The sequence below is a fragment of the Amia ocellicauda genome, chromosome 9 (assembly GCF_036373705.1).
Source record: "Amia ocellicauda isolate fAmiCal2 chromosome 9, fAmiCal2.hap1, whole genome shotgun sequence".
NCBI lineage: Eukaryota > Metazoa > Chordata > Actinopteri > Amiiformes > Amiidae > Amia > Amia ocellicauda.
In genome coordinates this window covers 43,546,236-43,834,593 of record NC_089858.1, presented here as the reverse complement: position 1 = coordinate 43,834,593, position 288,358 = coordinate 43,546,236, and the positions used below count along the sequence as shown (strand labels likewise).

The window sequence follows — 288,358 nt, the reverse complement described above, 5'->3', positions numbered from 1 at the left end:
TGGAACAGAGGAGACTTGATTCAAGTCTTCAAAATCATGAAAGGCATCGACCACATCAAACCAGAGGAGCTTTTCCAGATCAGCAGGGACACACGCACCCGGGGACACAAATGGAAATTGGGCTTCAAGGCATTCAAAACGGAAAACAGGAGACACTTCTTTACACAGAGAGTAGTCACAATCTGGAATAAACTACCCAGCGATGTGGTTGAAAAGTTTGGGAACATTTAAAAATAGTCTGGATAGGATCCTTGGATCACTTAGATATTAATAAACACCAAACGAGCATGATGGGTCGAATGGCCCCCTCTCGTTTGTAAACTTTCTTATGTTCTTATGTTCATATACTTGCATGTGATCTACAGCTGCAGTTGCATGTTCAAAAAAGTTTAATAAATTAGTAAGAGCAGAGCAGTGTCTCCTGTGCCAATGTGGAAGAAGGCAACTGTGGCACCTGATTATCATCTCCCTTATTCATTGCCTGTCCAATTGTTGCTGCAAGTCATTACTCTCAAAGTATACTAGGAAATGCAGCCTGGAATTCGTTTGATTGTTCTTTTTATGTCTTTCTTTCCTTCTTTTTCTTTTTCAGTTCAGCGAGGCAGATCAGAGTAGATAAATGTATGCTCGGCTTATCGTCTCTCTTTTTGAGGTTGAGGCGTGTTGTTTGACCGATAGTCACGAATTCTTCGGGCTGGGTTTTGCTTAGATCTCCTTTATGAAGGGAAGGAAAAAATTCCCCCTTTTGGAGCAAAAGTGCTAGCACACTAACACCCAGTTTGGATAAGTTAGGAACAGATGACTTGGTTAGGTATTTGTTTTCCTAATAGACTTGCATACATTGTGTAGACTGTTGAGCCTAATCCTGCTTTTTGCCCTTCTTGGCAACTTCTGATCACATATGTGTTGTTCAGTGATTTACATTTGTTATAACTGGAGGGATAAAAAGGCATTGATATAAAGAGAAACTGATTAAGAAGATAATGTGGTGGGTGTCTTAAAGTGGTGCAGTATAAAGAGGTCCAAATACAATTGTTAAACCTTTGCCCATGTGTTTTTAAAATAGTAGCATCTGGCTCCATCCCCCCTTGACGCTCAAACACCCCACTGTGTGTCTCTATCCTGCTGCAGTTCTGTTTTCGAATTCTTCCCTCTCTCAGAGGCCTTTATGTGCCTTGGTGGGTAGTAGTAATTCCTTTTCCCTTTGGTAAATATCATTGCAAATGGGAAAAGATGCCTACGCCTGGGAGCCCAGCACTTGGACGGTAGCTTTTTATTTCAGAGGAGAGCGAGGTCATGGGCAGCACATATTCCTTCACATTCAATTTTGTTAACGAGACTTCTGTATCAAATGAATTTCTCTTCAATCAATTCCTGACTGTCACGAGTGGCAGTGAACACTAGGTCCGATGTAGTCTGCTATGCTGTCGAGAAGCTGGAAACCACCGAGCCTAAAAGGCAAGTCCAATCGTACATACAGCCTTGTATAAGCTAGTTCAATGTCTCTCGCCAGTCATAGTCCTTTATGTCCTCTTATCGATCTCGAGTCGCTGCATCAGTGCAGTGTTTCGCTAAGCGGCTCCCGGTCTGCAGGGACCCGCTTCGACCCTACGAGGAGTTCATGTCTACTGGCTGCCACCGTCACAGCCGATATACTCTCCTGTGCAATCCGTCCTGTGGTCACTCCCTGCTGGCATCCAAAGCCGTGTGCTCTCACACTCCACCGTCCTCCTTTGTTCTGGCCAGGGCAGCCTTTATCCTATGCTGAGTGGTAAAAGGTGTAGTAGCCGTGAGTGAATGGCGGGGCGTTGCTCAGTGATACAGGTGTGCCGCATTGGTGATTACAATCCCGCAGATTCAACAATAGTGAAATTAAGTGAAAGTCAGTCAATCAATACAATCAGTGAAAACAAACAATTAGTGAAGAAAATAACTCAATCAGTGAATAATGGGAATTAAATAAAATAAACAATAATAACAGCAAAGTGCAATAAGAAAAATAAAGAATCACAGAGCCTTGGCACCCTCTGTGACACTGACAATTGCAGTCCTGGTATTATGGGAGAGAAGACCAGGGACAGCTACTTGAATTATACCCAGAATGTTATAGAGAGGAAAACATAAATAATATCTATTTGTCTATCTGTCTGACTGTCTGTTTGTTTATATCTCTTCTCTTTCAACAGAAATACATTAAGAGTGGGGAAAGAACAATTTTGGGACTAATTGTTGCTTGATGTTTGTTTTAGATGCACTGTTAAGTAAACATGCTACTGTGAGTATTAAACTCTTTTCAGAAAACCAAGACCAGGAAAACATAAAATAAGACCACAGAAATAATTTTAAAGCCTAATGATGTGCTCCCCAAGTGTGAAATTAAAAAATCACTTATGAATTACAGGCACACAAAGCAAGAATGCCATTTATAGAAGAGCTTAAAATAGAAATTAGGCATCTAAAATGTTAAGTATTATACATCTTTGCTTTGATTGCTTTATAAGTAATATGCCTTTCATTTTTCTCTTTGTTGTTCTTAAACATTAGACGTTAACTGCACTCATTTGTTGGCTTAATTATTTGTATAGGCTCCTGTCTGTCTGAAATCTACTGAAGTTCCTTTTATTTACCTTCATAATAGGGTGGTGAAGTCAAGTTTTGGGGGGCTCATCTTAAACACCTAGTCTGTGCATTACTGTACTGGGGAGAGTCTCTGGCAGGCTCTACACGTGCAGTTTCATATCTTCCATTAACCATAAAAGTGATGCTGCAGTATTAATCCTGTAGCGCTGAAACAAGACCAACTGAAAACAATTAGTACCTGGCTGAGTGGGACGGTAAATCAGATGACTACATTTTTGGGGATTCAGAGTGGCTCAGCTAGCAAAGGCTTAATTAAATAATTAATAATTAATTTAATTGTCCATGAGATTGGTCCCATAACTCTATACTGGTTCATAGCTAGGCTATGGTAATAGTGGCAGATAGTTAAGTCAGTCAGGGTTTCTTCGTAGTTCAGCTAAACAACGAATCCTGTGTCCATGGTGTTGTTTTGAGTACATTTTGTCAGACCTGTTTCCCTTACCTAATATCTGGTACTTGTACTGTGGGATTGCAGTTGACATGTGAGATGACGTGTGGCTTCCACATTTCCCATGCCGTTCCCATACCTGGGATTCAGCAGTAAACTGAGTTGATTGTAATACTGGGGAATCCAAAATGGGGCAAGAAATAAAAGATGATTCAGAGCTTCGATAGAGCTTCAGAAAACTTCAGGAACATGTGTTACTAGTTTTCCTCTCAATTAATTGTTCACTGATCGTAAAGTGGCAGGTGTGAGAGCTTCACCTTCTTTATTAAAATATGTATTTCAGCATTTTTTAAATGTATGTATGTAAGTCAATTTGTCTTTTTAACTTTCAGAAAATACTTAATAAGCATATATAATGTACTTAACACTTAAGTACTTGAAAGTACTTAATTTTCTTACTAAGCAAATTCTGGAGACTCTGTGATAAAGAAAACAAAAGATGCTGAATCAGTCAATGTCCTGCTAACACAGACACACTTGCACACACACAACAAACAAGCAAAGAAAGAAAGGTATTTTCGTGTAATAAAAGAGCTTTCCGGGTCAGTAGTCTGTACTGCATTGTTGTCTGGCATGCCCGCTGGACACAATAAACCACAATGATTACAGCCTTTCAGTGAATAGTTAGATTACATTCAGAAACTTGATGTTTACCATTCTTGTGTCTGAATTTGACCTTGAATCACTATAAACTCAAACATTAAATCAAATTCCTATTAAGCATTTTTACATTAGAGACTGAAAACTGATTAAATACTAAAATCAACAAAAACAGTGCTTGTCTTTACAAAATATGTAATAGTGAAATAGCAAAAAACTAAATAGTCACAATGTGAGTGTGCCTCAGTAGTGAATTTTACTCTTAAAATATGACGAGAAAGATTGGTGTGTCAGTCACACTGACAGCGTTTTAAAGTGGCTCCTTTTGTATGTTAATCAAGCTTTGAAGACTCAGCAGATTTTCTCTGTAAGAGTGAAATGAAAAAGAGAACCAATAGAGAATATAAGGGTTGTCATCGGTTGCAGTTTAATATTATTTTTTGTGTTTGAATGAAAGGCACTTGTTTCTACAGCAAGGTTGTTTTTTTTTTTTTTTTTTTGGGGGGGGGGGGTTGTGCATTTTGCAATACTGTTGTATTATCAAGTTGATTCATTCATTCGTTTATTCTTATGTTGTAAGTCGCCCTGGATAAGGGCGTCTGCCAAGAAATAAAAATAATAATAATAATAATAATAATAATAAACATGAAAAAAGAAACTACTTAGGATACTGCTGGAAACAACAGGCAAATGTGCCTGACACCTTTGTGAATTAATTATGTTCTCTGTACCTGTCCATAATTGAAAGAGATGCAAGACTATTTGTGCAATCTATTTCATTTGATATTCATTACTGTTTGTTTGTGTACACATGCATAGTAGCCCAGAACATTACTGCATGTCCTTTTTCCTATAATGAAACAAAGCTAATATAGGTTGTCAAAAACATAAGCATTATCCTTTTTGACCTGACAATGCAAATTGAGTGTACAAAAATAAATATTATATTTAAAGGCAGACCTAGGAATCTAACTATATATCGATTTAAATAAAATAAAATGCATGGACAAAAGATGTAACACCATTTGCATAACTACAAGCCTTGCCTGTACAAACAATGGTTAAGAAAGGGTAGATAATTGCAAACACAACCTGCTAATTATCCAACTAATTGTTATATAAATAGTGATGAACTATCATAGTTTATTTCCATGGCACACAGGCTCTGAGAACCACAAGGGAATTATGTTTACAATGGATGAGGCTAAATGGTAGGGCTTAGTTCTCAGGAATTATGTTTTCCCTTCTGAGTAACTTATATTAAGGTAGTAGGTTTAGTGATCCTGTTCGGAGTGATATAATGCCTTTAAGAGCCACATACAACGGCCACATTTCTCAAAGGGCTGTGTGAAGCCGTAGAGTAACTGCCACTTAAGAACCTACACACTGATTTGGCAGGACATGGTTACCTGAACAATAAGTGTTTCACTGGATGCACAGTAGCGCAAAGTCATCTTACTAATAATACAACACACAACTAATACATGCAGTATGTGTATATCTAAATTTACCTTTTGATATCTCTTGCATTGCATGTTAATTATTTTGCATATTTTGCTATTCATAAAAAAAAAATAAAAAAAATCTAGTTTCACAGTTTACAGACCTCTGCAACCAATTACTGATGTATTCAGGGATTTTGATGACTTGCAAATTACTCATCCACTTACCATCTTGGGCGGTGTAAGGATTTTTATATAACATATAAAAATGCCAGATCCTGCCGAAATCATGTGCAACCCCAAAAGCATATCGACTATCGGTGTAGATAGTCACATCCTCCCCTTCTGACAAGAGACAGGCTCTCGTCAGAGCGAATAGCTCAGCCGCTTGAGCAGAACTGAAAGGGAGAGCATATGCTTCCACCACCTCCTGTAATGTACAAACAGCATAACCACAAAGCGTCACACTGTCACTGGGTTTAGAGCAGGACCCATCCACATACAGCACCCTCCCCTGTGAGAGTGGAGTTTCTTGCAAATCGGACCTAATTCCAGTAGTACGGGCAATCTCCCATGTACAATCATGGACCTCGCAAACCCCTGCTGGGTCGAATTCTGTTCCATGTAGCAATTTATGGAAGAAATGTGCAGGGGAACTCAGAGAGGTGGAAGGTTTAATTTCCAGATTTTCAGTGGAACATAAGATCGTGATCGCCTTTGTGCTGTCATGTGTTGTGTCTGCATGTTTGTCAGAATGTGTGTTACTTGATGTGGTGTGTGTAGAATGAGTGGGTGTGATAGGACCAGCTTCTCAGCATCAATCACCATCAACGCGCTGGCAGCCACCGCGCGCAAACATCGGGGTAGTCCGCAGGCAACAGCATCCAAGGTTTTGGACAGGAAGGCACAGGGTCTCATTAGGCCACGTGGTCTTGGGCAAGTACAGCAGCGGCAGTTCCTCCTCCTTCGGTAACATACAGGTGGAACGAGAGTTGGTAGTTCGGAAGACCCAGTGCTGGTGCCGAAGAGATTGCCTGTTTGAGATGACAAAAAGCTGCCTCTCCATCAGGTGTGGGAAGCAGTGTTATGTTCAGAGTCAATACATTTCCTCAGAATTTTGTCATATGTGGAACAATCAGGAATCCAGTGTCTGCAATAGTTAATTAATCCCAAGAAGGACAACAGCTGAGTCACGGTCCTGGGAAACATCAATGTCTCCACAGCGTGCATGCGGGAGGGGGCCAAGGCTCTTTTTCCCTGTGACAGTACAAAACCCAGATAGTTCACAGTTTCCTGTGCAAACTGCATTTTTGCTTTTAGCAACCTTGAAACCCTTTTTCTCCAGATGTTTAAGCAGTGCAACGGAGGCATCTACACAAGTCTCTTCAGATTCAGCCGAGACCAACAAATCATCATCGTATTGTAAAACCACACTGCCATCAAGTAGCAACAAATCTTTTAGGGCATTACACACGACAGCAGAAAAAACAGCAGGCGAGTCCACGTACCCCTGAGGCAAACGTGTCCAGGTATATTGTTTACCCCTATGTGTGAACGCAAACAGTGACCGCGTATCAGGGTACACTGGCACTGAGAAGAAGGCAGAGCATAAGTCTATGACTGAAAAATGTGTGTGGTTATGTGGTATGGAAGTAATCAGTGACGGCACATCGGGGACCACAGGCGCCACTGGTGAAACCAATTCATTAATTCACCTTAAGTCATGAGTAAAGCGCCAACCACCTGAGGCTTTCTTAACTGGGTTCACCGGCGTGTTGTACCATGAAACGGTTGGCACAATCACTCCCTGTTGCATAAGGGAGGACAGTAGACCGTCTATAGCCTCAACCTTTTCCTGCGACATGGGATACTGCTTTACGTACACTGGCTCTTGAGTATTCAGTATAGCTTTGTAAGGTTCCACATCCACTAATCCAATTTCATCTTTGTGCTGTGCCCATACATTTTCAGGGACTCTGCTCATCCATGATCGAGTGGCAGTGGATACAGGAGTGGTGAAAAACATAGAAATATGCTTAGTAGTAAGAGAAATTCTAGGTCCAATGTCATTTTAGTCTGATCATCGTCAATTGGGAGCAGACACTCCTCTGTCCATGTTTTATAAAAACGGGCATAAAACAGGGGCGTGCGCTCCTCTGTTCCCTGTTTACAGCCAACAGCGCCTGTAATATCTTGTTTCTTACCGGCTATCTTGAGTAAGTATTTGGTAAGTTGCTTTCGCAATACATCCATAGTTTCAGGCTCTTTCCATGCAAATTTAATCTTAATTTTTCCTTTACCCCTTTTCCCTCTCTTTCCTAATGCTGCAGGTGGGTCCTCAGTATCAACCTTAAGACTAGGTTCCCCGTCCTCATCATCATCCTCTACCTCCTTAGGGTTATCATAAAGTGGGTCCAAAACGGCCACGTCTTGAACCACCTTGTAAGATATTATTTGTTAGAATATATTTTTCTATGGGAAATTCTATACCATCTGGTTTGGTAGAGGAAACAGACCTCCTCCATTTTATCTAAGTTCCCTGGTAGCCCCTGGTAGCCCTGGTAACCCTATCTTTATGACCAGAGACCAAAAAGGGACCTGTCCTCTGATTGGCTCCTAGCCAAATTCAAAATGACCCCCACTTCTAAATTACTTTAGCTGTCCTCTGATTGGCTCCTAGCCAAATTCAAAATGACCCCCACTTCTAAATTACTTTAGCATAAGGCACCCAAGTCATGGTGTTGGCAAAATGCTATTGGTTGGAAGGAAACCTTATAAAAGGGAAAACAAAGAGAATTTGAGTTTCTCTTAACTTCTTCATCCTGCAACGAGACACAAGACAGAGCTGGAGAGGAGAGACAGAGAGAGACACACCGCTTCCTGCCTGACCAGACTGGCCTATAAGCTGTACTGTGAGGAGAAAGAAGAAAATGGGTATTATCTGTTTCTTACTGTAATCCAGCAGAAGCTTAATATTACTTATTTTCAGTAATATAATTGAATGATATTAGTTTCCTATTTTTGTCAAAATAAATGATATTGCACATCTGTGACTTGACCGCATTTTCCCTCTAAAAAGAATCTTAAAAGAGAAACCAATTGACCTATGAATTTTCAGTTCAACTATTTATTTAGATTGACTGGAAAACCAAGCATTCCAAATTCTCTTACAACCTCATCTTCATCATAATGTTCGCCCAGAGTTTGTGCCAAAATAAAGTGATAGTCTGCACCCGCAAGATTGCTATGCCGGCTTAATCTTATCAACATGTCCACATAGTGCGTGGGATTAGGAAAAGGCGACGGCAGGGTTTTAATTATAAGTGACAAATCCTGCAGAGTGGGAGGAAACACCCTCACATCACGAGAAGTTACTTGAAAAATCCCCTGAAAAGGATCCCCTTTTTCTCTCTCCCTCATGTCACATACTCTGTCTTGTTTTATTCCCTTGCTTGATGCTGGTGCTGTGGCTATACCCCTTGAATCAGAACAATAGGGTGGCGGCAAAGCCTTAGCAACCTGCTTTTGCGGTCCCCGTGTTAATTTTGGTCGGGCAGTGTTTATTTTTGCCATGTCAGCCGTGGATAGCTTAGATTTAAGTGCCCATTCATGAAGCCACAATGGTCTCAATCTTTCCCATTCAAGACAACATTTTGTCATATAATCATAATCCCAGTCCGGGTCTCCCCAACCTTCAAAAATCATACAATGCATCTCCTTGACATTAAGGTCCTCAAAATTACCTTCCCTCGGATATGGCATAACCTGAGGACTCATGCCCTCTGACCATCCAGCCAGATCATCAACAAACGGTGTAACATAATAACCCGCAGACACCCGTGACACCCATGCACCTGGCGTTTTCCCAGGTCTCGGAGCAGGTGTGCTTTCCGAGCCTCCCATCTGTTCTTCATACTCACCCAATAACAGATAAAGAAACACAATATATAATACTTTCAGGTCACAACTATTGCATGTGATTATTTACTAAAATATAATAATCCTGACGAACGATTACTGATACAATCAGGGAGCAGTTCTTAGGTTTCAGCACATAGGCAAAACAGTAAAGAGACTACTCACCTGAATGTATAATCCTGGACGAGCCCCCAATTGTTAAGGTACAACTTGACTGCCAGTCAAAACCCTTCAGGTACATGTGGATTGCTTCCCAAGTTTATCACAGCAACAGTAGGAACCCTTCAGTGTAAAGTCACCTTGTATATTGTTTATGTTATTAGCTCTGAGCTGTTCCTCAAAATATAAACTAAATATAGGGAGTTTTGCGGTTTGAGATTTCCAAGATTGAGTCAAGAAGGCCATGAGTTCAATTGTCTAGACCTTCACAGAAATAGTTATGCGCGAGTATGTTATTTGTGAAATTATTTCTGCAACAATGACAAATTTCAGCCCCCCTTGCCACGGCAACATTTCCTCCAGTGAGATATTTTAAAAATGTTAACTCTGCAACTTCTGTTAAAGGCTAATCCTACAATAAGAATACAATACAATGAGTTACATGGTTACAGTAGGTTAAATAATCAGTATGCCCACCAAACTTAATTATCCCCAACAGGCGGTGTAGAAGAGCTTACATAGATGTAACTGCATGTTCTGTATGAACTGTAGATTACAGTATTTGTTATAGTCACACTTGTGTTAATTTTGTATTTGAGTATTGTTTGCTTCAATTTACTTTTGCACCTTTTTTATTTCACTGACAATTTTCTTTAATGACTTTGTCACACTTTTGAATTTGATTTGATTGCACTTGGGGAAGAGATTGTAAACAGCATTAATGGTAATTAATTGAATGATCAATAGAGTTCTATGATTTGTATAAAAGACAATTGTCTCCCTCCCCCCACACACACCTAGTAGGGGTAAAAGGCAGGTGCATCTTATTTAGTTTGAAGCTGCTGCCTGAGACTGGGTTCTGGTTCCTGTGCTGCTGACCGGGTAATTGGGTGTACTGACCTGACAACCCAAAAAAACATTTTATTTTCTACTTTTATTTTTGAACTTATTTTATTAGTTTAATTACTGCACCTTGTATTTTAACCTTTGCATTACAAAGTGTATTTTTTTTTTTTATTGGGAGATCCATAGTGTTGCTTAATTCTAGTGTTCTCTAGCACCCCTGTAGGGGAGGGTACTACACTGCACACCAACATATGTACTGCAAATTGGTAATTGGAAAATCTCTATAACCTAAATCCATAGTGTAGCTGAGGCATCTGTAAAACAAGGTTAAGTGGGTTATGCAGAGGTTTGACAACTCTAACTCCTCTCTTGCCTACTATTCCAGTGCCAAATAAAGAATCTAATCTGAGTGTGGTGTCTTCAGTGGCATAGTATGACTAGAAGAATTGAACTTCTTTAAACCCCACACCTTTGCTACACATTCATACACTTAATTGGAAACATTTTCACTATTCATTTTGTAAATTTTTGTATCCTTTTTCAGAAATTACTGAATACTGATTCAGCCTGGAATTGCAGATTCCCATTGATTTGTACGGAGTCAAATTGACTGAATTGATTTAAGATGATGTGTAAAAATTGGACCACAGCTTTCTTCGGGCAGGATAGAATCCCATACATTCTCTTTCTAAGCCTGTTGCGGTTTTGCCAGTGTGCTGTTCTCAATGAGTCCTGCTGTAATTGTGCCTTGCAGCTTGAGCTCTCACTCTGGACGTGGGAAATAAAATATTCAGAGGAGACTATAACACAACATGCAAGTTACAGATAGCTTTTGTGTTAACACAGCAGGGAATGCTAAAAGATGAACATGTGCAGTTTTTACCTCTGACATCACGAAGTTGTCAGACAGGCAGACTTTCATTAGCACCAGTCTCCATCTAGCTTTTTCAGACAAAGACACCAACCTTCTTGGAATAGATAGCCAGCACCAGACCACTTAGTCTCGAACTTATGTCTGCATGGTTTGCTAAACGCCCCAGCAAAATGCATCAATATTCTATCACACCATCATCTGCTACACCTTAGTCTGTGAATCTGCTCTGTGGGAACGTATTGGTATATCTATTGGTATAATTTGTAGACCGTTTTTCCATTATTTATCCTCTCCATATCAACCCCAAGTTTTTGTTGTAGTCCTTGTCCCTCTCCTTCTCCTTCTCCAATTTAAAAAATGTCCTGAGATTTAAGCAAACCTGTGGCACTTTATTACAAACATACCTAGAGAATTAATGTGAAATGAAACACAAACTGGATAGCCACATTCTGTATCAATAGCTGTAAGTCTACAGCAGTGGGCCCACTTGCTGAACCACCCACACATTTAGTTTAGAAAGATTGGGACAGTTGTATGAATGAGGGGACTAATGGAATAAGATGCTCATGAATGTGTATTGGTTCTCTTTACCTGTCTGCCTCGAGGATAGACTAAGAAGAAGTACAAAAAGAAGAGTACATATCTTTGTGAGAAGTAGGCAACATACAAACAGAGGACTGACATTAGTACAATGTCAGATGCCAAGGTAGGACTTTTATTATTGTTTATTGCTGGTTTTGGCTAATTAATGTGGTCGATTTGGTGAACAGCATAACAGGGTCCCAGGAAAACAAGTGACATCCCTAGTCTCATCTGCAGGTTCAAAATGAACTTGTGAAATTGAAGAGTAAGTCGACAGATCTGCATTTAGTGTGAAAATGTTTCTTATTTTACATTCTCATATCTCGCAAATCAAATCATCTTTCTGCAATAAACATGAGGAGGATGATATGTGTAAACAGATGGGCATGGTACAAACAAACAAAAACTAAACACAGAAGGTAAACATAATATATTTGCTAATTTGGAACTTTGACAATTTATTTATTTATTTAATTTTCTCCTGGAGGGCTTTTTTCATGGGGCTTTAATAATGTACAACTCTGGCATGCAGTGAAGCAAAGCTGTTTAGACTGATTTATCTCCAGTGTAGAGGCAATGTTTACATGGGCCATGAAGTGATGAGGAGTTCGGGACACAGAATATCAGAGCCACTGAAAACCATTAGTTACAATGTGAAGTATTATTTAATTATCTTTGATCATTTACCGAGATGTATCACCAATAATTCAATTTACTCCTGAGGTTTTTATGTGCTTTCTCATTTCACAAGGCAGATCTTTTATTTATTCCTATGCATATTGCTCATCCTTCTGCTGTCAGAAGTGTAAAGCCGCTGGCGAATTTCAAGTTTGTGATCAAAAGAAATCTATAATATTACAAATGATTAGTTCTTTGGCTTCTCTGTGAGAAATTATATCTCCTTTCCATTTACTTGTGTTTGTATTTTATTTAAAAAATAAAATAAGGATTGGAGATATACACTCACCTAAAGGATTATTAGGAACACCATACTAATACTGTGTTTGACCCCCTATCGCCTTCAGAACTGCCTTAATTCTACGTGCCATTGATTCAACAAGGTGCTGAAAGCATTCTTTACAAATGTTGGCCCATATTGATAGGATAGCATCTTGCAGTTGATGGAGATTTGTGGGATGCACATCCAGGGCACGAAGCTCCCGTTCCACCACATCCCAAAGATGTTCTATTGGGTTGAGATCTGGTGACTGTGGGGGCCAGTTTAGTACAGTGAACTCATTGTCATGTTCAAGAAACCAATTTGAAATGATTCGACCTTTGTGACATGGTGCATTATCCTGCTGGAAGTAGCCATCAGAGGATGGGTACATGGTGGTCATAAAGGGATGGACATGGTCAGAAACAATGCTCAGGTAGGCCGTGGCATTTAAACGATGCCCAATTGGCACTAAGGGGCCTAAAGTGTGCCAAGAAAACATCCCCCACACCATTACACCACCACCACCAGCCTGCACAGTGGTAACAAGGCATGATGGATCCATGTTCTCATTCTGTTTACGCCAAATTCTGACTCTACCATCTGAATGTCTCAACAGAAATCGAGACTCATCAGACCAGGCAACATTTTTCCAGTCTTCAACTGTCCAATTTTGGTGAGCTTGTGCAAATTGTAGCCTCTTTTTCCTATTTGTATTGGAGATGAGTGGTACCCGGTGGGGTCTTCTGCTGTTGTAGCCCATCCGCCTCAAGGTTGTACGTTTTGTGGCTTCACAAATGCTTTGCTGCATACCTCGGTTGTAACGAGTGGTTATTTCAGTCAAAGTTGCTCTTCTATCAGCTTGAATCAGTCGGCCCATTCTCCTCTGACCTCTAGCATCAACAAGGCATTTTCGCCCACAGGACTGCCGCATACTGGATGTTTTTCCCTTTTCACACCATTCTTTGTAAACCCTAGAAATGGTTGTGCGTGAAAATCCCAGTAACTGAGCAGATTGTGAAATACTCAGACCGGCCCGTCTGGCACCAACAACCATGCCACGCTCAAAATTGCTTAAATCACCTTTCTTTCCCATTCAGACATTCAGTTTGGAGTTCAGGAGATTGTCTTGACCAGGACCACACCCATAAATGCATTGAAGCAACTGCCATGTGATTGGCTGGTTAGATAATTGCATTAATGAGAAATTGAACAGGTGTTCCTAATAATCCTTTAGGTGAGTATATATTGTATGTATTGAAATACAAGATATACTTGACCTTGGACCTGACTGTTATTAAAGGGGGATATTTGGGTAGACGTCTTGGAAGTCAATCATGTTCCTCCTATTTTTCCAGCAGTTCAGTACTTTAACATAATCTCTTTAACATAAGCAGTTTTTAAGCCATTTATCACTCATCTATGCACTTTCCCCTACTATTCCAGAAGTCCTCCCCCCCAGCATACTGAAATAGTAGTTGTATTGTAATGTGTTGTCATGTTATCGTGTTAGAAACCAAGCAACCTTTTTTTTTTGTTATCTACAATTAAGTATAATGTACGCAGGTGCTATTATACCATATGGGAATTAAATAAGTAAATGAATCTGCACATAATGTGAACACAAAATGCATTTGTTCCATTATAGCTTCACATAAATTAAAATCACACACTCATAAGGTGTAAATCTTTTGGTGAAAATATAATTAAATAAAAAAAATGTATCTTTTTTCTCAAAAGCCTTGCATCAAAAGATGAATTAGCTGTTTAAGATTTTTGCAACTGCACTGGCTTTGAATGTTCATATAGGGGAGGAAAACATAAACACTTTCATTAAACAAAAAAAATCTGTTTGATTTGATTTCCAGTTATGGAAGGAAAAATAACTTGCATTGTATTAATATCTGTCTCGATGGTTTGAAAGGTTGGTTGGTTGGAATGGTGAGGAGAGAGATCCACAAATAAACTGCTGGCCAAATTGTTTGTTCTGTAAAATGAAAATGTTTCTGCAGATCTTTACCACACGTCATTGACTATGGATCTCTACTTCCTTAAGGTTTAAGATGTAATTTGAAGATCTATAATCCAGGTTAATTTCTTTATCTGTTAAATAATGTGAAGGATGTTTAATATTTTACTTTTCAGCCCCCCACTTTTCCATCTTTAAATTTGTGGAGGCTGCCATGTAATGTTCAAGTTTTGCAGGAAAATTTAAAGTAGGTCCTGATTAGGCTTTGTGCACTGTTCAGAGGGGTATGTGCATCACAAATGGCATCACACAAAAATGCATGTTATTTGCCATATTCAAAACCCTGTTTTGCATGGCGCAATCCATTCTGCACCGGCACAATATATGGGGAGTTGCTGAAATTGTGTGTGATCCCTGTTAAATTTTTTAGGTATGCGCCACGCAAAAAACAGGTGTGCTGCACCAGAACAAGTTCCTAACAGTCTTTTTTGACTGAATGGCAATACATACATAGATACATACATATATACACAGTTGAGGCCACAGTTGATCTTCTGAGGTTTGGTTGAATCATTGTAGCTGCCTCAGTCATTGTCATGCCATGATTTACAACATGGTCTACAACCATTGCTCGGATTTCACTGGACACTATTTGCTGTTGCTGCCGCTATCTTGGTCCGTGGCCTTGTCCTCTACCAGATTCCCCCACACCTCTCAAATGAGGCCCATGGCTGCCTCTCTGGTGAGGCCTAAGCCCTCCTCCATGACGAGGCCCACGACCACCTCTCAGAAGGGGTGCTTGTCCCCTGCCATTCCTTTGACCACCACGTCTTCCTCCTCCCACTGCTTGACCTCTATTGTGACCTGGATCACCTGTCGGCTCCATGTTATCGCTGTGTTGTTGAGGTGGATACCACTCATTTCACTATATACTCGTGCCACAATGTGAAATCAATCATCAATAACGAGTTGGCAGTATTGGAAAAGCAATTACAAGGGCCTGCATACATACAGTAATGTCAAATCTGAAAACATGGTGTGGAAAAGTGCTACATGGGACCATAAAAACAGTGTCTGATAAAGAATGATGATGAAATATTACATCCATAGATAATGTAGTCCAACTGGTTCATGTTCCACGGTAATTGGTGTCAATGGATCTAATTATCCTGAAACTTTCATGATCTAAACATGGAATATTGTTTGTCAGCTTCCATAAAACTGTGCATTAAGAGTCAATGCAACAGTCACTTATCATTTTGAGCAGTTGTATCAATTGATCATTGTAATGAAACGAATAGACAGTCATCTCAGATGTAATGTGTGAATTGCATTTTGAAATGGTAATACTTTGATGTTAAGTCGTGTCATTTTGAACAGGTGATTTTAGTTCAATGAACAGGTTGATGTTGAGGTTGATGTGTATTGTATCCAAGCAATTGGAAAAAAGTGTTAGAGTTTTGAAAAATGTGCATTTTGATCATCGGTTGTGGGTTTTGTATCTAGAGTTTTGAAAAATGACATTAAGGTTCTGAAATGATTGCCAAAGTGATTGTAAAAAATTGTAATATCAGGGGACAGTTGCTACTAGTGATCTGGCCTCTTCCGTGGCCTCTGTAATGTATTTAATGTAACAGGTCACATTGTATGTGTACACTGATACTTGATAGTATAATATAGTACAACTAAAAAACATACATATGTATCATAGAAGTATTTTGCAGAAATGATTATGGATAGTTATCAAAATGGAGAGGAAATGCTATATCCAGTCTCCCCAAGCCAAGCTTCTATTGCTGCACCTGCTAGGTGGCTGCTGGCCCCACTATATGGATAGGGCCATGCCTAATTCACAGGTCTCCCTGCTGCTATTTATATCTCCCTATCCAGCCTTCTAAAGGGCAGGGTGGGGTGCCTATTCCCCTGAATCCTTTGCAACCTATTTCACCTGGGACACACACTTGGGTTCTGGTTCCTCTGCCCCTCACATCACACGAAGAATCCTAGGTGCTCAATACGTCATACTGTCTCTTTTGTCATCTCATTTGTAAACTATGGACAAAACCATGACTAAACGTGTTTAGTTGCTTTTCCCAGAACCCTTTGCGCCATGATATGGAAAGTACGGGGACTGTGATTGGCTCCCTGACATTACCCACTGTGACTCATGCTACCCATTTCACTACCCATCAAAGAGCCATAATATGTGTCTCTCTGTCTGTATGTGATAGTGTTTGTGTCTGTCTGTCTCTCTGTCTGTGTGTGATAGTGTGTGTGTGTGTGTCTGTCTGTCTGTGTGTGTGTGTGAAAGTGTGTGCGCGTGTGTGTGTGTGTGTATATATATACATATATATATATATATATATATATATATATATATATATATGTATATATATACACACATATTTCCTTAAGTTAAACAGTATCAGAGTAGAATGAACAATTATGAGGTAATTATTATTATTATTATTTCTTGGCAGACGCCCTTATCCAGGGCGACTTACAACATAAGTGCAAACAAAGTGCAAAAATACAGTGAAGTACGGTGAATCATTACAAATTCAATTTAGCTAAAACAGCAATTCAATATAATACATTTTACAAATTCCAGTTTACAATTTACAAAAGTACAGTAAGTGACTTCCTACATCCTGGACGGTGAAAGCTAAGTGCTATCAAGATGTAGGGTCACAGACAAGGGCTACGGGAAAGGGAGCAAGGAGGAAAACAATCAAGAACGCGAGAAGCATAATAGAAACTGTGAAGTGCTATCTAGCAGGGATAGAGGACTAATATTACAAGTACTGTCGGAAAAAATGCATAAGGATTAATTAATTAATTAATAAGGATTTTACACAGCTTCTCAATTAGAATTGCTTTTCAATAACACGGTGCAGGAAATGTGAACTAGTAGGCAAAACAAAGAAAATGAACTCCCTGATATCCATTAAGAGTGGATCATTAATGAAATTCAGCCAAACTAAATGTAAGAAATCTTAAAAGTATTATTATTATTATCATGGTAACACTTTACATTAAGTGTCCCTAATACTGTGTATTTACACTGTAATTACTTGTTACAGTGTAAATACAGTATAAATAGGCTTAATTACACTGGTAGCTACCAAGTAATGACATGAGTACCTATCTTGTGTGTTCAGGACAATGGCATAGAGGTGTACACTATCATTACCAAGGAGGTATGCATTTGGGATGTGTCCAGATTCGAATGCACCACACTGTCTAGACTGGTACCAAAAGTCCACTGTCGAGTGTGCAGGTGGTTTGCAAGGCACAGGAAAAACATAAGAACATAAGAAAGTTTACAAACGAGAGGAGGCCATTTCGACCCATCGTGCTCGTTTGGTGTTCATTAATAACTAAGTGATCAAAGTATCCTATCCAGTCTTTAAATGTTCCCAAATTTTCAGCATCTACCACATTGCTGGGGAGTTTGTTCCAGATTGTGACTACTCCCTTTAGTACCTCCTCCTCATTTATCCTGATCTCTCTTAGGATTTTCCTGGACTGATTGATTACCTGTGGCATGTTATCTGTCTTTTCTTTTGTAAAAACCTCTGTGAAATACTCATTTAGAACATTTGCTACATCTTGTTCATTTTCCAAGATACTTCAATTTTTGCCCTTTATCTGTTTCACTTCCTCCCTTATTGTCCTCTTGCTGTTGTAGTATTGAAAAAAGCTCTTTGCATTAGTTTTAGCTCCAAGAGCTATGTTTCTTTCTATTTCCCTCTTTGCTTTACTGATCCCTTTCTTAAGATTTCTTTGCAGCTCAACATATTCTATGTATTTTGTTTAATCTCCGTCCGTTTTGTATGCGCTATACAACATTTTCTTCCTCTTGATATTTTCTTGCATTCCTCTATTAAACCATTTTGGCCACTGCCTTTTGGTCCTCAATTTGCTGAGTTTTGGTACAAATTTCTCCTGAGCCTGAATCTGTATCCAGTGTGCTCCAGTCTACCTCTTCTAAGTGCTGCCTCATACCTTCAAGGTTTGCTTTCCTGAAATTGTAGACCATTGTTTTAGACTTGGGCCTTGTTTTTTGAAAGAATGCCTCAAAGCTAACCATGTTGTGATCACAATTTGCCATTGGTTCTCTAACTAGTGTCCCTCTGACTCTATCTTGGTCATTTGAAAATATCAAGTCAATGCATGCACTCTCCCTGGTTGGTTCCCTGACAAATTGAGTTAGAAAGCAGTCATTTACCATCTCAACCATCTCCATTTCTGCCTCTGTAGTCCCAACCGGGCTTTCCCAGTCTATGTTTTGGAAATTGAAATCCCCCATTATAACAGCCACATCCTTGCTATATGCAGTCCTGATTACACTGTACAATGCAACATCTTGCTGAATATCTGAGTCGGGTGGTCTGTAACACACTCCTACCACTAATCCTCCGGATCTGTTCCATTACTGGGATTTAATTTTAGTTCTTCTGCCTCAGTGTCATTTTTCACATATAATGCTACCCCACCTTCTCTTTGATTTTGCCTGTCTCTCCTAAACTGTGTGTATCCTTCTAACTTGTATTCATCCCCATCATTTTGTGTAAGCCATGTTTCCGTCACTCCCACAACATCATAGTCACATGCCAGCACCGGCTTCTAAGTCCAACATCTTGTTCCTTATACTCCTGGCATTGAGGTACAAACATTTCAGGACTTTTGTACTCTTATTTCTTAAAAAAAAAAAAAGAAGAAGAAAAAGGCACTACACTGGTTTTAAATTTACTTCAGGGAACAGGTTGTTCTGTGACTTTATTTTATTTTATGACAGAAATAATTATACAGTTGAAGGAAAGACATTTTCAAAATTCAATTTGCACTACTTGTATTATCTGTGTTGAAAAACACAGATCTTGTTATTACTCAGTTTCTTTATTATTATTCTCGTTTCCGACCACTTAAAAGTAAACACATCTCCTCCTACACTTTTTCAGCTATCAAAATGACACTCTGTGCACTTTTTGCACTATATCTGAAAATGGTTGCCATTACTTTTGGTGTAGGCCTGTTGTCTACCTTCAGACCTACAGTACATCCGGAAAGTATTCACAGCGCTTCACTTTTTCCACAAACAAACAAACTTCTTTCACGTTGTCATTATGGGGTATTGTTTGTAGAATTTTGAGGAAAATAATGAATTGAATCCATTTTGGAATAAGGCTGTAACATAACAAAATGTGGAAAAAGTGAAGCCCATTTTGCCCATTTTTCCTGCTTCTAACACATCAACTTTGAGGACAAAATGTTCACTTGCTGCCTAATATATCCCACCCACTGACAGGTGCCATGATAACGAGATTATCAGTGTTATTCACTATCATGTTATGGCTGATCGGTGTATATTTAATATGCTGAACTGCTTATATTCATCAGATACACCTTTAAATGGTCTTAAAACGGTAGTTTTACAATGCAGATGAAGTTTCCAGAAAATTTAAAATCTACTTTTACTTTATTCCAAGATCTGTGAGACATCTGAGCTTCAATTTCTGCCACAAACAATAATTTATTGGGAAATAATGGTTTCACAGGAGGCCCAACAGCATGTAAGGACTGTCATGGATAATTTTTGAGCAGGGAAATGTCCAGATACAATGACTTTCTTCACTCCTTCTTCCTTATTGACCAGAAATGTATACCCAAATGCCATGAATTGTTAACAGTACATCCTTATATCTCCATGTGGAACAAGTTTCTGTAGAAACAACCAGGAAATTCATTATTTTAGCTGGAGGTGGTTCTCTTATTTACTGCTGGAAATGTACCCTGTGCCATGAAGGGCATTGTTTGTTGTTCTAACATCACCTGGATATCTGGATACATTGTCTGCCATTCAACGTGTCAGAGGATTTGCAATAGGGACAACTTAAAGAATTATTCCTCCCCAGAGGTATTCATTTCTCCACCTTGGTTTGGACATCTCTGGTTTTATTTGATCAATTTTAAAGTCAAGTCTTTATGTATAAACTGTGCAGTAGCTGTAGAACATGATCCGTGTCACGGTTCCCATGCACTCACCCTCTCTCTCCACCAGAGGCCACTGTTTCCTTGCCTCACCCTTGTGCACTTGTTCACTCTCCCTCTGTTCCCATTCGCCCTGCACCTTCCTACCTGGTTTCCCGTTCCCATTGTAATCTCCTCTCTTCCCTCAGTCGTGGCGAAGTTTCATCAGCTCTGCTGATAATAATCATATTTGTAATTGTTGATCAATGTTGCCTGTATCTATGTGGTAATCTAGTGGTAAGAAGAAGTGAATACATCTGATAGCTCAAGGTCAATTAATTTTCTTATCAAAGCCCAATTATTCAATAAATGCAGTTCTTTTTAAGTGCTCCAGACGTGACTGAACAATAGCTCTCATTCACAACATGAATTATAATCTCTCTCTCACTAGTGATATCATTTTTTTTCCTTGTGAAGCACAGGCCTATGGAAGCATGTGAAACATTTAGTAAGAAATGTACACAAGTGTATTTGAGGTATACAGTAAGCAATATATGAGGTCTTATATCCTAGATTGTAAAAGATGATAAGTGCAGACAAGATATTAAGTCAAAGTTAAGAGCTAAGGGAAAGGGAGCATAGGGGAAATCAAAATAAACAATATGAGTACTAGAGGTCTTCATGGGTCCAAAAAATTTGACCCATTCCGAAATGAACCAAAGTATTTTTCACCCGACCCAATTTGCATAAATTAAAAACCCCAACATTGAAATCCATTCTGAATGGACCCAACAACAAACAAATCCATTACAAAAAGTACTGTGGATTTTTTTTTTAAACGGACCCATGCCCGTTCGGGTCCAAAAGACTCATTCAGTACCGAAAGAATAAACGGAACCTTAAAATTGTGCTGCAACAGGCAACACCAACAATAGCCTATGACAAGGAATAGTGCAGCAAAGTAGTTTAGTTACTGTGTTAAATGTTCTTAAAAATAACTTAGCCTGTATTATAAAACTGTTTTCGATGTGTAGTATATTTATTCAATTGCAAAACAATGTGTCCAATTTAGCCTACTGCTCAGCGATATTTGGCGTTAATTGCATCAGACTGCATGCATTGCATACTTCTAAACATTCACTCACTATATCCTATAAATATTTGTTTAATAATCAAGGCAAAGAGAAGTGTGTGGCTATAGACAGATCTGCGGGCGGCCTGTTGTGGGTGTGCTGACGAAACAACGCACAGGTGGCTGCCGCACCCACACTTTTCTCGGCTATGCCTGCTCTACGTAGCTACACCACACACACTTATGGTTCGGCTGAAGATCTGCGGGCTAAATGCATGCATATAGGCTACCTATAGCCTAGGTAGCAACTATATGATTATGTATAATATTTATAAAGTACACAGAAAAGTGTATGACACAGACATCGATAAATTGAGCGTGTCTGAAAAATTCCTAAAGCCTATTTTTTATTTATTCTTGTTATTCTTGTTGGAAGAAGTTATATTTCCTTCATTTTAATAAAGATAAATAGTATACTGTTAGATTACAGGAATAAGACATCCTAATACATTCTTCTGCACCTCAGTTAAACTGTCCAAGTCCGAGACAAGAAAAATAGGAATACACCACACCAAACCTTCACAATATTTCTAAACTTTATTAAGGTGACATAATAACTAATAATCAGAATCAAATTGCACATTAAGGTAAAAAAGTATAAAACAAAAGGAAATTGAAAGAAAGATCGACAATTGTACATCAACTGTGTAAACAGTTGGCCTGGCTTAATTAGCCCCCAGAAAATACGAATAATTATGCTTAAGCTACTGTAACAATATAATGAAACAAAATGAAAATAAAATACAATTTGGAATTTGCACTGTAGGTTTTACAAGAACGGTGTAAACAGTTTGCCTTTAGAATATGCCATGATAAAACATGTAAACAGTTGCACTGTGTAAACTTAAACAGCCCTACCCATATTTTGTAGGTTAAGAATAATGAGAAAAAGGGAATTAAATAGTTTGAAAAATTGCACTGCAAGTTTGACAAAAACAGTTAAATTGTTTGCCCTATAAATAATGTTAGGTCTGTACTATCATACATTTTGAACAAAAAATTATTCCCCTTAAAACAGTCAGACTGAGTGGACTACGGATGAGGTGTACCCATGCTTGTGAGGTTGAAGTGTTGTTCATTCTCAGCTGGTGACACAATGTAAAATCCCTGTTAGTCAATGTTAAAAAAAAAATGCAAATTATGATCAAACAAGAAAACATATATTTTAATAGATAATACAATTATTTAGGCCTAAACTAGAATTATTCGAGGTTGCTGTTTAGGAAAAGCAACGCATTGACACTCGCTGTCCCAAGAGAGGTGCGCCTGTTTTCCAGCGCTCGTCCAGAGATGCTAAAAGCCGACTCACAGCTTACACTTGAAGCTGTAAAACACAGAATCTTCCGTGCCAACCTGGCCATCATTGGGAGGTTTTTTCCATTGTGCTTTCAGAATGATAAAATGTCTCTGTCCTCTGGCATACTTTAACTGACTTGTGTTCTGTGGCTTGAGCTGTACCTTTATCTGCTGGGATGACAGGCTCTCTGGGAAAGCTGGCCATCTCATCTCGAGCTATTTGATAGATCTCCGTTCTCTCTCTCTGGTGAACATTCTGAGCTGTTTAAACTTTGGTGACAGCATCACTCCCAGCTTTGCATGCAGGCCCAGGACAATGCGGTCATTCAGTTAGCGTTTGCACCTGTACTTGAGGATTTCCAGTGGTCTCGGGTCAGCGGGAGTGATCTCACAGTGTGTAATGAGCGTGGATTTCCACAGTGCCAAAAGATTTATGGTAGGATAATTTGATCCACTCACTGGCTTGCTTAAAAGGTAACAAAAAATTAAACAAATCTGGTGCAGATCTTTGGTGATGCTGCTTATCTTTTGAATTTCTCCCCTAGCCAGAAGAATTTGTTGGACATCCTCAGAAGAGTGACTCAACCATGGCAAGTTTAGTGTTCCACCTTGTTTCACACTCCTGTGTCAGGGATCGCAGGAGCTGCAGCAACCCCGAATGTTTGAAATAAGTTGTCAGAGTTTTGCACTGTTCAAGACACACTCTTACCGGTTGCAAATTTTCCTCCTCATCCTCATCCTCCCCCTTCTTGAAAGTGTGCTTCAGCACTGTGTTAAGTTTGTCTGTTTCATACGCGGACAGGCCAAAATCACTTAATTTGGCAAGCAATTCACTTTTGATATTAGCAGCAGTTTTTGATTGGTATGGGAAAGCACATGTGCATAAAACTCTGCTTTGGAACTCCCACTCATTATCAATAAAATGCAACGTAATGCATGTGTAGCTGACTTTTTGGTAGTCATCCGTCCACATATCTGTTGACGCCCCACAGGCTAAAGCCTCAGCAATAGACTTTTTCACTAAAGTGAAAGAACCTCTGCCCTCAAGCTCAAACATTTCTTCTGGCTGGCGTGGGAAATTGTTATGCCAGAGGGTAGGAGGTCTTTGGCATCACTCAAGTCTGAACCAACTCTAGGAATGCTGGGCTCTCAAAAGTACGGAAAGGACATAAATCTTTTGCACAGACTTTACACATTTATCCAAAATTGCCTCTTTCCGTTTAAGCAGGTACTCCGCCTACCTTGACATAACTAGTCATTGGCATTTGAACCACAGTTGTTTTCTTTTGAGAGGACCTCAGATGTTTCAATAGATGCGAATGCCAACATTCTTATCCTCTCTGTCCACTACAATATTGAAATGTTCCCATACTGACGACACTCCTTTTCTCAGCTTCTTTTCTGTGTACTCATTCTCTGCTAACTTTCTTTTTACATTAGTGAAAAAGGCCTTAGCCGGCTCACCCTCCATTTTCTGTCAATCAACAGTAGCCTATGCCAGTGCATACTGTGTAGTACTGCACATGCACCTCCTTCTCTTTCTCTTTCCAGCAGCTACCAGGCGCACGAGATAAACACGTGCCTACATTTTCAGAATAAATTGACAGAGTAATTTAAGATACCAAGCTTGCACAGTTGTCATGACCTCAGTAATATAATGTAAACATATGTAATAATTAATGAACGGGTCCACTCGGGTCCAGTTGTTAAATACAATTAAATTGCATATACCCGAGAACCATCGCAATTATGTCAGACCCGACCCAGATCCAAGTCAAAAATAAAAATGTTGGACCAAGACCTGCTTGGGTCCTGGGTCGAGTCTCGGAATTTCAGGTCTAGTGGACCCGTGAAGACCTCTAACGAGTACTAGTAAGACAATGCAAGTAGTATGACAAAACATTGTATAGTGCATTTACAGGAGAGTAAATGACTAAATTACAAGGTCAGAGACTCTGCTGTTTTGACTTCAATGGGAAGGTCGTTCCACCACTTAGGGGCCAGGGATGAGAAGGAGCAGGCTCTGGAAGAAGGAGAGTGCAGAGGAGGCAGAGTTAGTCTTCTGGCACCGGAAGACCACAGTGGTCTGGAGGGGATGTACGGAGAGACAAGGTTCTGAAGGTAACTTGGTGCAGTGTGGTCAAGACAGCTGTAGGTGAGGGTCAATGTCTTGAACTGAATGTTTGCTGGTATCGGGAGCCAGTGGAGGGAGCGGAGCAGTGGAGTAGAGTGTGCGAATCGGGGAAGAGTGAGAGTCCTGGATGAGCTGTAACGGGCGGGTAGTAGTTGCAGGCAGGCCAGCCAGGAGGGAGTTGCAGTAGTCCAGACGGGAGAGGACTAGTGACTGAATGAGCAGCTGAGTTGGTGAGGAAGGGTTGGATTTGCTCACAAAGAATCTACAGGTGCATGTCAGCGTGGTGATGTGCTGAGTGTAGGAGAGCGCAGGATCGAGGGTGACTCCTAGGTTCTTAGTGGAAGAAGAGGGAGAGAGTGTGGTAGATTCCAAGGAGATTGAGATGGAGAGATCTAATTTGGAGAGGTTGAGCTTGAGGTGGTACGAGTGCATCCAGGTGGAGATAGCAAACAAACAGGAAGAGATTCGAGGGGATGAGAGGGTCAGAGGAGGGAAAAGACAGGAAGCTCTGGGCATCAACTGCGTAGAAGTGGTAAGAGAAACCATGGGATGCGATGAGGGGGCCCAGGCAGCGAGTGTAGAGAGAGAACAGGAGGAGGCCCTGGACGGAGCCTTGGGGTACACCTGAGGGGAGAGGGGAGAGAGAGAAGTTGAAAGAGTGGAGGAGGGGGAGAAATCCGGCAGAGTGGGAGGGGTTGGAGAGGTGGATGTTGAAGTCTCCCAGGAGTATGGTAGGTGAGGACAGTGAGGTGAGGCATGAGAGAAGAAAGTCGAGTTCATCCAGGAAGGACCGAGAGGGCGGTAGAGAACTAGAAGGCAGAGATAAGAGGGAGAGTTGATTTCTACTACGTGGAATTCAAAGTTGTTAGTCGTGATAGAGGAGAGAAAGATGGTGACATGCAAGGATGGTGCAAGCCCTCCCAGGCAGGACTGCTAATAGCATAATTAATGGCCGCTTTAGATCTGAATACAGAAAAGGGAAGTGCCGGACACACGCAGTTACACTGATCAATAGCTCGCAACAATGCTAAATAATAAGCCTACAATGTAACCACTTCTGGTGTCGATCTATGGACAAAGTGCACTAAGTAAGTTGCTAATTAACTAAGAAACAGTTGCTGCCGTTACTACAATACAGGTGCACTGTATATAGAACTCTTGGGTAAACAAGTAACCATGTAAACAATCGATGTATCTCTTAACTAAACTAGTAAACACGTGAAAAAACGATGCTTAGCTGAGCTGCGCTAGGTGACTGCTCTGCTGGCTTGTCTGGCTGCTCATCTTGTTCATTTGAGAGCTAGCAACTCATTGCTTCTTCAAGTTTTTTTTTTGCATCAGCTACAAAATGATGGCTGGCTACTTGATTTGTTGTGTAACAAAGAAGCTTCCTGTTTTCAGTCTTGATTGGGTTGATTTTTGTCCATACTTTTCCAGGTTTTTAATTATTTTCTTATTACACAGGTTCCTTGTCTTTCTACTCTCGTGCCGCAATATCCCTTTTTGTTACTCAACTTAGTGAACAGTTAACTACAATCTTTTCTAAATGAGGATTTAATAGTGATCTTTATGTTAACAATCCCTGTGGTGATTTCAGTTCTACAATGTTCTCTGTAATTGTTTCTGAAGTCTTTTGTATCACCTGTCTACATATGTATTACTTATAGATTCCTTTTGGCAGTTCAGTCGCACCCAATTGATATTTTCTATGTACATTCCTGCAGTGTGCCTCTGGTATTTTGTTATTTATGTCTCCTTAGAAAGGTGTTTACCCTAGTGCTGAACTCAACTAGTTGCCAATTCTAGCAGTGAAAGAAAAGAGAGGTGTCCTACAGTAAAATAATGATGCATTTATGATGTTCACTGTTGTTAGTTCTGTATGTGTACCACATTTGAACACTATTAGTCTTTCCTAATATAAGATGCAGTGTTTGTCTATTTGTATATGTGCCCTGTCAGATGTAGATCTGACTCGGTTAAAGCCAACCAGGAAGCCAAACTATATATATATATTTATTTTCTTTCATTTGCACCCTTCTGGAGATTCACATCAAATTGAAGCCCTTTTATCTTCTGAAATTGAATGTACTTTGCTGCATGATTTATCAGCCTAGAATTTAATTACGATCCCTCAGCATGGTTGCAGTTTGGTTCTTTTGCCTTTGTCCAGAGAGGTAAAAAATTGGAGCATATTGGAGCCTCTAAAGAGCCCAGAGCTGATAAACACAGACTGTTGGATTAGAGGAATGTCTTAAATGACAGATTTATCCCCCCCAACCCTGTTTATTTATAGAAAAGCATCAGTTTATTAAATTACACTAAATTGGCTTCCGTGCAGAATTATTAATCTCGAAAATGTAATTTTTTCAATATTTTTTTAATAAAATTTATAAAATGTACTTTTTGTAAAACAAAAAAATGTAAACAAAATGTAAAAAAATCCAAAATCCCTCATCTCTAATTCTAGTTTGTGGTATTATTAAAGGGATACTTTGGGATTTTGGCATTTTAGCCTGATTGATTACTCCCCCAGAGTCATACAAATCCATCAAAACCTTTTTCGATTCTGTGTGTCCAGATTGAAGAAATTTGAATTTTGTCATTTCTTTAGCATAGCACAATTGCTGGAAGCAAATGGCCGCAAAATGCTGACTCTCAAAAGCTGGCTAATAGATCTTTTCAATACTCAAAAACTTGGCAGTTTAGTAAAAAAAAAAAAAAAAAAAGAAAAAATTTGAAAAAATTGAGTCCCTGACCGCAAATCCACCTTGTAAGTTTTAGGCATTATAAAATATTCATGCTTGTCGCTGTGGCATTTGATTTGTAGCACACGTACACATAGGCTCCCAGATTAAAACTGTCACTGTGGGCCTTTGAGAATTAACAGCAGCTCATCAAATGCTAATTTCCCCCTGCAGCAAGTAATGTGAACTTAAAACATATTTGTCGGGGGGAGAATCTGTGTCAGCAGTGGATAGCTGCATGTGTAGTTAGCAGAAGATGCAAACGGCTCAAATACAATTATAGTGTGATTCATCATTTCGACAGAAGCAGCTAACACTAACATCAAACCTCCAAAAAGACTCCAAAAAGCAATAGTGTCACTTTAACAGGTGCATATTCACAGTGAGCCATGTTCATGAAATTCTACTTTAAATGAATTACCATGTAAATCAAACTGTATCCCAAAAACTGAAAAAAAAATGGTGAAACAGATTGTGTTTATTGACACACTCTTGATGTGTTGTAAATCATCTGTGCACATTATTTTTGTAGGCTGATTTCCCATATGTTAGTGATATGTTATGAGGCGGAAAACAAAATAACTGCCTTCGACTGGAAAAGCCCTCATCGCTTTTGGACTTTTTACTTTGCTGAGTTTGCACTGAAGTCAACAATAACAATCACACTCTGGATTTCAACTTGTTGTCCTGCTGGCTTGTCAGAACAGATGGCATAAAATGATCCTGATGGGCCCCCTTGCTCCTAAACCAATACCTCAAATCACCAATGTCAAATACCTGTTAAACGCATGCCAGGCTATAATTGCTTTTGTCATTTTGCCAGGCTCCAGTTCTGGCGTGCTTGACTTAAATACTTGGGAATATTATCCACATTATGTTACTTTGTAAGATTAGATTCATGCTGCATGCCCCTAGATAGTCTCCAGATCTCTGATGCTTCTGAGTTCAAGTGAACAAAAAGTATTTTGCTGTCACTTTATGTGAGTTACAGTGTTAATTTCCAGTATTACTTCTGGTTAATAATGTACTGAAATATTTAGCCTCTCTTTATACCTGAGGACCTTGCTGAAAAATTATTAAAATTGGTCTCACCTTTGCTCATTTAAAGACATCTTGCTTTTACACTCAGAGACTGTAGAGTGCATTACCAAGTCCAATATGAGTTTATACATTTTTAAAACTTTTTGTATGCTCTATTTTGTCTAAAATTAGTTTTTGCATGCCTTTTTTTAGTCATAATTATTTTAAAATCTGTGTAACAGGGGGACTGTGAAACAGGCTTGCCTCTAGTCATTGGAGCTGCAATGAGAAGAAAAGCAGCCTTTCCAGATTTGAGATGAGACTCATTTAAACTTTGATAATTACACATTAATTTATTTTTCCCTTGAAGTAGCTCCTCTGATGTGTTGTTCAATTATAGTTTTTCTGAGAAGATAGTGATAGCAACAATATAATAGCATTGATCCCACTGTTTAATTTTAAATGGTCATCGTGGAAAATCATCCATGTTTGTTTGTTTGTTTGGTTGGTTGTTTAATGTATTTAATGTCTAGCTTTCACTGTTGGAATTGCAAGTGCTCTTTGCTCAAGTTATTTATATTCCCAACATGAACAAATATGTTCTAATGTAATACTTGGCTTTAGTTACATTCCTAATTACATTTGCGGCCAAGTTCTTCAGTATATTTTATTGGAGTCTTCAATCCAATTCATAACCGTTTACTCCTGTGCTGAACCCAGAGAGGTTTGACAAACTGTACATGTGCCCTCCATGCTGGCACCTCCCTAAATTAAAGCTACACTACTTGAAAACTCTATGATTTTATTTTAACTGATGACTTTAAATAATGCATGAGCTTCCCAAATGCAAATGTCACTTCCTGCAAGTGGACAATGTTTATGGATTGTAGTGGGATTGGGAGAAATAAATGTGGGTGAGATGGGGGGGACAAATCAATAAAAAACTATGCTATGACACTCCTAAATCAGCTCAGGTGCAACCAACTGCATTCAGAATTCATACAGTCAGTTGAAAGAGTCCATCTGTGTACAATAAAAGTGGTTCATGTGATTCAATACAGCTGCCTCTGTAAGGTAGGTTTGGGTACATTCAAGGCAAGGATTATAACAAGAGGACCAAGAAGCTTTCAAAACAACTCCAGGATAAAGTTGTGGAAAGGCACAGATCAGGGGAAGGGTAGAAAAATATTTCAAAGGGAGGGTATATCCCTTGGAACACAGTCAAGTCAATCATTAAGAAGTGGAAGGCTTTGTTTTGTGTTTTGTACCAAGCTGTAGTTACTTCAATTTAAACTGTAACATATGCCTTCTTTGCCCTTTCTTAAAAATGTTTGTCAATATTTTTGGGTGAGGGTGTATGCTTGGAAATAAATCATAATGTTTGAAATCTTGAGAAATATAATTATGGCTTGACCAGGGTTCACTCATTGAACTGCATTATGTTTGCAGCTGGCTGTTTTTTTCATGTCATTATTTTATGCTGTTCACAATGATGGTTTATTTTTTGAATGTAAGATTTGCTCAACATTGCCTGCCACATTACATTCTCCTGCCTTTTAAGGACCCTGGTCACATTATGTTACTTTGTAAGAGTGGATTCATGCTGCATGCCCCTAGATAGTCTCCAGATCTCTTGTGAGAAAGGCACACTATATATTATTGTTTCTCTCATCCCCAAACAACAGGTCTCTGGGCCAACTCCTGATCACCCCTGATCTCCAAATTAAAAAAAAGGAGGGAGAGAGAATAATATGAGTAAAGAGTAATATTAATAATGAAATAGTGGTTCATGATTGTGTGTGTATATATATATATATATAGTACTGTGCAAAAGGTGTGAAAAAATGCTGTAAAGTAAGAATGATTTCAAAAATGTTAATAGATTATATTTATCAATTAAAGGTAGGGTATGCAATCTTTTCCAGAAACATTTTTTGTTATACTGGTTGAAAGTCTCTTCACATCCTGATAGCAAATCAATCATTTAATTGGTCTAAATGTAAATATATATATATATATATATATATATATATATATACACTCACCTAAAGGATTATTAGGAACACCATACTAATACTGTGTTTGACCCCCTTTCGCCTTCAGAACTGCCTTAATTCTACGTGGCATTGATTCAACAAGGTGCTGAAAGCATTCTTTAGAAATGTTGGCCCATATTGATAGGATAGCATCTTGCAGTTGATGGAGATTTGTGGGATGCACATCCAGGGCACGAAGCTCCCGTTCCACCACATCCCAAAGATGCTCTATTGGGTTGAGATCTGGTGACTGTGGGGGCCAGTTTAGTACAGTGAACTCATTGTCATGTTCAAGAAACCAATTTGAAATGATTCGACCTTTGTGACATGGTGCATTATCCTGCTGGAAGTAGCCATCAGAGGATGGGTACATGGTGGTCATAAAGGGATGGACATGGTCAGAAACAATGCTCAGGTAGGCCGTGGCATTTAAACGATGCCCAATTGGCACTAAGGGGCCTAAAGTGTGCCAAGAAAAAATCCCCCACACCATTACACCACCACCACCAGCCTGCACAGTGGTAACAAGGCATGATGGATCCATGTTCTCATTCTGTTTACGCCAAATTCTGACTCTACCATCTGAATGTCTCAACAGAAATCGAGACTCATCAGACCAGGCAACATTTTTCCAGTCTTCAACTGTCCAATTTTGCTGAGCTTGTGCAAATTGTAGCCTCTTTTTCCTATTTGTAGTGGAGATGAGTGGTACCCGGTGGGGTCTTCTGCTGTTGTAGCCCATCCGCCTCAAGGTTGTACGTGTTATGGCTTCACAAATGCTTTGCTGCATACCTAGGTTGTAACGAGTGGTTATTTCAGTCAAAGTTGCTCTTCTATCAGCTTGAATCAGTCGGCCCATTCTCCTCTGACCTCTAGCATCAACAAGGCATTTTCGCCCACAGGACTGCCGCATACTGGATGTTTTTCCCTTTTCACACCATTCTTTGTAAACCCTAGAAATGGTTGTGCGTGAAAATCCCAGTAACTGAGCAGATTGTGAAATACTCAGACCGGCCCGTCTGGCACCAACAACCATGCCACGCTCAAAATTGCTTAAATCACCTTTCTTTCCCATTCAGACATTCAGTTTGGAGTTCAGGAGATTGTCTTGACCAGGACCACACCACTAAATGCATTGAAGCAACTGCCATGTGATTGGTTGGTTAGATAATTGCATTAATGAGAAATTGAACAGGTGTTCCTAATAATCCTTTAGGTGAGTGTATATATATATATATATATATACCTTCTGTGGAAGGGACAGGACTAAAAAAGGATGGACCAATCATTACATTCGGACAGAATGTAATGATAGGATGTCCTTCCTGTGTGTCAATCTATATTTGTATACCGCCCCGCAACTTGTTCGTGCAGATAATCACACGTCAACAGCGCGGGAACCTTGACGTTGTGCAGAGCGAGCGCGAGAATGGAAGGTGAGCAACAGCTACTATTTTTTAAAACATAATAACCGTATTTAAGTTGTTTACGTTTGTTATTATTGTAATGTCTAACCCGTGAATGAGACATGAGGTAATCTGAAAGCGTTGCGATCGATTCCACCAACACGTCTCTCCTCCTGGCACTGAGACTCTGCTCTGTGTGTTCATGTGTGATAGAGGTGGTGTGGCATTGGAGACACCTCTGAAGCGAGGAAGGGCTGCAAAGTGAGTGAACAGAAGAAAAATCTAAATCAAATCAATAGTTGCTGTGACCACCCTTTGCCTTCAAAACAGCATCAATTCTTCTAGGTACACTTGCACAAAGTCAAGGATTTTGTAGGCATATAGTCAGGTGTATGATTAAACAACTATACCAAACAGGTGCTAGTGATCATCAATTCAATATGTAGGTTGAAACACAATCATTAACTGAAACAGAAACAGCAGTGTAGGAGGAATAAAACTGGGTGAGGAACAGCCAAACTCAGTCATATACCATGGTAAGACTGAGCATAGAATCAAGACAAAAGGTAATTATATTGCATCAGCAAGATCTCTCCCAAGGCAGACAGGGGTTTCCAGATGTGCTGTCCAAGCTCTTTTGAAGAAGCACAAAGAAACAGGCAACGTTGAGGACTGTAGACGCAGCAGTCGGGCAAGGAAACTTACAGCAGCAGATGAAAGACAAATCATGCTTACTTCCCTTCGCAATTGGAAGATGTCCAGCTGTGCCATCAGCTCAGAATTGGCAGAAAACAGTGGGACCCTGGTACACCCATCTGCTGTCCGGAGAAGTCTGGTCAGAAGTGGCCTTCATGGAAGACTTGCGGCAAAAAAGCCATACCTCTGACGTGGAAACAAGGCCAAGCGACTCAACTATGCATGAAAACACAGGAACTGGGGTGCAGAAAAATGGCAGCAGATGCTCTGGACTGATAAGTCAAAATTTGAAATAGTTGGCTTGTTCACCGAAGGGCTGGAGAGTGGTACACGAATGAGTGTATGCAGGCAACAGTGAAGCATGGTGTGGAGGTTGCTCGCAAGTTTGGGGCTGCATTTCAGTACAGGCAGATACTTATCCATCATGCAATACCATCAGGAAGGCATCTGATTGGCCCAGAATTTATTCTGCAGCATGACAATGACCCCAAACATACAGCGACAGTCATTAACAAGTATCTTCAGCGTAAAGAAGAACAAGGAGTCCTGGAAGTGATGGTATGGCCCCCACAGAGCCCTGATCTCAAAATAATCGAGTCTGTCTGGGATGACATGAAGAGAGAGAGAACAACTGAGGCTGCCTAAATCCATAATGAACTGTGGTTAATTCTCCAAGATATTTGGGCCAACCTACCTGCTGAGTTCCTTCAAAAACTGTGTCCAAGTGTACCTAAAAGAATTGATGCTGTTTTGAAGGCAAAGGGTTTTCACACCAAATATTGATTTGATGTAGATTTTTCTTCTGTTCACTCACTTTGCATTTTGTTAATTGATAAATTTAATCCATTAACATGTCTATTTTTGAAAGCATTCTTACTTTACAGCATTTTTTCACACCAAACTTTTGCACAAAACAGCCCTGACCCGTCAAGGCATGGACTCCACTAGACCTCTGAAGGTGTGCTGTGGTATCTGGCACCAAGAAGTTAGCAGCAGATCCTTTAAGTCCTGTAAGTTGCGAGGTGGGGCTTCCATGGATCGGACTTGTTTGTCCAGCACATCTCACAGATGCTCGATTGGATTGAGATCTGGGGAATTTGGAGGCCAAGTCAACACCTTGAACTCGTCATTCATCAGACCAGGCCACCTTCTTCCATTACTCCGTGGTCCAGTTCTGATGCTCACGTGCCCATTGTAGGCGCTTTTCGGCAGTGGACAGGGGTCAGCATGGGCACCCTGACTGGTCTGCGGCTACGTGGCTCCATACGCAACAAACTGCAATGCACTGTGTGTTCTGACACCTTTCTATCATAACCAGCATTAAGTTTTTCAGCAATTTGAGTTACAGTAGCTTGTCTGTTGGATCGGACCACACGGACCAGCCTTCGCTCCCCACGTGCATCAATGAGCCTTGGCCGCCCATGACCCTGTCGCCGGTTCACCGCTTTTCCTTCCTTGGATCACTTTTTATAGGTACTGACCACTGCAGACCGGGAACACCCCACAAGAGCTGCAGTTTTGGAGATGCTCTGACCCAGTCATCTAGCTATCACAATTTGGCCCTTGTCAAAGTCGCTCAGATCCTTACGCTTGTTGATTTTTCCTGCTTCCAACACATGAACTTTGAGGACAAAATGTTCACTTGCTGCCTAATATATCCCACCCACAGACAGGTGCCATGATAACGAGATTACCAGTGTCATTCACTTCACCTGTCAGTGGTCATAATGTTATGGCTGATCGGTGTATAATACAGATATGCATACTGTGTTTCTTTATTACCTATATTATTAATCCCCAATAGGAACTCTCATAGCTTTAAAAGCCCTCATTTTAATATGATCAGGATGTCAGCCCACAGAGACAAATCCCACCTTAATATGCACATGGTGTAGCATTCTACAAAGGTGAATGTGGAATTAAGTGCCGTACTGTACAAGGGATATTAATGTCAAGCTTAGAATTGCGTTAAATGGTTAATTCCTTGTCTGTTGCAAATACAATACATACCAAACCTGCACAATGTATGGCTTTCAGTATCTTACTTATGCCCTGCTAATGCAGTCCTCATTTGCATATCTTGTCTGACTGACCAAGTGTCTGGAATTGAAACAGGCCCAGGTAAATGTTTTTCTTGGGAGTGTTGGACACAATGCATTTCACCTCTGTTTGTACAGCATTCATTCATAAGCTGTGAAAAATTGTTTGGATCACTATAGTATTAGGGAGCAAGATATTTAAAAAGTTGAGACATAACTTTTTTTTCCATAAATCTCAGAAATGCCCTACTTAAGGTATACTGTTGCTAAGGAAACCAAAAACCGGCTGCGTAAAACAACAATAATATAATAATCTAAGTTTGCGTTAGCATTAACTTAAAAACCAAGCTGATAACACACTACTACACACTACAATAGAAACCTTGGTTTAAGACTTTTTTTTTTAATCTTTTTGAATTCCTGAATTTAAATGCAGTTATTAAACATTAATTGAAACATCACTGATTAATGCCTTAGCATTAGTTCTGTGGCTTGCAGACACTGGTTCCTTAAATAATTGTTTCATTTTTTTTAAACATGCAATTAAATTTAGATAATGTCGAAATGTATGCCAGTAAAAGTGATATGGAGGCAATACAAGAAAAATGTATTGTTCATGTTCCTTTTTTTCTAAGATCAGCAGGTCTTTCTTTTTATTTCCCTCTCCATCTCAGTTATTTTCTAGCCCTGTAGCAAAAGTGATTTTTTTACTATTCATTTTTTTCAGGCAAGGGATAGAATTATTTAAAATTGTTGAAATGTTTTATGAATATATATGTAAGTAGAAGGGGAATCATCAGGTAATTGTACTCTGTACTTGTGGTGGGGTGGCCAGGAATGGAGGCTCAGAGAAACACAAATTAAATGGGCACGAGGGCCAACCAAAAACATATAAAACACACAACAAAACAAAAGACACAGGGTGGACCACATCTTCACTGTGTATTAACACTAACCAAACAAAGTAGCACGCGCACACACACCTTGCCCCCCCCCCCCTTAATTGAGGGACAATTAACCCCCTCCCTGCCACAGTACGCAATTGAGGAGTTTAGTTTCTCTACAGAGAATACTATTTGAAAGTAGTTTCAGTAGTTTTCCAGAACAGATTGCAAAATGGTGTGACTGTACACGCTTGGCCGGGTCCAGAACGTCAACCCCCTACACCTTATAAGGGAAATGAGCCAAGGAGCTGCTGCAGAGACGGTGACAGGGGCAGTGGTGGGTTGCGAAATGACAAATACTGGGGGTGTGTTATCAGTATGGGGTATTTATACTTTATTGTCCAGAAGCAAGAGTGCTGAGTGCTGAATGGAGTTGTCTACTCCTGAAATTATATTATTCATTCCAAATAGAAACTGACTGTCAAATCCTGTATGGGAAAAATATGATATTGTATTGACTGTTCTGTTTTCCTTTCAAATGGGTTTTTACACATTTTGTATTCAGTGATTAAGCTTTAATTTTCCTATCTTGGTACTTCACAACCTCATAAGACAGATCTCCAGAGTAACTATATTTTGTACCTAGGTTATTTCCTGTATGGTTGCTCCTGTAGGTTATGTCACAGTACTTTGGCACTGGCTAGCTTGCCTGACTCTTAGTCCAGCTCACAACATGGGAGTTTAGTCCAAAGACTTTGTTGTTTGTCATCTCTTAAAATAAGTCAATGTCAGATTGGTTCTTCCATTTGCTGCAGCTATTTGCATTTATTGTTTACGACAATCTGCGTTTGTCGTCTTTTTTATTTTTTCCTTACTGGGAATGTTTCACTTTCCACTGTATTGAATGTGTTGACACTGTGAACAACAAGAGCGTGCTGTATCACCTCTGTCTGTCCTAGTGAATAAGCAGCCATCTGCTCAAACATATTGCACTGGGAAATGTAAATGATTAATAAATGATTAATAAACTGTTAACAGCTACAGTCCATGCTATAATGGCTTGATTTAAATGAAATGCATTGACTGTTAAATGACAGTATCAGTTCCGAGGGGGTGTTTAAGCTGGAGTGGGACAGGGTTTGACCCCTAGGTACTTCAGAAGCATATACTTATTAGATGCAGTACTGTGAAAGCATTTGTTAGTAGTTATACACTCACCTAAAGGATTATTAGGAACACCATACTAATACTGTGTTTGACCCCCTTTCGCCTTCAGAACTGCCTTAACTCTACGTGGCATTGATTCAACAAGGTGCTGAAAGCATTCTTTACAAATGTTGGCCCATATTGATAGGATAGCATCTTGCAGTTGATGGAGATTTGTGGGATGCACATCCAGGGCACGAAGCTCCCGTTCCACCACATCCCAAAGATGTTCTATTGGGTTGAGATCTGGTGACTGTGGGGGCCAGGTTAATACAGTGAACTCATTGTCATGTTCAAGAAACCAATTTGAAATGATTCGACCTTTGTGACATGGTGCATTATCCTGCTGGAAGTAGCCATCAGAGGATGGGTACATGGTGGTCATAAAGGGATGGACATGGTCAGAAACAATGCTCAGGTAGGCCGTGGCATTTAAACGATGCCCAATTGGCACTAAGGGGCCTAAAGTGTGCCAAGAAAACATACCCCACACCATTACACCACCACCACCAGCCTGCACAGTGGTAACAAGGCATGATGGATCCATGTTCTCATTCTGTTTACGCCAAATTCTGACTCTACCATCTGAATGTCTCAACAGAAATCGAGACTCATCAGACCAGGCAACATTTTTCCAGTCTTCAACTGTCCAATTTTGGTGAGCTTGTGCAAATTGTAGCCTCTTTTTCCTATTTGTAGTGGAGATGAGTGGTACCCGGTGGGGTCTTCTGCTGTTGTAGCCCATCCGCCTCAAGGTTGTACGTGTTGTGGCTTCACAAATGCTTTGCTGCATACCTCGGTTGTAACGAGTGGTTATTTCAGTCAAAGTTGCTCTTCTATCAGCTTGAATCAGTCGGCCCATTCTCCTCTGACCTCTAGCATCAACAAGGCATTTTCGCTCACAGGACTGCCGCATACTGGATGTTTTTCCCTTTTCACACCATTCTTTGTAAACCCTAGAAATGGTTGTGCGTGAAAATCCCAGTAACTGAGCAGATTGTGAAATACTCAGACCGGCCCGTCTGGCACCAACAACCATGCCACGCTCAAAATTGCTTAAATCACCTTTCTTTCCCATTCAGACATTCAGTTTGGAGTTCAGGAGATTGTCTTGACCAGGACCACACCCCTAAATGCATTGAAGCAACTGCCATATGATTGGTTGGTTAGATAATTGCATTAATGAGAAATTGAACAGGTGTTCCTAATAATCCTTTAGGTGAGTGTATAGGGCACTCGTTAAGGGAGGTTTGACCTTTGACCTTGACGTCACTGAATAATTAGCAAAGTTATGGGCAGAGTTGACAGGGCACTGACATTATAATATTTGTGGGCGGAATTTACAGGGCACTGAAGAAATAAAGTACTGGAGGATAGAGTTTCAGGGCATTTGTTGATGTTGAATTTGTCCGGCATCACGGCTGGATGGGTTCTGATTCCATCTGAGGTGATGTTAAAAGGCCCCTTTAGAGCAGAATGTGGCGAGAGATATCGATCTGTATAAGCAGTGGGGGCTGTGGGTAGTTTAAGAGGAACAAATAATTTACCCCAAACACGCTGTATGAGCATCGTCCAAAGACCCCAGATCTCAAACGTCCAAGTATAAAATGTTAGAATAATAAGTAATAACAAAATATATAAAAAATGAAAAGAAACCAGAGTCCTGATGGAGAAAAAAATTCAATAGAAAGAAAGAAAGACAGAAATAATGAAAAGAGAATCTCTATTAAATATTTTATTCACATAGAGCTACATAGTAATAATGATAAATGTCTAGAGATCATTGTTTTAGAAGGGGTTTTCTCACCAAGAGGCTGTGTGAAACATATGCGCCCAGATGCCCCGAACATAGATGAAATTAAAATAAATGCAAAGCCAAATAAACAATATAATCTACTACTACACAGTAAAATTAATTTCCAGAGTTACAGATAATATCAAACGTCTTATTTAAAGAAAAGGTTAATGTAAAGCTTGATTAAATACAATGATCAAGTTTATATATGTGTGTGTGTCTGGGTTCTGGGGTGCAGGCTGAGATCAGGGCCCCAGGTTTCTTTTTTCTTTTTTCAGATCGTAATGAGTTTCAGCCCTTCCTCCACTTTGCACAGATTTGTACTAGACTGCAACTTTTACTTACAGAGATAAAGAATGAAAAGTCAGTATAAATAGTCTTAACTTTAGAAAATCCTGAATAGGCGCAAAATTAAAAGAAATGTAATACAGAAAATGTAAATTGAAAATTTCTGTAATCAACATAACAGTAAATATTACTCCTACTCAAGACCAATATTTCCCTGCATTGCAGAATATATCAAACGCATTATTTAAAGAAAAGGTAAATGTAAATATTGAATAAATACAATTTAGTTTAAAGGTGTGTGTGTGTGTATATTCACACTACCGTGTGATGTAAATGAAATGTAACGTTACTATGTTAACTTAAGAAATTCTTAAATATATAAGAATTATAGAATATATATGTTATCTAAGAAGCATAGACTATATATGTAGAAACTGGAAAATTTCAATAAAAGCAACGTTTGAAATAATATTAGTAACAAAACACCAAATTATTTTAAATAAATATCTAATATAATCCATTCATGCAATAAAATTAAGTAAATACACCCAATACGATTTAAGTACAAACCTATATGTGTATGTATATTTATATAATTTACACATTAGAATAGCTTGGGGGTGAAGTCTGAAGACCTTAATGGCCTTGGTTGTATTGACAGCAAGATGTTTGAACAGCCTTCAGTACAACTAACTAGTAACATTCTTAGAGACATAAAGAATGAAAACACAATTTTGATCATTTTTCCCCTGACAGTAAGTAAATGAAACTAAATCATACTTATTTAACTTAAGAGATACAGAATATAAAAGACATTTAAATAAGCACAACTGTCTTTGTTAGTTAGATAACTCGCCAAGTTCAAACAAAAGTAGTAACTTTCTTACAGAAGTAAAGAATGAACCCCATGATGTTAAGACAAAATTAAATTACCTTTAGTAACTTTACACATATTAAATACGTATAAATAATTAAGTACATGTCTATTAAACAGTAGATTCATACTTTTTCTAGTTAAATAATCTCCAGTCTCACCATCTCAGGGAGTGAGACCTACCTAGCAGCACACATAAACAGAATACAGACAGAGGAGCAGCAACCATAGAGGCAACAGCAAAAGATAAGCACAGAGGGAGACAAAGACACACAAGAGTTACACCGGATCATGCATAAATCAAGCAGGTCTTCAGTGAGATAGAGTTAACCCAAAACAATCAGGCACAGAAAAAGAGAAATGGGGCTAGAAATAGAGAAAACCGATAAATAAATACATAAATAAACTAGAAGTTGCATGCAACTTTTAAGGCTTCCAGCCTTAAAAGAGACCGAGCAACTTCTGATGAAGTAGCGTAATAGTGGGGCATAAGGTATGCATGTGTATGAAGTGGCATATGCATATGTCAGTTGGTTTTGGAGAATTATATTTTTGTAGCATTTCACAATTTCGCGTAATATGGCAGCAGCACCATGTGACCGGCACATGTAGTTTTCACTACATTTGTAGGTATAAGTGGTGTCTACAACACTTTCAAGTTTTGTGAGTTTTAATGTATGTATGAGCATTTTAGGGGCATTAGATGTTTGGGCGGAAGGAAAAAAATAATAATAATAATTATTATTATTATTTTAGTTTAGCCATTTGGCATCCCTTTTAAACTGCTTTTTTCTTTTTTTTTCTTTTTTTTTACATATAGTGAAGGTGCTGACAGACACAGCATCACCCTGAACAAATCTGTAAAATCAACAAATAGGAGATAACAGCATATAGCGGGTCTTAGTCATCCAGGATTTAAAATTGTATTGCAGATTCTCAATCACCCTTTCCATAGATTATCTTTGAAACATGAGCAGTACAGGCCCAGTGCAGTTCAGATTAATTTTCTATACAGTGGTCTGATGTAGCATCATTTCCTTATTTCCCACCTTGTGTATGCTATTAACAATAAAGAAAATAGATAAAATAGATACATCTCTGTTTCTTATTTTGTACAAAAATATGTTCTTACCGGCTTATGTCCCTCTCTGCAAAATCTGTACAACTCGTAACCCAAATAACGTTAAAGTAGTTAAAAAGACAAACGTTATGGACATCAACCTCTTCGATATGTCCCTGTATACAAATTAAATTAGTATTGTTTTAATTACCTCCTTGACGTCTTTACACTCTGAGTCATCCAAAGTTTTGCTAAAAGGGTCTGATCTGATCACGCTAGGTAGAATTTGTGGGAGGAGAGTCCAACTAAAAAAAATAAAGGAGACCAGCCTGTTGAGACCAAAAGGTTCAAAGCTGCGAGGAATCCGGCCCCATACATTCACAGCCACTCTCTTCCACTTCCAACCTTTGCCTACTGCCTGAGCACATGCTATGTATTAGGGTTGGCAGTACTCCGGGTTTGCTGGCTCCGGCTCCGGAGTGGCTCCAGAGGTTCAGCTCCACCTTCAGGCTTGCTCCAGAGCTGATGGAGACCCATCCAACCCTACTATGTATTTACTGCTACTCTAGTTCAGGTTTAGCTAGTTAGCTTTTAAAAATGTCCATAAAAAACATACCACTATACTTATGTCTTTTTTCTTCCTCATCTTTCCTCTTCCTTCTATATTGTGCCCACAATGGCTTCGATCTTTTCATGAGAACAGCAGTCAGAACGGCAATCAGAAAATGTTCAATGGATAAACTCTGAACTGTCGCGTGCACTCGACTCACCCACTGTCCACACCTGGCCCCGCCCTCCATCACCACCATCTCTCCAGTCAGCAATATCAGCGCCCCCCCCCCACCTGTAGGTGGCACCCTAGACAACTGCCTAGGTTGCCTTATGCCTAAAAACACCCCTGATCACCCCCTGATAAGGACAGAAAATCTTTGTAAACTGATGTTGTTATTTCTGATGTGTACCCGTCTGATGTGTTTTAGGTGTTCAGTCTAGTTATTTGTATTTACATACTAATCTAGATTCCCCCTGAGCATTTGTTATAGGCTCCCAATATGTATCCAGCATGTGATTTAAAATAATGCATTTGATTAAGGTTGAATAATAAAAAAAAAAAAAAAAAAATCTTGATCTTTGTTAAAATGAACCTTTGTGTTTAGCATGTATTTTACCGGTAAGTCAAATCCCGCTTAAAAAATAGCTTTTTCATTGGGCCCAAAAGCCAAATATGCCCACCAGTATAAAAATTGTGTTCATATGGTTTAAAATACATGACCTGAATAAAACAACAAATGAATAAGATTGAATTAAACATATTTAAAAAAGCAATACATATGGCACCATACTGAGAGACTGGAAAAACTTATGTCGTTGAGGCTGTACTTTTAATTTAAGGTGTAATGTAGATAGATGATTGTGTATGGGAGTGAGTTTCCTATGATGTGGAATGTGTGACAATGGTTCAATCTCCTTAAAGCCCGAGAAATCCTGTCCACCATTTTGTGTAACACTCCAGACAATGACTGGTGAATAATGTTCAACCAGGCTTAATAGCCATGCCAGTTCATTAACTGTGTTGCCATGAATTCAAGGTAACCATTAAGATGCTACTTATTCTTACAATTACTAATCTGTTAACTCTCATGGTCATTTAATTTTAAACCGCTCTTAGATGCAATCTTTACACTTTCAAATTCATTTATTTTTAATGTCGCTATTTGGAAAGTTTAATTTGTTTTTAGCGCGCTCACAAAAACCTTTCTTCCTGAACAGCCGGTGGTGTGTGGTCAGTTTAGGTATTCGTAATCATAGTTATTTGTAATAAAAATCAATACAAATGTAAAGTGAAATTAATCTTTTAAAGAACAAACATTTTATTTTATTTTCCTTCAGTTTACTGATCTTGAATAGAAATGATAATATGGAATGAGGTACAGAATAATAATAAGGAAAAATAAAAACAAGACCTTACAGTTCTCACGTTTTTCTGTACAGCCTTAACAGTGTTATAAAATAAGAAATTTTACAAACGAGAGGAGGCCATTCGACCCATCGTGCTCGTTTGGTGTCCATTAATAACTAGTGATCCAAGGATCCTATCCAGTCTATTTTTAAATGTTCCCAAATCTACCACATTGCTGGGGAGTTTGTTCCAGATTGTGACTACCCTCTGTGTAAAGAAGCGACTCCTGTTTTCCATTTTGAATGCCTTGTTACATTTTACTTTCTTGTCTACTCTTAAGCATCTGTGTCATGGAGTTAAGATAAGAGACTGGCTGTGAATGTACGGGTCCGGATTCATCGCAGCATTTAATCTTTTGGTCTCAACAGGCTGGTCTCGGCTCGGCACAGGCTGGCCTTTTTTTTTTTTTTTTTTTTAGCTGGACTCACCTCCCCTGAATTCTACCTAGCGCGATCAGATCAGACACTTTTAGCAAAACTTTGGATGACAATACTAATTTAATTTGTATACAGGGACATATCGAAGAGGTTGATGTCCATAACGTTTGTCTTTTTAACTACTTTAACGTTAAGTCAGATTTTTCAGAGAGGGACACAAGCTGGTAAGAACATATTTTTGTACAAAATAAGAATCAGAGATGTATCTATTTTATTAACTGTTTCTTTATTGTTAATAGCATACACAAGGTGGGAAGGAAGGAAATTATGCTACAACTGACCACTGTATAGAAAATTAATCTGAACTGCACTGGGCCTGTACTGCTCATGTTTCAAAGATAATCTTTCGAAAGGTTGAATGAGAATCTGCACTACAATTTTTAATCCTGGATGACTAAGACCCGCTATATGCTGTTATGTCCTATTTTGTTGATTTTACAGATTTGTTCAGGGTGATGCTGTGTCTGTCAGCACCTTCACTATATGTAAAAAAAAAAAAAAAAAAAAACTAACAGACTACTTCAGTTAAAAAGGGATGCCAAATGGCTAAACTTGGCTATTGGAAACAGAGAAGGACATTAAGAGGCTTCTGGAGATGCCTGAGCTCACAGCCCAACCCATACAGGGCCACTTAAATGCCTCTTGAGGAGACCTATGATTAATAAAATAATAAAATTGATATATGTAATAAGCCCACAAAGTATTTTACACAATTCATTAAGGATTGTGAAATATGAATATAATGTAGACCCAATTTCTGTTTGCTGTGTATGTTTTGTTACAACTGGAATTGACTTGGGTATAGAAAATACATTTTATAAAGTATTTCCCAAATTTCAACATTTGTAGCGAAATAGTCAAATCTATCACATTGATATAATGTCATGTGTTTCAGTGCACTGTGCATGTTTCAACACAATTTTAAATTACTTAGATATAGACAATGAGTCTTATAAAGCAGTTTGCAAAACTAAACATTTGAAGTGAAATACAGCTGGTGTCTCCCATATCTGTACAATATCACCCCTGTTTCTGTTTACTGTGCATGATTAATGAAGACTGTTGCATTTTTAACTCTTTATTTGAAGGTTCGAAAAGGGTCTTTTGAAGATTTGGAAAATCAGAAGTGTGTGTGTACTACAAGTGTCGCTTATTTGTAAAAATGGTGTAAAACCATAAAAAGGAAGACTTCAAAGACAGACACCCAGTTAAGAACTTTATAGAATTTATACAGAATATAATTTAGAGATGTTACTGAATTACGTTACTCAGACAGGATAGAAGTGCCTGACCACTGGTTTTCTACAGGATTTCAGGTGATACAATTTCAGTCATTAGGGGTCTAGTTTTCTGTTGCTTGATACCGTACAGCTCCCTGCAAAACCCCCACCAAAAGCAGGACGTCCTACTCCTAAAGCCCCTCTACTGCCGATGTGATCGTGTCAGGGGCCTCATGACTCTTGTCTTTTGGAATGACTGTGTAAACTGTTTTGTTGAAGTAAATTCTTAATAAAACGTTCAAATATTCGACTGTATCGGTTTGGTCTTTATAACTCACCCTGTTATTATGGTTATGTTATGTTATGTTATTTATTTATTTATTTATTTATTTATGTATTTATTTATCGGTTTTCTCTATTTCTAGCCCCATCTCTCTTTTTCTGTGCCTGATTGTTTTGGGTTAACCCTATCTCACTGAAGACCCACTTGATTTATGCATGATCCGGTGTAACTCTTGTGTGACTGTGTCCCCTCTGCGCTTATCTTTAGCTGTTACCTCTATGGTTGCTGCTCCTTCTTGCCTCTGTCTGTATTCTGTTTATGTGTGCTGCTAGGTAGTTCTCACTCCCTGAGATGCTCGGTTATCTAACTAACAAAGACAGCTGTGCTTATTTAAATGTCTTTTATATTCTGTATCTCTTAAGTTACAGTGAGGGAAAAAAGTATTTGATCCCCTGCTGATTTTGTACGTGTGCCCACTGCCAAAGAAATGATCAGTCTATAATTTTAATGGTAGGTGTATTTTAACAGTGAGAGACAGAATAACAACAAAAAAATCCAGAAAAACGCATTTCAAAAAAGTTATAAATTGATTTGCATGTTAATGAGGAAAATAAGTATTTGACCTCTTCGACTTAGTACTTGGTGGTAAAACCCTCGTTGGCAATCACAGACGTCAGATGTTTCTTGTAGTTGGCCACCAGGTTTGCACACATCTCAGGAGGGATTTTGTCCCACTCCTCTTTGCAGATCCTCTCCAAGTCATTATGGTTTCGAGGCTCACGTTTGGCAACTCGAACCTTCAGCTCCCTCCACAGATTTTCTATGGGATTAAGGTCTGGAGACTGGCTAGGCCACTCCAGGACCTTAATGTGCTTCTTCTTGAGCCACTCCTTTGTTGCCTTGGCTGTGTGTTTTGGGTCATTGTCATGCTGGAATACCCATCCACGACCCATTTTCAATGCCCTGGCTGAGGGAAGGAGGTACTCACCCAAGATTTGACGGTACATGGCCCCGTCCATCGTCCCTTTGATGCGGTGCAGTTGTCCTGTCCCCTTAGCAGAAAAACACTCCCAAAGCATAATGTTTCCACCTCCATGTTTGACGGTGGGGATGGTGTTCTTGGGGTCATTCTTTGTCAGTGAGCAAACATACAAAATCAGCAGGGGATCAAATATTTTTTTCCCTCACTGTAAATATGTGTTGTTTTGACATAAGTATGAAATATTAGGAATGAACAGAAACAACAAACCAAGGCCAGGTCGCAAAGTTTTTTAGTTTTTTTTAATCATACTACCAGTGTAAGATTGGATGACTTCTTGTGGCATATTGTACCAGAGGTCTTGCAGAACTGTCCATAATGGCCTGCACTAGCAGGAGCCATTCTGTGCTTTTCAGCTTCGACTTAATCACATTCAAAAGGAAAACTCAAATATTTATATTATTTGTTTATGTATTACACTTATGTTGTAAGTCGCCCTGGATAAGGACGTCTGCCAAGAAATAATAATAATAATAATAATAATTATTATTATTATTATTATTATTATTATTATTATTATTATTATTATTATTATTATTATTATAATAATATACACACACAATATAATTTATTTTTTTCCAAATGAGCAGACAGCCTCAGTGGAGTTCATATTGTAGTGGTGCACAAAAGCAAGGGTAAAAGGGCCACAAAAAGCAAATAATGCATCACCACCAGAATACACAGAGTGTCAGTTGCATCTAGAGTCCTGGAGTCCTGTTGCCAGATAGGTCTCAGGGTCATTACTCATTTGCAGTGTGCTTTCCAAGCCCTCCCACACTGTTTTACAGGTTCACAAGCTGATAGAAGTGAACTGTGCGGTGGCCATTCCTCACATGATAGTTTCCTTTTTTGTATTTCAATGCAACAATGTATTACAAAAGTGCATAGGTTTGGTGGGCCTCAAGATCCAGGAGCTTCATCAGGAAATACAGGTTAATAGGAATTATGGCACAACACCTCTACTGCCTTTTCTTGAATCATTTGCATGCCTTTCAATGTGCGTGGTTCACGGTCTCTTGGTTAATGACCATTACAGGAATCAATAGAATGTTAAAAGGGCATCTTTGTTAAATGTAAAGATCATTAACTGTCAGTGTTTTCAAGCTGAGGGGAACAAGCCATGGGGGGTGGAGCAGAATGTGAAATGCAAGGTTTTAAAAAGATTCAGTGTTTGCTTCTCTCTGTTTCTGATGCTTTCTTTTTTTCTAACAGCTAATACCTTCTGGATTTAAACTAATTTGAATGAAAATGACAATTCATTAGATAAATAGACCTTTCTATACTTAGTGTTTTTCTTTCTTTCCTCTCTCTCCCATTCTCAGATATGTGAATTGTGTTTTAAAATGCATATTTTGGCAAAGATTCAATTTAAGGGAAAATAATAAAATAAAAACAGAAAAAGGATTTAAATTGCAAGTTTGAATTCTTCTGTCCTGGCAATGTTTACGAAAATGCATCTGGTGTTTTGTATATTATTATATATCTGAGCAGATGCCCTTATTCAGGGCAACTTACTTTGTTTAAATATTTCACTATTTTTCACATGCAATTACCCATTTATACACCTGGGTGATTTTGTAATTCATTATAGTACATTTAGGTCCATAAATATTTGGACAGTGACACAATTGTAATATTTTTTGCACTGTATGCCACCACAATGGATTTGAAAAGAAGGCGTGTTTTAGGTGTAGACTTTCATCTTTAATTTGAGGGTAGTTACTTCCAAATTTGGTGAACGATATAGGAATTACAACCATTTTTATATGTGGTCCCCTCAATTTTAGAGGCTCTAAAGTAATTGGACAAACTAACATAATCAATAATTCAATTGTGAGTTTCAATACTTGGTTGCAAAGCCTTTGCCGTCAATGACTGTCTGGAACCCATCAACATCACCAGATGCTGGGTTTCTTCCCTGGTAATGCTCTGCCAGGCCTGTACTGCAGCTGTCTTTAGTTCTTGCTTGTTCTTGGGGCGTTTTGCCTTCAGTTTTGCCTTCAGCAAATGAAATGCATGCTCAATTGGTTTCAGGCCAGGTGACTGACTTGGCCATTGCAGAACATTCCACTTCTTCGCCTTAAAAAGTCTTAGGTTGCTTTCGCAGTATGCTTCGGGTCTCCACGACAGGGGTGTGTGTGTGGGGGGGCATGGGTGGATGAACCAGCGACAGGTTTACAACGGACTCTGGAAGGGGCACAAACGAGGGCATATATATATGCTTCGTACAAAGGCTTTTCATGATCCGGATCTAGTGAGCCCGGATCCGATCCTGTTAGTACTAGGACTGTAGCCTACTGTGTTTGTTATTCATATGCAATAGGAGTTTCAGCAAAAATAATGTAATTGTAATTTAATTTTGTTATCTTTAATATTAGAATAGCTGAAACATTAGTTTAAACGGCACAACTGGAACAAACAAAATATATATGTTTGGTTTGATTCTGACGTTGTGGGGGGTCTGAGTGACGTCACTCGTCTAATAAAAAATCACAAATAACGTTAAAACCATAATAGTTAAAACATTAATTTAAATGGCACAAACCGGCACAAACATAGCACAAACGAAAGAGATATGTTTGGTTTGATTCTGTTGTTGTGGGAGGACTGAGTGACGTCAATATGTTAATATCTTCAAAATCAAAGCAGCACAAACGTTTATTTCAATGGCACAAACCAACACAAACGTAGCACAAATGAATGATATATATCGTTTGTGCTGTAAGTTTGCAGGGGGGGGCACCTTCACGGAGCTGGCTATAAAGCAAGTGAATAGCGGCTTCTGGAGATGTGGAGCAGGCGGGCTAAAGCATGCCTTGTTTGGCAACTTGAATCTGCGAGGCTGAAGCAAGTGAATGCCAGTTTCTGGGGGCCAGGAAAGCATAGGATAAAGCAGCGTTTTTATGCCACTCGAAGGGATTTGTGGTACTTGTTCCATAGACTACAATAGGGGGCTATATCGTGAAGGCTCAATGCATAAGCCTTTGTTTCTGGGAGCTACAGGGGTGGCCCCCACTCACCTCAATTGCATAATATTTCCGTCTACTAAGCACTTCGATACATGTAGAGTTACGAGGATCGGGTGAACAAGACACAGATGTCCTGCATCACATAGATCTGAATGACTTTTGTCCGGGAGGCAGAGACATTCCAAGCAATTCTGCAGTACCTGTTTTAGTGTCTATCTGCCCATACTGTCCACATGCTGTACCCTGATGATGACTCTAAGGATGAGACAGTGTCTATTTGAGCATTCTCGGCATCTCTCCCAGTAATCAATACCCCATCGCTACTTTTGTATTGGTTACTTTTACGGTACTAATCCACTGTCCTATATTGGCAAATCGATTACAGGCACATTCATGGCTGATATTAAAAGTGAATACATTCAATGAACACGACTTGCCCCAGCACTCAAACGTGGACAGGGAGGACAGGTAACTAATCAATCTTGAAAGGTGCTCGCTCACTGACACCGTTGATGTTTTCTAGTACAGTCACGTCTGCTTCCTCTCACTTAACACCTGTTTCATTTATGCCGTGTGCTCTTCCCGCTGTGGCACATTACTAAGTGTCTTCGCTCCCAGGAAATAGTTTTGCAAATATTAAATTACTCAGTGTCATTTACAGATGCTGTGGAAAACAGATTTTTTTTTATAAATCAAAAAAGAAAAAAAGGTTTTCACCGATGTTAGGAAGCATTTCAGAAATTCATTATGCAGACGTCAAGATATGTTATGACAGTATTGACAGAAACCTATTAGCATACTGCACATCTGACAGTCCAGCTAATGTTTCCTGACAAATGTTTTCTGATGGAGTTTTCTTAGATTATGAAAAAGAGGCTATATGAAACACAGTGGAGATTGATTCATATCCTATAATCGTATTTCTTTAAAACAGAACTACAATCCTTGTATCCCATACAGTGTGCATACATTACAGGAAAATAAATCATCATAGAATGGCTGTTAACATTTGTAAAACAGGGCTCTGTACATCTTAAGATGATGGTGATTATAATCATTATGAGAACTACTATAATACAAATACAAATATGAAAACGAAGCCAAATTCTGTTTATAGTAGCAAGTGTCTTTTATTCACAAAGGAACTTGTCTGAAGAATTTGTACACTACATAACCCAAAACATAAATAGGGTTACCAGGACTTGTATAAAGGGAGAATATTACAGTTTCAAATTTGATGGGGAAACACAAAAGCTTAGCTGGACTAACACAAGAGTCTAAGAATGGATCCGTTGTATTACACCATCCAAGCTTTAGGTACTCTGAACCATGGAAACATTATGTATCATTATTCATCTGATAAAAAATATGTACATTTGAGTTCAGTCAATAGTACAGTATCCCAACTGTATAAAGTATACATACATTATGATTATTATGTGTAGAAACAAGCCAGGCATTTTGCAGTTCATCAGTGGTTTACCCTTTTTCAGAAAATAAAGTTTAGATCAGTGAAGTTTTTCGTCATTCTTAGATTTCCCAAATGCAAATCAGTTAATGAGTTTTTTTTTTCTTAAATCTTCACTCATTATATACGATGTGCTAATGCTATACATATTTAAATCAAATGATAGTAGAGATGTTGTGAAATTAGCTATAATTGATATTGACATCAGGCAAGTGTGGCCAGTCTTGGTCAAGCGGAGAGACAACATAATCACATTGTATTAGTCACCCTTAAACATCAATTCCTACAGATGGACAGTCAGTTTATATAATTAAGTAATTTAGAATGGCTTCATCTGCTGACAATTATAGTCATTTCTTTACACAAACTGCTCAGTATTTTGTCAAACTTTGAAAAACCACAAACGTGAGCTCTTGTTAAAAATGCTGGCGAGGGACAGGTTTGTGTTCAAAATTCAACTGTTTAGAAACTTCATAAGATGTAGATAGTAAAAAGTAATTTTGAAATGAAGTTAGGCTTTCATCATTTTAAGGAAACGGCAGTGTTTTAAAAAAAGATATACGCCCCATTTTAAATATACTTATCGAATTTGTGTATCTTAGCTCAAGCCTCGGGATTGTTTACATGACAGTTTTTAATGTATGTACGATTACAGACACCCCAGTTCTCAATTTTCCAACTTTACTTTTGACTAAGACTGTTTGAGACATTCGACTTGTTTCCTGAAAGGGCATGCGTTCCCCAAACAGCACTGTGTGCCACTGGCAGCAGAAGAACCCACTCTTAGACATCACCTGGTATTAATGAATCCTTTGTGATCACATTTGCAAATCAGTTGCTGATCGAAAGATACTTACTAATGCATTAGATGCAATGCTTTATTAAGACTTAAATGAAGGGAGACCTATCAAACATGCTGAACTGAAGCAGGACCAGACTGGGCCACTGCTAACATAAGCTGAAGAAATACATAATTGATCTAATTCTCTATGAAATGCTATTCGGCATGCACTGATTTCAGTCCAAACCAAACAATCCATGAACAATACATAACAAACACACAAACAGACAAACAAACAAAACAACAACAAAATTTCTAGCACATGTATATTTATTCAACAGTTTTTATCTTTATAATAAGCAACTAAATTTTCTGTGGCTATTTCTGTATTTCTGTTTAGAGATTATATTTGCTAATTGAAACAGAGCATTTCTACCAAGGCAAAACCCACCAGACCTCATTCCTCGAAAACTAGTAATTGAAAGCATGTCTCATGAAAAAAAAAAATATATATATATATATATATTTTTTTTTTTTTCATGAGACATGCTTTCAATTACTAGTTCCCTTATAATGTTCCCTTACCTTTTCCTTCTCCCTTCACTGCTTTCCTTTGTCAATCTTTCAATTAACATTCCTCCACACCCATGTGCACTTCTGTTCCTTTCCTCTGCTCTCATTGGTCCTGCTCCTGCCTTTCTAGTTTCTGCTTCCCTTTATAAACCCCTCACTGCCCTCACTCAGGGTGAAGTGTTGTCAGTTCTACCTGTGTTTCCAAGCCTTGGTCTCCTGGTAGTGCATGGTCTCTGGTCACTGTCTTGCTCCAGTTCTCTCCCTCTTTTGCTCCCAGTCCTGTCTTTGTCTCGCTCAACCTCCTTGATCTTGACCATAGCCTGTGACCTCGACCATGTCCTTGATTAGTCCTTGTGTCTTGTCAGCCTACTCTACAAACACTGCACCTGGGTCCTAACTCCCTTGCCCTGTGGTCCACCCCTGAGACCGTGACGGAACACTTCGCTTCCAACATGGACCCAGCAGTTCGCCTCTTTGAAATACGCAAGGGAGACCGTTCCTTAGTGGAATATATAAGGGAATTCTGCATTCTAGCCAACCAGTTGGATTTCGATGAAATCGCCCTTAAGGACATTTTTTGTTTTGGACTTAACAAGTCCATATCCACCCAGATCCCTCATGGTAGATGTGACTGGTCTCTGGTTTCATGTATTACATCTGTTCTTCTGATGAGTGATCCGACCCCGGCCGCGCCCGCCACCAAACCAGAGGTCCCGACTCCAGCCGCGCCCACCGCCAAACTAGAAGTCCCGAAGAAAAGAAAAGAAAAGAAAGAAAAAGGTACCTGCCCCAGTCCTGGCCGCCCAGCCAGAGTTCCCGATCCCGGCCGTGCCCGCCGCCGCACCAGAGGTCCCGATCCTGGCCGTGCCCGCTGCCAGTCCTGTATCTGTCTCTCTTGCTCCCTGTCCTAGTCCTGTCTCTCTCTCAACCTCCTTGATCTCGACCATAGCCTGTGACCTTGACCACGTCCTTGATTAGTCCTTGTGTCTTGTCAGCCTACTCTACAAACACTGCACCTGGGTCCTAACTCCCTTGCCCTGCAGTCCACCCCTGAGACCGTGACAGCAGTGTATTTAGAAAACTCACTTTCTTGGATAGGCCTAAAATATTTGACAGGTAGAAATCATTCTCAGGCACCGCAAGGATATAGATGTGTCTGTGTGTGTGTTGACAAGTAGTCGTAGCTGAGCTCCGCAAAATGTAGAGGTTATTAATTTTAGTCTGTATATCTCAACTGATAGCTACAGAACTTTTACTCATTACTTAGTTGCTGATAAGAAACCCACCCCACACACACACACAAACCCCAGGTTTCCTTCAGTGATAAGAAATAAATATTACAGTTTGATTTTTTTCTTTAAAGATTTAATCATAATTACATGTGTTTCAGTGCCAATCAAAGATAGTAAAGTTAAAATTCAAATTAAAAATAAGTTAAATATATTGAATAAGATAAACTGGTCCAGTAATTAGTGAATACCTCCCTGAGATTGTGATCACATCACCAGTTGTATCTCTACAAACCACACAGAGTAAAATAAAAAACAGCATCTCAGTGGATAAATATTAATATAAAGAATCCACTACATTTGAATCGTATGAGAACTGTAGTAATATATATGTATAACTGTGTTGATAGTGATTAAGGCTTCTGATCAACCATGTTTTCCCCTGATTTTTCTACTCTCCTGTAAAAATTTAGTTTGCATTTGCATATCTTAATTACAAATGAGGTGGCATTAATAAACTATCTGGATATATGTATAGGGTTTTGCGTAAAATTAAATTGTCTTTTGGACAGACCTTGTTTTTCTTTATGTTTACAAGCAGAATATAGAAACTCCATGTGAGTTTTAATAATTCACTCATTTTCATTAATTGCAATAAGCTTACTTTTCATCACATTTAGATTCCTCCTTTATTTAAATGTAACACTTGTGTTTGCATAATGTGTCTACATTCTGCTAGGAAAGTAAGTAAGCCTGGGTATGTTCAAAATACAGTTTAGATGTTACATGGCAAAAATCTTTACGCATTTATTCATTCACTATTAACAGGTTTCTGAATTGTAACAGAGATACAGACGTCTGAAAAAGTGACCAACAATATTTTGGGGGTTAACTACTTTACTATTTATTTTCAAATGTATGTTGAGTTTCTTTTAAGTTTATAATGCAAAAAAACGGCCATACTTTCCTCTCACTTGTGCATTGAAGAACCAATCATTTAGGTTAAAAATGACATCAGTAATTGGTTTTTCCCTTGAGCCATTATGAATCAGCAATCAGGTAGATGGGCAGGGGAGCTACCCAGTTTAAATTTAAAGCAAAAGTGGATTCATTCTATCATGTGTTTTTCAGGAGGGATTCACTGTATCTGCTGTGAATAAGCTTGTGTTCAAAATCTTTAAGAATTAGCACGCTACAACAATAACAAAAGTAATACAAAAAAATCGCTTCCTCTCACTCTGGTCAGCATGATCAAATAAATACAGGAGCCTTAGTCATCAATTCTAAAATCTGCAAATATTTCCAAACTGCTAACAGAGCAGATTGGGGATGGGAGGTGTTACTGCTCTAGGCTGTAGACAGGATCTAAAGTCATGCCTATGTTTTTTGGAACCACCTCTTTCCTTCTCTGTGTTGCCTCCCCAGGCCAGAGTTCTGAGATACAAGGGTGTGTGGAGTACTTTTCACATTGACCAGACAAGAGGAGCGAAAGTGAGGACTGGGCCAGCTGATCTGTAGTTTGTCTGATTTGTGTCCAGGTGCAGCCTCTTAAGAAACATAAGAAAGTTTGCTAACAAGAGCAGGCTATTTGACCCATAATGCTCATTTGGTGTCTATTAATAACTGAGTGATCCAAGTCTGATTTTAAATGTTCCCAAATTGTCAGCTTCAACCACATCGCTGGGGAGTTCGTTCCTTCCATTCTTCCTTCCATTCTTCTCAGTAAATGCAAAACTCACAACTGATTTTTCAAGCTGCAAGAGAGAAACAAAGAGAGGAAATAAACAAGTTAATTCAGGTTCATCATCTTCAGATTCCTTGATTCAACAATTAATCTAAGACTCATTGTTTTTTCAGTCTAAATACCACTTTCTTGAAGATTGTCACGTGAAAGAGAGCCCAGCATATGAGCTGGAAAACTGTGTCCCTTTTCTAGGGATTTCCCATGGCATCTCTGAGACCATCCTGTGGAAAGTGCTGCAATGCGCTATCCTGCAATGCTGCATGGAATACACACAATTGCTCTAGCTGCTTACTCTTTACTCACAAGTGTTTACTGTCTCACATTTTACAGAAGGGAAAGTCTCCTTGTTTTGATCAATGTAATTGCCCGCTGTCTGTTCTGTGAAAACCCTGTTAGCTTGGTAATGACACAGGGCAGGTACAGTACTAGACAAAGTCAGCCCCCTCAGCATTAACTCAGAGGCTAATGAGCAGAGTTCTTCACAGCGCTGACAGAAGACCATATAAGTGTTGTCATTTGCAGCTGCGTGACTGATGAGAATGTGTTATGATCCTGCAGCAGAAGTATTACAACATTCATGATTGCAGAGGAAAGGTCTGCCCCACCTCCTTTATTTTAATTTTGACCTGTCAATTACCTTGGCTCACTGGTATAACCCTTGCTGCAGCACAGTAGAGATGAACACAATATATGTCACTGTCCATTGTTAGACTGCCCTATGACTTAAACCCGACAAATGGGGTAAAAAAGGGCAAAAGTAACAGATACAGTGCATTACAAAAGTATTCACCCCCTTGGCATTTTTCCTATTTTGTTGCCTTATAGCATGGAATTAAAATAGATTTTTTGGGGGTTTGTATCATTTGATTTACACAACATGCCTACCACATTGAAGATGCAATATATTTTTAATTGTGAAACAAACAAGAAATAAGACAAAAAAACAGAAAACTTGAGTGTGCATAACTATTCACCCCCCCAAAGTCAATACTTTGTAGAGCCGCCTTTTGTAGCAATTACAGCTGCAATCTTGGCGTACGTCTCTATAAGCTTGGCACATCTAGCCACTGGGACTTTTGCCCATTCTTCAAGACAAAACTGCTCCAGCTCCTTCAAGTTGGATGGGGTCCGCTGGTGTACAGCAATCTTTAAGTGATACCACAGATTCTCAATTGGATTGAGGTCTGGGCTTTGACTATGGCTGATGCCATATTCTTTCCATTTTTTAATAATGGATTTAATGGTGTTCCATGGGATGTTCAAAGTTTTGGATATTTTTTATAACCCAACCCTGAGCTGTACTTCTCCACAACTTTGTCCCTGACCTGTTTGGAGAGCTCCTTGGTCTTCATGGTGCTGCTTGCTTGGTGGTGCCCCTTGCTCAGTGGTGTTGCAGACTCTGGGACCTTTCAGAACAGGTGTATACACCAATCAGCCATAACATGATGACCACTGACAGGTGAAGTGAATAATACTGATAATCTTGTTATCATGGCACCTGTCAGTGGGTGGGATATATTAGGCAGCAAGTGAACAGTTTGTCCTCAAAGTTGATGTGTAAAAAGCATGAAAAATGGGCAAGCGTAAGGATCTGAGCGACTTTGACAAGGGCCAAATTGTGATGGCTAGACGACTGGGTCAGAGCATCTCCAAAACTACAGCTCTTGTGGGGTGTTCCTGGTCTGCAGTGTTCAGTACCTATCAAAAGTGGTCCAAGGAAGGAAAAGTGGTGAACCGGAGACAGGGTCATGGGCAGCCAAGGCTCATTGATGCACATGGGGAGTGAAGGCTGGCCCGTGTGGTCCGATCCAACAGACGAGCTACTGTAGCTCAAATTGCTGAAAAAGTTAATGCTGGTTCTGATAGAAAGGTGTCAGAAGACAAAGTGCATCGCAATTTGTTGTGTATGGGCCTGCGTAACCACAGACCAGTCAGGGTGCCCATGCTGACCCCTGTCCACTGCTGAAAGCGGCTACAATGGGCATGTGAGCATCAGAACTGGACCACGGAGTAATGGAAGAAGGTGGCCTGGTCTGATGAATCACGAGTTCAAGGTGTTGACTTGGCCCCCAAATTCCCCAGATCTCAATCCAATCGAGCATCTGTGGTATGTGCTGGCCAAACAAGTCTTATCCATGGAGGCCCCACCTTGCAACATACAGGACTTGCAACATACAAGGATCTGCTGCTAACGTCTTGGTGCCAGATACCACAGCACACCTTCAGAGGTCTAGTGGAGTCCATGCCTCGACGTGTCAGGGCTGTTTTGGTGGCAAAAGGGGGACCTACACAATATTAGGCAGGTGGTCATAATGTTATGGCTGATTGGTGAATATACTGAGATCATGTGACAGATCATGTGACACTTAGATTGCACACAGGTGGACTTTATTTAAGTAATTATGTGACTTCTGAACGTAATTTGTTGCACCAGATCTTATTTAGGGGCTTCATAGCAAAGGGGGTGAATACATATGCACAGACCACGTTTCCGTATTTTATTTTTAAGAATTTTTTAAAACAAGTTATTTTTTTCATGTCACTTCACCAATTTGGACTATTTTGTGTATGTCCATTACATGAAATCCAAATATAAATCCATTTAAATTACAGGTTGTAATGTGTGGAAGGAAAGTTAGAAATTATTTTCTCATACCTGTTTTTCTCTCTTGTATACTTAAGAAAGATAAGGTCAAGCTAGAAGGACAGGCCAGAAGGTAGTTTGATTTCTGTTTGTTATTTACAATGAGAATCTTGGAGACATTGTCAAACAGTATGATTTAAGTGCCTGCTCCCTAATCCATGAGTTCATCTATGAACTCTGTCCTATAATGATATACATTCTGCTTAGCTAACTTTTAAGATAACATAGTAATGACTTTCTGATTATAATCAGATCTTTGATTTTGTGTATAAGAGCCTCTGACTTTTAGAATGGAGTTAGAGCAACTTTGGGATCTTCTTGATTCACTGTTCTCTCCACGCTGTGTGTAATAAAGGCATTGCAATGTTGGGAATGTGGAGAAACTTAATTGTGAGCAGATTGTGAAATACTCAGACCGGCCCGTCTGGCACCAACAACCATGCCACGCTCAAAATTGCTTAAATCACCTTTCTTTCCCATTCAGACATTCAGTTTGGAGTTCAGGAGATTGTCTTGACCAGGACCACACCCCTAAATGCATTGAAGCAACTTCCATGTGACTGGTTGGTTAGATAATTGCATTAATGAGAAATTGAACAGGTGTTCCTTATAATCCTTTAGGTGAGTGTATATATATATATATATATATATATATATATATATATATATATATATATATATATATATATATATATAATATTAGAAATGGTGCTGTTAATGTTGCTGTTAATGTTAGACCTAGAAGCCACAGTGCTGGCGTGTGACTATGATGTTGTAGGAGTGACGGAAACATGGCTTGGGATGATTGGGATGAATACAAGTTGAAAGAATACACACAGTTTAGGAGAGACAGGCAAAATCGAAAAGGGGCTGGGGTAGCATTATATGTGAAAAATGACATTGAGGCAGAAGAGCATAAGAACATAACAACATAAGAAAGTTTACAAACGACAGGAGGCCATTCGACCCATCGTGCTTGTTTGGTGTCCATTAATAACGAAGTGATCCAAGGATCCTATCCAGTCTATTTTTAAATGTTCCCAAATTTTCAGCATCTACCACTTTGCTGGGGAGTTTGTTCCAGATTGTGACTACTCTCTGTGTAAACAAGTGTTTCCTGTTTTCCATTTTGAATGCCTTGTAGCCCAAATTCCATTTGTGTCTCCGGGTGCATTTCCCTGCTGGTCTGGAAAAGCTCCTCTGGTTTGAAGTGGTCGATGCCCTTCATGATTTTGAAGACTTGGATCAAGTCCCCACATAGTCTCCTCTGTTCCAGGGTGAAAAGGTTCAGTTCCCTCAGTCTCTCCAAGTAGGACATTCCCTTCAGACCTGGAATAAGTCTGGTTGCTCTCCTCTGAACTGCCTCTAGAGCAGTGATATCCTTCTTGAAGTGTGGTGCCCAGAACTGTACACAGTATTCCAGGTGAGGTCTAACTAGTGCATTGTACAGTCTTAACATTACTTCCCTTGTTTTAAATTCAACAATTTTGACAATATACCCTAGCATTCTGTTTGCCTTTTTTATTGCTTCCCCACACTGTTTGGATGGAGAAAGTGGGGAGTCCACATAGACTCCTAGGTCTTTCTCATGCGATATTTAATCTAGTTCTATTCCTCCCATAGTGTAATTATAGTGGACATTTTTGTTCATGACCTGCATGTAATACCTTGCACTTGTCCACATTGAATTTCATCTGCCAGGTGTCGGCCCACAACTGAATGGTATCTAAGTCCCTTTGAATAGCCTGTGTTACAGAGATTGTAAGTTTGCTAACTATCCCAGAGTCCAGATTATATTATATATATATATTATATTAATATAGATTAGAAAAAGTGTACTGATCCCTGTGGAACTCCACTAACAACCTCACTCCAGTTAGAAGCGACTCCACTAATTGACACCCTCTGTTTCCTATACATCAACCAGTTCATAATCCATCTACTTACATTACCCTGAATGCCTACAGCTTCCAATTTGAGGATCAGTCTTTGGTGTGGAACCTTGTCAAAAGCTTTCTGAAAATCAAAGTATATCATATCATATGCTATCAAATGATCTACAGCTGCAGCTGCTTTTGTATGCGCTATACAACATTTTCTTCCTCTGATATTTTTTTGCATACCTCTATTAAACCATTTTGGACCATGTTTTTGGTCCTCAATTTGCAAATTTTGGTACAAATTTCTCCTGAGCCTCAAGTAGTATATTCTTAAAATATAACCATCCATTTTCAACTGAATCTGTATCCAGTGTGCTCCAGTCTACCTCTTCTAAGTGCCGCCTCATACCTTCAAGGTTTGCTTTTCTGAAATTGTAGACCATTGTTTTAGACTTGGGCCTTGTTTTTTTAAAGAATGCCTCAAAGCTAATGTTGTGATCACAATTTGCCATTGGTTCTCTAACTAGTGTCTTGGTCATTTGAAAATATCAAGTCAATGCATGCACTCTCCCTGGTTGGTTCCCTGAAAAATTGAGTTAGAAAGCAGTCATTTACCATCTCAACCATTTCTATATCTGCTTCTGTAGTCCCGACTGGGCTTTCCCAGTCTATGTTTGGGAAATTGAAGTCCCCCATTATAACAGTCACATCCTTGTTACATGCAGTCCTGATTACACTGTACAATGCAACATCTTGCTGAATATCTGAGTTGGGTGGTCTGTAACACACTCCTACCACTAATCCTCCACATCTCTTGTCCAAAAGTATCACCCACAAAGATTCTTCCTTGGTACCGGAAGTATTTAGGAGAAAACTACCGTGGAGGTTCTGTTCTTTAGTTTTGTTCCTAACTCTTTAAATTTGTCTTGCAGAACCTCTGTCCTACCTTTTCCTATGTCATTGGTTCCAATGTGGACCATGACCAGTGGATTCCCCCCGGCTTTGGCCAGTAGCCCGTCTACTAGTTTAGGAAGATCTGCAACCTGAGCACCAGGCAGGCAAGATACCATGCGGGTCTCCTTATCACTAGAGCACACTGTGTGATCTACACCTCTAAGAATTGAGTCTCCTACTATAACTACCTCCCTCTTCTGGGGGGGAGTGGGCACCATGGTGCTCTGGTGCTCAACTGCCCCCCCATCACCCTCTGAGCTGTCATTGTCCAACTCGGTATCCAGCAGTTGGAACCTGTTGGGCAATTCTAGCTCTTGGGGTGTCTCTAGGGGTTGTGCACGCCCTGTTCTGCAGTTACGACCTACTGTAACCAAGCAGTTCTCTACGATGTCTTGCTGTCCTACAAGGTCTCAACTCTCCTAGGTTTTGGCGTGCACACCATCTCTCTCATGGGCTGATTGACCAATTCTTCTATATTCCTAATACAGTGCAGATCAACAAGCTGAGCCTCAAGATCATGAACCTTGACTGTCAAGTCCCTTGGTTCCTGTTGCCTAGTCAACTGCTTAACTATTGTGACTGAGAAACAGCGCAGCTGCTTAGTCTCAACAGCTGCTTTAAGTAGCTGTAACAAGATGGTTGCCTCTCACCTGTACTTTCCTGTGTCTCTTTGTGGCAACTTCTGTTTACCTCTTGGTCTCAACAGCTGCTTTAAATAGCTTTTGTCTACCTACCCCAAATTCACACCTAACTGGCCACACCTGGCTCTTCCTGCAACAGAATTCCTGCTAGTCCTAAACAAAATCTCCCTTCTACAACCTGTTTACTTTCACCAACTCAGGAGCTGAACTGAATTGACTTCAATTTAGGCAAACTACAGACAATGCTAACTTCAATTTAGGCAAACTTAAAACAAAATGAGCAATGCTAAGACTGGACTGAAACTAGTCAAAAAACAAGATGGCTGCCTCTCACCTGTACTCTCCTGTCTCTCTCTGTGGCAACTTGTAAATACTTCTGTTTGAACTCAAATTAGATCCCAGTAACGGAACAGAATCTTTGTGGGTCAAGTGGTAGGAGTGTGTTACAGACCACCCAACTCAGATATTCAGCAAGATGTTGCATTGTACAATGTGATCAGGACTGCATGTAGCAAGGATGTGGATGTTATAATGGGGGACTTCAATTTCCCAAACATAGACTGGGACTGGGACTGGGGGATTGGGACTACAGAAGCAGAAATAGAAATGGTTGAGATGGTAAATGACTGCTTTCTAACTCAATTTGTCAGGGAACCAACCAGGGAGAGTGCATGTATTGACTTGATATTTTCAAATGACCAAGACACTAGTTAGAGAACCAATGGCAAATTGTGATCACAACATTAGCTTTGAGGCATTCTTCCAAACAACAAGGACCAAGTCTAAAACAATGGTCTACAATTTTAGAATAGCAAAACTTGAAGGTATGAGGTGGCACTTTATGAAATTCAATGTGGACAAGTGCAAGGTAATACATACAAAAATGTCCACTATAATTAAATTATGGGAGGAATAGAACTAGATGAAGTAATGCTTGAGAAAGACCTAGGAGTCTGCGTGGACTCCTCACTTTCTCCATCCAAACAATGAGGGGAAGCAATAAAAAAAGCAAAAATAAAGTTAGGGTATATTGTCAAAAGTGTAGAATTTAAAAGAAGGGAAGTCATGTTAAGACTGTACAATGCGCTAGTTTGACCTCATCTGGAATACTGTGTACAGTTCTGGGCACCACACTTCAAGAAGGATATTGCTGCTTAAGAGGCAGTTCAGAGGAGAGCAACCAGACTTATTCCAGGTCTAAATGGAATGTCCTACTCGGAGAGACTAAGGGATCTGAAACTTTTCACCCTGGAACAGAGAAGAATACGTGGGGACTTGATCCAAATCTTCAAAATCATGAAGGACATCAACCACATCAAACCATAGGAGCTTTTCCAGATCAGCAGGGACACACGCACCCGTGGACACAAATGGAAATTTGGCTTCAAGGCATTCAAAATGGAAACAGGAGATGCTTCTTCACACAGAGAGTAGTCACAATCTGGAACAAACTCCCCAGTGATGTGGTAGAGGCTGAAAGTTTCGGGACATTTAAAAATAGACTGGATAGGATCCTTGGATAACTCAGTTATTAATGGACACCAAATGAGCACGATAGGTCGAATGGCCTCCTCTCGTTTGTAAAATTTCTTATGTTCTTATGTTCTTAAATGTGAATATATTAGAAAAGAGCTATAATCTTGTTCTGCTCCTGGGTTCCTTAATTAATCCCTATTTGTCTAAAAATGATTGTAGTTCTGGTAGTTTATAATGCTCTGGTTGCCTTTATTAATAACAATGGACAAGTTATCTGTACTGCATTCACATTAATTTGATGAGTCATGTACAGCGAGGGAAAAAAATATTTGATCCCCTGCTGATTTTGTATGTTTCCCCACTGACAAAGAAATGATCAGTCTATAATTTAATGGTAAGTGTATTTTAACAGTGAGAGACAGAATAACAACAAAAAAATCCAGAAAAACGCATTTCAAAAAAGTTATACATTGATTTGCATGTTAATGAGGGAAATAAGTATTTGACCCCTTTGACTTAGTACTTGGTGGCAAAACCCTTGTTGGCAATCACAGAGGTCAGACTTTTCTTGTAGTTGGCCACCAGGTTTGCACACATTTCAGGAGGGATTTTGTCCCACTCCTCTTTGCAGATCCTCTCCAAGTCATTAAGGTTTGGCAACTCGAACCTTCAGCTCCCTCCACAGATTTTCTATGGGATTATGGTCTGGAGACTGGCTAGGCCACTCCAGGACCTTAATGTGCTTCTTCTTGAGCCACTCCTTTGTTGCCTTGGCTGTGTGTTTTGGGTCATTGTCATGCTGGAATACCCATCCACGACCCATTTTCAATGCCCTGGCTGAGGGAAGGAGGTTCTCACCCAAGATTTGACGGTACATGGCCCCGTCCATCGTCCCTTTGATGCGGTGCAGTTGTCCTGTCCCCTTAGCAGAAAAACATCCCCACAGCATGATGCTGCCACCACCATGCTTCAATGTTGGGATGGTGTTCTTGGGGTCATTCCTCCTCCTCCAAACACGGCGAGTTGAGTTGATGCCAAAGAGCTCGATTTTGGTCTCATCTGACCACAACACTTTCACCCAGTTCTCCTCTGAATCATTCAGATGTTCATTGGCAAACTTCAGATGGGCCTGTACATGTGCTTTCTTGAGCAGGGGGACCTTGCAGGCGCTGCAGGATTTCAGTCCTTCACGGCATAGTGTGTTACCAATTGTTTTCTTGGTGACTATGGTCCCAGCTGCCTTGAGATCGTTAACAAGATCCTCCCGTGTAGTTCTGGGCTGATTCCTCACCGTTCTCATGATCATTGAAACTCCACGAGGTGAGATCTTGCATGGAGCCCCAGACCGAGGGAGACTGACAGTTATTTTGTGTTTCTTCCATTTGCGAATAATTGCACCAACTGTTGTCACCTTCTCACCAGCCTGCTTGGCGATGGTCTTGTAGCCCATTCCAGCTTTGTGTAGGTCTACAATCTTGTCCCTGACATCCTTGGACAGCAATTTTGGTCTTGGCCATGGTGGAGAGTTTGGAATCTGATTGATTGATTGCTTCTGTGGACAGATGTCTTTTATACAGGTAATGAGCTGAGATTAGGAGCACTCCCTTTAAGAGAGTGCTCCTAATCTCAGCTCATTACCTGTATAAAAGACACCTGGGAGCCAGAAATCTTGCTGATTGATAGGGGATCAAATACTTATTTCCCTCATTAACATGCAAATCAATTTATAACTTTTTTGAAATGCGTTTTTCTGGATTTTTTTGTTGTTATTCTGTCTCTCACTGTTAAAATACACCTACCATTAAAATTATAGACTGATCATTTCTTTGTCAGTGGGCAAACGTACAAAATCAGCAGGGGATCAAATACTTTTTTCCCTCACTGTAGCATGTTATTGGTGATTGGTGAAGTGTAATAATGGACTGCAACCCCTGTTCACCTCAGTACAGAATAAGATGACCTTTAGCTATAACTTCAATCAGTCAATGAAACTGAGTTTTGTAATCATTCAGGCATGATGGTTACGTTTTAGTGCTTTTCTTAATTTAATAATTTAGCTCTGCAGGTAAATTGAAAGATGGAACAATACTCCCCAAAACACATGATTAGTGATTGCATGTTTTTATTTATTTATTTATTTATTTATTTATTTACTTATTTATTAGCGGATGCCCTTGTCCAGGTTTCCATGTGAGTGTCACTGTGACTCTGTATTGGGCACATGGATGATGCTGCGACTCTGACAGATAAAGATGTTCCTCTCACACTGATATTGCTTTCTTATTTTAGGATACTGCATGTAGTGACCCATGGCAAACAGATATAGTAATTTGGGCATTTCTGGTTTAAGTTGTCACAGCAGAGTAAGATGTTCATGTGTTGTATATGCCATCCATTGAAATATATATATATATATATATATATATATATATATATATATATATATATATATATATATTATGTAAAAACTTCAATTTCTACATATTTTCTTGTATCTCTGTTACAGTACATGCTGTGTTTTGTACTCTAATACCTCCATGTAATTCAAGTTTCTCTGTCTCTACTGGATAATGGCCCACAACATGAACAATGAACATTTGTGAATCGCAAAATAACTTACAGACTGGAATTCGCCAATTTTAATGGATACGATGTTCCACATCCTGATTAATCGGATGCACTAGACCTCCCATGTAATAAAAGCAAGCAAGCCTTTTGAAATTTTAACCAAAGGTACAGCTATTCTGCTGACCCTGCATTCATTCCAGGACAATTTTGATTAGATTAAACACTGGTTTCTTTGCTTAATTAGCTCACAATCTTTAATAAGAATGCACTATCTTTAAGACGTCCTTTGACTAATCAAAATTCAGACTAGAAGTGTAGTTTTAGTGGAGGGCTTTATGGATTTTTGCAGTTGAGTAAAAACATTGCAAAATGGCAATCCAAAGTGGCACTTAAGTAAATCAATGACAACGATTGGATACAGTTAGGTCCATACAAGAACAAGCAAGAACTAAAGACAGCTGCAGTACAGGCCTGGCAGAGCATCATCAGGGAAGAAACCCAGCATTGTTTCCTTTCAAATCCATTGTGGTGGCGTACAGAGCCAAAATGATGACAATTGTGTCACTGTCCAAATATTTATGGACTTAAACTGCATATTTTTCTCAGTTTGACTCTTCACAGATTAAGCTTTTAAAATGTAGAATGTAAGGTACTGGTAAGACAAGGCCTAGTTCTTCCTGTGTGTCTCAAATCCAGGCACTATATGAAGTGGAGTACAGTTAAAAATGATCATAGACCTCAGGCGTAGGGAGTCTCATTTTAATGCCCAGTTTTAATTAAAATATATGCTGAACAGAATCGTCAAGCCCTCAATATGAAAATAACCTGTAGAGTCTCTCGCAGCAGTTGGGCCAATCAAGACCTGCTGACTAATGATGCAAAAACTTGCGTGAGATTTTGAAACGTTAGTCCTAATTGCCAGTGTTTCATTTTTTAATTATTTTCAAAGGTTTTATGGTTTTTAACCGTAGACTGTAAAATGTTACTTTTGAATGTTTCGTTATTTTTTTCATTTGAATGGACAAAAAAACCTAAATGAAGTCAGCCTCTGCTCTGGCAGGTACATGAAACAGAGAAAAGTGCTTCAAGCTGAGAGAGGAAACCACCTTCTGAAATAAAACCTGGCAGTTTAATTCCAAGCTGCATATTGGAGTGAGTTACACCCAACAGGAGTGACGCATGACGGACAGTTCAGTTATTATTATTATTATTACTCGATTTCTTATCCAGGGTGACTTACAATTGTTACAATATACCACATTATTCTTTACCCATTTATAGAGCTGGGCATTTACTGGAGCAATCTAGGTAAAGTACCTTGCCCAAGGTTACAACAGCAGTGCCCCACGACCCCACGACCCTGTGTTCCAAAATCCAGAATCCGGAGCCCTAACCACTTCACACTACTGCCAGTTAATCAGGTGGCTTGATTGAAGATTATAAGAGGGGACTGATATTGTTAATAGATTGCTTAAATAGTGTTGTGATTTTCTGATTAATGTTTTATTAATGAGTCTGTACGAATGACATAACCGAATTGTGAAGTGAAGGCCAGTTAGACATAGTGCGTAGATCACAGTGATGAGTGCAGTAGGGAGCGCCAGTGAAAAATCTTATTGCAGAATGAAATACAGTATCCAGCTTTATAAGGGCTGAATTAGAAGCAGCTTTGTAAATAACATCCCCATAATCTAAAATGGGTAGTACTGACATCTTGACCAGTAAATACTGTAAAGCAACACTTATTCAGATAAAGATAGACAAGTCTAGCCCAAACTTTCAGCTGTAGTTTGGTGACATCTAGTTTGCACTATCTAGCCAAATGCCCAGATACTTATAAACCTCTACCTGCTCAAGAATAACATTACTTAAAGTACCAATTCTGCAGCTCTGCCAAGTCCTCTATTAAATATCATACATTTAGTTTGATCAGCATTAAGCAGAAGACAAAGTTTACTTTATTTGATTAAAACTAAAGGTTCCCCCTCCCATATCCATAATTTATATGATAATTATGAACAGTTTCCTGTACAGCCACAAAGTTATCACCTTATAGCATTCAGACATGCCTCTTCTGATTTCATACATTTCTCATGCAGTATCTTTATTTCTGTGTAAACATCCATGTTTAAGTGACGCTGACTATGCACATATAAATAGGAGATTTACATTGAGGGAACCTGTCTGCATTGCAGGAGAATGAGAGTTACAGTACCACGCATGAACTTTGAAAGCATAAAAATAAATATTTACAGCACGGTGAAATAAAAAGATAAGCCAGAGACACTTGATTTATTCAACCGTAATGCTAGGGATAACCCCTCCCTCACTATATTGCAGCCTTGTAAATTATAGATTCTGTATCTGCATTCCTATAGTCTTACGAGACAGGTAGTGTAGTGTCCCGTCTCGTGCTTTGTAATACAATTACACTTTAATCTGATTTATTTCATAGAATAGCACAAGGTCACATTTGGCTTTATGTGAGATTCTCCAAAACTTTCAAAGCTTGGAAATTAAAAAAATCAATCTTTCTTCCCAGTTTGAAAGACTGTCCCTTTCAGTCCCCGCTTTCTGATGTACAAGAGCATAGTGTCAGTGACTGTGATGAAAATATTATGTTTGATGAGCAGTTTGGGGACAACCTGTTACCAAGGAGTTAACCAACACTCAGTTTTCTTTTCAATTGGTCTCGGCATCCTCAGAGTACATTGTAATAGTGCCCCCCCCCCTTAACAGCGGACATAGCATTATACACTATGACCAATAAAGCCAAATCTAAATGAAATGTAATGCTTTTGACTGATTACTACAGAGAACTGTTTGCACAAAAATATTCCAGTTTGTTTTTTGTTTTTATTTTTTCCCACTACTCTATAAGTTGCCTGATTAATTTAATTACATACTTCATTGGACAGGTATGACTTATTTCACTTTCTCTCTCTAGATCAGCTCCTCTCAAGCTACAACCCTGCAGGTCACATTTCTATCTTTCTCTCATCAGCTGGTTAAGACCTGGAAAAATACATGCTCACTCTGTCCGCTTAAGCAAATTATTTGTTATATTCAACAACTGAGACCTCGCTTGGTGTGGTGTTGTGGGGTTTGAGGCGTCTGTTTTCCAATGCTCACCTGACCAGAATGTTGAAGCTGCTCAGCAAATCTGTGATCTCCACTGTCAAAATGTACCGGTGAAATAATTCAAATGAAACAAACCGCACACAAAAAAACAAGAAAACAGCCAGTACTTTTTGTACAAGTCACCCTGGATAAGGGCATCTGCTAAGAAATAAATAATAATAATAATAATAATAATAATAATAATAATAATAATAATAATAACTGTTAATAGGGTTATTTTTAGTTTTTGTTAGAGGCTGCATTTGTGATGGACACCTTACTGTTCAGACCTAGGAAATGCATACACTTTACAAACAGCTTTAGTTATGTATGCATTGTTAACAGAAGCAGTAACTTCATGCTACATAACAAACAACATGATAGAAATGTACTATCTCTAGATGCAACTATAAGAAGACTCCAGTAAAAATTTACAAATACATTTATTGCAGTTGACTGACAATAAACACATTATATTTACAACATTGGTGTTAATAGTTAATAACAATCACCCAAGTTTTGTTTTTGGGTCATGACAGAACCACTAAACAAAACAGTTCTGGAAAGGGTCACAGTTATATGGCATACCTTCCTTCTATTGTGCAGACTGCTGGGACTGTAAAAAAACTGAATTATTTACAGAAAAAACAGAAGTATTTACAAGTTGCCATAGACAGAGACAGGAGAGTACAGGTGAGAGGCAGCCATCTTGTTATTTGCCTGCGCTGTTTCTCGGTCACAAAAAGTTAAGCAGTTGACTAGGGATCTGAAACCAAGAGACTTAGGGGGAAAAAACATTTAGAAGCATGTGGCCACTACAGTGTCAGTTTTGCAGAATGATTGCCTTCCTGGATGAACTCATCCAAGAAGGTTTCATTTGTGAACGTTGTCGGCAGGTTGAAATCCTAAAGATCAAGGTTCGTGATCTTGAGGCTCAGCTTGTTGATCTGCACTGTATTAGGAATATAGAAGAATTGGTCAATCAGCCCATGAGAGAGATGGTGTGCACGCCAAAACCTAGGAGAGTTGAGACTGTAGAGCAGGAAAGTGGACAGAACTGCTGGGTCACAGTAGGTCGTAACCACAGAAAAAGGCGTGCACAACCCCTAGAGACACCCCAAGAGCTAGAATTGCCCAACAGGTTCCAACTGCTGGATACTGAGTTGGAAAATGACAGCTCAGAGGGTGATGGGGGGGCAGTTGAGCACCAGAGCACCATGGTGCCCACTCCCCCCAGAAGAGGGATGTAGTTATAGTAGGATACTCAATTCTTAGAGGTGTAGATCACACAGTGTGCTCTAGTGATAAGGAGACCCGCATGGTATCTTGCCTGCCTGGTGCTCAGGTTGCAGATCTCCCTAAACTAGTAGACGGGCTACTGGCCAAAGCCGGGGGGAATCCACTGGTCATGGTCCACACTGGAACCAATGACATAGGAAAAGGTAGGACAGAGGTTCTGCAAGACAAATTTAGAGTTATGAACAAAACAGAACCTCCACGGGTAGTTTTCTCTGAAATACCTCCGGTACCACGTGCATGGCCAAGGAGACAGGCTGAGATTAGAAAGTTTAACACGTGGTTGAAATCTTGGTGTAGGGAAGAGCGTTTTAGGTTTATGGAGCATTGGTCTTTCTTCTGGGATAGATGGGACCTGTACAAACCGGACGGTCTACATCTAAGCAGAAGGGGGGCTAATGCATTGGGAGAGCGTATGTGCAGAGTAATTGAGAATCTTTTAAACTAGGGACCAGAGGGACAGGGAGCTCTGACAATGGAAGATGTTCCACTAAGGAAAGAAAACCAAGAGAAACTGCCAGTAGGGACGTCCTGAAATGTTTGTACCTCAATGCAAGTATAAGGAACCAGATGTTAGACCTAGAAGCCACAGTGCTGGTGTGTGACTATGATGTTGTAGGAGTGACAGAAACATGGCTTACAGAAAATGATTGGGATGAATACAAGTTGAAAGGATACACACAGTTTAGGAGAGACAGGCAAAATTGAAAAGGAGCTGGGGTAGCATTATATGTGAAAAATGACATTGAGGCAGAAGAACTCAAATTAAATCCCAGTAATGGAACATAATCTTTGTGGCTCAAACTTTTGAATAAAAGATCCAGAGGATTAGTGGTAGGAGTGTGTTACAGACCACCCAATTCAGATATTCAGCAAGATGTTGCATTGTACAGTGTAATCAGGACTGCATGTAGCAAGGATGTGGGTGTTATAATGGGGGACTTCAATTTCCCAAACATAGACTGGGAAAGCCCAGTTGGGACTACAGAAGCAGAAATAGAAATGGTTGAGATGGCTGCTTTCTAACTCAATTTGTCAGGGAACTAACCAGGGAGAGTGCATGCATTGACTTGATATTTTCAAATGACCAAGATAGAGTCAGAGGGACACTAGTTAGAGAACCAATGGCAAACTATGATCACAATATGGTTGTTAAAAAACAAGGACCAAGTCTAAACCAAGTGTCTACAATTTTAGAAAAGCAAACCTTGAAGGTATGAGGTGGCACTTACAAGAGTTAGACTGGAGTACACTGGATACAGATTCAGTTGAAAATGGATGGTTATATTTTAAGAATATACTACTTGAGAAATGTAGCAAATTGAGGACCAACAGACATGGCCAAAATGGTTTAATAGAAATATGCAAAAAAATATCACGAGGAAGAAAATGTTGTACAGTGAAACAAAATACATAGAATATGTTGAGCTGCAAAGAGACCTTAAGAAAGGGATCAGGAAAGCAAAGAGGGAAATAGAAAGAAATATAGCTCTTGGAGCTAAATCTAATGCAAAGAGCTTTTTTCAATACTACAACAGCAAGAGGTCAATTAAGGAGGAAGTAAAACAAATAAAGGGCAAAAATTGAGGTATCTTGGAAGACGAACAAGATGTGGCAAATGATCTAAATGAGTATTTCACAGAGGTTTTTACAAAACAAAAAACAGATAACATGCCAGGTTAACAATCAGTGCAGTCAAACCCTAAGAGAGATCAGGATAAATGAGGAGGAGGTACTAAAGGGACTAGCAGAATTAAAAACAATCAAAATCCCTTGGGCCAGATGGTATATTTCCAACAGTACTTAAAGAAATTAGGGAAATTATTTATAGGCCGCAAAATCAAATATTCCAAATAACAGGGGATGTGCCAACTGACTGGACAACAGCAAATGTCATACCAATCCACAAGAAAGGGGAAAAAACTGAGCCAGGAAATTACAGACCAATCAGTTTCACCTGCATCACCTGTAAAATGTTGGAAAAAATTATTAGACAGAAAATAGAGGAGCATCTTATTGAAAATCAGATATTCAACATGGATTTAGACAAGGCAGATCATGTCTTACAAATTTATTAGACTTTTGTGAACATGCAACTGCAGCTGTAGATCACGGGAAAGCATATGATTTTACTATACTTAGATTTTCAAAAAGCTTTTGATAAGGTTCCACACCAAAGACTGATCCTCAAATTGGAAGCTGTAGGCATTCAGGGTAATGTAAGTAGATGGATTATGAACTGGCTGATGTATAGGAAACAGAGGGTGTCGATTAGAGGAGTTGCCTCTAACTGGAGTGAGGTTGTTAGTAGAGTTCCACAGGGATCAGTATTAGGGCCTTTGCATTTTCTAATCTATATTAATGATCTGGACTCTGGGATAGTGCAAGGTAATACATGCAGGTAACAAAAATGTCCACTGTAATTACACTATGGGAGGAATAGAACTAGATTAAGTAATGCATGAGAAAGACCTAGGAGTCTATGTGGACTCCTCACTTTCTCCATCCAAACAATGTAGGGAAGCAATGAAAAAGGCAAACAGAATGTTAGGGTATATTGTCAAAAGTGTAGAATTTAAAACAAGAGAAGTAATGTTAAGACTGTACAATGCGCTAGTTAGACCTCATCTGGAATACTTTGTACAGTTCTGGGCACCACACTTCAAGAAGGATATCGCTGCTCTATAGGCAGTTCAGAGGAGAGCAACCAGACTTATTCCAGGACTGAAGGGTATGCCCTACTCGGAGAGAATGAGGGAACTGAACCTTTTCACCCTGGAACAGAGGAGACTACGTGGGGACTTTATCCAAGTCTTCAAAATCATCGACCACATCAAACCAGAGGAGCTTTTCCAAATCAGTAGGGACACATACACCCAGGGACACAAATGGAAATTGGGTTTCAAGGCACTCCGTTATTAATGGACACCAAACGAGCACGATGGGTTGAATGGCCTCCTCTCGTTTGTAAACTTGCTTATGTTCTTATGTTCTTATGTATTACTCCATAACATTTCAGGGGTTTAAAGAATGTGCTCTTGTGATGTAAAGTCTTCCTGGATTTTAAACGTGTGAAGGTGTTCAGTTAATGAGAGGATAAGCGAGATAGATGGAACAGGTTTTAGTGTTGTGGACAAAATGTAATCTTTTATCCATTCACTTTTTTCTTCTTATTCTCTTATAATCTGCTGATGATGTTGCTCATAACTCAGTCCGCAGTTTTTGGGGCGAGGGAGGAGGAGGATGAGTTCAAACACTGCTGTGTCAAATGGGAGAGTTTGGACAGTAGCTAATGGCCACCCAGCACAAAATGCAATACCATCTGAATGAGAGGAAATTGACACAGGGCTGATGGAAGGCCTCCATCACCTGACCTTACAGGAGGAGATGTCCATCCTCCTCAATGCATCAATTACGCCTGGTCAAACTTTTGGGACCGCTGTTGACCTGAGCATCAACGCTTAGCCAGGGCAAAGGAAATGGCATCAAAGTAGGCCGAGAAGACAGCCCCAGCCACGCCACTGGCCCTACCCTCAGGGGATACAGTGGGTGAAAAACAATGTGGCCATGTTACCAGCATATCAGAGGCCAGATGCAGGCCACGGGAAAAAAAAAATAGACTTTCCAGCTGGAAGCCTAAGGGGAAAAACTAGCCCTGCAACTCCCCTGGCAAAACTGCAAGGAGAATGTCCCCAGAGACGAATGAGCCACGCCCTACATTACCACTCTGGAACTCCCCTACACAGAGGAGTGCTGACCACTGATGTCAGATGCCCAGAAGGGCAAGAACTCTGGCTCAGGAGATTGCAGTAATGTAAGAGAAATGAGCTGTATGACAGATGGATCAAGAGAACTCACGAGAGGGGTTCTACACATGGTACTTTATAATGCCAAAGAAGGACAGAGGCTTAAGACCCATTCTCGATCCGAGGGCTCTCAACATGTTCTGGGAAAATAAACTTCTGCATGTTGACTGCACAGTGTATCCTCCAGTCAGTCTGACTGGGCAACTGGTTCATGTCGATAGATCTCAGGGACACCTACTTCCATGTCCCCATCCTCCCAACACACAGGACATATCTAGGCTTCACCTTTCATGACCAAGCATATGAATTCTGTGTGCTGCAGTTCGGCCTCTCACTGGTGCCCTGCACAGACACTTGAACACAGTCCTGGCCCACCTCAGATCAAAGGGAATCAGAACAACCTGGATGACTAGCCAATTGCACAGACTCCAGGATACAGGCGGAGGAACATATGATAGAGGTGTAGCATAAGGTACACTTATAAATTTCAGTTAAAGAAGTGAATTTAAGTATCACCCTATCAGGAATCCTAGAATCTTGTAGAACTCAATTTCTACAATAATTGGACGCAGACACCAATTCCAAAGATATAAATTCTCAAATTTATTAAAAACAAAGATAAAATGTAGCACTACACTAGTTATACAAAAAGGGAAAAACTAATTAAAATTCACTCAAGATCAACAAATCAAAGACAAATCACTTCTGTGACCAAATCAAAGTCCATGGAATCACATATGATGACACACAAAACGTTACACAAAATTACACACATTGACTACAATACCGGTTAGTAAGACGAAGGTGAGTCTCTCAGTATTGTTAGTCGGACATTAAATAACTAATGCAGGTTAGTATTTAAGTCAAATAACTTCTCGTTATATATATCAGTCTCATTTACGTTTGGGTGCCGAGAAAGATTCTATCATTTCTTGTTACCACAATTTTCCCTAATTGATTACTGTCCAATGATTAAGGATAGGCAGGGCCACCTATAATCTAGTGTCTATTAACGTGTGTCAATTTCAGACTAAACAGTTAAATAGGAATGAGAAGATATTTCTCGGTGTTGACAGATTTTATTTCTAAAATTGTCAAACAAAACAGTTTAATGCAGCACTCATTTATATTTAAGAAAATATTAAATGATATTATATATTCTAAAGTTTATGACTCACAGAATAACATTTCTAATTGATTTCTCAAATGTCATGAATACTAAACTCCAAACTGTTAAACTTATCTGAACTTCGTCGAAGAGAGACCTCTCTGTCTTCGGGCTCAAATAAAAACACACGGCACGAGGTCCGTGTGGTTTGGAACAAAGGCAGTCCGGTTCGGCTTTGTCCAATAACTTCCACTCAGTCGATGCACCTGGAAGTTGGGGTTTCGCAAAAGTAGAGTCTTTTCCAAACAGATTTTCCACTGGTTTGAAGGCTCCAAGGTTGTGCACAAAATCTTCTTTGCAAGCAGGGTTTCCACCATAGTTACTTGTAGACAAAGTCTTTGAGGAAAGCAGGGCCCTGTTCATTTCCAAGGGTCAAGTTTCTTAAGACTCAATAGCTATTTAAATGACTGAACACTTTCGTATTGCAGTCGACAGTCGAATTGTCCAGCTGTAAAACTCCATTGATCAGATGGGTACAGGCGGGCATGCACAGTTTCTAAAGTACTTTACTTAATAAAGTCCTTTAAAAGAATTCTTGAGGTGAGAGAGAGAGACATAGATGCCGTGCGCTACCCTTTATACCTGTCAGATCAATAGACGATTGGTTCTTGAGTTTGTGAGATTGGATTTCGGTTTCAGCCCCCAGTGTCCTATTGGAGGAGGCTCGATTTATGACTGATGTCAATCCATGCCATCTTTTGGAAATGCCGGTTGGCCTGGGTTCGTAGCTCTGTGTCGGGATTTCGGCTCTCGTCCACTTCAAAGAGTTTTATTACCTCCAGGCCCTATTCCCCAGACATTTCACAGCAGAGATTCCAAGCCATTTGGCCCATTCTCGGTGCCATCCTCCCAAGACTGCCACTTTGATATAGAACAGTTAATGTGCCGATGAGCTTAGGAAATCTGATAACTTTGGGGGATCTTCTTTAGATCAGAGCTTCAGCTAAGGCTATGAATGCTCTTATCAAAATACACCCCCACTTAACGCTACAGAGGTCATGCAAGATGCGACTACACTGGTTTTCAGTTCACACGGAGCAGAGCACTCTCAAACACACGCATTCGGTGGTGTTCTTGGGAATGCGGTTTGACTCCATAGCGATACTTGTCCTCCTGTCAGAGACAGGATCAAGTCACTGAAGTCTTCTCATGCAATGCAGAATAGGCTAGACTCTCTCGCTAATTACTTTCAAACGCTGTTGAGACTGTTGGCGGCTGCCTTGAAAATCCTTTCCCTTGGACTCAGGACAATGTATCCACTACATTGTTGGGATAACGCTTATGGGCTGCACCCAGCAAGACACAAACACTGCTGACTGACTGTGACTCCAGTGTGCAGGAGGGCACTGGATTGGTATCAGAATAACAGCAATTTACACTTTGGATCTCCCATTGGCTGCCCTTACTGGAGGGAAGTCATAATGACAGACACCACCAAGTACAGGTGGGGCACATCCTGGAATGAGATTGGGGTATAAGGATGTGGAATGGTCTCTGATCATCCCCCCACATTAATGCACAGGAGCTGCAAGCCAGCATGTCCTGTCAAACAAGCATGTCTTAGTTTGGATAGACAGTGGTGGCTTAAATTAACCACCAGAGGGGGCATGCGCTCACCCGGACTACATTGTGTGGTGTGCAAACTTCTCCTGTGGGCCTGAGATAATCTCCGATCAATCAGGCCAATACACATGCTAGGTGTGTCCAACAAGGTTCTGGGAGCTTGGAATGGAGATTGAGTCCTCAAGTGGTAGAGTAGATCTGAGAGACGATGGGATGATCTCGAGTTGACCTCTTGCTACTTAGGCAACGACTCAGTGCCTCTGTGCTGAAAGCAGGAGGGGTTCCCAGCTGCAGTTGAGAGACTGGCCCCTGAAAGGCTCTGTCTAATGTCACTAGGACTGCCAGACAGCGTTGTTGAGAAACTAGTCGGCCAGAGCCTCTACTACCAGAGCTCAATATGTTTAAAAGTGATCAGCCTTCCAGAACTGGTGCCTAGCCAGAAATGGGGATCCAGTGTCATGCCCCATGATGACTACGCTGTGCTTCCTGCAGCAGCTGCTAGAGGAAGGGAAATCTGCATCCACTCTGAAGGTTTATGTGGCTGCTATCGCAGCATATCACAATAAGTTTGACACTGTCTCCCCAGGAGCCAACTTCCTGGCGACACTATCCCTGATGTGAGTGAGGCGGCTGAGACTGCCATTGAAGGTCACAATTCCAGTCTGGGACTTGAAGCTGGTCCTTCAGGAGCTTAGTGGGGCTCCCTTTGAGCCTGTTTACACAACAGAGCTCTGCTTTCTCTTGCTAAAGTCTCTTTCCTTTTAGCAATAACTTCAGCAAAGGAGACTCAGTGATCCATGCTTGTCTGTGGATAAAGCCTAATATTGAAGCAATGACAGGGTCACACTGAGGATGAACCCGACCTTCCTACCCAAGGTTGTGTCGGCTTTTCACATCAATTGTATTGTCCTGGAGTCATTCCACCCCCCCCTTCGCATGTGTCGGATGAGGTCCGCATTTCAACACTGGTTTGGGCCTTCAAGTGTTATATGGAGAGGACTGTGCACTTCGCAGCTCCCACCAAATTTTTGTTTTGTATGGGTCTACCATCAGAGTGCAGGCAGTGACAAAACAACGACTGGCTCACTGTGTGACAGATGCGATCCGTCTCAACCGTCATTTATGAAAATGCAAAGGTTCCCGTGCCAGAGCACATCTTGGCACACTCCACAAGGGGGACAGGCCATGTCATGGGCTGTTTTTCATTGCGCTTCACTGAATGTTGCAGACCAGGTGCACCCTACAATGGGCACCCAGGTACTGCAGGCAGCTTTCCCTCAGGCGTCGTGATGCTCTGCTGCGCTTGCCATGGATGGAAATTGGCTTAAATCAGGTGTACGGACTTCATAACAGCTCTGGTACAGTCTTCCTATTCGGTAATGGTTGTCTTTCAACTTGAAAGGGAACGTTAGGTTATTTTCATAACCCTGGTTCCGTGAAAAAAAAAGACAATCATTACCCTTCAGGGATCTCTTGGCCAGACGACCTTCATGATGAAGAGATGGCAGGTTGTTACTGTAAGGAGGAGACACTTCACAAGCACGGGGGTCTTTCCTTTTCAGGGAACCAGGGTTATGATAATAACCTAACGTTATTAAACTAGCACAAAGTCATTCTGTTCCATTTGAGGAAGGAGGAATTTTATCATTTACAACACAGAAAAAGCCTTGAAAGGACTTCAGAGTAACATGCACATTAATCTTAAATCACTGGAGATTAAGGCTAGACAAAAGAAATGTGGGCAAGGAAAACTAAACTCATTGAGTCCAAATGAGACAGAGGGAAAAGCAGGTGGAGATATAGCCGCAGCATAAACTATATGAAATTATTCTAATTCTAAGGATTCACGCTCAGCTGATCCACAGCTTAAACCATGCAGTGCTTTAGCTTCAAACATATTGGGAATTATGTGGGAAAAAATGCTGTATTCTGACAGAGCCAACTCGATATATTTTTTGGGGTGCTTTTTATGGTGGCCCTTAAGTGCAATTGCTGAAAAAATAAAGCGGCAGCTGTGAGATTTGTGGTGCTGAAAAAATAAAACAGTGGCTGCGAGATTTGGAAGTGCTGAAAAAATAAAGCAGGGGCTGCGAGATTTGCAGCGGCTGCGAGATTTGGAAGTGCTGAAAAAATAAAGCAGCGGCTAGGACATTTGCAGTGGCTGTGAGATTTGGAAGTGCTGAAAAAATAAAGCAGCTGCTGCAGCATTTTCAGAAGCAATTACGGAAAGGGAGGGTACATTGTAAAATATATTTGACTGATGCCATTGGACAGCAAGCAAGTCACGTCGGCCGAGCCTGCTTCTCCAGAAGAGTCAACAGATTGTGAGAAAGGGACGCCAACTGCACAGTGCATAAAGTATTAATATTAATATTGTTGTGATCTTCTGCTCTCTATCCACTTTGTGGTGACATATTAAGAGTTATAGGGCTGTCCTAAAATGTATTAGAAATTAATGAAAGCTTATGGTATCACTAATTTAACTAAACATGTATATTTTCATATACAATTACAGTACTCAGCCTATATGTAAACTCTAAGAAGTGAAGGTTCTAATAAGAATCTTTTTGGATTCCCAGGGTTGATACTGTGGAGAAACCCTTAAGGTTCTTATTAGAACCTTTTACCAAGGTTCCCTGCAAACAAGAATCCTTAAAGAACCTTAAATGTATGTTAAATCAATCACGATCATGATGAAAAAGGGTTCTTAAAAGCTCCCTTTAACTCACGAAGAACCCAAAGGTTCTAAATAGAACCGCTGAAGAATCTTAACTGTAGAAGCTTTATTTTCTGTTAACTGTATTTGAAAGATTTTACGTTTAAAAAGTAAAGTAGTCCTGATCCAATGTAAATTACAGTGTCTGGTCACGCATTAGTGGGGCAGGCTAATTTGAGAGCAATTCCAAAAGATAGAATAACACTCATTAATAATAATAATAATAATAATAATAATAATAATAATAATAAAATATGTTGCTGTTTATATACATAAAATACACTTTTCTTACTATTTTATTGTGTAAATGGGTTAATTTATATATATATATATTTTATTTTGTTTGCTTTATAATATATATATTGTGCAGGCATATTTGTAAATGGTTTATTTGAAGTAGACAATACAACAAAGGTTAAAGTTCCCAACGGGTTTTGTACAGAACGCTACAGACAGTACATGATTTTAAAGCAGAAAAGTACATTCAGTATAAAAGGCATGTAGAATTAAAATAAGTTAGAGAGACAATGCCGTCTCTCTAATTTTGCATTTCCCAAATTAGCTCATGTTCGTCTATTAAATCAGTAAACTGCTCCTTCTGATGAAATTGTTAACAGATGTTTTCTGTTAGTGCTTAAGAATAATAATAAAAATAAAGCACTGTCACACTGCCTTGTAATAATTAAGTACAGTTGTTAATTTAGTAAATCTAGCTACCTTATAACCCATTCTGTCTCCTACCTAAGCTTTCATTAATTTCTAGTACATTTTAGGACAGCCCTATAACTCTTAATATGTCACCACAAAGTGGATAGAGAGCAGAAGATCACAACAATATTAATATTAATACTTCGCGCACTGCGCAGTTGGCGCCCCTTTCTCGAAATCTGTTGACTCTTCCGGAGAAGCAGGCTCGGCCGACGTGACTTGCTTGTTGTCCAATGGCATCAGTCAAATATATTTTACAATGTACCCTCCCTTTCCGTAATTGCTTCTGAAAATGCTGCAGCAGCTGATTTATTATTTCAGCACTTCCAAATCTCGCAGCCGTTGCAAATCTCGCAGCTGCTGTTTTATTTTTTCAGCACTTCAAATCTCGCAGCCACTGCTTTATTTTTTCAGCACTTCCAAATCTCCACCGTAGCTTCTCCACATCTGTGTCATTTTTTCCAAAACAGTCTGGTTACTTTTTTTACTAGGTTGTTTGGGTTGAACCATATGGGTTTTAAGTACTTACAGATTACAAAATAGGTCATTGGTCTCATCTCATTGAATGCTATGCAAATATAGTGTGTGGGAGGTCAGGCACACAAAGGGACCACATCACAGCAATCAGCTGTTAGTCAAATTTCACACATCCAACTTTCATGCCTAGGTAACAGAAACAAAGGACTTTTGGGTATGAACAGATCGGATTCTGAGGACAACTTACAAATTCCTTTCTCAAGTACAACATCTGGACTAAAAAGGAGTGGAATGACTTTGAATTTCTGTTTGAATTCAACTTTAAAATAAATACACTCTGTTGATTGGCGCAGCTCAATAATGAAGAAGCCACGTGAATGCCAGCAAACTGTTCCCTCCATATGTTCATGTGACTTGCCATTAAAGCCTGTTTTAGTGGCTGCCCCTTATCTTGCCCATTGATGCCTGGCTCTGGCTGCCTGACAATTGTTTCAGGATTTATTTATTGGTTTCTTGGGGAAAAGAAGTGAAGCTGCTGAAGGCAGACTTGAGGCAGATGTGTGCTATAGGTTTTCCTAAAACAAATATAATTTGCATAAGACCTTGCAGAGCAAAGGGACCCTCAGGGACTGAGTTTAATGCAAACAAATCTCCAATGGGTGCCCATCCTTAATTTTCAAATCACACCCACCAGTTTCTGCTCCCCGTTGCCTAAATTTTATATCTCAAAATATTTTTTCCACGGGTCACAAATACAGAGAGTCCCAGCTCTGAATTCCTAATCTAAATCCTTATTTCCCATAAAATGGTAGGTAGAAGAGTGGTTTAGGATTAGAGGCATAATATCAGGTCCTGGTCCTGGTTCAAACCCCAGCTTTTGTACTTACTTGCTGCACATTACCCTGGGCTAGTTGTTCTCTCTTAGGGAAGACATGTAAAATGGAAGTCATATGACTGCTGATGCATAGATCATGAAGCTGTTACTTTTGGGAATAACATCTACTAAATCACTGATTATTATAGGTCTTTTTCCCAGATTCCTAATGTTGATACCAACATAAAAGAGTTTACTGTTCGTATTAAGGCTCTTGTGAAATTTGTTGTGGGTGAAGGGTTTATTTTTCAACCTATAAATAAACTTTAACACACTGCCAGGCTACAAATTAAGTAATGGAGAATGAAGGAGTACAGACTTTGAAATTGATGCTCCAGTCTCACTAATCACCTTACCTAAACCTGAAGCTTTAAAAAGAAAAGTGGAACTGGAATGCTCTTGGAGATTAATGGTGATAAATGGAAATAAATAGATGGTAATAAACTAATAAGCAAAATGCCTGGAGTATCTGCAGCTGTGACTTCTAAATAAGGGTTGTCTTTTGATAAAAGCATGCAATAAAATAACAGCCAGAAACTGTCCACGGTTACATACTTTTGCTAAGGTTAGTACATGTCACTATAAATCAAGTTTATTATTTTTTGCCATGTGATTGTACATGGCTTGCCATAATTTGTTCTGCTGGTGTATTTGTGTCTATGCATGTATGTACAAACACACAAAAAGCATGTGAAATGGGCAGTATGATGTTTTACCCCACTGGTGTTCATCTGAAGATCTCCAATTTACTTTTTAACTTCACTGTTCCATGTGAATCCCGTGGCCATTCTCATGAAACAAGGTAGAGCTGAGTTATTTTAAAGAAGAAAATAATGGTTCCTGAGAGATCCACCAAATGATGTTCATTTGCATGCTGCACCTGCTGTTGTAACCAAGAACTCTTAAATCACTTTGTGCAATGAGACTAGGGGCCAATAGCACATTCTGCAACATTTTGACAGATTAACATGTTGATGGGACAATATAAAATTGTAATTTTCTCCCTAAATGAATAATAGGTTGGAGTTGTTGAGTGAGGGGAAAAGAACAATAGAAAGTGATAGACAGTACATGCTTTAATACAGCTCGTTTTCGCAGTTCTTTCATCGTCCCGTTTGGCTCCCATCAGGGGTCTTTTGCTATGGATTTGTAGGTTTTGTGTATAGAAGCTTGAAGGTTTGTGTTCTGCCACATGGACATGAAACAAATTATGATTCTGACTGGTTTAAGTTTAATTTTATATTGATTCATAATTATCTGGCTGGCGATTCATCTCAGCTTTAAGGTAACTTTGAAATCACCATGTTTAATGAACTCAAAAGGTCTCTCAAAATCGATCTTCAGCAAAACCTTAGTTTGTTTTCAAATATGTGTGAATCTTAGATTTTCTCTGCACCACATGCAGAATCTTTTCTTCTTTCCTCCCCAAATACACAACATAAAATGTCACGAATAAGAAGGTACAAATGTAACATCAAGGGAGAAAGACAGCTTGCTCCTTTCCTCATAGCATTATAATACCTTTATTTGTTTGTACGAAAACAACAAAAAAACTAACAACAACCTTTTCAAGGAAATAATACTTTCCGAAGGTTAACCTTTCAATAAAAGTGCAGCGAGCTTTTGGGAGTAAAACTAATCTAACATGCACTGAAAGCTGTCATCCATTAAATGCATACAGGAATGGGGGAAGCTTTCACAGAAATGTCAACCTGGCTTATCAGTCTCCTTGCCTGAGAGACAGTGTTTTGCCCTGTAATACATTTTTTCCCCTCTCTCTGTGATCGAAGTAGCAGGGTTGTCCCTGAAGACAAGCTCCCTGACAACTGAGTGTGCAGGTGTTGGGGAAGAGAGTCAGAGATGAAGGGAGCCTGTCTGGGTTTTTTCTTTCTCCTCATCAGAGTACAGACCCTGCCTTTCAGAGTGTGTACAGAGACAGGGGACACAGCTGTGAAATGGAAGCCACTCATATTACATTCTGTTTTATGTCATTTTTAGGGCTTGCAGCTACCAATATTAGGTGAATAAATCAAGGTTCCCTTATCTGACAGGGTTCCTGGATGGCTTTGTGTAGCACATACAGGTGTATTTCCAAAGCTTATATGTTTTTTATGTGGTTTTGTACATCTATATAGGGCAGCCTTTGAAGGATAAAAAAGCACTAAATCAATCTTTCAAATTCCTTGCAATGATTTTGCATGCAATTATATCAACGCTTGGGAACGTGCTTACTAATTAATCAATATTGGGCTCAATGACACAAGTTTCAGGGCTTCTGAAAAGTTAAACTAGTAAATAACTCCATCCTGAATGGAGTTGTGGAGTGAGCTCATAGATTTCAATGAACTTTATAATGTGTTTACGGTAACACAATTCAATGAACCTTTGAGAATAAATCTAAAAACATATCTAACATACTTTGCTGTGTGTTGAGAATTTCCTTCTCTCATCACACTCAATAATTAATAATAATGAACCCAGGAAGTCGTATCATCAAGAAACAGAATTCCAACATGCACAAAATAAATATATGAGAACTTATGCGCATTATATTGATTTAACCAATTTAATTTTATTACTCCAACATATACAGGACATTAAATTGACTAGATCAAAGCTTAAATGGTACACTGTATAAGGAAGATGTAAAAATGAGTTCTGCGTAACAAGCTATGGTGATGGATTGAATCATAAAAAAACAACACACAAACTTCCCTCTTCAATGCTTGCACAATATAAACTGCATTATTCAATAATTTCCTAACATGGCTAAGGGTGGATTACTAGACTGCAGGCCTGCCATTTAGAAGCATTAAAATCTGACTAATGTGTGGAATAAGGATGCAGTGGGAGTGCCATGATGGGACGTTAATTAGTTTATCTGCCTCATATGTAAATAATGGAGAATCAAGCTGAGATGTTGTTAGTCTGTGATACAGGGAGGAGATGTTTGGAAATGCCCAGGCCATTGATGTAAGCAGCCCTATAAATAGCAGTCAACTTGTTCACCATTCTTTGAGACATCTGTGACATTATCAAACCCAGTAGTTTGTGTGTGTCAGCTATAAGGGTTTGGTGTTTTGTCACTTTATGGTAAAACACAAGATATTGGACTATCAATAACTTATTCCACAAGCCAGCTCTGGTCAGATAGTAAGACATTTCATTAATTGTTGCTTCGGTCATGTTTAGCAAAGAAAGAGTTCATCTCCTTCCAGTCTACTTGAGAAGTAAAGTTCACTGCACATTGGATTGGTTCCACACTTTCCATCTCTGTGTGTAAAACATCGTTACCAAAATGTCTCTGCTTCAGCCATGCTGTCCTGTTTCTGCTGTATTCAGCAGGGGAAAAATGTATTACTAACTAAAAACTATCTACTATTGTGTCTTCTGATAACCGGAGCAGTGACGAAGATCATGTGCATAACAGAAGGCACTGATAACAAAATATGCTGAATTTCACTTACAACCCACAGAAAGCTATTTCTAAATCTATGGTACCAGTATTCATAAAATCTCCGCAAAATACACGGTGAGAGAAAGTGAGATCAAAAAGCAAAACAAAAAAGGAATGAATGTAAAATAAAATATGATCAAATCATTTAATTTTAAATTTGAGCAAATATATTTAAACTTGTCTTTCTTGTCTGAAATGTACTACTAGGGAGAGAACCAGTATATTTGATTCTGTGTTTGATAAGAAGGATTGCAAACACAAAGCTATTTTGCTCACTGTGCTAATCTGGTTGTTAGTGCATTATCGATCCCACTATCCAATCAGGATCCTCATAATTCCTAAGTCATTTGTTCTGCCTACCCAACAGTATTAGTTTAAAGTACTTTGTCTACTGCATCCACTTCGTTTTGATTTCCCTGGTTCCCTCTGAAGCAAAGCTTGTCTATCCAGTTTAGGAACATGTAAAGCAAACCTCCACTAGTTTGAATATAAACTGGTTTCACCAATTCAGTACATTTTGGTTCTTCTTAATCATCCTACAGTAGCTACAGTTTATATTCACAACAATTTGGACTGACTGTATAAGTACACTATTACTACTGGACTGTAAAATACGATTTGTAGGGAGACCTGTATGACTGTATTACTGTGTCCTGGAGGTGGAAAAAGCTTTTAATGTATCCTGGCCAACTAGCATGGAAAGACCTAAATACACTCATCAAGTACACCAATGCAAGACACAGAGGGGAATATACCCTCCAAAAACCTGCTTTGTGTGTCATGGGCCCACAGGCTGTATCAGATGCATGGCTGGTTCGCCCTGCCTGTTCGCTCTGTAGACACTGAGGGAATAGGCCTGACAGCTATGCTTGAAATAACCGAGCCTGCTGCAGTTTAGATACAAGGAAGGGACTGCATGGAGCTCCTGTCTCATGGGATGTGCTTCAGGAAGCATAACTAAGTGAACAAACAGATTAGTAACATGTACAGGCCACTGGCTGGCATGCGCTCCTATTGTACACATTATGAATTAGGCAGAGGCAGTGGGTAGAACATCAGAATTGACCATGACTGCTTGGAAGTTGTCAATGTCAGTGGATTTATGTGGCTCTAACAATTGACTTGTATTTGTTATTTTACTGTGTCTGCATTTTTGTTTCTGATTTTCTTTGCCGGGGTCAGTCTGCCTGTGGCATCTTCCCGCATTATCATATTTGATGTGTTTTGATCTGTAATATGTGGAGAGCCATATTCCTACAGGCTTAATGTCATCTAGAATACTTGTGGGAACCATGGAAAATAAGTGGTTAGTTATAATTATTATTAATATTATCAGTATTATTATTACTATTATCATTATTCAGCTTTTATCCAACATGACTTACATGAATAGCCAATTATTCAGTTGGGTTTTTATGACAGAAATGTATGTAAAATCTTGTGTGTACCACAACAACTGGGATTTGAATGGATAACCCTTTGGTCAACAGCCCTAACAATTACTTTACACTGCTGCCCACAATTACACTTATTTAATAAAATAGGTTTGATTAAAAAACTAGTGGGAAGAATTTGTAATGGGCCAGCTTTATAGCAATCTCTATTCATTTGCATAGACATTTTTTTCTGCCTGTTTATTCTGCAACTTAAGGGTATCTACTATGTCTCATACATTAACTGAGCTTCATAATTGAAAATGTGTACAAAATTACCTAAATTCCCCAAACACCTTTCCCCTTCCCACAGGACATTCAATTAATGTAAACTGCATTGTGCAAGAGGCATTTTGTTAAAATACTTCACCTGATTCGAAAACAAAAAGGCTAAATATAGTAGGGTACAATATGACCCATAGATCATGTATAAAGAATTGCTTAAGAAGGTTATACATTATACATCGTTTGAAACCAATCTAATATAATTGGTGTCGAACAGTGACTTCAATGATAAGGGGCAGATAAAAGGGGGCTATATTTTATCAGTGAATGTGACAGCTTTGTCTAATTGAAATGAATTATTTATATGGGACTTTGCCCCAATTCTAACAAATATTTATTGTAGTCTGCTGCTAATATGTTACAGGGGAAGGAACACTAGGCTAACTCCACATGAAGAAGGGTGTGTAGCGTAAGGTACACTTATTCATTTCAATTAAAGAAGTGAATTTATAGTATCACCTTATCACGAATCCTGGAATCTTGTAGAACTCAATTTCCGTAATAATTGGACGCAGACACCAATTCCAAAGATATAAATTGTCAAATTTATTCAAAAATAAAGACTAAATGTAGCACTAAACTAATTATACAAAAGGGGAAAACTAATTAAAATTCAACTCTAGATCAGCAAATCAAAGACAAATCACTTCCGTGACCAAATCAAAGACCACGGGATCGCATATGATAACACACAAATCGTTAAACAAAAAAGGTTATAAACACATTGAATACAATACCGGTTAGTAAGATGAAGGTGAGTCTCTCATTAGTATTGTTAGTCGGACATCAAATAACTACACAGGTTAGTATTTATGTCAGGTAACTTCTCGTTATATATATATATATATAATTCATTTACGTTTAGGTGCCGACAAAGATCCTATCATTACTTGTTACCACAATTTCCCTTAACTGATTATTATTCAATGATTAAGGATAGGCAGGGCCACCAATAATCTAATGTCTATTAACGTGTGTCAATTTCAGACTAGACAGTTAAACAGGAATGAGAAGATATCTCTCGATGTTGACAGGTTTTATTTCTAAAATTGTCAACAAAACAGTTTAATGCAACACACATTTATATTTAAGCAAAACTAAATGATATTACACATTCTAGAGTTATGAATCACAGATTAACATTTCTAATTGATTTCTCAAATGTCATGAATCACAAACTCCAAACTGTTAAACTTATCTGAACTTCATCGCAGAGAGGCCTCTCTGGCTTCGGGCTCAGATAACAGCACACGGCACGAGGTCCGTGTGGTTTGGAACAAAGGCAGTCCGGTTCAGCTTGGTCCAAGAACTTCCACTCAGTCGATGCACCTGGAAGTTGGGGTTTTGCGAAACAGTCTTTTCCAAACAGATTTTCCACTGGTTTGAAGGCTCCAAGGTTGTGCACAAAATCTTTGCAAGCAGGGTTTCCACCATAGTTACTTGAAGACAAAGTCTTTGAGGAAAGCAGGGCCCTGTTCGGTTCCAAGGGTCGAGTTTCTTAAGACTCAATAGCTATTTAAATGACTGACACTTTCGTATTCAGTCAACTGAGTCAATTGTCCAGCTGTAAAACTCCACTGATCAGATGGGTACAGGTGGGCAGGCGCAGTTTGTAAAGTTCTCCTTCTCCCAATTTAATTCTTCTGTTGCCGGCAAAGACTTGATTTCTGGTTCCGGTTCTGGCAACAGAGCTACAGGTTGAGCTGTGGCAGCGAGTTACTAGTTCAGGTGAGAAAGAGAGAGAGATATGCCGTGCGCTACCCTTTATACGCCTGTCAGATCAATAGATGATTGGTTCTTGAGTTTGTGAGATTGGATTTCGGTTTCAGCCCCCAGTGTCCTATTGGAGGGGGGCTTGATTTATGACTGATGTCAATCCATGACATCTTTTGGAAATGCCGGTTGGCCCGGGTTCGTAGCTCTGTGTCGGGATTTTGGCTCTCGTCCATTTCAAAGAGTTTTTATTACCTACAGGCCTCCTTCCCCAGACATCTCACAGCAGGGATTCCAAACTATTTGGCCATTTCTTGGTGCCATCCTCCCAAGACTGTCACTTTGATGTAAACCAGTTCACCAGTTGGATGAGTTAAGGAAATCTGATAACTTTGGGGGGGAGAGGTCTTCTTTAGAGCAGTGCTTCAGCTCAGAGCTAAAATGCTCTTATCAAAATACACCCCCCCCCCCACGTAACCTTACAGTATAAATATAAGAGCAATAGTCTGATCTCAACAGATTTGTAAAACTCATTTTGGGTATGATTAATCTGGCTCTGAACACAAGAAAAGCTGTAAATGTCAGGTAACAAAAGACTGATTTCTCAAAATGCCAATGATGCAGAACAACAAGCAAATACATAAATGGGAAAAAGTTTAAAAATCTCCCATTTGTACTGAAAGGGAGACTGTGGGAATAGCAAAAGTTTAATAGTCTGGGAATTGTAGTTTGAAAAAGAACTCTGCTGCTTAGTGAGAAAGATACCAAACAATACCTCACTCTGACAGAGTGCAGGCAGGGTACATCTCACTGGGAAATTAAGACTCTTATTCCAGAATGGTTTGAGTGGCAGCATCTTAAGTCAAAAGCCACAAAGTAGCTTTATCTGTAAACATGGCAGAAGGAAATTATAGCACATAAAGAACAAGCTTATAACAAGTGTCCCTTAGCTTGAGGATTACACTTAAGGGATTTTCAAGTTTGCGGTTTGCTACAGTCAATCATTGCTGTTTAACACTGCTGTCTGCATCACAGCAGCTTTCAATAGAATAAGATGGTTTAATGGCATTCAATTCCTCCACTGGTGATGTGATGCAGTGCTTTGTATGATGCACAATTTTAAGGAAAAGTGGAAAATCTCTACTGTGAACATTCAACAATGGCATTCTGGGAGAATAGACAATTTTTAAACATATTCTCTGTTTTATGTTACAGCGCAATTGGTGTTTTTCTTAATATACTATATAGCAATTATACTTCACACTTTTGTTGAGTGAACTAACAGCACATGTAGATTAGCCCAATAATCTTATTAATCTTTCACACAAGCAAAGGTCTCACCCAGTCAAAATAAAAATGTTTAGTGCTTATTAAAATAGCTAGAAATTCATTTTATTTCACAAGTCCAGTCCAGTTTCATTTTACCTGCTCACGTGTTTGTATTGTTGTTTGGTTACACAGCTTCAAAAGACTGACTATTTTACATAAGCTCCCTTGCTGTGAGTGAATGAATCACTTCTACACATGAGAAAAGAAAAAAAAAATCCAGTGTTATACCATTTACCCAAGATCATTTATTTTAATCAGGAACAGTGATTGTGTACTGTGAATCTATTCAAGTAAAACATGATTCACCTGATGCCTAGTGAAGGGAGAATACATAACAGTTTCAGCACTGAGAATTGGTCCACAAAACTCAATTTGAATTCCACAGTGGAGAAATTAATTCTAATATAACATACCATAAAAGAGTTATATCCATTATTCCCTGCTGTTACAATAGCCTATGCTATTTTTGACCCCACATGACTATAACACATTGTATTTCTAAAGGGTTATGGTTAAAAAGCCTTCCTAATTGACCCAATTTGAGTGGTTTCCAGGAAATTCATTTATAGAATATAGACAACTACACAAACACAGCAAGTCTGTGCTGTATCACAAGCACTATTTAGCCCTGTTGTTATCTTGTCTAAACACAACATGTCTTTTTCTCAGCCCAGATAATAGGGTGTTTGAAATAGGTTAAAAGAACCAACAAACTACAAAGCTGCAGAAAAAACTAAAACAATAAAACAATACTATCAATCAATCAAGCAACATTTATTTTGCTTCCAAATGTTTTACAAACTGCACCGTTGATCAATTCTCTTCTTCTTTCAATTCACTGCATCTCTACCGGCATAACAAACCACATCTCAAAAGAATAAATTCATACATACTCACTTGTTCTGGTGTTTTGAGCCCTGAAGATGTGCGTGATACTGCGCTACAGAGTTCAGCGTAACACTGCACACTTCACAAGTATAGCTTCGTTTCAGTCCTGCACAACAACAAAAATATAAGAAGAAAACTATTTTAAATTAATCTGCCTTGAAAATTAAGGTAGTAATATGTGATTGACATGGCATTCATACTCATTCATACTCATATTCATACTCTGCGATAGTGAGAGGAATTCTGAATGTCCATAGAGCACCTTAGATCTAGTGGACAACCGTGAGAAGGTGAGAAGGGTTACTGGCCATTTATGTCAGTTCTGTTGTTGGGATACTACCCACTACTACTCAAGTTGGCGATCTGCATGGACTATTCTTGAGTACCGATGAACCTAAATAATACAAAAGAGTCAAACAGACTTTAGCATATAAAGTATTAGCGTTGCTTGTGTCTAATCATATGCAGCTGATTCTCTGTCAAGTTATCTGAAATTTCAGTAACAGTGCTTCAAAGAGGATGTAAAACAGTCTGATACTTATCCTGAAGTTTGGAGGGAGGGAGGGAGGGCGGGAGAGCAAATGAGAGAGAGAGCGGGAGTGAGAGAGAATCTTAATATCTAAACTCTGAGATCCAGAAGAACACAAATCTTTAAATTCTCAGTCTTTGCCACAGAATCGAATGTTACTTATTTTCCCCGGATAGGCAGCTGCTGTTTGAGAGTAGATTTCTTTCGGGATATTTTTAGCAGATGCCCGCTGGGGCTTTATGAGGAAAATTTGTAATCAAAGCAGACAGTAGGTAAGAATCCCAAAATCCAAAGCCTGCATGAACGTGTCTGTAAACAAGGCACGTGGGCTTTGGCGTGTAATCTGCAAGCACAAAACGTCAAAGTAAAAGAGAAAATAGAATTGCTGGAATATTAATAAATGGCATATTGCAGTCATTTTAATGAATCCCTCCTTGACTGTGTTTCTACAATAACCCCCCCCCAACACACACAATTTATGGAAATCAATGTAGTATATTTAAGAAAGACTGGGCAACCTTGACCTCATGTGAAGAAGGCCTCAGGGACAGGGTCAGGGAGTATGGATTGACAATCAACTATAGGGAGTTGGCTATTAATGGTAACTGAAAAATCCCTGGATTCCTCACTTGCTCCCTATGTCTGCTAACAATGAAACCAGCACTTTCATCTTTCCCTCACTCTACAGCATCCCATGCCTACTTGTTCTCCTCCCTTCCTCCCTAGTGATGGAACCAGTTACCTACAGACGTCCCCCGCTCGACAAATCCATGCACCCTCCGCCCAACAACTCCACAAATACCCGCAAAATGCCCCCGATTCTGAAACCAAACCCATGCCACCGATTCAACCATATTATATCTTGCTCTGTAATTCAGCTTCCTGTATTTAATCTATACTGAGAATATTGTTGGATCTCTCTTGCACTCTCTTATTCTATGGGCTCAAATTAGAGCCAGAAGTAACAAATTCAAAATAATATGGGCTCAAAAGAGCATCATAAGTAACAAATTCAAAAGAAAAAATATTGTAAACAAAAAAAAGTTGAGTAAAAACTGATGTTGAGATCAAAAATAAAACAATCGAAAGCAAAATGTATAGAACTGTAAACAAAAATAATTATATCAAAAGCAAAAAAAAAATTGAAATGAAATAATGTTAAAGCGAGAGCACTGGAGTCCTTGTCTTTGGTTGCGATGCTACAATCCTCGCTTTCGCTGCCAGTTTCTTTGCTTTTTTTTTTTTCATTTACAACTTTTGGCATTGTTTTGTCATGAGGGCGGGGCTTAGAGGGCGGTGTAAGTCATGGCTCTCCATTGGTACACTAGGTTTGAGTGACAATTCTTCCTAACCCAATCAGTGAGCAGGGTGGGTCACAACTATGCAATTGAGTGTGGTGAAACTACATGGCTTCAGAATTTAATTATAAACAAAGCATGTTTTTAATTAAAGTTATAGACAATCGCTTTCTACATATAACATATGTGTTTATTTTATACTGCCTTTATTCTCATCTTTATCAATGGCACCAGTCATTTTGTAGGTGACTGTGCATATGTGTGTGTATATCTATATCTATCTATCTATCTATCTATCTATCTATCTATCTATCTATCTATATATATATATATATATATATATATATATATATATATATATATATATGTGTGTGTGTGTGTGTGTGTGTGTGTGTGTGTGTGTGTGTGTGTGTGTGTGTGTGTGTTTCTTACCTAAACATAAACTGGGACATCACATGCTCTTATTGAATACAATGCCCCAACATTTGCCTCTTGCTAAATGATGCGAGGTCCATCGTAGCTGTATGGGGGGAGAATATTTTGAAGAAGGCGGTGGGATCCAGTGTAGGGATTTTCCAGCTTTTGACTGCAGGTCTATGAGCACACACAGGATATTTCTAATGAGTTGCTAGAATCGGCAGTGCTGTTGAAATCGAGACAATCGATTACCATCCCATACAGAGATCACCCGAGACCAGCCCACTCTTATCACTGACTGGGTTAGGAAGAACCGTCACTCAAACCTGGTGGAAAAATGGAGAGCCATGACCTACGCCTCCCTCTAAGCCCCACCCTTACGACAAAACAGTGCCAAAACTCGTAAACGAAAAAAAAAAAACGAAAGCAAAGAAACTGGCGGCGAAAACGAGGCTCACAGCATCGCAACCAAAGACAGGGACTCCAGTGCTCTCACTTTAACATTATATCCTTTCAATTATTATTTTTTTGCTTTTGATATAATTATTTTTGTTTACAATTCTATACATTTTGCTTTTGATTGTTTTATTTTTGATCTCAACATCAGTTTTTACTCAACTTTATTTTTTTTGCTTTCCAATATTTGTAATTTTTAATTCGTTACTTATGGTGCTAATTTGAGCCCATATTATTCACTCTTGCCTGTAAATCAATAAGGAACTGTTATATTTGATGCAGTTTTGCAATGTGAGAGGTGGAATTGGTTATCTAAGTTTAGTAAGAAATAAGTTGGGGGTAGAAAAAATGAAAGAAAGGAAAAAAATAGTATTTGTATTGGCCCACTACTCTAGTCTTAATAAGTGCTTATTGAAAGTGACTGGAGCTTAACTTTTCATTATTTAATGTCAAGATCTAGTGCAGACAAGATAACACAATCTCCTTTAATTTCCCCCTGCAGTGTTTTCAGACCGGGTCAGAGGACTGGAGCGTTTTATAGTTCTGCCTAATAGCTTTAACTGTTTATTGTGGTGAAGGGAATGGGAAAATCAACGAAGGGAGCACTGTCAGAGTTAGTGCTATAAAGCTTCTTCTGCAGGTTCTAAGGATGGATCAAATCCTTAAAGAGACCAAATGTCTCTTTAACAGTACTTAAAGAAATGAGGGAAATTATTTTTAGGCCGCTAACTCAAATATTCCAAATGACACTTAGAACAGGGGATGTGCCAACTGACTGGAAGACAGCAAATGTCATACCAATCCACAAGAAAGGGGACAAAACTGAGCCAGGAAATTACAGACCAATCAGTCTCACCTGCATCACTTGTAAAATGTTGGAAAAAATGATTAGACAGAAAATAGAGGAGCATCTTAATGAAAACCATATTCTTGGAGATAGTCAACATGGGTTTAGACGAGGCAGATCATGTCTTACAAATTTATTTGTCAATTTTGAGAAACACGAGGCATCTTTACCATGATAGACTCTTATTATCACACCTTAAGTCTCAAATTGCTGGAAGCTACAGTATTACAGTATTCTTGCCCGTGAGTGTAGGCTGGTCCAAAGATGTAACACAGCGCCAAAATGATTTCCTGGTGTTTTGATATATATATATATATATATTCTATTTATCTTTGAAGCAATATAGAAATGCAATTTTAATTGTATTTGGTATTGCAGCCTTTGCAGATTTTGCCACAGAGCTCTTCAGACATTAATACAACATCACACTTGTGATCAATATTTTCAACCATTAGGTATGGAAGAAAAACAAAAACTGCTCTAGGGTGATATACTGTTATAGTGTTATAATAAACATAAATAATGTTATAATAAATTATAAATAATAAACATCCTTCTAACATTAAAATGTTCCTAGTGTTTGCCTACTAGAGTTAGCAGATATTCACAGATTATTTCAATCAGTGCTTATGCAGCACAATGGTTTAATATTTAATCTGCAGTTTGATTTGTGCACTTCTGTGACATTCTTATGAGCTGTCATTAAGTGAAAGTGATGGAATTATTGAGACGCCTGTAGAGGCAATTAAAAACCAGATGGGAAAGACAGAAATCTTTTTTGATACGTTGAAATATGTTATTACAAACCCTGCCACTATTTGTAATACAAACCCTTTGACAAACATGTACATAAATATCTGGATTTTTCTTTAAAGTTGTCTTGCAAGTTTAAACAATATGCAAAACAACTTGTGTTCCAGTCAAGGGGAATGTTCTGTGTTGATATTAAGATGCAGTGTTATAAAAAGTCTCTGCATTTGGGCATCATTGCCCATAGTTATTTAGGAGATGTCAACCCTTTTATGTGTAACATTTAAAAAAAAAAAGATTCACAGGTGTTGAATATATTTTCTTGTAATTTGCTAAACAAAACTAATATTTTTTCCTAACTTTCTTCATAGATGCCAATACAAGAAGGCAGTGCAGTGGAATTCAGTTAGTAGAAGGTGTTGATTTCCATTGTGAAATATACAATTGTGTTTAACCTGACTGCCTGCTATTAAAGTTGTGGCTTCACCAACAACATTTAGTTACCTCTTTTCTCTTATATAGTGATGTCTATTATTAGTGTAACAGTTCTTACAACAACTGTTTTACTTTGTGTATCACCTGTATATCATAAACACGTTAAAAAAGAAAAAAAATGAAAAAACGCCACAGATAAATGTATTGTCTCTGCTTCTGAAGCAACATGTATTAATTTATTTTATTTTAATAAACAGTTTATGAAGCGATACTTATTAATGAGTCGTATGGTCTGTCAGAATAAGTTCATCCTCTGTATGCATTTCAATTTATACTATGCTTTCTTTGAGAGGAAAAGCTGACTGTTGCAGAATGCTAACAGTCATCTGTATATACTTACAAAATGATCACTTGGTATAACACCAAAGCTGGAATGAAAAGATGAAAAAAATTAAAGGAGAAAAATAAAATAAAAAGAACACAGGCACAGATATTCAAATGGCTATCTATCTATATATGTCTACCTGCATAAGAACTCATATTTCTCTCTTTAGCAACCTGGATGGATTTGTCCTTCTGTAATTTTCATACCTTTTGTAAATGATCGCTACCAGAGTATCAACCAAGCTTTAGATTCGTATAGAATGCTTTCCTGGGTGATCTAGTATGAGGCACGTGTAGAAAGTTACCAGATCATCTTCACTCCCACTTTTGCCCTGTGATAAATGGGCTCTTGATATAGTATGTGAGATTCCCTTGAAAAGTACTGTTAACATACTGTAGCTATGAGCCCAGACTGACAAGGAACAGCATAGAAAGTAGGTAACCATGCACAGGCCTCATTCCATCAAATATAGTCAGGATCCGAACCAGCCTTTTAAATGCAATTCCACGAACTTTGGTTAGCTTCATAATTGCTTTTTTTCATATGACTTTCACACACATTTCACTTGCATAAAATAGCTTTACTATATTTCTGATTTCCCATATTTTGAAATCAGGACTATTAGAAAAACAATATAGCTTTTGTTTCGAAGAGGTACACCATAGTTTTTTCACATTGGAGTATTATCTATGATACACAGAACCATACATAAACGATTGTGGGGAGATAGTGAGTATCTTTTATTACTCTGTTTCAGCAACTTTGGTGCAAGCTTTACATTCAGAAAACAACCCGACATTATTGTAAAGGGTTTAAACAATGTTTTCCATGCTTGTTCAATGAACCATAAACAATAAATGAACATGCACCTGTGGAACGGTCGTTAAGACACTAACAGCTTACAGACGGTAGGCAATTAAGGTCACAGTTATAAAAACATAGGACACTAAAGAGACCTTTCTACTGACTCTGAAAAACACCAAAAGAAAGATGCCCAGGGTGCCTGCTCATCTGCGTGAACGTGCCTTAGGCATGCTGCAAGGAGGCATGAGGACTGCAGATGTGGCCAGGGCAATAAACTGCAATGTCCGTACTGTGAGACGCCTAAGACGGCGCAACAGGGAGACAGGAAGGACAGCTGATCGTCCTCGCAGTGGCAGACCACGTGTAGCAACACCTGCACAGGATCGGTACATCCGAATATCACACCTGCGGGACAGGTACAGGATGGCAACAACAACTGCCCGAGTTACACCAGGAACACACAATCCCTCCATCAGTGCTCAGACTGTCCGCAGTAGGCTGAGAGAGGCTGGACTGAGGGCTTGTAGGCCTGTTGTAAGGCAGGTCCTTACCAGACATCACAGGCAACAACATCACCTATGGGCACAAACCCATCTTCCCTGGAAGTGATTTCCTCAATCTCAATCCCATTGAGCACGTCTGGGACCTATTGGATCGGAGGGTGAGGGCTAGGACCATTCCCCCCAGAAATTGGTGGAAGAGTGGGGTAACATCTCACAGCAAGAACTGGCTAATTGCAGTCCATGAGGAGGAGATGCACTGCAGTACTTAATGCAGCTGTTGGCCACACCAGATGCTGACTGTTACTTTTGATTTTGACACCCCCCCCCCTTTGTTCAGGGACACATTATTCCATTTCTGTTAGTCACATGTCTGTGAAACTTGTTCAGTTTATGTCTTAGTTGTTGAATCTTTCTATGTTCATACACATATTTACACATGTTAAGTTTGCTGAAAATAAAACCAGTTGAAAGTGAGAGGACATTTCTTTTTTTGCTAAGTACATACACCGATCAGCCATAACATTATGACCACTGACAGGTGAAGTGAATAACACTGATAATCTCATTATCATGGCACCTGTGAGTGGGTGGGATATATTAGGCAGCAAGTGAACATTTTGTACTCAAAGTTGATTTGTTAGAAGCAGGAAAAATGGGCAAGTGTGATGGCTAGACAACTGGGTCAGAGCATCTACAAAACTGCAGCTCTTGTGGGGTCATGGGCAGCCAAGGCTCATTGATGCACGTGGGGAGCGAAGGCTGGCCCGTGTGGTCCAATCCAACAGATGAGCTACTGTAGGTCAAATTGCTGAAAAAGTGAATGCTGGTTCTGATAGAAAGGTGTTAGAACACACAGTGCATCACAGTTTGTTGCGTATGGGGCTGTGTAGCTGCAGACCAGTCAGGGTGCCCATGCTGACCCCTGTCCACTGCCGAAAGCGCCTACAATGGGCATGTGAGCATCAGAACTGGACCACGGAGCAATGGAAGAAGGTGACCTGGTCTGTTGAATCACGAGTTCAAAGTGTTGAATCTCTGGGATATGCTGGAGAAACAAGTCCGATCCAGGGCTTGCAAAATCGCTAGCCTGACGTCCCGGGGCTATAGTGTTTTCCAGTCGGGCTAACAAAATGCATCACCGGCCTGCCCGACGGGCTCTCTGAAATAGTGTAATCAAATTCCTCGATTGATTCACGTTATTCACTCTCTTGACTTGTTATTTTAAGGAATACGATACGATCGCAGAAGTTTTTGATCCTGCAGATTTGTCCGCAGTGAAGTTGAGCTTCAAGCCGTTTATCGACTGCGCAGCGGTGCGCAATGAAGTTTTCATCTTTGCTAAAAGTCAGTCGCCAGAGTGAAGAGCAAGTGCGGTGCGGGGGCGGACGCTGTTTTCTCCGGTAAGAGCGGGGGGGGGGTTGCTGACGGTGTTTTCTCCGGTAACAGCGGAGGAGGGGAGGGGCAGACTGGGTCGGCTCACGGGACGCATATTGGGTGGCCCAGGAATATGCAGTGCAATTTGTCCTGAATCTCCGTGCTGGAGCTCTTGTTTTAAGAGAAATACATGAATAAAAAACTAAGACGCACTTTCACGTGAATGCGTCACTTTGCGTGTCAGATGTCTGAATCCATGTGCAACACACACACTAGCATATATTCTGCTATATAAACAGCATAACATAATTAGAGCACCTCACAACACTCTGGTATTATTATTATATTGAATTTATTGCCACACTTTAATATGTTAATTATTCCATCAGAAAATGAACACATTTAGCATTGTCAGGCTTTTATTTGTGTTTAATGGATAAAACAGCAGAGCTGCGCGCTCGGGTTTATGTCGCAACTCTGAGCGTGGAACGTTCGTTCGGGAGACCAAAACCGTCTCTTACGATTATAACTCACTATTAAATCAATCGTACATGACCAAACATCAATATCCCCAATGTATGTAAAAATACTTCTAGTTAAGACCTCATGTCAAGCATTATCTTGTTGTCCCTTGTTTTTATGCCCCTTCTACCGGTAACTTAAACACGCCGTACTGATGCTCATGTGTCTGGCGTTGCGCTGCAGGAGACATTTGTATTGTAATGGTTCAGTAGAAATACAAATAAATCACATTCATTCCCTTTACCTCATGTTTTCAAAAGGTAAATCACTCAGCACCAAGCAGACACTTACATAATAGATTAATAGAAATTTCAGTTCAGTTAGAACCAGATGATTCTAATTTGATTATTTTAAATCTGATTGTTGATATTTGTGTTTTGAAAAAGTTTTTGATTGATATTTGGACTCCTAACCAATTTTCTACATTAAAAAAATTAAACTTTTTTTATTTGGGCTAGTAAAATTCATTTTGGGCTACCAAAATCTGAAGAGTGCCTGCCCGAAGGGCTACCAGAGATTTTGAAATTTTGCGAGTCCTGCAATCCATGGAGGGCCCCACCTCGCAACTTACAGGACTTAAAGGATCTGCTGCTAACATCTTGGTGCCAGATACCACAGCACACCTTAGGTCTAGTGTAGTTCATGCCACGATGGGTCAAGGCTGTTCTGGCAGCAAAAGGGGGACCTAAACAATATTAGGCAGGTGGTCATAATGTTATGGCTGATCGGTGTATATATATACAGCATATATGTTGTTCCAGTTCTTTTTGTTTCCGATATTCTTTAATGAATTATTATATGGCAATACACATGCTTTCTATCCCTTGCATTACAAGCTCAGATAACAGAATTAGGCAGTGGATCACACAGTGTGAATTACAGTAATCACATTTGTCACACTGACATTTGCTTGCCAGATCCTAATGTATGTAGTTTGAAAGCTGGTTATTTATAAAATTGCTTTATTTATCTGGTATCAAAATGACTACAGTGTAGGGACCTGAAGTATTCAAGCACCATGTATAGAAACAAAATAAACTTATTTCCAGACACCACGGCAAGACATTACTAGAAAAACAAACACATTTGGAAGAGGAAAAAAAACAATAATCTCAGTGTAATACAAATACAGATACACAACATTCTGTACAACCATGATGACTAGCAGTTGTCATGGAAATGTGATAAAAGCTTGTGTATTACTCAGGGTGATTCACGTTCAGCCATCTGTCTATTTCAGATGGTCCATTTCTGTGGAATGCTTCTGTAGTGAAGACAAAGCGCCAGGACAGAAGTAGAAACACATGCTCACCCCAGCAGCAGAAATGGACAGGGATGCCTTCTAAAAACAACAAAATAATACCTCGACAATAGCAGAGTGCAATTTGAACGTCACACATGCAAACTTCAATCTTCCATTGTACATAAGTGAGTGACTTTTGGGTACTGGAAATAAACTCATGGACCACAACTACTAAAATGTAGTTTTTAATTTGCAATATAATAGTTCACCAGTGCTTGCAAAGTAAATTGAAAGCTCAACAAGACCCTGTTCACACTTGAGAACTCATATTTGAACAGGGTCATAGATTTGGGCCGGCCCTGGGCCATTAGTCCCGCTTTTTGACCCGGCCTAATGCAGGTGTTCTGTCACAACACCTGGCCCTGACCAATTTGGTGCCCTAGGCAAGATTTTATCTGGTGCCCCTTGCATCGAAGCCAATTCCACCACCGATCATTATGTTCATACACTCACACAGAAACTGCAGAGCTTTATATCTGAGATTTTCATTTATTAGTATTAAAGAAACAAGTGACATGAAATGAATTATAAATACAATATAAATAAGAGTATTGCACGAAAAAACTATATTACAGAAACCTTAGTGCAATATGCATAATGTAGTAACACTACAAGGGATCAGAAAGGGATCAGGAAAGCAAAGAGGGAAATAGAAAGAAACAGCTCTTGGAGCTAAAACTAATGCAAAGAGCTTTTTTCAATATTACAATAGCAAGCGATCAATAAAGGAGGAAGTGAAACAGATAAAGGGCAAAAATGGAGGTATCTTGGAAAATGAACAAGATGTGGAAAATGTTCTAAATGAGTATTTCACAGAGATTTTTACAAAAGAAAAAACAGATGACATGCCACAGGTTAACAATCAGTCCAGTCAAATCCTGAGAGAGATCAGGATAAATGAGGAGGAGGTACTAAAGGGACTAGCAGAATTAAAAACCAACAAATCACCTGGGCCAGATGGGATATTTCCAACAGTACTTAAAGAAATGAGGGAAATTATTTATAGACCGCTAACTCAAATATTCCAAATGACACTTAGAACAGGGGATGTGCCGACTGACTGGAAGACAGCAAATGTCATACCAATCCACAAGGAAGGGGACAAAACTGAGCCAGGAAATTACAGACCAATCAATCTCACCTGCATTACTTGAAAAATGTTGGAAAAAATGATTAGACAGAAAATAGAGGAGCATCTTAATGAAAACCATATTCTTGGAGATAGTCAATATGGGTTTAGACGAGGCAGATCATGTCTTACTAATCTATTAGAATTTTTTGAACTTGCAACTGCAGCTGTAGATCAGGTGAAAGCATATGATATGATATACTTAGATTTCCAAAAAGCTTTTGATGAGGTTCCACACCAAAGACTGATCTTCATATTGGAAGCTGTAGGCATTCAGGGTAATGTAAGTAGATGGATTATGAACTGGTTGATGTATAGGAAACAGAGGGTGTCGATTAGAGGAGTCGCTTCTAACTGGAGTGAGGTTGTTAGTGGAGTTCCACAGGGATCAGTACTAGGGCCTTTGCTTTTTCTAATCTGTATTAATGATCTGGACTCTGGGATAGTTAGCAAACTTGTCAAATTTGCAGATGATACTAAAATAGGTGGCTCAGCAGATACAATCTTGGCAGCACAGGCTATTCAAAGGGACTTAGTTAATACTCAGTTGTGGGCAGACACCTGGCAAATGAAATTCAATGTGGACAAGTGCAAGGTAATACATTCAGGTAACAAAAATGTCCACTATAATTACACTATGGGAGGTACAGATCTAGATGAAGTAACACATGAGAAAGATCTAGGAGTCTATGTGGACTCCTTACTTTCTCCATCCAAGCAATGTGGGGAAGCAATAAAAAAGGCAAACAGAATGCTAGGGTATATTGTCAAAAGTGTAGAATTTAAAACAAGGGAAGTAATGTTAAGACTGTACAATGCGCTAGTTAGACCTCATCTGGAATACTGTGTGCAGTTCTGGGCACCACACTTCAAGAAGGATATTGCTGCTCAGAGGCAGTTCAGAGGAGAGCAACCAGACTTATTCCAGGTCTGAAGGGAAAGTCATACTCAGAGAGACTGAGGGAACTGAACCTTTTCACCCTGGAACAGAGGAGACTACGTGGGGACTTGATCCAAGTCTTCAAAATCATGAAAGGCATCGACCACATCAAACCAGAGGAGCTTTTCCAGATCAGCAGGGACACACGCACCCGAGGACACAAATGGAAATTGGGCTTCAAGGCATTCAAAATGGAAAACAGACACTTCTTTACACAAAGAGTAGTCACAATCTGGAACAAACTCCCCAGCAATGTGGTAGAAGCTGAAAGTTTGGGAACATTTAAAAATAGACTGGATAGGATCCTTGGATCACTTAGATATTAATGGACACCAAACGAGCACGATGGGTCGAATGGCCTCCTCTCGTTTGTAACCTTTCTCATGTTCTTCTTATGTTCTTATGTTCTACTCCAACGGTAACTATGCAATTAGATAAACTATGCATTCATCACATCACAATACCTCTGTCCTTATTCCGTTTTTCCTCCACTTCTCTTCTTCTTTTTCCTTCCCTGGGCACCAGAGGGCTTTGGTCTTTTTGACATAGTTTGAAGTAGAGTACTGATGCTAATTTATCATGTTTCGTGTTCAGTGCTTCAGATAACTGAACTCGCTCATAAGCGTTGGCAGATTTCATTGACTATACCTCCCAATCACAACATAAATCCCACCAACTCCACTAAAAACCCGCCCAAATTCAATTGTTGATAGAAAACAATATCTATATAGCACAATAAAAACAGTACAACAAACGACTAAAGATAACATGGAAAATATTGCAACTCACAGACCATGGCACATTAAAATATATTATTAACGCTACATTATGTACTAAATTAATACCAGTTAACTAATTTGCAATGTAATTGAACTTGTCTGTTTATTTGGGTTAATGCATTAATTCCCTTTAGGCTAGCCTGTCAATCTCTTTTTGGAGGAGAAATAGTAAACACAATTCAGTTATGATATAAAACATGAATAATAACTAAAGTTAACGTAGATAATAAAACCATCCTTTTATGATGAATCAACTGGTCTTCTTCTGAACGTGTTTGATAAACTTGAACAAACTTGAACAGTCACGGAGTATAGTTATTTAATGTACTATAATATAGTCCATATCATAAATAATATTGTATTATACCCACTGCACTGCTCTGTATTTGCACTGGAACCCCTTGTAATGGCTCTGTCAAAACGAGTGTAACCATGTCATTCCAAGAAAGCTCTTTTCTTATTGTGTATTTGAATTTAATGAGTGGAACTACGGAATATAATTCCCAAACCAACTTGCAACGTAAGCAGTTACAGTTATACAAATATGTTCTTAAAATGCATTCCTTGAGTATCTGGTGGGGTTTCTTACTGTGAAATTAATATTACATTATTATTATTTTGACATCCCTTTTTCACACTCAGCAGTTGTGTGTGGATTGTAAGTGTTTTAACAACATAAATGGTGTGGTTTGTTTATTCTTAAATATGTTATGAAGTCTGAAGCTGACTCAATGTCTGTTGGCTGACTAACCAACTTCTGTAGTCACACAAAAATCTCCTGAATCTGTCCTAGCTACGTCTACACAGACGGTGACGTCAGAGGCAGAATCCTGCAGGCGACGCAGACTTTTTTGGAGTTATCAGTATCTAGCACATGCATTCTATCCAATCAGAAGCAAAACATGGACAGGTAGGGGGATGACCTGTCATTTAATTTGAGAAATATTTGATTGACACACATTCTATTCAATTAGAGGCAGGAAAGGATTGGTGGGAAAAGCTCAGTCTGATAGACAGAAATCCCGCCCAATAATTGAAAAAACGCCCTAATTTAATCTACCCGCCCAAGCCTTTTTTTTTTCACGCACACTGTCATTAAAAGTAGCCCAATTGGGCGGGAAACCGCCCATCCTCCACAATCAGGTAAGTCTAACTATGACAGCGGGGGGTGCAGCGATTGATGCGCTGGGTCGAGGTTACGCGAGCAACACAGAAAATATGGCCTAATAAGCTATGTAGTTATGTTGTTATGGGGGCTTTCGCATTTTTGTAATATTGCAAATGAATAGTATTAAAATATTATTAGTAAAAAATAGTAAAAGTTAAAAACTCATTTGGACGGCACCCCTAGCATTTGCCTATTCTGCCTATGCCATGGGCCCTCTGTTTTTCAACACTATTACTGTATTAGAAGCTTTCAAACCCTATGTAGCTCATCCTGTCATCTATCCGTAAATAGCAAATTGGTCACTATGAAATAACACGGTCAAAATCATTTTAATTGTACATAATTATTACCAACACATTTATGGGCGTGTTCACTGCGCTTTCGCTACTTTCGTTAGGAAGCTCATTCTGACAAAGTTGCTCAGTTTGTCAGAACACCGGCCCTGAGTATGAGGCACGTGCAGAAAGTTACCAGATCATCTTTGCTCCTACTTTTGCCCTGTGATAAATGGGCTATGCGAGTTTACCTTGAAAAGTACTGTTAACATACTGTAGCTATGAGGCCTAACTGACAAGGAACAGCTTAGAAACTAGGTAACCGTAGCAACCCCAGCTCAGTTGGAAAGGCAGTTACAGAAAACATAATACTAATATACAGCACTACAGCACAAAGCAAACCAACTCCCACTACATGAAACTATGACTGAATTTGTACCAGTAGCGTGAAAAACTTGGTGTGCCACATCTAATTTTCTCTACAACACAGTAGTCCATTCTTTGATTGTTATTGTTATTTTAAACATCACAGTGCAATCATTCTTTACATAGGCTTTTATTATTGTATTATTATAATTAGACCATAATAGCCTAATGATGGGATCACACTACACGAATTTAAGCCCGATTTGGCCCTCACGACAAATCGGCACTGATCGTCAAGATCCCCGCTGCCGATGGTCGTGTAGTGAGAGACGGGCTGATGCGTCGCTGCCCTCCGATCTCATCGTAAGCTGGTCGGAGCCGCTGCGATTTTATTAAACATGTTTCAAATCGGCGCCGATCATGGAGAGTGACCTGCTTAGCAGCCAATGAGAGCCCAGCTGACTGAAGAAGAGAAAATAAACAGAATAATAGACATGACAGCAGAATAAGATTTCCATACGTATTTATTAAAATACCAATGGTTGTTTCGGCGCAGGTTATTTTAAAATACTCTATACAGGGAAAATAATACGATACCAATTAGTATCTGTATTGACCCAGGTCTGCGCTAAATATCGACCCTACAATGCGCTGCTCACACTGTGGGATGGATAGATCTGTGACTGGTGCTCAGCTGCAGCTCTCACGGCCATGTCTTCACACTCATCCTCTTTTCTCTGCGCTTTGTGTGTTTGTCAGACACACGAATACGAACAGCAACAGCAGTTTGTGGTCGTGCTCTTGTTGCGCAGATTTCCGCAGTTTTGCACAGATCTGCAGAAATCCACTGATTCCATTGGAGAACTGCGGACATCTGCACCTGTAAATGTCCACGTACGTGTGTGTTGACTTTTTCTCTTTGCGGATCACTGTGTTTGTGCGGGATGTTGGGTTGAAGGCTGTGACGCAGATCCACGACATTGATGGCAGATCAGTGGTGCAGTGTGTGTCTGTACTGAAGCGCTCGGCTGTGTGCGCTGCTTCACGACGCAAAAGACATCAATTCGGCTATAGCTATAACAAAAAATGCATTCTGCATCTGATTTCTGGGTGTGCCAGCTGCGTCTTTGGGTGGCACAGGCATACCCTGGCACACCCGTGGCTACGCCACTGATTTGTACTACCATATTTTCAGTCAAAAATCTCCAGTTGTCAATGAAGTCTCTCTGAAGAAGTGGTCCTATAATAATTCAGATATCAACAACTGTCTAATTATAAAAAATCCCCTGAGAATGACAAAACCTTATAACCATTATCCAGGGAATATGTAAAAACATACAGCTTAATTGCAAGTGTCTGAAATTTTATTAAAATAAATAAATATTGAATATCTTGTCTGAGTAATAAATAATGGAGAGAAAAATAGAGATGGTAGAAAGAGATACCTGTTGGTTCTTATACTTACATGAAATTAATGCATGAATAAGCAAGCAAATGAGAATACAAACCAAGGCCATGTGAAATTAGTTACAGAGATTAGCCAAGCTGAAATCGACATCTGTGAAGTGCAAATCTTGGGCCATTTATTAATTCATATTGCAGGGCATTATAAGGGAATATAAATTTTATTTTATACATTTATACAGTACTGTGCACAAATTTTAGTTAGGTGTGTAAAATGCTGTACAGTGAGAATGCTTTCAAAAATAGATATGTTAATAGATATTTTTATCAATATATATTTATCAATTAACTAAATGCAAAGTGAGTGAACAGAAGAAAAATCTACATCAAATCAATATTTGGTGTGACCACCCTTTGCTTTCAAAACAGCATCAATTCTTCTAGGTACACTTGCACACAGTTTTTGAAGGAACTCAGGAGGTAGGTTGGCCCAAACATCTTGGAGAACTAACCACAGTTCTTCTGTGGATTTAGCCTCAGTTGCTCTCTCTCTTCATGTAATCCCAGACAGACACGATGTTGAGATCAGGGCTCTGTGGGGGCCATACCATCATTTCCAGGACTCTTCTTTACGCTGAAGATAGTTATTATTATTATTATTATTATTATTATTATTATTATTATTATTATTGTTATTATTATTATTATTAGTAGTAGTAGTAGTAGTAGTAGTAGTAGTAGTAGTAGTAGTAGTTCTTAATGACTGTCGCTGTATGTTTGGGGTCATTGTCATGCTGCAGAATAAATTGGGGGCCAATCAGATGCCTCCCTGATGGTATTGCATTATGGATAAGTATCTGCCTGTACTTCTCAGCATTGAGGAGACCATTCATTCTGACCAAATCCCCAACTCCATTTGCAGAAATGCAGCCCCTAACTTACAAGCAACCTCCACCATGCTTCATTGTTGCCTGCAGACACTCATTCATGTACCGCTCTCCAGCCCTTCGGCAAACAAACTGCCTTCTGCTACAGCCAAATATTTCAAATTTTGAATCATCAGTCCAAAGCACCTGCTGCCATTTTTCTGCACCCCAGTTCCTGTGTTTTCGTGCATAGTTGAGTCGCTTGGCCTTGTTTCCATGTCGGAGGTATGGCTTTTTGACCACAAGTCTTCCATGAAGGCCACTTCTGACTAGACTTCTCCGGACAGTAGATGGGTGTACCATCTACCATTCTTACTTTACAGCATTTTTTCACACCTGCCTAAAACTTTTGCACAGTACTATATGTATTAGCTTTATTCATAACTTCATAATAACCTGATGTGTAGACCGTGAGAGACGCAGAGGGCCTCTACACTGCTTTTAAAATGGTTTGTTTATCACACAGCACAGCACATACTGTAGCATATATGGCATATATTGGCAATACAAGTCAACAGTGAATTTGTTACAGTGAAGCTTTGAGCAACGTTGGTCTTATAGACACAAACCACTGGTCAAACATTTAAGAAATGTTTAAAAGGTTTTCAATGCTTTGTTTTTCTACTTTATATATATTTATTAAATTTATTTTTGGAGTTGCTTTTTGCACTTTCCAATTATTTTGTCCAATCTGTGATTAGACTGCTATATGATGGACCTCGTTTTTATTTATTTTCTCTTCATTTATTGAAGAGAGTCTGCATTCTTCTCCTTTTAGTGATATGAAACATATCTACACCAGCCAATCATAATGCCTACAACTGTACAAGTCCTATAGCTGTCTTGGTGTCCTTTCTGTACTGGTGGATTATGTATATTTAGCCAGTCATTTAATTAATTATTACTTCTTAGTTCCTTAGATGCAATTCAGTGCTGTGGTTTGATTGACAGTTTTCACTTTGAGACTGACAGCCAGGTATTGAGGTCCTTCAAATTCTCCTGTGTAATCTGTCAGTTATTATGAGGTTCTCTGCAGTTGTGGTAATTAAAACATTCATTTTAAACAGAGGCTGATATTCACTTTACATACTAATCATAAATTGTTTCATCATTCACAACCACCGTAAGGACTGTCTGATGTCTCCCAATTGTTTTTTTTTTTTAACTATTAACATCAAAACCAGATTCTCTTGCGTATATATATTTTTCTTACTAGAGCTGCAGGGAGATGTCTGTAAATAGCATGTGCACTTGAATTCAGCACTTTGAAATTAAATTAAATATGAGCCCATGCTTTTGCTTCCTTCTTTTGAATGAGGTTTTGAAATGTGGGTGTGCTTTGTAAATTCAGTGCACAGACAGATTATCATTTACAGCAACAATGACACTGCAGAGAATAGCTCTAGTGATAACACATGGCTTGCATGATGCATTATTTGTGCTTTAACTTTGCATGGGTTCTGGGAAGAATACAATTAATACAATGCATTTTTCGAGGTCAAAACAGTTAAAACATTAGGTCAGTACAGGAATGCATAAAATCAAAACCATGCTTTCTCTCAGATTGTGCAGGAGTGAAGAGGACAGGTGCCAGAAAGCTAGCAATGTGTAGCTTTTTACTGATGGATATGTGACTGATGCCAAGCTGCTCATAGCTCTGTTCAAACTGCACAACGTTTTTCTGCAACACACTAGTTGTATGCAGGGGGCCATTTGGGGATCATAAATCAGAAACTAATGAAGCCAATCCTCCAGGGCTCAGTAGCTCAGCACCATCCTTGGATATCAATTAATTTCATATCAAAAGCCCACTGTCAACATCAGGTGAGCAGGTGAAAAACAATTACAAGGTTTTAGACAGGTCCTAATAAAGCAGTACTTTAATAAATCCATGGAAAATTGATCAATGTCATCTCTTGATTTAAAAGCCAGCCTCACATTTCCCTCACAAATTTGTAGTATGCTTTGCTGATTGCTTTGTAAATGCAGCTCAGATGAATCAAATAAATTTGACAAGGTACAACATTTTCAAAAAAGACAGTTTGGGGAGCTGGAAAGGAGACATATTACATTGGCAGGCCAAACTGGTATTGTAGTTGGAATACAAAGGAACAAAACAGTTAATCTAAGGAGAGTATTTTTGTTTCTCTGCTGCATCCGTTAAATTAATGAAAGTGGTGAAATTGCACTGATGTTTTTTTTTTTTATGTTATTGAGATTGACATTGGCTTATTTATTAAATTAAATATTTTCTAAGATGTGTGAATGCTCTCTGTAACTAAATGCAATTTTCAATCATTTTATTTATTTAAAACTGACTGATTTGCGCACTGGAAAGAGACTGGGCAAGAAACACAATCTATCGTGCCCCACATTTCTGATGATAACAGGCTGTAATAGCAGACTTAATTAACAAGTTCAATCTTCTCAGTCCATTTGAGATGACATTAACAACATTCTCATCTAAATCTTCAAGTGAAATGTGCAATCAACAGCTTATGTGAATAGAGAATTTTTCCTCTGAATCCCTCACTGAAATTCAGTATCCTGCTTGTACAGAATAGCCATGCTGTGACAATGTACACCCCAAAACATGCATACAACACACCTTGAAGACAACATAAGATAGGGTAGTGGAGGGCTGAAGCCCCTTTCACACAAGCTTCCTCTAACCTGGTCGACCCTACTGCTATCACACAAAAGTTTCAATAAGCGTGTTAGATCAACGGTCACTGAATGAAGTGCCTTTCATCTCGCTGTACCCTGGTCACCCCCACTAGAGGTGGCATGCCAGTGTTTACCAGTAAATAATGTTTCACTATGATATAGATATGTATATATGGTGTATGCTGTTTTGTTAGGGGTCAATGTATTCCACAAGAGGCCTGATTTTCCTAGGTAGCTGCTTCGTGATTATACCTCCAGACATTGCAATCCACAAAGAAGAAGTTTTTTGAGACATTTATCAACTTTGCCACAGTATTTGAAAGTTCACTCTGTAGTCAAAAAACATTACATTTTAAAACCAGATTGTCTTTGTGTCACTGCCCTCAGTCCCCACCCCCTTCACTCTCCCTCACCCCCAGAACTTTAGGGCAATACAAGGTAACTTTAAGCACTGTTTGTAAACTTGTGTCATCATTATCGAGTGTCATATGCCTTTGGACATGAAGCAAGGTTTCCCCTGTTTCAACTGCAGTGTCGTACTGTCAGGGCCTTCAGTGAAGGCCTAGGATAAATAAAATGAAAGAAAATTATGCTGTATAATAAATTAATGTAAAGAATAATATGGTATTCAGACATCTTCATTAGCAAAGCAGAATTGTAAATTAATCCTCCCATCGTCTCCCCAGTGTATTTTTGAATAATAAGAGGGCATTATCCCATAAAAAAATGCTAGAATAATGTTACTAGAAAAACAATAGGGCAACAAAAAGCTGCTTTATAACTGAACAGCGCTGCATCCTTGGAGTGATTGTATTACTAGCCAATTGTATTTTGATGTGTTGTGGGCGACCATTTATTTCAATTGTTGTACGCCATTCGGGGCCTTAAAGCCTCACTAGGTTTATCTGTGTATGAAATATCACAGGCAAAAGCACAAAGTATGGCTTGTTATGGCAGTTTTTAGATTGTCATGCGTGTTTTTCTTCTGAAGTGGTTTACTTTATTGAGGTATAGGGCAGTCATATTGCGTGTGTGTGTGACGTGTGAATGTGTGGGTGCAAGTTGGAGTTCATGGCCAAAAGGCATGGTACTGTTCAACTGCAATGTGAAACATGGGGCTTGAAAGAGCACCTCTTCATTAGTACTGACTTAGGGAGTCCTTCAGTCTTTCCAGGTATTGCTGTTATCTCTTTCTATCTGCTATCTCACTCTTTTAGAGTGAGTGGGTCTTAGGAGCGAAGGAAGTGGAAATGAACAGTTTAAACAGGCTCCATTTTCGCCCTACAATTTACTCCTCATTTCGTTTTGTAGGACTGCTTTTCCTTACTGCCCCCTTTTCACAGGAAAGACTATTCAGCTTAAAAGGGCCATTTCAACTAGTATGCCTTTGAATCTGAAAAAAATTAATATGAATCTGCATTTACACCGTATCATAGCTAACATCAACATTCATCTCCTATGCAGCTTTCATTGGTCAAGGCACTGACTGATTAAAGGCAGTGTTAGCATTATAAATTAAAATCATTACATCCGGAATAATAGATGGTTGACCGACTGTCCATAATAAGGTTTTGTTTGAGAGATAGGTTAGGTTAATTTTACCGCAACTCCACTCAACTAGGTCAATGGAAACTAGAATGTGAAATATTCCAAAAATGGTTTGTTATATTGTCTTTCTTTCTTTGGTTGGATTGTGTTTGTATGTTATCAAGTTTGCATTCAATGAGGTGCAATTTTGAGTATACAAATGACATAGTGTTGGGAGAGAACTTCAGTTGTTCATTTGACTTTTGCTAAACCTTTGCTAATCCACAATAATATTTATTTGCATTACATCCAATGAATAAATTGTTTAACCCTACCATATAATATAAAACTATATGACCCAATGCATTCATATTTGACAGGAAAACAAATATGTGATTTGAGGAGTGTTCTGCATTTGTATATTATCTTAGATTGCAGGTACTGTATTTATTTCATTTATAGTGTGACTGTCACTGTCATACCTTCTGAGGAAGAAAAAAACGTTCTAGTGCAGCCTAAGCACAATAAATGTTACTACAGCTCCTGCAGCACTTACTATGCTGAGAAAAAGTGGGCAGTAAAGTGCTTGCTTGCAAGAGTAGTTTTTAGTTTGTTTCCACCCTGGGCCTTCGTGCAAGAGAATTAAAAAACGCTGACCCTTTTCCTGTCACCTTGGGGCAAACATGTCCCACCTCAGTCCAGAGGGATCTGAACCAAGTCAAGCACAGGGTAGGCATTGCTTGAGGTCTTTGTGTCCAACAAAGCTATGCTGTAAACCAATATTAATATTGTGTAATATTAACCTCTGCTGCAACATATCTGCAATTCATTTTGCCAGCTGATAAGACCTCATTTGGAAACTACAGTATTTTAATTTTTCTTATGCTGGAATCACCTCTCGTTTTTTAGTACCTGGCTTCTAGTATTGCCTCAAAAGGCAGTGCGTAAGAGCTGGACAAGTGAGTGTGAGCTATCAAACAGATTTAGCATGAGTTCTTCCAGTACTGTACAGATGGTAAAGTGCTCAAACACTAGTGCAGCATGAGGAATAACACCACACAAGATAACACATCCTAGAAAGAAAAAAGAAAATGCAACTGTGTGATGTAGCAGAGAAGAAAATTAATTCAGTGATTGAGTAGCTTGGGGCATGAGTGTTAATCACAAAATGGAAAAGCACTGAAACTGATAATCTTCAGCATTATTACAAAGTTCTTAGGATGACAAATATGCCATTTCAAGGAACAAATTCCCACAACATTCTCCCGAGCTTTCCTAAACAAGGACATGAATTTAAGAGTAGAACCACAGGAAACACTCTTATATTTTAATGTATTTAGGCTTTATTACTTTATGAAGTCACTCCTAAGCATTCAAGCTATCAAACATTTATAAATCATGAATATTAAGCACCTTAGTGTAAAGTCTTATTGACCATGTTCCTATTTCACAGATATATTCGGTAACACGGAAGAAAAGATTTTAGCCTCAGATGGTATTTTTCACATTTTATGGAGAATAGCTCTGTTGAAAATAAACAATGTGCAATACAATCCAGCAAACAAATGACATAGTGGTAAAAGGACATTTTATTTTTTATTATCTGCTCTCCATGCAACCGCTACCTCAATTCCTCTGGTTCAATTCTCTATGATATATTGCTGTGCCCGTGTCAGCATTCAGCCCAATGAATTAACCAGCACTATACTGTTTTGTTGCATTATGAAAAATAGATTTTCTGCCTGTTAGGATATGTCCCAGTTAATCACTAATTCATTCCACCACAGACCGAAGCTCATTAGCTGATTGCTGATTATTGAGATTCCATAATCACTGTGTTAACACTGGGCATAATGTTCAAAAAGGCATCCGTGAACATACATGCTTTCGCTACAGTTCAGTTATATGTGTGATGTGTGTGTGTTATTTTTGCTTTAATGGTAAAATGCCATCAAGTACTTACAGATTCTTATGGTCTACTTCAATTCCTCGGGTTTCCACATTATTACTGTAGTAATACAGTAGTAGGCAAATTCAGCCATAGAGGGCAATTTTTTATAGGTATTGTTCAATTAGCATCTGAATTAGGTCTGGAATAAAAAGGTGATCTGTATTCTCTAATCCTAAAAATGACATCCTTTAAGTAATTAAGGCCTGAGGTGGAATGATAACCTGAAACCCCATGGGATTAGCCACATCTGTACCACTTGGTGTCTTAATAATAATCATCACCATCATCATAATAATAAAACTTTGTTAAATTACCTTGTTAAGCTACTAAGCTTAAAACATGTAGGCTTATACATAAATCAATAGCACCCATAATCCTTCTGTTTTAGCTGGTGTTTTTGCACATCCTGAAGTTGATTTATCCCCCCGTCTCTAAAACTAATATATCACTTGGTGAGTGGGTGGCAGAACCAGGAGTTTGCAAACTAAAGCTTTCCTCCATCCCCAAATGCCTTCCAAGGTATTACAAAATGCGTACTGCTTAATCTGTCACTTTTGCTGTTCTGGTCTCTGGAATACCTTGTGCAGCAGAGCCAGAATGGTGTTGTAATTGTTATTGACATAATTGAGGTCATGAAACAATTGCAGAATGAATTCCACAGCACTTTTTGTTGTTGCTTCTGCTGGTACCAGCAAAGAGAAACTTAACAACCCATGATGAGATTTGGCTTTTAAATAGAAGAGCTCATCTTATAGGAGCTGGAGGAAGAAATAAGGACAGAGGGTTAGTGATAGTGTGAGGCAGGACGATTTACAGCCCAACACTGTAGGATATTTTAGGATATTAACTGCTACACTAATCTTAGAGTGGAGAGGAAATGAAGGAGATAAACATATTTATTCTGTAATGACTTTTCTATAAAAAGAAAAAATAAATGGTTCGTAATAATGTAACAATTTTAGTGGAAATAAATATAATAACAGGACTGACTTCCAAAGTTTTCAAAAGCACTGATAGTCTTCCAGGCTTGAACTGACTCTTGAGTTTCCTCGGTCAAACGGTCAAAACATTTGTCCCCTGTAGTGGTGTATAGTATCACTGAGATAAAAAAAAAAAAAACATAAGTAAACAATGTAATTTTAAGAAGACTGTAACAAGATTTAATTCTCACCCAAGGACACGTTCAGTCCAAATAGTCACCCCCAGAGGACAGGGCACAAACTATTCAATTCCTCTGCCTTTATTACTATGGTATTTCTAACAGTGTGCACCTCACTTAAGTGTATTAAATTCCCAAAGCCACAGTGGTTTTCATTAAATCGAAGCCATTTCACTGTATGTTGGTCCCTGGCTGCTCTATTATATGGAAGTGATAATTTAGCTGACAAGCATTGTGAATGGATGGAAACACTGAATATGTTCATCCCTTCCCTTCTTCAAAGATATTGAAGTGAACACATTTAAAGTGTGTTTGAGAATGGAAGGGAGGGATGCCAACAATAAATGAATTAATCATTTATTTAAAAGTAAAGAAAGTGAAACTCTCTGTATAAAAAGACAATAATTAAGAATTGTGATTGATGAAAAACAGCTCAGTGTTTATTCAGAGGTCCGTCACATATATTCCTGTTCTGTTTTCAGGCTGGTTGAAAACAACATGTATTATAGATTAATTCAGTGTGCAGAATGCCGCATCTGCCACAAATCACATTTCATTGACAACTTACTCCCCCTTTGTTCTTGAAAGTGACTAATATTTGGTGAATGTACATCGTGAAAAAAAAACTTAAGCCAATAAGTATGAAACTAACATTTATCTGGTTTTCTTTTTGAAATAAAAGGATGGAGGGAAACCATACCCTTAGAAAAAGTTCAAGGACTGCAGTATGTTCCTTTCTGTCTGACATGTATAAATAGTCATGAGAAAATAAGGTTATATGCTTCAGGCATTTTCACTGTAACTGCAGCTTATTGACCCTGGTTGGTTTAAACTTTCTATTCCCATGGAGGACATGAACAAGAAACCTAGTGGGTACGTAACCCAGATTGACCCAGCCTGGTATGCCATACTATAAGAACCTCTTCTTAAAAAATAAATGAATAGAGATGTTCAAGCATTATCCATGCTATGAATGCATGGGCTTTTGTTTGACTTCTGTATCTTGTGCAAGCAAGTGCCCGGGCTTTGGAGATGGGGGTTCTTTCTCCTCAACTTTCTTCCCAACTTGCCTCATAACTAGGGACCTGTGATTTTTGTGTTATTTGCCATATCAATTATATGGACAGATCAGACAAAACACAGGGGCCTACATATAACCAGCTGTAGTTATTGTGTACTGCTGGACAAACACGCACTGTGTCATAATTTAAGAGTAACATTACTATAGCAACGGTTTAACGGAGTAAAGTAAGGGGAAAGCCTAGGAAGTTAGTTCAGCTCAGATTATGTGCTTATGTCTGTATGGACCCAAGAGATCTGTGAGAAAGGAGCACACTGCTTTGAAATCCCTCCTTGGTACTGTTTAAATCACCGCCGTCTTTTTGCAATACCTTTGAGCTCCCCGATGTCCAGTGTCTTGCCCAGCTGCTCCAGGAGGTCGGCCCGCACTGCGTTCTTCTTGTGCTTCTTCCCATCGTAGTGTTGCTGCGCCATACCAGGGTTATTGAACCAGGCATTGCAGAGCTGGCAGTATCTGTCCGAGTCCCGCCGCTGCCTTGGGGAGGTGATTGGCGAGGTCTCAGGGAGTGTCTTCACCGGGCTGGGGTGTACCTCTAGGACACACAAATGCACAGAGGATCAGTCATCCACAGAGTTTCTCCGTTACATTAGGACAAAACTCAATTTCAGGGTTCCAGTTGGCAGTAAATATGGTGCTTTGCTTTGCATTGCAAACAAAATATTATTTCTGCCATGTACACTGGGACATGCTATTCTAGTGAAATCCTGCAAAGAAATAAGACGTGCACATAAAGCATCGGCTAAGACAATCTAGAGTGGGCTTTCACAAAATTGGGAAATAAATTTCATAAAATTCCTTTCCATTTTGATATAAAAGCATGCCAAACCTATTTTCAAATGGCCAAGATAGCAGTTGGCTATAAACAATATGTATCTGTCTGGACAATAACTGTCATTTAGCACTAGTCCTAATGGGCCCATCTGTCCAGTAATGGACAGAGTCGTTGTGTTGACTGCTGGAGTACAGTAGTAGTGGATCTCAATTACAATGACAATTACAGACAAATGCTGCTCCTCAGGACTCGAGGACTGTCAGTAATACTGTGGACACTCTGAGTACACTTCACTGCTGAGAATGTATTTTTGAAGTCCATTTTAGTAAATTTGTACATGAACCTACCAGTCTACTAGTGGATAGACTACACTGATTGACTGCACAATAATTACTGATATGTTCCCTGATCTAAATACTAAGACTAAAGTAATAAAATCTCCTTTATAAACTTTCAAAAGAAATGCAACATTCTCCCTTGCAATAAAAGGTGTAGTAGAAAAGACAATTCATAGTCCCATTCCAATTCCTGTAGCCACTGAGTCTTTCTATAACAACACAGCCCTTAGCCAAATGCAAATTAGCCAGTCTGTCCAGTTCAGAAACAGCAGAACACAATTGTAGCCTCTAGACAAGAAAAAGGTTTCTCCATTACACTATTAGTGAGAGCTGCCGATGACTACATAACTCAAATTATGTATACAGTATATCATTAGGCTGAATCTAAACCACTATGTTAAGCACTATTGTTACAGCTTCGTGGGATAAAAAGCTAATGAATATGTATAGTAAGACCAACCTGAGTGTTTAAGTAATAGGAAAGAAATTAGTGAAACACAATTACCTGAAGGCCATTCTGCCATGAGTGTGTGGAAGACAATTATGGTGCTGTTACAAAGCCACTGCCATGTAATTGTAATATCTTTAAACAGCGTCTAATTAGCTGAGCCAATTAACTCCAGTAACCAAATGGAGGTGGAAATCTGAAGCCAGGAATGACACTGAAGTAGGTGTAGGAATCAAAGCGTGTGTGAAATGTGTGGAGTTTTGTGGAGCGTGAGAATAGGCTGGAGAACAAATTAAAAACAGATGAATCATTTAAAAAGAGTAAGGGAGAATTACATCAAGCTCATCAAAAAACTCTTTGTTCTTGTCACGCAATCCTATGTTGGCAAAGATCTGATTTGTCTGACAGTTGTGTTATTGCAATGTGTAAGTAACACAGCATAAATTACAACAGCATAAATTTGAAACCCGTCTCTGGAAGAAATGCATCAGTTTACCATTTTTGGCCTTGATGAAACATTTAAAATATTATCATTGAATCTCATTGTAAGATATGTAAAAAACTGGGGGTTCACAAGCAACATACAAAACAAGATATATTACATTAATAATCTGGATGTCCAGGCAAGCAGTGCACTGTGTACTGTGAGCAGGACTTTTCTTCCTGTTTTTGGTAGTCTTCCATCAGTTCAGTTCCCCCCCCAGATCTGTCAAAACCTAATTACTTGACCCTAATGCAAACCTCTTTAAATGGAAATCTGGGATTAAGTCTATCCATTTCCCATAGTTCTTCTGGGGGAAACTGAGTGTTGCGTTGATATATCAGTGGAATATCAGTGAAAGATCTTGCCACCGGCATTCAGCAGTAACTTGCAATATGTTGCCATAATGCACTCATTTGGAAATCAATTAATGAAAATCAATACTTCCTTGCAAAAAAAAAGAAAAGTGAACCTTTGGTTAAATCTAATTATCAAGATGTCACAGAATGCACCATGTGGCAAAGAAATCAAAATGAATTGCTGCTTTTCATTTATAACATCTTGCAGTGTGAGGCTGTATACAGGAATGAAAAGAGGGAGGCCAAGCTATCAGTCCTCTAATCTACCCATCTGTCTTTCTATTTTTTCTCTCCATCTTACCAGTCCACACACTTTCCTTTTGTATAGTACATTTTAAAATGCCAATTCCTTTTAGTTTTATACACCCCTACAATTTAAAATCTCCCACTGTGAACGCTAAACAGAACTAGTGAATATGAAACTGAACCACTGAAAAGCCAATTTTCATACAGTGTAGTACAGAAGTCCATCTGAAGTGAGTGTGCATCTATATCTACATGTATCTATATATACACCGATCAGCCATAACATTATGACCACCTGCCTAATATTGTGTAGGTCCCCCTTTTGCTGCCAAAACACCCCTGACCCGTCGAGGCATGGACTCCACTAGACCTCTGAAGGTGTGCTGTGGTATCTGGCACCAAGACGTTAGCAGCAGATCCTTTAATGCCTGTAAGTTGCGAGGTGGGGCCTCCATGGATCGGACTTATTTGTCCAGCACATCCCACAGATGCTCGATTGGATTGAGATCTGGGGAATTTGGAGGCCAAGTCAACACCTTGAACTCGTCATTCATCATCCGTAGTCCAGTTCTGATACTTTCGGCAGTGGACAGGGGTCAGCATGGGCACCCTGACTGGTCTGCGGCTATGCAGCCCCATACGCAACAAACTGCGATGCACTGTGTGTTCTGAAACTTTTCTATCACAACCATCATGAAGTTTTTCAGCAATTTGAGCTACAGTAGCTCGTCTGTTGGATCGGACCACAGGGGCAAGCCTTCGCTCCCCACGTGCATCAGTGAACCGCCCATTACCCTGTTGCCGGTTCACCGCTTTTCTTTCCTTGGACCACTTTTGATAGGTACTGACCACTGCAGACCGGGAACACCCCACAAGAGCTGCAGTTTTGGAGATGCTCTGACCCAGTCATCTAGCCATCACAATTTGGCCCTTGTCAAAGTCGCTTACGCTAACGCTTACCCATTTTTCCTGCTTCATGCTATGATAACGAGGTGCTATGATAACAAGATTATCAGTGTTATTCACTTCACCTGTCAGTGGTCATAATGTTATGGCTGATTGGCGTATATACAGTACTGTGCAAAAGTTTTAGGCAGGTGTGAAAAAATGCTGTAAAGTAAGAATTCTTTCAAAAATACCTCTCTCTTCATGTCATCCCAGACAGACTCGATTATGTTGAGATCAGGGCTCTGTGTGTGCCATACCATCACTTCCAGGACTCCTTGTTCTTCTTTACACTGAATATACACTCACCTAAAGGATTATTAGGAACACCATACTAATACTGTGTTTGACCCCCTTTCGCCTTCAGAACTGCCTTAATTCTACGTGGCATTGATTCAACAAGGTGCTGAAAGCATTCTTTAGAAATGTTGGCCCATATTGATAGGATAGCATCTTGCAGTTGATGGAGATTTGTGGGATGCACATCCAGGGCACGAAGCTCCCGTTCCACCACATCCCAAAGATGCTCTATTGGGTTGAGATCTGGTGACTGTGGGGGCCAGTTTAGTACAGTGAACTCATTGTCATGTTCAAGAAACCAATTTGAAATGATTCGACCTTTGTGACATGGTGCATTATCCTGCTGGAAGTAGCCATCAGAGGATGGGTACATGGTGGTCATAAAGGGATGGACACGGTCAGAAACAATGCTCAGGTAGGCCGTGGCATTTAAACGATGCCCAATTGGCACGAAGGGGCCTAAAGTGTGCCAAGAAAACATCCCCCACACCATTACACCACCACCACCAGCCTGCACAGTGGTAACAAGGCATGATGGATCCATGTTCTCATTCTGTTTACGCCAAATTCTGACTCTACCATCTGAATGTCTCAACAGAAATCGAGACTCATCAGACCAGGCAACATTTTTCCAGTCTTCAACTGTCCAATTTTGGTGAGCTTGTGCAAATTGTAGCCTCTTTTTCCTATTTGTAGTGGAGATGAGTGGTACCCGGTGGGGTCTTCTGCTGTTGTAGCCCATCTGCCTCAAGGTTGTACGTGTTGTGGCTTCACAAATGCTTTGCTGCATACTTCGGTTGTAACGAGTGGTTATTTCAATCAAAGTTGCTCTTCTATCAGCTTGAATCAGTCGGCCCATTCTCCTGTGACCTCTAGCATCAACAAGGCATTTTCGCCCACAGGACTGCCGCATACTGGATGTTTTTCCCTTTTCACACCATTCTTTGTAAACCCTAGAAATGGTTGTGCGTGAAAATCCCAGTAACTGAGCAGATTGTGAAATACTCAGACCGGCCCGTCTGGCACCAACAACCATGCCACGCTCAAAATTGCTTAAATCACCTTTCTTTCCCATTCAGACATTCAGTTTGGAGTTCAGGAGATTGTCTTGACCAGGACCACACCCCTGAATGCATTGAAGCAACTGCCATGTGATTGGTTGGATAGATAATTGCATTAATGAGAAATTGAACAGGTGTTCCTAATAATCCTTTAGGTGAGTGTAGTTCTTAATGACTGACGCTGTATGTTTGGGGTCATTGTCATGCTGCAGAATAAATTTGGGGCCAATCAGATGCCTTCCTGATGGTATTGCATGGTGGATAAGTATCTGCCTGTACTTCTCAGCATTGAGGAGACCATTCATTCTGACCAAATCCCCAACTCCATTTGCAGAAATGCAGCCTCAAACTTGCAAGGAACCTTCACCATGCTTTACTGTTGCCTGCAGACACTCATTCGTGTACCGCTCTCCAGCCATCGGCGAACCAGCTGCCTTCTGCTACAGCCAAATATAATCTATTAACATTTTTGAAAGCATTCTTACTAATACTTATACTTACTTATAGCATTTGTTTACACCTGCCTAAAACTTTTGCACAGTACTGTATATATATATACATATATAAGATTTAATATCTCTCTTTATATATACAATATATATTTATTTTAGATAGCAATCACACACACAGGAGCTGCCAAACTGTAACTATCAAATTAAGTATCTAATTAATTAGACAATTAACTCCAATTAACTCCTGTAACCAAAAAAAGGCATAAATCTGAATCCAGGAATGAAGCTGATGTAGGTGTTGGAAACAAAGCATGTGTGAAATGTGAGGAGTTTTTGGAGTAAGGGAATTAATAGGCTGAAGAACAATCAGGGGGAAAAATAAAGTTTAAAAAATAGAAATTACATCAACATAAATCTGTTTTTGTCAAGTTGCCTTAATTTGGATACATCTGTATTGTATTAATTGCTATGGAATGTGAATTAGAAATCTTACTTATCTCTTGAATAAATAATTTAATTAGTTCTGATTTTGTGTCCATTAATATCTAAGTGATCCAAGGATCCTCTCCAGTCTATTTTTAAATGTTCCCAAACTTTCAGCTTCTACCACATCGCTGGGGAGTTTGTTCCAGTGTCTCCTGTTTTCCATTTTGAATGCCTTGAAGCCCAATTTCCATTTGTGTCCCCGGGTGCGTGTGTCCCTGCTGATCTGGAAAAGCTCCTCTGGTTTGATGTGGTTGATGCCTTTCATGATTTTGAAGACATGGATCAAGTCCCCACGTAGTCTCCTCTGTTCCAGGGTGAAAAGATTCAGTTCCCTCAGTCTCTCCAAGTAGGACTTTCCCTTCAGACCTGGAATAAGTCTGTTTGCTCTCCTCTGAACTGCCTCTAAAGCAGCAATATCCTTCTTGAAGTGTGGTGCCCAGAACTGTACACAGTATTCCAGATTAGGTCTAACTAGTGCATTGTACAATCTTAACATTACTTCCCTTGTTCTGAATTCTACACTTTTGACAACATACCCTAACATTCTGTTTGACTTTTTTATTGCTTTCCCACATTGTTTGGCTGGAGAAAGTGAGGAGTCCACATAGACTCCTAGATCTTTCTCATGCATTACTTCATCTAGATCTGTACCTCCCATAGTGTAATTATAGTGGACATTTTTGTTACCTGCATGCATTACCTTGCACTTGTCCACATTGAATTTAATTTGCCAGGTGTCGGCCCACAACTGAATATTATCTAAGTCCCTCTAAATAGCCTGTGCTGCCAAGATTGTATCTGCTGAGCCACCTATTTTAGTATCATCTGCAAATTTGACAAGTTTGCTAACTATCCCAGAGTCCAGATCATTAATATAGATTAGAAAAAGCAAAGGCCCTTGTACTGATCCCTGTGGAACTCCACTAACAACCTCACTCCAGTTAGAAGCGACTCCTCTAATCGACACCCTCTGTTTCCTAGACATCAACCAGTTCATAATCCATCTACTTACATTACCCTGAATGTCTACAGCTTCCAATTTGAGGATCAGTCTTTGGTGTGGAACCTTATCAAAAGCTTTTTGGAAATCTAAGTATATCATATCATATGCTTTCACCTGATCTACAGCTGCAGTTGCATGTTCAAAAAATTCTAATAGATTAGTAAGACATGATCTGCCTCGTCTAAACCCATGTTGACTATCTCCAAGAATATGGTTTTCATTAAGATGCTCCTCTATTTTCTGTCTAATCATTTTTTCCAACATTTTTCAAGTAATGCAGGTGAGACTGATTGGTCTGTAATTTCCTGGTTCAGTCCCCTTTCTTGTGGATTGGTATGACATTTGCTGTCTTCCAGTCAGTTGGCACATCCCCTGTTCTAAGTGTCATTTGGAATATTTGAGTTAGCGGCCTATAAATAATTTCCCTCATTTATTTAAGTACTGTTGGAAATATCCCATCTGGCCCAGGTGATTTGTTGGTTTTTAACTCTGCTAGTCCCTTTAGTACTTTAGATCTCTCTCAGGATTTGACTGGACTGATTGTTAACCTGTGGCATGTCATCTGTTTTTTCTTTTGTAAAAACCTCTGTGAAATACTCATTTAGAATATTTGTCACATCTTGTTCATTTTCCAAGATACCTCAATTTTTGCCCTTTATCTGTTTCACTTCCTCCTTTATTGACCGCTTGCTATTGTAATATTGAAAAAAGCTCTTTGCATGTTTCTTTCTATTTCCCTCTTTGCTTTCCTGATCCCTTTCTTAAGATCTCTTTGCAGCTCAACATATTCTATGTATTTTTTTCTCCATCCATTTTGTATGCGCTATACAACATTTTCTTTCTCTTTATATTTTTTGCATACCTCTATTAAACCATTTCGGCCAGTGTTTTTTGGTCCTCAATTTGCTATGTTTTGGTACAAATTTCTCCTGAGCCTCAAGTAGTATATTCTTAAAATATACCCATCCATTTTCCACTGAATCTGTATCCAGTGTACTACCAATCCAGTAGTTGGTTCTCTAACAACTGTCCCCCTTACTCTATCTTAGTCATTTGAAAAGATCAGGTCAATACATGCACTCTACCTGGTTGGTTCTCTGACAAATTGAGTTAGAAAGCAGTCATTTACCATCTCAACCATTTATATTTCTGCTTCTGTAGTCCCCACTGGGCTTTCCCAGTCTAAGTTTGGGAAATTGAAATCCCCCATTATAACAGCCACATCCTTGCTACATGCAGTCCTGATTACACTGTACAATGCAGCATCTTTCTGAATATCTGAGTGTGGTGGCCTGTAACACACTCCTACCACTAATCCTCCAGATTAGCTATAAAGAGTCTGTGTTTTTTAAGCAAGAAAATATATATAAGCAGCTCCACAGAGCTTATATAAACAGTGTTTTACTGAAACACTGCTAGGACACATTTTAACATCCATCTAAAACTCTACTCTGAGAAAACTCTGACTTAACCCTGTCACAAGACTCTTTAAGCAGGATCTCACCTATCCACTGTGTTTTTCACTTAAGAGAAAATGTATGTTCAAAGCTCTGTACTTATCAATAAAACACATCCAAAAATCGCATGCTGTGCTCCTTCCTATTCAGGGTTTATTAAATATTTTAAAGCATTTTAATAATCTTTATTAAAATGGTTAGCTGCCTCAAACGGAAATAAAGGGTGCGATGAAGAGAAGGTTTTGTGAACAAAGCCCATATTCTTCCCTGCAAGCAAGAAAGATAGACTATTAAACAGTGCAGCGAAAGACTGTCATTTGACACAGTGGTGGTCTATTCACAATGCTGTAATGAGTGGCTTGGTACATAGTAATGATCAATACAATGAAAAACATAAGCATTGTGCCTTTCAACATGCTCTACACCAGCAGTGTCTTTATCGTTTCAGCTGACTTCTCAGTGCAAATTAAACATTTTTATTTGTCCAACAATGCATCCTGCTCTGACCATGAAATGCAATGAAACAAAATAAAGGACACAGTCAGAGCTCTCCCCTCTTTCATTGAACCCTGATTTGTTTGCTTTCCTACTGCCTTCTGGTGTGACTGCACACATGCAATGCCATAATCGAAATGTCAAGGACAGTCGTAGTCCTCGCCCGCGAGTACGTTGCTATGGAGTTCCATAGAGAAGCAGCTGGTATATGGACATTGTCAGAGCTACGGTACATCTGTACCATATACGGCCCTGGACACACCAGATCAAATCTTGAGACTGTACTGAACCTTTAAAATGCCTTTTAAATAGCCAGGTAACAAGGAAGATGTATACTATTCAACTTCAAATACAATCCAATAATAATAATAACAATAATACCTTTGCTCATATTTAAATCAAAATGTGTCCATTTAATATAAAGTATTAGGTACTAAAGTATAAAGTATAAGATATTTTTCTCTCCCCCCATTATATACTACTATTAACAAGTATAAATGATATGGTAGACATTGTACAGAACTTACTTTGGCACTTGGGATCCATACTGCTACATTAAAATTAATCACCAATTTACTTTTAGTGGCAGCTAGTGGTGTATGAAGAACATTGGAGTACCTTGTTATGTCACTCGTTTTTGACTGGATTTAAATACCAGTCAGCACACACACGTGGCTGTATTGATTTAAGTGTTCTTACTTGTAGAGAGAGGTAGAAAATAAACATTCATCAAGAGCTAAGGTTGAGGACAGTTCACTGTTTCCAGGAAAGAAATACAAGTTTTATAATCTAGAGTAATAAGTGTATTTTTAGCTCCAAGTTGTGTCAAGCTCTTCTTCTTTTTTTTTTTTTGGAGTTTAAAGTCTTAAAAAAATTGAGGCAGCAGGGAGGGAGCAAATTCTGTAATGCTGCTCAAAGGCAGTGGAAACATAGGTCAACAGAGATATTTTAAAGGATAATCTGTCTCCACAATAAGGCTCCAAAAGCTTTGTCCATAACAGCCTGAGTTGAAGCCATGTATGTCTAGTTTATTATCTGTTTCTGCAGGTTGCCAGCCTATCCATGACTGCATGTTTTTTGGGCTAATGGGTGTATTTCATAAAAACAAAAAAACTGCATGTTTTATGATACAGCTTAATGCAACCATCCTAACTGCATTACAACGAGATTAAACACAGTGTCATTTTAGAGTTGCACAGATTTAAAATGAACTAGATGGGTGCTGTGGAGCAGTGTGAGTTCTCTCCTGCTTACTCTTTAATTCAGACTGTACCAGCTGGGGCCAAATTTATTTTAATTGGGATCTGGAGGCTAATAGAAGCAGACGGAGTGGAGATCGCAAGCCATTATCTCATACTCTGTGCAAACAGGGTCTAACTGTACCAAGAAAATAGAAAATCACACTCTCAATCCAAACTGTCCGTCTTTTATAATCTGTAATTTATCAGTAGATTGTCAGTAAAATGCCCAGCATGTGACCTTAAGCTATTTATTTAACCTTCTTGTGCGCTTTCCTTTTATCACACGTATAAATCCCAGATGCTAATGGTAACTGTTCTACACTAGAAGATGTTGCCCATTCCTAGGCCCTGGATTGCATCAAATGTCAACCCACCCACATACTGGAATATACACACCCACTATTTGATGGCAGGTTTCCATTGTGTAGAAGCAAGAAGCCTCTGGCAAACACCAAAGTTGCCATCAAGTAAAGGTTTTGTATTGTGCAACAGGAGGGTCTGTTGGAAGTTTTAATTTTAGACCACCACTGGCTTTCTCTGTAAATTGCTTGTAAATTGTTTTGGATTAATGCATCTGCTAAATTAATTATGATGATAATGTTAATGATAATGAGGTATTGTATGTCTTGAGTGTTTTCTCTCAGTGTTGCCCTCCCCCACAGAATTCTTTTATTCATATTGTCCATTTCACACCCTTTCCAAAAATCACTTCTGCTCCATTAACTTAAGAACATAAGAACATAAGAAAGTTTACAAAAGAGAGTGCTTTTTGTGCTTGTTTGGTGTCCATTAGTAACTAAGTGATCCTATCTAGTCTATTTTTAAATGTTCCCAAATGTTCAGCTTCAACCACATCGCTGGGGAGTTTGTTCCAGATTGTGACAACTCTCTGTGTGAAGAAGTGTCTCCTGTTTTCTGTCTTGAATGCCTTGAAGCCCAATTTCCATTTGTATCATTCAAACAGTATCATTCACGCTGGACAATCTTTCATTTGCTTTACAACATTACCCATTTCCAGTGCAAAAATGTATACTTGGGGAAAAAAATAAGAACAGAATTCTCTCCATAGATATAGAATCACTAGATTGGTCACACCTATAAAAGCTCTATGAAGGAAGTATGCGAGCTGTCGGCCATTTTGCCTTGGGACAGATGTACTGTGCCAGTAACACAACAGATAGAAGTGAAGATAAAAAAGAGGTGTTTATTGTTGTTTCAACTTTTATTGATAAAAGTAAAATATTATAACTAAAAATATTACGTGAAAACATTTGTTTACAAACACATAATTGTTTTGTTTGTTAAAAAAAAACTTTATTACCTGATTAATTCAAATTGAGCTTTAGTGGCATGGCCTCTTCCTTAGGTATTGCCAAAGCATTTATAGATACATAAGTAAATAAAAATGTATTTAAATCATTAACATCAGAATTACCATTACTAATATAGGTCCATAAATATTTGGACAAGGACAAGTTTCATAATTTTGGCTCTGTACGCCACCACAATGGATTTGAAAAGAAACAATCAAGATGTGCGTTAAGTGTAGCCTTTCATCTTTAATTTGAGGGTAGATACATCCAAATTGGGTGAATGGTATAGGAATTACACCCATTTTTATATGTGGTCCCTCCAATTTTTGGGGCTCAAAAGTATTTGGACAAACTAACATAATCAATAATTAAATTATGAGTTTCAATACTTGGTTGCAAATTCTTTGCAGGCAATGACTGCCTGAAGTCTGGAACCCATAGACATCACCAGATGCTGGGTTTCTTCCCTGGTGATGCTCTGCCAGGTACTGAAGCTGAAGCTTCTTATGTTTCTATTTACTCTGGTGAAGTCTTCTCTTGTTTGTTGACTTTGTTTTTTGTTTAATTTTAATTTTGTTTAATTCCTGCTTGTTCTTGGGGCGTATTGCCTTTAGTTTTGCCTTCAGCAAGTGAAATGCATGCTCAATTGAATTCAGGTCAGGTGATTGACTTGGCCATTGCAGAACATTCCACTTCTTCGCCTTAAAAGAGTCTTGGGTTGCTTTCGCAGTATGCTTTGGGTCATTGTCCATCTGAACTGTGAAGCGCTGTCCAATGAGTTTTGAAGCATTTGGCTGAATCTGAGCAGGTGATATAGCCCTAAACACTTCAGAATTCATCCTGCTGCTTTGATCAGCAGTCACATAATTAATAAATACAAGGGAACCAGTTCCCTTGGCAGCCATACATGCCCATGCCACAACATGCTTCACAGATGAGGTGGTATACTTCGAATCATGAGCAGTTCCTTCCTTTCTCTATACTCTTCTCTTCCCATCATTCTGGTACAAGTTGATCTTTGTCTCATCTGTCCATAGGATGTTGTTCCAGAACTGTACAGGGTTCTTTAGATGTTTTTTGGCAAACTCTAATCTTGTCTTCCTGTTTCCTGTTTACATCTTGTGGTAAACCCTCTGTATATTACATATTGTGGTAAACCGTCTGTATTAATAGACTGGATAGGATCCTTGGATCACTTAGATATTAATGGACACCAAATGAGCACAATGGGTCGAATGGCCTCCTCTCGTTTGTAAACTTTCTTATGTTTCTATTTACTCTGGTGAAGTCTTCTCTTGTTTGTTGACTTTGACACAGATACGCCTACCTCCTGGAGGGTGTTCTTGATTTGGCCAACTGTTGTGAAGGGGTTTTTCTTCACCAGGGAAATAATTCTTCTGTCATCCAATACAGTTGTTTGCCATGGTGTTCCAGGCCTTTTGGTGTTCCTGAGCTCACCAGTGTGTTCTTTCTTTTTAAGAATGTACCAAATAGTTGATTTGGCCACACCTAATAGTTTTGCTATCTCTCTGATTGGTTTGTTTTGATATCTAAGGCAAAACTGAAGGCAAAACACCGCAAGAATAAGCAGGAACTAAAGACAGCTGCAGTACAGGCCTGACAGAGCATCACCAGGGAAGAAACCCAGCATCTGGTGATGTCTATGGGTTCCAGACTTCAGGTAGTCATTGACTAAAATTGAGGGGACCACACCTAAAAAATGGGTGTAATTCCTACACCGTTCACCCAATTTGGATGTAATTATCCACAAATTACAGATGAAAGTCTACACTTAAAGCACATCTTAATTGTCTTCTTTCAAATCCATTGTGGTTGCAGAGCCAAAATGATGACAATTGTGTCACTGCCCAAATATTTATTACCTAACTGTAAATCCCTCTCTCTCTCTCGTAATACTGCAGCCATTTTATAACTTGCACAAAATCCTTTATTAGGGCTTAGGAAACATTTATTTCATTCACTTAACTGTGGGATTTGTAGGTGGAAAACACAGTGCTCTGTGAATAGCTGTCGAGGCATTCCCTTCTCCAATTCTCATACTTGGTATCTGATATCAGTTGGTCCCCTATTAATTATATGATTATATTTTGGAATGCATTATAATCCACACTGGATATATGGTTTATCCTCATTAAATGTATGAAAAAGCGAGTGAAGTTCTATTAATCTCCAAGATCAAACAGCTAAAAATCAATCCCAGACATAATGCTTTCCTTTGCCGATCCTGACCACAGCGAAAAACCAGCAGATTTTACACACAATGAACACAACAAAAAAGATGAAACATGCACTGTATTAATTTAGCTATTGAAGAAACCAAGGCTGGTGAGGACCATTAGTCATAATCAATATAATTTAAGTCAGGGGAGTACTCTCTCACACAACCTAATTATGGCTTCAAAACAACCCTTGATGTCCCCACTGTATTTCCAAAATTAACTTTTAGTATCTCTATACCACAATGTAAAAGGCAATGTTAATTATAGGCTTCACATAGCTTCTATATATAAGTCACATGGGGTTTCTTTAATACAAATAGTATGTTTCTATTGGGTTACTCCTTAGCATCTTCTCATTGGCCAGTACTAGCATGGAATGCATTCTGGGTCTGTTAAGGTGTAATTAATTCAGGCTGTGTTCCTCAGTTCTGTTGTAATTCAATTAAACACTTATGAATGAAATATTTTTTTGGCTTGAACAGTTGTTATAGACATCAAGTCAGACTTGTATGGTTATATAGTATTGTTTATTTATATATATATATATATTTTTTTTTTTTCTTTTTTTTTTTTTTTTTCAAGGCATGCTCAGTGAACCACAGCTGTGGTTATTTTCTATCAAAGGCATTGTGTTAACTTCTGCTGAATCATGGAACAACAGGGGGATATTTTGATGTGCAGTATGACATTATTTTATCCCCCTGTATGTGTCATTAGCAATGTTGGTATAAGATAGTACCCTACACTAATCGATTCAGCATTAACATTATGCAGTATCTGAGCAGAGTTAACAATGTTTGCTGTATCCTCACAATCCACTGGCTACTTTTGGGCACCACAGTACACCCTGAGATCTATGTCGGACTTGATTGAGGATTGAGGACTTTTAAATCATACTAAAAAAGAATCAAACAGGATCTAAAGAAGCGAAAGGGGCTGAGTCTGAAACTTTTCTTGAGACAAAAGGGAAACAATGTGTAGCGTAAGGTACACTTATAAATTTCAGTTAAAGAAGTGAATTTAAGTATCACCTTATCAAGAATCCTAGAATCTTTTCTGCAATCAATTTCTGCAATAATTGGACACAGACACCAATTCCAAAGATATAAATTCTCAAATGTATTAAAAACAAAGATAAAATGTAGCACCACACTAGTTATACAAAAAGGGAAAAACTAATTAAAATTCACTCAAGATCAACAAATCAAAGACAAATCACTTCCGTGACCAAATCAAAGAACATGGAATCGCATATGGTAACACACAAAACGTTACACAAAATTACAAACACATTGACTACAATACCGATTAGTAAGACGAAGGTGAGTCTCTCATTAGTATTGTTAGTCGGACATTAAATAACTAATGCAGATTAGTATTTAAGTCAAATAACTTCTCATTACATATATCAGTCTCATTTATGTTTGGGTGCCGAGAAAGATTATATAATTTCTTGTTACCACAATTCTCCCTAATTGATTACTGTTCAATGATTAAGGATAGGCAGGGTCACCTATAATCTAGTGTCTATTAATGTGTGTCCATTTCAGACTAAACAGTTAAACATTGTCAGTTAAACTGTTTTGTCAACCAAAACAGTTTAATGCAGCACTTATTATATTTAAGAAAATACTAAATGATATTACACATTCTAAAGTTTATGACTCACAGAATAACATTTCTAATTGATTTCTCAAATGTCATGAATAATAAACTCCAAACTGTTAAACTTATCTGAACTTCATCGCAGAGAGGCCTCTCTGTCTTCGGGCTCAAATAAAAACACACGGCACGAGGTCCGTGTGGTTTGGAACAAAGGCAGTCTGGTTCGGCTTTGTCCAAAAACTTCCACTTCAGTCGATACACCTGGAAGTTGGGGTTTCACGAAAGTAGAGTCTTTTCCAAACAGATTTTCCACTAGTTTGAAGGCTCCAAGGTTGTGCACAAAATCTTCTTTGCAAGCAGGGTTTTCCACTGTAGTTACTTGAAGACAAAGTCTTTGAGGAAAGCAGGGCCTTGTTCGTTCCCAAGGGTCACATTTCTTAAGACTCAATAGCTTTTTAAATGACTGAACACTTCTGTATTACAGTCGACTTGTCAATTGTCCAGCTGCATATACACTCCACTGATCAGGTGGGTATAGGCGGGCAAGCGCAGTTTCTAAAGTACTTTACTTAATAAAGTCCTTTAAAAGAATTATTTGTACGGCTCAATCTCCTTCTCCCAGTTTAACTCTTCTGTTGCCGGCAAAGACTTAGTTGGTTTCCGGTTTGGGTTCTGGCAACAGAGCTACAAGTTGAGCTGTGGCAGCAAGTTACTGGTTCAGGTCAGAGAGAGAGAGAAAGTTGCTGTGCGTTGCCTTTTAATGTTGCCGTCAGATCAATAGACGATTGGTTCTTGAGTTTGTGAGATTGGATTTCGGTTTCAGCCCCCCCAGTGTCCTATTGGAGGAGGCTCGATTTATGACTGATGCCGGTTGGCCTGGGTTCATAGCTCTGTTTCGGGGTTTCGGCTCTCATCCACTTCAAAGAGTTTTATGACCTCCATGCCATATTCCCCAGACATTTTCACAGCAGGGATTCCAAGCCATTTGGCCCATTCTCGGTGCCATCCTCCCAAGACTGCCACTTTAACTTAGAACAGTTCATGGGCCGATGAGCTCAGGAATTCTGGTAACTTTGGGGGAGAAGTCTTCTTTAGATCAGAGCTCCAGCTCAGGCCTAGGATGCTCTATCAAAATCCCCCCCACCTTAACGCTACAAATGTATAGTTTTGGTAAGATTTGATTTCCAGGGTCAGGGATGTAGATTAGTGCATTTTTGGCAAGGCCCAAGCAAAAGTCTTATGAGAACCAAGTAATCTACACCAGTAAACAGCTGGCAAACAAGTTTCAATTGACTTACAAATGCACTGAAGCAAGCTGAAGATAAAGAGTTACAACCAATATTGACAAGCACACATTGAAGCCAGATGCAAACAACAGCCACTAAGGCCAATACAAGCACATCTTCATGCAAGGTGGGAGTAGGCAACTATAAAAGCCAGCAAAGCGAAGCAATTAACACAGTGAGTTAATTACAGCCGCACACGATGACAAGCTTGCAAACAAGCAATGATGAAAGATTAATAAACTGAAAATATTAGCAGCTACTTAGGGTTGCTTAGCTTTCATTTCAAAGCTAGCCTCACATTTATTTCTACTTATTTGTAATGATTGTCAGCCACCTGCGCATATAAACATGTTCGAAGATATGAATAGGTAACTTCTATCAATGCACTGTGCTGTGAAGGAATGGTACAGTCTGGCCATTTATCTGTCACTCTCTTCCGAATATCCTTCTCACTTGGGATATCCCACATAATATCAGCACTCATTAAGGCCTTTCCCCTATCAAAAGCATTGATAGCAGATGATTCAACAAACCTGGACAGGCACTTTTCCTCCTGTAACAGCTACAGCAGATGTACACTGCTCAAAAAAATTAAGGGAACAGGTAATCATCACAGTATAACACCAAGTTAATGAAACTTCAGGGATATCAATCTGTCCAGTTAGGAAGCAATTGTGAATCAATGTCACCTGTGTTGGTGCAAATGAAAGTGACAACAGGTGCACTGGATAGGCAACAGCAAGACAACCCCCAAAAAGGGAATGGTTTTGCAGTTGGTGGCCACAGACAATTGCTCTCTCCTTATCCTTCCTGACTGATTCTTCTCTAGTTTTGCATTTTGCTAGTGTCCTTGTCACTACTGGTAGCATGAGGTGGTACCTGCAGCCCATTCAGGTTGCACATGTAGTCCAGCTCCTCCAGGATGGCACCTCCATACATGCCGTCGCAAGAAGGTTTGCTGTGTCTCCCAGTACAGTCTCAAGAGCATAGAGGAGATACCAAGAGACGGGCCGTTACACAAGGAGAGCTGGACAGGGCCGTAGAAGGGCATCAATCCAGCAGCAGGACCGGTAACTGCTCCTTTGTGCGAGGATGAACAGGAGGAGCACTGCCAGAGCCCTACAAAATGACCTCCAGCGGGCTACTGGTGTGCATGTTTCAGACGAAACTGTCAGAAACAGACTCCATGAGGGTGGCATGTGGGCCTGACGTCCTCTAGTGGGACCTGTGCTCACAGCCCAACACCGTGCAGCTCGATTGGCATTCGCCAGAGAACACCAGAATTGGCAGGTCCGCCATTGGCGCCCGTTCTCTTCACAGATGAGAACAGGTTCACACTGAGCACATGTGACAGACGTGAAAGAGTCTGGAGACGCCGTGGTGAACGTTATGCTGCCTGCAACATCATCCAGCATGACCGGTTTCGCGGTGGGTCAGTGATGGTCTGGGGAGGCATATCCTTGGAGGGTTGCACAGACCTCCACGTGCTAGCCAACGGTACCCTGACTGCTATTAGGTACCGGGATGAAATCCTCAGACCCATTGTCAGACCTTACACTGGTGCAGTGGGCCCTGGGTTCCTCCTGGTGCAGGACAATGCCCTGCCTCATGTGGCCAGAGTGTGTAGGCAGTCCCTGGATGACAAAGGCATTGATGCCATTGAGTGGCCCTCACGTTCCCTAGACCTGAATCCAATTGAGAACCTTTGGGACGTTAAGTATTGGTGCATCCGACACTACCAAGTAGCACCACAGACTGTCCAGGAGCTCACTGATGTCCTGATCCAGGTCTGGGAGGAGATCCCCCAGGACACCATCCGCTGTCTCATCAGGAGCATGCCCAGATGTTGTCAGGAGTGCATACAGGCACATGGGGGCCATACACACTACTGAGTCACATTATGAGTTGCCGTGATGAAATTCACGCAAGTTGGAACAACCTGTGATTTAAATTGTTTACTTTGACTTTCAGTGTGAGTTTCAATCCAGCCCTCAATCGGTTGGTGATTTTGGTTTCCATTGACTGTTGTTACGTCATTTTGTTCTCAATGAATTACACAATGTACAGTAAAGAATTTGATCTTTAATATATTTCGTTCATCGAGATCCGATGTGTGATTTAAGTCTTCGGTTAATTTTTTTGAGTAGTGTATAAAGGGTTTTTTGAGGTTTGTAGTGAAGATGATTGAAAGTTAATGACTGCATCTCACTCTCTGCCCAAAGGATGGAAAAAAATATGTAATTTAATTGAAAAGCTTCTAAATAATGAAAATTCAACATAAAACAAAATCTATTTTGTAATTTGTTTTGTAATTTAGCCTTTTACAAGATCTGATTTTCTTCTGTTTTATGCTTATTCTCATAGTGTCTGAAACCTATTTCTCATTTTCTGAGCAATTGCCTCTGTGGTAGTGTATTGCAAACAGACTAATCTCATGAGTTCCCCATGTCTACAGTAAAATATGTACACGGAGTATGGCATACCAGTGAATATGCAATTAGCATGCTATTTCAGGGCTGCTCACAGTACAAAATTTTCAAACTATGGATTCATACCAGAGGGAAATACTTTGTACAGTGAGATATGAGAGGGAAGGCTCATGGGGTAGTGTATCAACCTTTTTTCTTTTTTCTTTCTTTCTTTCTTTACATGGTAGTTAATCAAATCTATCGTTTGTTTCTCCCCCAATACTCATTGCTTCTTCTATTCTAGTTTCTTCCTGATCCTCATGTGTGAATTCTGATTAGAAGACAATGAGTGGTACAAACTATTTAGCAGCAGTCTAATATGACAATGAAATCAAATTAATAAACACTGGTGTCAAAACCTTAAACCGCATATTTCTGATATGCATTCCAGTGTTTATGATTTATGGAACTACAAGTTGGGAGGGATTTTGAGGTTACAATTCTTATACAAGCATGAATGTTGAAGTTATACAGTTGTAGTTTTTTCCATGCCTGGTACCAATGGAAAATGTTTTATTATACATTTTTATATTTTATATATATTTACACCTATAATACCAAAGTTATTTAATGTAATATTTATATAAACATTTTAAAAAAAGTGTAAACTCTCTAATCACTTGCTAATCCACCTGCCATACAGAAGGGTGTAGTGTTCTTTGTTTTATTGACTCTGCTGAAATAATAAGGAGGCTCCTGAGAGAGAGAGAGAGCACATCAGAGCCTGTGGTAGCACACTGCACTTCACTAACCCTCCTTATGCACAAATCAATAATGCAGCTCTGCAGTTGGACTCCACACATGCCAGATTTATCTTGGTGACATTTCCAAGCCGCTACAGATAGATGCAAGATGTGCAAGAAAGAAAGAAAAAAAAAAGAAGTGGAGCAAAACACAATTACATAAAATGTATTTTATCATTAGAAATAAGATATTTATGTATGTCTGTGAACATGGACTGATTGTTTTGTCCATGCTGTAGTGATACTGCACTTCACACTTAGGAGCAGGCTTGAATGTCAATGTATTTACTCTTTGAAAATAAAAATAGGAACTGCTTCGTCCAGATTAAACGGGTCTTTCTCTATGCAAACACTTAAAACAAAAATGATCTTCTATAATTAGTTGTCAGTTTAATTACCATACACTCTACTTCCAATCAATTCTAAGAAGTAATTACAATTACTAAATAACAACTTGAATTCAATAAATTGAATCACGACTTCAAGATGTCCAAATTGAAATATGTGCGTCGACTGAAGCAATATTACTTCATTCTATGTTAAACCTATTGTTAAACTAGGCAAATACAATCATTGTTGAAATAATAATATCTGTGGGAGTATTAAAGACATTTGAATTAAGAAAGATATAAAGTATGTGTGTATTTGTGTGTGTAAAGAATATATGTGTATGTGTATATATCAGTGTGTGTGAGAGTGTTTGCGTGTGTGTGTGTGTGTGTTTGTGTATAGAATGAGAAGATGTTCGGTGAAATTTAATTCTACTCTTAATGGATTTGTTGTCACAAGAAGAAATCCAATGAAAAGTAATCTGAGTACAAGACCACGGAGAACTGCCAGCACTTAATATTTACTAAGTGAATGCATCTCCCATGAGGGGGCAGGATCTGCACATTCAGTTTCATAAGTGTTTTCAAAAAGGTTTTTAATAACAGGAATAAGGAAATCGCTAGCCACGAAGACCATCTGATTCATCAAGTCTTATACAATTAAAGAATTTGCATAAAGTATTACAATCATCTATACCACACAATCAGGAACGATTATAGTAGCAGTTCCCTAATTAAAGAGTAGAATAAGCAACAGTCAGCATCATTAAACACCTCTTGCAGTGCTCAGCCTGATGAAGGAGCAATTGGTAAATTCAGCATTACAGCTCCAGTCAAACCTTTCATATCACTCTATTTTTATCTATTGTATATTGAAATCAGTTGGCCAGAACTGCATTATGTGTGGGCTTAAGCCTGATTTATGCTTCTACAAACATATATGCTTAAACGTCTCTGTTTGTTGAGGCAGAGAAGGGGTTTCTGGGCTACCCTAGCTCGCAGAGGCTCACAGAGGAGGCAAGGCGCACATCTCAATAATCTCAACAACATGTTGCGTACTCCACCTCATCTGGCCTGGACATGTACAGAGGTCTCACAAAACTATGGGGCGCCGTTTGTGTCATACATAATTTCGTGCACATAATGAGTTATTTGTCCCCCGAAATGCACATTCCGTGCATATAATTCACATTTCTTGCACATAATTCATATTTTGTCCAACAAAATGCCCATTTTGTGCATTTAATTAATATGTTGTCCTACAAAATACGTATTTCATGCTTAGCATTTTTGTGGATGAAGAGTAAAATGTTCTTTGACTTCCGTGGACAGAATGAAAACCAGAGTAAGGCATTATGTCCATGAAATATTGTGGAGAAATACATTTTGTGAATGAAATGTAATAGGTGCATTTCATTTCATGGTTTCATCAGATATTGTCCATTTTGAAATGTGTATTTTGTGTACAGACACCCTTTCGTACACAAAATTATGTATGACATTATGTATGACACAAACAGCGCACCACAGAAAATAGGTTTCCGTTTCTGTGTTTCTTCTTTGTTTTCTGTAGATTCTGATTTGGTAAATGCAACTTTGCCCCCTATGTACGCGTCAACGTTACGTGCAAGTAAGTTGGCAGACACAGAAGCAGAAGCATAATTCAGCCTTCATGCAGGTTTATGAAGAATCATTAAGGTATGGTTATGGTTTAGATATCTCCAACACTAAAAAAACTAAACAATCCTTGAATGATTTCAGCAAGTTCTTCCATATCTACTTACCACCCTGCTAACACACAATGTTGCTGTAACAAATACTGAATAAAATGGAAGGTATTGCCTTCAGATTTTAATATTTTGCAGCCTGCTGTCTTCAGGCTCTCTAACAGTTGGGGGGGGGGCAGAGGTTGGAGGGGGGATAAACAAAATCTTAACCATATGATGGTGGAATTCCTTACATTTATATTTCATTATAAATACTGTACAGTAACTTGCAAAAATGTAACCAGACAAATTGGAACAGGGATGTGATACTTTAATTATAAAAAATAAGCTTAAATACTAAATAATGTATACTATCTACACATGTGTGTGTGTTTAGCTTTTCTACAGTTTAGCAAATATAGTGATTAGAGAAGGTAATCTTCCATGAGCCCTAGGGAGACAATTGTCCACTGTGTCTCTCTGATTGATGGCTTTGTTTCAGTTCCCTCAGTGGGGACTTTTATATCTTTCATTCTCAAACAGCAGCTACAGATGGCTGAGCTAATGGCCGCATCCATCAGTAATAGAAGAGTGATAGAGAACTGCTGGAAAATTGTAGATTTTCAAGATAAATAAATACAATCTGGAGAGTATGTGAAAAGTTTTGCTTCTGCACCAAGAAAATCATTACAAATCAGACTCAATTTGATTTTGAAAGCTTTGTGCTTTCCAAAAGTAATCGTTAAAAGTCCAAGGTTGTAAATGTGGCCTCTTATCTAGATACATAGAAAGTGCAGCATATTTTATACTTACGCAGAAAGTTTCAAGTTGTATTGCTAGTTTGAAATTAGTTAGCCAAGTAATTCTACAAAATAAAGAATTAGGGAAATGGGGGACTATGCTTAAGGTTGTGTGTTCTTAATAAACTCAGCAAAAAAAGAAACATGCTCTCACTTTCAACTGCTTTTATTTTCAGCAAACTTAACGTGTACATATTTGTATGAACATAAAAAGATTCAACAACTAAGACATAAACTGAACAAGTTTCCCAGACATGTGACTAACAGAAACGGAATAATGTGTCCCTGAACAAAGTGGGGGTCAAAATCAAAAGTAACAGTCAGTATCTGGTGTGGCCACCAGCTGCATTAAGTACTGCAGTGCATCTCCTCCTACATGGACTGCAATTTGCCAGTTCTTGCTGGTGATGTCTGGTAAGGACCTGCCTTACAACAGGCCTACAAGCCCTCAGTCCAGCCTCTCTCAGCCTACTGCGGACAGTCTGAGCATTGATGGAGGGATTGTGTGTTCCTGGTGTAACTCGGGCAGTTGTTGTTGCCATCCTGTACCTGTCCTGCAGATGTGATATTCGGATGTACCGATCCTGTGCAGGTGTTGTTACACGTGGTCTGCCACTGCGAGGACGATCAGCTGTCCTTCCTGTCTCACTGTAGCGCTTGGACCCTGGGCATCTTTCTTTTGGTGTTTTTCAGTCAGTAGAAAGGTCTCTTTAGTGTCCTAAGTTTTTATAACTGTGACCTTAATTGCCTACTGTAAGCTGTTAGAGTCTTAACGACCGTTCCACAGGTGCATGTTCATTAATTGTTTATGGTTAATTGAACAAGCATGGAAAACATTGTTTAAACCCTTTACAATAAAGATCTGTAAAGTTATTTGGATTTTTACAAAATTATCTTTAAAATACAGTGTCCTGAAAAAGGGACATTTCTTGTTTCGCTCAGTATATATAGTGACACTGAAAGAATCAAAATGGACTACAATTGAATAGACACAACTCCCTTATAAAGTGAGTTGTGGAGTTCAATAAGACCTAGCCAAAGTTAATGATTGGTGGATTATGCCTTCAACATGAAGACAGTGGTTTTAAATCAAATGGTTAATACCCTTTGCTCGTGCTTCATACTATGACCCCACCCCATTAAAAAAAAAAACATGTATTGTTAATTGTAATATATACACTCACCTAAAGGATTATTAGGAACACCATACTAATACTGTGTTTGACCCCCTTTCGCCTTCAGAACTGCCTTAATTCTACGTGGCATTGATTCAACAAGGTGCTGAAAGCATTCTTTAGAAATGTTGGCCCATATTGATAGGATAGCATCTTGCAGTTGATGGAGATTTGTGGGATGTACATCCAGGGCACGAAGCTCCCGTTCCACCACATCCCAAAGATGCTCTATTGGGTTGAGATCTGGTGACTGTGGGGGCCAGTTTAGTACAGTGAACTCATTGTCATGTTCAAGAAACCAATTTGAAATGATTTGACCTTTGTGACATGGTGCATTATCCTGCTGGAAGTAGCCATCAGAGGATGGGTACATGGTGGTCATAAAGGGATGGACATGGTCAGAAACAATGCTCAGGTAGGCCGTGGCATTTAAACGATGCCCAATTGGCACTAAGGGGCCTAAAGTGTGCCAAGAAAACATCCCCCACACCATTACACCACCACCACCAGCCTGCACAGTGGTAACAAGGCATGATGGATCCATGTTCTCATTCTGTTTACGCCAAATTCTGACTCTACCATCTGAATGTCTCAACAGAAATCGAGACTCATCAGACCAGGCAACATTTTTCCAGTCTTCAACTGTCCAATTTTGGTGAGCTTGTGCAAATTGTAGCCTCTTTTTCCTATTTGTAGTGGAGATGAGTGGTACCCGGTGGGGTCTTCTGCTGTTGTAGCCCATCCGCCTCAAGGTTGTACGTGTTGTGGCTTCACAAATGCTTTGCTGCATACCTCGGTTGTAACGAGTGGTTATTTCAGTCAAAGTTGCTCTTCTATCAGCTTGAATCAGTCGGCCCATTCTCCTCTGACCTCTAGCATCAACAAGGCATTTTCACCCACAGGACTGCCGCATACTGGATGTTTTTCCCTTTTCACACCATTCTTTGTAAACCCTAGAAATGGTTGTGCGTGAAAATCCCAGTAACTGAGCAGATTGTGAAATACTCAGACCGGCCCGTCTGGCACCAACAACCATGCCACGCTCAAAATTGCTTAAATCACCTTTCTTTCCCATTCAGACATTCAGTTTGGAGTTCAGGAGATTGTCTTGACCAGGACCACACCCCTAAATGCATTGAAGCAACTGCCATGTGATTGGCTGGTTAGATAATTGCATTAATGAGAAATTGAACAGGTGTTCCTAATAATCCTTTAGGTAAGTGTAGTTCCCGATACTACACCTAAACTACAAAATGACAGTGTGTGGAGTCGAAGTGTGAAGTGTTTTCAATTCGCTTTACTTTCATGTCATCAGAAGGCCCAGAGACCAGATTATGGACATTCATTTTAATTAAAAAAAACCCTCCTCTTTCAGGTTGGTTGATAAAACCAAAGAGGCCAGTGGGGCCAGAAGTAATGACCACAGTCCTGGTGCCAGCTGTCTTTTATTGTCAAACCATCAGATCCCCTGGCCCTTTTGCTCAGTGGTGTGCAATCCAGTCAACCAGTGAACTTCATATCCGTCTCATTTATAAAAAGCAGGAGATGGGCTATTCTAATTGAAAAATCCCTTTTTGCATTGAAAGGGACACTAATGACCTGCTGCAGGCAAGACCCTGGCTTGTGTGCTATCTGAGGGAAACATCTCCAAAAGATGTTCGTCATCGCGATGCTGTTTGAGAACAGCAAGTGAACCGTAAAGGGAGCAGATTTTTTTTTTAAAACAGCCTTCTGAATCGCCACATACTCACACACGAGACGCAGACAACCCCAGTAACCGAAAACGACCTTAAATTAAGTCAATCCTTGAAAGCTTCTAGTGTGATCCTTTTTTTTTTTTTTTTAGCTGTAACCTCGACCACAAGTGCTTCTCCTCAGCATTGTTTTTTTGGGTCAATTACCACCCGAGGGTGACTGGTCCTGAACACTGATTCGTTCTGAAAGGTGACGCAGCAACCTTTTCCTCACAGGCATGCCCCTGATACCCAAAGCCTGTCATGTGTAATAGAAGGGGGGAGTAAAGGGAAAGGAAAGTGAAAACTGTGTTTCCCAAGACCACATCTCTGAAACATGAACAAGGACTTGGCCTGAGGGGTGAACACTTCTCTTATAGACCCCAGAAAGCACTGTAAAGGCCTTTATCCCTAGGCTTTAAGTTCACAGAACATAAGGCACAATTGATTTTTCATTTGAATCCCTCCCCATCCTTTATATATATATATATATATATATATATATATATATATATATACTGTATGATATATATTTTTCTTAATAAGCTTTGAAGTTTCAGCTCCCAACGTGATTCTGAAGCTCAAGGGCAATGACAAAGAAACTCAGCGTGGAGCATACACTGTATGATCCCAAATGTTGAATCTGTGTGGTGCTCTTGTTAAATGTGTTTAATGAAAAGCACTGAGTTATTTTGAATCCCACAAAATCACTTTGAAGCTTAATTCAGTTGTAGGAGCTCGACTGAAAATGTTTTATTTTAGATGCCTGTAACAATCAGGACTCCTAGTGGAGAGACTAAACAGAAAGAATATATGTAAGTGAGACTATGTGCTGCTTCCATGGCAATTATACCTACTGTACACTGAACCACATTTATTTTTAGATCATAATTTACATCTTCCAAACATTACAGCATTCTCCAGGGCTTCCTGTGCTGTTCAGGTGTCATATTTGGACAATTAAATTAATGGAGATTGAAAAGCTACCCAAAAATGGGTTTTGAATTTTTGTTTTTTCTTTAATTATATTATTCTTACATCCTCCATTGTTTTCGATTAAATGATTCCTGATTCCAAGCTGCTGCTTCCTAGTCTCAGCCTGTTTGTACCCATGGGTGTTAGTAGAAATCTCAGTTCCAGTTCCAGTTTGATAAATAAATTCATAGGTTGTTACCTAAAGGGGGAGGGGCTTATAACTGTTACCATGGAACCTGAATGATTCATATTAGCTGCTTCCTGTTTCCTGCATACATTTGCATACGTGGAGTTCTACTTCCTCCTGAACAGCCATGCAACCTTTGGGTAGTATTCTCTTTTTCAGATAAAGGATTGTATTTGCAACTTATCGTTATCTTTCAAGTCGCGAATATTGCCCAAAGTGGGAGGGATTACTGTATAACCAGGCTTTTGCAAGGGAGGATGGTAGCAGACTGGTCACTCAACCAAGAAATTATGTTTACATAAGAAACATCTGGGAAGATCCATGGGCCACACCTGGAACAACAGTCACGGTCCACTGGAATAGAATGTAAAGAAATGTTGAATGTCCATTCAACATATATATACACTCACCTAAAGGATTATTAGGAACACCATACTAATACTGTGTTTGACCCCCTTTCGCCTTCAGAACTGCCTTAATTCTACGTGGCATTGATTCAACAAGGTGCTGAAAGCATTCTTTAGAAATGTTGGCCCATATTGATAGGATAGCATCTTGCAGTTGATGGAGATTTGTGGGATGCACATCCAGGGCACGAAGCTCTCGTTCCACCACATCCCAAAGATGTTCTATTGGGTTGAGATCTGGTGACTGTGGGGGCCAGTTTAGTACAGTGAACTCATTGTCATGTTCAGGAAACCAATTTGAAATGATTCGACCTTTGTGACATGGTGCATTATCCTGCTGGAAGTAGCCATCAGAGGATGGGTACATGGTGGTCATAAAGGGATGGACATGGTCAGAAACAATGCTCAGGTAGGCCGTGGCATTTAAACGATGCCCAATTGGCACTAAGGGGCCTAAAGTGTGCCAAGAAAACATCCCCCACACCATTACACCACCACCACCAGCCTGCACAGTGGTAACAAGGCATGATGGATCCATGTTCTCATTCTGTTTACGCCAAATTCTGACTCTACCATCTGAATGTCTCAACAGAAATCGAGACTCATCAGACCAGGCAACATTTTTCCAGTCTTCAACTGTCCAATGTTGGTGAGCTTGTGCAAATTGTAGCCTCTTTTTCCTATTTGTAGTGGAGATGAGTGGTAACCGGTGGGGTCTTCTGCTGTTGTAGCCCATCCGCCTCAAGGTTGTACGTGTTGTGGCTTCACAAATGCTTTGCTGCATACCTCGGTTGTAACGAGTGGTTATTTCAGTCAAAGTTGCTCTTCTATCAGCTTGAATCAGTCGGCCCATTCTCCTCTGACCTCTAGCATCAACAAGGCATTTTCGCCCACAGGACTGCCGCATACTGGATGTTTTTCCCTTTTCACACCATTCTTTGTAAACCCTAGAAATGGTTGTGCGTGAAAATCCCAGTAACTGAGCAGATTGTGAAATACTCAGACCGGCCCGTCTGGCACCAACAACCATGCTCAAAATTGCTTAAATCACCTTTCTTTCCCATTCAGACATTCAGTTTGGAGTTCAGGAGTTTGTCTTGACCAGGACCACACCCCTAAATGCATTGAAGCAACTGCCATGTGATTGGTTGGTTAGAAAATTGCATTAATGAGAAATTGAACAGGTGTTCCTAATAATCCTTTAGGTGAGTGTATATATATATATATATATATATATTAGGATTGTGACAAAGTTTGAATTCACATTAGTTGATGTTAATCTTTGCACTTATTTAGCAAATCAGAACTATGTCAAATACTAAACTAAATTCCCTGAAGGGGAAGCTGCCATCAGCAGCACCATCGCTTATTCTTCTCCAAGACTGTTGAAGACCTCATCTGGAATACTGTGTGCAGTCCTGGGCACCACACTTCAAGAAGGATATTGTTGTTCTAGAGGCAGTTCAGAGGAGAGCAGCCAGACTTATTCCAGGTCTGAAGGGGATGTCCTACTCGGAGAGACTGAGGGAACTGAACCTTTTCACCCTGGAACAGAGGAGACTACATGGGGACTTGATCCAAGTCTTCAAAATCATGAAAGGCATCAACCACATCAAACCAGAGGTACACATGCACCCAGGGACACAAATGGAAATTGGGCTTCAAGGCATTCAAAACGGAAAACAGGAGACACCTCTTTACACAGAGAGTAGTCACAATCTGGAACAAACTCCCCAGCGATGTGGTAGAAGCTGAAAGTTTGGGAACATTTAAAAATAGACTGGATAGGATCCTTGGATCATTTAGATATTAATGGACACCAAACAAGCACGATGGGTCGAATGGCCTCCTCTCATTTGTAAACTTTCTTATGTTCTTTATACACTCACCTAAAGGATTATTAGGAACACCTGTTCAATTTCTCATTAATGCAATTATCTAACCAACCAATCACATGGCAGTTGCTTCAATGCATTTAGGGGTGTGGTCCTGGTCAAGACAATCTCCTGAACTCCAAACTGAATGTCTGAATGGGAAAGAAAGGTGATTTAAGCAATTTTGAGCGTGGCATGGTTGTTGGTGCCAGACGGGCCGGTCTGAGTATTTCACAATCTGCTCAGTTACTGGGATTTTCACGCACAACCATTTCTAGGGTTTACAAAGAATGGTGTGAAAAGGGAAAAACATCCAGTATGCGGCAGTCCTGTGGGTGAAAATGCCTTGTTGATGCTAGAGGTCAGAGGAGAATGGGCCGACTGATTCAAGCTGATAGAAGAGCAACTTTGACTGAAATAACCACTCGTTACAACCGAGGTATGCAGCAAAGCATTTGTGAAGCCACAACACGTACAACCTTGAGGCGGATGGGCTACAACAGCAGAAGACCCCACCGGGTACCACTCATCTCCACTACAAATAGGAAAAAGAGGCTACAATTTGCACAAGCTCACCAAAATTGGACAGTTGAAGACTGGAAAAATGTTGCCTGGTCTGATGAGTCTCGATTTCTGTTGAGACATTCAGATGGTAGAGTCAGAATTTGGCGTAAACAGAATGAGAACATGGATCCATCATGCCTTGTTACCACTGTGCAGGCTGGTGGTGGTGGTGTAATGGTGTGGGGGATGTTTTCTTGGCACACTTTAGGCCCCTTAGTGCCAATTGGGCATCGTTTAAATGCCACGGCCTACCTGAGCATTGTTTCTGACCATGTCCATCCCTTTATGACCACCATGTACCCATCCTCTGATGGCTACTTCCAGCAGGATAATGCACCATGTCACAAAGGTCGAATCATTTCAAATTGGTTTCTTGAACATGACAATGAGTTCACTGTACTAAACTAGCCCCCACAGTCACCAGATCTCAACCCAATAGAGCATCTTTGGGATGTGGTGGAACGGGAGCATCGTGCCCTGGATGTGCATCCCACAAATTTCCATCAACTGCAAGATGCTATCCTATCAATATGGGCCAACATTTCTAAAGAATGCTTTCAGCACCTTGTTGAATCAATGCCACGTAGAATTAAGGCAGTTCTGAAGGCGAAAGGGGGTCAAACACAGTATTAGTATGGTGTTCCTAATAATCCTTTAGGTGAGTGTATATATAACACATAAAGGAAACTGTGCAGCAACTCATGGGCCAGAACGTCAATCTCCAGAGTCCCAGAACAGTCTCGGATAGAGAACCACAGTGGGCAGTGAGCAGAGAGTCCACCTCTGCCCTGCCATAGGTGCTCCAAATGTGCTGTACCACCAGTGGGCACCACTGTAAACTCCTCTGGAGAGGAGATCTGCCTCCAGGTTGGATAGACCGGGGAGATGCATTTCTTTGATGGAACGGAGACAGCAATTGTGTTGCAGGTGCATCCACAGAGCTCGGAACCACAAATGCAACGGCCTCATCAGGTTTGCACCACAGCTACGAGAAGGCTCAGCAGCCTCTGGCAAAGGGACACCATCACACTGCCTTTCCACCTGAAGAGGGAGAGGCAAGAGCAGATAGAGGCTACTCTCTCTTGCGCCATGGAGGCAATCCATGTCAACCGAACTGAAGTGCAGTCTGAGGAATTGGACCGTTGGCTGGTGTGGCTGAACGTTGTCGAGTCCTGTATTCACTGCCCACACCAGCCGAGCACCAGTGTATCAAGCCTCCAAAGTGCATTGTGTACCTCACAGTGAGGGTGTTTAAAAGCAACACCGAGGCTGAATATATCATGCTGCTGGCAGTGGAGATATCTCTCAGGCTCTCAAGGCACAAGGATCAGACTTGTTTCTCAATCCTAGAGCCCTAGGAGGTTGCTACAGACACAACCACAGGCTGCGGCAGATACTATACAGAGGAGCCCCTCATGTGGGTAGGATCTGTGTGGTAGACAGAGGACCAGCCTGGCCTTGGGTATATTGCTGTGCTACCTTTTTTAGAAAAAACCCTGTAAGAAAGGCACAACCACAGCAAATACAATATATAAATACACAATATATATGTACATATGTATATATACTAGCAATAGTAATATATAATATTACTATTATTATTATTATTATTATTATTATTATTATTATTATTATTATTATTAATAATAATAATGAAAACTCAATAGAAAAAGCGAAAATAGGTGTAGACCACAGAGCCCTGAGGTATAAAACTTCTAACTCTGAAACTGAACGAATATTAATATTATTATTAATATAATATTTCGAATAGACAAATTTGAAATAAATAAAACAGATTTTGTTTTTTCTCATGGTCTGGAGAGGTCCAAAATGAAAGTCAAAAAGGGGAAGTAGAACTCCATGCAAGCAAATGTACACAACCAGGAAACTTGAAGGGGTTGCTTATATAACACGTGGAGTAGCCAACAGGCTGCTCTGTTAGACAATGTGTTCCTTGAGGTTCCATGGTAACAGGCTTGAGCCCCTCCTCCTTTGGGTAGTATTCTCAACTTTAAAGATAAGCATAATTAAAATCCTCTCCAGCTAGCCTGCGCAGCCTGTCCTCAGCCTCCCTACACCCTCTCTCCACCCTCGAGAGATAATTTATAATGCACAGCAGCACAAGAGTTCACTCAGCACCTGCAAATCACACTGAATCCCATCACATAATTTCCTTTTCATTTTATTCTTGGCTCTTCTGAAAAGAAATATTAGAATTGTCAGGAAGCTTTGTTGAACAGATGAAAATGTATAATGAAAGCAAAAGGAATCTAGTAATAGTAATAGTAAAAGTAATATGACTTGATTTTATGGTTGGCACACAGTTACACATCCCCAGAAATGCAACTTGGAGGTGTTTTTTTGTTGGATCCCTGGAAGTTCATTTAGTGTGCAGCAAAGTGCAACAAATTCAGCTAGTTTGTCACAGGTTAGGTACTGTGAGGCTGTGGGGGTGGTGGGTATAATCCATGATTAAAGGCAAGGTATTAGCACATATCTATATATACCTGCTGACAAGCACAATTATGGGGGCAACAAAACATTATTTTGAAATCTAACTAAAGAAGGAAAACTGTACACAAATTATTGATTTATGCTAATGTTGTTTCTAATATATTGTCAAAGGGAATACATTTCCCAGGCATTGGAGCTTGTTTACACCCAGAGAGTATTTTACTTTATACAGTGCCTTGCGAAAGTATTCCCCTTTGAATTTTTCCTATTTTATTGCATTACAACCTGTAATTTAAATGGATTTTTATTTGTATTTCATGTAATGGAGATACACAAAATAGTCCAAATTGGTGAAGTGAAATGAAAAAAATAACTTAAAAAATTATAAAAATCTAAAAAGTAAAAAACAGAAAAGTGGTCAGAATTGAAGGAATGATGGATGAGGGAAAGCTGTTTCAGTCTTCCAGATATTTGAGACTGGGACGGAGGTTCACCTTCCAGTAGGACAATGACCCTAATCATACTGTTAAAGCAACAATTGAGTGGTTTAAGGGGAAACATTTAAATGTCTTGGAATGGCCTAGTCAAAGCCCAGACCTCAATCCAATTGAGAATCTGTGGTATGACTTGCTATACACCAGCGGAACCCATCCAACTTGAAGGAGCTGGAGCAGCTTTGCCTTGAAGAATGGGCAAAAATCCCAGTGGCTAGATGTGCCAAGCTTTTGGGGCTTTTGTGCCCAAAAAGACTTGCAGCTGTAATTGCTGCAAAAGGTGGCTCTACAAAGTATTGAGGGGGGGTGAATAGTTATGCACGCTCAAGTTTTCAGTTTTTCTGTCTTATTTCTTGTTTGTTTCACAATAAAACATATATTGCATCTTCAATGTGGTAGGCATGTTGTGTAAATCAAATGATACAACCCCCAAAAAATCGATTTTAATTCCAGGTTGTAAGGCAACAAAATAGGAAAAATGCCAAGTGGGGTGAATACTTTCGCAAGGCACTGTAGTACCATGGTAACCAGGGAAGGAAATATTAAAACATTTTGTGTCCAGTTACCATTCAAGGTGAAGAAATTTAAAATTATTATTATTTTTAAAACAAAGCACAAGTCGTTATGCAAACAAAATTCAGATTCCTCTGCCTTTCAATTTGAACATATCTTATACAGACAATGTTATCTGAAGCCTGCTGTGTGTTTGTATATGTAGCCATGCTTCCATGACCAGACACCCACAATTCCTTGTATACAGAAGTACTTCTGTTTAAGGCCTTACCTTTTGCAGTTATTGCTGGCTGCTCCCCCAGCAGTAGTTTTAGTCTCTTGGCATGGATTTTCCCCTGGTAATGTGACTGTGCAACCACTGCTGAGGTGAAAGACATGTTACACAGTGTGCAGCATTTATTCTTGTCCACATCGCCCTCCTCGTTACCCTGCATTGAAGCACATAAACAGATTCATATCAACTCAGTTGTATATATAATGTATTTGTTTATTTTAAATGGTGGCATTAAACCTCTAAAACAATTCTGTGGAGATCCCTTGGCCTGTGCTAATAGAGACATAATGAAGGAGTATTTGAGTACAAGTTGTGTAGTCACTTTACCAAGCCTGATAATTGTGTGAAAGCTTTTCATCACGTTGGGAAAATAATAAATAAACTTCCTGGTTTTAATTAGTTGCCTGTGTTCCTGAAGGAGTGTTCCACAGCTCTACTGTACATCTGTCACTTCAGTGCTTTCATTTACTATGGCTTTAACCAGGTAAAGTCACAATTAGATTTTACTGTTTTACATTGAGGGAGCATTGTGGTAGCTAATACAGTTACCTTCTAACAAGTTGTAAAAAATCCAATTAAGTGGTGCAGTGAGGATGCTACAGTGAGGGGAAAAAGTATTTGATCCCCTGCTGATTTTGTACATTTGCCCACTGACAAAGATATGATCAGTCTATAATTTTAATGGTAGGTGTAAAGAGGAATAAATAATCAGCATTAATTTGATTTTCGCTGCAATGACAGTGTATGATTACTTTCTTTTTTTGCCATTGATTATAATAACCTGCGAGGAGAAGTGCTATTATCGAACCACTCATCTATGAAAAAGAAGATACATAATACATACATATCATATCATCACTTCAGCCTATATCAATCCACTGCTGGCCTCCTCAAGATGTTATCACCTGCTTTGATCTACAGCTTCTCTTTTCCATGTCATGCCTACAGAGGTTATGATTTAATCTTCCCATCTTTAATGTGGTCTTCTTCTAGGTCATTTTTCATCTCTTGGGATCCATTCAGTAGCTTGCTTTGTCCATTTCGATCTGTTCTTCTTGCAATGTGTCCGGCCCAATGCCATTTTAACATTGTCACTCTTTCAACAATGTCACACATTTTAGTGTGTTCTCAGATCCATTCATTTTATTCCAAGTTTACATCTTTCCATGCTCCTTTGTGTTGCCTGCAGTTTCTGTATCACTTTTGTGTAAAGTGACCAGGTTTCACAGCCATAAGTGAGCACTGGTAGTATGCACTGATCAAATACTTTTCTCTTCAGGCAAGTGGGCAGATATACTTTCATGTTAAACATGACTTTTGTTTTACTGAGGTTCATTTTCAGTCCAATTTTCTTACTTGCATATAAGAGGTCTTCAGCTGTTTTTGCAAATATAATGTCGGAAGTCGGAAGCACTGCCTAAGGGGGAGGGGTTTCTGTGCACTTCCGCGGGAACCCGATCAAAACGTCACTCTATCAAAGCTGCCATTGGCCCCTGCGCTCGTCACTCAGAACAGGTCCCTTCCCTCTTCCTGTACTATAAAACGTGACGTCAGCGCAGGTTCGTCCTCTTTTGCCTCTTCGCTGGACTCAGGAACGTAAGCTCTCTGTGTCTGTGTTTGTAATAAACATTCAAACTGTGTATTTCGGCTGGCTGGCTCACTTCATGGTGTTGTTCACCACCGTTTTCGCTACACATCGTCTCTGTCTTGTGTGTGTTTAGTTATTATTGATAGCTAATCCTGATTCTGTCCCGTTCGCGCACCGGAGGTCTGGCTGCGTTTCGGTTTCAGTTTCGTTCACAAGAAGAGCCTTTTAAAAATAATAGTCATGTTTATATAGTGCTATATATATTCCAACTGCTTGCTGTGTTGGTTTTTTGTTCACAGGGCTTTTTCCTCCACAGCAGGAGCGCTAGCAGCGCTAGCAGCGGTGTGTCGTAAGAGATCTCGCCCGCGTGAGGTACTCCTCCGCCGGCTTGCGCCCACACTACAGCCCGCAGCTGCAGCTGTAGGAGATCTCGCTCTCTCGGTTCGCCGAGAACGAGCACTGCTAGCCCTCCCGGTCCGTGCGTGCGTGCCTCGGTTTTAGATCCCGCTACGGCTGGTGGTCTACTACCCTTGGCCCCCGCGGACCCCGGACTCCGCATCACCCGGTGTCCCCGGAAATCCCGGCACACACGGTGTGGTTAAGTCTATGGGCCTATGCGGCGCTTGTATCCAGCACCTGGTGCTTGGTATACACTCTGTTCAGTCCGGCAACAGCAAGGTTGCTTGTGGTTGGTGTCGCAGCGCCCCTGTGTATATAAACATTGCCGGGTGGAGACGCACTTACAGCGGCGGGCCCACTAGGCACGCCACTTGTTGCAGAGGCTTTTCAGTTGTTGTGTGCCCCCGGTGCAAACACTGACCGGCGCCTCTGCTGCACGTTTCCCTGTGCACGCGCGTGTGCGCTTGGCGCTCGACGATGAGCTCCTCTCGTGCCCACCACTGTGCCGCTTGCAGCTACCGTACCTTGCCCGCCTGGAGTGGGGAAGTCTTATGCTCTGTCTGTCTGGGCACCGACAGCGGGCGCGATTTGGCCGTGACTTCCGGGTCCGCTACAGCGCGACCGGAGGTCCACCATCTTGCCGGGCGCCGCCGCACTCGCCGCCGCACCCGGCGATTCCCCACTCCGGCGAGTGACATACCACCAGGATGGTAGTGCTGGGGACAGCCGCGCCTCCTGCGCCGGCGTCCCCACCTACTCCCACTGCTGCACCGGCTGTCGCTCCCGCACCTGCCACGCCACCCCAGCCTGACGTGCGAGCCCTCAGGTGCTATTTGAAACGCACTAAGGACATTCGGCGCTCAGACCAACTGTTTGTGTCTTATGGAGTGCGGACACTGGGCCAGGCGCTTTCAAAGCAGCGCCTCTCGCATTGGATTGTGGACACCATTACCATGGCCTACGAGTCTACCGGGACCCCAGTGCCTGATCACCTGGTGGCCCACTCGACTCGAGGCGTTGCCACATCGTGAGCCCTTTTTCAAGGTGCCCCCTTGGCAGACATTTGTGCGGCTGCAGCTTGGGCCTCGCCGCTTACATTTGCCCGGTTCTACAGGTTGGATGTGACGGGACCGGTCCCTTCCATTGGGAACCCGGTGTTGGCTGCAGTCGAGCCCCAGTCACCTGCAGGCTCTGGCTCCTGCCTTTCCTCTCCCAGTCTGCACCTGTAGGTGCATCCTGAGGGAGCTAGTGAACCGTGTCTTTCCCTTCCACCGGACTATGCCTTCCAGTCTAGCACCCACGCGAGCTGCTCCTGGATGTACAGACAGCCCTGTCAATGTGTTCCCGGGGCTTGTCGTGCAGCCTACAGGCATGTTGCCTTACGAGGCCGCCCTGTATATAGTTCGTTCATTGTAATTGTGTTGCGGTGGTGCATGCGTTTGGCCTGTACCCCGCTCTGTGTATTGGTCAGCAGGTCTGTGGCCCGCTCTGGCTGTATTACGCCATAGAGCAGGGGACCGCTGTTGTTGTCCTCCAGCGGAGGGCACTTGAGTTCTCCAGTGCCCCGCTGTGTACATAGTTAATTTATTCACACGGTAGAGCTGTAGTTGCCCTGTGTTAACTGCTCCTGTGTTCCACGTGTGGCGCATGAGCCAGCTCCTGCACCCCGTGATGTATATATGTGTATATATGTATTATGTGTTAAACAGCAGGACTGTGGCTTCATTCTAAAATTGTAGAATGGAGTTCACTGCCGATGTTTCCAGCTGATGGCACTTGAGTTTCGCTGCTGTGTGCATAGTTCATTGGTCAGCAGGTCTGTGGCCCGCTCTGGCTGTGTGCCATAGAGCAAGAGTCCACTGCTGCTGCCCTCAGCGGTAAGTATGTGAGCAGGCTCTCGTGTTCCGCTGTGTATATAGTTCCTTTGTTAACACAGTAGAGCTAAGGTTACCCTGCGTTAGCCGGTCTAACCAGCAGGCGTCAACTGCTCCTGTGTTCCATGGGCGGCGCATGAGTTCATTCCTGCGCCCCGAGGTGTATATAGTTAGTTTGTACGAAATCTAATTGTCAGCACAATGGAGCTCTTCCACTCTGTACTGTTTAGTTGAGTTGGATGCTCTTGTGCTGCGTGCTGACAGCATGAAGTCTTGCTGTCACGTGATATGTATGTAATGTATATTGTTCAGCTCGGCTACTCTGTTGACTAGCCAGCTATGTATTATATTTTTCCCATTGGGTCTGTGGCCCCGTTCCTATTGGATCAGGGGTCCACTGCCATGATATTGCGCGGAGGCCGCCAAGTGCTTGATTGCCCGCGCCAGATATTGTGCAAGTAGATTTGGCCTCGCTCCTAGCTGCACTAGTAGAGCAGCCGGCCTTGCTCTTGTAAGCAGAGGGCGTAAGAGTTGACCTCTGTAGCCCCGCTTTGTATATGCTGATTGCAGACAGTTCCTAGTAGAGCGTGACTACGGTCCTCGCTCCTGGACGGCTCAGGTGTGGCCCTACGGGGCCCCTGAGGTTACTGTCTGGAGTTGTGTTGCCGAGGTCCCCTAGCGGTGCACCTCGGGGCAGGCTCCCTTATCAGCTCGCTGCCTCCTCCCGTGCGACAGTTTTGTTATACAGTAACCCCTCCCCCTTGGGCAGTGCTTCCGACTTGAAAGATAACGATAGGTTGCGTATGCAACCCCGGTTACCTGAAAAAGGAAGCACTGCCCAAGGGTTGCAAGGTCGCGCGGAAGTCCTGGCTCCTGGTAAAAGAGAACGAACCTGTGCTGACTAGTTTTATAGAACAGGAAATGGGAAGTCACCTGTTCTGAGTGACAAGCGCAGGGGCCAATGGCAGCTTTGATTGAGTGACATTTCGATCGGGTTCCCGCGGAAGTGCGTAGAAACCCCTCCCCCTTGGGCAGTGCTTCCTTTTTCAGATAACCGGGGTTGCATACGCAACCTATTGATATCACTGGCAAATCGTAAATTGTTCAAATGAGTGCAGATGAACTTGATTCCTTTTTCTTCCCAGTCCAAATTTTTGAACATTTCTTCAAGAGTTCCCGGGCAGAATTTGAGAGATTTTGTCTCCTTGACCTACTCCTTTACAAATCATGATCTTGTCAGTGACATGATGGGGTTGGATTTTTTATATTGCATAGTTGTAGAGATATGTCATATGAATTGTATATGTTTCCTCAATGTTTTATTTTCTTAGATCTCTGATGACTGAGATTGTATATATTGAATCAAATGCTTTCTCATAGTCAACAAAGACCAGGCACAGAGGAAGCTAATTTTCTCTGCATCTTACCAATACTTTTCATACAGCTTGTAGCCTGTATGAATATAAAGAAAAAGAATGAAAGTGCCTGCTTTGTTTTAGCATTGAGGTGGAAAACAAGCCTTTTGTTGATCAAGAAGAGAAACACAAATTGTAAAGTTACATTTCTGGTATACGAATGGTCTGTTATTTCTTCAAAGCTAATGGTGACCTTTCCTAGTTACAGTAAATCAAAAAAGATCGAACACCAGAGGTCTGACTTTCTCCACTGGAAACTTTGAGCAAATTGACCAACTCATTTATTTTCTGTAGGTTGGGGAAATAAGAACCTAGAAGTTTGGTAGTGGGCAACATTGTGGAGTAGTGGTTAGGGCTCTGGGTTCAATCCCAGATGGTGGACACTCCTGTTCTACCCTTGAGCAAGGTACTGTACCTAGCTTGCCCCCCCAAAAAAAAAAAAAAAAAAAAAAAACACTGTAAAAATCACAGATTTTGATTTTTGAGACATGGGACAAAACAGAGTGCAATATTTAAAAAATAAAATCTTGTGCGCAGCCAAATTAAACTACATGAATGTATCTAACATGTACTAAGCTACTGAGCCTTATGTTCCTTAAGCCCTATGTTCCCTCAGCCTTGTTTCCTGAATCTTATGTTCCCTCAACCCTATCTCAGCTAGAGTTGATAACGATCTATCCAAAAAAAGCAATATATGCTGTCATGCCACATATTTAGTATTTATACTATTTCTATATTTAATATAATTAAAATATACTTGAAAACCACAAAAACATGATGACTTCACATTGAATGTCAACTCCGTCATTGGCCTGTCACCACCGTCAGACAGAAAATCTGATGGTGTTGACATATTAGGCATTTCTTTCACAAAACAAATGGTCATGTAGTAGCCATTTTGTTTTTTCTGTTGATGCTAGATGCTAATAGAACCTACTTCAGGAGAATAAAATTATCTAAACATTTCAAATAATTTCCTCAGAAATTGGAAGACGGTGTTGACATATCATGGTTGTGACACAGGGAATATTAACATTAAGATTTTAAATATTCTAAATCTATAAAACTTACCAGAGCCTGTCTGACATTGATGCACTCTGCAGAGGTGGAAGGTGGCAAGGTTTCAGAGTGACAGCTGCCCCTGATATTGCCTGATTTAATTACATTTTAATGAATGTCTGACAGTGTTGACAAAAACTGAGGACACAACTTTGAAACCTTATGAAACACGCATGTTTTGTTGAAAAACAACCTTGCTCTGATATGAGATATTAGGGTCATTTTACGGGAATGGGACAAATTGGAGTTCCAAATATTTTTTTAAATGTTATTTTTTTCATTGAAACAATATGAATGAAGTATTTCAAGATCTCATCTGTATGGAAATGTATTTGGCCGAGCTGAAATTTTAGTATTTTTATATATTTGGGGATTTTTATTTTGTTAAACTTATGCATTTGTCATTACCGAAACACTAATAAAATGAAAAATACACACCATATTGATTAAATATTATAATATTACATATTAATACAAAATAATAATTCATATTTAGAAAAATAAAAACAGATTTTTAGTTTTTATTGACTATTAAAATGAAATATAAATGTATTCTTTGGAAGTGCATGAGGTTTTGTATAGATATTTTTTATTGTAAAATCAGTTAGCAGTGAAAAAAACATACCAAACTTCTTTATTATTTCAGACATGAATCCTCTGAACCCCTTGACAGTATAACCCTCACCCCTGATACTGCAGCTGCAGTTTTATTTGTTAAGATAGCCTTTGTTACGGTGATGACACTATAGTAACGGTAAGGACAGCTTGTTACGGTGATGACACTATAGTAATGGTAAGGACAGCTTGTTACGGTAATGACACTTAAAGATTTCAAATTTGATTTAAAACATTATCTAAAAGACAAATAACACTGCAAAGCTTCTGAAAAACAGTTTTTATTGTAAATATTTGTACTTTAGAACATGCAATCATAACAATTTCTATCTTTAAAGTAATCGAACCACCAAACAAAATAGTGTCAGGCTAAATTAATGCGTCATACTCTAACTTACAAATTCATGTTCTTAACTTTTAACATGTAGCATCATGTCTGTGCCAAATGCAGTCAGTAAAACATTTCATATTTTTTTATTATTATTTGTTGTTGTTCTCAATACTTTTTACAAGAGTTGCTTTTTTTTCTTTAAACCTGACAAGAAGTGTAATAGTGTTGATCAAGAAGGGGTTTCTTTGAATTTCCCATATTATGAATTTGGATTTCTGTTGCTTTCAGATCAAGTGTTCATCCATTTTGGAGGAAAGAAATCCTTAAAAAGTAAGTGTTCATACCCCCAGCTTTAAATACACTGCCTCAAATACCACTGCATCTACTTGGACATGGCGTTGTGTCACTTGTTCAGGTGCAGAAATCAAAGTGATTACTTTTAGTATACCAAATTTTGTCTTCGATACGTGGCCAAAAGAAACGGTTCCTGCCAACGCAGTGCATCACCTTAACTTCAACTGCTTCAGCATCCACATCTTCAATGATTCCTGGGTATGGATCATTATCATACAAATCGATGCACCATCTCCCAATGAGTTCGTCATTAACATCATCCACTGGTTGAAGTGGAGTGTTTTGTGTTGCATCTTTCATAGGTTTCTTTGAATGATCACTTCGTTTTCACATCCTTTTCTTCCACAGGCATCTGTAATGTACATGGACTGAAGCATGAACAAACTCCAGGCCTCTCACAGAAGCAGGTGAGAGTTCTGCACTGTATCTTACCATGACCGGTGCTAACAACTGTTTGCAGTTTGAGAGTACCACGAACTGCAGGGAGCTCTCTTGGCAAAACAGCCTCCATTTTCTTGATGTCTTCCTCTGTGACATAAAACAGGATGATAGAAGTACAAGGAAGTAGAGCATCATTAAGATCCCTTGCATTTGGGATGTCCAATCCTTTGGCCACCAGGGAGTCAGCTGTTCTTTTAATAACAGCACCAACACCGTCTGCAGCTCCTTTTCCATGACCAGCCTCTAGGAAATTCCAATTCACAGCGGTGAATCCTTTGTCAAAGGGCTGAGTGCAAAGGAGGAATAAGTTTTTCTTTCCACGGTACTGTGTTGTTGGACCATCGCTGATGAAATAAAGCTTTGAAATGTCTGGATAATGTTCCTGTATAAACTGAAGTACAGGTTCAAGTTGTGCCCAAATGGCAGCTGGGTCATGCTTCATTGATGGGGATATGGTACAAAAAGCCTGAGCTCCCTGATTTGTGTACAACACACCATCATGCAATGTAGCTTGCTGCTGTGAAGCACCAAAGTGCACTGCTTGCACTTCGGTGGCATACTTGCATTTCCAGTTCTCAGCGTAATCAATGTGTAGAATGGCTTCATCAGACTAGAGTGTAGAGTGCAGTTTTTTCAGCTCTGAATACTGGTGGTATATGTTATACATGTGCTTGCTTGTTTTATTTCAGTTTGAAAATCTTCAAAAAGTTGCTGTATTATACCTTCACATTTTTTGTTCACTGTCTTGCTTACAGAGATTTGTGCTTTCAGCCCTCCCTTTTCCTTCTCATACTCTTCCATCTGCCGTACCCATTCGAACCTCCATGTACATTTGTCTGATTCTTTCAAGTCATGCTGCAGTGTTTTTTCATTGCAAACTTCACACTCTCGATGCATGCATGTCTGATTTTTAGTGTCACAGCATATGTCCTCCACAATCCTCTCCAGATTCTGGGTACATATTACTCCGTGTTGATGAAGGCGATTAGCTTTGAGCTGAGCATTTTCGTGGACTTTGCAAAGGCCTGTATCTCGGTCTTGAACAGTTGGATAAACTATCCAGAAGGGTCTCATTTTGCAGAACAGGGAGTAAGAAAGTTTAACATGTGGCTGTTCCAAAAGGAATTTGGAATGAAGATTTTTCAGAGAATCTGAAAGGAAACGCTTTTGCTTTTTTGTTTTTTGTCTTGTGATGGTCTCTTTCCTTCCAGCTGAAGACCTGCTGTTGTCATCTCTTTCAAGGAACTCCTTTACCATTTTTAGAATGCCTGTGGAGTATCTTAGCAATTTGAGTCCTCTTTCTTGAGAACTCAAGACTGGTTTATTTTCCATTTTTCTGTATTTTTTGTGAGAGACGCCAATCAATTCCTTTGCTTTAAAAATTAGTCGATATTTTTTCAGCAACTTGGTGCTGAGAATTCTGGCATAAATATGTCTTTCTTTCTGACATTTTGTTTTGTGATAATTTTCTTTCAATTCACTTGCAAGTGTGTTATGGAACAAGAGTGTTTTTCTTATGTTATTTGGTAGAGTGACATTTTTCAGTTCACTTGTTGTTTTTGACCTTGGAGATTCTGCCATTTGCAGCTTTGGTTTTTGTCTTTGTAGTCGTTTTTGTATATGCCTGCCCTCTTCTTATTTATCTCAATTTCATCCTTCAATTTTTGGATAGTTTTGTATGCCTTTGCTCTATCCCTTTTCACGTACTTTCGGCCTCTACTTCTCTGTGCTGAACTTCGTGGTGTGCCACTGTCACTATCACTTGGTGTGCTTGGAGGTGTGGTTGCTGAACAAAACTTCTCAATTTCTTGCCTATTTTTTACTGCCTGTCTCTTTTGATTAACCTTTCACCTTTTGTCAGTGGGCAAACGTACAAAATCAGCAGGGGATCAAATACTTTTTTCCCTCACTGTACAATTGCTGGACGTGTTTGTCCCATGTCTCAAGAATCAGTAGTATAAATGTGTAATTGTTTTTAAAAATAATGTGATATATTGTATAATGGTGTCTCCTAAGAAATATAACAACAATACATTCTGTAATAATTCTGTACGCTCTTTTAAATCCAGTTGACAAATGGTATTATGTGGCTTCAAAGAGAAGTTTATGTAGCATATTGTTCATGGTGTGGCTCCAATAAGAGTATGAGGGTGGTTTGAGAAGAACATGACCATTATGTCTAATTATAGTCCAATTTCTGTATACTTGTATAAATATATACGTATAATGTTACGACTATATTTATCATATTTACCACCATAACAAAGCGTAGTGGTCTTTTAAAGCATTTAGGTGGACCAGCAACATTCCAGCTCTGTCATGTGGATTAACACACTTATTAATAGGAATATTTTGTGACTGGAACTGAGAAGAAATTAGATGATCCTCTGTGTTGTATTCCAGCAATCATTTAGGTTGCTTACATTTACATAGCTTTGTAGTAAATCTCTATCCATGTCTTTTGTGTGTCTTTCTGTTGATGTCTATGGGACTATATAATATAATATACATTTATTTTATTTGTGAGCCTTTTACATCAAATCTATTGTTAGATGCTGGGTAGACATTCATTAACTGTTTTTTTGCATTTTTGCTTACAAGGTTAAACAGTCTGTGTATCTGGTTCTTGTAAAATACACTCACCTAAAGGATTATTAGGAACACCATACTAATACTGTGTTTGACCCCCTTTCGCCTTCAGAACTGCCTTAATTCTACGTGGCATTGATTCAACAAGGTGCTGAAAGCATTCTTTACAAATATTGGCCCATATTGATAGGATAGCATCTTGCAGTTGATGGAGAAGTGTGGGATGCACATCCAGGGCACGAAGCTCCCGTTCCACCACATCCCAAAGATGCTCTATTGGGTTGAGATCTGGTGACTGTGGGGGCCAGTTTAGTACAGTGAACTCATTGTCATGTTCAAGAAACCAATTTGAAATGATTCGACCTTTGTGACATGGTGCATTATCCTGCTGGAAGTAGCCATCAGAGGATGGGTACATGGTGGTCAGAAACAATGCTCAGGTAGGCCGTGGCATTTAAACGATGCCCAATTGGCATTAAGGGGCCTAAAGTGTGCCAAGAAAACATCCCCCACACCATTACACCACCACCACCAGCCTGCACAGTGGTAACAAGGCATGATGGATCCATGTTCTCATTCTGTTTACGCCAAATTCTGACTCTACCATCTGAATGTCTCAACAGAAATCGAGACTCATCAGACCAGGCAACATTTTTCCAGTCTTCAACTGTCCAATTTTGGTGAGCTTGTGCAAATTGTAGCCTCTTTTTCCTATTTGTAGTGGAGATGAGTGGTACCCGGTGGGGTCTTCTGCTGTTGTAGCCCATCCGCCTCAAGGTTGTACGTGTTGTGGCTTCACAAATGCTTTGCTGCATACCTCGGTTGTAACGAGTGGTTATTTCAGTCAAAGTTGCTCTTCTATCAGCTTGAATCAGTCGGCCCATTCTCCTCTGACCTCTAGCATCAACAAGGCATTTTCGCCCACAGGACTGCCGCATACTGGATGTTTTTCCCTTTTCACACCATTCTTTGTAAACCCTAGAAATGGTTGTGCGTGAAAATCCCAGTAACTGAGCAGATTGTGAAATACTCAGACCGGCCCGTCTGGCACCAACAACCATGCCACGCTCAAAATTGCTTAAATCACCTTTCTTTCCCATTCAGACATTCAGTTTGGAGTTCAGGAGATTGTCTTGACCAGGACCACACCCCTAAATGCATTGAAGCAACTGCCATGTGATTGGTTGGTTAGATAATTGCATTAATGAGAAATTGAACAGGTGTTCCTAATAATCCTTTAGGTGAGTGTATACTGCAGCACTGCATTTTAGTCTATGATAATGTATATTGCATTTCAGCAATATTTCAACCAGTTTCCCATTCATCTGAGATGTAAGAAAATAATCTATTTGACTTGTAAGTAACAAATTCATTTTTACTGTCAATTCAAACACTGCACATTCCACTTTGCATAAGTAAACCTAGTTTAATCTCCTTATTTCACTGTATTTGTTTTGACAAATTGTTTGATTTGTTTTTGATAAGTAAGAAAAAATAAAATGTTATAATCCTGTCATCCAGAGGCAACATCTCTGATTTGTGCAGCACTTCATCAAAGAGAAAAAATGTTTAGCAAGTTCATTTAAGGTAATTTGGACTACTTCTTATTACTATCCTATCCTAATCCTGTCCCTTTAATGCTAACAAAGCTTGTCACTTGCAAACTCCCAAAGAGAGCACTAATTATTGAATTAAAAACAAAAAAACAAATGTATTCCCTGGTATGTATTACATCCAAAAGAGTGCCATTATGGTAGTGGTATATGCAAAGCAGAGAACATTTACAGTGCAGTGTTTTTATGTGTGCAAGCCTTCTTTTTTTAATCATTTAGTGCTCTATTAATTATCAGAGCACTTTGGTGTGTTTCATTATTCAGCTAAGGCCTCAAGACCATGCATGCAAAACTGCCTGATAGTCCTGTGCATCAGTTAAAGACAAAGCAGCAAAGCATTAAATTTAAGTTGCATCTTTTGTAGCTGAGATAGATTACTACACACATAATGTTCTCAATATTAACATAATAATAATAATAATAATAATAATAATAATAATAATAATAATAATAAACAATTATTATTATTATTTAGCAGACAATATAGTAGACAAACACTATATGCTGTGGTGTATTTTAGGGATAATGATTTACATACATTTCTAGAATTTCACAGCTTTTTTGTTGAGTTTTCTCTTGTGTCATAGAAAGCAGTACCCTTTTACACTTAATATCAAAGGGTCAACTGCAACACACTTGCAGAGTAAGTACGGAGCTCTGTACTAAGGAAAAATGCAACTGCTGAAGCTGGGCAAATTCCACCATGATAAAATTCCACAGTTTAAAGTCGACTCACCAAATGTTCTTGGGTATTGTCCTAATTCACAGAAGGTAAACGCAGATGGCTGAGCAAAGGTGGGGTCCCTGGTATCAATAGGAACTGAAGGTTGATAAGGACACAGTTTGCTTACCAGTCCTGTATCAATAGCATATCAAAAGCTATTGATAAGGACGAGTAAGGAGACAGTCTGTCTCTGTTGGGAGGGATGAGTTAATCACTGCTGAGAAAGGAATGGGTGAGGGGAACGGGTGAGCCGTTACCCTGGAATGTGGGAGAGCGGGGTGAGGGCTCCATTGTCACTTGGTATGCTAATAGGTAGCTGCCATTGGATACTCTGGAGGGTAGGGTGGTCACTCTGGAAGGTGGAGTTGGACAGGGGTTCAACTCATAAAAGCTGACTTGTCCATAAAGTCTTGGTATTAGTTTTGCCTTGCTGTACCCGGTATACTTGTATGCTGTGATCTATATTCTGGACTCTGTAATAAATCACATTGAACCTGAATTGTCTTAGTTCCAGTCAATGCTACAGGAGGTTCCATTTTCTTACAGTACTATCTTGGGATCATCCCCAGCTGTGCACTAAAGTTAGTACCCATTACAATGAAAAAAGAGGCAGAGCAAAGTTGGAGACTAGCTGATCCCCAGCTTTAGTCTGGTACTAAGGAATATGTTTGTTGTTATGCTATCAAAGTGGAAGTGAGGTCAGTGAAGAGAGCTGGTCACAGATGTGAGTAGAGTAGCTATATTCTCTATCAATGGGGCCAGACCTCGCCACAGCTAGCAAACCTGATTGATTGTTTGATTGTGTGATATTCAGAAGCATATGACATGCTGATGCTAAAGCAGATGGAATGGAAAACCATTCAAGGAGGGATGGACAGCAGCTCCCCCGTCTAAAAACATTCTAAATTTATTGGAGAAAAAATTTACATCATGATGATTACAGGTTACAACTTATCTTCCTCAGAGCATCGGGCTATATATATATATATATATATATATATATAGCCTATAATTTAAACCCAAGACATTTGTGTACGAATATGTATTTGAACCTTCAGCTCCCTCCACAGATTTTCTATGGGATTAAGGTCTGGAGACTGGCTAGGCCACTCCAGGACCTTAATGTGCTTCTTCTTGAGCCACTCCTTTGTTGCCTTGGCTGTGTGTTTTGAGTCATTGTCATGCTGGAATACCCATCCACGACCCATTTTCAATGCCCTGGCTGAGGGAAGGAGGTTCTCACCCAAGATTTGACGGTACATGGCCCCGTCCATCGACCCTTTGATGCGGTGCAGTTGTCCTGTCGCCTTAGCAGAAAAACACCCCCAAAGCATAATGTTTCCACCTCCATGTTTGACGGTGGGGATGGTGTTCTTGAGGTCATTCCTCCTCCTCCAAACACGGCGAGTTGAGTTGATGCCAAAGAGCTTGATTTTGGTCTCATCTGACCACAACACTTTCACCCAGTTCTCCTCTGAATCATTCAGATGTTCATTGGCAAACTTCAGACTGGCCTGTACATGTGCTTTCTTGAGCAGGGGGGCCTTGCGGGCACTGCAGGATTTCAGTCCTTCACGGCATAGTGTGTTACCAATTGTTTTCTTGGTGACTATGGTCCCAGCTGCCTTGAGATCGTTAACAAGATCCTCCCGTGTAGTTCTGGGCTGATTCCTCACCGTTCTCATGATCATTGAAACTCCACGAGGTGAGATCTTGCATGGAGCCCCAGACCGAGGGAGACTGACAGTTATTTTGTGTTTCTTCCATTTGCGAATAATCGCACCAACTGTTGTCACCTTCTCACCAAGCTGCTTGGCGATGGTCCTGTAGCCCATTCCAGCATTGTGTAGGTCTACAATCTTGTCTCTGACATCCTTGGACAGCTCTTTGGTCTTGGCCATGGTGGAGAGTTTGGAATCTGATTGATTGATTGCTTCTGTGGACAGGTGTCTTTTATACAGGTAACGAGCTGAGATTAGGAGCACTCCCTTTAAGAGAGTCTCAGCTCGTTACCTGTATAAAAGACACCTGGGAGCCAGAAATCTTGCTGATTGATAGGGGATCAAATACTTATTTCCCTCATTAACATGCAAATCAATTTATAACTTTTTTGAAATGCGTTTTTCTGGATTTTTTTGCTGTATTCTGTCTCTCACTGTTAAAATACACCTACCATTAAAATTATAGACTGATCATTTCTTTGTCAGTGGGCAAACGTACAAAATCAGCAGGGGATCAAATACTTTTTTCCCTCACTGTATAAATAATATATACATAAGTGGGCAGCATGGTGGCATGGTGGTTAGCGCTGCTGCCTCACAACTCCAGGGGTCCCAGATTTGAGTCCCAGCTTGGGGTGCCTGTCTGTCTGGAGTTTGCATGTTCTCCCTGTGTCTGTGTGGGGTTCTCCGGGCATTCCAGTTTCCTCCCACTGTCTAAAGTCATGCAGGTTAGGTGAATTGGCTAAATCTAAATCACCCTGTGTGTGTGTTGCCCAGCAATGGATTGGCGTTCTGTCTCGGGTGTATTCTTGCTGGGAGCGGCTCCAGTGTCCCCACAACCATCACCAGGATAAGTGGTTTTGCAAATGGATGGATATACATATATATGTGTGTGTCTATATATTATGCAATACTTCTCTTCACAGAATCAAAATCGACACTTTTATGATTTAAAGGCATCCAAAATTACAAGGACTTTTGAAAAAGACAAACCAAAACACATCATCAAATCACCTCAGATAATGTACTCTTTACAATCCATCAGCTTCTCCAAAGTTAGTACATTTTTCACATGTAACAGTTTAATTCCAAGGCCAACTGCTTATTCATACTGATTAATGCAATAAGGTTTAATCCTCACTGGCAATGAGTATGGAAGGTGGTATTTCTATGCCCACACTCTGCCTGGCTTAAATATCAATACTTGTAGAAGGTCAAAAACTGTTTTAGCAGGAGCTTAACAAAAATGTATTTTTGCACAATACAATTTACTCTCATTATCCACACATTCAAATCTGGGGCCTATGCCAAATTGCTATAATACCTAGAAGTAGTAATCCTGCTGATTTCCTTGGAGCCTAATTAACTACAAAGGCCAAGAACATATGAAGCATGTAATGACTAAAATCCTGATTTTGCCATTTCATATAGTTTTGAAACACTGAACAAGTTCCTCTTGCAGGCACTGGTTTAAATCTATATAGAACGATTATATACAGCTCTGGGAAAAAATGAGAGACCACTTAACATTGATTTCTGAACTTGGAGTGATTTCTTAATTTTTTCCACAGCTGTATATAGATATAGGTTATATTTTGTTTGGTTAAATTAATATAACCAGTTGAAAACCTGATGTATCAAATAAACAGAAGAGCTAAAATGACTTGGATATACTTTCGTTGTCCTTTGGAATTAAACTATATAGAAAAGGAGAATTCAAAATCAATAACATCGTGCATCTCATCTTGAGGTAGCAAAGTACTCAAACACTTTGATTAAGATTAAGGCAAGGGAGCGAATTAATCCAAAAATTGCTCTTAATCTTGTTATGAGCACTACTGATATCATGAACTGCCAGCCAAAACACTTAAGGTGCTTTAGAGAAATAAAATAAAATATTGGTCTGCTGCCATGCACTGCCTATGTCAGCATCAAGGAATATTTAAACCATGACAGAAGATGAGTCTGTTCTTTGTTTACTAAAATGGAGCTTAAAATAGCATCATTTTAAATCTCCACCAGAGCAATTCTTCTGACACTGGGGCCTTCAGACAGCTCAGAGAGGTCTTCTGAAAAGCCTTAGAATCTCCTCCAAGGAAAGTTTGTGAAACCTCATCATTCTCATCAAATGCAGTACCAATTCCTGGTCTTAGATTATGGCACACATGTACGATATATTGTTATTGCAAATTACAATCCTAATAAAAAAAAAAAGCCAAGCCTGAATTCGAACTGTCATGATGAGGAATGAGAGAGCACTTCCAGGAACAATTGTTTGTCTTCAGGTTTCACATTAATTTGTATGATTGCAGGCAGCACAAGGAGATAAAAAGCAAGAGCCTAGACACGCAGTACACTACCTGACTGCAGCCAGATGGGGCTATACTGTCTGTTTTACGTTGTGTAAATATTATCACTGCTGCTGGCAAAAGCCAGGCTGATGAGACAGAAGGTAAACAGAAGTCATGGGGATGTGTTGTGGTTTCACACCTGAAACAACAACTTAAATCCCTCATTTCGATCTTTAGCACTCTTTAGCTGCCTGTTTGCGGAGGAAGGTACAAAAAAAAAAAAAAAAAAAACAGGCAACACAAACTCACCATCTAACTATTTTGTCTATTAATTCCTTGTTGATCTCTTCATAATGAGGAGCCACACTATACAGTTAACAGTATACTCCTAAGTTAACAGTGCAGATGTAGTAATTAGGGGTATTGGAAATGGTACAGATGGCAGATATTTTTTTTAAAATGAAATTATTTATTGTTATTTTGGGTAATTATTTATCGTATTAGACAATTGTCCAGATTGTATTTCCCATATATATTATATAAACACAGTCCCAAAGAGTTCCATTTCCATTCCATCTATTTAAACTAATTTAGAGAAAATGTGCAATAGAATATAAATTAGGGTTCAATCTGGGTTTCAGGTTATGGATAGGGATTGCATATCCCTTAAAACATCTCTGCTGGGCTAACTTCCATTTCAGTTGAAGTCCTGAATCATTTTTCCTTTGCTTATAAAGTTTTTTGGACATGCATCCTAGATACACTTTCTCAATGGAGTCTTAAGCACATGAACGATGATTCATAGCCTGTCTTGTGGTTTTCAGCTATAGTTGTAGTACTACCAGTGCCTGTAGCTGACAACAGCATGCTTTTGAAGACAACTATAGACTAGCATTTCTGAGATCTGCGTGTGGGAATCAATTAGAGACATCTTTGTTGTATTTTGACAAGGAGTTCCAATTTCTTTTTTGGGCTGCATGATCACATGTATTTAAAGAGAACAGGTTAACATGTAGACTTTGGCTGGTTTAAGCTTACACAACTGTCAGTTCACATCAGTTCAGCCATGCCAAGGCACAGCACTTGGGAACATGCTAATGTAAACCCAATGGCGCTTCCTATATTTTTAGTTCCTTCCACCTTGCAGCTATGCAATACTGGTGCCCGGTTTTGACAGATCTCTGAAGCTGAGCTGAAAGAATAGCACAGCATGGCAATGGTGATCAATGGTGCAATGGCACTGAGATCCTTGGAACAAATTAGATGAAAATAATCTGTGAACGTAAGAAAGGTTACAAGCAATAGGAGGAAAATGTGTGCAAATTGCTAATTTCACTGCTAGTATCACATTGATCTGAGCTGTTTCCTTACTGGATCCAAAGAAAACTCATTTAAAGCTATTGATTGGTGTACAATAGTGGAATTTGTCAAGGACAGTATAAGCTTACATCAATAAATGGTTGGGTGTTCTTTCAAACAATCACCTCATTCTCAACCTATTTGAAGCAAACATGTAATTCCTTGACTATGCTCATCTTTTGTTGTATTTACATTGTTTGTGTTATGTGTAGTGCATTCTTCGACATGGCAAAAATGGGCCCATCGTTGAGATAACCATCATGCTAAAGTGAAACAGACTATAGCTTAAAGTTATCTTTCAAGTCGGAAGCACTACTCAAGGGGGAGGGGTTTCTGCGCACTTCCGTAGGAACCCAAACAAAACGTCACTCTATCAAAGCTGTCATTGGCCCCTGCGCTCATCACCCAGAACAGGTCCCTTCCCACATCCTGTTGTATAAAATGTGATGTCAGCGCAGGTTCATCCTCTTTTGGCCTCTTCGCCTGGACCTGAGAATGTGAGCTCTCCGTGTCTTGTCTTGTGCATTAGACCCTGATTATTTATTAACAATTATTATAACTCGTTGGGTAGGCTTCCCGGCTGTGCTGTCACCACCATTATTATTATTGTCTGTGTCTATTTGTGTTATTAGTTATTATTATTGATAGCTAATCCGACTCTGTTCCGTCCATGCTCCGGGGCTCCGGTGCGCTTCAGTTTCAGTTTCGGCTACAAATAGCACACTAATAATAATAATAATAATAATAATAATAATAATAATAATAATAATAATAATAGTCGTGTTTATATAGCTCCTTATATATTCCGACTTTTTGTTGTGTTGGTTTTTTATCCACAGGGATTTTTCCTCCACAGCAGGAGTGCTAGCAGTGGCAGTAAAATCCGAGGCCCGGCTGCTCGGCCTGAGCCTCGGTGTGTCGTAAGAGATCTCGCCCGCGTGAGGTGCTCCTCCGCCGGTTTGCGCCCGCATTACAGCCCACAGCTGCGGCTGTAGAAGATCTCGCTCTCTCAGTTCGCTGAGAACGAGCACTGCTAGCCCTCCCGGTCCGTGCGTGCGTGCCTCGGTTTTAGATCCCGCTACGGCTGGTGGTCTACTACCCTCGGCCCCCGCGGACTCCGCATCACCTGGTGTCCCCGGAAACCCCAGCACACACGGTGTGGTTAAGCCTACAGGCCTACGCGGCGCTTGTATCCAGCACCTGGTGCTTGGTATACACAGTGTTCAGTCCAGCAACAGCAAGGTTGCGTTTGGTTGGTGTTGCAGCGCCCCCGTGTATATAAACGTTGCCGAGTGGAGACGCACTTACAGCGGCGGGCCCGTTAGGCGCTCCACTTGTTGCAGAGGCATTCCAGTTGTTGTGCGCCCCCGGTGCAAACACTGATCGGTGCCTCTGCTGCACGTTTCCCTGTGCACGCGCTTGTGCGCTCGGCTCGGCGATGAGCTCCTCTTGCCCCTCGGAGCAACATGGCGCATCACCCACCCTGCCCCCTATCTCGGAGATTCCCCAGGGGGCAAGGGCGTCAGGGCGATCCTTGGCAACCATTGTGGCAGCACGCCCCAAGCTTTGGCTGTCCCAGGCACGGCAAGTCCCTGAGGTGGACAGGACTCACCTCATGGACGCCCCTATCTCGCCAGGCTTTACTTTTGGCCCTTCTGTGGAGGAGATGCTATCACACACTCTTCAGGAGAGGGAGCAGTCCCTGCAGCTGGCCCAAGTGTACCCTGTGGCACCCCAGGTTCAGGAACGCAGGCCGTCTGCGGCAACTCGCCGGCGGGGAGGCCCCCCGACCATGGCTTCCAGGCCACAGCCCAGGCCACAGGCCAGACCACAGCCCTGCCCACCTGCCAATCTCCGCCAGCATCTCACTGGCAGGCAGACGCCCCCCCCAGCTCGTGGTAGGAGGGGACCCGGCCCGACCCCACATCCTCCACCACCTGAACCCCACCCCTGAGGTGTTCCAGCAGCCTCTGGCCCCCCCTTACACCCCCCAGCTCGCCACACTGGCGCCAGAGAGTGTTGCCTCAATACACAGATGTCTCTTCCTCTTCCGACTGAGAGCTTGTGTCAGGGTGTCCCTTTGCCAGAGGCTGCTGGGCCTCCTAGCGGCTGCATCACAGACCCTACCCCTCGGCCTCCTCCAGTTGAGGCCGTTACAGTGGTGCTTTAGGTCTCTCAGGATGCACCCTCACCGCGATCGAGCACGCCGAGTCACAGAGCCAGCACGGGCCCTCCAAATCAACATCCTGGAGTTACAAGCAGTACTCCTTGGACTGTCTCATTTCCTGCCAGTCCTGCGGGACAGACAACTGGTCCGGTCCGGATGGACAACACAGTGATGGTTGCCTATATCAACAGGCAAGGAGGTCTCCTGTCGTGCAGACTGTACTGTCTAGCACGCCGTCTGCTTCTGTGGGCACAGCCACGGTTCTGTTCCATCAGAGCAGGTCACCTCCCAGGCCTGTCCAACACGGCGGCGGACCTCCTCTCTCGGGGAGGCCCCCCAGTCTCGGAATGGCGCCTCCACCTGCTTGTGGTACAACAACTATGGAGCTGGTTCGGCAGGGCGGACATGGACCTCTTTGCCTCGGCAGAGTCCACACACTGCCCACAATGGTTCTCCATCCGAGACCGCTCAGGAACCCTAGGGATCGACACGCTAGCCCACACGTGGCTGCGCTGTTTCCTTTACGCGTTCCCACCGTTCCCCCTTCTCCCGGTGGTCCTGGAGAAGGTCAGGAGAGAACGAGCGACAGTTCTGCTGATAACCCCACGGTGGCTTTGCAGATTCTGGTTCGCGGACATGATCTCCCTCCTCCAAGCAGAGCCTTGGCAGCTCCCAGTGAGGGCAGACTTGTTGTCCAGGTGCAGGGCAGGCTTTGACACCCCAATCCGGGCCTCCTCCAGCTCTGGGCCTGGCCCTTGAGCGGGAGCAATTGATTGCCTGGGGTCTGTCGTACGCGGTAGTTGCCACTATTCAGTCGGCGAGAGCTCCCTCTACGAGGTCGCAGTATTCCTACCGCTGGCGGACGTTTAGCACCTGGTGCCAAGACGACGGTCAAGACCCAATTAATTGCCTTACCAGGATCATATTGCAATTTCTACAAGAGCTGTTGGACCAGGGTAAGTCCCTGTCCCTGTCCCTTCACTTCAGAGCAAGAGAGTCGGCTTCACCTGCTCTGCCCTGTGCGGGCCCTCAGGTGCTATTTGGAACGCACTAAGGACATTCGGCACTCAGACCAACTGTTTGTGTCTTATGGAGCGCAGAAACAGGGCCAGGCGCTCTGAAAGCAGCGCCTCTCGCATTGGATTGGATTGTGACCATTACCATGGCCTACGAGTCCACCGGGACCCCGGTGCCTGATCACCTGGTGGCTCACTTGACTCGAGGCATTGCCATATCGTGGGCCCTTTTTCAAGGTGCTCCCTTGTCAGACATTTGTGCGGGCTGCAGCTTGGGCCTCGCCGCTTACATTTGCCCGGTTCTACAGGTTGGATGTGACGGGACCTGTCCCTTCCATTGGGAACCCGGTGTTGGCTGCAGTCAAGCCCCAGTAGCCTATGGGCTCTGGCTCCTGCCTTTCCTCTCCCAGTCTGCCCCTGTAAGTGCATCCTGAGGGAGCTAGTGAACCGTGTCTTTCCCTTCCACTGGACTATGCCTTCCAGTCGAGCACCCACGCGAGCTGCTCTTGGATGTACAGACATGTGTTCCCAGGGCTTGTCATGTGGCCTACAGGCATGTTGCCTTATGAGACCGCCCTGTATATAGTTCATTCATTATAATTGTGTTGTGGTGGTGCATGCGTTGGCCTGTACCCTGCTCTGTATATTGGTCAGCAGGTCTGTGGCCACTCTGGCTGTATTACGCCATAGAGCAGGGGACCGCTGCTGTTGTCCTCCAGCGGAGGGCACTTGAGTTCTCCAGTGCCCTGCAGTGTACATAGTTAATTTATTCACACGGTAAGAGCTGTAGTTGCCCTGCGTTAGCTGTGTTATTCGACAGGTGTCAACTGCTCCTGTGTTCCACATGTGGCGCATGAGCCAGCTCCTGCACCCCGTGATGTATATATGTGTATATATGTATTATGTGTTAAACAGCAGGACTGTGGCTCCGTCTAAAACTGTAGAATGGAGTTCACTGCCGCTGTTCCCAGCTGATGGCGCTTGAGTTTCGCTGCTTCGCTGTGTATATAGTTCCTTTGTTAACACAGTAGAGCTAATGTTGCCCTGCGTTAGCCGGTCTAACCAGCAGGCGTCAACTGCTCCTGTGTTCCATGGGTGGAGCATGAGTACGTTCCTGTGCCCCGTGGTGTATATAGTTCGTTTGTACAAAATCTAAATTGTCAGCACAATGGAGCTCTTCCACTCTGTACTGTTTAGTTGAGTTGGATGCTCTTGTGCTGCGCCCTGACAGCATGAAGGTCTTGCTGTCACGCGATATGTATATATCGTATATTGTTCAGCTCGGCTACTCTGTTGACTAGCCAGCTATGTATTATATTGTATTTTTCTCATTGGGTCTGTGGCCCCACTCCTATTGGATCAGGGGTCCACCATGATATTGTGCGGAGGCCGCACAAGTGCTTGATTGCCCGCGCCAGACATTGTGCAAGTAGATTACGGCCTCGCTCCTAGCTGCATTAGTTGAGCAGCCGGCATTGCTCTTGTAAGCGGAGAGCGTAAGAGTTAACCTCTGTAGCCCCACTTTGTATATCCTGATTGCAGTCAGTTCCCGGTAGAGCGTGACTACGGTCCTCGCTCCTGGACGGCTCAGGTGTGGCCCTAGGGGACTCCTGAGGTAACTGTCTGGAGTTGTTTTGCCTAGGCCCCCTAGCAGTGGACCTCGGGGCAGGCTCCCTTATCAGCTCGCTGCCTCCTCCCTTGTTTTGTTATACAGTAACCCCTCCCCCTTGGGCAGTGCTTCCGACTTGAAAGATAACGATAGGTTGCGTATGTAACCCCGGTTATCTGAAAAAGGAAGCACTGCCCAAGGGTTGCAAGGTCGCGCGGGAGTCCTGACTCCCGGTAAAAGAGGACGATCCTGCGCTGACGTCACGATTTATAGAACAGGATGTGGGAAGGGACCTGTTCTGAGTGACGAGCGCAGGGGCCAATGGCAGCTTTGATAGAGTGACGTTTCGATCGGGTTCCTACGAAAGTGTGCAGAAACCCCTCCCCCTTGGGCAGTGCTTCCTTTTTCAGATAACCGGGGTTGCATACGCAACCTATCATTTTAAAAATGAACAGAGTGTTTGTGCAATAAGAAAGTAATATGATGAAATGCATCTTACTGAATAACACATGAATACAGAATAACACAGAATAAATCTGCATGAACATTGATGCAAAGAGATTAGCTGTATTCAACAAGACCTTGAACACATTATTAACCCCCTACTAGCTTTTTCATGGCCCTCCATATTAGTAACTGCACAGCCAAACAGTTGCTTGAAGCCTAAATGTAGTCTATTAATTTAGCAGATAGGCAACAGTGTATACCATTTCTCCTGGTTTGATCACAGAATTCCATCCAGCAGTTTTAAACATGTTACTCAATGCACTTTAAAGCTGAGCTCCAATGTTACCTCTGGGTTGATTTTGTCAGTCCCCTGGAGGATTTAGAATCCTTGAATCAAATCCCTTAACAATCTTCACTGTTGCATGACTAAAGAGATTCAGTTTAACCTGTCTGTTTGAGCATTCCTTAGAGAAACGATATTGTTCTAGGACAGTTGCTTTTTCCAGGGCAGTGATAACTTTTTAGTGTTATGAACACAGTCTTAAAATACCTAAGCGAGGTCTTTGTAAGCCAGCTTCACTAGTTGAGGTTTATGTTCAAATCAAGGAACAGTATTTGTTATATCCTTGACCGAAGTTGCTGTGCTCAGCTAAGCGATCGTGCCTTGGTCAAGCATTGCTAGAAACCTTTTAAATTCCTTTTTTTTTTTACTACTGCTGCGATCCCCAACCTCCCTCCCATCTTCACAGCGGCACAAAGTAAAGGTTTGATTTAAACAAAGTTAATTAAATGGGAATGGGGCTCCGGGGGAATTTAATCAGCCCAAATGTCTTCCCCAGTTGCTAATTGTATCCACTCTGCTGGGTTATGCTGAGTCATGCATGCAGATGCTAGGGCTTATTATTATTCATTTTCAAGTGTCCTCGGGGGCCTTGTTCCTATTAGTACCAAATGTCAAAGACTGATTTGTACAAAACAGATGGACATGGCAATATTCTCCTGTGCTCCCATGCTGTTATCTGCTCAGACAGGAGAGAGCAGCTTGGCATTGCTGGTGTGTGGCATGCCTCTGACACCCAGTAACTAACCCATGGTGTGCCTAGGTTAGGATAAAGTGTGTACACACATCATTAGCCCAAGAGGGGAATATAAAGAGATAAGTGGCAGCTATATATTGTGTTGTGGCATAGTGTAAGACCACCCTTAACTGCCCTGCACCTCCCCGGATACCGTGGCTCCCCCTTTATGAAACAGGAAGTGATTAGCTTAGTTTTTATTATGGTAATGGACTTTGTGCATGAACTTGGTTTTGGACAATTGATTGTGGTTTGGACTTGGATGCGGTGTGTTAATCTTTTATTAGTTTGTGTTTTGTGTAGTTAGGGATCTGTTCCAGAGTTAAGAAAGCTCCTAGGTAGGAACTAGGGTTTTGTTGATGCTTTTTGTATGTCTCTGTTTAGAGCACTTGCGCACGGTAAAATACATCACTGCTTTTCACAACACTCTCCTGCCTCCGTGTTTCCTAAACCTGGTCTGTGAGCCCCAAAGTGTAACCTGGGTGACTTACAAATGCTACAATATTTGAAACACATTGCATTACATGCAATATATTACTTAAAGTAATGAGATAAGGCCCCACCCCTCTCTCTCTCTCACACTCACTCTTTCCTTAATGGAGTAAGCCACCGGCCATGTGTAGAGACTGGATTTTGTGCAGCGGTCCATAACTGCCAATAAATGTTGCAATGCTTTGGACAACAGTTTCCTGCCAGCATTGATTAAATGTAACAGTGGGGTTGCATCTACCAGCATAACAATGCACCCTGTCACATAGCTGGGAGTGTGTGACACAGTTTCCGCTGAAACTAAAAAAATGGCTTGCCCCTGCTCAGAGTCCTCATCTAAATCCCAGAAAACACCTCTGGGATGAAATGGAACCGCAAATAAGGCAGGAACTATAGAGACCAACCTGTATCACTATGCAAGAAATTGTGCGTTGGGAGGACTGGAACAGTATTCCTCTGAACATTCGTCAAAATGACTGTTGCGGTCATTAAATCCTATACTCTGTATATATGGCCTATATTAAATACATTGTGAACAGTAGCTTGTAGCTTGTAGCTTGTTGGTATGGTGTCATTAAGACACTCAATCAAAAGCCAGACAGAAACCTAATAGAAAATAAGCTCAATAAATCAATAGCTATTCAAAAGTTACTTAAATATAATTGGGGCATGAAATTTGCTCTCATTGATAAATATGGTACTCAGTTTATATTTATTTGTTAATGTATTAATTATTTAAATCCTTAATTCCTTTAAGTGCTGAATGATATATTTTTAAAACCCTTAGCATAGAAAAAATGTACACCAAGTGCAAACCTGGAATTATCAAACACTATTTCAAGTCCAGCACCAGTACTTGCCACTGTTGGCAATACTACCAACGACCAACTACCAACACAGATGGGGATGTGACCCAATAGCAACACACAGGCTCCCCCTATCAATCCACAAATCATTAACCATGGGTCACACACTACTGATTATTCCTGACAGCCACTCATTCGACAGTAAAAGCGCACTGAGAGCTTTGATCTTCAAGCTATCCTGAAAGGTAGTGTACTGGAAAAATAATTGCCTCTACTTTCATATATCCCAGAGTTTCAGTTTAGTAAACAAGCGATTTACGGCATGTCTAGAGTGCATATGAAAGAAAATAAATAATGTCTTTATGCTAATCCTAATATCGAAAGTCAGAAACATTAAAAAATATCCTTGAATAATCACCATGCTGCAAGTGCTTTGGCATACAAAATCTAATGTAAAAGTTCATGTTAAAAACACAGTAAAGGCAGTAGCCTTCGTGGTATCTTCTAATGATCTATTGTAGAGATTTGCCAAAACAAAAGACCTGAATAACAATAAAAAACAAATTAAAGCAAAGTACATTGAGGCCGTTAAATGAAACTACCATGTGTTGCAAATAGTCTGCATTTGTGAAGCATTTGGAGAAAATATTCAGAACTGGGACTTGAGTTTATATAGTCCTTGGAACTGTATGTTAGCACTGAATTGTTTGGAATGAGAGAGATTTTTGGTTCATTGGTTCATTCATTACTGAACAGATTGCCAAAAGTGCTCTCTTTACTTATAAATGTAATTTTTGTAATAATCTGTGTATGTTTGGTATTTGACTCATCTCACTCTTTTGGTTACTAGAAGTTTAGTAATCCAAGCATCTCATGAGAATATCTTAGTTTGGTACCATCATATTCAAACCTGAAATCATTATTGTTGTTGTAACTCTTGGAACTCTTACCTTAATATCCTTTGTGTACAGTGTTGTCCAAATGGTAATATAGAAATACTAAACACTATCATAATTGCAGCCCTTTGTTTTTTCACTATATATCCTAGCATTTCATCAGTCTTTTATAAACAATGTTTTGCTACCCTGACTGTTCCGTAATTAAATAAACCGTAGAAGGGACCCTGTTATTCAAGTGCAAATTATTATAATTGATTTGCATAGTATCCAGGAACAAGGGTGATAGTATTTACTTTTAAACAGATTGAGAAAGGCTAGGACATCTTGACAAATTTGATCAGTCACAAACTGTAGCTCAAGGGGCACTAATACTCAATCTACTCTCCAAACACCCATTGTAATCTCCATGGTGACTCTGTAGGAGTAGCCCTGAATAAAGTAAAGTACAGAAAAGGTGGTGGGTTTTGCATTTCCTGACATACAGTGTTTAGTGTTTGACTTCACCCTGACTGGTACTATCAACACGAGCTGCGGTGCTGTTGTGATCAACTCAAATCGCTCCCTCGTCCTTCAATGAACTTGAAAGCAGAGAGGTGAGGCAGGATCAGCCTCCCTCCTCCCCCTCCCCCTCACCTCTGTCACAGTGTTTTGCTTTTGATAAATTAAATAATGGAGGTAAAATCTCTTACCCTTTATGATAAAATAAACAATAAATGTTGACACCCAGGTGCAATGCAGAAAGTATATTTTCATCAAGCTATCAGAATATGCCCTAACAATGACTAAGTTCACAAATGCAGTCATACCTGGATTGGAATATTATAAATAATTAAGAGAAAATTAAAAGGAATTTAAGTTAGGTTGACCAGAGATTCCTAATTTAGGTACTCTGTCCATGGCAATAACATTTCTACATTTGGCTGTGGTAAAAAAATTGGTAAAATTGTACTAAATAAATGTGACGAGTAATAAAATGTAACCTGTGCGTTGCATTTTAGATGTAACTCCAAATTAATCATATACATATAAATATGGCATAAATACTGTATATAATTAGCTTGGTCAATTATACCAAGTCTCTCTTTCTATCTGTTGCTATAACTATGGCTAAAACAAAGCTGTGGGTTTGACTGCATACAGAAATTGTGACAATTTCAGTTTTTCATTAGTTTGTGGGACAAGAATAATATTTAAGTGAATGCAAGTTTGCCATTCTGTTGTCAGCCTTATGGACAGCACTGGTAATTAATCGTTCTGGTTTTGTGGATTAAGTGTGAGACAATATGAAGAATTTGGCTATAGCTATGTATAAAATATGTTCATAACATCTGTTTTTGCATAACATTTAATTCTAAAAAAGTAGTAAGCACCGCCACCCCTGCTCCTAAAAATATGTCCTGGTATATCACTCTGAAAATCTGGTCAGCTTAATTTATGTTCTTTATTGGGTAAAGTAACATTTACATGATTTGTAATGTATCTGATTTTACAAGGTTTTAATATTCGCATTGAGGAAGTGACTTTAGTTCCATGAAAGAACAAGATCTGTGTTTTATACAATTGGTAAAGGCCTCCCAATTCAGGTGCTAATCCTGCTTTGTCTCACTGAGTATTTTCAATAAAAACTTTCTTTGTTTACTACTTTCAGGGAATCACGCTGTGGGCCTAAAGGGTTTCAAGAGTTATTTTCAATTCTGTGACGCTTCATGCTAGTCTTGAGCCAACACTACAGGATCACTCACAACTGAATACTGATTGGCTACTCCATCCACAGAAACTTGACTTTCAGCATTGGAGACTGATATGTTTTTGAACACAAACTTATGCAAGAATGTCCTAATGACTAACCTTGTCACTTTAGTTTCCCCCCCATGTCCACACTTACAAGTTTAAGGCCTGGTCATTTAGCAAGATTTATTTCACTAACATTGGGACAGTAGTGTGGAGTAGTGATTAGGGCTCTGGACTCTAGAGTGGAAGGTTGTGGGTTCAATTTTTAAATGCCCAGCTGTACAAATGTAAAAATATGTGATATGTTGTAAAAATTGTAGGTCACCCTGAATAAGAAATTTAGTCATAATAATAACATTTACATGTTCATATGTTGTCAACTTGATTCCCTTTGCTCTGTCTGAGACAGGATATAAAATTAAATATTTTCATTATCCATAGAATAAAATATCTTCTTTACAGTTCCACTGGGAACTGGCAATTATAATTGCAGCTGTGAAAATAATTTAATAAATGGTGCACTTTTCACTCAATAGGAGAAATTAAAAAAATAAAAAGACAGCCTTCTCTACAAGGTTCAAGGACATATAAATAGGTATTCTACTGGTATTGTAGGTCAAGAATCAAAATAACATTCAGCTGAAGTAAGTCTATGAATCCAGGATGGAACCATTCTAATTCAGTTACTGCCTGGAATTCATTATGTTTTGTGAAACAAAATATTGTGGATTTTAAAAGTTATTTGAAGTCCTACTATATTAAAAAGAGATGAGAGAACTGTGCAATATATAGGTATACACAATGATAAATAGAGACATATGCTTACGTTGTCTGTTCTGAGTTTCTTTGCAGGACATCCTCCATCTATTGGATGCAACATGTAATACAGGCGCACTTTATTGGCATGTTTTCGACTCTAGAAGAAAAAGAAAACAATACAGCATTCATCGTTTTTCTAATGGAAACCGCCTATAACACAATGAAAAACATTCTTTAAAAATGTAGTTTGACGGAAATCATTTGACAGACACAAGATGGGCTCAAATATGACAATCTGTGAAACGTGAAATAATACTGTGACTGCAGTATGATCATATTTCCATTTCCTTGCTAGTTTACAAAGTTGATCTATAATAATAATGATATTTACCTTGATCAATGAATGTAGTTTCACACTCTAATCAAGAGTTCAACAGGTCTGATCTGAATAGTGCATTTTCAGTCAATTCAAATTGATTAAAGCACCACACCTATAGATAATCAGGCTTGTTGGATTTGTGTTTACAGCAAAGGAGGAAGAACATCCCAGCACTTCCACCGTCTAAAAGATATGCAGTAAACATTCTGAGCTTGTTTGTTTTTGGTGGGTACAGGGTCTTCTTTTTAAGAGGTATTCCAATGCTTTGAAGATAGCAGGTGCAGGTTTATAATACACTGATCAATCGTGCTTCACATGTGAGTAAGGATTTGTGGGGCACAACACTCCATGATGTCAAAGAAACCCACATGCCAAAAAGAACCACTTGCTCAATAAAGAACCAGTAGTGGGTCAGGGAACAGCAACATATGATATGATATACTTCAATTTTCAAAAAGCTTTTGATAAGGGACAACACCAAAGACTGATCCTCAAATTGGAAGCTGTAAGCATTCAGGGTAATGTAAGTAGATTGATTATGAACTGGTTGATGTATAGGAAACAGAGGGTGTCAATTAGAGGAGTTGCTTCTAACTGGAGTGAGGTTGTTAGTGGAGTTCCACAGGGATCAGTAATAGGGCCTTTGCTTTTTCTAATCTATATTAATGATCTGGACTCTGGGATAGTTAGCAAACTTGTCAAATTTGCAGATGATACTAAAATAGGTGGCTCAGCAGATACAATCTCGGCAGCACAGGTTATTCAGAGGGACTTAGATAATATTCAGTAGTGGGCTGTCACCTGGCATATGAAATTCAATGACAAGGGCAAGGCATTACATGCAGGTAACAAAAATGTCCACTATAATTACACTATGGGAGGAATAAAACTAGATGAAGTAACACATGAGAAAGACCTAGGAGTCTACATGGACTCCTCACTTTCTCCAGCCAAACAATGTGGGAAAGCAATAAAAAAGTCAAACAGAATGTTAGGGTATATTGTCAAAAATGTAGAATTCAGAACAAGGGAAGTAATGTTAAGATTGTACAATGCACTAGTTAGACCTAATCTGGAATACTGTGTACAGTTCTGGGCTCCACACTTCAAGAAAAATATTGCTGCTCTAGAGGAAGTTCATAGGAGAGCAACCAGACTTATTCCAGATTTGAAGGGAATGTCCCACTCGGAGAGACTGAGGGAACTGAACCTTTTCACCCTGGAACAGAGGAGACTACGTGGGGACTTGATTCAAGTCTTCAAAATCATGAAAGGCATCGACCACATCAAACCAGAGGAGCTTTTCCAGATCAGCGGGGACACGGACCCAGGAACACAAATGGAAATTGGGCTTCAAGGCATTCAAGACAGAAAACAGGAGACACTTCTTCACACAAGAGAGTTGTCACAATCTGGAACAACTCCCCAGTGATGTGGTTGAAGCTGAAAATTTGGGAACATTTAAAAATAGACTGGATAGTATCCGTGGATCACTTATTTATTAATGGACACCAAACGAGCACGAAGGGTTGAATGACCTCCTCTCTTTTGTAAACATTCTTATGGTCTTCTTTCTAACATACAACCTCTTTAACAGAATTGAACATTACTGCACTCAAAAGCCTGAGAGGAACCATCGAAGATCAATGGCTTGTGATGCTAAATGTAGTGCCATCCTAAAAAATGAAAAGTCATACACTTGTATTTGATGGTTTTACTACTAACAACAGCAAAGAAGATAAGTAATTTCCCCTTTTTTGTTTGAAAATGACACTGTCAGAAGCAAAGGGTTGTAAGCTGGTATACACATGCCAGGGAAGGCGCGAGACATGCCAAGTTAATTACCTGTTTAGTACTATTCATTTAAGGGGTGAAAGAATTTCTTCATGCCTTCTTGCAAATCTTCTTTGACAAACTGACACATGGAAAAGTGCCCAGCAGAGCATTATGCAGGTTCCACAGCACGGAAGAGATTAAGGCTCCATGTCACAGCAACAGAAAGCATTTTGTTATATGGAGGAATTGCTCTGTGTCTTTTTGGCGTCTTCTTTTCGAAAACTCTATGTGTAGCATAATGGACTGATACTCAACTGGGGAAATAACACAAACTCCCAGAAAGAAATTAGCACCTTCTCTTGAAGGCTACAGAAAAGTCAATGCAATAGAAAAAGCTGAAACTGAGAAGACAAATGCTAAGGTTATTCATTTTTTGTTAAGATATTTGTTTTCCTTTGTCTTTCCCATAATCAGTAACACCAAAAGGACTATTCGTGCTTTGCAGCTTATTCGTCAGCTTTGTTTAGAACCAAGATGGATTTTTTAAAAGTGGTAAAGTGTAACAGATGTCTTTGTGGTCATGGACCTGTTATACTGAGGTCACACCATCTCAAAATGGATTTAGCATCTAAAATGACACAAATCAAATCACTAACATCTACATGTACAAAACATTCTGGAAATTGTTTACTTATAAAGACTCGAATCTGCCACATTCAAATCTAAGTCTTTTGAGGGATATCATGGATCTGCACGAGCCTTGCCAGAAGTCCTGCGCCAAAATAAACAGAAAACAGCACAGTCAAAAGGTCCGCAATCTGGGGTCCAGGAGATCAAGAGCTAAGCATCGGGCTTGGGGTGGGGGGGTATCTGCAAAGCTAAAAGAGAAATTCCTCAAGATACCTGCTGATACTGAGTCTGACTGTGCCCATAACATTATCCCTGACCTCAACTGGAAACTTGCAAACAGCATGAAGAGGGATTGTATAGCAACCCAATACTTGAAATCTGTCAGGCTGATTGGAAGCCTACAGATAATAAACCAACACATGAGAAGACTTAATTCTTGAAGGGGTGTACCAACAAAATGCAACGATGCTAGTGCTTTACAAGGCACACTGCATTCCAGTTACCCAGCAGAAACAAACTGCACAGATGGAACCAATCTGCTTCTTTCAAGGCTGAAAGTCACGCTTTGTTTGCCAAGATATGCAGTGTTGAAAGTCCTGTTTTCCAGTCATTTTGAGAAATTACTGTTTTAAGGAGGCTGCACTTCCACACAGCGCTCATTCTGCTTTTATATATGGAAACTCATGAAAAGTTGATGATTTTTCTAAATGTCTCTGTAGCAATAAAAATATTAGAGATTGAGTCCCTGCTTCTTAGTATGCCAATGCACCCAAGATTTCTCTGGGTGTCACATATGCATTTATTAATTTATCATTGCTAATAAATGTCTGTAAGGCATCCTTTTCATTTATTTCACTCATAAATTTAGTACTAGATCCTAAATCCCTAATGTCTAATCTGCTGAATTCACTTGTTCCACTGGTGCATTTGACATTTTATTTGTAGTGAGCATTTTGATGTCAGGATATTCGTGTGGGTGGGTCAAGTGTGTAAAACATGGCTTATTTTTGGCCTCAGAAGCATTGCTGCGTAATTGTTGTTTTTCATGTTCTGAAACTTGTGTAGTCTGAAATCTATGGCAATACACAGTTCAGAGAGAGAAAGAGAGAGAGTCTACTTTCTGCAGAAAAAAAGTTTCACACCTTTCAAAACAACAAAAACAACAACAGCCAACTATAAAGGCTGTTAATATTTAATTTCTTTCAGACACATTTGCGAAGGGGAAAAATAATATAAGAAAGTGACAGGTAGTGTACTGCTTTGCAGGAGCCCACGATGATGGACTTACTCACCAGAATCCACACCATGGAATAACATAATTCCAGCTGATTACATCGTCTTGCTTTACAATCGGTCATGTAGCAGATGTTTCTATCCACAGCAACAAGCATACACTAATCGCTTACATTAATGAGTTGAGCTGTGATGTCTCAGCCGACTAAAAGATAGACATAAATGTAAGGAACGTGCTCGTGATTTAATAAAAGGGAAGAAGAGTCATGAGCGGGGCGTGACTGGCTTTGACTAATTATAACGAATTATTGTCTTGGGTTCTTTATTTTTATTTATTTAATTATGTACTAACTTATTATATTTTCAAAAAAAATTATTTGTTGTTTTCACTTATTAATAACCTTGTTTTGGGTTTCTTTTGTTTCTCATTACTTGATTGTTTTTAATTGGTTTATTACTTCACATTTGTTACTTTGTTACTTCCCTCACTCTCCTCTGGTAGCTGCGTACATATCAATCAATGAGCAACATAAGAGACACTTGAATTGTATAGACACCTCCCGTACCAGTGGGTGGTTCGTCGGCTGGCTACTACCTAACGAGACAGAAATTAAATAATTATATCATTCTGGCAAGTCTTTTAGCTTTGTATTTTTAGTAACTCTAGGAGATGCTCCTGAACCTGCTGCTGCTTTTTGTATTGTCTGTATTTGGGGAGATTAGTTTTAGCTTTTATAATATCTTTTTTTTGTTCTGTTCTTTTGGGTAGGGTATTTCAGCTTTTATCACACCCTGATCATTAAAAGCAGATTTATTGTATGTATAATTTGGTTATCTTCCCTGTTTGCTATTGTTGACCACCATTGTCTTTGTGTCCTGTGCAACCGAAAACCGGTACATAAAAATAATTGTCATTATTACAGTGGGGGAAAAAAGTATTTGATCCCCTGCTGATTTTGTACGTTTGCCCACTGACAAAGAAATTATCAGTCTATAATTTTAATGGTAGGTGTATTTTAACAGTGAGAGACAGAATAACAACAAAAAAATCCAGAAAAACGCATTTAAAAAAAGTTATAAATTGATTTGCATGTTAATGAGGGAAATAAGTATTTGACCCCTTCGACTTAGTACTTGGTGGCAATACCCTTTTTGGCAATCACAGAAGTCAGACGTTTCTTGTAGTTGGCCAACAGGTTTGCACACATCTCAGGAGAGATTTTGTCCCACTCCTCTTTGCAGATCCTCTCCAAGTCATTAAGGTTTCGAGGCTGACGTTTGGCAACTCAAACCTTCAGCTCCCTCCACAGATTTTCTATGGGATTAAGGTCTGGAGACTGGCTAGGCCACTCCAGGACCTTAATGTGCTTCTTCTTGAGCCACTCTTTGTTGCCTTGGCTGTGTGTTTTGGGTCATTTTAATGCTGGAATACCCATCCACAACCCATTTTCAATGCCCTGGCTGAGGGAAGGAGATTCTCACCCAAGATTTGACGGTACATGGCCCCGTCCATCGTCCCTTTGATGCGGTGCAGTTGTCCTGTCCCCTTAGCAGAAAAACACCCCCAAAGCATAATGTTTCAACCTCCATGTTTGACGGTGGGGATGGTGTTCTTGTGTAATTCCTCCTCCTCCAAACACGGCGACTTGAGTTGATGCCAAAGAGCTTGATTTTGGTCTCATCTGACCACAACACTTTCACCCAGTTCTCCTCTGAATCATTCAGATGTTGGCAAACTTCAGACGGGCCTGTACATGTGCTTTCTTGAGCAGGGGGGCCTTGCGGGCGCTGCAGGATTTCAGTCCTTCACGGCATAGTGTGTTACCAATTGTTTTCTTGGTGACTATGGTCCCAGCTGCCTTGAGATCATTAACAAGATCCTCCCCTGTAGTTCTGGGCTGATTCCTCATCGTTCTCATGATCATTGAAACTCCACGAGGTGAGATCTTGCATGGAGCCCCAGACCGAGGTAGACTGAGTTATTTTGTGTTTCTTCCATTTGTGAATAATCGCACCAACTGTTGTCACCTTCTCACCAAGCTGCTTGGTGATGGTCTTGTAGCCCATTCCAGCCTTGTGTAGGTCTACAATCTTGTCCCTGACATCCTTGGACAGCTCTTTGGTCTTGGCCATGGTGGAGAGTTTGGAATCTGATTGATTGATTGCTTCTGTGGACAGGTGTCATTTATACAGGTAACGAGCTGAGATTAGTAGCACTCCCTTTAAGAGAGTGCTCCTAATCTCAGCTCGTTACCTGTATAAAAGACACCTGGGAGCCAGAAATCTTGCTGATTGATAGGGGATCAAATACTTATTTCCCTCATTAACATGCAAATCAATTTATAACTTTTTTGAAATGCGTTTTTCTGGATTTTTTTGCTGTATTCTGTCTCTCACTGTTAAAATACACCTACCATTAAAATTATAGATGGATTATTTCTTTGTCAGTGGGCAAACGTACAAAATCAGCAGGGGATCAAATACTTTTTTCCCTCACTGTACTTACCTCCTGCTGTGGTGTCTTGGGGTTTGATCGAGCATGCCCAGGGGGGAAATAAATAGGGTGTCGCGAGCTCCTCTCTCGTTCACCAACTGAGGTATAAAAGTTGGTCATGTGTTCACAAGAACCCCCCCAGTCGTGACAGAGCTTCTTCAGAATTAATATTAGGACTTTAAATGATAATATGATACTATTCAATGATATGAGAGGTAGGCAATTGCCCAATTTAACTTTCAGGATATAGTTAATACAAAAGTCCTTGGTAATTCTTTTTTTTCTGATTAGATATCCTAACCCTTAAAAACAGATGCACAGCAATAGAAGCATTTTCTTAACTATAATATAAATGAAAGGTGTTTGGCTGTGTTCTGTAATGAAAAATGCTAATGTACAATTTGAAGTGAATTATTCTAAGGCTTTGCAAAGGTTATAAGGAGAGAGTGAATATACGGTTTAAATTTAATGGAACAAAAATGAACTCCCACACAAAACATGGTGTGTGTGGAGGGGGGCGGGGGGGGCTTCCTTCCTACATGCAGGCTCTGGTTTAGATCAGGAGAGGAGGGTTTTTCATACACTTCTGTCATTCATCGATACTCATTTAATGCATGGCCACACTGCATCATCGCAATCCACTTTAATAAATAAAAAAAATAAAAAACCTCCCAATTGCTCAGTGACTCATTAAAGGACACTACACACTGACAAAGGCTGGCCTGCTCCTGTTTCTCCATCAACACGATTTATGAAATGTAAGACATACTCGACAGGCTGGCACAGATTACAATCCCCCATGTGACATCCTATGAAGAGGTACAGAATGAACTGTATAACAATCGAGTCAGCAACTGCATTTGCTGCTTAATCATCATATCAGTACCATGGCACTCAAATGCATGTATAAATGTATAAAATAGCCTGTTTAAAAATTAAAACAATGCAGTATGTTAGAAATAGGTAATCAGATATGAGTCAAGGTGAACAATTTGTCCAGAAGACTGAGGTACAATGATGCAGATAACCCCCAATTCTGCTTATGAATCAGGACAGAGACCAGCACAGGAGGGCAGAGCTTTGAAATGAAAATGACAGGTCAGGAGTATAAATCAGGAATCACATATTGTAGACCAAAAAAAGTGGTCAAGTTATTGGGGTGTAATGGGACATGAGTCTATGATGGTAACAACTCTCACCCCTAGACTTGAAGAGTATAATAATTCCCCTGCATCTTGTGGGGTAGTGGATTTCCTTGCTCAATTGAGCTGTGGGTAAGGGGGCCTGGATCTGTGTCCAAGACGGTGGTCTGATCCCAGAGTCTGACTGCCTCTTCTTACAAAGCCACTGCACTAATAACAAAACGGTGTTGTGGATCTGAGTGATCTTTTACAAACGGCTTAGTGAGACAATTACATCAATAAGGTACTGACCACTGAATGTGTCTGATGGGTCTGCTGGCTTGTTTTCTCAAGGGCTTGGTACAAGAAGAGGACTGGTACCTGAAAATTGACTGAATTGGAAAACAACTTCCTATTCAAATGTACTGTCTAGGTGACACTAAAATAACTGAATTGGTATTGTGTCCGTCAGACTGAATGCTTTGATAGTAGTGAATATAAAATGCAATGTATCTCTTCAAGCAAGAAAAATCTTTTGAAGGTAAACAAGACCCTCGAACGGGAAAGGCCATGCATATATATATATATATATAAAATGCAATGTATAAATATAAATATAAAATGCAATGTATCTCTTCAAGCAATAAAAATCTTTTGAAGGTAAACATGGCATGGCCTTTCCCGTTCGAAAGTCTTCCAAAACATTTTTCTAGCTTGAAGATATATATATATATATATATGACCACCTGCCTAATATTGTGTAGGTCCCCGTTTTGCTGCCAAAACAGCCCTGACCCGTCGAGGCATGGACTCCACTAGACCTCTGAAGATGTGCTGTGGTATCTGGCACCAAGACGTTAGCAGCAGATCCTTTAAGTCCTATAAGTTGCGAGGTGGTGCCTCCATGGATCGGACTTGTTTGTCCAGCACATCCCACAGATGCTCGATTGGATTGAGATCTGAGGAATTTGGAGGCCAAGTCAACACCTTGAACTCGTCATTCATCAGACCAGGCCACCTTCTTCCATTGCTCCGTGGGTCCAGTTCTGATGCTCACGTGCCCATTGTAGGCGCTTTCGGCAGTGGACAGGGGTCAGCATAGGCACCCTAACTGGTCTGCAGCTACGCAGTCTCATACGCAACAAACTGCACAATTTGGCCAATTTGGCCCTTGTCATAGTCGCTCAGATCCTTACACTTGCCCATTTTTCCTGCTTCTAACACATCAACTTTGAGGACAAAATGTTCACTTGCTGCCTAATATATCCCACCCACTGACAGGTGCCATGATAACGAGATTATCAGTGTTATTCACTTCACCTGTCAGTGGTCATAATGTTATGGCTGATCAGTGTATCTACACAGACATGTGTCAAATTAATGGAAAAACCAACATAAAGTGTCTCAGTAAGGTGTTGGGCCACCACGAGCTACCAGAACAGCTTCAATGCACCTTGGCATAGATTCTATAAGTCTCTGGAACTCTACTGGAGGAATGGAACACCATTCTTCCAAAAGCCATATTCCCTCATTTGGTGTTTTGATGATGGTGGTGGAGAACGCTGTCTAACACGTCGCTCAAAAATCTCCCATAGGTGTTCAATTGGGTTGAAATCTGGTGATATAGCATGTGATTCACATCATTTTCATACTCATCAAACCATTCAGTGACCCCTTGTGCCCTGTGGATGGGGGCATTGTCATCCTGGAAGAGACCACTCCCATCAGGATATAAATGTTTCACCATAGGCTAAAGGTGAATAACTTTGTAATGATTTGCAGTGATATCCTTCCCTCTAAGGGGACAAGTGGACCCAAACCATGCCAAAATGCCCCTCACAGCATAACAGAGCCTCCGGACCCCCTCACTGTAGGGGTCAAGCAGTCAGGCCTACAACATTCTCTTGGTGTCGCCACACATGCACTCTCCCACTTGCCGAGAACACTAGCCAGTTGAGCGTCTTTGTGACTGAAGCTCCTGCCATTCATGCCCCAATAATGACCCCTCTTTTAAAGTCAGTAAGATCCTTTTCTCTTGCCATCTTGATCCAAAATCAAGGTCAACTGGGCCTGCTCAGCATTTCTATACATGTCACAGAGCATGACAGGATGTTAATTGCTTAATTGTATCATGCAGTACACCTCTTTGGAGGCATCTGCATTCGTTATTATTATTTCTAATTTTTGTTCCTCCACTCACTTATTCAGGTTTTTCCTTTAATTTTCCTTTACATTTTTAAATTTTTCCTTAATTTGTCACCTGTCTGTATATGTATATATATATATATATATATATATATATATATATATATATATACAGTAAGGGAAAAAAGTATTTGATCCCCTGCTGATTTTGTACGTTTGCCCACTGACAAAGAAATGATCAGTCTATAATTTTAATGGTAGGTGTATTTTAACAGTGAGAGACAGAATAACAACAAAAAAATCCAGAAAAACGCATTTCAAAAAAGTTATGAATTGATTTGCATGTTAATGAGGGAAATAAGTATTTGACCCCTTCGACTTAGTACTTGGTGGCAAAACCCTTGTTGGCAATCACAAAGGTCAGACGTTTCTTGTAGTTGGCCACCAGGTTTGCACACATCTCAGGAGGGATTTTGTCCCACTCCTCTTTGCAGATCCTCTCCAAGTCGTTTCAAGGCTGACGTTTGGCAACTCGAACCTTTAGCTCCCTCCACAGATTTTCTATGGGATTAAGGTCTGGAGACTGGCTAGGCCACTCCAGGACCTTAATGTGCTTCTTCTTGAGCCACTCCTTTGTTGCCTTGGCTGTGTGTTTTGGGTCATTGTCATGCTGGAATACCCATCCACGACCCATTTTCAATGCCCTGGCTGAGGGAAGGAGGTTCTCACCCAAGATTTGACAGTACATGGCCCCGTCCATCGTCCCTTTGATGCGGTGCAGTTGTCCTGTCCCCTTAGCAGAAAAACACCCCCAAAGCATAATGTTTCCACCTCCATGTTTGACGGTGGGGATGGTGTTCTTGGGGTCATTCCTCCTCCTCCAAACACGGCGACTTGAGTTGATGCCAAAGAGCTCGATTTTGGTCTCATCTGACCACAACACTTTCACCCAGTTCTCCTCTTAATCATTCAGATGTTCATTGGCAAACTTCAGACGGGCCTGTACATGTGCTTTCTTGAGCAGGGGGACCTTGCGGGCGCTGCAGGATTTCAGTCCTTCACGGCGTAGTGTGTTACCAATTGTTTTCTTGGTGACTATGGTCCCAGCTGCCTTGAGATCATTAACAAGATCCTCCTGTGTAGTTCTGGGCTGATTCCTCATCATTCTCATGATCATTGAAACTCATTGAAAGGTGAGATCTTGCATGGAGCCCCAGACCGAGGTAGACTGAGTTATTTTGTGTTTATTCCATTTGCGAATAATCACACCAACTGTTGTCACCTTCTCAACAAGCTGCTTGGCGATGGTCTTGTAGCCCATTCCAGCCTTGTGTAGGTCTACAATCTTGTGCCTGACATCCTTGGACAGCTCTTTGGTCTTGGCCATGGTGGAGAGTTTGGAATCTGATTGATTGATTGCTTCTGTGGACAGGTGTCTTTTATACAGGTAACGAGCTGAGATTAGGAGCACTCCCTTTAAGAGAGTGCTCCTAATCTCAGCTCGTTACCTGTATAAAAGACACCTGGGAGCCAGAAATCTTGCTGATTGATAGGGGATCAAATACTTATTTCCCTCATTAACATGCAAATCAATTCATAATTTTTTTGAAAAAGCGTTTTTCTGGATTTTTTGGTTGTTATTCTGTCTCTCAGAGTTAAAATACACCTACCATTAAAATTATAGACTGATCATTTCTTGTCAGTGGGCAAACGTACAAAATCAGCAGGGGATCAAATACTTTTTTCCCTCACTGTATATATGCAATTTTTTTTGCTAAAACAATGTAGTTGATGTGAAGAGATCAGTCACCGAAATGTTTTTATTATGTAATCTATTTCTTCATATTTAACCTGAATTATGTATAAAGTGTATTATTGTGAATTGCTATGTTTTAGCTAAACTGAATTTGTAATGATTGATGCCTTGTACTTAACTGTATTTTTGCACTTTGTTTGCGTCTGCCAAGAAATAAAAAAAAAAATAATAATAAAGACATTTGTTTGGAGAAAGTTTTTCTGAATGTAAAAAACATAACAATCAAAAAAGTTAGACATCCATATCAATCCAAACACCCTTCCTTCTGGGAGCGACCTCCCTGAGCACTGCCATTTAACCACTTCTACTACAGTCAATCTGAATAATCGGTTCATACAGAAATGTAAGCCACATATTAATAAAACAATTGGCACAGCTACATACTGTCAGTGTGTGTTTTGTAAAAGGTAACAAAAATGGCAAATTTCTAAGTTTGTTTTTATTCATGACACAAATGTACTGTTATTTGTGTAACTGAAAACCCCCTGGAGTTGGTTATGTGTTTCTTCTTCGCTTTGTCTTTCATCCTCAAAAGAACACAGAAAGTAGTGTGCAGGATGCGCTGAGTAGTTGTCAGGTACACAGCCTCATGCTGCTTATAATCAGGAGAGGATAACATGGTGTTCCCAGGGAAGCTGAGAGGAATGAAGTGGGGAAATAATTTGTAGATGTGGCTAATGGTTTCTTAAAATTGATATGTGGTCTAGATTTTTCTCTCCCACCCAACATATGGAAGAAGAAAGCAAGCATATTATGACTGAATGTGCATTTTCTTATTAACTTTCTTATTAATGTTTAACCACAAAATTGTAAAACCATCCCTTACTTGAAATAATGAAGTCCCAGTGGGTCTCAATATCACCTCAGTGATATCACCTCACCTTCACATCAGGCTGCATGTTCAAACATCTTTAAGGTTGGAAGAAATGTCCAGATCAAGGTCTTTTAAATGGTCTGTACAGAAATCTCTTTTACATTTTTGTTTTAATGCTGATTTGTTCCCAAAATGTCATATCCTGTTGTAAATGTCTCAAGAAATGAAATTTGCCCTTTGCTTTCCCCCATCCTTGGGGAAGACTGTTCTACCAAGTACTTGAACACAGTGAATTTAGAATGTAACAGAGCTGAAAAGCTTCTGTTATTTAGTATTTAACACAAATCCTGGAGAGATGCAGTTTCAATTCCAAATAAGCTCTAAATTACTGCACATAGCCTATTATGCGCTGAATTAGTCTACATTAATGTGGCACCAATGTTTGAAGAGATGTGTAGAAGGGTGTGAAGGATCAATTCTCTCCTGGACAAGTGTTTGCGGATGCACTTCTATGCATTAATATATAATACTTTCTGTTCAGGTAATTATGTATTCTAGGTAATTATCCATGCAAAATAAACAAACAAACAAAACCCAGCTTGTCAAGGGTTAGGCGGTTCAGTGCTCCCTGTTTCTGCTTTGGGTTCAGCCCATTGTGTGGTATTCATTAAATAGCCACTGCCCTGCTTCCTCAGCTTGGATAAATCTTGTCAGGTTTTTGTTTTTAATAGAACAGATGAAATTGCAAATTACATGAACAGCTGTATCTGCAACAGAGAGATTTAGATAAAGTAAAAAGTATGTTATAATACGTGTACATTTTTAAAAGCAAAAAGCACAACACACTTTCATCCCCCTGTAATTGATGACAGAATGCATCTTTCTTTTTAAGATGTATAGTAACTCAAGCCATGATGGGGTATGTTTTGGCAAGAGTTTTAGAGAACCCTTCAAATGTATGAATAATCCTTGATCACAAATTGGCATGTTTTAATATTGGCAAGTCCTAGATTTTCCTTAATTTTACCTTTCTAGAAGAGTAATTGCAATGCTTGTAATGCCCAGAATTTATATGTATGACCCAGAAATGTAAAACATGCAAACATGTTAAGATATTGAGTAATACACAGCATTCAATTAAAATATCAATTAATCAATACAATTTTTTTTGACATAGTTCCTTTGACAACATAGAAAGCTTCACTGATTAGAACAACAATACAAGATTGTGAAAAATGTAAAATATATAAAAGTTTACCATTTGGCACTGAGGAGAAAATAAGCTTGCTTGATTATAAAAAGTATGTAAGATCTGTCATACTTCCTGATTCCACACAGCAGTACAACTCAGACTGTAAATCAGAGGAAATTGGTCCTAAAGAAGGCATTGATCATGTTATATATTCCATCCCTGAAGACAGTTAATTTGATAGTGTGCTCTTAATGCATGCGTCAGTAAGTACATCGTGGCCATAAACGCTGCTCATAACAGTGCATTAAAATATTCGAGCGATGGGATATTTTTGATTGTGCTGTAGGCTGCTTTTGTCATTCTCTTGTCCTCCTCATTAGTGTCAGTGTGTGGAAATACAAAATTCCACTAACAGGACACTGACTCCAGCCCAATCGCAAAGATAGCACAGCCCTTTCAAATCTCTCTGTATTTCTGCTGAGCATGTAAGCCACAAGAGAGAAAAAGAGGAAAAAAGGGATGCATTTAGTAAATTAAGTAGAAATATATTTTTTTCTAATTTCTACAGTGCCATCGCGAAAGTATTCACCCCCCTTGGCATTTTTCCTATTTTGTTGCCTTACAACCTGGAATTAAAAGTCAATACTTTGTAGAGGCACCTTTTGCAGAAATTACAGCTGCAAGTCTCTCGGGGTACGTCACTATAAGCTTGGCACATCTAGCCACTGGGATTTTTGCCCATTCTTCAAGGCAAAACTGCTCCAGCTCCTTCAAGTTGGATGGGTTCCGCTGGTGTACAGCAATCTTTATGTCATACCACAGATCCTCAATTGGATTGAGGTCTGGGCTTTGACTAGGCCATTCCAAGACATTTAAATGTTTCCCAATAAACCACTCGATTGTTGCTTTAGAAGTATGCTTAGGGTCATTGTCCTGCTGGAAGGTGAACCTCCGTCCCAGTCTCAAATCTCTGGAAGACTGAAACAGGTTTCCCTCAAGAATTTCCCTGTATTTAGCACCATCCATCATTCCTTCAATTCTGACCAGTTTCCCAGTCCCTGCCAATGAAAAATATCGATGGTGTTCTTGGGGTGATGAGAGGTGTTGGGTTTGCGCCAGACATAGCGTTTACCTTGATGGCCAAAAAGCTCATTTTTAGTCTCATCTGACCACAGTACCTTCATCCATATGTTTAGGGATTAACTAATTATGTGACTTTTGAAGGTAATTGGTTGCACCAGATCTTATTTAGGTGCTTCATAGCAAAGGGGGTGAACACATATGCACACACCACTTTTCTGTTTTTTATTTTTTAGAATTTTTTAAAACAAGTTATTTTTTTCATTTCACTTCACCAAATAAAAATCCATTTCAATTACAGGTTGTATTGCAATAAAATAGGAAAAATGCCAAGGGGGGTGAATACTTTTGCAAGGCACTGTATACTATCTCATATCATACGCACATTTTCAAGACGAAGAATGATCTTCCTACTGAAGAAGTGTTTGACTTCATCTGACATATTGGATCTGCCAATGTTCTGACCTTTAAGCCTTGTTTGAATATTTGTAGCGAGTTTCTTGTGGAATTATGTTAAGCCCTTGAATGAAATGCTCTCCAAGACTTGTGGGTCCTACAAGGGTGGTCCTCACTCGGTTTCAAACAGTGTTGGTGTTCATTCTTGGTCTGGGTATGTAAAAAGTCGCAGCTGTCTTGTAGAATCCAGAGATCCAAGCTGAATGTTTCAAATGCAGAAGGTGAAGTAAGCCACATCACTGTACTACCAACTTGTCTCACCTCACCTGATAGCAGCGATTTAAAACATATGTCTTCTGGACCATCAAAGAAGCTGAGTCACATATTTGCTCCTGCAGAGTGATCTCTGTTAATAAGTACTGTGGAAACTTGGCCAGAGGGCTCCTTATGAGCAATATGCATTACAAAATAACTAATTGAAAGACACTCTACTACATTTTCAAAATCCTTTTGGAAAATATCATGTTTAAACCAATATATGGTTGTAAGCTGCATTTAGGTCTGGTTTATGATATTGCACAAACTATATAATTATATAATTTCCTTTGCCCAAAAAGCTGAAGTTAAAATATATTTATTCATACCATTACACAATTTACAGATCTAGGCATTAAATGTGACCTGAGAAAACATGGAGAATTGCTTTCACTTCATCCAAAATTACTCTATTACCTGTCACCGTGTGAATTAGATATTCCCAATTTAATTATGTCTCAGTTTATGTGCTTTTTATTTATTTGTTGTTTTATTGTCTTAATGCTTGAAAGAGTTTTTACTTGGGAACACTGTGCACTTCTCCTTGATTTACAAGCCCAATGGGAGTCAAATGTTTAGAAAATACTCGTGGTTGATAGATTTTGATTAAATAGGAGTCAGACAGCAAGCTAAGTATAAAATTAATTACAAGCTTCCCATATACACCACTAAAACCATTAGGAAAGAACTGTATTGGCTAAATTGTTCCCCACATATATTTCACAATGAACCATGATTTGTTCCTATATACTAGCATTTGTGTTTGTTTTTCCACATTATTGACAAAGTGACAGTCAATGTTTAGATTATAATTTTGTTTTGTGTATATTTCTGTTCTGTATTGGAAATGGGATATCTGAGTCAGGGAAAGCCAAAGAAAAATGGTCCTGCACAGCACAATTAGCGTAAGCAGTACAACGAGAGCTAGTAACGAGGAGATGCTGCATGCAAGCAGAACCATTGCCCCATGCATATTGCCTCTCCTGAAAGTAAAAGTGACAGCCAGATTTAGTAGAACAATTAAAAACCATCAGTGGTCATCAGTGAAGTAGTGAAACATGAGAAGGGATTAACCCAGGGATCCAAATCAGTGACAATTTGTTCTGTAATCTTGGTAATTCATTTGAACATAGTGTGCACTTTGCGGCAAATTGTGTCGATAAGACAACTGCACAGAAAAATAAATGGTCCTCAAACAACTTCATTACTGTGACTTTATGAGCAACAGCTTTTCTTACTTTTATTTATTTTTGCTGTGCAACTGTACATGAGATTTTTATAAATTAAGTAACTAATCATGGGATGGCGACTAAAGACACTTAAAGATAACAATCATTGGTATTAAAACACTGAACTTGCTTCCATTCAGGGGAAGAATAACATCAGCAGCAATTTCCATCTCCTTGTTTGTTTTTTAATTCTTGCAATTTAATCAATATATTGTGACAGTTTGGAAGCGCATATTACCAGCATAAAATCCTTCAAAGGAGTTGGGATCTACATAAGATATTTGGAAGCAGTTTTGAGCAGAGAGGTCTACACACTTTATTTGGGCTGATGGAAGTATGGAGTGGGTATTGACAATACACTCCTTCTGGTATTGAACACAACAATTAGAAACATCTGTACAGTCTAAATTAGTATTTTCTTTTAACTCCATTCCAATGTTAGACAGCAATACTATCATCATCACATTAACATCCAATAAAGTACCCAAGGTATAACACTGAAGTAAAATCTTTGTTAATAACCTAGCAACACTGTATCCATTTCCCCCTGCAGCATTAGTGGGACTAGTGGGACTGTGGCAGACTTGTTTTAAGGCAGGCTTGAAGGTCCTACTGTATTTGGTTTCTTCAGGCTTCTGCATCAGAAAATACATTAAAAAAACAGGATCCTAGATAATGTAGTTTTGTTTGATTTTAGTTAGAAATGTATTTGATGTACAATTAAGAAGTTGCTTTCTGTAGCTTGACTGGGCCCTTTGAGTGTTGAGGGTTTCCTTCATAATGGAGGTGGATAGGAATCTAGATATTGCTGATATAGAACAAGAAAAATAAAAAAAAATGAAGAATGATTGAATTGATTCCCTCATCCCAAACCTTTTGAAAATATACCTTCAAGTGAAGGTGAAGAGGTAGGATGGTAGCTGTGGAAATACACAGAGCGAGGTAGACTCTTTCAACTTCTACTGGCCAGATACAAACTACAGCCTGGGTTGTTCCTTTGTGGGCTGGTTAGGAGAAGCAAGACTATGGGAATACATAATCTATTTCTATAGCTGCAGGAGAAGTTTCAGGAAAGTTGTCTGCTTTATTGTTGTTTACTTTATCATCAACAAAATATGGTGGCAGAATGTGGCAGAATTATTAGGATACAGAACTACCTTAGGATATATGGCTTATAGATTGTATTGTAGTTTAGGAGGGTATAGGTAGCCCACAAAGTGCTTAATATGTACAGTAAGGTATGTAGCCAGAAGTTTGGAAGCAGATTGAATACGTAGGATCAGCATATACAGCAAGACTTGCAGAATTTGACAAGCAAAATGAGGTTGAAAGGGATGAAGGTACATTGACAAGGCTGAACTTATGGTTTCATTTCTGCAGTCTCTTTCAAGATGTAATGGCAGGGATCTCACTGTGCAAGAGTCACTGAGATACTGTCATAGAAGGGCAGTGAAGTCAAGCAAGCTTTAGATCTTAACAGTCTTGATGACAATCAAGTCATTAGTTCTCTACCGTCCTCCCGGTCCACTCGCCTCCTTCCTGGATGAACTTGACTTTCTTCTCTCCTCCCTCCCCTCGCTGTCCTCACCTACCATCATCCTGGGAGATTTCAACATCCACCACTCCAACCCCTCCCACTCTGCTGGATTTTTTCCTCTCCTTCACTCCTTTAATTTCTCTCTTTCCCCATCTCCCCTGACTCACAAAGCAGGCTGCCAGCTAGACCTCATCTTCTCTAGAGGCTGCTCCTCTTTGACGCTCTCCGTGACACCCCTGGACATCTCAGACCACCACTTCATCTTCTTCTCCATTTCTCTTCCCTCCCTCCCCACTCCACCCACTCCATCTGTCACCTTCCACTGTAATCTCCGCTCCATCTCCCCTCCCACCTTGCCTCCACTGCTCTCACTCTCTTACCTTCCATTGACTGTTTTTCCCATCTGTCTGTCAACTGTGCTACCTCCAGGGGAGGAAAGTAACGAATTACAACTACTCTCGTTCCTGTAATTGAGTACACTTGTACATGTACTTGTACTTTGTTGAATATTTTTCATATTTGGTAATTTTATTTTTACTTAAGTATGTTTTGAGTGAAGTATTGTAGATGTGCCAATCACAGTGTGTGTCATGATGTTATGGCTGGTCAGTCAATAAAGATTTGAAGTCAGTCATCCAGTCCACAGCAGTGAGGGAAGTTAACTAGCTGTCTAACCACCAGTATTAGTCAGTAGGGGTGTATATTGTTTAATTGAAATCAATGATCAATCAAAACGAGCATTTCATTTCGACCATTAAATTTAAAGACGGGGTCGTGACTTATTTATTTATTTGGGTTCGCAAACCAATATTAATTCAAATATCAGAAAAACAAAATGACAGCAGACAGTAAATATGTCTGTGCATGTGCATTTCTCCCACTTATCTGTTCTTCTAAGTTACTAAATATTTGAATTAAATACCTCTACGGCGTTTCAGCTGTGAACTCCTCAATTGTAATAAGTTAGAAACACTTTCTTCTCCAACCGCGGAACCTGCAGTTTATGCAGCAGGATATACTGAATACAATATAGCCAACAATCTGGGCTTTGCAATACAAATTAGTCATTGTGAAAGAGTTATAATCGTGTTGATTTTCTGCAAGTCATATATTAATATATTATTGTCATTATTTATTCTATTAGCAGATTTGCACCTGCTTTAGCGCTCATCTGCCTGCCCTGTGATCGGCTCAGCAAGTTTCTATCTTTCCTGTGGATTTCAATCTCGATCATGTTGCAAACCCAGGTCTCTGGATCAATGTTTGATCAGTCACCTCTTTGATGCTATTTATTTTATATTATAGGGCACTGTAGTGTTGAAAAGCGTGTTTACTTCACTGATATACACAGCTAGAGACGAAGCCATTTCAAAGCGCTTTCACGTTGCATAATACTATAGTCTATGTAATATTTCACTTTCATGCTAATTTTATAACTAGTTCTTTGTTTTATAATTGTATATGTCTTATAAAATATGTGCATAGCGATTTATATCATTTATTGTGTAAAGTTTGTTTTATTATTATTTTTCTTGTGTATGTATGTGCACGTTTTGATAGACAATTGAAAAATGGCAGCTGATATAGCTCCTGTCTGCCTGTCCTCTGATCGGATCAGCGAGTTTCTATCGCTCCTTGGAATTCAATCATGACAACTCCAGAAGAACTGTTCATGCAAATCTAGAACTACTTAGACCATTAAAGTGCGTTTCATAAGCCCTTACTGTTAATGTACTGTTAATGCTGTTATTGTTGATTTCCTGGCTGGTGGTGTTCAAATAATTGTTCGAATTTTATCAAGAAAGGTTATTAATTTGTGTGTGACATTTGACATTCCCGATTTATATTAAAAGGCAATATATCCATTTTAGCTAATCAGCATCGTGCTCGTTTTCAAAATAGTACTGATCTCTGAAACAGTTTTGCAGAATAATTGCCTTCCTGGATGAACTCACCCAAAAAGGTTTCATTTGTGAACGTTGTCGGCAGGTTGAAATCCTAGAGATCAAGGTTTGTGATCTTGAGGCTCAGCTTGTTGATCTGCGCTGTATTAGGGATATAGAAGAATTGGTCAATCAGCCCATAAGAGAGATGGTGTGCACGCCAAAACCTAGGAGAGTTGAGACCGTAGAGCAGGAAAGTGGGCAGAACTGCTGGGTTACAGTAGGTCGTAACAGCAGAAAAGGGTGCGCACAACCCCTACATACACCCCAAGAGCTAGAATTGCCCAACAGGTTCCAACTGCTGGACACCGAGTTGGACAGTGACAGCTCAGAGGGTGATGGGGGGGCAGTTGAGCACCAGAGCACCATGGTGCCCACTCCCCCCCAGAAGAGGGAGGTAGTTATAGTACGAGATTCAATTCTTAGAGGTGTAGATCATACAGTGTGTTCTAGTGATAACGAGACCCGCATGGTATCTTGTCTGCCTGGTGCTCAGGTTGCAGATCTCCTTAAACCAGTAGATGGGCTACTGGCCAAAGCCGGGGGGAATCCACTGGTCATGATCCACATTGGGACCAATGACATAGGAAAAGGTAGGGCAGAGGTTCTGCAAGACAAATTGAAAGAGTAAATTTGTCGCTCGTCTGCGGCTCCCTGGGCCCCCTCATCGCATCCCATGGTTTCTCCTACCACTTCTACGCAGATAATGCCCAGATCTTCCTGTTTTTTCCCTCTTCTGTCCCTCTCATGCCCTCTCACATCTCTTCCTGCTTGTCTGCTATTTCCGCCTGAATGCACTCGCACCACCTCAAGCTCAACCTCTCCAAATCAGATCTCATCTTTTTTCCCCACTCTTCCTCACCTTCTGCTGATCTCTCCATCTCGATCCCCTTGGAATCCACAACACTCTCCTTCTTCTTCTGCTAAAAACCTAGGAGTCACCCTTGATCCTGCACTCTCCTACACCCAGCACATCACCATGCTGACCGAAGTGCTAGGAAAGCAGGCAAAATAGCAAAAGAAGGCTGTATTTAGTCCATCCATCAATTTTCAAAACCATTTATCCTGGTGAGAGTCATGGGCAAGCTAGAGCCAATCCCCACAGGCATAGGGTGCAAGGTAGGAATACACCCAGGATGGGACACCAGGCCATCGCTGGGCAACACACACATGCACACACAGACCTACAGGGCAATTTAGAGAATCCAATTAACCTAACCTGCATGTCTTTGGATGGTGGGAGGAAACCCACACAGACACACGGAGAACATGCAAACTCCACACAGACAGGCACCCCGAGCTGAGACTTGAACCCGGGACCCCTGGAGCTGTGAGGCAGCAGCACCACACCACCATGCCACCCTTGTATTTAGTCTAATTTATAATTTATTTTCAGAAGTAAACAACCCCACTTCCACCCATCCACTTCTGCTTCACAATCTATAAATATCTTCTTCTAACAGATACCTCTAGCGTTTGTTCCACCTCCTTTCCAGTCACTGCCTCTGCAGCAGCACCTTGGCTTATGCTGCCTTCATGTCATGTGGGAAGGATGGTAAATACGAGCTCCTGAAATGTCAGCTTTCAGGTCATAAATACTACTCGTGAACTCGGACTTTGGAGACCCCAATTTCTCCCACTTCAAGAATTCTGACGTCATGAATGTGGAAATCATATTAAACAACCAGACAGTTGGCATCAAATTTGATTGTAAAGTGTAATAAAATGCAAATCATTTATATATTTAATCTTTTCTGACTACCTGCCTACCAAGAACGTTCATATAATGTTTTTCAACTGCTTATTTCACCTAAAGTGTCATTAGCCATAACTGAGCTGCAAAAACTACCACTACCTTAATGACATTAAAGAGCATACATTTGGTAAGTTGTAATTTTTATAATTTCTGAATGTCAGATTGTCTGAATGTTGTATGTACACTCACCTAAAGGATTATTAGGAACACCTGTTCAATTTCTCATTAATGCAATTATCTAACCAACCAATCACATGGCAGTTGCTTCAATGCATTTAGGGGTGTGGTCCTGGTCAAGACAATCTCCTGAACTCCAAACTGAATGTCTGAATGGGAAAGAAAGGTGATTTAAGCAATTTTGAGCGTGGCATGGTTGTTGGTGCCAGACGGGCCGGTCTGAGTATTTCACAATCTGCTCAGTTACTGGGATTTTCACGCACAACCATTTCTAGGGTTTACAAAGAATGGTGTGAAAAGGGAAAAACATCCAGTATGCGGCAGTCCTGTGGGCGAAAATGCCTTGTTGATGCTAGAGGTCACAGGAGAATGGGCCGACTGATTCAAGCTGATAGAAGAGCAACTTTGACTGAAATAACCACTCGTTACAACCGAGGTATGCAGCAAAGCATTTGTGAAGCCACAACACGTACAACCTTGAGGCGGATGGGCTACAACAGCAGAAGACCCCACCGGGTACCACTCATCTCCACTACAAATAGGAAAAAGAGGCTACAATTTGCACAAGCTCACCAAAATTGGACAGTTGAAGACTGGAAAAATGTTGCCTGGTCTGATGAGTCTCGATTTCTGTTGAGACATTCAGATGGTAGAGTCAGAATTTGACGTAAACAGAATGAGAACATGGATCCATCATGCATTGTTACCACTGTGCAGGCTGGTGGTGGTGGTGTAATGGTGTGGGGGATGTTTTCTTGGCACACTTTAGGCCCCTTAGTGCCAATTGGGCATCGTTTAAATGCCACGGCCTACCTGAGCATTGTTTCTGACCATGTCCATCCCTTTATGACCACCATGTACCCATCCTCTGATGACTACTTCCAGCAGGATAATGCACCATGTCACAAAGGTCGAATCATTTCAAATTGGTTTCTTGAACATGACAATGAGTTCACTGTACTAAACTAGCCCCCACAGTCACCAGATCTCAACCCAATAGAGCATCTTTGGGATGTGGTGGAACGGGAGCATCGTGCCCTGGATGTGCATCCCACAAATCTCCATCAACTGCAAGATGCTATCCTATCAATATGGGCCAACATTTCTAAAGAATGCTTTCAGCACCTTGTTGAATCAATGCCACGTAGAATTAAGGCAGTTCTGAAGGCGAAAGGGGGTCAAACACAGTATTAGTATGGTGTTCCTAATAATCCTTTAGGTGAGTGTATGTTGTAATTGTGAAAAGTCTGATGATACTTATTACAAGCACAAAATAAAATCTGCATGAAACCTCCATCTCTCAAGTTGTTGCTCCAACCAAGTAAGTGGTTTCTCCCATAATTCCCACATGATGTGATCACAAGGTTATTCCTTTTAGCAAGGGTCTGATGGTCTGGCCCATTCTGCAAGGCTGTCGTTCCCCCCAGTCAAGCAAGTAAAGCCTAAAGCTTCATATAAGCAATCCCTCACATTAAATGCTAGACTGGGGTGAAATAGGATGTAAGACCACCACAGACCTAATGAGCCTCAAGTCCATTGCTTTTGAGATTTTGAAACTCTGAGCAGGTTCGGAAATGTTTTCAATGTCCTTGAATCAACTGTCTCACACTGTCATCAATCAATGCTGTTGCTGTTGTGTAAAATATCACATAATGGACTGCCAGGTGTAAAGCCTAATGGATAGAAGCTAGTCTCATTTTAGTAATATAGTCTTGAACATAGAAGTCAATGGAGTTTAGAAGGCAAGTTTATGACTTAGAAAGTGAGGTCTTTTCATGTTCATGTTATGGGTAAGGTTGCACTATACATTGTCAAATGAATTACACATTTCAAGATTATATTAAATAAAACAAAGTAGTTACTCCCCGCCCTCCCAAAAATGTTGTAATATATATATATATATATATATATTCGTTCAATCAAATGGTTCCTAATCCTGGACAGGGTTGCTTGTGAAAAAGACAGCCAGCTGTCCACATGTAATTATTGGATGTGTCCTGTAACTCGCACAAAGAATGCAAATCGAGCTTTATAGTGCCTGCCAATGGAAGCACAATAATGCTGCAATATGGAAAAGAAACGGAGAAAGAAGCCAAGACTGGAGAAAAAAAAAAACTTCAATCAGATTTGGAGCAACTGACAAATTGCTTGTGATGGGTATTTTTCTTTCCCAGAAAATAAGATCAAATTAAGTAAAAATGGCAGCACTACACCCAGGGCAGCCAAGGGAAATCTGTGTGGATTTATGGGGGAACTTACCTTTGTTTTTGTTATGATGATTGGAATGCTAGTTATTAATAATGCACTGCATCTTCTTGGCAAATCTGCTAAAAACACTGAACAGAAGAAGCCTTAAGGATACTAGAGCTTAAACAAACCTTTGCTCATGGTAAATCGATTGTTAAAGTACCTGGTTCAAGTCCTGCCTGGAGCAGCCACTGTGTTTCTATGACCTAGTCACTTGATCTCCTTGTGCTCTGTCCTTCACATAAAATGTATAATGACTAAACTCAAGTAAATTAGTGCATTTGCTAATGCATAGTACACCCCCTTTATTTCTGTAAGTCACTTTGGCTAAAAGTGTCTGCTCAAGGACTAATAATGATAAATCATAATTAAAATGTAAAAGATTTACAAATTATATCATACAACATTTGGAATTCTGCAATACACACTTGGGTTGTTGTCAGCTGAAGTTATAATCAACCAAGTCATTATGTCCCCAACACATCAGCAGGTTAGTAACCACTACAGTCATTTAGTGCAGTCATGAGTCACTTGACATGAGTTAAAAACTGTTACTATGGGGAAAAATCAGTCATTCAAGTCATTAATCTCCCGGTACAAGCTGTTTATATACCACGATAGGTTACTGGACTGCATAACATGAAACGGCACGTACTATACACCACCCAATAACCTCGTACTCAAGAGTAGTTGAATTCCACATTGAATTGATTATAAAGTTCCAGTTATCTTTCAAGTCGGAAGCACTGCCTAAGGGGGAGGGGATTCTGCGCACTTCCGCGGGAACCCGATCGAAACGTCAATCTATCAAAGCTGCCATTGGCCCCTGCGCTCGTCACTCAGAACAGGTCCCTTCCCTCTTCCTGTTCTATAAAACGTGACGTCAGCGTAGGTTCGTCCTCTTTTGCCTCTTCGCTGGACTCAGGAACGTAAGCTCTCTGTGTCTGTGTTTGTAATAAACATTCAAACTGCGTATTTCGGCTGGCTGGCTCACTTCATAGTGTTGTTCACCACCGTTTACGCTACATATCGTCTCTGTCTTGTGTGTGTTTAGTTATTATTAATAGCTAATCCCAATTCTGTCCCATCCGTGCACCGGAGGTCCGGCTGCGCTTTAGGTTTCAGTTTCGTTCACAAGAAGAGCCTTTTAAAAATAATAGTCGTGTTTATATAGTGCTATATACTGTATATTCCAACTGCTTGCTGTGTTGGTTTTTTGTCCACAGGGCTTTTTCCTCCACAGCAGGAGCGCTGCAGCGGCAGTAAAATCCAATCGTAAGAGATCCCGCCCGTGTGAGGTGCTCCTCTGCCGGCTTGCGCCCGCACTACAGCCTGCTTCTGCGGCTGTAGGAGATCTTGCTCTCTCGCAGCGCCCCCGTGTATATAAACGTTGCCGGGTGGAGACGCACTTACAGCGGCGGGCCCGCTAGGCGCTCCACTTGTTGCAGAGGCTTTCCAGTTGTTGTGTGCCCCCGGTGCAAACACTGATCGGCGCCTCTGCTGCACGTTTCCCTGTGCACGCACGTGTGCGCTCGGCACCCCCGCCAATTCCGCTTGTGGCCACCACACCTTGCACGCCTGGAGTGGGGAAGTCTTATGCCCCGTCTGTCTGGGCACCGACAGTGGGCGTGATTTGGCTGCGACTTCCGGGTCTGCTACAGCGCGCCCGGAGGTCCGCCATCTTACCCGGAGGTAATCTTACAGCGTCTTACGGCGCCATCTTACGGCGCCCCCCCGTCACTTGCGGGGAATGGGGAATCGCCGGGCGTATATAATCCTCCAGGATGGTAGTGCTACTCCCGCTGCTGCGCCGGCTGTCGCTCCCGCACCTGCCACGTCAGCTGACCCCCCCGTGACAGCCGCGCGGCCCCTGTCTGACGTGCCCCGCCACGTCGGCGGCGAAGAAGGTCAGGCTCAGCGGACAGAGAGCGCAATGAGGCCATCCTTGCTCTCAACAGCAGGATGGACCAAATCTGCCCTCTCCTGGCCGCGCAGGCAGCGCAAGCAGCGCAACAGGTGCCTCCCCCCCCCACACCATGACGCTCCGCCGCCGGCTCACACCGCGCCGGTGGACACTGAGGGGAGTCTGTCTGCCCCATCCCAGGAGGAGGGCAGCAGACGGGCCACCTGGGAGGAGGACCGCCTGTCTCTGGGTCCTCACGAGGAATCGGAGCTCGAGGTGCAGCTCATGGAGGAGGAGCTGGTCGCTCCCACCCCTCCTCCTCCATTGATCGTGGATGCCCCTCCTGCTCCCACAGGACAGGACAGGGGGTTCTGGGCAGTCATCCAGAGGGCTGTGGAGTCTCTTCAGCTCCCCTGGCCCTCTGATCCTGCCCCGCCACGCTCCAGGTTCGAGAGGGGTCAGCGCGCGCAGCAGCCCACACGGGCCCTCCCGCTGCTGCCTGACATCCTCGAAGAGCTGAGGGCTACCTGGGACCATCCAGCAACAGCCCCCACCCTAGCCAGGAGAGGGGAGGCTTATGCAAGGACCCAGGGTGTGGCAGAAGCGGGCTTGGTGGATTTTTAAATTCCACGATAGCCGCGCTCGTCTCCCTACCTCCATTGTCTGCAGAGCTACGCAACCTGGCCTGCCCCAACAGGCAGTGTCGCGTCACGGAGACGCTGCTCCAGAGGGCGTATGAGGCTGGAGCCCAAGCGGCTCGCCTCCGAAATACGGAAAGCCTGCTGGCCTTGTACTTGGCTCAGCTGGCGGAGCCCTCGGAGCAACATGGTACATCACCCACCCCACTGCCTCTATCTCGGAGATACGGCTACAGCCTCCTTTCACAGCCCACATGGCGCCTTGATGTAGTGCTGGACGCACTTTCCCGGGCCCCATTTGAGCCACTGAACTAAGCTGAGCTGAAGCTGGTGTCACTTAAGACTGCGTTTTTGCTGGCAATCACCTCTGCAAAACGCGTGAGCGAGTTACACGCCCTGTCCGTACACATCGTGTGTCCATTTTGCGGGAGATGGCTCCAGGGTCACGCTATGGCCTAACCGTGCATTCCTCACGAAAGTGCTGTCTCCATTTCATGTCAACAGGCCTATTGAGTTGATGGCTTTTCATCCTCCTCCCTTCACTTCAGAGCAAGAGAGTCGGCTTCACTTGCTCTGTCCTGTGCGGGCCCTCAGGTGCTATTTGGAACGCACTAAGGACATTCGGCGCTCAGACCAACTGTTTGTGTCTTATGGAGCGTGGACACAGGGCCAGGCGCTTTTAAAGCAGCGCCTCTCGCATTGGATTGTGGACATCATTACCATGGCCTATGAGTCCACCGGGACCCCGATACCTGATCGCCTGGTGGCCCACTCGACGAGACGTTGTCACATCATGGGCCCTTTTTCATGGTGCCCCCTTGGCAGACATTTGTGCGGCTGCAGCTTGGGCCTCGCTGCTTACATTTGCCCGGTTCTACAGGTTGGATGTGACGGGACTGGTCCCTTCCATTGGGAACCCGGTGTTGGCTGCAGTCGAGCCCCAGTATCCTGCAGGCTCTGGCTCCTGCCTTTCCTCTCCCAGTCTGCCCCTGTAAGTGCATCCTGAGGGAGCTGGTGAACCGTGTTTTTCCCTTCCATCGGACTATGCCTTCCAGTCGAGCACCCACGCGAGCTGCACCTGGATGTACAGACAGCCCTGTCAATGTGTTCCCGGGGCTTGTCGTGCGGCCTACAGGCATGTTGCCTTACGAGGCCGCCCTTTATATAGTTCGTTCATTGTAATTGTGTTCCGGTGGTGCATGCGTTTCGCCTGTACCCCGCTCTGTGTATTGGTCAGCAGGTCTGTGGCCACTCTGGCTGTATTACGCCATAGAGCAGGGGACCGCTGCTGTTGTCCTCCAGCGGAGGGCACTTGAGTTCTCCAGTGCCCCGCTTGTGTACATAGTTCATTTATTTGCATGGTAGAGCTGTAGTTGCTCTGTGCTAGCTGCGCTATTCGACAGGTGTCAACTGCTCCTGTGTTCCACGTGTGGCGCATGAGCCAGCTCCTGCACCCCGTGATGTATATATGTGTATATATGTATTATGTGTTAAACACTGCCGCTGTTCCCAGCTGACAGCGCTTGAGTTTCACTGCCTCGCTGTGTATATAGTTCCTTTGTTAACACAGTAGAGCTAATGTTGCCCTGCGTTAGCTGGTCTAACCAGCAGGCGTCAACTGCTCCTGTGTTCCATGGGCAGCGCATGACTTCGTTCCTGCGCCCCTTGGTGTATATAGTTCGTTTGTACAAAATCTAAATTGTCAGCACAATGGAGTTTTTCCACTCTGTACTGTTTAGTCGAGCTGGATGCTCTTGTGCTGCGCGCTGACAGCATGAAGGTCTTGCTGTCATGTGATATGTATGTATTGTATATTGTTCAGCTCGGCTACTCTGTTGACTAGCCAACTATGTATTATATTGTATTTTTCTCATTGGGTCTGTGGCCCCGCTCCTATTGGATCAGGGGTCCACTGCCATGATATTGCGCGGAGACCGCACAAGTGCTTGATTGCCCACGCCAGACATTGTGCAAGTAGATTACGGCCTCGCTCCTAGCTGCACTAGTAGAGCAGCCGGCCTTGCTCTTGTAAGCGGAGGGCGTAAGAGTTAACCTCTGTAGCCCCACTTTGTATATGCTGATTGCAGACAGTTCCTGGTAGAGCGTGACTACGGCCCTCGCTCCGGGATGGCTCAGGTGTGGCCCTATGGGGCCCCTGAGGTTACTGTCTGGAGTTGTGTTGCCGAGGTCCCCTAGCGGTGCACCTCGGGGCAGGCTCCCTTATCAGATCGCTGCCTCCTCCCGTGCGACAGTTTTGTTATACAGTAACCCCTCCCCCTTGGGCAGTGCTTCCGACTTGAAAGATTACGATAGGTTGCGTATGCAACCCTGGTTATCTGAAAAAGAAAGCACGGCCCAAGGGTTGCAAGGTTGCGTGGGAGTCCAAGCTCCCGGCAAAAGAGGACGAACCTGTGCTGACGTCACGTTTTATAGAAAAGGAAGTGGGAAGGGACCTGTTCTGAGTGATGAGCGCAGGGGCCAATGGCAGCTTTGATAGAGTGATGTTTCGATCAGGTTCCCGCGGAAGTGCGCAGAAAACCCTGCCCCTTGGGCAGTGCTTCCTTTTTCAGATAACCGGGGTTGCATACGCAACCTATCGTTGTATAACCTCAAGGCTCTGGTCATGGTAGTAGACCCTAAATTATGTCTGTTGACATCTGGAGACTTGTATTCAGTTTTCATGAAGAAACTCTGCAAATGTGGTTAATTATGGAGAGAGGGATGAGGGCTCTGTGGAGCTCAGTGGTGATTCCTTCTAAAAAGATCCTTTCTAGCACAAAGAGGTATCTGAGAAAGAGTAGCATCCTCACCTCATAATGGGCCACTCTCTGGGACTCGGAGATAAGCTGGGCGCTGCACACTTTGCAGTAGCTGTCAGTGAAAAGCCCCTGATCCACTTCTGTAGACTTCATCTGAGGAGAAAGCAGACAGATGGGGAGATGGGGTTTAACCTGTCAGCATTTAATGGCAAAGTCCAGTCTGATGCCGGAAAGCAGTAACTGCACCACTAAGAGCTTTCTGTTGTGTTTAATGACAGCATTGAAAGCAGTTGATAGATGCAAACACATTTGTACATTGCGCTGGCCTGATAATGATTACAAGTTTTTGACATTTGCCAGAATGCCATACATTGTTTTCAATGATTTCCCACCAGCCAATTTACAGTTTGAGGCCACTTGAATACAATTCCAAGCTTAAAACACAAAAGTTGTATTAAGTATCTACTCTCACTTGATTTGACTTATTTGTATTCATCTTTGTTTAAATAGCAAAAACAGGCAATAGGGCGGTTCAATCACACATAGCTTAATAGTCCTTATATAGCTGCCTTGAATTTGGGCTCTGAAGTGAGAGCAAAGTTCAGAGTTGCACTAAGGTTAGATTTAGTTTTCAACTGGCTGTTGCAGCCCATTAATAGAAAATACTTTTTAAAGAAAAGCCTCTGCATTCAATTCTTGTATTCCTTTTTGTATTTGATTTAACTTAAATTGCAAAGCTGTTATGAACTTTAACATAAACATCTGTCCTGGAGGTCAAGACACTTTCATTGTCTCTTCACTCCCACCAAAAGGACAAAGATGAACCAAAGAAGAAAAAGTACAAAAAGGAAAAGCAGGGGAGTAAAAAAAAAAAAAAAAAGCTGTCCAGAACTGGCTATCCTTCTCTGGTTCTGCCATCATTCATTATACCACATCAATATAAAACAGTCATAACCCCTTGGGTGGAAAGTACACACCTCAGTCACACATTAGTCACCAGTTTTGTAGGTCTCTAAATAATCAGACATTGGTTACCTCAAAGATGCTGTAACGTTGACTAATTAAGACCAATATTGAATTAAAAAATGAAGTTAGGAGGGGGAAAGAAAGCAGAAGACACTGGCTCTTATTTACGGATATAAATTAATAAAAATGTCCTGCTTAGGTTAATACTTCTTATACAGAATCAAGTCTTTAAATGCTACTTAAACAGCCTCTTGATTGGTCTGTTTATTGGGAATCGAGTATGATGGAGTAGCAAAGTTGTACATGGTTCTTTGTCTCCTGACTCAGCTTTGAAATGCTAGCCCATGGGAGTTTTTGTGGCTAATTACCATTTCGGATGAAATTTGGGTCTTTAAGGAAGTAAAGGAGTAAATATTTTAAAATGAAAATAAACAGTGGAAAATAACAGAATGCTCAGCTCATTTTGTATACAATTATCTAGGTTTTTAAAGTAATTTTATCACCTATGCATATTATGTTTCCTTTGATATGAAACACAAAATACAGTTTTTTCACTTTCTTACATGATGGTCTTTTCTGTTTCTTTTTTTGTTATTATCATATTACTGTTAATTTCAGGGCCGACTTTAATGGTACCCTAGTAAAGACTTTGGATTGGCAACCCCAATACCAGCTTTAAGTAAAGCCGTGGAATGTGATTTATTATGAGAGTAAATGGTACTGAGGAGGGTCTACAACTACAACTACATCAATTATCATGTTTATATTGATTCAAAAGTAGGCAATATTAGGCATAAAATCAAGTAATATTTTTTTATCTCAACCCCCTGGTTGGATGTCATCCTAGGGGACCGCCTGTATAGCCTATGCCTGGAGCCAGCCCTGATTAAACATTTTTAGTGCTTTAAATCAAATACTGTTGCTTTATACATAGTTACTCTCATTACTGGAGTATTCACTCTATGAAATATTAAGTAATTAAATTAGTATTACCTTAGCTGCACCTTCAATTATGCTTTCCATAATATAGACCAACAATATGGGTTAAGCTGTTGTAGGAACTCAACAAAATGTGGTAAGGTAAGTAATTAAATATGAATTATACCAAATGTTAGGATTACATTCTTGAGGCATATTTCTGTAATGAGAAAATCTTGAAAATAAAATATATTAATAAAGAAAATAATTATATTTCGTCCATTATTACTATAGCTAGCTTAGAGATAGCTATATAGCTAGCTTTTTATCATAGCAATTAAAAAAACATGAAAAAAAAATCACACTCATGTGCTTGTGAAATGTTATTAGAAATTTAATTCACTTGGTACAAAAAAAACACAAAAATGTACAAAAATAAGTAAATAGTCTCTTTGAAATCAACATTTACAGTGACATTAGACTTTACTAAAAAATGTGTTTTTATTTTTTTTTTAACTCAAAGAGAATCATTCTGAAATTAGAATTTTGTGAGAATCACCCAACTAGAGTTTATGTTTGGTCATGTTCCACTGATTCATTCTGTTTTGTGTATTCTTTTATTTTGCCTGAGAACCTGATAGAATTAATGCAACTTTTTTACTTATAAAGATCACACATTTTTAAGTGTGGCAGTGTGTTCTCCAAATTATGTTGTTATATTTTAACACGATCACAGACAAGGTGGTGCTGTGTATTAAATGGTGAAATGTATTTATCAACAAGCAAGGAGCTGTAGAAGAACTCTTCAGAGCATAGGCTAATAAAGGAACCAGAGTGTTCAATCACTCCTGCTGAAAGGTTCGATAATGAGCAAATTATAATAAAGCAATGGTTCTTAAGAGTACAAAAGTGCCACTTTGCCATCTTAATACTGGGCCCTTTTTAAGGTAGTTAATGATTTACAGACCATGGTATTGGTGAACCACTGTATTAAACTTTAAAATGTGTTATATCCTTAATGATTTCATGATACTACAATGAATAATAATAATACTGTTAAGTTATAGTTTTTGGCTGAAATCCAACTCAGTCAATAGTATAATGTGTGTATTAATTAAACCACTCTGTGTGGGACAAATTGTCTCACACCCCAGAGAAGTACTGTAATACAGTCACCTTCCTATTTACAAATTCAGTACCAGAAATTGTGTTGAAACTTATACCCCTCCATGTACATAACAGGCTGTACTGATGAATGTGCTTCTTACAGAAGATACGGAGGTGTCTCCTTTAGTGCAGTAATGTAATGCACTGTTGTGTAGCTTGTTGCATCAACTTTACATACAGGGGTAAGTTCAGATTCATGATTGACATGTAAGGTGACTGTCTAAGCTCAACTCGGCTTACTTCAGTTACATGATGGAAACAAATGGTTTATGGGGTCTAGGGGTTAAACAAAGGTCAGTGATACAACTGGAACACCCCACAAAGAAATTAATGTTACACTGCCAATTTGGCACTTGAAGATGAAATTATTACACAGAATCTTTGGACAACGAAAAACACTGATTTGGTTGAGGGGTTTTTATTTGCAATACTTTTAGAATTGGACTTTTCTGTTAAGAAGCACAGTTTTTCTAAAGAATTTAAACACTGCTAGGGGATAGAGAAAAAAGCTACACGGACCAATCAGCCATAACATTATGACCACCTGCCTAATATTGTGTAGGTTCCCGTTTTGCTGCCAAAACAGCCCTGACCCGTCGAGGCATGGACTCCACTAGACCTCTGAAGGTGTGCTGTGGTATCTGGCACCAAGACGTTAGCAGCAGATCCTTTAAGTCCTATAAGTTGCGAGTTGCGAGCATCCCACAGACGCTCGATTGGATTGAGATCTGGGGAATTTGGAAGTCAACACCTTGGACCCGTGATTCATCAGACTAGCCCACCTTCTTCCATTGCTCCGTGGTCCAGTTCTGATGCTCACGTGCCCATTGTACGTGCTTTCGGCTGTGGACAGGTCAGCATGGGCACCCTGACTGGTCTGCGGCTATGCAGCCCCATACGCAACAAACTGCAATGCACTGTGTGTTCTGACACCATTCTATCAGAACCAGCAATTTGAGCTACAGTAGCTTGTCTGTTGGATCGGACCACACGGGCCAGCCTTCGCTCCCCACATGCATCACTGAGCCTTGGCCACCCATGACCCTGTCACCAGTTCACCGCTTTTCCTTCCTTGGACCACTTTTGATAGGTACTGACCACAACAGACCGGGAACACCCCACAAGAGCTGCAGTTTTGCAGATGCTCTGACCCAGTCATCTAGCCATCACAATTTGACCCTTGTCAAAGTCACTCAGACCCTTCAGACACCCCATTTTTCCTGCTTCCAACACATCAACTTTGAGGACAAAATGTTCACTTGCTGCATAATATATCCCACCCACTGACAGGTGCCATGATAACGAGATTATCAATGTTATTCACTTCACCTGTCAGTGGTCATGTTATGTCTGATCGGTGTATATAATGGAGACATTTTGTAAGAATGTGATGCATCACTTTGTTGCTAAATTATTTTGGATGGGGAATAAGAAACCCAAATTATAATACTAATCCCAATAACAGAAACAGAAGAGTGAAGAAATGTACACTTTAATATAAACTTTATTGCTACACCTAAACAATTTACATTGTAGCTTAATTATTATCAGGAAAACAAGCAACAAAAAAACTGCTTGGTCAACGACCTAAATCTAAACGTATAGCCTAAATATAATCGGGAGAAGAGCAACAAAATCAATTCTGTCAGGACAGGGGCATGAAATAATAAGTATGATGGAACAGTATGTGCCCTAATAGATTCATATAGCTTCAGCTGCACCCTTTGAGAAAACAAATTGACAGCCAAATACAAATCGCTTTGTGGTGGAAAAACGCATTTTAAAAGGCAAGCTACATCCATGGTGTCTGAATAAGTCTGATAGAAGAGGTTTAGTCACGGCACTATCGGATTATTTCTTTCTGCGGTCGCCAACAGTGCTGCAACACATACCTTGTTTTCTTTTTTCCTTTTTTTAATCATTTTTGAATGCTGATCCTATTGTTATTAATATTACATTAGTGGTCTGAACGTCTGAGCAGTCTCTGTTGCAGCTACCAGTCATTCTAGCAAAAATAACAGATCAATCGCAAACCAGAAACTGCAATACTGAAAAAAATGCATTGTTGGCCAGTTAGGCTTGTACTCTTTCTGTGGATGTGTGTGTGCAGGGCATACATTACTCTGCTTTTTTAGAACTTGATTTAATCATTACTGCTGCCACATTGCTTAGCACTGATTACAATGTTCAGCACCTATCACTGTGTAACGTTCTTAAAAAAGCTTAAAACTGAGGCCCAAAAAACATTGGCCAAAATGGTAAAATGGCAACAAAATATCAAGAGGAAGAAAATGTTGTATAGCACATATACAAGGGTTAGAGACAAAATACAAAGAATATGTTGTACTGCAAAGAGATCTTAAGAAGGATCAGGAAAGCAAATAGGGAAATAGAAAGAAACATAGCTCTTGGAGCTAAAACCAATGCAAAGAGCTTTTTTCAATATTACAACAGCAAGAGATCAATAAAGGAGGAAGTGAAACAGATAAAGGGCAAAAAATGAAGTATCTTGGAAAATGAACAAGATGTGGCAATTGTTCTAAATGAGTATTTCACAGAGGTTTTTACAAGAGAAAAAACGGATAACATGCCACAGGTTAACAATCAGTCCAGTCAAATCCTAAGAGAGATCAGGATGAATGAGGAGGAGGTACTAAAGTGACTAGCAGAATTAAAAACAAACAAATCACCTGGGCCAGTACTTTAAATTATTTATAGGCCAAATATTCCAAATGACACAGGGCATGTGCCAACTGACTGGAAGATGGCAAATGTCATACCAATCCACAAGAAAGAGGACAAAACTGAGCCAGGAAATTACGGACCAATCAGTCTCACCTGCATTATTTGTAAAATGTTGGAAAAAATGATTAGACAGAAAATAGAGGAGCATCTTAACGAAAACCATATTCTTGGAGATAGTCAACATGGGTTTAGATGAGGCAGATCATGTCTAACTAATGTATTAGAGTTCTTTGAACATGCAACTTCAGCTGTAGATCACGTGAAAGCATATGATATGATATACTTGGATTTTCAGAAAGCTTTTGGTTCCACACCATAGACATTCAGCGTAATGTACGCAGATGGATTATAAACTGGTTGATGTATAGGAAACAGAGGGTGTCGATTAGAGGAGTTGCTTCTAACTGGAGTGAGGTTGTTAGTGGAGTTCCACAGGGATCAGTATTAGGGCCTTTGCTTTTTCTAATCTATATTAATAATCTGGACTCTGGGATAGTTAGCAAACTTGTCAAATTTGCAGATGATACTAAAATAGGTGGCTCAGCAGATACAATCTCGGCAGCACAGGCTATTCAGAGGGACTTAGATAATATTCAGTTGTGGGCCGACACCTGGCAAATGAAATTCAATTTGAACAAGTGCAAGGTAATACATTCAGATAACAAAAATGTCCACTAAAATTACACTATGGGAGGTACAGATCTAGATGAAGTAACGCATGAGAAAGATCTAGGAGTCTATGTGGACTCCTTTCTCCATCCAAACAATGTGGGGAAGCAATAAAAAAGGCAAACAGAATGCTAGGGTATATTGTCAAAAGTGTAGAATTTAAAAGTAATGTTAAGATTGTACAATGCACTAGTTAGAGCTCATCTGGAATACTGTGTGCAGTTCTGGGCACCACACTTCAAGAAGGATATTGCTGCTTTAGAGGCAGTTCAGAGGAGAGCAAACAGACTTATTCCAGGTCTGAAGGGAAAGTCCTACTTGGAGAGACTGAGGGAACTGAACCTTTTCACCCTGGAACAGAGGAGACTACGTGGGGACTTGATCCATGTCTTCAAAATCATGAAAGGCATCAACCACATCAAACCAGAGGAGCTTTTCCAGATCAGCAGGGACACACGCACCTGGGGACACAAATGGAAATTGGGCTTCAAGGCATTCAAAACGGAAAACAGGAGACACTTCTTCACATAGAGAGTAGTCACAATCTGGAACAAACTCCCCAGCAATGTGGTAGAAGCTGAAAGTTTGGGGACTGGATAGCATCCTTGGATCACTTAGATATTAATGGACACCAAACGAGCACGATGGGTTGAATGGCCTCCTCTCGACTTTGGACTTTCCTCTTGACTCTGTTTGCCTGATCGCCCGACCCTTGCTTGTGACCATGATCACGTCAATGCCTTGCCCTGATTGCCCTGTCCTGCCAGTATCTGACCCACACCTGTCTGACCTCCTCTACCACGCACCGCAACTGGGTCCCCTGTTCCCGTGCCCCAATGTTACATTACAGAAAGCTGCCTCCAAATGGACCCAGCGATGCTGACCACCCTCGCCACCCAGAGGGCCAAGCTCGGGGAGCATGAGTGGATGCTCCAGTGGATTGTGACCGCCCTGGATCAGCTGCTTGAGCACCTACAGTGAGGGAAAAAAGTATTTGATCCCCTGCTGATTTTGTATGTTTGCCCACTGACAAAGAAATGATCAGTCTATAATTTTAATGGTAGGTGTATTTTAACAGTGAGATACAGAATAACAACAAAAAAATCCAGAAAAACGCATTTCAAAAAAGTTATACATTGATTTGCATGATAATGAGGGAAATAAGTATTTGATCCCCTATCAATCAGCAAGATTTCTGGCTCCCAGCTGTCTTTTATACAGGTAACAAGCTGAGATTAGGAGCACTCTCTTAAAGCTCGTTACCTGTATAAAAGACACCTGTCCACAGAAGCAATCAATCAATCAGATTCCAAACTCTCCACCATGACCAAGACCAAAGAGCTGTCCAAGGATGTCAGGGACAAGATTGTAGACCTACACAAGGCTGGAATGGGCTACAAGACCATCGCCAAGCAGCTTGGTGAGAAGGTGACAACAGTTGGTGCGATTATTCGCAAATGGAAGAAACACAAAATAACTGTCAGTCTCCCTCGGTCTGGGGCTCCATGCAAGATCTCACCTCGTGGAGTTTCAATGATCATGAGAACGGTGAGGAATCAGCCCAGAACTACACGGGAGGATCTTTTTAGTGATCTCAAGGCAGCTGGGACCATAGTCACCAAGAAAACAATTGGTAACACACTACGCCATGCCTGCTCATCACTCCAGCTCAGTGCCATGTGCAGGCTCAGCTCCAGCTCGGTGATACACATGTCTTTGTTTATGTGCTTTTGGACTCCGGTTCTGCGGGGAACTTCATCAACAGGAAGACAGCCATTAAACACAGCATCCCTCTCTCGTCGTGTGTGCCTCCTCTGTGTGTCCGGGCTGTCAACAACCAGCCCGGTGTCCCAGAAGATGAGCCCCCTCACCATGTCCATCGGTCTGCTTCACTCCTAGAAATTGCCTTTCCTCGACTCTCCTTTAAATACAAGGGGGCTGTATTGAGGCTGGTCAATGTCTATGCCCCCACCAGCCAGAGAGAGAGAGTCCTCTTTCTCCCTCAGCTACGCCCGCTCCTGATCGGCACCTTACCAGTTATCATTTCAGGTGATTTCAACTGTGCTCTGAGGGATGTAGACCCGAGTAAGCCCCGCAACGATAGATCCAGCAGGGACCTCGCTGCGTTCGTGGAGGACTTTGAACTCTGTGACGCAGGTCGGGACCTGGTCCCCTTGTTCACCTGTGTGAGTTCTTCTGGCTCCTCCTTCTCCAGGATAGATCTCGTCCTCCTCAGTAAGCCACTGGAGAGGACCGCCATGTCTTCGGAGGCGGTCTTCTTTTCAGACCACAGGCTCCTGACGACAGAGGTGCTCATCCCGAGCACACGGGAGTCGGGGCCTGGGGTCTGGAAGCTCAACACCTCCCTGCTCGATGACCCTCGTGTTATTAAGACCTTTAGCAGACGCCTCGAGGAGTGGAGGACCCTGAAGGACCTTTTTGATTCTCCCATAGAGTGGTGGGAGATGGTGAAGAAAAGGACCAAGGGCTACTTCATTCAGCTGGGGAAACGGAAAGCTCGTGAGAGGCGGGCGTTTAGATGGGAACATCTTTAGAGTGCCCCTCCGCCTACAGGGTCTGGCTCCTGTTTTCTCCGTTCCTCCACAGGTTTGCCGTTCCTGCACGGGCGACCGCCCAGCAGATCTTATACGGTCCTGCCAGGGGACTAACATCTTCCACCCTGAGGTGCTGGTGGCGGGTCGTCTGCGCAGTGAAGCAGGCCCTGTGGGAGGGACGGAATATCTGTCTATTCAATAAGCAGGAGCTGGACCCGATTGTCATCGCGCGGAGGGTTATGGTGCTCGTGAGGGACTACGTCAATCTGGAGGTCCATCAGAGGGGCAAGGAGGAAGCCTATAAGAACTGGCATATACAAGATCTGGGGGAGCTCAGGATCCCATGATGGGACCCACCTCCGGGGACGGTCAGTTCCCCCTGCTGGAGCCCGAGTCGAAGATCTTTTAACCATTTAATTAATGAATGATTGTTTTTAAAATTACTTTTAAAAATGAATTTTAATTGTTTTTAAAGATTTAGTTGGTTTTAAAACACAAATTGTTTAGGGGTTTCTTGGTTTAGTTTTGTTATATTTTTTTGTCAAATACATTGTCCGTTTTGGATTTAATTTTAAATGCATTGGACCTTTTTTGTTTGTTTTTTATTTTTACCTTTTTAATTGTTTCTTTATTTTGTCCAATGTATTTTCAGTTATTTTCAATGTATTTGACTTTTATGTTGGTGAGCAGTTTTGCTTTAATCACGTTTGTTTTGTTGTTTTGTGCACTTGTTTATTTAAAGTTAAGTTTTTTGTTTTTGATTTTGTTAAATCACAAAGATTTTAAAAATTTTAAGTGATTTTAAGAATTGATTTTTAAAAGTTTTTAATCATAAGTATTAAAAATTTGAATTGTTTTTATATGTAATGTAAAATACTACAAACAATAAAACAGTATTTCCTCGACTCTCCTGGAGCGGACATCATCCTCGGACTGCCATGGACTCACCACAACCCAGTCATTTCATGGACTGACAGGGACATAATATCCTGGGGGCAGAGCTGTTTTTCCCGGTGCCTGTCTCACCCCTGCAGGGCGACACGCATAGAGAGCCCCCTTCTCTCCGCTCCGACACAGATCCCCCCTGAATACACAGACCTGGCGGCGGAGTTCAGCAAGACCCAGGCTTCCCGTTTGCCACCACACCGGCCCGGGGACTGTGCCATTGACCTCCTTTCGGGCACCTCTCCTCCCAGAGGGTGCATTTACCCCTCATTTACCCCATCAAGGAGGCTCTGGACCTAGGCATCATCCGTCCGTCCACGTCACCCGCCACCGCCTGCTTCTTCTTCGTCTCCAAGAAGGACGGCGGTCTTCGGCCCTGCATTGACTACAAGGGGCTCAATGCAGTCACGGTGAAGTACCGGTACCCGCTGCCCTTAGTACAAGCCGCCCTGGAGCAACTGAGAGGAGCCTGCTACTTCACCAAGCTGAACCTGCGCAGCGCCTACAACCTCATCCGCATTAGAGAGGGGGATGAGTGGAAGACGGCATTCATCACACACTCCGGCCATTACCAAGTACCTTGTCATACCATTCGGTCTCACTAATGCCCCTTCTGTTTTCCAGGCGTTCGTCAATGAGGCTCTGCAATCCTTTCTCCATCAATTCGTCATTGTCTACATTGACGACATCCTGATCTACTCCTCCTCCCTCTCCGAGCACGTCTCTCAGGTGCGCCAGGTGCTCCAGTGTCTGCTACACAATGGGCTCTACTACAAGGTGGAGAAATGCGAGTTCCACCGCCAGCGTGTGGGCTTCCTTGGCTACATCATCGATGCCAGCAGCATACACATGGACGTGAGCGCCGCACTGTGAAGGAGCTGCAGCGCTTCCTGGGCTTTGCCAACTTTTATCGGCGGTTTATCCGCAATTTCAGCTCCGTTGCCTCTCCACTGACCTCTCTATTAAAGGGCTCCCCCCGGTCATTCACCTGGACTGACTAACGCCTCAAGACCCTGTTCATGACAGCGCCCATCCTCAGGCACCCTGACCCCTCTCTGCCCTTCATCGTGGAGGTGGATGCTTCTGAGTCCGGAGTGGGGGCTGTGCTCTCCCAGCGCCACGGACAGCCGCCCAAGCTGCACCCCTGCGCTTTCTTCTCCAGCAAGCTGTCGCTGGCGGAACGCAATTACGACATCGGCAACCGTGAGCTCCTCACCGTGAAGCTGGCTTTCGAGGAGTGGAGACACTGGCTGGAGGGTGCTGCACATCCCTTCCTGGTTCTGATGGACCACCGGAGCCTGTAGTACATCCTGTCAGCCAAGCGCCCGCCACGCGTGCTGGGTGCTTTTCTTCACCTGGTTCAGCTTCACACTGACCTACCGCCCGGAGTCAAAGAATGTCAAGGCGGACTCTCTCTCTTACCAGTTCGACTCCTCTCCTGCCCCGCAGTCCACGGAATCCATCCTGTCTCCCTCCTGCATTCTGGCTCTGATTCAGTGGAGCACCTGGGACCAGATCTATCGTGGAATCGTTCTGGTGGCCCAGTCTGGCATGTGACGTCACCAGGTTCGTCCGCAACTGCTCCACCTGCGCACAGTCCAAAGCCTCCAGACACCTCTCCGCCGCCAGAGGACCGGGACAGGAGGTTTGACTGTCCACACTGGACATCAAGCTGAGGCTCCCCTATAAAAAACTCCCCCTGGTACATCGGTCCTTTCCAGGTTCTGCGCCAGGTCAATCCGGTTGCCTACCGCCTGCAGTTGCCCCCGCACTACAGAATCGCCGCAACTTTCCACATCTCCTGAAGCCGGTCGTGTCAGATCCCTCGCCTGCTCCTGCTCAGCCTGCCTCTTCTCCTGCTCCTGCTCCTCCCCCTCCTCTGGATCTGGATGATAGTCCTGCTTATGCGGTGCACTCCCTGCTCCACTCCTGTCACCTCCGGGAGAGACTGCAGTACCTGGTAGACTAGGAGGGATATGGTCCAGAGGAGCACTCCTGGGTTCCGGCCTCTGATGTCCTTGACCCCTCACTCCTCGCGGACTTCCATTCTGCCCATCCCTCCGCGCCTGCTCCTTGGCCCCGTGGCCATCCCCACCAGCCCGGTTCGGCTACGGCCGATCATAGAGGAGGGGGTACTGTCACGGCTACCATCTAGCACTCCCACTGTCCCCCACTAGATGTCACCATCACCCTGCCTTATCAATCAACATTCCTGGAACCCTTGTGCACTCCTGTAATCACCCCCTGCTCCCATTCGCCCTGCACCTCTCATCTTGTTTCTCTGCTCCACATTTAAACCCTTCACTCAGTTTTGTCAGTATTGTACTACATCTCAGAGCATTACTCCCCGTGCCTTGTTTATTGCCTTGCTCCCTGGATTCCTTGCCTGAGCTCACGACCACGACTTTAGACTTTCCTCTTGACTCTGTTTGTCTGATCGCCCGACCCTTGCTTGTGACCATGACCACGTCTTTGGCTGCTGTGTTTTTGTTTTTTAAACAAATAATCATATTTTGCTTTCCAATCCAAACTTGGATGGTGATTTTTCTGTTGGTTATTCTGTTTAATTATATATTAAAAGATCAAACAGGGTGTCACTTACAATGGATTTGGGGAAGCTGCCGATTATAGTCCATAGTAATTGTGTTTGCCATTTTGAATCTTTTATTATTTAAACAATTAAACAAAAAAGATTAACTGGCAGACCTGCACCCCCTGGACTCCCTTCCCTCATCCCCAGGGTGGGCACCACTGTTTAAGAAACCCTGTTTTACAAAAATCATCCATGTCTTGCACCGCCAGTAAAGGCACCTCACACCCCTGGTTAGTACACCTATTTTAAAGCAATATTTCATGATGTGCTATATGTTATTCTAAAATATAGTGTAGAGTTAATGCTTTCTCCATGATTTAAGGGCAGTGCAAATCTCAAATATCTTCTGTGCATTAGCAGTGCAGCTGTTAGACATTTGAATTAGGCATTGGATATCACTGTTGAACGAAAATTTGGGAAGGATATAAAATTGCCTGTCAAAACAGCAGCACGTTTTCAAGTAGGACAGTGACAAAGATTAATTGGAATGGCTCTGCATTTCAGAAGCTCTATCACAATCTGTGACAGGGTGTGTGTGTGTGTGTGTTGGGTGGGGGGGGGGCAGTGAGAGACAAAAGCACACATTCTGAGGGACAAGATCCTTAAATAAGTGTATTTGAAGTAATGTCTTTTGCCTTAAGACTCAGCCAGTTAAGCTTTTGAAAGCATGAATTATTAATTACTCCAAATCACATTTTTAAGCACTGTTTAGGCAGGGAGCTTTTTCCATCACATTTAACTGTGTTCAGTGTTAGACTATAGTGCATCAGAAACTCCTGCAACCCCAATTCAGAGCACTAATTCAGCTCAATTTGGAGATATCCTTCTTCCTCCCAGTTAGCACAAGTCTCATAGACCCATGAAAGACTGAACTTTGATACAGATGGGATGGACACAGTTGTATTTAATCTTCATTATATAGTATGGAGGAAAAAAAAACATTTGTGAAAGGTACAAAATGATTAAGCCGGTTTATTGCGTGTCAATACAATTATTTTTCCCATTACAAAATAGGAGGGTATAACACTGGGGATGTTTTATCTATGATATATTACGCTATTATATATTAGTCCTTTGGGGGCTTTGTGAGTAAACAATGTGAAATGATTTTGAGAGAGGCGAGCCCAGCAATCAGTATCAAATCAGTGAAGCACTATACTGAATGTTGTGGCATGACAAAATCATAACAGAGGATTGTTATTTAGAAATGGTAGATGGCTCCGAGCACTTGGCATTTTGAATTCCAGAAAATAAGTGCCAAAGGAAGACTGGAAAACATGATGCCTGACCGAAGACACTCGCCTTCTACAACATCTATTTTCATACAAGTGAAAGAAAGTCCATTTGACTGAACACAGTAGCTCTTCCACATTGGCAAACAGGTTGCGGTTTATATTATGTGCCTATTCCGTTGATTCAGTATATTGAGGTATCTGAACATATCTCCTCTGAACCTGCCCACATGATTTTTGAATGCTTGGTACAGTTCAGGTTGCTTAAGGTGCCCATGAACCAGGAATACATTAGGATGTAAAGTGCATGCTGGTATTTGCTCCAAACTAATTTAATTGTGATGTAATGCATTTATTTGTAGTGAAAATACAAAAAACTGTATTTTCATGTAGTATTTATTTAGTATTTTCCTTATGACAATTTCCTGTGTGTTTATTCTTAACATGGCATAAACAAAAGCATGAGTCAATGCTTGCAAGTGAGACAGAGGGAGCAAAACAAAAGGTCTTCAAAATTTAGGACAAATGTACAATGTTAAATCAATTAACTTAAAAGCATGACAACCTAAAGTGCAATATTCACCTTGATACACTCGAGCCATGTGGTGGGGTATGATAGTGTAAGCCTGGAAGGTAGCATTTAATGGCTTCCCCGCCTTTGGGGAAATGGTCATGCATTATGATGTGACCATTCCCCTAAGTTGCAATGATGAGTTTCCTTCCTTACAAACAATTAAGGGCAATTAATTGGAACAAGACTTATTTTCACCTTTACTAGTGTCACTCACACTGCTGTCAGAAATGTCAGTCTACATAAAGGTGCTTAAAGTTGAACTCATTACTTAAGTCACCAAGTATTTTTGCAGTATACAATATAACGATAGGTTGCGTATGCAACCATGGTTATCTGAGAAAAGAAGCACTGCACAAGGGGGAGGGGTTTTCAGCATGCGCGCTGGAATGTATTGAAGACATTTGTCTATCAAAGCTGCCATTGGCCATTGTGCCCGTCATTCAAACAGGACCCTTCTGCTTCCTGTTTGTATAAAAGGTGACATCTGCACAAAGACTTCCTATTTTTACCGGTAGCTAGAACACCCGCATGACCTTGCAACCCTTGGGCAGTGCTTCTTTTGTCAAATAACCATGGTTGCATACGCAACCTATTGTTATCTTTCGATTTAGAAGCACTGCCCAAGGGGGAGGGATTACAGTATTACCAAACCTTCGCAACGGATGAGGCAGCGAGCTGGTAAGAGAGCCTGCCCCGAGGCGTACCTACTAGGAGCCGTACCAACAACTATATGATAGAAACCACAGGGGCCCCTTGGGCCCACTTCCGGGTTGCCCAGACGTGAAGACCGCAGTCACGCTGAACTGGGAAGAAATAAGGAATGGTGTATCCACAGGGCAAAATAATATGGAAGGGTTACTAATGCAGTCAAATGAGCAAACGTCTACTTCTTGTATGTAATGGCAGGGCAATGGGAGAACCTGTGAGACTTTGTTTTGGGGGTAGATTGTGATTTTAATGGGGTTTTTAAATGTACTTTAGCATTATAATCCTAAAACTTAATGCGTGATGAAATGTGATTCATGTATTTTACTGCAACACTGCAACATTTAAATTATGTATTCATTTTATGATGCACTTATTCTTTATTCTTTAATGTTGTGACATGTTTTGGCATGGTGTTCCACTATATACAATTAAGATTGATTGATTTAATTTGAATGAGGATTCAAGATTTGCATTGTCCAACATAAAAAGGGACATATTCCAAAAATGATTGATCTAGTGAAGTGCTATTACTGTTGCTTTTTTATATTTGGAAATTGACAATAATCTGTGGGCAAAAATTGAACATTGGTTAACAAATTGCCATTTAGCCCCTGTATAAAGTTTTATATCCCTAATTTATCGTTGACACCCTTTGGCACTTCAAGAAAGGTTCGCCATCCCTGCTTTAGATGAAGGAGGATATGGAGGAGGTTTTGGGACGAAGCCGCTAGAAGGCCCAGCAGCCTCTGGCAAAGGGACACCCTGACACGGGCTCTGTGTCTGCTGAGTTGACACAAGACAGCTCTTCGCTCTGTTGACCCAAAGGCCCAACTCGGAGAGGCGGTCAAGGATCAGGCTTATGAGGCTCTGAACCTGCTCCTGGAGTTCGAACAGACCAGCCAGTAGTCTAGATAACACAAAGGGAGCCAGCACTGCGTCCATGCACTTGAAAATGTGAGAACAGCGAACTCGTATGCTCAGCCTTCGAAAGCGAAGCCGAGAAACTTCCTGTGCGCCGGTTTAACACACCACAACCACTACACAGATGAATGAGCGCAGCAGAGCTCAATCCAGTAGAGACCTCCTACAGACGCAGTTGCGCACTGTAGTGCGGGCGCAAGCCGGCGGAGGAGCCCCTCTCGTGGGCGAGGTCTCTTACGACAGGCCGAGGCTTAGGCCGGGCGTCCAGCTTCGGCTATTACTGTGCTCTCGCTGTGGAGGAAAAAGTCCTGTGGACAAAAACCAACAGTGAACTAGCCTGAATAATAATAATAATAATAATAATAATAATAATAATAATAATAAACGACTAGTAGTCATGTGAAAGCCGATATTAACTGAGGCGCTGATGGACTTCCGTGGCACGGATGGAACAGAACAGTGTGGCTAATTTAAATAAAATTTCAATAGCACAACAACACACAAATGTAGTGAATCTGTGGGTGGATGGTACTATTTGTACTACCAGCAAGCTGAAAAACACAATTTCTGTTTTTTATTAGGGATGCACAATATATCGGCGACCCTATCGGTTTCGGTCGATAAATGTTTATTTTTAGTGTTTTCGTTATTGGTCCGATAAGAAAATTAGGTCGATATATTAAAGCTGATAAATTATGAATTATTTCCGCCGGTTGAACCACTTCAGATGCACGCTACTGGCCATGAGGGTTTTGATTGGTGCCGCATGACGTGACAGATGTCGCACACAGCAGACGCGTGCTTTAGAAGAGTTAATGCTAAAGGGAAGTCAAGATGTCGGCGGTGTGTGAGTTATTCACCGTGAAAAAAGAGGACATCAGAATTGCAATTTGCAACAGCTGCCAATGTGAGGTAATGCGTGGAGGCAGTAGAACAAAAAACTTCAATACAACTAATTTAATAAACCATCTGAAGTTTCGCCATCCCGAAATTTATAAAGATTATCAGCCAAAAGTCATTGCAGAACAAACAGCGAAGTTATGGAAATGATTGCAGTTGATGACCAACCTTTTAGCATTGTTGATGACCAAGGATTTCGTCAGCTAATCAAGTTTATTAAACCACGCTACTCCCTCCCTAGCCGGCGGTATCTCGCTGATGTTTCGCTCTCTGCTTTATACAATGAAGTAGCTTTTGAGCAAAAATTTAACTGATATAAGTGTTACTACTGACATATGGAGTTCCGACGTAAGTCCAGTGAGTATGTTGAGCCTTACTGCTCAGTGGATTGAGGAAAACTTTGAGGTGAGGAGAGAAATGCTGCATGCACAAGAATGCACAGGCTCTCACACCGGCGCTGCTATAGCACATGCACTTGAGAGCATGTTAGCTCAGTGGAACATAACGAAAGATATGGTGCATGTTGTGCTGCGAGATAATGGCCGAAATATGGCAAAAGCCACCGAAGATTGTGGTTTGAACAGTCTTGGCTGCATGGCTCATACTCTTCAGTTAGCCATACACAAAGGAGTTCTGAGCCAGCGCAGCAGTTACGACTGTATGGCCATAGGGAGAAAGATAGCGGGATACTTTAAACATTCTCAGCTTGCCATGTTGGAGAGATACAGACAGAGCTAGGACTAGGAGCTTTATACGTCTTGGCAAGTTTTAAAGATCACTTTTTTGATCTAAACAACTAAACAATGAGCAACAGAAATGCTGCTGAGACAACTGAACAAGATGACAGCACCTGGAAATAACGCAGAGAAAGAGAGAATGGAGACAGAGCCCTTTAAAAAAGACACGCACAGAGAGTGATGGAGGCGCAACATCCCTGCTGGACATGTATGGTGAAATTCTTGAAGAAAACATGACCAAGGAACAGACATACGAAGCCATTCCAGTAGGACAACAGGTAAATTATTATTATTTTTCTCATATTCAAAAGTGCTTTACCTAACCATTTAGTAACATTTATAAAGTCAGTTTAATATAATTTAAGTTGAAATGACTTATACAGCCAAGTTGACTGTACTTAATTTTTTTTTTTTACAGTGCTTACATGTTGTTCAACTTTACATGCTAATGTGTTATATTGAAGGAAAGATTGTAATACACTTTGTATTCCTCTTTGTAGGTGAATGCATTATTATTATTATTATTATTATTATTATTATTATTATTATTATTATTATTATTATTATTTATTGGCAGACACCCTTATCCAGGGCGACTTACAACATAAGTCCAAAAATACAGTAAGTACAAGGCATCAATCATTACAAATTCAATTTACTAAAACATAGCAATTCAAGATAATACATATTACAAATTCCAATTTACAATTTACACAAGTACAGTAAGTGAGGTCCTACATCCTGGACAGTGAAAGCTAAGTGCTATCAAGCTGTAGGGTCACAGTCAGGGGTTATGGGAAAGGGAACAAGGAGGAAAACAATCAAGAACGCAAGAAGCATAATAAAACTCTGTGAAGTGCATTCTAACGGGGATAAAAGGACTAAATATTACAAGTACTGTCGAAAAAATATGCGTCTTGAGTAAGCGACGGACTTTGCTGTTTTGACTTCGGTGGGCAGGTCGTTCCACCATTTAGAGGCCAGGGATGAGAAGGAGCGGGCTCTGGAGGAAGGAGAGTGGAGAGGAGGTAGAGTTAGTCTTCTGGCACTGGAGGAGCGCAGTGGTCTGGAGGGGATGTATTGAGAGACGAGTGTCTGAAGGTAGCTTGGTGCAGTGTGGTCGAGACAGCGGTAGGTGAGGGTCAGTGTCTTGAACTGAATGCGTGCCGCTATCGGGAGCCAGTGGAGGGAGCGGAGCAGTGGAGTAGTGTGTGTGAACCGTGGCAGAGAGCCGCAGAGTTCTGGATGAGCTGGAGAGGGCGGGTAGTAGATGCAGGCAGGCGCGAGAGGACCAATGACTGGACGAGCAGCTGAGTCGAGTAGTCATTGGGGAAGGGACGGATCCGGCGTATGTTGCTCAGGACGAATCTACAGGTGTGTGTCAGCGTGGTGATGTGCTGGGTGTAGGAGAGCGAAGGATCGAGGGTCACTCCTAGATTTTTAGCGGAAGACGAAGGAGAGAGTGTGGTGCATTCCAAGGGGATCGAGATGGGGAGGTCAGCAGAAGGTGAGGAAGAGTGGGGGAAAAACAGGAGATCTGATTTGGAGAGGTTGAGCTTGAGGTGGTGCGAGTGCATCCAAGTGGAAATAGCAGACAAGCAGGAAGAGATGCGAGAGGGGATGAGAGGGTCAGAAGAGGGAAAAGACAGGGAGATCTGGGCATCATCAGTGTAGAAGTGGTAGGAGAAACCATGGGAAGCGATGAGGGGGCCCAGGGAGCGAGTGTAGAGAGAGAACAGGAGTGGGCCCAGGACGGAGCCTTGGGGAACGCCTGTGAGGAGAGGTTGGGGGGTGGATGAGGAGCCTCGCCATGTCACTTGGTAGGACCGGTCACTGAGGTAAGAGGAGAACCAGGTGAGAGCAGTCCCAGAGATTCCAAGGTCAGCGAGGCAGGAGAGGAGGATGGAGTGATCAACGGTGTCAAATCCTGCGGAGAGGTCAAGGAGGATGAGGACTGAGGAGAGGGAGGCCGGCCGAGCACAGCTGAGGGAGTCAGTGACAGCCAGGAGAGCCGTCTCAGTGGAGTGAGCTGTGCAGAAGCCGGATTGCAGAGGATCAAGGAGTGAGTGTTGGGACAGTAATTTCTGTCATTAGTCATTTTACTTTCCTGTTATATAGCACTTTATCACGCTTCTTGCATTACTAATACTTGTATTATTGATTGATTTCCTCCTTGCTCCCTTTCCCGTAGCCCTTGACTGTGACCTTACATCTTGACAGCACTTATCTTTTATTTTCCAGGATGTATGACCTCACTTACTGTACTTAACTGTGTAAATTGGAAGTTGTAAAATGTATTATATTTTGAATTGCTCTGTTTAATGTAAATTTGAATTTGAAATGTTTTATGCCTTGTACTGCCTTATAACTGTATTCTTGCACTTTGTATTGCACTAATGTTGAAAGTCGCCCTGGATAAGGGCATCTGCCAAGAAATAATAATAATATTAATAATAATAATAATAATAATAATAATAATAATAATAATAATAATAATGTGTTGAATGTTTCTTATGTAAACTGTAATTCGGATAAGGGTGTCTGCTAATACATTGATTAATTAATTAAGAATTAAATTATTATAATACAAATAACAGTTTTATAGAGCAGCTTCCATTCTAGATATTAAAGGTCATTCCTCTCTATGGTTTTTATCAAGTTCCCAGCAACTACCTACTGATCAAAATAGCCTTATTAAAAGGACAGGAAAAATGATCAAACTGACAATCATTCTGTATCCACATTATGTCATAATGAGAACCTCCGATTAGAAATTAGCTTTTTAAACTTGGTACTCAATATGTGACTGAAGAAAATAACTTTATTATATCGTAAGGAAACTAAGACTAACTGAACTTTTCACCCAAAGCTGCAGTGTTTAAAGATCTTAATCAGCACAAGTTACATTTAGTTGCAACCCTTTTTCAATAGAGACAATCAACTAGATCTCTTTGCTATGTTTATGTGTTTTTTTAAGGCTTCAATAATCAGTCATTCACACAGATGTATCATCCTAATGCTGTACATATTGACTATATTAGTCTTAGCTTTTCCTCTGTCAATTTTGCCATGGCCATCTCTCTTCTGCTCCCTGGTTCTGAAGCTGCAACACTGATCGACAGAACAGCTGGAGCTCGATTCTGCTGCTGATAGTGGGGTTTGAAGTGCTGCACAGTCTAATGCAGCACTGCAGTCCTATCCATTAGCAGATAAAATAAGACTCTAAATAAGACTAAGATCTCTTGAACTGGGATTTTCACAAAGTTGTCTTTCCAGTTCAATACATCTGCACACATTTCACTAGAACTAGATCTAGATCTGTATTAATTACTTGGTAATTAATTATTAACTAAATCTGATCAATGCAATGATTATGCTGATCATAAAAAGCCACAAATGTATGGTTGTAAAAGTCCCCATCCTCTGAACAATAAGGAGCAATTTGCCCTTTATTTATTCTCTCTCTCACACTCACACACACATATGAACAGTCTGTTCTTTAAACTCTCGTGTTCATTATCTGTGAGGCTAAGAGAAATAATGGCATTGCATACAAGTTAATACAAACTGGAATGTTTTTATATGGGGTAATACACTCACCTAAAGGATTATTAGGAACACCTGTTCAATTCCTCATTAATGCAATTATCTAACCAACCAATCACATGGCATTTGCTTCAATGCATTGAGGGGTGTGGTCCTGGTCAAGACAATCTCCTGAACTCCAAACTGAATGTCTGAATGGGAAAGAAAGGTGATTTAAGCAATTTTGAGCGTGGCATGGTTGTTGGTGCCAGACGGGCCGGTCTGAGTATTTCACAATCTGCTCAGTTACTGGGATTTTCACGCACAACCATTTCTAGGGTTTACAAAGAATGGTGTGAAAAGGGAAAAACATCCAGTATGCGGCAGTCCTGTGGGCGAAAATGCCTTGTTGATGCTAGAGGTCAGAGGAGAATGGGCCGACTGATTCAAGCTGATAGAAGAGCAACTTTGACTGAAATAACCACTCGTTACAACCGAGGTATGCAGCAAAGCATTTGTGAAGCCACAACACGTACAACCTTGAGGCGGATGGGCTACAACAGCAGAAGACCCCACCGGGTACCACTCATCTCCACTACAAATAGGAAAAAGAGGCTACAATTTGCACAAGCTCACCAAAATTGGACAGTTGAAGACTGGAAAAATGTTGCCTGGTCTGATGAGTCTCGATTTTTGTTGAGACATTCAGACGGTAGAGTCAGAATTTGGCGTAAACAGAATGAGAACATGGATCCATCATGCCTTGTTACCACTGTGCAGGCTGGTGGTGGTGGTGTAATGGTGTGGGGGATGTTTTCTTGGCACACTTTAGGCCCCTTAGTGCCAATTGGGCATCGTTTAAATGCCACGGCCTACCTGAGCATTGTTTCTGACCATGTCCATCCCTTTATGACCACCATGTACCCATCCTCTGATGGCTACTTCCAGCAGGATAATGCACCATGTCACAAAGGTCGAATCATTTCAAATTGGTTTCTTGAACATGACAATAAGTTCACTGTACTAAACTGGCCCCCACAGTCACCAGATCTCAACCCAATAGAGCATCTTTGGGATGTTGTGGAACGGGAGCTTCGTGCCCTGGATGTGCATCCCACAAATCTCCATCAACTGCAAGATGCTATCCTATCAATATGGGCCAACATTTCTAAAGAATGCTTTCAGCACCTTGTTGAATCAATGCCACGTAGAATTAAGGCAGTTTTGAAGGCGAATGGGGGTCAAACACAGTATTAGTATGGTGTTCCTAATAATCCTTTAGGTGAGTGTATATAGAATATGCTGGAAATGTTATGGAATGACATTACTCCGTACAGGTCAGTGTTTCTTTCTCTCCAATGTTGGTGTTGTGAACCAGAAATTAATTACAAGTATCTGTACAACATTTTTTGGAGTATCTTTTGCTACTTCTGACTATGTTCCATGTTGTAAAATGCTTGTTTGTCACAATAAAAGTCACCATTGTGTGTGTGTGTGTGTGTATTTTATTAATTCTATACATTTGAGCACAAACAAATGATATTATATATACATATATTATATATTATATTATACATATGAGTACTCATAAATAGTTCTTCACTGTGTCTCTCTAAGAAAAGTGGTGTACATGTCTTTAGTGTCTATTGATAAATAAAACATTATATATATATATAATGTATGTGTAATGAAATTAAATGCAATATATTCTTAAATATGATACATGTTAAGGCTATGTTTGAGCATTCACTAATGTAACAAATATAAAACAATATAACCTTAAATATATATAAAACATTTACTTTTCTTATTTTTTAATTTACTAAAACGAATCATTAAACATTACAACCTAAAATAAAATATAAAAAAAATATTTTCTTGTTCTCTTTTTATTTACTAAAACAGTATCATAAAACAATATAAATAAAATAAAATATATATATATATATATATTTCAAACTTTTCGTATTCTCTTTTTATTTACTAAAACAGTATCATAAAACAATACAACCTTATATATATAAAGTTCCGGTTCAAAGGTATATAAGGAGGGAGGGTCAAAGGGTAACCCTGGGGGTGATGGGAAGGAGAGAGAAGTTCCGGTTCAAAGGTATATAAGGAGGGAGGGTAAAAGGGTAAGCCTGGGGGTGATGGGAAGGAGAGAGAAGTTCCGGTTCAAAGGTGGGGGTAACCGGAAGGTGGGGTGGGCCTTCCGGTCTATGGTACGTAGGGAGGGCGGGACTTCCGGCTGTCAAAATAGTAAGTGATGCCGCCATCTTCACTACTAGCGGCGTTCAAATTCTTTAAACAAGTCTGATAGTTTTGCACTGTAACGCATGCAGCTTTCTTTCTGAAATGCATCTCTGTGCATATCAAGAACCTCTTGGCAAGAGGGGAAGTGATTGAAATTTCCTCCAACGGCTTGCCTCTCCCACAAATTCAACTTTGCTTTAAAAGCACTTATTTCCTCTTGCATTCTTGTGACAAGCTGTTTGGGTCCTTGAAGTTTCTTGTTTAAAATGTTCATTTGCTCAGTAAGATTGACAAGGAAAGCAAGGTCCATCAGCCAATGAGGATCTTCAGGCTCTTTAAATGCTTTGCCTTTCTCACTCATGAAATTCTGAATAACCTGACGCAAATTAAAGAACTGCTTCAAAACTGTGCCGCGACTCAACCAGCACACTTGTGAGAATTACTGTATGTCATCGTATTGTGATGACAGCTCAGTTAACAGAACCCTAAACTGGCAGTGCTGCAAAGCTCGGCTACGAATGAAATTCACACACTTAACAACTGTGCTCATTACGTTACCCAATATGGCTACCTTAAACAGTGATTCTTGGTGGATGATGCAATGCAGGAATATAGGCTCGTATATGTTGAGCTCCTTGAATCTCTCCCTCACTCTCCCAGTTAGCCCATTTATTCTACCTGTCATTGATGGCACTCCATCGGGGGTGACAGCAGCGAGTTTTTCCCAAAGCAGCCCAGCCATCTCCAGGGCTTCATTTAGTTTGTGGAAAATGTTGTTTCCAGTGGTTGTGTCACCCATGTTTGCTAAAGATAAAAGTTCCTCAAAAATGTAAAAATCCTGCGTAACCCACTGACAAAAATAGCAAGCTGGGCTGTATTGACTACATCCGTGCTCTCGTCCAGAGCAACTGAGAAGGCACGGAAGACACCCGCTTTCTCACGAAGTTGTGATTTTATGTTTTTTGCAATGTCGGTTAATCGTTCCACAACCGTATTTCTTGACAAACTTATATTTGCAAAACTCTCCTTCTTTTCAGGGCACACAGCATGCTGTTTTTAGCATGCATTTCTTAATAAAATCACCTTCTGGGAATGGTTTTGCAGCACACTTTGGAAATCAAGTAAGTAGCCTCCACAGCACTATCGCTCTTTTTTCTCATGTTGTGGAAAATGCTTCGTTGTGACTGAATTGCCTCGGCCATTTTCTCATTTTGTTCTGTGCGTTCCCTGCCTGTTAATTCAGAGTACTTAGCTCTGTGTGTTGTATCATAATGATGACAAACATTATAATCTTTAATAGCGGCCACAGAAGCATTGCAAATAAGACATATGGCTTTGCCGTCAAACTCAGCAAAAAAATATTCATCTGTCCATCGTTTTTGGAAATTTCTCTGTACATCATCTGCTTTTCTTTTGGGTGGCATCCTGTAAGGGTTGTAAAGAGGGTGGGGACTAGCTAGTAGTATCTGCTGTGCAAGGAATACTAATTAAAGCAATGTGTCAAAATTACAAATGAGCAAATCTGCCGTTATTCACGATCCTCCTTCAACAACTCAACGTAATTTGGTGAAAAAGCCCTAGCCATAGGAAGCGATAACCAATGAACATGTATTTTACTAAAGCTAAACCACTAACCAATAGAAATCAATGTGACTTAGTATTACCATATATCATGTTGTTGAAGCACAGATGAAGCGCAATGACCGCAGAATCAGTGAAAATTACGGACTTAGAAAAACACATTCTCTAAAAATCATATTCGCATTCTTGAGGAAAGCTTTTCATGGGCCACAGAAAATCTGTTCACGGGCCACACGTTTGACATGTCTGATCTAGGTGATAAACAGCTATCATTAAATAGTTTTGGAAATAGGTCTGGCCTTAGATACCATAGCAGGGTCGGATCAATTGCAGTTTTTCCATTTCCATTGCGTTTGTAATTGCTTTTTCAAACACAGTTCCAATTCCAGTACAGCCTATTATGGCAATGGAAAAAATTATTGGAATTTGGAATGGGTCTGAAAAGGGGAACTTACATTGAAAAAGTGGAATTGACCCCAATCCTGCATGACAGGCAACATGCAGTGTTAAAGCTTAGTAATAGTACAATACTGGTCAATATTACCATAAGCAATAGAAAAGGAAAGAAGTGGAGGTTCTTTATAATGGGTGCCAATAATTACTGTGTGCTTTCATCCATATTTAATGTCATGTGGTTAAAACTTTACCAAGGCTAACAACCTATTTAATTACCCATGAAATATTCAGCATTTAAATAATTAAACAAATTATTTAATATTTAAAGTGAGTGGTAAATGTATAACCTGCTTTGTGGGTAAGTCAAATAAAATTAAATAGTAAAAAAATGCAAAGAAAAGATGACATACTATTAAAAATACTGTGCATGTATAATATTGGTATTGGTTTGTTATTGCTTTTTTAAATTGTGTTAAAGGTTTGAGTGTATGTGTAATTTGTCGCTGTTAGTTAATTTTTTCGTGATCTTTCTGAGGCTTGTGCTAACTTTTGTGCCAGGCTGTCATTGTCATTGCTATGCTTGGAATGTGTCAGAAAGATTCCAGCAGGCAGACCTTTTACCTTCAGGGCTGAATGTGTGTTTTAGCACTGGGACATTTTAATGTATACAAGTATGTATGTATGTATCTATGCATGATTTTTTGTGTTGCCTCTGGAAACAGAGGCTATTTGTTTTTGTAGTTTTTGTGAAGCCCAGATATCCCCCCACCCCCCCGTTGCTTGTGCTGCAGTCTGTAGGCTGTACTTTGCAGCCTCTCTCTTTTCCCAGGAGTTTCTCTGTAAATAAGGCCAGGACTCATTTCTATTACAAACTGGCAATATTTAGTTGCATTATCCAACAATGCACCAGTAAACTGCCTAGGATGGTCCTCTTAATCATTGTAATTAAACAACACAAAACAAAACAGAAAAAATGAAATACCAACAAGCCAAAATTAGCCATGTCTCTGGCCTTAACCTGTCATAAACACATAAACAGCCAATCTCATTTTCAAATCTTGGGACTCATGTGGGGTACAGAGAACGAAAAAGACAATCAGCAAAATCTGTAAACCCACCCGAAAATGTTTTGACCTTCTCAAGTGCAACTGTTTCTTTTCTCCTACAAACTTGTGTACCTTGTGTTTTTTTTTTAATCCATACAGGCCTACTGCTCTAATAATAACATTCTGAATGTACTTAATTCAAGTACAAGTAATTCAACAGGAGCCTGAAAAAACTACTGCTGCTTAAACCATAGTGGGTTTTGAGTCAACCAGGGTTCAACCTTCTGCTTAATTTTTTTTAAATACAATAAAGCTTTCCAAGCATGTGACTGTCTTTCTCCTTTACTACAACAACGATGTCTGCATGCTTGCTAAAACTCTGCTAAAAATTCACTGTTAATAATTTATGGAACGGCACTCTTGTGAAATTTTAAGCAGCCTTGAAATGCAACAGCAAGAAAAAAAAAGAAATCCAAAAGAGCAAAGCAGGTTTTGAATATTCATTGAACACAAAGCCGGTACAGAAATTGCCTAAAAATTACTAATTAACATAATACTGACAGACATTGCTTGAAAATCGCAAGCTGGCAGGGCACAGTCATGGTCTTCTGATGCCATCTCATGCAGTTGATTTTTAGGCCAATATTAGGACAATAATGCACATTCGGGTGGGGAGGGAGCTTGTCCTTCAGCTCAATTCATAAAGCATCCGCCCTGGTTTCATAGAGAGAATAAAGGCATACAACCATTCTGAACAAGTGATAAATATATCAATTTTTGCTGCTCAATATTATTAATATTGATTGTTCTACAGAAATGTTGAGTCTGTCCACTGGTACTGAAAGGTTTTGATCAAAACATATTAAACATTTTAAAAGCTTTCACTACATCCCCTTCAGCTTTAACTCAAGATATGCTGTTTCGAATTCCCTTTTCTTAAAATTCACTGATAACCAGAACTGTAGTAAGAATACAGAATGATCACTACCATATTAAAATTATCTCTAAATTGGCAAATAGGTTTCTTTAGGTTTGAGAGAGGATGGTAAAGTAATTAAAATAACTATAAATAATGCATTTATTTGGGAAGTTCTACATAATTTGCCTAAGAATGTGTAGCCAATTCTGTGTAGTTATCAGAAGGGTTTTTGATTGTGTGGGCATCACTCATTCTTATCTCTGGCAGAAGCAACAATGAAATAAGTATTTTCCATGTTTTACAGGTGAATAAAGCTCCAATTTCACCTGTATGAATCAACATGAAGTACATTACTACAGTTGCAGTTTAAATAATTCCTCATTTGAAATAATTATTCTGGGACTCATTTAGTATAAAAATATAGTTCATTAAGCCCTAGTATTTATTTTTGCAGAGTTAGCTGAATGCTGATTCAGCTTGGAGAAAAATATAAAGATTCCAGTTAACTGAACTGAGTAAAGGCAATGCTTGAACATTAGACTCCCTGGTAGAAATCTTGAAGAGGATCACATTCCGGACCCCCTTGGGAAATGTAGATGTAACACAATAGGAACCTGTAAAATATTACCAGCATTATGTTGGGTTTACAGAATGAGATATACCAGCATCCTACAAGATCCCATAGGTCCTGACAGGATTTTGACAGAATCTTGCAAATATTCTCCCAGAATCCTATAGGATCCATGTGCAAGATTTTCCAAGAGACAAGCATAAGCCCTGTAAACATGAATGTTAGTTTTGAATGATGGTTTTCCTCCCTTCATCACTACAGTCCTATATTAGTAAGATGGACTAAATAAAAATATTTTTTAAATTCTCCCAGGCTGCAGAATTTTGCAATTGGAATGTTCTAAAACCAAATTTGGAGGAAAGCAAAGTCCAATACAAAGTCATGTCTTAAATTATATATATATTATATCAGTGGCGAACTGTCAGGGCCTTCAGGGTATTCAGAGAAGGCCCTGGAATCCTCAGATAAAAAAACAAAACGTATGTGATTAATTCTATGAATAAAATAAAATTCCGCACACTTGTTTCTTTTGTTTTCTGTCCATGCACTGCGCATTTGAATGGTTTTGTGTTGGGAAAAAATGCAACCAATCAGATATTTTTCTACAGAGTCTCTGGGGAGAATATCTTCCATCCAGGGTATTCTATTTCCTCGATAGAATGCCCTGACCATTAAACGGAATGAGAGCGTACGTTTGGATTGACAACTTGATCAACCAATCATATTTGGATTTGTAGCCAATGGGCGTATTGTTTCAGATTTCCCGCGGCTCCAGGGTATTCTAGAAGACCTGCTTACGTCACGAGACCTAGCTTAGTGTTGCTAACTAGCGATTGATAGCCGACGTCGAAAATGGCAACAGGTGGAGATGATATTGTCACGGATTTATTATGAAAAGATGGACATTGTTAAAAAAGGCCGCCCAACGCCCGAACATCTCCAGCTCAATCAACCGTCAAAAGCGGGATATGTTCGCCATTTTCAGGCTAGCAACTGGGAACGATACACTTGGCTTACAGGCCGCAATGTTGGATTTAACATGTGTCCGTGTGCAAAAATGAAAACGGCTACTACTCCGGAACTCTAAAGCCCACTGCCCTGAAACTTTGCATGTATTACATAGACACTGCTATTCTGCATCTTGAATGATACAAGAATGAAAACTTCACATATATGCTGGAATTAAGTGAAAAATACAATGGTACCTTACATCATTGAAGCAAGCAATGAGGAAATTGAAATTAAAGTCCACTGACTTAGAATACATTCTTCAAATGAAAAAAATTAAAACCGCAAATCTATACTACAGTGGATTGAAATTGAAAATTACACATTTAATAACACATGCATTTAAACTACAAATGCCTGCTCAAATCTGAAACCTACTGATACTGATAACTATTTTTCCACCGTTTTTTTGAAAAGCCTATAAAAACTAAACCGCTGGATGAAAAGTTATGAAACTTCATACAGTGATAGATGGCTATGCAGTGCTATGCCATTTGCAATATGGAGGCCATATGGCACATGGTCTGGTGGCCATAGTGGCTTAAGTGACACATTTTGGAAAATCTACAAAAATCTTCTTCTCCAAAACCGCAGATGGGACAGATGTGAAACTTGGTGTGTGGTGTTATGTTATGGTCTATATTCAGGTTTGTTCAAGACAAGTCGAACAGTCACACGGTTTGGCAGCCATATTGGATTGGCCAAGAATCTTCAGAGATATTCTTCTCCGAAACGATTGGTCCAATTGATACGAAATTTTATAGACATGATCTTGGCTAGCTCCTCGATCAGATTTGTTCAATGCAAGTTGTTTGAACTTTGGACTGTGTTTTACACATATTCTAAAAGAAAAGTTCCTACATAAAGAAACATGGCAGATTTAGACTTACTGTACATTTTGTTCAATTTTAAGCCTGCAATGACACACTGTCACCACTGGTAGCAGCATATACCACAAACAGGACAGAGCAAAAATAACGAAGCCGCCATCTTGGGCATGTACATCGTAACAACAGAGCACTATCAGTCACTTGCAACAGTATTAGAGTGGAAACTATTGTTTTAAACACAGACACTTTTGCATTGAAATACAAATAGTGTAAACTGAGATGTGATTGTAGTGAGGGTTGTTTCAGCTGTAGAGAAACCGTGAAGGAAAGTGAGCGAGAAACCGAAAGTGAAAGTAAAAACTATTCTTAAATGTGATTCTCAACACACAGTAATGCAAAGTATTAAAGTAAAAAATGAAAATGAACAGTGGTACAAAAGCAATTACAAAAGCAATGACGTTGCTGAAGTGGGTTGTAGTGGGTTATTGCTTTCAAATTAAAGTAATTTCAAACTGAGATCACAAAGAGTGCATTACTTCATTACATTATCATGTTACCGATGCAACACGGGGGGCAGGACTTTGTCCTCTTCTCTCTCAGTGAAATCGTAACTTATGGTGACATGTTATATACTGTACTGTGCAGAATAGCTTGGCCTTTGCTGTAGAGTTGAAAGGGTGAACATAAGACGTTTCCTGTGTGAGCTACACCCGAAAAAACGGACATACTCGGTCAGGCGCAATAGTAAAAACGAATTGCTGCTATTTGCCCCTTAGTGATATACTTTGCTTTTCCAGGTGTAAGTATATATAACGCACACATCATTAATCAATGTGACAACCAAATGAAACATCTAAATAAGGTATAGAAGGTAACTACAAATGTATACTCTGCAGCAGTTATGAGCTGCTTACAGTTTATTTTTATTTGCTTGGTTTATTTTCTAAACTAGCAGTACACAAACGAGTCAGGGATTCTTTCAGCTCTAGAAAATAGTCAAAAAATACCAGAGACAAACCGAAAGTGTAACAAAAAACTATAATTAAATGTAATGAACGACACACAGCAATACAAGATATTTAAATACACACAGGAAAATGAACAGTGGTACAACAGCAATGACTTTGCCGAATCTGTAGCGGTGCATTATTGCTTTCAATTGAAAGTCATTTCAAAATGAGATCAGCTGGATCCGTGCATCAGTTCCTGTTTACATAGTTAACGATGCAACACGGGGGGCACGACTTTGTCCTCTTCTCTCTCAGTGAAATCGTAACTTAAGGTAACATGTTGTATACTCAACTGTGCAGAATCTCTGGCTCTACACAGTAGAATTGTAAGGGTCAACATAAGACGTTTACTGTGGGAGCTACACCCAAAAAAACTGACCTACTAATTGAGGCAGTTAATATTAATAATTGGAGATATTTGCCCCTTAATGAAAAACACTGCATTTACAAGCTGTAATTATATATAACATGCACATCGGTAATCAATGTGACAATACAATGAAATAAAGTAAGCAACTAAATGAGGTTTGGAAGTTAACTGTGAATTGAAAAGCTGCAACAGTTCTAAGCTACACAAGTTTTTAGATTGATGTGCACAAACGAGACTTGTAGAATAAAGAAACCTCTGCCGAGTTTGTCAAAATTTGCCTTAATCTGATTTATATTATTTAGGAGTCTGAAAACATACATTTCTTGACTGGAATCACCTGGAAGCCTCAAAAGTATTATTATTATATTTTTTCTGCTGTTGTTTTCAAAAGCTTACACAAACAATACACTTTGTACAGTGATACACAGCTGAGTACAGCGATGCCATATGTAATATGGAAGCCATATGTCACATGGGCTGGTAGCCAGATTGGTGTAAGTGATACATTTTGGACGATTTTCAAACGTCTTCTCTGAAACTGCAGGTACGATTGATGTGGAATTTTGTACACATGCCCTTGGCTAGACTTTCCATCAGATTTGTTTAAGGCAATATGATTGATGAAACGAGATGGTTGCCCTGAGCCAATCAAATTTCAGCTATGCTTAAATTGCATAAAGTGTCATAAAGAGCAGGTTTGAAGTACATTAGAATGTGTTAGAATGAATGGTACTGTGTAGATGTGTACTTGGCCCCTTGCATTGCCGATGGCAGTTATATTTATTATTATTATTGCTTCAGTGCAAATTTGCAGGGAAGACATTGAGGCAGGATCACTTCCAGATTTATAAATCACACAGAACTCCACTCCAGAACATGAGCTGCGTCAAAAAATGTCAGGGGATAGTGAAACAAATGGGAAGCCTGATACAAAATTAAATGTAATCAATATTTTATTTTTATGTGATAAATATATTTATATATTAAAATGCCAAACAAAACTAAAATAACAATAGACAAATAAAAAAGGAGAAAGTCTGTCACAACCTTCTTTCTCAAATCCAGCAGGTTCTCATTAACTCTGTTTTCCCTGATAATGTAAATTTTATTCTAGGATAAGACTGTAGTCTGATCTTCAAATAAGCCTTTGGAGAAACAAACAGAATTTTTAAAGGCAACTATGCAACTTTCCAGTGGGGAAAACAAAAACCCCATGCTAACTTCACAGCAGCGCCACCACTATTTATAAATCTGCTCAACACTAATAATTTATCACTGCCTTGCTGTGCCAACTACTCGCTGTGACTCTCAGAAGGCCCCCGCTCACTTTTTAATTTGAAGATGGGAATCGTTCCTTACCTGTCTGTCATTAGGTACAAATGGAAACAATATGTGTTTTGGTCCCCGGTCTCATTAATTTTGGATGTTCTGGGATGCATGGTGAAGATATATTCAATGAAATTTCTCCACAGTCATACAGTGAACAGTGGTGTCATGTAGCATCGGATTAAAATTTCACTTGGTGGGGTGTGGAGGGGGGGTAGCTGAAAGCTTTGCTGGGCTTTTGGATCAATTAGCCTCTCCACAAGTCGGCGATGACAAAAGCCATTTTCCAAAACCATGCCAAGAATGTAAATAAAAAAATAGGCTCTGTTCTGTACTGACAACAGAAGAAAGAAAAGATAAAGAGATGAACTGGGCAGAGAACAGATAATGGACAGAGAGAAATTAGTGAGTCTGTCCTTGACAGGTTTGTTTTCCACAACATCTCTCCCACACACTGCAAATAGAAAGGTCATCTACTAACTTCAAATACTGCTCAGCCAATTGGTAGTGTTTGGTTTTCCGGAGGCAAGTACCCATATTGCGAGGAGGTGTTCGAAACTTTTGCATTTATCATTTAAAGTGCAAAGCGTGACAAATATTATTTAAAAAAATGCAAATCTAAATTAGACAGGATTATACTGAAATAGCTATGTCCATTACTAATGGACTAATCTTATATCTGTAAAAACTGCAGTAAATCATTCTGGTCCTGTGGGTTTACAACTGAATATATTTAAAGCTTGTACCTATAGCCTGCTCTAACACAGTCCGCTTACAATAAGGGCTGAATCTGTGGCTGCTCTAGGTGGATTATTAGGTGAGGTTCAGTGATCCTGAATAAAGAGGATATAACTCCACTTTGGAAGAGCAGCAGCTGCAGGCTGGATGGGATGCCCTATAAAATTGTTATGTCCTGCTAATTAAATTCAAACATTCAATTCAAACAATGTAAAGTAAATTAAATGTAAAGTTTACATTAGAAATAACACGGTGAAGCTTACTTATTATGTTTCAAAATTAAGACAGATCTGAATTTAAAAAATAAAAATATAAAACGGGTCTGACAAACCAACTCTCTAAGCAAGAGATGGTGCTGCATAAAAGAAACTCAATCTGAACAGGTGCAATCTACGAGGGACCATATTAGTACAATTCAAACTGCATATTTGGCAAATGGTAAATAAACACCATTTTACCTGTCCCAAAAGCTCTACCCTAATTATTTCAACCAGGTAGGAAAAGTAAGACAGGATTATTTTTCTAACTGGGTCTTATTATGTTATAAACTGGTCAAATGTAACAATGCAAAACACCATGAAATGATTACCATGCAAACAAAAGTCACTGAGACCTTAGGTTGCAGTGGAAAACAGAATAACTTGCTGTAGGTTTTGAGACTTTTTCAGATGTATTTATGTCAAGATAATGTTGAATGAGCTGTATTTAATGTAAATCCTTTATAGAGTGCAATAGACCTCTGCTGCACTGTGCTTTGCGTCTTTGTGTTGGATGTTTCAGAACAGAGCACATAAAACTACTTCAACTAACATGTATAATTCCCATCTGTCTGCAAGTGTTGCATCTAATTGCAGAAAGATTACTAGATGAACAGTTAATGGCTACTGGTCATCTAGTCCACTTTTTATATTAGTAAAATGGGGAAGGTTGAATAGTCCCATTGCAATCCTGAGTCTAGTATAGTTTGTTTTCCCTTTTCCCACCCTGCTATGAAGCTTTGCCACCCCACAGGCCCCACCACTTTACTCAATTTTCAGAGTCTTCGGTAAAAAGCAGAACAAATCATTTTTGCAGTGGAACAAAAAAAACTGCTTTATAGGATGGACTCTGATGCAGTTGACTGAGCGGCAAAATTATCGATATACATAGTTACAAAAGCATGTCTCTGTGCAACCACTATACCAAATTGATACAGGTGAGCAAATAAGTAAGGGTGCTCCGATCAGGATTTTTGGGGCCGATCGGTGGCAGATCGATCGGAGCACCCTTACAAATAAGCAATCAAAAATACATGTTATATGAATGTGTAAGCTTAGAAAATGGCCCTTTCAGCAGTTGAACACACATTGTGCCACCTCAAAATCACTACTGCACCCATCTGGCCACCCCATGTAAAATGTTCTTGATAGGCCACTGCCAGTTTGGATAGCTCTTTTAGCACTGCTGGTTTCTTGCCACTGAACAAACACAGAAATCAAGACGGAATGGATTATTCTTTGATAGTCGTTTGCAGTCATCAGCTCTGCAGCTTAAATGATTACCAGAAAGAAGTGCTTCCTTTTTGCTTCATTTTCATCAATACTATTAAAGTGGAATTAGCCAGCTGCTAGCAAGATCAGAGGAAACCAGATTCTAGTGTTTGACCTTAAACCGAAACATACAGGCGCAAACAGTTTACTATTCCTCATTATCATCCATATACGAAGCGGCTGAGGTAGCTGTAGCATCTGCCGCTATTGTCTGTAACTTGTCTGACTTCCAACTCGCAGATAAAAAACTGGAAAATGACTGAAATTCAGATTTGACACAAGCCTCCAATCACATGCATGTCTTTGCACAGGACTAAAGGAGGCACAGAGTGTCACTGATCTAAGTACAGTGATAATGGAACTCCCCTAGTCAATAACGAAATGATCGGCCCTGGAATCACTGGGGGAGGAGGCGCCAATACAATTACAGCTAAGGTTTACAAAGTCCCTCTAATCCCAAACCCCAGCTCTGGGATTCTGCATTCCCTTTGTTTAGTTCGATTTTACAGAAAGCTTATAGCAAAGAATGTTTACAATGAGGCTTCGATTGTGACTGAGCTTTTGATGCAGCACTAGTCTGCAGAAGTAGAGTGAAGAGATTTTCTTTCCGGCTGTAGAAGAGCAGTCTTTGTCTTCATTTAAATAATGTAATTATAATAGTGATATTCCAACTCATCGGGAAATGGTGACCCTAGAGATATGCATGCTACCACCAACTAATTACAAACACTTAAACTGTTTGCGTGTAAGTAGGCTCAAATGAGGCTCAGCACACTTTTACAATCTTTTCTGGAGACATTCTATTTTATAGCTCAACTGATTTTTATTGTACAAATTAAAGGAGCTGCAGGTCATGGAGAGTAAAGCCAGCCAGCCAACTGAGTTATCCTGAATGACAATATAAACAAGTTTCAGGCAACCAAGAACCGTTTAAGATACCTACATAGGACTGATCAATTTGGAAATGCTGAGGTTGGGGTGCTCAATTTGTTTGAGTTTAAAACCAATAACAGTCAAGAATCACTCACACAGAATGTAAGCATGCAAGTCTGAAGCCTGCATACAGAGGATTGATTAAATAGAAATGTTTTCTTGAATTGTGCAGGTTGAATTGACATGGGTGTGCTACCATACATTGCTGTACTAACTTGTACAAAAATGCCAGCATTGGAGTGCTCTGATTTTCCACTGTGCAGAGTCTCAGGTGAATTTTAAAAGCTGACCCTTTCCATGGCTGCCTAGGAAACCCCAGGTGGAACATTATTTTTGCATTTGGCCAACCTGCTGCTTTCTTTGAGGGACAACTTCTTTATAAACCCAAATTAGAGATCAATTGAGAATCATTGATATGTATGTCTGTTTTCTGGACCTTGACTCTTACTACACTTTCAACCACCCTGTCCAGCAATGGTGTGAAAAAGCCACAGATGTACAGTGTTTTTCCTACTCATAGTAAACTATCTATAGTAAAGTTAATTGCCCCACCACAGAGAAAAAGTATTACTATGTAGCGTTATGTTGGGTGTATTTTGATAAGAGCATTTTAGCTCTGAGCTGAAGCACTGATCTAAAGAAGACCTCTCCCCCCCAAAGTTATCAGAGTTCCTTAACTCATCAGCTTGGAACTGGTTGACATCAAAGTGACAGTTTTGGGGAGGATGGCACTGAGAATAGGCCAAATAGTTTGGAATCCTGCTATGAGATGTCTGGAGAATGGGGCCTGCTTTCCTCAAAGACTTTGTCTTCAAGTAACTACGGTGTAACCCTGCTTACAAAGAAGATTTTGTGCACAACCTTGGAGCCTTCAAACCAGTGGAAAATCTGTTTGGAAAAGACTCTACATTCTCGAAACCCCAACTTCCAGGTGCATCGAAGTTCTTGGACAAAGCCGAACCGGACTGCCTTTGTTCCAAACCACACAGACCTCGTGCCGTGTGCTGTTATCTGAGCCCGAAGCCAGAGAGGCCTCTCTGCGATGAAGTTCAGATAAGTTTAACAGTTTGGAGTTCATGATGCATGACATTTGAGAAATCAATTAGAAATGTTAATCTGTGATTCATAACTCTAGAATGTGTAATATCATTTAGTTTTGCTTAAATATAAATGTGTGTTGCATTAAACTGTTTTGTTGATAATTTTAGAAATAAAATCTCTCAACACCGAGAAATATCTTCTCATTCCTGTTTAACTGTTTAGTCTGAAATTGACACAAGTTAATAGACACCACATTATAGATGGCCCTGCCTATCCTTAATCATTGACTAATAATCAGTTAAGGGAAATTGTGGTAACAAGTAATGATAGGATCTTTCTTGGCACCTAAACGTAAATGAAACTGATATATATATATAACGAGAAGTTACCTGACATTAAATACTAACCTGCATAGTTATTTAATGTCTGACTAACAATACTAATGAGAGACTCACCTTCGTCTTACTAACCGGTATTGTAGTCAATGTGTTTATAACCTTTTTTGTTTAACGATTTGTGTGTTATCATATGCGATCCCATGGTCTTTGATTTGGTCACGGAAGTGATTTGTCTTTGATTTGTTGATCTAGTTGAATTTTAATTAGTTTTTCCCTTTTGTATAATTAGTGTAGTGCTACATTTAGACTTTGTTTTTGAATAAATTTGACAATTTATATCTTTGGAATTGGTGTCTGCGTCCAATTATTACAGAAATTGAGTTCTACAAGATTCCAGGATTCGTGATAAGGTGATACTATAAATTCACTTCTTTAATTGCAATTTATAAGTGTACCTTACGCTACAACTATAAGTCACACCATTGCTAAGCTTCATTAAGAGAGCATGGACACAAATCACTACCATAACTCAGCCACCAATCAATAATCAATAACAACCAGATTGACCCAGCATTCAAAAATATGTTTGAAAACAATTTTAAATGACCAGGGTCAACTAGTTGCAAAAATGAGTAGATTATATTTGTTTTTCTTGTACCAAGACTAGTGAATAACTAATCCTGATTGATTTTGTATATGTACTGCAGCAACAATTTTAGTCTTATAAACCACCCAGAGAGGCAAACGCCTCATTCTGGCAATAATATAATCTTTGTGCTTCAAGGAGAACACAAGACAAAAGATAAAGAAATCTCCCTTGTCAGGAAGTGTTTGTCCTCACTGTGAGCACACAAAAGCTTAAATGAGTCAACAGATATGAATCACAAAAATAAGCCCTGTTCCTTTTCTTCATGGACACTGATCAATACAGACTGCGCTGACAAATTTGCCTTTGATTCAGACTTGCTAACCAATGAAAACAGTGAGGAAGAAATCCCTTGATTCCCATATTAAGGACATTGTGATATTGCTCCCCATATATCCATATGCTGAAGATGCAAGAGTTATTTTCAGTTAAAACATTGCATTTACAGATATTTCTGAATAGGATTGTTGTGCTTTTATTAGCAGCCTAATATATATGGTTATAGTCAGAACTAAAATGTTACATCTTTATTTTATTTAATATTGAATTATGCAATCAAAAAGCCTATGCATCCCAGATCACCCCAAGTGACATGCTAGCCTACAAAGAAGACATTAATTAAGACTCCGTTCTGAGGTGGTGCTTTCATTTATTAGTATAATGCCTTAAATGTTACTAGCTAATAATGTAAATGCTTCATTTTGATGCTGTCACGGTCTCACTTGATCCTACCTCAGTTCACCACCAGAGGTCTCTCTCTCCCGAATATTAAACTCTGTGTTTCACATTCCCAGCACTTAACATTCCTTCCACCCATGTGCACTTGTTTCATCCTTCTCCTCTTCCCATTGGTCTATCACCTTTCACCCAGTCTTATTCTCCCCTTCAACACAGTATATATACCCCTCTGTTTCTCAGTATCATTGTGAAGTCTTGCAAATCATTTCTGAGCATTTATCCTTGATAGCCTACCTGTGTTTTGACTCCTGCTTTCTCGTTTTCGACTACCTCTCTCGGATCTCCCTGTTTAGTCTGTTTGCCCAATCGACTGACCCTGGACCGTTCCTGTTTAACCTTTCTGGTTTTCCTTTTTGGATAGTTTGCCTTATCACCCTACTTCTTGAGAGCCTGCAATTGGATCTATCCCCCGATTCCCTGAGGTCGTTACAGAAGACATCGCCTTTACTATGGATCTAGCGCCTCTACCAGATGTAGCTGCTGCCCTGTCTGCTCAGGGAACCCTGCTGGGTGAACATGACCAGATGCTGAGACAAATCGAAGCCACCTTGGATCAAGTTCTCAAGAGGCTGCCTAACCGAACACCTGATCTCTCAGCAGATGCAACCCCAGAAGCAGCTCCAGTCCCATCAGTTCCCGCAGTTCCCAACAGACCTGTCCAATTGGCAATACCGGACAAATACAACTGCTCTCCCGACCGCTGCTAAGGTTTTGTTTTACAGTGCTCCCTATACTTCGCACATCTGCCCACATCCTTCCCTTCATATGAGGGCAAGATCGCATTCATTATAACACTGCTCACCGGAAAGGCACTTCAGTGGGCATCTGCAGTCTGAGCTCGTAAAGGGGAGGTAACTTAGTCTCTACCAGCTTTTCTTGCTCATTTCAAGGATGTTTCCATCATCCAACAGCAGGGAAGGATGCTGGGGAACAACTTCTCTCTCTGCATCAGTGCACCTCTTCAGCTGCAGAATACACCCTGAAGTTCTGGACCTTGGCGGAGATGAGTGGATGGGGTGAGCGTGCGCTCATAACTGTATTCAGCTCAGTTCTAAACATGTTTTTCTGTCTGCACTAATAGACTCGGGGTCCACAGGGAACTTCATAGACTGAAGAACTGTGACGCACTTGAAAATTCCACTTTCACCATCCTTACCACCACTTAACATCAGAGCTGTCAATAATCAACCCATCGGTCCCGGGCCGGTTTCCCAGAAGACCACTCCAGTCACCATATCCATTGGGCTATTGCACACCAAACAATTGTCTTTTCTAGTGATCGACTCACCTGGAGCCGACATTATACTTGGACTCCCATAGCTCATTCATCATAACCCAGTCGTTTCCTGGCCAGAGGGGGATATTATCTCTTGGGGCCGCAACTGTTTTTCTAATTGTCTGTCTTCACCCTGCAGAGCCACTCACACCGAAAGTCCACTCCTCTCCACACTGCCCAAATTCCCACCCGAGTACAAGTACCTGGCCGGCGTGTTTAGCAAGTCCCGAGCCTCTTCTCTACCTCCACATCGTCCATGGGATTGCTAAATATCGATATCCTTTGCCCTTAGTTCCAGCTGCCTTGGAACAAGTCAGAGGAGCTTGGTACTGCACGAAACTGGACCTGCGCAGTGCATATAATTTAATCCGGATAAGAAAAGGGGACGAGTGGAAGACTGCATTCATCACAAACACTGGACATTATGAGTATTTAGTCATGCCCTTTGGCCTGGTCAACGCACCCTCAGTCTTCCAAGCTTTTGTAAATGAGGTACTGCGACCTTATCTTCACCATTTTGTCATTGCTTATATTGATGATATTCTGGTCTATTCCTCTTCTCTTTCCGAACACATCTCTCAGGTTCGACAGGTGCTTCAATGTCTGCTACAGAATGGGCTCTACGTCAAAGCGGAGAAATGTGAGTTTCACTGTCAACGCGTGGCTTTCCTGGGTTACATCATTGATGCCAGTGGAGTTCATATGGATCCAGAGAAGGTGAGAGCAGTTACTGAATGGCCTCAACCTCAAACTGTTAAAGAGTTACAAGGCTTCTTGGGTTTCGCAAATTTCTACCGTCGTTTCATCCGTGATTTTAGTTTGGTTGCCTCTCCTTTAACCTCTCTATAAAAGGGATCTGCTCGCAGTCTATCTTGGACAGAAGCTGCAGAGGCTGCATTCGCGAGACTCAAATCATTGTTCACCACTGCCCCAGTCCTAAAACATCCTGATCCTAATCTCCCTTTCGTCGTAGAAGTGGATGCCTCTGAAACCGGAGTAGGTGCAGTGCTTTCCCAGTGACACGGACAACCATCGAAGCTCCATCCGTGTGCCTTCTTTTCCAGGAAATTATCACCTGCGGAGAAGAATTATGACATCAGAAACCGGGAAATCTTGGCAGTGAAATTGGCTTTCGAGGAATGGAGGCATTGGTTGGAGGGTTCTAAAAATCCTTTTCTGGTACTAACCGACCATTGGAATTTAGAATATATTCGTTTGAATAAACGTCTCAATCACCCTGGGCTCTGTTTTTTACCCGTTTCCAATTCATCCTGACTTATCGCCCAGGATCCAAAAACAGGCAGATGCTCTCTCTCACCAGTTTGATTCTTCCCATGAACCCTTGTCTGCGGATCCAATCTTGCCACCCACCTGCATCGTAGCCCCTGTATGATGGAACATCTGGGACCAACTTCAGAAGGAACGCGTTTTGGATCCTACCCCTTCCACATGCCCTACTAATAAAACCTATGTGCCTTCCTCCATGCGTCCTACACTCTTAAGATGGATCCACTCTACTCCTGCCTCCGGACATCCAGGGATTCACCATACTATTGCTATGATCCGAAGAAAGTTCTGGTGGCCCTCTCTAGTTCAAGATGTTACCCAGTTTGTCAATGCCTGCTCCACCTGCGCCCAATCCAAGTCTTCCCGACACCTCCCCTCAGGTCTCCTGGATCCCCTTCCGATTCCACAGCGCCCCTGGTCCCATATCTCCATTGATTTTGTTACCGATCTTCCCAGTTCTCAGGGTTACACTACCATCCTGGTGGCGATAGATCGATTTTCCAAATCATGCCGGCTTGTACCCATGAAGGGACTCCCCACTGCTCTCGAAAAAGCCGAGGTCCTGTTCCATCATGTATTTCGCATCTATGGGTTACCTGAAAACATAGTTTCTGACCGAGGTCCTCAATTCACCTCCCATGTCTGGTCTGCATTCTTTACAGCATTGAATGTAAAGGTCAGTCTAACCTCCGGATATCACCCCCAGTGATAGACTGAACATTTAAATCGGGAAATTATACACTTTCTTCGATCCTATTGCAGCACTTCCCAGGATGATTGGAGCCGATTCTTGCCATGGGCAGTGTACACCCAAAACTCCCTGACCAGCTCTTCCTCAGGCCTTACTCCCTTCTAGTGTGTCACAGGATACCAACCGCCCCTGTTTCCTTGGGACGAGGAATCCACTAACGTCCCAGCAGTTGATCACTGGTTCCAACGCAGTGCAACCATCTGGAATGCAGCCCATATCCGTCTTCGCAGGGCCATCCGTCGTCAAAGGGCCATGGCCACTGACAACCAGCTCTGCAATATCACCCTGGACAAATGGTCTGGTTATCAACCTGAGACATCAAGCTAAAACTCCCATCTAGAAAGCTGAGTCCACGTTTCATCGGACCTTTCCCCATTCTCCGCCAGATTAATCCTTTCACTTATTGTCTTCAGTTGCCCCCTCACTACAGAATCGCATCTTCCTTCCATGTCTCCCTGTTGAAACCTGTGAGCTCGGACCCTTCATCTTCCCCTGTTCCATCTAGGGTCTCTTCTTCTATGCCTCCTCCTCCTTTGGATCTCAACGATGGTCCAGCATATGCGGTCCCTGTTACATTCTCATCGCCACAAGGGGCACCTACAGTACTTGGTTGATTGGGAGGGTTACGGCCCAGAAGAACGCTCCTGGGTTCCTGCCTTGGATGTCCTGGGCCCATCTCCGATTGAGGAGTTTCACCGGGATCATCCTACTGCTCCTGCTCCTCAGCCCCGTGGCCGTCCTCGCCGCCATCCTCGCCACCGTCTTATCCGCTCTGGTCCGGCTGGGGCCAATTCTGGGGATGGGGGGTACTGTCACGGTCTCACTTGATCCTACCTCAGTTCACCACCAGAGGTCTCTCTCTCCCGAATATTAAACCCTGTGTTTCACATTCCCAGTACCCGGATCAATCAGTCACTTAACATTCCTTCCACCCATGTGCACTTGTTTCATCCTTCCCCTCTTCCCATTGGTCTATCACCCTTCACCCAGTCTTATTCTTCCCTTCAACACAGTATATAAACCCCTCTGTTTCTCAGTATCATCGCGAAGTCTTGCATTCTCTTACAAATCATTTCTGTGTTTTCACTCCTGCTTTCTTGTATTCGACTACCTCTCTCAGATCTCCCTGTTTAGCCTGTTTGCCCGATCGACTGACCCTGGACCGTTCCTGTTTAACCTTTCTGGTTTTCCCTTTTGGATAGATTGCCTTATCGCCCTACTTCTTGCAATTGGATCTATCTCCTGAGTCCCTGAGGTCGTTACAGATGCTGTAATGCCAGCTAGCCTGGCTAATTCTTCAGTGTAAATTCTTCAGGAAAGCAAGAACATTACAGGATATTACAAGGACATCTGGACATTTGCAGGCTTCAAACCGTAGCTTTTTTCAATCATCTAAATTCATTAGAGAAGGCAAAGCAGAGAATCTGAATTGAAAGAGTGCTTTTTCTAAATCATAGCAAATCAAATAATCACATATTTATTTTAAAAACTGTTGCGTTTGCAAGAAAATGTAGATTCCCCCCCACATATTCAGGCTATATGATAGACTACATTAGGCTACTGTATTAAGATATTAAGCTTTATCATACTGAATCATCAGTTAGCATGTTCTCTTAGGAATTTATGTTCCAGTGTTTGACATTAGAGATTAGTTTAATTCCAATTTTTTTGTTTTTCTTTTCAGGCTATATTTGTATGTGTCCGAAATATTTTATTTGGTAATGAACATATAGATACACATATTGCATAGAAACAGACATGAATGTTCATCTCATACTTGAATCGTACATAGTCTTTACAATTCCAAATCAAAAAAAGTTATAAAATAATAAGACTTTTAAGTGTATTCATTTTTTTTTTTGTATGTTGCTGAAAATTAACATAGCTCACATAATTGTGCAGACAGTATTCACTATTCAGTAGGCACTTAGAATGCATTAACATATTTTACAATCTTGTTGTACAAAATCTGCTATAAGGAACTCCCCTCCCCCCAATAACAGGAATGCTTTTAAATAATTAAAATGCCCCCTAAATCTCTTATTTCCTGTAGACCTGTTGTGGATGCACTCAGTCAACTGGCAACCAAAGCTGTAAGATTATACATGAAGCAAGAAAACAGATCTATATATTGAACAGGCTTTAAATGACGCACAGGCCACTCAAATCCTAGTAACAGTGCATCAATAAAAAGGCAAATTGGTACACTTTACATTTTTTTTACATTTAATTTACATTAAGAAGGTAAATCTCAGCGAATGGTAAATCGTATAATCAGCTAGATTTTAAATGGAAATCAAATTTCAAACAGATTTTCCGAAACGGGTTATGAAGCGCATTTTTTTTTTTTTTAAACCTACATCTGAAATTGCACTCAGACTACACATATATGCATATAGCTAAGGCAGTGGTTCCCAAACCGGTCCTGGGAGACCCCCTACCCTGCTGGTTTTTGTTCCAACCGAGCTCTCAATTACTTAATTGAACCTTAATTGAAGTAACAATCTGCTTAGATTTTACTTTTTAAATTGTGTAAGAAAATAGTTGTTTGTTCAATACATTTTTTTAAATAATTCTATACTTAACTTAAAACACCTACTGTTTAAATTAATTAAGTCTCTGATTTAGGAAATTATTAGTTCAATTAAGGGTTCAATTAAGTAATTGAGAGCTCGGTTGGAACAAAAACCAGCAGGGTAGGGAGTCCCCCAGGACCGGTTTGGGAACCACTGAGATATGGTCTTTTGGTGAAAAAAACGTGAGACACCACTGGATCATATTTCTTAAAGAAACTTGTTATTTATTGTGTCTTCTGTGGGATTAAACCAGCAGTTTGGAAAATTGCAGATGGTCAAACCTTTAGGGTTTGAGCAGACCTACATACAGTGCATCTGGAAAGTATTCACAGTGCTTCACTTTTTCCACATTTTGTTATGTTGCAGCCTTATTCCAAAATGGATTAAATTCATTATTTTCCTCAAAATTCTACAAACAATACCCCATAATGACAACATGAAAGAAGTTCGTTTGAAATCTTTGCAAATTTATTAAAAATTAAAAACAAAAAAAATTGAGTTCAGGTGCATCCTGTTTCCACTGATTATCCTTGAGATGTTTCTACAACTTCATTGGAGTCCACCTGTGGTAAATTCAGTTGATTGGACATGATTTGGAAAGGCACACACCTGTCTGTATAAGGTCCCACAGTTAACAGTGCATGTCAGAGAACAAACCAAGCCATGAAGTCCTAGGAATTATCTGTAGACCTCCGAGACAGGATTGTATCGAGGCACAGATCTGGGGAAGGGTACAGAAAAATTTCTGCAGCATTGAAGGTCCCAATGAGCACAGTGGCCTCCATCATCCGTAAATGGAAGAAGTTTGGAACCACCAGGACTCTTCCTAGAGCTGGCCGCCCTTTCAAACTGAGCGATCGGGGGAGAAGGGCCTTAGTCTGGGAGGTGACCAAGAACCCGATGGTCACTCTTGACAGAGCTCCAGCGTGTCTCTGTGGAGAGATGAGAAAGTTACAGAAGAACAACCATCTCTGCCGCACTCCACCAGTCAGGCCTGTATGGTAGAGTGGCCAGACGGAAGCCACTCCACAGTAAAAGGCGCATGACAGCCCGCCTGGAGTTTGCCAAAAGGCACCTGAAGGATTCTCGGGTCTGATGAAACAAAGATTGAACTATTTGGCCTGAATGGCAAGCATCATGTCTGGAGGAAACCAGGCACCGCTCATCACCTGGCCAATATCATCCCTACAGTGAAGCATGGTGGTGGCAGCATCATGCTGTGGGGATGTTTTTCAGCGGCAGGAACTGGGAAACTAGTCAGGATCAAGGGAAAGATGAATGCAGCAATGTACCGAGACATCCTGTAAAAACCTGCTCTACAGTGCTCTGGACCTCAGACTGGGGCAAAGGTTAATCTTCCAACAGGACAACGACCTTAAGCACACAGCCAAGATAACAAAGGAGTGGCTACAGGACAACTCTGTAAATGTCCTTGAGTGGCCCAGCCAGAGCCCAGACTTGAACCTGATTGAACATCTCTGGAGAGATCTGAAAATGGCTGTGCACCGACACTCCCCATCCAACCTGATGGAGCTTGAGAGGTCCTGCAAAGAAGAATGGGAGAAACTGACCAAAAATAGGTGTGCCAAGCTTGTAGCATCATACTCAAAAAGACTTGAGGCTGTAATTGGTGCCAAAGGTGCTTCAACAAAGTACTGAGCAAAGGCTGTGAATACTTATGTACATGTGCTTTTTTATGTTTTTTTATTTTTAATACATTTGCAAAGATTTCAAACAAACTTCTTTCACGTTGTCATTATGGGGTATTGTTTGTAGAATTTTGAGGAAAATAATGAATTTAATCCATTTTGGAATAAGGCTGTATCATAACACAATGTGGAAAAAGTGAAGAGCTCTGAATACTTTCCGGATGCACTGTACATACAGATAGCTCAATCTAATTTTGTATGTGTTATTTGTAAAGAAAATAATGCATTATACTTTTTAATAGAGGTCAGATCAGTGGCCCTAATTCACAAAAGTGTCCTAAAAGAGTAATCAGAGTTCACATACACAAATAAACCAAACTATGACTGTCATTAGTTACTTACTGAGGTTGACAAAAAAAAAAAAAAAGATTTTTGCAAAAAAACAGAACCAAAGTATTATCTTTTCAAACATTTGTGCATTGCAGTGTTTTTTCCCTTTCCCTTAATTTGGAAATGGCAGAATGGAAAAGCCCTGTGCTGTCTAAGCTCGAAGATGGAATCAGTTTGCAGCAATTATTATTCGTGGTCTATAGGGGCCATTCAGTATTGAGGGCTTCCTTGCTATTTTCGTGTCAGATGCTCAGCTCTATAGCAGAATGATTCAGTCCTAGCAAGATTGAATGAGTAAGGGCCAGGGGAGCGGGGGGCACAGAGGTGCTCATAAAAGCTGAAAATTGTTCAGAGAGGTGTGAAACTCCTTAGCGGAATGCAATTCTGCTGCCAGGGTAGCTGATTGATGTCTCAAAGCTTTCAAAACCGAGACCAATATCAACTGGTATATGCCTCCATGCAAGAAAGCAAGTAAAGCCCTATATATATATATATATATATATATATATATATATATATATGCCTCAGTAGTTTGACTCTGGGCTATGTCACTGACTGTCACTGGGACTCCCAATGGGACTACTTGAAAGTGCATCTGGGATCGTGTGGGCTTATGTCAGCCAGGGTTTCTTTTGCTTGCTGTACAATACCAACAGAATAGTGCTGCAACTTTCGACTATTAAAATAGTTGAATATTCTATTGGTTATTTTTTTGATTAATCGAATAATCGAGATATGGCATTATTGAAGCTTTTAATCATTTTATACTTATCATAGCCACCCGTTATTAATGCCATAATTAAAACCTACATGATATAACAAAATACAGACTCAGTTGATTTTTATTGGAATGGGATTTATTAAAAGAGCACCTGCAAATACTGTTTATATATACATATGCATATATTATATAGATGCAGCACTGTGCCTAGATAGTACATATACAAAGTATGAAGACAATAAATGCAATAAATAAATGATATAATGTAATATTTAATTTAGTTGTTGAAAAACAAGCTTATAGGCAGTGCATTAATAATAATAATAATGAGAATAATAGCAGTCACAAACGTTTTATGCAAACTCCCACAATGCAGCGCCATAATAACAGGAAGCCCTGCTCAGTCAGTAACACAAGATGCAAGGAGTGATCTTCTGGATTCTAGAACTAAAGACGGACTGATGCGCGAGAGCCTCTGAGTGACGTTCATATGAAAAGTGGAGAGCTCTCCTGCACATTTCAGAGTGTCCAGGTGTCTTTACGGAGGTGCAGTGTTTTGGTCATCCAACCTTAGTCACAGTTTTGATGAAGGTTAAACAACTGAAACATTAGCTTTAATAATATAAATACATTTGAGAATACGGTACACGGGTTTCTCTATATTTCACTCAAACAAAAATACATAGTTTTTTCTGAAATGTACGTTCAAGTTTTGCTAACTGTTACACTTAGGGTGATCACCAGTCCTGCATTTTAAGTAATTATTTTCAGACAAATCGTTCAAATGTCCCGGTTCTGTTAAGCATAAAATGAGAGAACACCTCTTCAGTTTAAATGAAAAGATAACACAAAGACAAATAACAGATAACGACAGAAATAGTAATGTAATTTTAGCAATAACAATAATACAAAAAAACACAGCCACCGCCATAAGGAAGGTAGGAAATAGCGCTTCCATTTGCTTTATGAAACCCCTAACTGTTTCACATGTATGTGCTGTAAAATGTCTGTATAATACAGTGACAACAAGTTACATAGTAAAATATATTGCTAGTTACAACTGATGGAAAAGTAATTTATAAAAATAAAAGTAAAACTTCCTCCGAATCACTTTCGCTGCTGACGTGTGGATGTTTTCTTTTTAAGTACTTTAAATCGTACTTTTATGAAAAGCCAGCTCTTTCTTACGAAGTAAACGAGACTGTGTTGTTGGTTGGAATTTTTAAAATAAAATAACTTTTGTTTTTAGGTTTCTTTCCTGCAGAGGAACATGTTGCTGTTCACCTCCCACTGTTTTTAAAATAAGAGGAATACTCGACAATTGTTTTTTACAGTCGACTAATTTTATTCCTCGATTATTCTAATACTTCGAATAATCGTTGCAGCACTACAACAGTGACTGAACTGTTTAGGATAAAACTAAACTCTGGTTTGCCAGGTGGTTTGGAAGTGACAAAGAAACAAAATCAGTTAGCCCACCAGAAGGACTATTCATTGTCTGTCCACTACACTAGCACCCAGGTAAACTTAATTGTGGGAGAAAGACAACCTGTGGATGTAAAATGGAAATTGTCCTTCTGAATTGGACACAGTGATTGTAAGATGCATTCAAACAACGGACACGTTTTTCAGAGAAATTACAGTGTATGTATTTAAGATGCCTGCTCCATTTTGTCCCCTAAACTTTTAGGCCTAATACTATAATGCTGTTTGGTGGCGAAACAGCGCATCACCAGGGGGTGGGGACTGGTGCATGCTGGTAATGAACAAATGGTGAACGTAAAAACATTGGGCAGGGGAGTGGCCATCTGTAAATAGTTGTGGGAGTAAAGGAGGGTCTATGCTGTTGTCTGGTGTCCCACATTCTCTCTCTGTTAATCTTTAGCCCCATTCACATTGAAATGCCAGAAAATTGCCGGCAAGGATGCATTCACACTGAAAACAGAGATTTCCGGCAAGAGCGCTGTGGCCATGGGACCGAGATGCTACAGAAGCCTGTGGATCCGGAAATCAGACTCAAACCGTCACTCTGGATGTGTTGTACAAGTGTGATCATCTCCCCGTTTAAAGATATGGCAGTAGCAGTAAAACACTCAGCGATAGATATTTAGGAGACATCACACTACTGTGTTATTTTATATGTGTATATAGGCAAAACAATCACCATTCGACAGCGCAATGCTGATTATAATATTCACAAATATACTATCCTATTGTTGTGTTCAATAACTGCATACAGTGTGTTTAAATAGACCGTTGGATGCGATCACAATTCAGACTGTTGTCATACGATGATGAAAATGAATTGTTTTGCTGGTCAGATTTGCGCACATTCTGCACAGAGTGAATGCACCCATGTATTATTTGGTTGTATCAGAAGTAGTCAAATGTGTTAGACTACATGTAGTATTGCCGTCATTATTATTTATTTATTGGCAGGCGCCCTTATCCAGGGCGACTTACAAATAAGAGCAATACAAAGTGCAAAACTACAGTACAGTTCAAAGCATAATGCAATTTACAAAATCAAATTTACACACGTGTATAGGAAATATACAGTAAACAATACAATGTAGTCATTTGTTATTGTAAGCGTTATGCTGCCATTTCTTATATGCACTAATCATGTTAACGAATGAACCAAGCTCACTTTATTATTGCAATATGATCAGAGTCCTGAGAAAACATGGAAGTGAATCACGGAAATGAACGATAGGTTGCGTATGCAACCGTGGTTATCTGAGAAAAGAAGCACTGCCCAAGGGGGAGGGGTTTTCAGTGTGCATCGCTGGAACGCATCAAATACTTTTGTCTATCAAAGCTGCCTTTGGCCCTTGTGCCCATCACTCAAACAGGACCCTTCCGCTTCCTGTTTGTATAAAAGGTGACGTCTGCACAAAGACTTCCTCTTTTTGCCAGGAGCCAAAACTCCCGCGCGATCTTGCAACCCTTGGGCAGTGCCTAGTAATAGCCGCCTCCTGCTCTACTAGCAGGGCTAGGAGCAGGGCCAATACAAGAACACACCATATAAGCACAGGGCGCAGTCTTGCACCCCGTACTCAACATACAGCGGGCTAACCAGACTAGATAGCCACTGCTGGATAGTTCAATTATTAATAATGGAACTATTATACACAGCAGACCAACAAGAACCAACTCAAGTGCCTTCCGCTGGACACAGCAGCAGTGGCCTCCAGCACATCTAGCATACCTAGGGCGGGGCCACAGACTGCTGGCAAAGGAACTATATACATAGCGAGGCACGTGTGCCCTCGCTAACAACAGGATCAGTTATCCACGTTCAACTTAATAAGGAGCGGACAAGCTCAACTGTCTATTCCAAGAACTATATACACTGCGGGGTGCAGGAGCCAGCTGATGCACCACACGCAGGACACAGGAGCAAGTTATACACTGCCGACCAGCAGCTAGCGGGAACAGATGCTCTACTGATGTCAATAAATGAACTATATACACAGCGGGGCACAAGAGTAAACTCAAAGCCTACCGCTGAATACAGCAGCAGTGGCCCTCAGCACAGCTAGTATAGCTAGGGTGGGACCACAGGCCTGCTGACAAAGGAACTATGTACAATGGCGGGGTACAGGTGTAAAAAAACACATGCACCCCTGCCTACAGAATTAACTATATACAAGTCACAACTCTGTAGGGATAACGGTTCTGCGTTGCTTTTCCCAAGCACGCTCAACAGGGGCAGACAGGGGTAGAATAGGCCAGGAAACAATGCCTGACAGGCTACTGAGGCTCAGCTGAAGCCAACACCAGATTCCCAATAGAAGGAACCAGGCCCGTCACGTCCAGCCTGTAGAACCGAACAAAGGTGTGCGGTGAGACCCAACTTGCAGCCGCACAGATGTCTGCCAGTGGGGCGCTTTGAAAAAGGGCCCACGACGTGGCTACACCTCGAGTTGTGTCGGCCACCAGGTGTTTAGGCACTGGGTCTCCAGTTGACTCGTAAGCCGTGGTAATGGTGTCCACAATCCAGTGCGAGAGGCGCTGCCTTGAAAGTGCCTGGCCCCGCCCACAAACAATTGGTCCGAGCGCCGAATGTCCTTGGTGCGCTCCAAATAGCACCTGAGAGCGTGCACCAGGCACAACAGGTGTAGCCTAGTCTTCTCCTCTGAAGAGAAGGGAGGTGGATGGAAAGCCATCAAGTCAGTAGGCCTGTTGATATGGAAAGGAGACAGCACTTTCGGGAGGAACGCAGGATTAGGCCACAGCGTAACCCTGGAACCATCTCCCGCAAAACGAACACACGCAGGGTGAACGGACAGGGCGTGTAAGTCACTCACGCGTTTTGATTATGTGATTGCCAACAAAAACACCGTCTTCAGTGACGCTAATCTTAAGTCAACTGACTGCAAGGGCTCAAATGGGGCCTTGGAAAGCATGTCCATCACTACACGTGGGCAGAGAAGGAGCACGGGTAGGCCTATGCGCACCTTTCAGAAACTACGCCACTAAAAAATGAGAGCCCGGAGGCTCGCCATCAATCCTGACATGACATGAGTTGATGGCGGCCATATAAACATTGAGCGTGGACGGTGACTTGCCCTGGCCCAACAGCTCCTGCAGGAATTGCAGAATGCGACCTCATAGAGGGAGCTCTCGCCAACTGAATACTAGCCACTACCGCGTCTGGGTTGGGATGCCACAGTGTACCCTGCCCCTGAGACAGCAAGTCCGCCCACAGGGGAAGCTGCCAAGGCTCTCCGATGAAGAGGGAGACCAGGTCCGCAAACCACAGTCTGCGGGGCCAGCGAGGCACTACCAGCAGAACTGTCACTCGTTCTTTCCTGATCTTCTCCAGAACCACTGGGAGAAGAGGGAATGGTAGGAATGCACAGAGGAGACAGACCGAGGCTTAGGCTGGGCGGCCAGCATCAGCTATTACTGCCGCTGCGTACGCTCTCGATGTGAAGGAAAAAGTCCTGTGGACAAAAACCAATACAGCAAACTAGCCTGAATAATAATAATAATAATAATAATAATAATAATAATAATAATAATAATAATAATAATAATAATTTTAATATTAAACGACTAGCAGTCATGTGAAAGCCGAGATCAACCAAGGCACCGAAAACAGCGTGGCTAATTTAAATAAAATTAAAATAGCACAACAACACACAACTGTAGTGAATTGGTGGAATGAAAGCACAGTATGTACTGCCAGCCAACCAAAATATGCAGATTTCTGGTTTGGACAAACACAGAAGGCTCTCTTACATATCTTCACGAACCAAGGCGAAGGGCAGAAAGAATAAGTCGTTGTGCAGACGTCACCTTTTATACAAACAGGAAGCGAAAGGGTCTTGTTTGAATGACGGGCACAAGGGCCAATGGCAGCTTTGATAGACTAAAGTCTTTGATGCGTTCCAGCGATGTGCGCTGAAAACCCCTCCCCCTTGGCCAGTGCTTCTAACTGGAAAGATAACCCGAGTTACGAACTGAACGCGTTTGTACAAGTGAACAGCGAGCACACTGATACATTGTTTCAAAGCAAACGAACTGAACCGATTTCGTTTGAAACTAACCCAGTGTGAGGGGGTAACATTTGCCTGTATAGAGATAATATATTTTGTATTATTTATTGGTACATAACTTCTGACGTGTGATAATAGTTAGCATTACATACGCCAACCTGTTGGTTCATCAGTAACACTCAGAATTGCTGCTACTATATTATTTTCAACCTACGCCATTTCTCGTTACACTCACAAGTTCTTGTTCAAAGGTGGCTTAACCTTGTCGTGTTAGGGTTTCAAAAATGCGCCCCTAATCTGATTGGCAGTTAGCTGACACACTGCGTCGACACGCAAGGACTTGACGCTAAATTTGCCGGCAATCATTTTCCTGCTACATTCACACAGATCTGGTGCCGGAAATTAGACTAGGAGCCTTGCTGGAAAATTGCCGGCAATGATTTGCCGGCAATGAACCATTCACACAGACCCTGCTTCAGTGTGAATGGGGTGTTTGTCTGTCACCCTCTGGCTTTGTCAGAAAGGGTCTGATACTGCATTCCTGCCTTCCCCTCAGTCTGTGTCTCAGAATACAGCAAGTAGCTCCTGTAAGAGCTGTATAACTGCAGTAGTTAAATAACAGGCAGTCCCTTTTTCATACCAGGGTGTGGTGGTCCTTTGTCCAAGAACCTCACAGTTTCAAACTGTTACAATACTATTAGTCTAATCACACAAGTTAACCTTTCTATTTATACTTCAATTGAACATGTTTTGTCAAGTACCGATGTTAAGTAATCCTGTTTATCTATTTGCAAATTGCATTTGCTTTTAAACTTTAATACACAAGCTAAGATTAAGAAGATTATACAGCTGCTGGGAAGGAAACCTTGTGTTCGTTTCACACACGTTTCAGGAATACAAACCTTGAACTGGTACCAAAAAGCACTATCAAATTTCACTATACCCATTTTACTTTGGGATCATATTTGTTTCCAAACCCTGCATACAGTTTATTTTTAGATCTACACTACGACCACAGTGTCTTAAGCCTACATTTTCCACTAAATTAAGCTGAAATTAAACAAAGGATATAAGTGATGTTTAATGAAATCTATATGTTGCCTTTTATATTGCGAATACTAATAACATGTGCACTCACCTAAAGGATTATTAGGAACACCATACTAATACTGTGTTTGACCCCCTTACGCCTTCAGAACTGCCTTAATTCTACATGGCATTGATTCAACAAGGTGCTGAAAGCATTCTTTAGAAATGTTTGCCCATATTGATATGATAGCATCTTGCAGTTGATGGAGATTTGTGGGATGCACATCCAGGGCACGAAGCTCCCGTTCCACCACATCCCAAAGATGCTCTATTGGGTTGAGATCTGGTGACTGTGGGGGCCAGTTTAGTACAGTGAACTCATTGTCATGTTCAAGAAACCAATTTGAAATGATTCGACCTTTGTGACATGGTGCATTATCCTGCTGGAAGTAGCCATCAGAGGATGGGTACATGGTGGTCATAAAGGGATGGACATTGTCAGAAACAATGCTCAGGTAGGCCGTGGCATTTAAATGATGCCCAATTGGCACTAAGGGGCCTAAAGTGTGCCAAGAAAACATCCCCCACACCATTACACCACCACCACCAGCCTGCACAGTGGTAACAAGGCATGATGGATCCATGTTCTCATTCTGTTTACGCCAAATTCTGACTCTACCATCTGAATGTCTCAACAGAAATCGAGACTCATCAGACCAGGCAACATTTTTCCAGTCTTCAACTGTCCAATTTTGATGAGCTTGTGCAAATTGTAGCCTCTTTTTCCTATTTGTAGTGGAGATGAGTGGTACCCGGTGGGGTCTTCTGCTGTTGTAGCCCATCCGCCTCAAGGTTGTACGTGTTGTGGCTTCACAAATGCTTTGCTGCATACCTCGGTTGTAACGAGTGGTTATTTCAGTCAAAGTTGCTCTTCTATCAGCTTTAATCAGTCAGCCCATTCTCCTCTGACCTCTAGCATCAACAAGGCATTTTCGCCCACAGGACTGCCGCATACTGGATGTTTTTTCCTTTTCACACCATTCTTTGTAAACCCTAGAAATGGTTGTGCGTGAAAATCCCAGTAACTGAGCAGATTGTGAAATACTCAGACCGGCCCGTCTGGCACCAACAACCATGCCACGCTCAAAATTGCTTAAATCACCTTTCTTTCCCATTCAGACATTCAGTTTGGAGTTCAGGAGATTGTCTTGACCAGGACCACACCCCTAAATGCATTGAAGCAACTGCCATGTGATTGGTTGGTTAGATAATTGCATTAATGAGAAATTGAACAGGTGTTCCTAATAATCCTTTAGGTGAGTGTATATGCGCTTTAATAATTTAATCTGAAATACTCGTGCTGCTTTTATCTCTTTATGAGTGTGTTGAGTATGCATATGCATTAGGGAGCAACAGAGAGGCATCACAACTTAAATAATAGATTTCTCTCACATACTGAGGGAGACACATATACACATAGTTTTACACAAATACATACTGATAATTGTATTACTGTTACAAGTTACTTAAACGAAAAGTGTAATAAGTTGCTGCTGCAGATTTCCGCAGTACACAATAAATTGTACAGCCCTGGGAGACTGACTTGATGGGCATTTTTGCGTTAGCAGGAACTGCTGAGCTGAGAAACAATTTCTTTGAATAAGTAGGCCTACACATTACTCTCATCCAATGTATGAACTATAGTGTTCAGTGTTACCAGGCTATCAGATCATCTGAATGCCTCCGAGATGCTCCTACAGCACGTTCTGTTAATCAGTATCCCTTCATGATTTTAACGGAACTGGTGTAATTAGTTTGAAAACACATTAGTGCCAAGCATTTGATTTATCTCTGTCTTGATATTACACTTGTGGTTTCAGTTAGACCGCCAGATTGTAATTGGCACATAAATCAGTGAGAACTGTGCATAAATGCATTACACCTGGACCTTCACCTGGACTTATTTTACACACTTAATTAGACAGAAGACACTCGGGCACCTGCACCATTCCTGTTTGTCACTATTTCTGATATTACACCACATTTTAAAGTATATCATCACTACTTATGCCTCAAAAATTAAATTTCCCCAAATACTGGTCAGTCGAGTGCAACTACTACAATATTACTCTTCGCAAGCAAGCACAAAACTCGCATCTTCTGTTTTTCTCTCAAAGGACCTGTAGAATGTAAAACAAACAGGCAGAGAGAAGGGGATTTTCCAGACTGTTTCCGTCAAGTGATCCCAGCTCTTTTATATGGAGGGGATTCAGATTTTACAAGCATGTCACAATTAGAAACTTCAAAAGACCTCGATTGATTTATGCTCAGTTTAAAAATGTGCTATTGTTCCTCAGAAGAAAAGGATTTTGATTAATTTTACAGTGCTGGGTAATTATGTAGAACTGCTGAGACTAATTCAAAAATGAACTTCATGGCAGACTTCGATATGACTGTATAGGCCTACATCTGCAATACTGAAACAAATAACTCTAATACCCCATTCACACTGAAACAAATGCTGGCTTTTTGGTGGCATTTTGTTGCCGTCAAGGTCTGTGTAAATGGGTTTATGCCTGCATTTCGACGCCAGCACTTTTCCACCTCAGGACCTAGTGTAAATGTCAGCAATTTCCCAGCAACAGGTCTGTGTGAATGGAGCAGGAAAAAATGCCGGCAAATGACGTGACACATCCTTGCGTTGTCGATGCAGTGCGTTAGCTAACTGACGTAACCAATCAGAATATTTGACCAAAACACGACAAGGTTAAGCCACCTTAGAAAAGAACTTGTGACCATAACGAACAATGGACTGGGTCGTTCAAAATGGCGGTGGTTGACAATAACGTTGTCGCAGCAATTCTGAGTGTTATTGATGAACAGATTGGTAGTGTATGTAATGTAACTATTGTCACACATATGTCAGAAGTTATACAACAATAACTCTTGCAAGATATAATATCTCTATACAGGCAAACGAGTTAGACTGCATTACAGTGTACACTAATGGTAGTTTGTTTTGAGTTATTTAATTAGATTTTAAGGCAGTAATGTCAAACTTTAAAAATAAAAAGTTGTTTTGAGCAATCAGTTGCAGATCTGCACACACAAACTTTTGGTAGATATAGATATACACACAATGTAATGTCATGCTTTGTTTCTCATTTATTTTATTTAGTTTAGTTATTTATCTTTGCTGCAGTGTGTCAAGACCCCACACAATGCCTCTCGTTACGCGACCATAAACCGAGAGCCAAGTCTCATACGGGGTTCACTGGTTCAAATGATCTGTGACCGCTGGGTCCAGTGACCACACTGCAAAAATACACAAGCATACAGCCTGATGAACTGGTCATAACGAGAAAACGCACACTAGATTGGACGTATCATTTGCGTTTCCCTCCTGACTAGTTGTTCTTGGTAGTGTGTACAAACCGAACCGCCGCCATGGTTAGAACCAATAGCACAGTAAAGACAATGGAATGAAACTGGCGAAATGGGGGAATTATCAAACTTTTACTAACATGTCCAGACTATCAGTCTATGTTTTTTTGTCAGCTTTCAAAGTCAGAGTCAATGGGGGTGCAACAGGTTAAAAGCAGGCAAACGTTGCCTGCACTTTGCTGGCAGTGTGAATGGGGCTTTAGTTAAAAGTCAAGGATCATATATTACTAAAATCAGACACTTCACAGAACCAGGGAAATAACAGAATAATTAGGTTCTTATTTTAGGACAGTGTACATCCCACCCAGTAGTAATGTAATGTTGAGCTATCTCCATTTCATCATTTAAAATTGAAGATTCTGGTAAATATAAAACCGCCTACAATATATTTAAGTAAAGGAAAAAATCTAACTTTTCAAATAGGCCCTATTTGTTTTTCTCTTCGGGGGCAGAAAAGTTGGCCCCTGCTTCTGCGGAAGCAATGACTACTGTAAACAGGTATACAGAAATGCAAACTGAGTGAAATAAGCCAAAATCCCAGATGTCTCAGTACTTAAAATGGATTGAAGGAAAATCAACACGTTGCAATGTTTCAATACATCAAACTTATGGTTAATAACTGTCCTTTTTGACCACAAATCAAAACAGATATTTAGGCTTGTCTGTTTACTTTTGAGCTGGTTCAGGAGAAGTACAACGATAAAACTATGTTGAAGAATTATCAAGTTCTAGACACAATCCATGATTATCCAGATTACTATGGAGTAAGGGTGCTCCGATCAGGATTTTTGGGGCCGATCACCAATTACCGATCACTGGAAGCAGTATCGGCCGATACCAATCACCAATCACGGGGTCAATTTGAAGCCTTCTATTTATCATGTAAGAATTATTTATTTATTTAACTATTCTTAACAACAATGTATATTAAAGATTAAAAAGAAGAAATGATGAAGTATCATGAATTGACAACTGTTTATTGACAGGAAACGTGCAACATATTCCACTCCCTCTCTTAGAGACACTCTCTTAGAGACACAACTTAAACCATAGTGTGACTAACCTTCAAATGTCTGATGAGGTTGGTGGTATTTAAATGTTTTTGGTGCTTTCCGCCTCGTGGGATTTCCTTGGCACACACATTGCAAATGGCAAATTTATTGTCTTTTTCAGACACCTGGTAGAACTGCCAGACCGCTGAATATAGTGAAGCCATTTTAGCTTTTAGATTTTAAAATAATCTATGAAACTAATGAAGAGGGTTCTAATTCAACTTTTGGAGTTGTGACAGCATTCTAATTTATAATCGATTAGTAAAGAAACAGAAGCTGTGTTTTTACCCAGGCAGGAAAAAATAAATATACACTACATCAATAATTTACTGTACTCCTGTTTACTGTACAATGGGTCGAATGGCCTACTCTCGTTTGTAAACTTTCTTACTAGTCCGTACCCCCCACCCCAAGCTCTGCATTTTGCACTGTTGGGATAAGCTATGATAAACTCTCAACAAACATTGTAGTTTCATTGTAACCATGGACACAGTAAATAAGGACACGATCACTAGAAAAGGAACGGCAAAAGACCTTGGATTTTGTTTTAAATACAGTAGTTCTCTCAGAGGAGGTCAGAGGGAATACATGACACAAAAGAAGGATATGGAACCAGGAAAACTACAATAATAATGTCAAATGTCCAAAGAACAATTACAGGTAATTTAATGGGAAGCTGTAACAATGTGCTGGGGAGCATTGTGCTATATGTTTCATGAACCCACTCTTCTTTAAAGGAAGTGGATTTGTCTTTGTTTTTTGTTTGGGGAGGAGGGATTCATGCCAGAACTGATACCTGCAGTGGCGCTATGAAAGTAAGCTTCCTGGACTCCAGTTAGAAATAATATTATTATTACCCAATTTCTGAGCAAACACCCTTATCCAGGGTGACTTACAATTGTTACAAAATATCACATTATTTTTACATTTGTACCCATTCATACAGCTGGGCATTTACTAGAGCAATCTAAGTAAAGTACCTTGCTCAAGGATTCAACAGCAGTGCCCCCACCTGGGGATTGAACTCATGTCCCTCCAGAGCCATAACCACTACTCAACACTACTGCCCGCAATACAATACAATACAATACAATACAATACAATACAATACAATACTGTAATCCCAGCAACATAAAATGTGATTTAGTTTGGGGTTTAAAAAAAAAAGTTGCAAATCTTTCATTTGTAATGCTATGTTCCCCCACACAGCTATGAACTCATTTCAAAAGCTGATATCATAGCAGGATGCATAGACATAAAACATGCCCTGTAGCAAATAACACATCATCACTGATATCTATAGCTAAAAGGCTAATATGTTCACTACTAAATGGCTTGGGCCAAATACACTGGAACATGCAGCAACTTGACAACTCTGATTTACATTAATTTATTTGTATTATTTAACCAATATCATTGTTGTGGTCTGGACAAAACATTGACTAATCAGATGACCATTAAGTCAGTCATAATGTGCATTGAGTGTGCCACTGTCTATCTGCAATATAAGTAGTAGTAGTAATAATAATAATAATAATAATAATAATAATAATAATAATAATAATACGATAATAATACTATCATTATAAAATGATAGTGATACCTTTACAAAGACAGTGTGCCACTGTTATGCTTAAAATATTCTAGTGCAATAAACTGTTATGGCACTGTTAAAAATAAATAAAAGTTGAATAAACACTTAGTGAACACTTAGTTGACTAGTACACCTATTGTGAATGGCGATTGCATCAAAATGAATAGAGTATTCTATTAGCTACAATTACTTGAGGCTATGGGGGAAATAGCATGTGACAACCAATGTCATCTTGCGAAAAGAGTATTGTACCAGTGGCACAGATGTACACTTGCTAAAGAAAATAATGATACGTGCCCCGCAATGAACGCAACATACATAAAGTGAGCTGTTGTCATGTCCCACTCTCAAAAGTCTCACCAAAACATTTATGTCGTATGCGCGCACCTGTTCATCGATACACTATCGGCCGCTGCAGCACATATTTCATTTTTTGTATATATTATTTTTTTAAATAAAATTCCAGGAGACAAATGTGGCTAGTAGTGTTCAATTAAGAGTCAAAGATCATGACTTCCAAAGACATACTACTTCAAAACCGAAAGCACGTGCTCCATTTCAAGCTGGCACCTGTCATATGTCAGGTACGTCACAATGTGAGTTACTAAACTGCAGAATCAGCATATGTATTTTGGTTTGTTTCGATTTGTTTCCGTGTTTGTGTGTTTTTTTGTTTTGGTGTGTTTTTGTATTGCGCCCTGATTTCGTGGTTTATAAATAAACTACGCACGCAAAAAAGAAATGATCCACGGCAGGTGAATGGATTGTCCCAAAAGCTGTTGTTAGTCGTACAGCCTGCAGACACACGTCACGGTGCTTAAATTAGAGGCTGATACCATCGATGACAAACGTTTTTCAAAGTTTTAAATAAGGTGCACCACTGGAGGTCGTTTAGTAATACAACAGATCAGTGGTTAATAAACATAATCATTAATTGAAGTGAAGTTTAGTCAAGTGAAGATACATACCTGGAACAAATATCAACAGCATTATTATTGTTGGTGGTGTTGTTAATAACAACATAACAATATAGTAAATTCGCTTGACAGTATTACCTAGAAAGTGTACATTGTGTCCACAGACACCTGGCAACTGCGTACTGTGCGTCAGTGGTAACTCGTCTCTACATGGCGCGGTGCTTTGGGGCGATTGCTTTCACGGGGGTGATCACGCCAGGGTGGCACGTTGTTCCGCTTCTGCCGGAGAAACGTCGAGACCATTGCCCGCATCGTCTCGCACACTTACTTCACGATAAATGACATGCACTCCAAACCAACACGAGAGGTGATCTCATTGAGGCAGATTACTGAAATGGGGATGTCGTAACTGCATATATCACAGTACGTATTAATGGGCTTGATCTGCTCTCAGCCAGGACATCAACACAAGTCCTGTCATCTCAATCAAAGTTCATTCGGCGCACCTGTCGCCAATACAGCCATTTCTTATGAAGATTCGTATCGCCCTGGTGCACTGGATACACAGAACGACACTGACGAACTGCGAAAACTACTGAACTGTCATCTATTGTAAATTAATGTATCCTAGGCTTTCTTGACGTTATTATCAATTATGGATTTTGCATCTATGTGTCTAATTTGCTTTCAAACATGCGGAGCATAATCAAAACGGCCACATTACATTCATTAGAGTGAAACTACACAGTACATATATAAGCGGGAATAGACTGGTTGTATCTCTCAATATGCATTTCAAAAGAGCGAATCCTAAACGAGCCTCCAGTGAGAGACAGAGTGATGCAGCCGCACATGCAGCTCTGTTTCTGTGGAGCGCCGTACTTTATTCATTGCTTCTGAGTGGGAGGATGCATGCTTGATGTAGGACATCACACAAACTTAAAACGGTATCAACAAACAAACATACATCGTACCTGTAACTCCAAACTGTATTCCTGGAATAAATGGTTAGGGAACAACGTTAGCTGATGCTGGAATTGAAGAGAAACGGTATAATCCATTGACTGTGGGAGCTGGCTGCTTGTTGCTAATGTAAGATGCTGCCACAGATGCCTGCAGTAGTAACATCGCAGGCTCTCTCTCCGCCCCGGCCCGCCCCGCTGCCAGCCCATTGGCCGCTGCGCTGTTGTAGTAGTAGTAGTAGTAAGATGCTCCGCCACCACCTTTCAATTGAGTTTCAGTCGCAGGCAACGCCACTGCTGCGTGCCAGGGCGCTAGATGCGAGCTGTGCACCTACATCAACAACACACAGACAACATTAGCCTATATTATGACCTCTTCATTAGCCTATTCCAACACACATAAAGGCAAATTACATTGACAGTCTAATTTTGTATATTATGAACCACTGACTGGAATCTTAATTTGATTATTATTAATTATGATAATAATAATAATAATAATAATAATAATAATAATAATAATAATAATAATAAAAATATATTTTTTCATGTTTATTGGGTTTATTGGGTTTATATGTGAGCTAAGCATATGCATAGCTGATTTACAAATTGCAGAAATTATATGATTCATAACAAGCCTTTGTCACATGAAAACTTTATTTCCTTTAGCCTTTATGACAACCTGACATCTCAAGGGCATTGGATGTGATTAGATTGTGGATGAATTGCACTGATATTGCCTCCATTTAAAGAGGTCTGCAGCTCAGTGCTTGGTTCTTGGTTTATTCCCATTAACTTGAGATCAGCACTAATCCCAGGGCATTACAAGGTGCTAATGATGACATCCAGGCACCGATGCTCCAAGCTTGGGAAGACCTGAATCAATCAAGTCGCAGAAATATTTACCTGCGGTAAAATCAGGTTCAATACAGCATGCACTTTTCTTTGTTCTTCTGTAATAACTTAAAATAAACTGCTTAACATTCACCCTGTTGGCAGGGAAGAGAATCACAATGGAATGAGCAGTTTTGTCTTCCTGTGAAAACTGACCCCAGTTAAAATACTATACCTGTTCTTGGAGCTCCTGGGCTTTTACATTCCCAGGTGGGAGATAAAGGCAGTCCACACTCCAAGAGATGGAAAAGCTTTCCCACATCATCCGTCCCTGTGGACGTGTGTGCCCCTCTGGCAGTCTTGGTGAACCTGTACTCTTCCTGAGAATTGCCATTCTAAATGTCTGCTTTCAAAGCAAATGCTTAGCAGAAGGTTCAAAGTGCATTGCAATATATTTTCTTGGTCATAAACATAAATGAGAGAATGTCCAGATCCAAGGTGGGGGCGGGGATTAAGATGGGAAGTATTCCTTGGAATACCTGTTGAGTTGTGGACCTAAATGTTAACACCCCTCCTCCTTAATCAACTGGTAAATGTACTGCCACCAAGCGAGAATGACTCAATCAGCCACATCTACAAACTACATCAGTGCTAACTAAGTACAGTTGAATAAATTAAGTATACAAGTTAGTAAATAACATTGATACAAATTAAATGGATGGATATAGACAAAAAATATATAAAAGGATTGGTCATTATTTGTAGACTAAATGCTATTGAAGTTATGTGCTGCTTCTTTTTACCACTGGCAAAGCAATACTAATTGTTATTAAAGTTAAGAGGAGAAGTCAGTTAGGTCACTAGTTTTAAGTATCTGAGATTAGTATTCATGCTGTAGGCACAAACATAAATCAGACACGGGGTTCTGAGCTTAAGAGCCAATCAAGCACAACAATCTGCAGAGAATTAAAAAAAAAAAGCTCAGTGCTGCTTGCACTGTGTAAATGCACTCAGCAGACTACAATTTTTTCAACTATTTAATTCCAATAATAGGTGGAAAACTGTAATTAAACCTTGGATACTGAGCTCCAGTAGTTGTTTTTAACAAGAGGAAATCATCATCAGGTAATTGCATTAGTAGCACATGAACTTTGCCTTGGCAGAAAGCCTAGGTGTAGATCTCTGTGGAACAGTGACATTTTTGTTAGTTTTATTTCAGCACCTGCTCATCTGGTACCATACTCTCCATGGTATTAGATTAAAGGGAGGGAGGAGGGGAATGGAATCACCTAGTCTGATGCTATACAGTGGCTATAGGAAGTATTTACCAGCTTGGACTTTTTCACATTTTGATCAAATTAATGGCAGGTTGTAATACAACAAAAGGTGAAAAAGTCCAGGAGGGTGCAATACATCCTATAGCCACTGACTATAGGGCTGACTGTAGTTGAAAAAGCCCAGAGGTGTCAAATTTGAAATAAAGTAAACTCATAGGGGGATTGTGTATCATATTTTCTATATTATTATGCTAACTGGTGAAATCAGGGTTAAGCACCTTGCTGAAGCATACAATCTTAATATCCACACTTGGAAATTGAATTTATTATTACACCCTGTTCTCAAGCCAAGCTCCCAATAATCACAGACAAATACAAGGATACTAGCCCCATTTGAGCTGGGATTGGTCTGTTCCAGTGATGTTTATAAGAAAAATGTTGAATACCCAATTTTTTCAGCAGACTGTGCTGTTTGAAATATAGTGACACGTTTTCCCAGTAAACTGTGTGTACAGATTCCGTATGTCTAACATAGAAAATATATGATAAAATGACAGAAGCTCTTACTGCTTTCTTTTCAAAGGTAATTGTTTCATACTATATTTATCCGCTTTAAATGTTAAACTTTTCGTTTCTGCAAGCAATTACTTTATCCTGGGAAAGAAGTATGGCCTTTGGATTTCAAATAAAGGATACTGCCACTTCATTGCTTCTCCCCACTAAATATATGGACTGAAGGAATAGGCATAAGAAAAGATCAGGGGTCAGGAGTGTTGTCATTGAGGGATGACTGGAAACGCTACACAAGCAACCATTGCTCTGTAAGCAATGTGTGAGAATTAAACCCACATTGTTTTTGTCTCATACTGACACACTGCCAGTGCAGCTAGCAGACCCTTGAGCAATGCCATGAGATAGTATTCACTTTATCAGAGCAGGACACAGGATCCATCCCAAGGTCCAGCCTTTGTCATTACATGGAGCATATAAAGTATGACAGGCAAACAATTTGTCTGCTGTAATGTATTGCTTTAAATTACAAACTGCATAGTCCGTTGATTGCACACTAATAAAATAAACTAAAACTATTTTGTCAAGGATGAAATCCCCTTTTCCTTAATGCCGTAGATTGACATCTGCACCTCTGATATCATTTTCCACTTAAAACTTATGTAAACTGATGTATCTTTTTTGCATTTATCAGACTTATACACTCACCTAAAGGATTATTAGGAACACCATACTAATACTGTGTTTGACCCCCTTTGGCCTTCAGAACTGCCTTAATTCTACGTGGCATTGATTCAACAAGGTGCTGAAAGCATTCTTTAGAAATGTTGGCCCATATTGATAGGATAGCATCTTGCAGTTGATGGAGATTTGTGGGATGCACATCCAGGGCACGAAGCTCCCGTTCCACCACATCCCAAAGATGCTCTATTGGGTTGAGATCTGGTGACTGTGGGGGCCAGTTTAGTACAGTGAACTCACTGTCATGTTCAAGAAACCAATTTGAAATGATTCGACCTTTGTGACATGGTGCATTATCCTGCTGGAAATAGCCATCAGAGGATGGGTACATGGTGGTCATAAAGGGATGGACATGGTCAGAAACAATGCTCAGGTAGGCCGTGGCATTTAAACGATGCCCAATTGGCACTAAGGTGACTAAAGTGTGCCAAGAAAACATCCCCCACACCATTACACCACCACCACCAGCCTGCAGAGTGGTAACAAGGCATGATGGATCCATGTTCTCATTCTGTTTACGCCAAATTCTGACTCTACCATCTGAATGTCTCAACTGAAATCGAGACTCATCAGACCAGGCAACATTTTTCCAGTCTTCAACTGTCCAATTTTGGTGAGCTTGTGCAAATTGTAGCCTCTTTTTCCTATTTGTAGTGGAGATGAGTGGTACCTGGTGGGGTCTTCTGCTGTTGTAGCCCATCCGCCTCAAGGTTGTACGTGTTGTGGCTTCACAAATGCTTTGCTGCATACCTCGGTTGTAACGAGTGGTTATTTCAGTCAAAGTTGCTCTTCTATCAGCTTGAATCAGTCGGCCCATTCTCCTCTGACCTTTCTTTCCCATTCAGACATTCAGTTTGGAGTTCAGGAGATTGTCTTGACCAGGACCACACCCATAAATCCATTGAAGCAACTGCCATGTGATTGGTTGGTTAGATAATTGCATTAATGAGAAATTGAACAGGTGTTCCTAATAATCCTTTAGGTGAGTGTATGTCCATTAATAACTGAATGATCCAAGGATCCAATCCAGTCTATTTTTAAATTTCCCAAACTTTCAGCATCTACCACATTGCTAGGGAGTTTGTTCCAGATTGTGACTACTCTCTGTGTCTCTTTGATCTGTTCTTACAATTTGTCTGGTCCAATGACATTTTAATATTTTTATGTATGTTTCCATGTTTATTTGTGTTGTCTAGCAGTTGTTTTTTTAAGTATAATAAATGTCTATGGACATCCTCAAAATAACATATTACCCAATAATTTCACAAAAGGTCTGTGGTACATTTTGTGAGGTATAAATATGTGCCATACCTGTGGGCTTGTAAAATTTGCCAAGCGGGTTGTCAGAACTGACATTTTCTATACAGCATAAGCATCGCAAGGAGACATACAAAAGACCCAAGTTGATTAGAGTAACTATTAACAGATTTCTGAAATCTAGTATACAGATTGTAAACAGCCCAAAAAATGCTATGTTATCAGGTTTTCAAAATTGTCCAAAAACTTCCCAGTGTGCCTGATATTTGTAACAAGGAAATGCCACAAACCATTGCACAGTATGTACAATCCCAAGCACAAGGACATGTTATTAAGATGAAAAGGAACATTTAATGCAAGTTTCACATTAATTTACTATAATAAATAAACAAATAGGTAGATAGGCTGAAATATAAAATTAACCTGGCTGACCTCAACATCCATTACAAATGCATTAGTCCTTCTCTGACTGTCTATTTGCTAAGTGGATCTATATAATGTTCTGTCCCCATCTCTCTGGGGTTAATGGTTTTCCTTCACAGTTTGTCTGCACTATGGTTCTGGATTTTAAGCAGAAAGCTGCCAAATGTATTTGCCAAGTATCTAGAGCCAAGATGAGGGAGAGTGACCTTAATAGTCTTGGCTGATTTGAATCAGAGGACTAAAAGCCAGAGGAAGGTGAGGAATCAAGTGTATTAAAATATCACTTCCATTGATGCCGTTTGAGCAGTTGCTGTTCTCAAAGGTGTAAACCATATTGATAGAGGGCAGAGGGTAAAGATTGGGTTCTCATACCCAATTTCTCCTCCCATATACTCAGCAACCCTCATGCCTTACAAGATGCTTCATGGGCATTTTCTCCCATGCTTGGCAGACCTTCATCCATCAGTGGATTCACTGAGATTGGTGACGATATGTAGAGATATCAAGTGATCAATAAAGTTGTCAATACGCAAAAACATTCAATCATCCAGTGTCAAGTTAATTTCACACTTAAATGGAACAACCAACAACACATAAGTATTGTAACAACTGTAAGTCACCCTGGATAAGAGTATCTGCTAACAAATATACACAGATCAACCATAACATTATGATCACCTGCCTAATATTGTGTAGGTCCCCCCCCCAAAACAGCCCTGACCCGTCGAGTCATGGACTCCACTAGACCTCTGAAGGTGTGCTGTGGTATCTGGCACCAAGACATTAGCAGCAGATCCTTTAAGTCCTGTAAGTTGCGAGGTGGGGCCTCCATGGATCGGACTTGTTTGTCCAGCACATCCCACAGATACTCGATTGAATTGAGATTTGGGGAATTTGGAATTTGAAGTCAACACCTTGAACCCGTGATTCATCAGACCAGGCCACCTTCTTCCATTGCTCCGTGGTCCAGTTCTGATGCTCACGTGACCATTGTAAGGGCTTTCTGCAGTGGATAGGGGTCAGCATGGGCACCCTGACTGGTCTGCGGCTATACAGCTCCATACGCAACAAACTGCGATGCACTGTGTGTTCTGACACCTTTCTATCAGAACCAGCATTAACTTTTTCAGCAATTTGAGCTACAGTAGCTCGTCTGTTGGATCGGACCACACGGGCCAGCCTTCGCTCCCCACGTGCATCAATGAGCCTTGGCCACCCATGACCCTGCTGCCAGTTCACCGCTATTCCTTCCTTGGACCACTTTTGATAGGTACTGACCACTGCAGACCGGGAACACCCCATAAGAGCTGCAGTTTTGGAGATGCTCTGACCCAGTCGTCTAGCCATCACAATTTGGCCCTTGTCAAGTCGCTCAGATCCTTACGCTTGCCCATTTTTCCAGCTTCTAACACATCAAATTTGAGGACAAAATGTTCACTTGCTGCCTTTTATATCCCACCCACTGACAGGTGCCATGATAACGAGATTATCAGTGTTATTCACTTCACCTGTCAGTGGTCATAATGTTATGGCTGATCGGTGTATATTAATAATAATAATAACATCACTGAATTCCAAGTTTAGGTCGGGTTATGTTTCTATTAGTTTCAAAACCTAAAATACAATAATACACAATATTGTTTTAAACTATAGTAACATGCATTTATCATTTGCACTGCAGATAAAGCTACATGAATGCCTAAACCTGCTGTCAGAGCCAAATGCATTGACTGGCCACTACTAATTGGGATCTAAAAGTGATCATAACTTTGGTAATAACCATCTAAAGTGGCCATTCATAGCTACATAAGACTTTAATATAATTAAGTGTATAAATAATTAATAGAAAGCCTACTCAGAGAACTTATCTGAATTGGTTTCCATTTGTCAATGTCAAGCCACAACCCTTTAAATTACACATTGTGTCTGCACTTTCTTTCAGATGTATTCACTGCCAAGACAGATTACACACCCTTTTGTGTATTTAATTCATAGGCATTTACATATTTATTGTTCATATGGAATAATGAGGTTATACCCATCAGAATGTTTACTTGTTTTCATTATTATTATTATTATTATTATTATTATTATTATTATTATTATTATTATCATTATTATTATCATCCTTCATGGACTTTTAAAGGTTCTGTATTTTTTCCTACTCGTGTACTTGTAAAATCTGACATTATTTATCCAAGCTGGCATTCCTTGTGAAGGACCCGCTCTTTTGGCAGCAAGGCTGTCAGAGATGGGATTATTAATTACCTTCTTGATTAATTGGATGTCAGCACAAAAAAAAAAGCTCCCAGTCTGTCACCATCTCAACACACCATCTTCACTCATTTCAAGGCCCAGGTTTAAAATGGCTTCTGCAAAGAGGATGCTTTTTCTCATGGGTAATTTTGTATTCAGAGTAAATATCAACATTGGTCAGTCAGTATAGATGGGATGAGTCTAACACTATTGAGAGCTTTAGTTCTGCTTGTTTGATGGTGTTTTACAGCAGTTTGATTTCATTCTAGTCCAGTATTCTGAAGTATGATCAAACCTTTCATTAAACCACAGGCTTGTTAGATTTAACAAACCTGTAAATATTACTTTGGTTCAAGTTCATTTTAAGTCCAGGCGCAGATAAGAAGAAAAGCTTATAGTGTAATTACGTGTTTGATATTAGTATTTTAACTGTAGCTATGACATATGACGAGTGCAATTACAATGTAATAAAATGGTTAATGGTCCTGTTGTTATATAAAAAAATGTTGCTATAAACGACACTGCTGTAAAACTAAAGGGGATTGGGTGGATGTTTGGGACAGAAAGGTTTTTAGGGTAGTGAAAGTTGGCTTTGTGTGAACTTCTTCAGGACATGCCTTGTATGACAGTCTTTCTCCCTTGCTTTATAAAAATGTCCCCCAAGATATTCTAAAAAGACGCATGTGATCGAAAGAGAGACGTCAACCACTAGGAAGCTGAACATCAAACTCCTGCAATTAAAGTGTATTGGGGGGGTTATGTGATGACTGAAACAATATACTGGCCCTGACAGATAGTATATGAGCTTTATTCAAGTGAGGAAAGATAAATTGAGTCAATAAAGTAGGACATATTTTCCGTTCCCCTTAAACAAGCCAGTGCATTCTTTTTCTCAAGCACATATCCACCGCAACCCGTCATAAATCAGTTTATGTACAGCTACGATACTATTATTATGCCTAGAAACAGGAAAGAAATAAATGAGTCCCGTGGCTGTAAGTACAGGGATATTTCTTTCAACCTGACAAGTGGTGCCACAGTTCCATGGTGAAGACAGAGATAAATGTACAATCTTCTCAATGTAGCTCATATTTCAGGTCAGCGAAGGCATGTTGGAAGCTGTGTGCAAGTACTTTGCAAGCAGACCCACACAATGTGATTTTTAAATATTTTAAATGGTTTTAGTGCATTCTCCTTTAACTAACCAATAATAATAATTAAAACAAGTGTATGTGCAGTTAATATTGTGTTCTGAAACTGAACTTTAAGTTCTGGGAGTACTAAGTGTGTGACTTCTGCACATCTGAGTCATCTTTCAGTTGCTCCCAGTAGTCTCTGAGAGATGTCAGCGTGACACCACTCTCAGTGGAGCCCCACCACATTTTACACTTGATTCTAAACTATGTACAGCCTGAGAGTGAGTGGTGTAAGAGGGAAGGGTTAAGTGTGTGTTTAGTATAGACTACTACACCCAACTGATTGAGATATTGATATTGAATATCATTATTATTACAGAGCTCCAGAGCGGGACCAAGCAAGCAATCAAAACATAGTTCTATAGTATATCTTCTTCAGATTGTGTTCAGGCAGGCTTTAATATAAGAAGTGTAACCAATTAGCTTGCTTTTAATAATATGAATTGAAACCACTTTTACACTACTCACTTAGTGTTGAATAAATACTTGTTCATTACGCTATGATTATCAATTCTATCTGTTCAGCATTTGTCGACCTTAGAAATCAACAGTCCAAAGTTTGCACACTGTTTTAGCTCAGTTTAGGAGGAGGAATCTATCCAGTTCTCTACTGTTCATATTAACTATCGGTAGGGTCCTATGCTTGGCACGATCTGTCCATTTACTATGTAAATCATGCAAAACACAGGACCCTAAAAAGGGACGTCGCAAGGAATTCTGGGGCCCCTAAAAGACATGATGTCTGTCGACATTGGTACTAACAAGATCAAAACAGTGCCTACAATCCTGTTGTTTGCTGCGATCATTTGCTATTATCGTATATTCTTCGAGAGCACCCTCTCAAGGTTATTCCATAAGCTAAGCGAACCCAACCAAAACTTTTTTTGTCTGTTGCCATGCTGCATGCAATATGCAACATTAACACTACAGATAATGATTCTATACTTCGTAATAATGCTGTGTCTCACACACTCATACATATTCTCAACTTATTAACTGAAATCCTTGCCTCCATTTCTTAACCACTCTCTCTCTGTACCCGTTCCTTTCACCACTGATCCTCTTTCCCTATTCTTTGCTACCTTCCTCATCTGACTGACTGACAGAACTTTCTACATAAAGACAGGGATATTGAAGTTTTAAATGCTAATAATTTGCATTTAAGATTCATGAAACAAGCATACCACACACATCAGAAAAAGTAGAAAAGACTGTTTCAAGAAAATCATTAAAATAAATAGACACTAAGTTATTTTTGTTAAACTATACCCTGCCTATCCATATGCTCACATCCAATATTCAGATTCAGCATGAGGAGCTTCAGTTACATCTGTGTTTCTGGAGGAATGGGAATCTGAAGAAGCAGGGATTGGGATATGTTAGCTAGCTAACATTAGCAAAACTATTACTATAAACTTAGCTATCAACAATGTGCACATCATTATGTAGCACAAAACATTACAGTAACTTGCACAGCTAAAAGAGTCAAGATTGAAGTTACAAATCCAGCCATCTAGCTGTTATTTTAGTGATAACTACCGAACGTGTTCTGATGTAAATACTACTACTGTCACTGTTGACGGGACAGAAATGGCATCATCAACTAGCTAGTACATGCTAGCTCGTATTGCTCAGCTTACCTCTCTAATCCTCTGCTTGCCTAAAATTAGTATCTTGTGTAGTGGGGAAAAATTGTGTAATCTGTTTTTGGTAGTTGCATCTTACCAGCCACTAGTTGCAGGGCAGTTTGCTAGTAATGTTAGCTAGACAGTTGTAGAAATTGTTAAATTATGTATCATGGAAATAATAATATATAGATAAAATAAAATGATTATATAATCATGATTTAAATATATGATTAGAAAGTTAAACCAAAAAATGTTTTGGAACCTATCAATTAATTACTGAAGTAGTATCCTATAAATCTAGGAGGTGACAAAACGAACAGTGTATTTAATTAAATTCAAATACAAGAAAAGACTGTAGGTACTTTTTCAGACAAAGGCAAAGGCACTGAATGCTGACGCTGAAGTATGTCCCATTGAGCGCTTTTAATTTCACCCTACACCCTACACCCTCCTCACTCAAGTGCACACTCTGTGATGTAAGCACATCGTCACGCCAAGTGTACACTTATCAAAGGGTGTAGGGAGCAAGTGTGCGATTTGGGACGCAGCCCAGGGTTAATAGCCAATAAGATGTTACGTATTAATATGGGCTGTCCTATATAGAGCCCGTGTTCATGTGAGTCAGTGATTTTATTGCTCGCATATTACCTGTTCGGCGTCTCTGTACACATTCTGGACTGGGGCAAGAGCGGCACTTTGTACTTGTCAAAAACACGGGTATTCGGTTTTCCTGATTTCTATGAATAAGCAGCTAGAATGTGCATCGTTTTGTCGTGTGGACATATGTCAACCTCGCCTCTAAAATATAAAAGTCCATACACACGACCGGGGGGTGCACAGTGCCATAGCTTGTGTTCACCTAGAAACTCCTACATCAGGGGTGGAAACAAATTATTTCCAATGCAGACGCATATTTCTAGCAGCGCACACATCCTCCCCCGTTTCAATTGCAGACCCACCGACATAGATCTGTGATTGACAAGCACCAGAAACCGCATCTAGTTTGCATATAAAATGTTGGTTGATATGGGATTTTTCACTGGTGATATGTGGTTGTGATTGTGAAGCAAAGATATGTTTGATTCCAAGTCTGCCTGATTTAATGGTGATTTTGAGCTATGTATTTTGACTTTAAAATGACTCAGAATCGCGCATTTCAGGTCTTCTGCTGTCAAAATCTTCTGACCCCCCGCCCTCAATTACTCAATTGTCTTTTCCCTCATTTTTCAACACTACATTTGTGCAGTGCACAGTGGGACAGGGAGAATGGTAAATACTTGAATCTAATAAGACACAAATTTCTTGAAAGTTTCAAATATGTATATCTATATGACAACTATAATCTTGTCAATAAACTTGACAAATAAATTTGGACACTGACACAAAATAATTGACTACCCCTGGTCTACAGTGTTGTAGCCGCCATTCCATCTGTGGATGATGAATTAGAATTGACAGGAACACAGCCATATCTAGATACTGTTTTATTTTAAATACTGTCAGATCAAATGTGAAGTCTACAGTTAATCACATCACACATCATGTTGCATCGTGTCATAGATTTAAATTTTCCCTCCGCCATTAAAAAAAAAAAATCTAACTGTGATAACCTTTACAGGCTTGCAATTTGGACGAATGGAGCCATGGAACGGTTTAAATTCTCTTCAAAATATACTTTGTAAATATATCAGTCTTGCTGCAGAAGTATCAGGTAATACACCAGGAATGAATGGTGAAACAAGGCAGTCTTCTTTCTGATGAGCTTATAATTGCTGAATCAAGAGTAATTGTCTTTATAACAGGAGTAATGAACATTGGCTGTCATTACTGTATGTTGACTATAATGAATATTATTAATAGTGGATTTGGGAAAGAATCAATTTCATATCAAGGATGTTGCAAATTGACCAAATTACATTTGGTTTAATAGCTTTCTAAGGAAAACATTTTTGTTTGCTTTTTAAAACAAACTCAGCAAGAAAAATCATTGCAATTTTATATATTATTTTGATTTCCGCTATGAATTTTTCATTTTCATTGCAGTTTGGGAAAACATGTTACCCACAACCACATGCACTTCTTCTTCTTCTTCTTCTTCTTCTTCTTCTTCTTCTTCTTCTTCTTCTTCTTTGTGCTTCACTCTCAGCTTGTCAAATGTTGTCTTATCCAATTAATGCTGCCTGTCTAGTATTTTCCACAATATCCACAATACATACTGTAGAAAGTTGTGGCACCCTTCACCAAAAAACAAAAAAATATATATATATTTTCAATGGATCTTTGGTTCAATCCAGTACTGATTGAGTAGAGGTATGTGTTACCACTTTGGGACATAAATATTACTGACACCAAAAAATGGCACATTTTCAATTTAATGAATGTAAAAATGTAAAGGAAGGAATCTAGAGTCTGCTGTAGCGGTACTGGGTTATGCATTGCCATGTCCATCCTGTAGCTGCAGGAGAATAGAGCTTCTGTGTCTATGTCGCCTTTATTTCCCAAGACTGCATGGCATGAGTAATCAAGTGTATGAGTAATCCACTGCAGAGCTCCTGGTTTCTGCATTCTAGAGTTAGACGGAGAGGGGGGGAGTGGTGACTGTCTGGAAAAAGAGGTACTGTTGAATGGCAGAATGTCATTCTTGTAGTGTCTGTATTTTCTTTGAGGTTTTTTTTACATGCTTATTTGTTACAAATTAGCCATATCTTGTGTGATAACCCTTCAGTTCTGAGTTTTTGAGAGGAGGGAGATTTTGTCTAGGAATAGCAGGAATTGTGTTGCAGGAGGAGCCAGGTGTGGCCTGTTAGGTGTGAATTGGGGGTAGGTAGACAAAAGCTACTTAAAGCAGCTGTTGAGACCAAGAGGTAAACAGAAGTATTTACAAGTTGCCACAGAGAGAGACAGGAAAGTACAGGTGAGAGGCAGCCATCTTGCTGTTTGACTAGTTTCAGACCAGTCTTAGCATTGCTTTTTGTTTTAAGTTTGCCTTAATTGACGTTAGCATTGTCTGTAGTTTGCCTAAATTGAAGTCAATTCAGTTCAGTTGGTGAAAGTAAACAGGTTGTAGAAGGGATATTATGTCTAGGACTAGCAGGAATTGTGTTGCAGGAGGAGCCTTATGTTTCTTATGTTATGATATTTGTCTCCCTGACTCAAAGCAACCTGCATAATTACCCAAAAACATTAACAAATTTAGCAATCTAATAATTTGTTGTCTTTTTTTGGCCTTAAATATTTCAATAAAGTACTGTTACGAACCATTGGCCCAGTACTTTAATAGTTTCCATGTAAGTTAGTTGCCAAATGTGTGCAAATCCTCTATTGTTCCAACTCTCTTATGAGCTTGTTTCATGTCTTAATGGTTTTATCCTTCCTTTATGAGGGATAATATACCAAAGTATTTTCATAGCTGAATATATATGGGGTGCCAAATGTAAAACTACACACACTGTTTTCATGTATTTTATCACAGATTTAACTTAAATCTGGTGTTTTTTGATTTCCACATTTAAGACTAAATTAAGCCTTTTTCCACATTCATAAATATTTCAGGTTGTAAAATAAAATAAATGCAAAATTTCCATTTTGCAAAATAAATGTTTCCGTACACATTTATCTAAATCATTAATCTGGGTTTCGAAAATAAACATTTAACTTAAACCTTAAATCTCTGATTCGCTAATTAAATGTTTGTCTCAAATTTAAATCTAAATGTAAGCCCAGGATGTGAAGTACTAAACACACTGAGAACATGTTCTCTCCATTGGGACACTGGTCCACAATTCCACCAGCTCATTGGAATTTTTCTCCATATAGTTCTGGGCATCACTAGTCTACCAAACCAATGAACAGGGTTTGGGTCTGGTTTGTGCATGTAAGTAGATACTCGCAGTGATAGTGACTATAAAACACTCACAATCACAAATGTTTATTGTAGAATGCAAAATTAAGTTTCAACATGTTTTTGTTCATTTAATAACAGAAAAATATAAAAATATTAGACTCACTGTCACTACACTTCAGCCACCACTATTTACAGAGCTTACCACATGCCACGCCCCCACTGCTACGAGAAGGCAGATGGGCGGGACTCATTTGCATGTTAGCTAAATATTTATTTTGCAAACTCCAGTTTGAACATTTAGATTTAGATTGAGATTTAAAGTGTAGATCTAACATTTAGCATTTACATCTAGATTTAAGATAGATAAATGTTTATTTTCAAAACCCAAATTTAGGATTTAGTTAAATATGTAGACAAACAGCAAATATTTATTTTTCAAACTGGAGATTTATAATTTATTTAAATTTTTATTTTTCAAATAGAGATACTTGATTTACTAAATTTGAAAAAATGTGAAAAGATTGTTGTTTTCCATTTTGTACTCCATAGAAAAATGCCTTTTGTTTCCTTTCACCAACATATTACATTACATTATTTGTCATTTAGCAGACACTCTTATCCAGGGCGACTTAAATTTGTACCCATTTATACAGCTGTGTATTTTACTGGAGTAATCTAAGTGAAGTACCTTGCTCAAGGGTACAACAGCCCCACGCGGGATTTGAACCAGAGCCCTAACCACTACTCCACAGTGCTGCCATATGCCATTGTTTCACAGTTTAACATAGTAGATCATGCTTTACTGTAATAATATCAAGATTATCCAATGAAGCAGGGCAACTTAGATTGTAGCAAATTACAGAATTATTCTAGTTTTGTGTGCTCACACAATGAAAGCCTCTGAATGCATATTGGAGTCAAACAGAGCAGCTACATAGAGGGAATGTTAATGTGCTCACTCACAATTCAATGTGAAACTTTCTGATGCCAGGGCTATCTACTGCAATGAGACCTGCCTAAATAGCAATTAGTGAAGGATATATTGTGGTTATTCTAGATGTGCAGAGTTTAAAGACCAAGCTTAGGATGTGATAGGACCTTAAACTGATACTCAAAAGGAGAGGCTATGAATGTGTTTGATTTGACAATAGACATTTGGACTCAATTATAAAACGTAGCTGTATAAATGTGAGAAGATGTGTAGGAAACTGAGAGTGGGGTTTCTTCAGCAAATCCCATGGAAGGACACTACCACCTCTAATTATACATGTTCAAGATCCTAAATCAGGTTAGGCTAGTGTAAAAACATTGTAAAAGTATGGTCAAATCATATGAGAAACATAAGGGAAACATTGTATAATACAGAGATAATTAAACATAGTTATTCTTCAGAAACGGAGAAGAGTAATGAAATAATAATAATAATAATAATAATAATAATAATAATAATAATAATAATAATAAATCATAACTTAAAATTAGAAACAAATGAACACAATGTTGATCAGGAAGCAACAAGATTTAATGTTCTCCTTGGTGTGTTTAATAATAATTTAAAAAAGGATAATTTGTAATTACATTTGTTGGTGGTATATAAAGAATAGCTAGTTTAGAACCTCGAGGGGATAAGCCTCGATTACAGCGTTGTGGAAGGATTTTGGAATGATACATACAATACAACGAGGGGAACAATAATCAGGGAGAGATAGAGAGAGTAATTGGACGCCATGCTCTTTATCAACATGGAGTCTTAAGAGTTAAGCTTGCTGTCACGCTTCGCTGTCATTAACTAGCTGCCTGTGCACACCAGCCCCCCCACCTTCACATGCTTCTGGAGCTGACAGGCAACTCAAGGTCAACAGTAACATCTTGCTAGTCCCCTGAGCACCCGTGTCGCACATCTAAAAAACAGGAACGACAGCAGGGGAGCCTAAAAGATTAAGAAATAATTGCTTTGATCACGTAGGAAGAAAAGTAACCCATAAACAAATACATTAAAAAACATGATAAAAGGTATTAGTCCACCTGGAGCAATGATTTTTTAAATTTAATTTCAAACACTCAAACTGGCATTTCAATATTTCATTTGCATAGCCATGTACGAAAAATGTATGCAACCACCTAAATAGGCCTGATCATCTTCCGCTTTCCTACACAGCTACCGTTCGTTTTATCAAAGGGCAATAGTGTTATGAACCTGATTTTTAGACAGGGCAATTCAAATGTCTTCCACCTTCAACCAGGCAGTACTGATCAAAGTTGCATTGTAGAGTTGTTTTGGTATTTGGAGACTTGTCTGATCCAGATCGAAATGCATTGAAATTACACAAAAACCACAAGTTATGGCATCCACAGCATTAAACGTGCAACAAGCACATCATATAGATGAATCTGGAACAAGTGTATTGGCTCCCAGGCATTGGTCACATGATTGGCAGATGATATGGAAGTGCTGAGATCTGGCTTGGTTATACAGAACGTGCGATGGGTGGCCCACATCACCATGTGTACCATGTGCAGGAGTAGGTGATGTCTAACTCACATTGGAATTGAACAGATCTTTGAGATAAGCCATTCATGTCTATCTAGCCATTACTGTTTATGACTGGCCCTACTTAAATTGTACTAGAACTTTAGTAACATTCGCTGATGCGTTGGCCCTTGATCCAATAGTTTCCCCTTAAATAATCAGCAGTTCCACTTCAATGAGGCACTGTGAACTATAATTATTGTATGTGATTTATAGTACTGTATATGCAACACACCACTATAGAAAGAATGAAAAAATAAAAAACACGTAATTTTAAGTTACTCTTATCATTGCATGCCACAGTGTGTTTTCCAGGGAGGTAGCCTTGCTTTAGACTCCAAGCTGCCACACTTGAAGTGAAATGAAAAAAAAATAAAAAAATCCAATTGGCGCAGATGGGTCCACTAAAGCTTGTTGATTAATTAAGAGATACATGCAAAATCAGCTTCGTTCAGGTTTACAAAGACTTGTTTACTTTGCCAAAGGAATGTTCTGGAGGGGCTCATTTATCACACTCCACAGATGGCACACATCACTAGGAGGAGGCAAAGATATGGATACAGAAAAACTCTGTACGTAAGGATCCAGGAAATGCTAACAAATAGCAATGCAGTGAAATACATAGATAGGGGAGGCACTAAGGGCATTTCTGACCCCCCTGGTTTTAAATAGATCCTAGATTGAAGTGGCTAAGTAAATTACATAGATTTTAAACAGATCAATTACCATACAGATGAAGCTTTTAATAACTCGCTTAAATGTAAAATGACACTGGTGGTTTTAATTCATTTTCAATCTCACCTGTGTTGGTTTGTTCCAAAGTGTATGCTAACAAGGAAGTAAACTATAATATTTACAAACATGTCCACTATAATTACACTATGGGAGGAATAGAACTAGATGAAGTAACGCATGAGAAAGACCTAGGAGTCTACATGGACTCCTCACTTTCTCCATCCAAACAATGTGGGGAAGCAATAAAAAAGGCAAACAGAATGTTAGGGTATATTGTCAAAAGTGTAGAATTTAAATCAAGTGCAGTAATGTTCAGACTGTACAATGCACTAGTTAGACCTCATCTGGAATACTGTGTACAGTTCTGGGCTACACAAGAAAGATATCGCTGCTCTAGAGGCAGTTCAGAGGAGAGCAACCAGACTTATTCCAGGTTTGAAGGGAATGTCCTACTTGGAGAGACTTAGGCAGGGCTTAATTTGTGCCAGAACAAGCCGGATCCGGATCCGGCACCTCCAAATTTAGATCTGGCACCTGTTTTGGGGGATCCCCAGTGCTTAATTTGTGCCGGATCCTCACGGATCTCAGGTTTTGAGTGTCTGTGTATGGGTAAGATCCTGTCGCAAACCCCCCCCGCCCCGCTCTCACAGATCAGCAGGGACAAGTGGAAATTGGGCTTCAAGGCATTCAAAATGGAAAACAGGAGACACTTCTTCACACAGAGAGTAGTCACAATCTGGAACAAACTCCCCAGCGATGTGGTTGAAGCTGAAAATTTGGGAACATTTAAAATCAGACTGGATAGAATCCTTGGATCACTCGGTTATTAATGGACACCAAATGAGAAGGTCGTATGGCCTCTTCTGGTTTGCAAACTTTCTTATGTTCTTATGTACATGATATAAAAATAAAGATTACTTTCTGAAAAGGGCTCACTAATCATCCATAATTTGTGAGCAGTTACCATTCCCATTCTCGTGCATAAACAAAGGGCCATTAAAATACATGCTCTGAGAATAGATAAGATCTCAGAGCTAGGCATGTAGTTGGATCCATTTAAGCCTGTACAGCTTTTGATTTGGCAGTTAGCCTTCTGAAAATTAATTCTGATTATTCTGAATACATTATCAGCCCCTGGTACAGAAAACAACGACTTGACAAAAATTGAGGGTTAAAAACATTTGATCGTATCAATGTATCAAATTAAGATAAATTAAAAGGTTAATAGAATTTAAAGAGCAGGGAAAGGCAACTTGAAGTGATATACTGCACTACTATTTATTTAATGCTGCTATGAGGGATTGGCCTAATATACGCAGGACAAAGCAAATCTACTTCTTCTTTTACTTGCTGAAATCCATATCTGTGTAATTTAAACAATTTTTATTTTTCCTCTATTAAAATATGGACAAATAAATGGGGTTTGCTTTCAGAAATGTGAAGATTTGTGCAGTGATATGGAAGGACCCCACTTTAATAGAGGTCAGAAACAGTAGCGCTTATATTATGGGGAGCTGATGGCAGATCTAAGGAACTGTTAGGGTAGAAAAACCAAGGTGTGTGGCTACACTGAGACCAGGTTGCAAACAAATGACTTCACTGTTACCTTGTGCACACTACAATGTACAGTAAAGGCCAAGCACTGTGCATCATTTCATTTTTGGTTGTTTGTTTTGTGTCTGGATTGTTTTTCTCACCTGACTTTACCAGTAAATCACAGTACATTGCACAGAAAACAGTTTAAAGAAATAATCCATGCTATACTGAATGGTAGTACCGTAGAGTCGGGGAATGGTTGAAGATAATAAAGTACATGGTGCCAGAGACAAACATGAAAACAAGAGCTCTTGTTATGTGTGTGACTTGCTTATCTGACCAGCCCCGCAGTAGTTTTACTCAGAATTAGCTTCTTGTGGCAGATTTGTATTAGCAAAGCACAGAGGGTGTTGGGCACTGTCGCCTGTTTGTTCAGACGATATTAGTTATCATTGGGCACTGGGCTGAAGTAGCTGCTAGCTACTGTGGAAAACTAGAATAGTATTCATATAAAAATGTATCAAACTAACAAACAGGATTTTTCTGAGATATGTAGCCTTGGTTAATAGAGAGCACATTAAAATAGATTTCCACCAAACAAGATGGAAAATTACACTTTCATTAAGGGTTGCAAAAGATACATTTCGAAATACTTCCTTGATGAGGGATATATGAGCTATTGAGCACAGTATTATTATTATTATTATTTTTATTTATTGGCAGACACCCTTATCCAGGGCGACTTACTACATAAGTGCAATACCAAGTGCAAGAATAGAGTTAAGTACAAGGCATCAAACACTACAAATTCAAATTTACATTATACAAAGCAAATCAAAGTATAATACATTTTACAACTTCCAATTTACACAGGTAAGTACAGCAAGTGAAGTTATACATCCTGGAAAGAAAAAACTAAGTGCTGTCAAGATGTTAGGTCACAGGGCTATGGGAAAGGGAGCAAGGGGGAAACCAAACAATTATACAAGTATTAGTAACGTAAGAGTATGCTGTGAAGTGCTATCTTACAGGGATTAAAAAGACTAATATCACAAGTACTGTCTGAAAAGATGTGTCTTGAGTAAGCGCCAGAAGGAGGTCAAGGACTCTGCTGTTTTGACTTCGGTGGGAAGGTCGTTC

The 288,358-nt window shown here is 40.3% G+C and overlaps 1 protein-coding gene across 1 annotated transcript; it reads right to left on the bottom strand.

Annotated features, from left to right (window-relative positions):
* Positions 1 to 53,133: 53,133 nt before the first annotated feature.
* zmat4b (zinc finger, matrin-type 4b) lies at positions 53,134 to 268,580 on the bottom strand. The gene is made up of 7 exons (XM_066714559.1): positions 268,464 to 268,580; positions 206,920 to 207,021; positions 177,356 to 177,445; positions 147,914 to 148,070; positions 115,003 to 115,224; positions 89,707 to 89,803; positions 53,134 to 54,711 (listed from the first exon to the last, which is right to left on the bottom strand). Exons 1-7 carry the CDS (start codon positions 268,548 to 268,550, stop codon positions 54,693 to 54,695), a joined length of 774 nt encoding a protein of 257 aa, XP_066570656.1. The 5' UTR covers positions 268,551 to 268,580; the 3' UTR covers positions 53,134 to 54,692.
* Between the last annotated feature and the right edge of the window lie 19,778 nt (positions 268,581 to 288,358).

Coding starts and splice junctions, on each gene's coding strand:
- zmat4b (XM_066714559.1), bottom strand. CDS start 268,550: ATGGATTATACCGTTTCTCTTCAATTCCAGCATCAGCTAACGTTGTTC. Junction 148,071..177,355: donor AGAAACTCAGAACAGACAAC/GTAAGCATATGT, acceptor GCTTCAATGCAG/GGTAACGAGGAGGGCGATGT. Junction 115,225..147,913: donor GCCAGCAATAACTGCAAAAG/GTAAGGCCTTAA, acceptor TGTGTGTCCTAG/AGGTACACCCCAGCCCGGTG.